At 45.6% G+C, this 274,421-nt stretch overlaps 5 protein-coding genes and 2 non-coding genes across 19 annotated transcripts; 4 read left to right on the forward strand and 3 right to left on the reverse strand.

Annotated features, from left to right (window-relative positions):
• Positions 1-689: 689 nt before the first annotated feature.
• Positions 690-38,241, reverse strand: TRIM66 (tripartite motif containing 66). 5 transcript variants are annotated; one of them, XM_070473356.1, is made up of 21 exons: positions 37,934-38,241; positions 37,233-37,401; positions 30,858-30,961; positions 29,296-29,443; positions 28,263-28,395; positions 27,823-27,939; positions 26,050-26,164; positions 25,365-25,511; positions 22,815-22,932; positions 20,429-21,333; positions 18,603-18,761; positions 6,858-7,391; positions 6,506-6,698; positions 5,064-5,124; positions 4,433-4,607; positions 3,827-4,116; positions 3,226-3,352; positions 2,835-2,909; positions 2,323-2,475; positions 1,690-1,908; positions 690-984 (listed from the first exon to the last, which is right to left on the reverse strand). In XM_070473356.1, the coding sequence occupies exons 3-21, from the start codon at positions 30,864-30,866 to the stop codon at positions 925-927; spliced, it is 3,738 nt and encodes a 1,245-aa protein (XP_070329457.1). In that variant the 5' UTR covers positions 30,867-30,961; positions 37,233-37,401; positions 37,934-38,241; the 3' UTR covers positions 690-924. The 5 variants fall into 5 exon arrangements, with proteins under 5 accessions (XP_070329457.1, XP_070329458.1, XP_070329460.1 ...); XM_070473357.1 differs by lacking the exon at positions 37,233-37,401; XM_070473359.1 differs by lacking the exon at positions 37,934-38,241 and having other exon boundaries at positions 18,612-18,761; positions 37,233-37,920.
• A 22,787-nt stretch (positions 38,242-61,028) lies between these two features.
• RPL27A (ribosomal protein L27a) lies at positions 61,029-63,451 on the forward strand. Its single transcript, XM_020870835.2, has 4 exons — positions 61,029-61,138; positions 61,561-61,636; positions 62,219-62,393; positions 63,281-63,451. The coding sequence occupies exons 2-4, from the start codon at positions 61,605-61,607 to the stop codon at positions 63,407-63,409; spliced, it is 336 nt and encodes a 111-aa protein (XP_020726494.2). The 5' UTR covers positions 61,029-61,138; positions 61,561-61,604; the 3' UTR covers positions 63,410-63,451.
• LOC139037254 (small nucleolar RNA SNORA3/SNORA45 family) lies at positions 61,807-61,936 on the forward strand. The gene has a single exon (XR_011490084.1). It is a non-coding gene; the product is annotated as a small nucleolar RNA SNORA3/SNORA45 family (small nucleolar RNA).
• LOC139037255 (small nucleolar RNA SNORA3/SNORA45 family) lies at positions 63,053-63,181 on the forward strand. The gene has a single exon (XR_011490085.1). It is a non-coding gene; the product is annotated as a small nucleolar RNA SNORA3/SNORA45 family (small nucleolar RNA).
• Positions 63,452-70,476: 7,025 nt separating the features above from the next.
• DENND2B (DENN domain containing 2B) lies at positions 70,477-233,479 on the reverse strand. 4 transcript variants are annotated; one of them, XM_020870839.2, is made up of 21 exons: positions 233,374-233,479; positions 191,289-191,377; positions 131,542-131,646; positions 108,650-109,909; positions 104,785-104,921; positions 93,557-93,708; positions 92,029-92,244; positions 90,990-91,086; positions 90,307-90,351; positions 89,186-89,370; positions 88,017-88,126; positions 87,753-87,822; positions 84,756-84,833; positions 84,093-84,233; positions 80,169-80,317; positions 76,249-76,426; positions 75,942-75,983; positions 74,290-74,401; positions 72,708-72,947; positions 71,802-71,888; positions 70,477-71,255 (listed from the first exon to the last, which is right to left on the reverse strand). In XM_020870839.2, the coding sequence occupies exons 3-21, from the start codon at positions 131,619-131,621 to the stop codon at positions 71,221-71,223; spliced, it is 3,414 nt and encodes a 1,137-aa protein (XP_020726498.2). In that variant the 5' UTR covers positions 131,622-131,646; positions 191,289-191,377; positions 233,374-233,479; the 3' UTR covers positions 70,477-71,220. The 4 variants fall into 4 exon arrangements, with proteins under 4 accessions (XP_020726498.2, XP_020726500.2, XP_020726497.2 ...); XM_020870841.2 differs by lacking the exons at positions 191,289-191,377; positions 233,374-233,479 and adding an exon at positions 190,955-191,198; XM_020870838.2 differs by lacking the exons at positions 191,289-191,377; positions 233,374-233,479 and adding an exon at positions 190,540-190,782.
• Positions 233,480-255,307: 21,828 nt separating this feature from the next.
• AKIP1 (A-kinase interacting protein 1) lies at positions 255,308-262,920 on the forward strand. 3 transcript variants are annotated; one of them, XM_020870805.2, is made up of 6 exons: positions 255,308-255,406; positions 255,621-255,848; positions 256,321-256,401; positions 258,574-258,678; positions 260,029-260,100; positions 262,483-262,920. In XM_020870805.2, the coding sequence occupies exons 2-6, from the start codon at positions 255,627-255,629 to the stop codon at positions 262,624-262,626; spliced, it is 624 nt and encodes a 207-aa protein (XP_020726464.2). In that variant the 5' UTR covers positions 255,308-255,406; positions 255,621-255,626; the 3' UTR covers positions 262,627-262,920. The 3 variants fall into 3 exon arrangements, with proteins under 3 accessions (XP_020726464.2, XP_070329462.1, XP_070329463.1); XM_070473361.1 differs by lacking the exon at positions 255,308-255,406 and having other exon boundaries at positions 255,413-255,848; XM_070473362.1 differs by lacking the exons at positions 255,308-255,406; positions 260,029-260,100 and having other exon boundaries at positions 255,413-255,848.
• C10H11orf16 (chromosome 10 C11orf16 homolog) lies at positions 262,904-272,216 on the reverse strand. Of its 4 annotated transcripts, none has more exons than XM_020870798.2 (8): positions 272,102-272,212; positions 271,626-271,755; positions 271,296-271,477; positions 269,769-269,925; positions 267,948-268,182; positions 266,656-267,312; positions 263,724-263,944; positions 262,904-263,237 (listed from the first exon to the last, which is right to left on the reverse strand). In XM_020870798.2, the coding sequence occupies exons 3-7, from the start codon at positions 271,460-271,462 to the stop codon at positions 263,745-263,747; spliced, it is 1,416 nt and encodes a 471-aa protein (XP_020726457.2). In that variant the 5' UTR covers positions 271,463-271,477; positions 271,626-271,755; positions 272,102-272,212; the 3' UTR covers positions 262,904-263,237; positions 263,724-263,744. The 4 variants fall into 4 exon arrangements, with proteins under 4 accessions (XP_020726457.2, XP_020726459.2, XP_020726458.2 ...); XM_020870800.2 differs by having other exon boundaries at positions 271,626-271,768; XM_020870799.2 differs by having other exon boundaries at positions 271,626-271,775.
• Between the last annotated feature and the right edge of the window lie 2,205 nt (positions 272,217-274,421).

A 274,421-nucleotide genomic window follows, 5' to 3' on the forward strand; every position in this document is an offset into this window, starting at 1 on the left:
TGAAGCAGACAGCAGCTTCCTCACAGTTCTCCCAAGCAGAACTCGGGGTCTGGACCTCTGAATGGGCATAATGAAGGGGTGACCACCAATAATCACTTCTAAGAAGCCAATTCTGACACCAAAGAAGAGCTCTCAATCCAAGGAGGTGGCACAGAGGGCACACTCTGAAGTTAAAATCTTCTTAAGCCTGTAAGTAAGATCTGAGCTTGAAGACCTAAGTGGTCTCTGCATGGCCCCCCAGCCCCGTCAAGAATGCCACACTATCCAGAGCTCCACAGCGGCCACCTGCATCAGCATCAGGAGAGGGGACGTGAAGAACAAATACCCTGAAAACCGTGAGAACCCGAATAGGCACCAGTTGAGACACTGTGGCCTCTAGAAACCTCATTACCACACCCAGGGCAGGTGCCTCTGTCCGAGCAGGCCAAACAAAGGCAAACAGTGACAGTCTTTGGCTGTGCTAGGCCAAGGATCACAGGCCTGCGATAGCTACATCAGAACCTCTCTCCCTTCTTTTACCCTCTTCTGGGCCCAGGAGGAATTCAGATACATACGTTGCTCCTGAGCCCTGCACACCGCAAGGTGAGAAATGTCTGCCTTCATCAGCAGGGAGAATTCACCAAGGAAGGATGGTCCTCCTGAGCCTGACCAGGCGTGGTCTTGTCAAGTGGACCCTACACATCTGACTGTTCTGGTCACAGGGAACACCCCCTCTTTGCTGTTTATTACTGAAATCTTCTCTGTAGTGGATGCACTATGGCTCCCAAATAAATGCTGTACGATGCAAAAGGCAAAGAAGGGCAGTACAGGCTCGACAAGAAGCGTCTCACGTCCAAGATCCAAGGAGAATGCGCTGAAAGGTGGGGAGGAGGGGTCGACAGGAGGGGGTACCAGCTGCCAGAGTGCTTGGTCTCCTTCCAGCCCTCACACTTGGGAGATACTGTTGGCCAGGCGGAATGACACTCGTTTTGCTCTTTCATTCTCCTGAAAGAAAAAAAAAAATTTAGAATCAGGATGCCCAAATGTAGGGTTCATTAGTGTGAAAAGTCCAGACTGGGATTCCCCAGGGCCAAAGTGTTTTATTCCACCCCAAGGATGCAACTTCAAAGCTCACTGAAGCCACCAAGCACTGTGTGCCAAGTGTCACAGGCAACGGGAGCGGCTGGTGGGACCCTGGCACACGGTGGGCAGGCAGTACATGTTAGTGGGACGAAACAGCATGGAACTGACGTTTCAGGTCTGCACGAGTGAGACCAAACCAAAGGTCAGAGGAGATCTCTTTCCTGCAAGCAACACCTCTCCTTCATTCTCTACACCAAGGGGCTAAGAAGACTCTCCCTTTGTTCCAACCCAAGTGGAGATCAGGATTGAGACCAGAGCATCACAGTGTGGAATAACCAGGAATCAGGAGACCTGTTCCTGCTGCAAATTTTCGGGGTGACCCAGGCAGGTACATCCACCTCTCTGAGTTCCGAGCCTCAGGGGTCACTGGAGTTGAGGAGCCCCACACTGCTTTGCCTTCCACTTAGGCTGAGGGGTGGGAAGTGAGGGCTCCTTGTCCCTGCTCTCTTGTGCCACCTGAGCTGAAAAGCCTCACTTCAGGTTACCCTGTACCTGCTGCATGGGTGCCCTCCACCTGCCCAATCACCCACTCACCCACCCGCCTGCCAGCTGGCAGCAGCTTCTTACCATATGTCGCCGCCGCCTCTTGGGCTGGATGCCCTCCTGCATGTAGTGGGGCCACGGAAAGCCCTGGGGAGTGGAATACCCGCTCTCACTAGACACCTCCTCAGAGTCTGAGTCCTCCTGCTGTGGCTGAGCAAACCGTTTCTCGGGGTAGATCTCCTTCAACCAGCCCTCAAAGAACACTTCCAGGCAGCGGCCTGCCTCTGCAACCTCAGAGTCGGGCTGAAGGGGGAGGAGAGCAGTGATGATCTGGCCCTGATCCACCAGCACATCCCTTCCAGGCCCCTCAAGAGCTGTACAAAGAGCACAAAGCCTGGCTGGGTCTCCTGGGTGGCTCAAACTCTGCATTTTCTCAGGACGGAGGATAATCAGTTCAGTATCGTCAGCTCTCTAAGCAGAAGTAACCCTGACAGTCACCCACAGATAGCGAGTCACTAACAACCCCCATCTTCCTCCTGAGTTCATGCTGAGGCCCAAATGTGGGAGAGAGTTTACACACAGTGGCTACAGTAGGCCCCTGGAGGTCTGCTCCCAGGTCCTCATGGCAGCCCAGGCCCAAACCAGGCACCCCTATCCAGCCATGACAGTCCTGGGGGTCACTGGAAATAGAGGAGAGGGAAAACAGGGAAGACGTACATAATTGAACTTAGCACAGTTCCAGAACATGAGGCGGACGTCTGATACCACCTCCTCCGGGGTGGTGTAGTGAGCTGGGTCCTTCTTTTGCAGCTTCCTCCGGATGATCGACAGGTCCATGGGCCTCTTAATAATCTGGTAGTAATGTCGGGCCTTGGGGGAGGAGAAGAGGGGAAGCAAATAGGAAGAGAGAAGTGGAGGAGAAAAGTAAAGGAAAAGAAGGAAGAAGAGATAGAGAATGAGTTGGAGTAGAAGTAAAAGAACACAAAGAAGAGAAAGGCAGCAGGAAGCAATGTGTGGAGGGAAAAGAGAAAGGGAAAGGAGTAGTGTACATGTCAAGCAGGTCTGACGCAACAGCAGCTGTGGGCGGCTGTGGTGGCCAGGCCGCCAGGTCCCTAGATCATGCACAAATTACTCCTACTTCCAGCAGGCACGCTCCAAGCCTACCCTGGGCCCCACCGCAATCCACCCCAGGCCCAGGCCTCCTGCAGAACCAGCGAGTCCTTCCTTACCAGTGGGCTGACAGGTTCATGGAAGGGCAGGCTGAGGCTGTTGCAGCACAAGGACAGTACCAGCTTCTCACACTTCTGCAGAAACCAGAATGCGCAGCCGTGTCAGTCTGCCCTGGCCCCACCTCAGTGAGAATTAAACACAGTGACCCTGATGGCTTTGGCCCACAGGTATGAGCCGCTGCCCATACCAGGGCACAGCTCAGCCTCCCAGGCCAGAGGAAAACAGCTGGCAGAAGGAAAATCATAGCGAACCCCCATGGGCCGAAGTCCAGGCATGGCCCAAAGGAGAGGTACCAGAGAGGCTTCTCATCCCCTCAGAAAAGTCTCAGCCCCCATAGGCACAGGCAGGCCACCCCAGGTGGGAACCTTGTTCCCAGAGACCCCTCCCTACCTTCTGGTCATATATGTTCAGGCCAGGAGGGGCCCGCACTCCAGGCTGGCTAAAGCGGGCGTTCTCGCAATCGTACTCCATCTCGGGCTGGGTCAGGCTGCGGCACAACGTGCATACCCAGTCTCCCCTGCAGAGGCAAGGAGGCCACGTGAGGCCCCCCGCACATGTCCACAGCCCCTCCCTGCCCCTCTACCCCCAGACAGGCCTGGGGTGGGGGCTCCACGAGAAACCAAGTCCCCAGCCCCGCCCTACAGAGAATGGCTTCCTAGCAACAGGCTTGAAAAAAAATTCAGTTAACTCAGGATTAGTGAATCCAGAAAAACAGGAGTCAGCAAGGGGCTGGGAGAGACGTCAAGGGATAAATCTGCACAAGAGGAAGCTGGCAACAGAGGAGGAAGCTGGGAACAGAGGAGAAAGGGAGGCAGCCGCCTGTCTGTGTGCAGAAGGAGCAGAGAGAGCCACTGAGTCACAGACCTGCAGTTTACGCAGGCCAGGGAGGGGAGGGAGCCCCCCCCAAGAGAGCCCTGTGGGCTGGCCTGGAACAACCTCCCTTGGAAGACCACTGTGCCATCCAGGTCAGGGCCAGGGTGGCATGACTCACCCTGGGAAGCTGAGCAGAGCTGGCAAGTGGCAGGAAAGGTGGTACACTTTGGGGCAGCGGTCACAGCACAGCAGCTCCCCCCCGTTGAGGCAGACAGCACAGAAGTCCTCATTCTCTATGGGTACTGGGGGCCCCTTCTTGGCTCCAGGGGTTCGAGGAATGAGCCTGTGTTCTTCAGGAGATGCACTCTCCACCTCTGGGGGCTGCTGCCCAGCCAGGGATGTGACAGTGACCTTTCTTCCCCCCAGATTTGGGGCCTGGATGGTATCAGGCAGGTGGTCCTGGCTGACCTTGGGGAAGAAGTGAGTCTGAGTGGTCAGAGCGAGGCACCACGTTATTGAGGGAGGGAGAGGAAAGATGACAAGTTGGTGCCTGGGCACCAACTTATTTCAGGACCCCAAACCAGCCAGCCCCAGGAACACCAGGACTGCTCAGTCCTAGTGTGCCCCTCACAGACCCCAGGCAGCAGGGGACAAGGTGTGGCCGAGCAGCAGCCCCTCTCAGAGACTCGGAACAAGGCTGGAGCCAGGATTCTGCCAGGAGCAGAGGAAAGAGAGGCTCCTGGACTGGGCCAAGTTTCAAGGAGAAAGCAGAGAAAAGCGGTACCTTAATGGACATGCTGGAGGACTCAGAACCGCATTCTATGATCAGCAGGAAGCTCCCATCCTGATCATTCTTCTGCGGTTTCAGCTTGAACACCGGCATCTCGCCCGAGGAGGCAGCACAGATCTTGAGCCGCTCCAGGCGCACGTAGGGAATCTTGGGCTCATTACTGAACGGTCTAGGGCAAGAACCACATCCCTGGGTCTCGGAGAGACCACATTCCTCTGGCCTGACTGCTAAGTCAAGCTCATCCATGATCTCACAATTGAACTGCTGCTCAAGAACTCCTCAGTCCAACCCTCCACAGGCCCCTGTTCCAGCCCGCCACCAGCTCTGCCTAGTCAGGTCCCATCAGCCCCTGGGAGCCCTCTGATCAAAGGGGGATCCCTGTAGAGGGGAACTGCATCCAGAGTGCCTGCTTCACAGCACTGGACCCAGGACATCCTCCCACAACCATCCCAGACCCACAACCATCCCAGACCCACAACCTCACACCCACTCCAGGGTCTGAGGGCTGAAGACAGAGGCAGGCAAGCTCCAGATTAAGTCATCAAGGATGCTCACTTCCTGTGCCAGTCTCCCAGGACATGAAGTTGGATGGTGGGAGAGGGATATTGGGCCAAGGGTCTGTTACCTGATACTCTGGTTCCCTTCTGTGTTCAGCCCAAGGGCTCCTTGTTCAAAATTCTCATACTCTAAGACAAAAGACAAATTCATACATACATTTATGATAACACACGCTGTCACCCACACCTTCTACTCTTATCCACTATTCATACTGCAGTCACATGCCTGTCATACCCTCTTTACTCACACTGTAATCACTCATCATGGTGACAATACTACTCGGCTCCCTTCCTGAGGGGGGAAGAAGGCTACTTTCTTTTTCAAAGATAACACAGGTAACACTTAGAGGCTACCCAGGAGTGAGTGTTGGGTTAGGTGCTGAGGAGCCAGCATCTCACCTTCAGAAGTCACTCATTCCCCATGTATATACTGGTGTCACCTGCTCTCGGGAATCATTCTGTGCAGCCCCTTCCTTATCAGCCAAGTGCTGGGATTTCAGCAGAGCCTGAGAACCCAGCTCACCTTCCGGGGGCGAGAGGCTCCCGGGAGCCCTCCCCTAGAGGTGCAGTCTGTGCAGATGGGAGGGGCAGTGGGGAGAGAGGAGGACACTAGCATGTACTGGGGGCCCGCTCAGCACCGAGCACTGGCCAATGCATCTACTGACAAACAGGATTTGAAATATTTAATTGCTTAAAATTCAGGGTTGCATTATTGTGCACCGAGGAAGAGCCAATGTGAGGGGACAAGGGGAAAAATTTCTTCATCTATTAAATACATAGGTAACAGACTGATACAAACTACACATGCATCTTACACTGAACTAAGAAGGCCCTTAGCGTTCACTAGGTAGTTGCTATCTAACTTCCCAACCAGCCCTCACCTTCCCTGGAAGAAAGGTGCCTTGGCCTAGCCCCATTTGAGAATGGGTGTGGGGAGCTGAAAAGAGAATCAGAGTCAAGTCCAACCAGTCCAAATTCCCTTTACTGTGAGGCAAAAATCCACATCAAGGCCAGGTGCAAGGCAAATTCTTGTTCTACAGAATAAGTCAGCAAATGATTTCACTGTAGGTATTTTTCCCAGAAGCCTATGAAGTAGCTATGATTAACTCCATTTACAGGGGGAAAAACTAAGTCAGAAATGTTAGGTATTTTGCACACATTCAAATATAAAGAGACAGAGCAGGTCAGCTAACCCAGAGTCAGACGCGCTCTTGTCCCTAAGAAGTTTTGCCAAGCCCAGCCCTTCTCTTCCTGCTTCCCCCTACCGATAACCCAGATCCCCAAACTTCTGCCTGGGGAATTTTACAAGGAGGTTAATTCCTGGCCACAGTGAGGGAAACAGAACAGGCATCAAAAGGTCAATTCTGGACAGAGAAGTGAGGTTACTTTCTGTTGAGAGAAAGACGCTGTTCCCTCAGTCTCTGCCCTGCTGACCTCTGCTTCACCTGCAGTGCTGGGCCCACCTGCTCAAGCATGTGGGCAGCACGAAGTGCAGGCTGCCAAGTCTCACCTTTTGGGCTCTGGTACTGCTGCAGGGCCACAGATGTGCTGACCTCTGGCACCAGTGCGGGTTTTTTCACAGAGAGGTTAATTGGCTCCTCCAGGTCTGAGGGGATAGACAAGTCCTTGGAAGCATCCAGAGCAGAGGCTGTAGGGCCTTGTCCCAGAGAGTCAGTGAAGCGGGTAGAATCCTCACTTTCCATCTTTCAAAAGTGAAAGGCCAACAAGAATCAAAGAAATCAGACATTTCCCCTGTCGCTGGTCACAGAGCTGTTAAGCTAAGGCCAGAATGAGGCCTCACGGGCCACTCTTTTGCCCAGAGTTAAGCAGAGGAAGTGAAATGGCATTTCCCCAAGACCTACCTTACACAAGGCATTCCCCAGGGAGGGGTCAGCTCCATCCCCAGGGCACAGGCCCCCTGCAGTTCGGCCAGAACCAGGATTGCAGCCAGACCCAGTCTCCAGCTGCACATCAGAAGCTGGAAGCACACTTTGCAGAGGACAGGTTGCCAGGCTTGGCACAGTGTGGGTGGGGCCAGACATCAGGTTGGGTCCAGCCTGAGAGTGATCACTTGCCAGGCTTGTGATGGTCGGGGAGGGATCACTCATTAGGCTGGGCATGGACTGGGGTGGGCCACGCACAAGGCTGGGCATGGCCGGCAGGTGACTGGCTGTCAGGCTGGTCACAGCCTGGTTTTGACCACTCCCTAGGCTGGACATGGTTGGTGGGGGGCCACTCAGCAGGCTTGGTACCCCTTGGGGCATCACTTGGGGTGGGGCAGCTGTCAGGCTACTCTTGCTCTGCATCTGTGGCTCAAGGGTCCTCGCCAGCCTGGTAGATGACAGCTCCATCTCCAGTGTGTTGGAAAAGCCCATGATGCTCAGAGAAGTGGAATGCTACAGGAGCAAAGACAGGGGAGAGTCCGGCTGTTAGCTAGGAATGGTGGGAAGGAAAGGAGGGAGGAAGCCCGTAAGAATCCGATGCTCAGATTTCACTCTGCCTCAGAGTCTAGTAGCTGCAGGGAACTCAGACAGACCATGAAGTCCTGTTCCAATTTCCCTACACCATGGAGGTTGCTGGGCTATGACCCAGAGAGGTGGGCACAGCTGAGGACACTGGTATGCATGCATGTGTGTGTGTGTGTGTGTGTGTGTGTGTGTGAGAGAGAGAGAGAGAGAGAGAGAGAGACAGACTGACAGAGAGAGGGAGAGAGACAGCCTACCACTTGACCTGAGGGTGGTACAAACTTACACACACACATTATCAGCCACATCCCTCACCCCCATCTAGTACCTTAGCAAAGAGTCAAACTGCAGGAATATCTTTCCACATCACATGTCCCCCTGACTAAGCCACTAGTGGCCTTCCCTCCCTTCTGGGAGTCCTACAGGATACTTTCTGCTACATAAGAATGGGAGGAAGTTCAGAAGGCTCAAACCCTGATCTACCACAGACATTCTCTGAGATAATGCCAAGGCTTGGGGAGCCCCAGTCAGTCCTGGGGAACGTCAACCCCAGAGTCTTCTCACAGGCTTGTTCAGATCAACTCCAGCACCATCAGCATTAGACTGAAGAGTCTGACCAAGAGATGTGAAGGTCTTTTCTAGCCCTACTACACCTGCCAAAGCCGTTCTAAACCAGGGGCAGAGAACATCAGAGCAGCTAAATCTTAATATGGACAACTTGGACAATTAATGGGTGCGGCGATAACATTCCAACCCCCATAATTCTTTGCTCAGTTCTAACCACTTGGTGAATAGGCAGAAGAAAGACATATAGATTACTACACAGAACCCAGTGCAGTTTTTCAGGTTGGAGAAACAGACGGAGGGCAAGTGGTAGGAAGATTAGTTCTAAATGCAACCTTCAGTAATTTCTGTTTGATATCCAAGCCTTTTTTAAGACAAAAAACAACCATTTGACACCTTTTGAAAATCAAAGAGGAAACAAGGAGTAAATATCTCAAAGCTTCCAAGTCAGTATCTTAAACCTATCATTCTTTTCCCTGAGTAAGACAAATTTCCATAGGAAAAGAAATACTTCAAATACCCTCTCAAGTTTCCATATTATGTTAGTAAAGCTATTCAACAAAGACTGTCCTCACCTCAGTGAATGTCACCCTAGTCACCCAGTTCTTTGAGTCACATCCTAGGAGGGAGGCATCAGTGGGCACCCCACCTCCCTCACCCAAGCTAACACCAAACCTCATCAACTCCACCACTTGAACACCTCTCAACTATTCCCACTCTTCCTCTCTGCTGCTGGGGCCTGAGCCCGGGTTACACTTCATATTTTCCCAGACTACAATAGTAGCCTCTGTAGTGGAGAAATACTTTGACAGCACAAATCTGACCACATCAGTGCTCTGCATAAAACCATACTGCTCCCCACTGTGAAAATCCCTAATAAAGTTCCCAAGGCCTTGATGCTCTGTTCTCTGTCCATCTCTGCAGCCAGAGTTCATATAGTGGCCCTCTCCTATTCTTTGAGCTCCAGTCGCTCAGACAATTTTTTAGGTCCAGAATCATGACATCCTCTCCCTTACCCACTTCAGACAGATTGCTTCCTCTGGAACATTCTCCTAGCCCTGCCCCTGTTCCACTTACTTTCTGAATTCAGTTCACCTGTGAATCTTCACTCCCCTCTTTTACATTCTCATAACTCCTGTACTTCAGTCTCATAGCACAATCTATAATACTGTTTAATACATATGTCCCCCACCAAACTGTAAACTCCATTAGACTATGCGTGTGTGCAGTCACTCAGTTATGTCTGACTCTGTGATCCCATGCACTGTAGCCCTCCAGGCTCCTCTGACCATGGAATTTTCCAGGCAAGAATACTGGAGTGGGTTGTCATTTCCTCCTCCAGGGAATCTTCCTGACCCAGGGATGGAACGCTCAACTCTTGTGTCTCCTGCATTGGCAGGCAGGTGGATTCTTTACCAACTGCACCACCTGGGAAGCCCCACCCCATTAGAGTATGGATTTTGTCTGTTTTGCTTGTCCAGTGTTTTCCTAGACCCAGGAACAGTGCCTGGATGAACAAATGAATTAATGAGCTAGTCACAATTTTTTTTAAAACAATAATGCATGACTGTTTATTCTACAAATTGCATGCCCAATGAATAGAAGCTTAGTTCTAACAACTAAGTCTAAGTTTCTCTAAAACAATGCCCATTTTTATGTAGCTAAAATTTATTGAGAATTTATTATATACAATGAAACTTGCTAAGTGTTTTACATATATTTCCTCATTTAATTCTCACAGCAAACATTAAAGGGTTGTGAAGTTTAAAAGAAATAATCCATGTAAACATTTAGAGAAATGTCTGGCAGTGGGTACTCAACAAACTCTAGCTGCTGCTGTTGCTATACTGTTAATGTTATTATTGTTGTGGCCTTAATTTTATAATTGAGAAAAATGAAGCTCAGAGAGGCATCTGAGGTTTTTTATGTAATTGAAAACATAATTTTATAAATCTCAATTTCTATTTGTATTCATATATAGAAATACAATTGCTGTTTATATATTGAACTTGTACCCAGAGATCTTACTAAAGTCACATTGAGATCTTCTGTGCATACAAATCATGTTGCCTGTGACTAGTGAGTTTTATTTTCTCCCTTCACTTACATTTGTTTCTCTTGCCTTACTCCACTAGTTCAGACCTCCAGTATGAAGCTGAATAGAAGTAGTGACAGTAGCCATCTTACATTCCTAATCTCAAGGGGATCCTTTCACTATTCACCAGTATGACATTTGTCATAGGATTTTTACGGCTTTAGAATCCAGCTCTCTGGCACCAAAGCCACACTCTTCTTTCTAGCCTTGTCTGCCTCTGCCCGTCTCTCTGCTCACCCTCTTCCCTGATCTCTCCCACATTCTGTTCTTCCATCTCTTTGTCTTTCCATCACCTGCCCTTTGTCTCTCTTGATTTTCTTTTCTCTTTTCTTCTCCCCTAACCCTTTTCCCTTATTACTTATTTAACTGCTTTAGTAAAGCTTATAATTCCTATTCTTAATTTTCAGTTTTAAAAGCAGATGAGCTAAATACCCTTTGTTTCTCTACAGAAAAGTTTACTTTTAACATGTTTCTTCATAGTTCAATGGTCTTCAATAAAAACGCTTCAATTTGCTATATAGTCTAAGTCCCAAGATCAGAAAGGTGAGGAGGAAGAGGGATGGGGGGAATGCTCAAACAAAATGGGATAAACTAGGTATAGAGCCCAGCTTAAGGGACTGAGGCCAGAGGCCAAGGGCTATCTCAAACATACCCGGGCCTGCATCCCTTGACCCCTTGTTGCCCTAGTTATGCACTCATACAACTCTCTGATATTCTGTATTTTCTTATCTTTGGATAAGAATATCCAACAATCATTGTATTTCCTTTTATACACGATTGTCTAATCCTTTGAGCTGGATACTTTGACCGTCTCCCTATTTGACATGTATATTCAATGCAATCATCTCATCTACCAATGACACAGATAACTCTTAGTGAAATCCTTGGTGCCAAGCCTCAAGAGCACCAAAACTCATCTGGAACCATTCCAGGTACCAGATGGTCAGGGGCTTTACGTCACAAGATATACATGAGATTAAATTCCCAAAGACAAAACCTTCCAGATTAGGAGTAGAGGTCACATTTGTAGGCTATCAATTCTCCTTATTACATACCATGAAATGTGAGTTAACATGATAAAGGAGAGAGGGCATGCAGCTTGAGCCATGGAGGAATTGTGGAAACTCTGTTGCAGTTTATTTTGAGCTGGGCCTGCTGGACTTGCTCCCACAACACCTAGCAGACACCATGAGGTTAGTAACTTGTCCTGATACTGAACACTAGACTGATCTCTTTCCTGTTCATTTCTATAACCAATCTCAAAAAGGCCAAGGCTATCAGGAGTGGTATGAAGCTCTGGTAACAGTAACAAGGACCTGGGGAATGTATATGGGGAAATTCTAAGAAGAGACTCAGAGAAAGTGCGTTATGAAAGTTGGCCTCAATCCTGTTCTATAGGCTATGCAAATACAGTGGCATTTCTGAAAACTATCCTGTATGTTACTTATTTTTGATACCTCATTTGGCTCTCTGGAATGAATACAAAATATTAACACAAAAAGTCCTTATGTCATGTACAGAAAGAAAGAGGGGAGTTGAGATCCTCTATCCTACCCTGCTACAAGGTGAGTAGGGGCAAGGGGAGGGCCAACTTTCAGGGCCAGGAAAGCAGGCTGAGTCACTGGGGCTGTAAGGAAGGAAAGGTCTTCTCAGGAACGTGCTATAACTGGAGAAGGGCTTATGAGTATGGCCAAGTTGTCCAACATTTGGTGTCTCACACACAGGAGAAGCTTATATGTCAGTGGAGAAGGTGCTATCTGCCCTCTCTAGCACCTGGGATTGTTCAGAGGTCAAATGAGAGAAGATAAAAGTGTATGGCCAGCTGGAATGTCTGTGCAGGGCAATCACTGACACCTCCCAGATTAACTGACACCTTGAATTCATCTTTGCATATAAAACCTCAGACTTCATCAGTGAGCATATGTATTTTGAGGTTTGCAAGTAAAAATAAGCTATTTTCTAGTTCAAGGAGAAAAGCAAAAAATGCAAAAACAAAAAACCTCTGAGCATCAGCTCAGGTCATTTCTGACATATGAAGGGCGCTCTCTCTTACCTCCACGACCTAGTATCTCCTCACTTGCCCCTAATTTGGTCTCCTCTCAAATTATATGTCCCTATCCCTTTGCTCTCCTTTTCTCTTAATCTTTTTATCTCTGTTTGCAACCTGCCTGACCTGTGACCTGTCTAAATTGTATGAAATTTCAACCTCTTCTCCTGGTCACCTTTGTAGTCCTTTACCCATCTGACCTGTTCATCTGTGCTCTGTTACCTGCTGCCTTTCCTCTCCCCTTTCTCACCACCTAGATCTTTTTTCTGGAGTTCAATTTCTTTTTTGGCTGAATTCAATTTCTTTCTCTGAAGACCTGGAGTGCCTGCATTGCCATTCTAATGATTGCCACAAGATGCTGTCAAAATTCAGAGAAGACATTGTTCTTTCTTTTTAACAGGAAGGGAAATTGAGACACAGAGTGAGTACCCAAATTTTCCAAGCTCATAAAAGAATCCAAGACTGGGCCTAGCCTTAGAAACCTGCTGGCTGGTCTTGATTTTGTGCCATTAGGTAGAAAGCTAGTGCTCTAGTGTGATGTGATTGAGAAGTCAATAAACAGACACCTGATGCACATACCCTGAGTTTAATATAAATTTCAAGTTCGTACAGCAAGATAATATTGCTGGGGATAAAGCAGCACAGATAGAGTGGTGTTTCACAGAAATCAATTTGCCAGATATCTGAAACATACCTCTTTCAATAACAAAATGCAATTGACTTTAAAATATTATTTTGAAGGATAGTACTTCTAAAATGCTTTGCACACTACTCTGTCTTACTAAACAGAGTACCTGAGGCCGAATAGGCCATTTCTTAGTAACGTAAAATAATTCTGATGAACCTCTATTGCTGGGGTATTCTGTAGTTCATCGGTGCTTTAGGGAACTTCTAAGAACGTAGTAGGATTTAGCTAGTCCTTTCCGTGAACGACATCACATCATGGCACTTTTCCAGGTGAAGTTTCTTGTCTTCTCTCCTGTTTTTAGCTGCCATTATAGAAGTCCCGACTCCCTGCTTCTACTCTGCTTACTGCTATAATATAGAAAAAACTAAATATAATATTTTAAAAACTAAAAATTTCCAAAGAAAACCATATAACTAAGCTTGCTAGATCAAGTTGACTAAATTGGGCTTGTAGTCTCATACAGAATATAATATGTGAGGTTTGTGGCAACTATTCTTGTTGCTGTTCTGAAGCTTTGCCTGCTTACTTCTGGTTTCAGGTTTTGATTCTAGGAGTTAAACTTGTCAAAGACTGACCACCATGTATAGGTACAGTAGGAGAAGAGACCAATGACTTGTGAGTTGTCTTTTGGAAACATACTGAAGGCCTTCGCCTTAGTTGAAGGAAATAGATAAGGAGACAAGGATGCATGTAAATAGATTTGTGAACTAAATCTTTGGATATTTGAGTGTTTCAACAGCTTCAGATTAAGTAGACTGGTTTAACAGCAGTAGATCTTGACACAACTGAATCAGATAGCTGAGTGGGGAACTAACTTTTGCTGCCAGTGGTTTCACAAGTTGATTTTTAATAGGAAAGTTGCTCTTCCTGATAGTAAATGTCCCACCAGCTCAATGAAAAATTCTTTTATGAAGTAAGGTTGTTGCTACAGATGTAACTATGTTGATATCTGCTAACCAATGGTAGTTAAATGGGAAAACAACCATGGCTGGTGAAAAGAAGAGAACTGAAGAGTATCCAGCCCCCTGATGATCCAAGAAGATGGGGAAAACAAAACAAAACAAAACAAAACAAAGAGGATCAGGGTCTGAGGCAGAAGGAAAAAGCAGAGTCCAGTGAATCTGAAGTGAAGGCTAGAATGAGTGGAACCTTTAAAATCCAAATTTTGGAGACGTGGAAGAACTGGGCCAGAGGTATTTTTCTTGGGCTGGGTTTGTTAAACAAATTTAAAGGTCTAGGAGCAAGACCTATTTTCTCATGGACCAGGAGACCTAGACAAAGATCTTAGGTTTGGTCTGTGAATGAAATCAGGCTAGAAGGAAGGAGATAGGCTTCCTTAAGAGTATAAAATTCAGGAAGCCAGACCTGGGGAGTGTTTGGCTCGATTCCTATGTAGGACAGTGTGCACATCTCTGTACAGTTCTGCACTGCTAACCGGGTCACAGACTGGGCCATAGGAAAGCCTTATCAGGCCCTGGAAGCATTCTGAGCAAAAGCTGTCAGTGCCAGGCTTCAAGGAAAAGACAGTTGCTTTTGGAAAAGACATGGATGAAAACCCATGATCTGGTCCATAGCCATGTATTTGGAGACTGTGAAGGCAGGGTGCCTAGTTTTTCCTCACTTATGTCAAGGTTCAGAATATGCATTTAAGCAAATTATTTTCCATCTCTGGGCTTGAATTTCCTCCTCTATAGGTGAATGTAAATCTCACTGAGTTTTAAGAATCAAATCAAGAGCCCAAGCATCAAAATGCTTTGATAAAGGCATAAATGCTATTCATCAGGTTCATGATCCTCCACTCTTCTGCATCACTCTTAATAATCTGGACCACAGGAATGTCAAATACTTCTGCATCATTTGCTGACAATATATCCCAGACTCCGTTGAAGCCATAAGCAGTAACTTCCTGGCCTCAAAGTCCTCTGAAGATCTGGGGCCCCACTATGAGCAGAAGAGAGGTCCCTCTTGCAGGTGAACTGGGGTTCAGCTAGAGCTCTCTGTAATGCCTACAGCCTTGATTCCATGAGGGCTGACAAAAGGAGTGTGTGTATTTTTCCACAGTGGACTAGTTCAGAAGTACGAAACGAAGCCATCGGAATGTCTTCCAGTTTCACTTGGTATTTAAAGGGGTTCTGTTGTAAAGTTGTCTTTCTTCATCATCTTTTTTCAAAGTGGCTGAACCAAGATTAGAAAGCTTAGGCAACAGCAGCTGACAAACAAATGTCCAAGTTCATACAAAAACATTCTGCTGGCGGCACGGAAGGTGGTGGGGTAAAATGCTCCAGAGACTGCAGAGCTCAAGTCACTAGAAAACCCATTCTAGAACTTTCACATCTCATTTGCAGCAGCAAGCTGTTTTCACTGTCAGCTCATTTAGTACCATCTCCTAGGTACGTGTGCACAGCTGCTCAGCTGAACAAAAGTCCTCCTCGCAGTGACACGAAGCAGCTCCAAGCAGGAGTAGGTCTCTGTGGAACACACGGAGCTGTGCCCGCCGCCACAGTTTCCTCTCATCTGAGGACTCAGACAGACTTCTGACTTCCCCTGGCACTTGCCAGCCAGTACAGACCGAGGAGTAGGCTGGGAGCTAAGTGCCGTTACCAGATAAAGACAGCCAAGACCCAATGAGGATGGGTCCTAAGACTTCTCCCCAGCAAGGCCTCAGGCTACTTCAGAGAGTATAAAGATAGGAAAATCCAGCAGTGAGAGGCCACATGGAGTCCTACTTCTCCCACTGCAGTGCACAGAGAGAAGCAATTTAACCTAGTCATTGAACCCAGGGCTGAGGCAGGAACTGTGCTCTGGGCCTAACCTTGCCAATAGTTGGCTGTTTAACTTTTAGGCGGTCACTTAATCTCTCTGTGTCTCAGTTTCCACATCTTTCAAAGGGGAATAAGAAAGTGGCTTCCTCATAGTATTGCTAGGATAAACAAAGAGATAAAATAGAAAAATACATATAAAAATCTATGGGGGAAAAAAAAGTAGAAAATGCTATACAAAGCATTATAAATCAATGATAAGATGCTCAGAATGTTGGGTAACCTTGACCTTCATATCCCCACCCTGCCCAATCCCAGATTGAAGACAATGAATTTCCTCAAAAAGAAAGCCCCTTTCCTTATTTCAGGAGCTTTGTGTATAACCAGTACCTCTCTCAGGCAAGTGGACCCAAAGGTTCCTTGGGACCAGTTTCCCTTGGATGGCAACCTTGAGGTTCCTTTTTCTGGGAGTACAAGCCTTACAGAAGCCTACAAAATGTCAGGTCACTTGCTCCTCCACACCTCTGCATGAATCCACGTTAACAGCCAGAGGCAGCTCCATATGAAAAGTTAGATCTTCTAGGATCTTCATTAACCCCACTGCCACCCTGCCGCCATGCAGGAGCGAAGCAGCCCCTCCCCTCGCAGCTCTGAGCACCCTGTGGGCCACTCGCCCAGGTAGCACAGACTCCATGATTGCATGTGGCTCGCCTCCTTTCCTCTCTCCTGGCTGGAGGAGCAGAACTGAGGCTCATCAAATAAGCAGAAGCATTTTCAGCATGGCTCCCACTACCAGTTGGGCACTGGTAATCCCCATGCTCCCTACTGCCCTCTAGAGCTAGCTGTCTTCCAGTCATCTTATAACTTAGCCTCCAGAGGAGACCAACACCAATTCAAAACTTGACTTTTTCCTCCCCTCAAATGTACTTTTCTTCCCATGCTCCCATCTCAGATGAATGGCAATTCAGTGAGCCAAGATACACTTTGGATGTCTTTTCCCCCACTTCCCACTACCAATCAGACTCCAAGTCCAAAAATCTCCTAGGATCTGAACTCTTGAAGTCCTCGCTGCCTCTTCTTTCCCATCATTACCTGATTTCATTCATCTCCTATTTCTCTTCTGTACTAGTTTGGTCTCTCTTACTATAACTAAAGTGATCTCTCTATACTTTAATTCAAGCCATGTTAGTAATCCTCCTTGCTAGTAATCCTTCATTCACACCTGGCAACCCCCAAGACTGAATCCCAACTTCACAGCATAATTCACAAAGCTTTCTAACTACTCTGGTTTCAATCACTCCCATTCTCTAGTTCATTTCATGTTCCCACCAAGTCAAATTATCTTAAACCCCCTAAATAGCAGGCTTTCTCTTACTTCTGGACCGTCCTACTAGCCATTCCCTCTATTTATTCCAGCCTTCCCCCTCCATCTCTCCTTTACCAGCCTAATTTTTCAAACAAATCTCAGGTTAAAACCATTTTCTCTAGGAAGTCTTCTCCAAGAGTTTGGTGCTCTTTATTTACACCCCACTGACTATCACAGCACTTTATCATACTTCATGGTTGATGCTTGTTTTACTCTCTCCCCCACTAGACTGTAAGCTACAAAGTGAGACTACTTATTCACCAATGTGTTCCTGACACCTATAAAAATACTTGGTACACAGTAGGAGGTTAACATATTTTTTGATCACTGAGTGAATAAATAAATGGATGGATAGATGGATGGTTGAACAGATAGCTATCTATCTCAGGTGTAAAAATGTAAACTGCTAAGAGCCACACAGGACCAATTTATAGCATCTCTATGGCCTCTAGGTCAAACCATTTTCAAAAGGATAGGGCAGGCTATGTATAAACTAAAGGCCTTTAGTACCAGACTTCAAGGGATTTCTAAGGTAACATTGCAATTTTGCCATTTCTTACTTTTCAAAATTCTCTTCTCAGGTATCACTGAGGTAGACTGATCTATGGCAATGGTGATGCTGGGAGAAACATGATGAGGGGTAGGTACAAAGAACAACTAGTGAAACTGGGACTGGAGAGCCCAAGGAATGCTGCAGAGCTGAGAGTGCAGGCTAGAAGGGTACAGAATAGCTGACAGCTTCCAGTCCAGGGCTGAGTGGAAGTACCAGGAGGGTTGAGGGGATGAGACCAGAAAAGGGACAGGATAAGGGGAACAGGGCCAAGGGACACATGAAAGGTTGGTGGGAAGGCACGACACAGCACTGAGGTTCCAGCTAGGAGGATGACCAGGGTGGAGATGAAAGACAAGAGTGAGAGTAGGACAACCAGGAGTTGTAGGATTCTGGGTTATTGCCATGAACCGTCCACCAAGCAGACAGGTGGACAGACAGGAGGAACGTCACTAGCTTATCTTCAAAAGATCCCAGTGCCCTTAGATGCTCAGCCACCTCTGCAGGTCATCCCTGTAGACCACTCACCCACTGAATTCCATTAATTCAAATTCTAAGGCCAGCCAACTCTGGATTGTGGGACCACATGAAACACTTTCCCCATTGCCATTCATGGCAGAGAGGAAAAAGCTCAGGCTGTGATTCTCATTTTACATAAACCTTAGCCCCTCTTATCTACTACCTGTAAGCCCCTGGATCTGAGTTTCCTGAGCTATAAAATGGGGCTGCCCACCTCACAGAACTATTGGGAAGATTAAGGGAAGTCACCCTGTGGAGCACCAAGCACCATTCTAGGTACAGAGTCGGTGTTCAACAAACTGGCTTTCCTTCCCTTTCCCCTTCCTCTCGAAATGAAGCCCGGATGCTCCCAATTTAAGTGTGTGGGGGAGTGTCAATGGGGTGGAGGAGGACCTTGCTCACTCACTAGGAGAGAAGGCATGAGTCAGGGCTGTGTAACATCCAGGGATGGGACAGGGACACTCCTCCCCCCGCCCAGACATCCTCAGCCAGGTCCCAGGGTCTTGACTGGCAGTGGGTCTCATATGATCAGGGAAAGCAGGCTCCAATTGTACCTTTCTCACCACATTCGGAGAGGAGTGCTGGATGGCGCTGTCCAATGGGGGGACACTGTGAGGGTTTTCCTCCCCAGATGCCTGGGGCAAGTTAGCAGTATTCTTGTCAAGAGGGAGAGCTGGCTTAGGGCCTTCAGACGCTGGGGGCTCATCTGCAGCCTGGAGGAGAAAATAAGAACTTGGGTGGGTCTTGAAATGGCAACCCACTCCAGTATTCTTGCCTGGAAAATTCCATGCACAGAGGAGCCTGGCAGGCTACAGTCCATGGGGTCGTAAGAGTCGGACATGACTGAGTGACTTCCATTTCCTGCAAAGAGTAGCAGCAATGGTCAAGGCTGAGGCTCACCTGCACTGCCCACTACTGCTGTCACCACCTACACACTGCGGAGGGCCTGAAATCTTTCCAGGAAGATACTCTTATCTAAGCTGTTCCTAATATGACATCTTAGAATAGAACTCAAACCAAGAATCAGGAGCTAACTTTATCATAGTCACCTAAGCAATCACAACAGTTTTCACTTACATTTATAGAGCTGTGGTCCTCTATAAACCCTAGACCCTTCTCTGCCATCATAAGAGTTATTCTATATAAGGAACTGAGCCTCAGAGGCAGACATCTGAAGCATGATCTGAAGTCAGTGTTTAGGGACTTCCCTGGTGGTCCAGTGGTTTAGAAACTGCCTTTCCATTGCAGGAGGCACGGGTTCCATCCCTAGTGGGGGAACTAAGATCCCACATGCTATGCAGCAGAGTCAAATAAATAAATAAACAAAAACAAAATTGAAGTTGTCAGTGCAGAAGCATAAATGTAAAGCCTTATATTTTGTAATAAAGTAAAAGTCTATAGAGCTGCTTTGAAGGTATAAATGTACATATATTTCACTAGGAATAAAGTGAAAGGGGAGAAGGAAGGGTCTGCAACAGGAAGCTGTTGGGAACCAAGAAAAGCAAGAATTAAGAATGAAGATGTGGAGTGCTGCAAAGATCCCAGAGGTACGAACTGCACCTCTCCAACTGGCTTTTGGCTGAAAAAAGAGAGGAGCAGCCTTAGCCATCCTCCGAGGGAGAAAACAAGGCCTCCTCTGTGGCAATCCAGAGTCAGCTGGCCTGGACCCAAGTCTTGGCACTACCACTCGATGTTTTATGAGCATACATGTGTGCTAAGTCACTTCGGTCATGTCCGACTCTCTGTGACCCTATGAACCACAGCCTGCCGGGCTCCTCTGTCCATGTGATTCTCCAGGCAAGAACACTGGAGTGCTTTGTCATGCCCTCCTCCAGGGGATCTTCCCAACCCAGGGATCAAACCCGGGTCTCTTGTGCCTCCTGCATTGGCAGGAGGGCTCTTTACCACTAGTGCCACCTGGGAAGCCCCCAATGTTGTATGATCTCTAGGCAAATGATCTGCTTAAGCTCTCCCCTTCCCCCAGCTGGGATTCATAAGTTGCAGTAAGGGAAGTGAGGTGACAAAGGTAAGAGACAGCCTCCCTTCTGCCCTGCACTGCCTGGAGTCCAGCACAGCTCCGGAAGCTCCATGAACAGACACGGTCCCTGGTGTCACCCAGGAGGACAGGACTACGCCAGGCCACTCTGGACGGGGCTGAGCCTGAGCCTACTCCTGTGTTGGGGTGAAGTACTGTGCTCTCTGCAGTTTTCCTGAGACGGAAGGCGGAGCCCAGGGCAGTCTTGAATTGGGAGGGCTGAGTTCAAGGCCACCTTAAGATGAAGAAACTGTGTTCCTGTGCCACCCTGTGATGGGGAGGCTGTGTTCCCGACGCTCTCCTAGGGAAAGGGAATCTAGGGAGGTGGTGCCGCCCTGACCTCACCTGCACAGTGTCCTCTTGGCTCTGGGACTGGACGGGCGCCGGCTGCCTCACAATGTAATTGATCTGCCCCACGATGGTTTGCTGTAGATGCTGCGGCGATTTGGTCTGACTCAGCTGAAGGCTGGGCTGTTGAGCCTGAAGGAGAAGCTCCAGGTCCTTCTGCATTTCCTCCAGCTCAAACTTGTGGTGCATTATGTCCACGTTCTGGGAACAGGCGGGCCCTGGTGGGCTCTCGTGCTGACTAGAAGCCAGATGCTGGGATGGAGGGAGAGGCGGGGGTGCCTGCTGTTGGGGCGGAGGGGGCGGAGGGGGCGGAAGTGGCAGCTGCTGCTGTGGCGGTGGCTGAAAGTGGCTGAGCTTCAGCTTCTGGTGGTGGCCAAACTGCACCTGGATGGAGGGTGTCTGCAGGGTGGGCGGGGCATGGGCTCCTTGCTGAACATCTTGTGGGGGGACGATGCACACGGGCTGGGAAGTCAGCTGCTGCCCCAGCCGCTGGGGTGCACTCTCTGGCTCCGCAGGGGGCTGGGTTTCCAGCCAGGGCTGAAGCAGCTTTGGTGGGTGAGGATTGCAGGGCAGTTCCTTCTCCCTGGGCAGCAGTGTGGAGCACTGCAGGGAGCCCAACTGTTGGGGTACCATCTCGGAGGGCTGCCTAAAGCTGTGCACTGGGTGTATGCTGGGTGGGGGGGCCTGGCCTTTGAGGGAGGGCGAGCCTGGGGAGCAGTGGGCGCAGCACACGGATGAGGAACACAGCGCTGGAGACTGGAACTTGTGTGAGGGATGGCTGAGAGTCTCTTGATGGGCCACTGGGGACTGGTGGCTTTGGTAAAAAGATGATGGTCCCTGTAAGCCTCCATAAGCAGGAGTATCTGTCCGGGACAGCTGTCCACCCTCAGTAGTTATACAGCCTAAAAATTCAGAATAGAGAGTGTTTCCAAAGGTGATCTGCAGTTGTTCCCCCTACTTCTGCTACCTCCTTCTTCCAGGGCCAAAAGAATATCATTCAACAACCTTGTACCAGAGGCAGAGATTAAGAAATTCAACCCCTAACCCCCAAGACTCAGTATAGAATGCCATCAGCAATAGAAACTATACAGGCATGCACTGGGGGCCTGGGACATTTGAGGAGTCAGCTCAGCTTTTACCAGAGGCTCAGTCCTGACTCTGTATCCCACTAGAGAAACCATGGGCTCCCTCACAGAGTACCTACTCCTTTTTTAACAGAATAAGCCAAGGAAGACTCTGACCAAAACTAGCAAAACTGGGAGGAGAAGAGGGAGTGTGCTAAAAAGTAGCAAAGGAGATTCATCCCCAGGACAAATGGGTAAGTCCTCAAATACAGTTCTGGAGAACTAGATGTTGGGCAAGCAGGGTGGAGGAGAGTAGGGAAGCTCCATCACCAGGTCAGTGCTAAGCGTCAGTGCTGATGTCTGAGGACCCTAGACCCTCATGCATGAGAAGATGATGCTATTGCTGAGAAAATAAGCTTGATGCTTGCATGAGAAGATAAGCTATTCTAATGGCTTCTTCAGCTCCTCTGAGGCTTATGTAGGGGAAAACCAAGTGCCCTGTGGGCAGCTGGTGAGTTTTATTCACCTTTGATCACTTAGTGGCCAATGTGGGGCCTGACTCAGAGCAGGTGCTCACCAAAGGTCTGTGGAATTGTTTTAAAAGGGAAACGGAAGCAGAAAATAAACCTAAAGATCATTTATTATTCTATCAAGTTCAAAACACTTTCAATAAGAGTATCAGTCCAGACAAAGGCAGCAGTTGGCCATTAGTTTAACAAACCTACCATTAGGTTGTCAACACAGGCACAACTTCAAATTGTCTACATTCTGCCTAAATATTGAATCCTAGCAAGTTATTGCAGCAGGGAAGAAAAATGTACAAGGTCATGAATTATCTGCTTACATCTCAACTCCAAAAGACGTGTGTGACATTGCTGGTCTGTCTCTCTCTGTGTGTCACTGAAATATCTCTGTTTGTGCCCACACACATGTACACCCTTGTACTCAGAGACACAGGTCTGCCTGCATTGCCATACAGCATTCTGGAGAGTAGGACCACTGTCTTGTCTCCTCTTCTAGCAATGAAACCAACAGAACAGGGACGTTCATGCAGAATAGGAAACTCAGATTTCAACTGGTCCTATTACAAAAGTCCTATATTGCCACTGCTATTTCAGCTGTCAGCTCCCCCCACCCCCACCCCAACCCCACCATCATCATCCCCAAGAAAAGGTTTGCTGAATGACTCCATGACCACTGGCAGTCTCAGGGTGCGCTTTCTCTTGGGCATACGCTGATCTACACAGTGAGTTAAGCAGATGGTCTAAATATGTTCTTAGCAATCATGCAAAGGCCCATAGAGTAGGCCCTGGGCTCACCTAGGGAAGCCAGCTGCTTGGTCCAGAAGTTAGGCTCCCAAGTGAATCTGATACTCCAGGGGGAACCAGGGTCTGTGTTACAATTTGTCTCCAGCAATCGCTGCATCTGAAACACAATCTGACAACAGCAATGACCAAAGGTCATTTCTTTGGGCATCTTGTGCCAGAGTGAGAATCCCCTCTCCCTCACTCATTGGACAGGCTGAAGGGCCCAGAGTCATGGCTATTTAGCCTGTGGTCTTCCCCAGTGCGCTCCCTCATTTCCTTACACCTTAGTATCTTCACATTCCTCCCCCTTCCTCCACCCCTACTGAACCCCTTCCTCTTATTGAGGCTTTTGGAAAGCCTACATTCTTATCTCTTTCAGGCCTCAGATGATTTTAATTCTTCCTCAGGATATCACTTGACAGCACCCTCTCAAGAGTGCTCCCTTCATTCTACCATAATCTCAACTGAAAAGTCCATGGGGGCAGACACTCTCTGAGTTCCCCAGAGCAGTCCTTCCACCTACTTGTAAAACTCCCTTCCATCCTAGTCAACTGCCTTCTTCTTCCCTCATCCTTTTCATCTATCTCTTCTTACTAAAACTCTCTTATTTATCTAGGACTTTGGCAAGCATCCAACTATCCTGCTAACATCTAACTAACCAATGTCCTAATCAACGTTTTAGCCTCTTACTTCCTTGAGCTCTTTAATGTAAACCGCCTTCACTTCTCTTTTCAGTTCAGTCACCAGACCTAGACCATTTTCACCATCTAGAACCATTCTACCTATGAGACCTCAAACTCCAACAACCTGGTCGCTGACCACAATAGCTCTTGCTCTTCCTGGGCATGCTCTTCTACCTCATTGAACTCTCCAGGCCCTGCTCCCTCGGCCCAGCTGGTCATCCTAGTTTCCCATTGCTTTAAGGAACAACATTACTAGTGCCCTAATTCCCTTCCCGTCAATGCCTGACCTAGCATCAACCCAGCCATCCCAAAGCTATGTTACGTGAGGTTGCTTCACTGATCATCATCCTCAGGGCCACCCTCAGTCCTTCTTGTCACTTCCTTTCATGTCAGTTTCCTCTTCTGTGGTTCTTGAAAGTGAAAGTGAAGTCGCTCAGTTGTGTCTGACTCTTCGCGACTCCATGGACTGTAGCCTACCAGGTTCCACCGTCCATGGGATTTTCCAGGCAAGAGTACTGGAGTGGGTTGCCATTTCCTTCTCCAGGAGATCTTCCTGACCCAGGGGTTGAACCCAGGTCTCCTGCTTTGTAGGCAGACGCTTTACTGTCTGAGCCACAGGGAAGTCCCTCCACGGTCTTTAATGACTATTTAAAATCTTCACTTCTCTCCTGAATGTCATTTACCTGATGTCTAATCCTCTGGTTACCACTGCTTACTTCATAGAGGGTGAAGGCAGATTCCCTCAAACTTGTATCCCTCCTATCTCCAGACTTAGTACATTACACTGACATCTTCCCATCCTTCAGTCTCAGAGAAAAAGAGTGCCTCTTGTTTAAAGTCAACCATTTCACTCTAGATCCCACTTCCTTCTGCTTTCCCAGTATGCTCCCTCCACTACACATCTCTTCTATCTTCAACTTCTCCCAGATAAACTTGTGCAAATGTTTTCCTTATTTTTAAAAAGCATCCCCAACCCTGTCTCCTTCTCAAGCTACCTTATTTCTCTGCTTTTCACTAATTCCTCTACTTCCTCACCTCCCATCTTCAATCCCTCATTCTAGCTTTTGACCCTTCTACTTTGCTGGAGAGAAAATCTGCTGGAGTATCTTTCAAAGGTTATACCAGGGGCCTCCTGATTCTGAGTTCTCAAGGTTTCTCTTCACCTACTCATCCTCTATCACCTATGTAGCAATGATAACAGTGATCACTTAAGTTTGAAGCTCTGTGTTAAATTCTGTGCACCACGCTCTCCTATTTCTCTGCTGACTTCTGATGGTTGCTTCTCATCTCCTTCATTCATCTCCTTCGTCTGTCTGTGCTGAAAATGAGGGCATTTCCCTGGTTCCAGATCTATTCTTTTCTTCTTTCTTCACACACTTTTCCAATACCACCCAAATCCCAGGGATTCACACATCTCTCTCTCTCTCTCTCTCTCTCTCTCTCTCTCTAACCCTGACTTTTCTTCTGACTTCCAGACCCATCTACTAAAACAGATTTGGGACAGGTCCCTTTAGACGCCCTACAGGCCCTTTAGATTTGACATATCCAAATACAAACCCCATCAACTCTTTCAAAAGTCCTGCTCCTTTTCCTGGGCATCACTAACCTCTTAAGCCCAACACTTCAATGTCATCCTTCACTCCTCCTTTCCTCTTAGGCCCCATTTAAACCCAACTCCCTAGGGAATGTCCAGCACACTGCTAGTATTAATGTCTGGATCCATGACCTGAGACAGAACTACAGAATTTCCTAGCTGAGTTGCCTGGAGGAAGGCAGGTCTATTCCAGCACCTGGGTCCTTTGCACTGTGAGGTTTGGTAAAAGATGGTTTTCACTTACTAACCCAAAGTCAGTGATTGAGGAGTTGGAGTTCTTCTTACCAGCTCTTTGCTGAAAAGGAAAGGGATGCTGGTTTTGCTGCAGACAGCCCAGTTAATGAAATTCTGCACATGCTCAAACTGGCGGTTAAGAACCATGATGCTCTGTAACTGCTGCTCCAGCTTCCGCTTCCTCTCATTAGTGATGCCCTGGGTACGGAGAGAGAAGACAGAGTCCCTGATCCTGTTCTTGGACTGCAGGCCATGTGCTTGGGAAGTCTAGTGGCCTGGGTACATCAGTGTAAACACAAATGGAATCAGATGAATCTGCACCCCTGAGAGGAGGACATGGCTGCTTGAGGGACGGAGGGAGGGAGAGAGGAAAGGTAGGTAGATTTTACAGTGCAAATAGGAATAAGTGATAAATGACTGAGAAAATGAATGTCTACATTTCTTGGGCATAGCTCATTTCATGACTCTTTCAAGGCTGTAAACCTGCAAAGTCCAGGAAGGCAGTTGCCTTACTGCCACAGCATTAATGGGAGTTTGATCTGATTTTCTAAGCCCTTAATGAGCCAACTTCCCAAAATTAGACAGGACATTTTAAGATACAGGGAGTAGCAGAGAGCTATGGAAATTGCACATCTGAATTCTAGACCAGGCATCTCTGAGCCATGAGACATATTTGATATGTGCCTGGTTTCTGCCCCAGGGAGAGTACAGAACCTAACCATCTGCTCACATATACCTCCAATTCTTCTATGAGTCCATTGGCCTGTTTGTTCAGTTCATTCATCAGAACCATCTTGGCCATTTTGATCTGGTTTTCCACCTTCCTGTGCTGGTGCTTCACCTCAAAAATCCTGCAAACAACAGGAGGAAACGGAGCATAGTGAGCCATTCCCTCCAGGCCTACAACAGCCTACAGACAGCAAACCTAAGAGCCTACAATGTGGAGGCTTCCTACTGAAATCAGGGACCAGCAGGCACCGAATGTAAAGAAATAAGAACCTTCCTCCGCCATCCATCCTGCCCTTAGAACAACCCAGCCCACTTGATCTAAATGGGCCAATGGCCCGAAGTTCAACTCATTTTTCTCTGAGCAAACTACAGGTCCATCCCCAGGTCAAGTCAATAGCTCACCACTTCACACAGCACTAGAGGCAGGACAGAGAGAGTGAACACAGGTATGACTTCATGTAATTTCTTATTTTATTAAAAGGAAGAATACGCTACTAAACAGCATCATGCAGTGAAAAAGAGCCTAGATAGAGACAGAAAGTAGACTAATGGTTTTCAAGGCCTGGGGATGCTGCAGGGTGAATGGGGAATGACTGCTAATGTGCATGGGTTTCTTTTTAGGGTGATGAAAATGATATTTTAAAAGTAGACCATTATAATGGTTGTACAACTCTATGAATATGCTAAAAAACCCCACTGAACTGTACATTTTATAAAGGAAATTTTATGGTATAAAAATCATATCTTTTATATCTATATATAAAAATTATATTAAAAAATATAAAATTGCCCTTTTAAAATGTACAATTCAGTAGGACTTCCCTGGTGGCTCAGTTGGTAAAATATCCACCTGCAATGCAGGAGACCCAGATTCGATCCTTGGATTGGTAAGATCCCCTGGAGAAGGGAATGGCAACCCACTCCAGCATTCTTGCCTGGAGAATCCCATGGACAGAGAAGCCTGGAGGACTATAGTCCATGGGGTCACAAAGAGGTGGACACGACTGAGTGACTTTCACATCATAATAATGGTTGTACAACTCTATGAATATGCTAAAAAAAATAAACCCACTGAATTTTACATTTTAAAAGGGCAATTTTATGGTATATAAATTATATCTCAGTAAAACCGTTAAAAAAAAAAAACAAAGAGGTTTTGAAACCTTCCAAACCCAACTCAGTCTCTGACTAGCTTTGTGATCTCAGATAAGTCACCTAAACTCTCTGAACCTTACCCTCCTCATCAGTAGAACAGAGATAACCCCTGACTCAAACAATTGTAAGAACTGATCAAAATGATGCATGCATGATGCCCAATCCAATGCCTGCCATGTGATCCTCTCTCAGTACCTGCTTATTTCTCTTTCTACACAAAATATTGATGATTTCATACCATGTGTAGATGTATAAGGAGAACATTAGGAAAGGAGTGATAAAGGATAGACTGCCACTGACTTGTGCTCACAAAATAAACAGCCCTCTCTTCTCCAGTATCTACTCTGTGCCCTTGTTCTTAAGCACCTACTTTGGCCAGTTCATGGTCATGTTCAGAAGGCAGGCACTTTAGCCCAGGTTCACTGTGATCATCCTCACCGAGCTTGGCTCCATTCACCAAGAGACGACCCGAAACCCCGACTCTGGCCCTGAGACCTCTAAGACCAGGACATGTGCCTTCTGGGACATAGGCCGGTGTCTGCATGTCCACTCCATCCTGGTACTGGGACCCGGGGTAAGAGGGAACAGAGCATTTCCACCGTGACCAGGGGCTAGCCGGTGCTACCTGTCCTCAATTTGCTTTGCAGATGTCTGTAGACTGGATTTCTTATGTGCCACCTGTGTAGTCACACTTTCCAGAAGCATCCTCTGGTTTTGTAAAACTTCTTCAAGATGTCTGCACCTAGAGGAGGAGGCAGAGAAAAAAATGAGGAAGACCGAGTCTTACTCTGAGCATGCCAGCTAAGCAAGAATCCCCACAATGCATTGTCTCTGTCAGGCCCAGGGAGGCTGGAGTTACATCTAGGGAGTCAAAGACTCTTAGCCCTTCAGGGCTTCTCCAGAGAAGCCCGACACAACAGAACAGAGAAAAGCTTCAGCCCGGCCTGGGGACTGAAGGTTGGCCTAAGCAGGGAGAGCATTTCCATGCACGGGGAACCCAGCACGCCCACGGGTCAGAGAGCCCGGAGCCCTCCCAGGCCCCCTCGGGCACCCACCCTGCCCCACCTGTGCTCTTTGTGTTCCACCATGAGGCAGCTGTGGCATGTGAGCACATCACAGGTCTCGCAAAACAGCTTGAGAACTTCCTGCGTGTGCAGAGGACAGTACAATGCGAAGTCTCCAGAACCACCATTCACTCCTGCCAGAGAAGATGGAGAAAGTGGGCATGTTTGGCTCAGGAAGACCTCCTAAGTTAAGCTCCACTGAGCACCCTCAGCCTTCTATGGACACAGGGAAGACCCAGAGCTAGAGGAAAGGTGATGCAAAACTGACCCTCTCTCTGGGCCAGTGAGGTTCCAGGAACACAAGGAGGAAGGTGGGCTTACACTGGCCAGATATGCACAGCTGTTCAGAAATAACGCACCATGAAGCCCCAGACATCTCACCATCTGCTGAGCCTGAGGAAGGTGCCTGCTACTTGCTGCACATGGATCTCCTGCAGAACAGTGAGTCCTCCAGAACTTAACCTACACCTCCTCATTGACCAGGTGGGGCTGAAACTAGCTGCCCAATCCAGACTGAGGCTGAAACCAGCTACCCAGATCAGATCACATGGATCATAAACTTTGGCTCCTGTCTGATGAAGGTAAAACCCTTCCCACAGTTCAAGGGCCTTGAGAAAAGACTTTGAAGAAGATCGTCACCAGATGGTGCTGGATGGGTAAATGGACAAACCCTGATCCTTGATGCTAAATTAATCAAGTAACTAAACAGAAGTGGGGTGTGATTGCTCTAAACAGAGGTCAAAGACAGGGAACTCAAGTAGCTGTCATGGTAATTCAAGACTTTTCCTCCCTGCACCATCTCACTCACAGTCACCTACTCCCCACGTGCCACCTGCCCCAGCCTGGCAACAGGGAGAGCCTGGAGTGAAGGTATACTGCAGCTTTTCTTTAGGAAAGGCTCACCCCTATTCTCACCCCCAGCAGGGAAACAAGGGCAGAGAGCTCTTCTCCAAAGATTTTGTGGTTTGGTACTACTTACAGGGCCAAGGGTAGGAATGGGGGTATGTGAGCTACTGGAGGAGAGGGAGTGATACCTGGAGATCCCTTCTGGGTCCGGGAAAAGAGTGGGCCCCCAGGGGCCGGGCCATGTCGGTGCTCCTCCGTGCAGGAGCTGCAAAGCCAGCGGTTGCAGTAGGTACAGAGGATGTGAGCTGCCCTCTTCTCCTTGCACTCCGAGCAGTTCTAGGAGTAGAGAGTTCTGTAATTACTGACAGCATCTTCATCATTTGGACCTGCTTTTATGAGTGGTAAATACACTAGGGACTGGGGACCCACAGAGCTGTTCCTCCACTATTTTGGAGTGCAGTCCATTCTAGAGAGCTGCCTGGGAGGGACACGCGGGGGCGTGCAAAGGAAAGCATGTGACTAAGAGCAGTGGCCTCAGGGCCTATTTACACAAATCCTGTGTTGCAGCTGAGGATATGCAGATAAATAAGGCCAGGTTCTGCTCTCAAGGTACACAGCCTGGACTGTGTGATGAACACTCAGTGGGTTATGCTGTGATGAAAGGATGCACCAAGTGCTAAGGAAGCAAAGCGAGGTTTCCAGGAGTTCCATCTAGAAGAAGCTAGGGAAGAGGTGACATAAAGAGGTGACATTTGAGTTGGATACTGAATGACAAGTAGAAGTTCACCAGGCAGACAAGGGAGGAAAATGCAAAGCACAGGCAAACACAAAAATTTCAACATGCTACGGAGAAGCAACTGTAGCTATATGAGTGCACAAAATGATAATCATAAATAGCCAGGAAAGAGTAAGATGGACCAACTCTCAGAGCTGTGCCGCCACTACTGGGGCTTGCCAGGACCAAGAATCTCTGGCCTTCTCCTGGTATAAATGTTAATTCATTTGGTCAGAAAATATGCAGGGCTGATATGAGAGATGAAAAGATTTCTGAAAAATTAGCCTGTCTGTGCTGAATAATAGAGGCCACCAAACTGATGTGGATTCTGACAGCTTTGTCCTCACCCTGGGATCTGAGAAACCTACAGCAAGAAAAAGAAAAGAGGAGAAATGTAGGTTTTACTAACTAAACTATTAATTCCATGGGACATGGGTCTCTGTCTCACTAGTACTCAGAACAGGCCCTGGCATATATGTCAGACATTCAGTAAGAATGTAATACAGGAGCAAGTAAGAAAAATGGCAAATGAATAAAATGTAGTGGCAAGGATACCCCAGTGGAGAAAGAATAAGAAGGGATACTAGTCAGTAAGTGGTGTGAAATTTCAGAAACTCAGGGAAAAGGTATTAGTTGTTAAATACAAGCAAAACTGATGAACCCATCTAACCCCGGCTGGTGAATGAGTTTCAGCTTGAGTATTGGGAGGGTGAAGGGAATAAAAGCTTAGTAGTCATAATTTTCAGTAAAAACTATAACAGAGAAAAAAACACACTAATTTTGCTTCCCCGATTGAAACATTTTGATTCTCTTCTGGATAGAAGGAGGGATGGATGGATGGATGGATGGATGATTAGGTAAACTGGTGGAAGGGTAACAAGTAAGATGAAGTGATGGGTGGACAGACAGACTTATGGTCAGGGTCGCACAGATTTCTGAAAAGGATTAGCTGCTTCTTTGCTTGTGCTAACTTACCCTCACCATCTTGGATTGCCCAGAAGAAAAGCACTGCAGCAGAAAATGTTCAGTTACATCCCTGGTGATGTATACTCACTCACACCCAGGACAGGAGATGAACTCTGGGAGAAGAGGGAAAAGATAGCATAGTCAGGGCAACATGGCAGGTTATACATATGACTTAGACACAAGGCTTTCTAATACACAACACCCAGGTATGTACCAACACTATCTGTGCCAAAATGAAGTATGTTTGATGCCATAGTCTGCACTTACCATCAAGGTACTCTGGACATGACCAACCTATTAGGGGCCTGCCCTACAGACCTCCCCACATCCTCAACTTTGCCTGATCCTACATCTCTTTTCTTCCTACAAAATAGAGGCCCAACCCTGCTCCAGTTGTGATAATCAGGTGCCTTCCTGCTGCTCCCACCCTGCATTTCACAGCCCTGAGAGCCCAGTTCCCACTACTGGCTAAGTTCAAAGGGGTCAGGTTAGCCCAGGGCACAGCTCCAGCCATTTATATTACTATGTAGGAGAATTTCTTTAGAGATTTCAAAGCTAGAGCTTTTAAAAAGTTCTAGCCAGAGAAAGGCAAGGACTGCCTGCCTGCTCATCTAGGAGATACTCTTCTCCTATAACAACCAAGACTAACTGGTCGGCCCCTGGGGCTCAAAGAGCTTTTGCTGTGCCTTCTCCACGCAGTCCATGCTGGGTACACCCAATATGTGTATTTTCACCCGTGAACATGAACAGCTTGTCCTACCTCCCTCTCTCCAGAGAAATGCAGCGGTCTCCAACACATTCATCAGCATGGTGGGTTCCTGAACTACATAAGCAGTATGACACCGCCACCCTGCAGCACTTCTGGGCCACTCCGTAAGTACCTGGCCCACTGAGAGCAAGGAGACGGGCTCCCGAGGGCCAGGAGCCTGTGCCCAGGAATGAGGACAACCTGGAAAGGGGCTGGCTCTGCCAGTGATGGAGCAATAACACCACGGTCTTCTCTGTTTCCTATCACCAAAATGACACAACCGCAGTTGCTCTAGAGCTGCAGGCAGACAAACAAGGCCAAACAACAGGTTTACCACCAATGAGCTTGGTTGAACAAGTCACTTAATCCCACTTAACTCCTCGGTACACCAGTTTCTTCATATGCAAAACAGAAAGGGAAAACAAGAGTTGCTATAAGGACTGAACTAAACAATACTGGAGAGTTCACATCATCCTCCATGAATGCTGACTTTGAATTCAAAAGATTTCTTATATCCCATTCATGCTAAGACAATAACCTTAATTATCAACTCTCCCTTGTGACGAAAGTCACATAGACTGAAAGACTGAAAAAGTGGCCACAAATTCTTCCCCTCCGTGTGCCCATGCCCTTGCAATCCTATCCATTAAAAGTGGAGTCTTCAAAAAAAAGTGTAGTCCATTCTCTCTCCTTTGAAGCTAGCCTGCCCTCATGACCTGCTTTGGCCATCAGAATGCAGCAAAAATGACACTGAATAGGTTCTAAGCCTAGACCTCAAGTAGCTTTATATGATTCTGCTCTCCCTCTCAGAACTCGAATACTGCCACATGAACAACAATAGGTTAGATAGCTGGGAGATAAGAAACCAGGTGCAGAGAGGCCTTAGTTGTCTCATGTAAGCCAAGCCACCTGAAGCCAAAACAAGCCAGGGAGCCCCAACTGACCCACCAACTGAACACAGATATGGGTAAGCACAGCAGCGATTAGCCAGGCCCAGCGCAGCCCAGCAGAACCACCCAGAGTATCCCAGCCCAAACTCTCAGCCTGCAGAACCATAAATAAAGCTTGGTTATTGTTTTAACCGCTAAGATTTGGAGTGGCTTTCGATGCAGCAAAAGGTAACTGATATATCCTGGAAAAATCAAATCTACAAAATCATGCCAAACAACTGTTTACTACTGCTCTTCTCCTCACCTACCACTCCTCCCAACCAAGAAAAAAACCCCTCCCCTAGCCTCCGCAGAGCCACAGACTTTAATGACAGAGCTGGATATGCAATCTCCTAGATACTCTTCTGCCAATCAACAGACGTGGAAAAGGATGTTCTCCACAGGGGGCATCATCCAGGGGCATCATGCAACTGTCCCTCCCTTCCACTTGGCTGGTCAGGGAAGACCCTCCTCGTTTCCCCCAGGTCAGAAATGCTGTTCTAATTGTTGAAAATAATTTCCATAAGGCTTCCAACTCCCTGGTAGCAGATGCTCAAAGATTAGTCATAGTAACACAGTCTCATTAGCATGATGAGAAAAAGAGAAATAACTGAATAGATCAGACAAGGCTTCATCACACATCCTGTACCTCCCATGGCCCTCAAGGCCAAAATCCTCAGCGTGTGGCTCAAGCCTCTTTCCACACTGGCTTCAACTCTTCCTAGTCTCATCTCTAGCTTCACCTGCCACACATCCTATGTCTTTGCTATGCCAAATACCTCTGCTATCACCTAAATACACCAAATCTTTGCATAACTCTTGTGTTTGTGCAAGTGTTTGTTCCCTCTCCCTAAAATACTCTTTCTAGCTACCCCACTCTTCAGATAAACTCCTTCCTATTCATCCTTCCAAACTGGTTCAAATGTTCTAGCTTTGAGAAGCAGGGTTGATTTCCCTTAGGAAGAGTTAATTATTCCCTCTTCAGGGTTCCCACAGTACCCTGAACATCTTTCTAATATAACATATATCACATTGCATTTTAACTATCTGTTCATATGTCTACATACAAAAATAATCCACAATTGATACTAAAAAATATTGCATGATTTTTAGTATATTCAACAATTATGTTTCTTTCCAGTTTGAGTATTCCATGTGTATTCCTTGCACTTGCAGCCAATGAAAGTAGAAAAAAGCCATCTGGAAGTTTTCTGGGTGGTGGAAAAAACCAGCCCAGGAAAATAAAGGAATCAGGTCTGATCCACAGCAGAGGTGTGGGCCTTAGGAAAGGCTGTGAATTGGGAGATGTGGGTTCCAGGTTCAAGACTGTCACTAACTGTGCAACCTAAAATCAGTGAGTGACCCCTTTTCTCTGAATCACACTTCCTACACCCTTAAGTGAGAGAAATGGGAATAGCAGGAAAGTATGGATTACCAGGCTTCCCTGGTAGATCAGACAGTAAAGAACCTGCCTGCAATGCAGGAGACCTGGGTTCGATTCCTGGATCGGGAAGATCCCCTGGAGAAGAGAATGGCAGCCCACTCCAGTATTCTTGCCTGGAGAATCTCATAGACAGAGTAGCCTGGTGGGCTACAATCCGACTCACAAAGAGTCGGACATGACTGAGTGTGACTCACACACACACACACACACAGATTTCTCAACCCTCCTCCTCTGCAACTAGGCTTCAGAAATAAATTCCCCTGGGCAAGATGGGAAGAGAAAGACCACCCTTGCCAGCAAGTCAGGGACAGGCTTTGGTTGAGGGAGGCCTGGACCGAAGAGTTCCTCCCATGTGAAGAGGGGCTGCTGCAGCTGACAGCAGAGTTGGAGAACCGCAGCGGCAGCGGTCCCAGGTCCCAGGATGGCCGTGGGGTCCAGAGTGGACACGGAGAACATGGGCTTTCTTTGTGTCATAACTTTTGCCCAGAAATTCTTGTCTTCCCTCAGGAAGTCCGCAACCTCCCTAACCTTCGTCAAGCTGTGTCAATGTGAGCTTTCTGGTTTTTAAAGAAGATTCCCCATTTTTCAATGTGGATACCAAAAAAGTCGTGTTTTTTTTTGACAACTGGAATACATGAACTCTTAGAGCTGTGCATATATATAAAATGACCAAATATCAATTTACAATACTTAACATTTAGTTATTAATACTGTTTATAATATTTAATATTAATTTAGTTATCTATATCACATATTACATAAGATATTGTTTAGATATATTGCTTTTTCCTTTCTACTTGAATTTTTCAAGCGACGACATTGAGCTTTTATTTCACACAGAGGAACATCCATTCTGGGAAACGGAGGACCAGGGCCCAAAAGCCACACAACCATCCCCAAAGGAGGTGGCGCTTCTGCTTCCAGAGTGAAGAACTCACAAGTACCAGAGGTCCTCTGAAAACTGAGGCTGTTCGGTTTCTCTGTCACAAGAGTGAGCACTTCTGGGCTCTGGGAGGGTAAGGCAGATTATTCTTTTACCACCACTCCCTATATTAGGCACTTTATAGGTTTATTTAACTGTCAATCCACCACACAGAGGTAGGCATTATCCCCATTTCAGAGTTGGATAGACTGAGGCTCCAAGAAGTTGCCACCTACATAAGATCACAGAAAGTAGGGGCAGAACTACAACTGGAACCCAAGTCTGTCCACCTCTAAAACTCACCCCTGCCCACGTCGCTATACTCCTAATTCAAGTGCTTGGAGAAGAAAATGGCAATTCAATCCAGTATTCCTGCCTAGAGAATTCCATGGACAGAATTCCATGGACAGAAAGTGACTACACTTTCACTTTTCACCGTCAACTCAAGTGTAACAAACAAGGTAATTTTAATTTTTTAAATTAACTAAGTAATGTGATTGTAAGTAAAATATTCCATAATAATGATCAAACTTTAAAGATGATCTGGACCCAGCTTTGAATTTTAAATCCAGGAAGAGCGGGGAGACAGCCCCAGCAATGCTTATAGTTTTAAGAAATATTATATTTGAGAAAGGCAAATGAAGCAGAGTTTTCCTGCCTAGAAAAATAAATCTGGGGGCAGTTTCATTCTGTAGATGAGTGGTTCTCAAACTCTATGAGGCACTTTTAAACACCCTGATGTCCGGTCCACAGCCCATGTCAATTAGATCAGTTTCAGGAGGTGGGAGCCAGGCAGCAATATTTTTTAAAGTTCCCCAGGTGATTACAATGTACAACCAAGTTTGAGGACCAGTGCCATAGAGGGAGCACCCCTTCCCACTGTGGCTGAGCCTGATAGATCGGCCCCTGCGTCACAGCAGCTGAGAAAGGCAGGCTCGCCCAGTCTTAAAGAGGCCCCAACAAGTTAAGAAAGATTCTGAGTGCAGTTGTTATGTATTTCCCCTCTGGCAGAGAAGAGAAAAGGGCAGATGCCCAACAGACAGAAGGGTATCTGATCCCAGGTCCCCGGGGTAGGGGGCGTTGGTGGTGGTAGTAGGGAATTGGAGGACACAATTTGCCTCCCCTAACTCCCAGCTTCACAGAAAGACCCACGAGCAGACTTAGGGTGCAGCCTGAGATCTGGCACTACAACCACTGCTGCTGCCTAGAGAGCGCGATAAGCCCAGAACTTAGCAAGGCAGCAAGGAAGAGGACCAAGAGTGGGTAGTCTACCCTCAGATATGAAGGGCGGTGCCAAGGCAACCTGTGCATGGGGCCGGGGTGGGAGAGAATTCCCAAAGAGGTCTCAAAAAACTAGCACTGGGTCGGACCGGCCCAACAGGTAGTGACACGTGAACATAAGCCTGAGCTCAGTGCTAAGCAACCCTCTGAGGGTTAAAAAAGCCCTTCATTCTAAAGCTCTTGGCCAGGGCTCCCTGAAACTTTGCAGCTGGGGCCCACACTCTGACTCCAACAGAGTAGCGACATCGTCTGGAGAAGACTGATCTCTACTGCCAGCCCTCACCTGTAGACCCAAAGCTGCACAAACCTAGCTTCCAGACCTAGCTTTTTCCACTGTTCACCTAATCAATTCCCTCACCATAAAGATGGTGACACAGAGGCCCAGAGAGAGGGAGGGATATAGCTAAAAAGCCACAGGTCCCTGTAAACCATAGACAGTACCCTGAACCACTGAGCAGTCCCTGATTACCTCTGCGGCCACAATGAGACATTCTACCTCTCTATGCCTCTACCAGACGCCATACAAGGAGGAAAAAACTCTCCAGTTATATCCTCTGGCAGGCTGGCCCTCCTCACTAACCATTCCTGCCCTCCCACCCAAGGCAGCCCCAGGGTACTGGGCATCAGCTAAGGCCCCCACCACATGAGCCCCCAAAGCCTTCCTCTAGCCCAAAGCTCAGGGCAGCAGCACCACCTTTAAGAAACATGTTGCACCCACTCCCCAGATGCCCCCTCCCTGCTAGAAAGACAGATTTCGATCCTAAGGTGATTCTGCTCCTGCCCCTGGCTGCCAGCAGGCTTACCTGTGGCGCCTGCTGCCCTGTGACTAGAGCAACACCTGGGGGAGAAGTCAGAAGAGCGACAGGTGAGCCCACCACAGGTCCCAGAGGATGGTGCTTACCAAGTGCCCAGGAACACCCACCCCGCACGCTGCAGCCAGCTGGGCTACAGGGCCTAAGCCTCGGGGAGCTGGGTACTGGGTGGGGAAAGGGGAGCAGCCTGAGTCCTCTCCTCCTTTCCCTGATGCATCCTCAGCCAGGGCTGCGTTTCTCCAGCTCACCTGAGACGCTTCTGCAAGAAAGGGCTTGGTTGACTCCTCCTGTTCCTGTTTATCTCGAAGGCTCTGCAGTATTTTTCCCAAACTGAACAGCGAGAGGGAGACCTCAGAGAGGCGACTCTCTTCCTAGCTGCATCTCCTTCCTAATCCTCTGGGTGCCTTGGAACAGAAGCTCAGAAGGAAGAAAACGAGATTTTCAACTTTCAGGAACTAGCTCTGTCGCCCTCTGCATAGCTCAGGAGGCCATCACTCCCAGCCTTTTAGGACTCGATCCAAAAATCCTTCAGCCCTCCATGTTCCCCAAAATGACAGTGCTCATGTGTGGCTGGAACCTGCCCCGATCCGGCAGCTCATTTAAATAGAGCTCATCACAACAGTGTTGGTGGAGAAGTGAGTAGCTGCAGGGCCCTGGGGACCCCCTGTTTATACGTAGGAAGAATGATGCAATCTGGGTATCAAAATAGCAATCCAGGATGGAATAACAGGCTCTCACGCAGCAGCGGTGCCGGCACAGCCAGAGCTCAAGTTGACACACTCTGTCAGCCCCACACTACTGCAGCACGCAGATGCCAGGCACACACTCTCACCGCGGCGTTCTAAAAATCAGCAGGAGCCCGAGATAGCCCTCCATGCCCCCCGCACAGAAGGAGGGTGGGGGTGAGGGGGCTTCGACAGACATTAAAATCTGTCTCCTACACACTCACCTGCTCCTGCCACTTCACCTGAAGTCCTTATCCTGTGACGTCACAGTCAGTTGCCATAGTGACCGAATGTCCGTCACAGAGGAGGATTAGGACTTCAGATGGAGAAGACACACATTTGCAGCGCAGAAAGGTCCTGAGAGGCGTCCCTGGCAGCCAACCCTCCCCCTCCCCCCAAGGGAGATACAGTCACACAAGCTGGGAGAGAAACAGCAAGGAAAAATAGGGTCAAGTTAGAGGGAAGATATGAGGATGGGTCAAGACTACAAGTCCGGGATAACTGCAAAAGCCCAGAGTACAGGAAAATTTTCAAGAACACAGAGGGAAAGTGACAGGAATGAGCTTGGAAAGACTAGCAGGAGAGTATGCTCCTGAAGAGCCCTGCCTGCTGAGCCAAGGAGCCTTTATCCTAAAAGCAGAGGCCACCCAAAAAGGTCCTGAAGACTGACAGATTGGGCTTTATGACTGCCTTGATGGACTAGGGCTTCCCTGGTGTGTCTGCCTGCAATGCGGGAGACCCGGGTTCAATTCCTGGGTGGGGAAGATCCCCTGGAGAAAGCAATGGCTACCCACTCCAGCATTGTTGCCTGGAGAATCCCCTAGACAGAGGAGCCTGGTGGGCGAGTCCATGGGGTTGCAAAGAGTCAGACATGACTAAGTAACTAATACTGATGGACTGGAGATGGGACAGGGGAGTGGGGAGTAGGGAAGAGGTTTAATGGGAGCCTAAATGAGGACAGAAATGGAAAGAGACAGTTGTTTTGAAGAGAACCAATAGAATAAGACCAAAGTGGGATGCTGAGCAGAGTGGTGGTGTGTGTGATGGAAAACATGGACAGGCTGCCATGAACAGAGAAAGGTAGCAGGAGGAGGAAGCAGTACCTATATTTTACTTTCTCTGGCATCCATAGCCTTTTAAAAAGATCAGGCCTCGTTCTGCCTCGCTGGACCAATGATTTACAAATCTGGAGGGTTTATTAGAAATCCCCTATCTACCAAACCCAAATCCCCTGAGTGTGGGAATCTATATTTTTAGCAAGTTTCCAAAATAATTCTTAGGCATCCATATCAGATATAGATAGATAGATAGATAGATCTCCCAGGTGGCACTAGTGGTAAAGGACCTGTCTGCCAATGCAGAAAGACATAAGGGACAATGAGGGTTCGATCCCTGGGTTGGGAAGATCCCTTGGAGGAGGGCATGGCAACCAACTCCAGTATTCTTACCTGGAGAATCTCATGGACAGAGGACCTGGTGGTCTATAGTCCAAAGGGCCACAAAGAGTCCGACATGACTGAAGCGACTTAGCACACACATCCAGACCAGCACTGGTTCAAGGGACCAGTAATCTTGAACCCGTTGCCTGAACAAGTACAGTAGCCTCCTAGCAAGTCTTTCTATATCCAGTCTTGTCTCCTCTAATCATTCTTCTCAATAAGTCTGAATGATTTTTCAAAAATGCAGATTTGATTATATTCCACTGACCCCAAACCTTCAATGTCTCTGTACTGTCTACTGAATAGCCTAAATTGGTTAAGATCCTTTTTTTTGGAAAGGAAATTTCTACTTCTCTCCTTCAAGTAATTCTATATATGTGTCAAACTCCCTTCTGTTCCTCCTGCTCTCCCCTGCCTGCACCTCATCCTAACACTATCCCTTGCCTGTGATTCCCTTCCATATCTTTTGGCCCTGTCTGGCTCCTATGGAGCTATTTCTATTTTATTCCACCCACAGGCTCAAATTCACCCAATTTCCCCAAGCAGAGCCTAAAACAAGGGTCAGAAAACGAATTCTTCTGTTTTTGTAAATAAACTTTTATTAGAACACAGTCATGCCCATTTATTCTTATATTGTCTATGTCTGCTTTTGTGCTGCAATGGCAGGGCTGAGTAGTTGTAACAGAGACTCTATGATGTGCAAAGCCCAATATTACTTCCTATCTACACAGAAAAGGTTTGTTGATCCCTGACCTAAAGCAACGGCTACCATGTTTTAGTCTTACCCCTTGGGGTTCAATTCCAATATTGGGGAACCTACTTATTCCAAAGCCAACTGCCATCCCTGTGTGCTCTAGTTCTGCTGGGTCACATTTCAGCTTGATCTTCAGTGTGGGGGCTTCTGTGTTGGCTCAGATGGTAAAGAATCTTCCTGCAATGCAGGACACCGGGGTTCAATCCCTGGGTCGGGAAGATCCCCTGGAGAAGGGAATGGCTACCCACTCCAGTATTCTTGCCTGGAGAATTCCATGGACAGAGGAGCCTGGTAGGCTACAGACTTCTGGGGCCTCAGAGAGTTCGAGATGACTAAGCTAGCACTTTCACTTTGGGATAGGATATAACTCAACAAGGAAGGGGCATTTCAGAAGGGGGGACACGATAAACAGAGGATAACAGATGACAGAGTGTGAGGCCCTATGGGGAATGAGTGTAAAGCCCATGCAGAGGAATGACAGATGAGGTTTTTTTGAATAAAATTAGTGTGGGGTCAGATAGAGAAGAGCCTTTAAGGCCATGGCTCAGCTTCTGTTCTGAACTACAAGCAATTAAGAGCCCTTTAGGTACTAGAAACGCAGGCCCAGGACAGGAGAGAGCGGTCAGAGTTGAAGCCAGAGCATTGGGGAGCATAGCCCACAGGGCACTACATGAACTAAGGCCAAGCAGGGGACCCAGGGACTGTGAGTCAAAGCTAGGCAGCAGGTCTGAGCCAAGAGTCAGAACCTGGGCATAAGAGCCAGGTGACAGATACAGGCTGGAGACAGGTGAGCACATGCTCCGAGGAGCTGCCTGACTGTGAAATAAGCTTTTTGTGTCAGGAAAATACCCGTTGCAGAATGCAGAAAGTATGGGTAGGATGAAACTGAGCTCATCTCACAGAGTGGCACCTCTATCTCTTTCCACTCCCTATCTCAAAAGTCCAGGAACTGATGCACTAACACACTCTATGCAAGGCCACTGTCCCAATTTCCAACTGGGCCTGGACTGAGGAATGATGGGGGAACCAAGGGCATAATCCTACTCTAGGTCTGTGGTTCCTACTGTCCCTCAAGCCCAGACAAGCCCTAGGTTGACAGGCAAGGGAGCTACCTGAATTTTTTTTCTTTGCTCTGTAAGTGGCCAATTATGTGACATTCAGCAGAATTCTAGAACTTTCTGGAATTCTGATGTCCCATGTACTCAATGAGAGGTTAGAGATACACGCTTATACGTCATTCCTGCTCTCCAGCCATCACAGCAGTAAACAACAACTGGTCTCTCTTAAATGAGAGAGAGTTCCAGCAGACAAGAGGACCCTCCAAGACCCTGTCCATGAACCACATCTACCTTGAACTCCCTCTCTAGCTATACCCAAGTACATCCCCAAAACACAGCCTGCCTCCTTCCTGTCACCAGGGGAATTGCTCTCCCAGTAACGGTACTGTTCCTAGGTACCAGTGCTACTCCCAGGGCCCTAGAGAGCCAATTAATGTGAGAAAAGATGTTCGTGAACTAAAAAAACCATCCTGCTGATAGGGCTCCAGCACTCCAGGTTCTGCACCTGCTGCACACCCAGCCTGCCTTCCACCTGGGAATCTTGGGTCACTGCCCACACCAGACCCCACAATGGTTGCATGCACTGTTCATCACCTGGAGTGAGCAAAGAGCAGTCATCTCACCTGCCAAGCTTCTGTTGCTGAGACCTCACCCCTCCCCCGACTCCCACCTCCCATTCTCACCCCAGGCCATTAGAGCCCCTCCAGATGAGCAGCTCATTAAGATAAGTACCATTTCCCTCTCTGACTCTGAGGTTGTAGCATCTTGCATCAGGTTCCTCTCTTTGCATCTTCCCAAAGCCCCAAGGCCTGCCCATGGAGGGACAGAGATTGCTCCCCTTTCAGCATTTGCAGTTTTCAAGGGATATGCTGTTACCTGTCACCAGTTTCAGGAAGCAGGAGGCTGTGGTGGTTATTCGGTGTTCCAGGAGCTCTTCAACTCCAGTCCCAGGGAATACCCAGGATCACCCAGTCAATTAGTGTCTAGACCAAGCTACAGGGCCCATGACCTCCAGACCAGGGTCTCTGTCCATACCTAAACTGCATCATCCATATTGATACTGGGAAAAGTAACATACCAAACAAGTAGAGACTGGAATCTAGACCTCAGAATCAAAGTCTCACATCTAGAATTTGTCTTTTATTAGATCTGAAGAGAAAGGTTAATGTTTGTTTTACTTACATTGGGAAGGAAATATCCAATTAATGGCCTTTCTCTCCTAAAATAACAAATATAATCATAGGGTGGGGTGTGTGTGTGTGTGTGTGTGTGTGTGTGTGTGTGTGTGCGTACCCGCACGCAATTTTCCAGGTAGAATTTGATCTGGGACCATTTTCAAACAGGTTTAAAAGCAAACAGTCCCAAGTAGATCATCTCATTGGCTGAGTAGACCCATTTCCAATATCCTTTCTGGAACCCGCCACTCCAGCCATCTCACAGCACAGCTGAGACAGTGTGTGCTCAGCATACTACTGCCTTTGCTTCGGTCTCCATCACTAGCTTTCAAAGACCAGGTCCAGCTGGTTTCCTCAGGGCCTAAGACCTGATGCAGATCCACTTCCTAGTGTGTGGAGTTGCTGGGGGGAATTCCAACTAGGCTGTGATTGCATTAATGGAAGATCTGCACCCAGTGTCTCAGGCTGCAGGGTCAGTTCTTTCCTCAGATTCTCCCTTGAGTTTCTCCATTAGTGCAGTGATTCCAGTGGGTGAGGAATCTCCCCTGAGCAAAGCGCCACAGTGCAGATCACAAGCTCCAAAGGTGGGTGAACCTGAGTTTGACTTGACCTGACCTGACAGTAGTTGTTAGACCCTACATAATCACAATTCCCAGGTTTTTCATCTGTAAAATGGGGATAATACCTGTTAGAAGGTTGCTGTGAAGTTTAGAAAAGATAATACAGGCATAAACATTCCATATAGCCTCTGCCAACCAGAAGATGCTTGATAAATGTGTTTTGCACCTCACAACTTGAGGAATAGAAAGGGGCAGTGTCATAACTGGAAAAAGTTTTCCTTTCAGACAAGAGCCATGGGATATTTTTGTAGACCCATTGCTTATCATTTGTTCAATAAGTATTCACTTAAGCCCTCAGCTGGTGTCAGGTTCTGTGTTGGACGTGGCATTGAAGAGATGCAAGGCACAGTCAGCTGAAGGAGAAGATGCCCACTTCATGCCCTCCCCCTGTGCTGAGCCCCATTACAAACATGCAGGCCTGGGGAGGCTCCACTGAGGGATTAGAGTTGAAAATCAGCTGGAAAGACCCTAAGCTCAGGCACAGTCCTGCTTCCATTCAACACAGCAACTGCTTGGCTGTGCCCAACAACCAGGAGGAATAGATTTATGGAAATGGACTCATCCCCAAGCCATGTGGCCCCATGTGGCTGGAGGCATTGAAGCTAAGGGCCTATTTAATTCTTCAGCCTCTATCCATCTCCCCTGCCAACCCTTTACCTATTCCCATATGTGACATTTGAAAATCGCAGATTGGTAGAAGTAGGATAAGCCTTTTAGCAAGTCTGTAATCCTACTCTGCTGGATAAAGTGGAGGTGCTAAAAGCTCTTTCCAAAGAATGAGACTCCCAAAGCCTGGCTTCTCAAATTAAGGATCAGAAATCTAAGTTCAGGTATTGGGTATCTCACTGGACTTGCCAGAGCTAGGTGACATCTCTGCTTTTCATCAGTCAGCTCATTTGGGCGCCATTCTTTTAGTCCTTCAGAAAACATTTACTGAGCAACTGATATCCACCAGTCCTTGTGCACTGAGAACCTCCCAGGGGTATTGCTCCTAAACTAAAGAGTCTTTCCTTCACATTCCTACAACACCATATTATTATCTGCTCTTCAATAGAATATGAGTTCCTTGAAGGCAAGGGCCTGGTCTTTTCATCTCAGCGCCCTAAATACCACAGGGCCTGGTACATAAAATTCAGTAACTGCCTGTGAAGGAAACAGACATATGAACCAACAAATAGCACACAACAGAGAATCCTAAAACCTCCAAGTAGCAGAGGAAGCTTATTCCACTCTGACCCACAAATGCAAATGTGGAAGGTAACAACAGCCTGGCCAGACCATAGGACATACTAAATAATGTAAGATGCCGCATATTCAAGAAACTGCCTGATTCCAAATTAACCAAATTCACATCTAACAGATTTTTCCACTTCAGTTTCACAAGTTCTAAATAATGGCATTTTTCCACATTTCTTGGTCTCTTACTATATCCGAGGCATATAGCACAGAATGTTTTCTGTGTATGTTCTCACTTACTTTTCATAACAACCCTATAAATTAATTACAACTATTATCATCTCCATTTTACAGGCAGGAAAACTTACCAAACTATGCAACTATTAAGAGGTAGGTAGATTAGGACCTGGGTCTTCCTAGGTGACTCAATGGTAAAGAATCCACCTGCCAATGTAGGAGACACAAGAGATGTGGGTTCGAAGATCCTCTGGAGAAAGAAATGACAACCCACTCCAGTATTCTTGCCTGGAAAATTCCACGGACAGAGAAGCCTGTCAGGTTGCAACCTATGGGGTCGCAAAAAGTGGGACACGACTGAGCAACTGAACACACATGCAGATTAGGACTCACACTCAGATGCCCAGATATATTGACACCAAAGCTTATATTTTCATTCTTCTTTGCACTTAGAATAACTTGGCAACAAATACCATGATTCTATTAATTGTCATTAGTATGAATTTAGTTTTCTGACTTTTGTTATTGTTGTTCAGTTGCTTGGTCATGTCCAACTCTTTGAAACCCCATGGACTGCACACCAGGCTTCCCTGTCCTTCATCTCCTGAAGGTTGCTCAAACTCATGCCCATTGAGTTGGTGATGTCACCTATCTATCTCATCCTCTGTCATCCCCTTCTCCTCCTGTCTTCAATCTTTCCCAGTATAAGGGTTTTTTCTAATGAGTCGGCTCTTCTCATCAGGTGGCCAAAGTATTAGAGCTTCAGTTTCAGCATCAGTCCTTCCAATGAATATTCAGGGTTGATTTCCTTTAGGATTGACTGGTTTGATCTCCTTGCTGTCCAAAGGACTCAAGAGTCTTCTTCAACACCACAATTCAAAAGCATCAGTTCTTCAACACTCAGCCTTCTTTACGGTGCAGCTCTCACATCCATACATGACTACTAGAAAAACCATAGCTTTGACTATATGGACCTTTGTCAGCAAAGTAATGTCTCTGCTTTTTAATAAGTTATCTAGGTTTATCATAGCTTTTCTTCCAAGGAGCAAGCATCTTTTAACTTCATGGCTGCACTCACCATCTGCAGTGATTTTGGAGCCCAAGAAAATGAAGTCTATCACTTGTTTCCATTGTTTCCCCATCTATTTGTCATGAACTGATGGGGCCAGATGCCACGATCTTAGTTTTTGAATGTTTCTGATTTTAGAGTCAAACAAAGCCTTGAGATACGCATAATTAGTTCATGGTAGAAATCTTAAGCGAGACCAAAGACCTAAACATGAGAGTTAAAACTATAAAACTCTTAGAAGAAAACACAGGAGGGAAGTTTTACGACAATGGATTTGACAGTAATTTCCTGGGTATGACACCAAAAGCACAGACAACAAAAGATAGGTACATGGGATTTTAAAATTTAAAACTTTCACTATGTTGATAGCACACTATCAACAAAACAAAAAGGCAACCCATGGAAAGGGAGAAAATATTTGCAAGTCACTTATCTGATAAGGATCTAGTGTCCACAATATATAAAGTTATATAACTCAACAAAATCCTGATTTAAAAAATGGGCAAAACTTGAAACTAACAACATTGTAAATCAACTATGTGCCAATAAAATAACTAAATTTTTTAAAAAACACAAAACTGAAACTCTGTATCATTAAACAATTTTCCATCCCCTCCTCCCTCCACCCTTGACACTCCCCATTCTATCTTTGTAAATTTAGCTACTTTACGTAGCTCATGTAAACAGAATCATAGAATATTTGTCTTTTTGTGACTGGCTTATTTAATATAATGTTCTTGAAGGTCATTCATGTTGTAGAATTTGTCAGAATTTCCTTCCTTATTAAGGCTGAATAATGTTTCATTTCATGTAGATACCACATTTGTTTATCCATTCATCTGTCCAAGGACACTTAGGTTCCTTCCACGTTTTGGTTGTTGCAAAGAATGCTATAAACATGGGCATAAAAATATCTCTTCTAGTCCCTGTTTAACTCCAGAAGTGGAATTGCCGGTAATTTATTTTAAAATTTTTTGAGGAACCACAATACTGTTTTCCATGGAATCTGCACCATTTTATATTCCCACCAACAGTGCACAGGACTGCAATTTCTCCACATCCTCACAAACACTTGTTATTTTCTGTTCTTTTTTTAATAGCTGCCACGCTAACAAAGGGAAGGTCATATCTCATCATGGTTTTGACTTGTATTTCCCTAAATATTAGTGATAGTATCTTATCTGGAGAAATGTCTATTCAAGTTCTTTGCCCATTTTTACACTGGTGAGTTGTAAGAGCTCTTTACATATTCTCGATAATAAGGCAACAGTGCTGGAACTTTTAAAACATATTTAAGATTCTCCATTTTTATAAATTTTACTGTATTTCCAAGAGTTCTTTAAGTAATTTAGAATGTTTATTTGCTAGACAATTGAATTATTTTTTAAATTAATTTATAAAAGCAAATATTAGCTGTAAATATGTTGAAATATTAATGAAAGGTCCTTTTAAAGTGACTGTTATATTTTCTAGATTAATAAATAGAATAAGATTTGTAAGTTAAAATTAAAAGCTTAGGGAAGAACTAAGTTTAAGTGGTTAAGTTGAAAAATCACATATTAATTTAAAAAATCTAATTAGACCACATCTTTTCTGTACTCCAAACTCTCAACAGAGAACTAAGAGACGTTAGGTAGATTATCCAAGGTTTAAAGATCTCAAAATTCACATCTCAAAGTACCTGCAATGGTCTAATGCCTCAGATAACCTAGACCTGTGCTACAAGTCACTTAAAAAATATTGCAGACAACAAAACAAACAAAAATGATGATGTTTTTAAATGCTGTCAACTGATTTGGCTTTTTCATCCCACAAGTTCATTCAGCAGACACTCAATGCACCAATGTAACATGACTTATTCTAGAATAATGAAATGAAGGGACCTGACTGCTGTCTCCAAGGACTTCAGAGTTCTCAATGAGATTGTCTCCTAGGAAACCTGACGTTCAGAAGAAAGGCACAAGCTCCTCCTTGCAGTAGGAGGTGGATTCAGCATAGATGGTGAATGGTTCATTAGTCAGAGCAAGTCTGTTCAAAATCTTTTCCTGACTGACCTGAGGGGCCCAGCTATTCTTCCCCTGCTTCGCAAGTTTAGTGGGTCAGGACATATCCTCTCCTTCTGGGGAGGCAGCCAAACCCTGAATCAAATCCTCCAGCTTTCTTAGTCTGCCACCAATTTAAGGAAATCCCAAGCATGAAAAATCCTAGCCTACAAAACAGATCTATTAAGCAGCAAGAGGATTTGCTTTGTCTCACAGGTTCCCCAAAGAGTTGCTTTCAGCAGTGAGTATCCCCTGGGCTTTTAAATTCTGATTCTTTCTACACCTGAAATTCAATTCCTATGAAATGGGAAGAGAACTGTTTCAGAGATGGAGGTGAACCTGTGGTGCCTTTGTCCTTACCATCTGGGACAGTCCCATTGAACCCCAGCAACCTGCTCTAGCTCCTGGATCAAGCACTGGAAGCAATTCTTACAGAGCAAATGCTAACAGGGTAGAAGCCAGGCACTCACATTGTGCAGGTCCTGTTGGCACAATAAGCAGATCAGTGTCACCTCCCTCTGTCCGCTTCTGTTTTTCTGGTCCATTGGTGACTGCCCCATAAAGCTCACGCCTGTATCAGTGCCCACACATGTGCCCAGAACTGGGGCTTTTCCATTAATATTCTCAAGTGTGAAGTAGTGTATAGAGCAAACAAGCTCTACTTCCTGAAAGTGAAGCACAAAGCAGAGTGATTTACTTCTTTGGGGAGACGGCTGGAAAGGACACAGAAACCAAGGCCTCAGAAGTCCAGGCTGTGTCTGTCCCTAAGACTGGAGGCTCGTGTACCACAACAGGGCACGGTCCGAACTCTCACTTGGGCCCAAAAGACAGTCCCAGATATCTGCCGGGGAGACAAAGCATGAAGGGGTCTTCTATGTTGTGTGTGTCCTACAGGATTGGCTTGCCTTCAAAAATGTCCCAGATATTTCTGTGCTTCTCTTATCAATGGACAAGCTTGATCCAAGATTTCATTTTGGAAAAGAGAAGGAAATTTACTAAATGCCAAGTTTATGCCAGGTGCTTTTATATACTTTATCTCCATCCTCCCAATTACCCTTGGAGATAGGGATTGTATTTTAAAAAATTAAATAAAACCATCAGAGACAGGCTGAGGAAAATGAGGTTCAGAGAATTTGGGTAATTGGACACAAAGACAGATGGTAAATAGCAGAGTTCAAATTCAAATCCAGGTCAGTCTGATTTCAGACTCCATTCTCTTAACCGAAATGTTTCTCAACCTGAGGTCCACATACATGTCCTCATGAGTTCTCTCCAACAACTTCTGTAAATTAGTGTTTCATTCTGATCAGCTTTTTAAAGTATAAATATTCTGGGTCATCTATATATCCACGATGATGGGATTTTAGAGGCAGTGTTAAAAAGTTAGGATCTAGTTCATATCAGTGTTACTTTGTCTCAGGATAATGAGAAGAAAAAGAAGCAGATAATACGTAAATGACGGATTCTTGCCACAGGAAGCCTAAATGAAATCACGGCACACAATGATGAATGTTCCACAGAACCTGGAATAGAGAAGGTAGTGGGGAAACTGGACCACCATCATTGTGGCACAAGTTTGCTAAACTTAGCCACAACAGAGTGCACCTCACTTAAGCTGAGGTGACAATTTTGCTTAGCATCATGTGCAAATGAAACTAACACTGTTAGTTTGATTGTTTTCGTTTTTTTTTTTTTTTCATTTATCAACTGTTTTAGGTTTTGTAATTGTATAAAAGCAGAAAGAGTGCACCTAGTTTTATATTTGTACTTATTTATAAAAAAACAGAAACAAAATTCATTTAATTCAAAACCAGAGCTCTGTAATTATGCAAATTTAAGAGAACTGTCACTTCAATTCAGTCTTTGGGAGCCAAGCCCATTAAGGACAAAGGAGGAGGCAGGGGAGGCCAGGCTTCTTGGGAGCCCAGCAAAATGCCACTAAATAAAGTAATGGACAGCTTTTATCTTGAATTCATTCTGAGGCTCTAAGGGAAGTTACTTCCTAGAGCACTGCCACAGTAGCAGCCCTGATGGAGGTAAGGACAATCTCTCTTAAAAGATTTAAATGTAGATAAGTTTATTTCGCCAGACTTTGAGAATATCAAACCTCTTAGTCTTAGAACCACTTTACTTATTTTAAGTATTGAGGACCCCAAAGAGGTTTTACTTATGTGGTTATATCTACTGCCATTTACCATATTATAAATTAAAAGTGAGATAATTTTAAAATATTAATTCATTAAAACACAATAAACCTATTACAAGTCAACATAAATAACATACTTTTCAGGAAAAATTACTTTCAAATAATAAATTTAGTGAGAAGAGTGACATTGTTTCTACCTTTTTGCAAACCTCCTAATGTCTGGCTTAGCAGAAGACTAAATAGAAGCTGGCTTCCCACACCAGCTTCTGCAGTCAATCTTTTACATGTTGTTTTATTTACAGTATATGAAGAAAATCCAGCCTCAAAGAGCTATACAGTTGGAAAAGATAGTATTTTAATAGCCTTATCAGATAATTGTGGATAATCTTCTTTGAAAGTACACCAAAATTTAACCAGTAGTAAGTCAGGGGAGAAGGCAATGGCAACGCACTCCAGTATTCTTGCCTGGAAAATTCCATGGACAGAGGAACCTGGTATGCTGCAGTCCATGGGGTCACGAAGAGTTGGACATGACTGAGCGACTTCACTTTCCCTTTTCATTTTCATGCATTGGAGAAGGAAATGGCAACCCACTCCAGTGTTCTTGCCTGGAGAATCCCAGGGATGGCGGAGCCTGGTGGGCTGCAGTCCATGGGGTCGCACAGAGTCGGACACGACTGAAGTGACTCAGCAGCAGCAGCAGTGAGTCAGGAGACAGACGGGCCCCAGGCTGGGCAGATGGAGTTCGTCCACTGTGGGGAGATACTCCAAAAGAGCAGGAGGGAGGAGAAGCTAAGCCCTGCCCAAATAAGACATAAAAGACCACCCATTCCTCATTCTTGAAGTCAAGGAGACCTTCCTGACTATACGTACACAGTAAAGTTCCCTGGAGGTCAAAAGGGAGGGGCATCAATTCACAGGAAGACATGTCAAGCTACCCTATGGGCCTCTTCACTGGAATCCATCTTGGCTAAGACATGCACGTACACACATCAGAGGATGCTGAGATAAACTAAATATGGACTCAGAATAAGGCAGTGATGATTGGCCAAAGGAAATCCAGAAGAAATGCCTCATAAAAGTGATTTAAACTACCACGAGGGCAAGCTCTCTCTCTGAGCCCACGCATGTGTGTATCCATATGTATGCTTTTGCCTTCTAATAAACACTTTACTTGCTTCACCACTTTCCATCTCTACGTGGAAATTCACTTCTACACAACTGGCTGGTTAGGACCTTGTCACCGGCCACTGGTCCCTGGTGGTCTAGTGGTAGGATTCAGTGATCTCACTGCCAAAGCCTGACTTCAATCTCTGGCCAGGAACGGAAGTCCTGCTTCAAGCTACTGCAGGCAGAGGCTATCCAAGAGCAGTAGTTTCTTCAAGGTTAGTGGATTCTGATACTACATCAGTGAACTTTTCTTATCCTGTTACATTACCATCCACTGGTCTACTTTAACACTTTGAACTGCTCTTTAACCAAGGCATAATTTTTATAACACCAAGCATTGACTTGGAAAATACTAGTTCAATGATTTATGCAAATACTCCAAATATTGACATATTTCATTACAGAAAAAAAGTCACTCTTTAATATCACCTCTAATTGCATCAGAAAATTCTGTAAATGTTATGAAGTTGTCAAATTCATGGAGGCAGCTATAACTTTACCAGAATTCTAATTTTTGCTTGCAAGCTCAAATTTTATCGTTGGCAACAAATAGTGTTTTCTTCCTTGAAGTGATAGGCTCACTTCACTTTTAAAGAAAATATCTGCCAAATTCCTAAGCCTGAATAATCACAGTTTGTCTGTCAGTTGTTCAAATAAAACTAGTATTCTACAAAATAATAATAAAGCTAGTGCAGCATGCAAGTCAAATAGTGACACAACTACAGTTCCTCACTTTGATAAACAGCAGAGGTGCTTTATGCATACCTCTTATTTCTTCACACAGAATATTAAAGAAACTTGTATTCAAGGATTGAACTTTAATAAACATGGGCATTCTTCAGTGAAACTGGCTCTTCTCTTTTTATCTTCTTTTCTTTTACAAGCAAATGCCTGGCTGTGAAGAATACACGTACCAGCAGTTTTACATACCATCTTTGACTTTGGCACCATCAGTGCAAATGTCAACCCAGTAAAAAGGCCAAATAACATCTTAGTATTACTATGAAAATTGTTTCGACCTTGTGGAACCCCTGAAATGGTCTCAGGGACCCCCTCCATGGGCCTTTAGACCGTACTTTGAGAACAGTTGCAATAGACTCTGAATGAACATTCTTGGTATCAGAGGAAGTGATATGGCTTTCCAAACCAGTGGACACAACTCAGGGTAAGAATATAAAGTAGTAAGTATTTGATTTCTGTCTTAGAAGAGCAATTGAATTAACTCTATGAGGGTAAAGTTTAGATTAAAGGCATAGCAATGAGTCTCTGGTTTCCCAGGTAGCACAATAGTAAAGAATCCACCTGCCAATGCAGGAGACACAGAAGACACGAGTTCTATCCCTGGATCGGGAAGATCCCCTGACATATAAAATGGTATTTGTACTTCCAGTATTCTTGCCTGGAAAATTCCATGGAGAGAGAACCCTGGTGGGCTACAGTTTATGGGGCTGCAGAGTCAGACATGACTGAGCATGCACATGCAATGAGTCTGATTTGAAGATAAGCGAGGGAAGGCCAAGTGATCCCTTTTCTATCCCCTTCTTCCTTTTCACCATTATTTAGCTCTTCTCTCTCCTTCCTATATATCCCTTGACCTGGGAAAGTTAAGGGGCTTGCTTGCAGAACGTACTTAAGCCAGGGGTAGCCAATTCAAATGCGTCCAGGGGTTAGTTATATAAAGAGTGAAGAGCCTCACCTAAAAGAATGTGAGTCCAGTGTTGCCGAGTCTTAGTTTTTTCAAAACACCAGAAATCTCCATCTGTTTGTGTCCTCTTTGATTTCTTTCATCAGTGTTTTATAGTTTTCTATGTATAGGTCTTTTGTTTCTTTAGGTAGATATAAGTATTTTATTCTTTTTGTTGCAATGGTGAATGGTATTGTTTCCTTAATTTCTCTGTTTTCTCATTGTTAGTGTATAGGAATGCAAGAGATTTCTGTGTGTTAATTTTATATCCTGCAACTTTACTGTATTCATTGATTAGCTCTAGTAATTTTCTGGTAGAGTCTTTAGGGTTTTCTATGTAGAGGATCGTGTCATCTGCAAACAGAGAGAGTTTCACTTCTTCTTTTCCTATCTGGATTCCTTTTACTTCTTTTTCTGCCCTGATTGCTGTGGCCAAAACTTCCAAAACTATGTTGAATAGTAGTGGTGAGAGTGGGCACCCTTGTCTTGTTCCTGATTTCAGGGGAAATGCTTTCAATTTTTCACCATTGAGGGTGATGCTTGCTGTGGGTTTGTCATATATAGCTTTTATTATGTTGAGGTATGTTCCTTCTATTCCTGCTTTCTGGAGAGTTTTAATCATAAATGGATGTTGAATTTTGTCAAAGGCTTTTTCTGCATCTATTGAGATAATAATATGGTTTTTATCTTTCAATTTGTTAATGTGGTGTATTACATTGATTGACTTGCGGATATTAAAGAATCCTTGCATTCCTGGGATAAAGCCCACTTGGTCATGATGAATGATTTTTTTAATATGTTGTTGGATTCTGTTTGCTAGAATTTTGTTAAGGATTTTTGCATCTATGTTCATCAGTGATATTGGCCTGTAGTTTTCTTTTTTTGTGGCATCTTTGTCTGGTTTTGGAATTAGGGTGATGGTGGCCTCATAGAATGAGTTTGGAAGTTTACCTTCTTCTGCAATTTTCTGGAAGAGTTTGAGTAAGATAGGTGCTAGCTTTATCAAACTACCAACGGTATTTTTCACAGAACTAGAACAAATAATTTTACAATTTGTATGGAAATACAAAAAACCTCGAATAGCCAAAGTAATCCTGAGAAAGAAGAATGGAACTGGAGGAATCAATCTGCCTGACTTCAGACTATACTACAAAGCCACAGTCATCAAGACAGTATGGTACTGGCACAAAGACAGAAATATAGATCAATGGAACAGAATAGAAAGCCCAGAGATAAATCCATGAACCTATGGTCACCTTATCTTCGACAAAGGAGGCAAGGATATACAATGGAAAAAAGATAACCTCTTTAACAAGTGGTGCTGGGAAAACTGGTCAACCACCTGTAAAAGAATGAAACTAGAACACTTTCTAACACCATACACAAAAATAAACTCAAAATGGATTAAAGATCTAAACATAAGACCAGAAACTATCAAACTCCTAGAGGAGAACATAGGCAAAACACTCTCCGACATAAATCACAGCAGGATCCTCTATGACCCACATCCCAGAATTTTAGAAATAAAAGCAAAAATAAACAAATGGGACCTAATGAAACTTAAAAGCTTTTGCACAACAAAGGAAACTATAAGCAAGGTGAAAAGACAGCCCTCAGATTGGGAGAAAATAATAGCAAACGAAGCAACAGACAAAGGATTAATCTCAAAAATATACAAGCAACTCCTCCAGCTCAACTCCAGAAAAATAAATGACCCAATCAAAAAATGGGCCAAAGAACTCAACAGACATTTCTCCAAGGAAGACATACAGATGGCTAACAAACACATGAAAAGATGCTCAACATCACTCATTATCAGAGAAATGCAAATCAAAACCACAATGAGGTACCATTATACGCCAGTCAGGATGGCTGCTATCCAAAAGTCTACAAGCAATAAATGCTGGAGAGGGTGTGGAGAAAAGGGAACCCTCTTACACTGTTGGTGGGAATGCAAATTAGTACAGCCACTATGGAAAACAGTGTGGAGATTTCTTAAAAAGCTGGAAATAGAACTGCCATATGACCCAGCAATCCCACTTCTGGGCATACACACTGAGGAAACCAGATCTGAAAGAGACACGTGCACCCCAATGTTCATCGCAGCACTGTTTATAATAGCCAGGACATGGAAGCAACCCAGATGCCCATCAGCAGACGAATGGATGAGGAAGCTGTGGTACATATACACCATGGAATATTACTCAGCCATTAAAAAGAATTCATTTGAATCAGTTCTAATGAGATGGATGAAACTGGAGCCCATTATACAGAGCGAAGTAAGCCAGAAAGATAAAGACCATTACAGTATACTAACACATATATATGGACTTTAGAAAGATGGTAACGATAACCCTATATGCAAAACAGAAAAAGAGACTCAGATGTATAGAACAGACTTGTGGACTCTGGGAGAAGGCGAGGGTGGGATGTTTCAAGAGAACAGCATTGAAACTTGTATATTATCTAGGGTGAGACAGATCACCAGCCCAGGTTGGGTGCATGAGACAAGTGCTCGGGCCTGGTGCACTGGGAAGACCCAGAGGGATCGGGTGGAGAGGGAGGTGGGAGGGGGGACTGGGATGGGGAATACATGTAAATCCATGGCTAATTCATTTCAATGTATGACAAAAACTACTGTAATGATGTAAAGTAATTAGCCTCCAACTAATAAAAATAAATGGAAAAAAAAAAGTAAAAAAAAAAAAACACCAGAAATCAAATTTTTCAAAAAATTTTAAATGTTGGCAACCAACTAAATTAAAAAAAGAAAAAAGAAAAAAAAACCCATAAGGAAACAGCATGAGTCAAACAAAGAACACCAGCGATCAGCTTATGACCTCCACTTTAAGTCATGAAGCGACTTGAACTAAATTAAAGTGAAAGACTGGAAAGACAGATGGGAAACCTCACATATGTTACCTTGCTTACAAACCATCTCCCTTAAGATCCCACACGCAGAGGTGAGAGAAGGGAGAGATTAACTGGGTTTCTGTAACCTGGCCAAGGAATAACAGAGCAAGTCACTCTGTACCATATTGGGAGTTAGAATTTCAAAGATTGTTTGCATGGGTAGTACAGAACAAATTATCATCACAATAGTATACATTTTAGGGGGGAAAATGGGAGTGAGAAACACCAAGTAAAGAAAGAGTACCTACTCTTTGCTAGACTATGTTGAACATGATACATTATTTATTTGTGTACTTGTTCACTGCCTGTTTTAGATACAGTCCTAGGACAGGACTTTGTCTTTTGTTCACCATGGTACCTTCCCCTTACTGCCTGGAACCTATACATACTATCTGAATACACAGCATGTGCTCAATAAGTATTTCTAAAATGAATGAATGAATCACAGTATTTTTTCACTATACAGACAAGTAAACTAAGACTGAAAGAGAAAATGCTACTTGTTCAAAATCATTCAGCTAGTGAAAACAGGGGTAGGAAATGAACCAAAACTTATGTGTTCTTTCCATGAATTTTATCATCTAAAATAAAACTCAAGAGCAACCGAATTCATTGTGCTATTGGATGAACTGCCCTCAAAGATCCTGGCATTCCTCCCTTCACATTTTGCTATTCTGAGTGTTTAATGGCAGCAGGGTTTTCCATCCTAGCTTCCAACAAAGCTGTTAGGAATGCATTTGCCACATACAACAATGAGATTTTTTTTAAAAAATCTATCCAACACAGAAAGGAAGGACTCTTAGTCCTCGAATTATATTTATTTTTATTTTTTAATGAAGAAAACCTTGGGCGGTCCTATGAATTTTCCCCTAAATGCCATATTGTGGGTATATCAAAAACTACCGATAAAAGCAAAAACAAAATAAAACAAGCACTGAACCTGGTGTAGTTTAAACCAGAAACCACACGTGCTGATGGTGCATACATTGGTACAATCCATTTGGAAAAAATATATATACATATAGCAACATAAAATGAATCATAAAAATGGTCATACCCTATAATATAGTAATCTCACTCCTGGGAATTTATCCTAGACAAGTTATTCAACAGAAGAAGAAAAAAGTCACATATACACCAGTGCTCATTGCATCATTTTCTCCAATAGCAAAGAACACAATGAGAACAATAAGAAAGGGAAAAAAAAAAAGAAAACACATGAGAAAATGGCTTAGTAAATTATAGCATGTGCTGAAGATAAATTACTAGCTGTTAAAAATAATAATCATGAATACTGGGTAGTGATACAGAAAAAAATGTAGTAGTATTAAACCAAAAACAGAACACAGATTTGTATACCATGATCATCAGCCTTGTAGACAGCAATGTCTCCATGCAAATAACAACTGAAAAGGTAGTAACCAGACATGAAAACAGTATTGTAAGGTATTATAATTTGAGATGTCTGTACTTATGTTTTTTCAAATTCTTCTTTCATGTTTTATTGTCTTTTCTACTACATGTAAGTTTTAAGATTCTTTCTGAAGTAAATTCGGATTTGAGTTTTTCTCAAATTCTCACTTAGAAAAGACATCCTGACTCGTCCCATCTTAAATTAACAATCCTCTACTTGAAAAAGGAGAAAGAAAAGAAAGTGAAGTCGCTCAGTTATGTCCGACTCTTTGCAACCCCATGAACTATAGTCTGCCAGGCTCCTCTGTCCATGGAATTTTCCAGGCAAGGATACTGGAGTGGGTTGCCATTTCCTTCTCCAGGGAATTTTCCCAACCCAGGGATCAAACCTGGGTCTCCCTCACTGCAGGCAGACTATTGTCTGAGCCACCAGTGAAGCCCCACTTGAAAAAGGAGAGCAACACAGTATTTCCAAATGTACGAATCTAAAGATGGAGAGCAAGAAAGCAAGGCTGGATGCACCCAGGCTGTTGCTGCTGTCTGAAGGATCGCTGCTGAAATCAGGAACCCAGAGAGGAAAGGAAGAGAAAGAGACCACCAGGGCCTTCTTCAGGTGGCAGTGTGTTCACAAGGCCACCTGGAGAGAGGGCTGAGGGAGTAAAAAGGTCGGCACTGCAAATACCTGCCTCACCAGGCTGCTGCCCAGCGCTGTCTCCCTTCTGCTCATTTCGCAGGCGTTTTCTGAGGCCCTGACTCTCTAAGGAGAGTCCACGTGTCTGAGATGCCACGGGCCATGCTCTACTTCAGAAGAGATGTAACAGAGAAAGAGGCTTCTCAAGGGTCATGTCCAGGATCAAGTCCCATGTGCCTGGTGACATGAGGTCACCCAATACCTCATGTCTAGCTTCTACTTAACTTTGCATATACAGAATTTAGCTTTGTTAGCTCTCTCAGAGCTGGCTGACCCAGGGAAACTGACCCACGCTGACAAACCCCACAGGAGCCTTATGTTAAAGTTACATGATTATCTTGGGAAGAAGAGGGAGCTGCCTAGAAAACCAAAAGCAGAAAACTGTCCAGGGCACGCTCCCTACCCTGGGGATCAAACTATGAATAAGAAGAATGTCAGGTGAACACAGAACCCAGCTACAGTGCTGGACCACTCAGGAAGGCCTTCCATTCAGATGGATGGCTTGAGGGATAGGATGTAGCCCATCTGTAACCAAGAAACACGACACAACTATCCAGAAGCAGTGTCCCATCAACCACTCTACCTCCACATCCTGGGCTATCTTTGTCCTTGCTCCAGTTCCTATTCACTAGACACCTGAAGGTAACCTTTCATTCCCCAAACTCTGCCCAGCTTACCTCCATTCACAGACCATCTTACCAAGGGTAGTTTCCAGGTAGCTCAACTCATTACTTGTGCACTTACAGGCCACTTTTGATGTCAAATAGAGGATGATGTCTCTTAGGCCTTGCCCCCAACTCTCAGGGCTCTTTCTGCTGGTACAGACAGTGTGTGAATAAGGATTGAAGGAGTGATGAAGACCATAATGCTGTGAGGTCAGAGAGGGAGTGATCACTGAGGTAAAAGCAGGAGATCTGAAGAAAAAAACCTAAGGCTAGGTCTAGGCTCTGAATTGCAGCTGCTCTGTAGCCTCTGGCAAATCAGTCAACCTTCTGTGTCTCAACTCTCATTCATAAAATGGAGCTAATAGAGTTGCCCACACAGGCAGACATATTTTGTAAACTGTAATGTGTATTTGGCTATTCTTACTGTGGACTGGAGTGTTCTTGAAGAAGCAGAATGTAAGGTAGGACTTTAAGGTTGAAGAAACTTCAGGGCATCTGGTTACAAAAAAGATAAGTACTCCATGAGAAATGAGACGAGCACAGGAAAAAAGGTAGAAGGGATGTACCAAGTTTGGCTGCAGTAGAAAGCTTGTGTAGGGAAGAAGCTCAGGTTAGTTTGGAAAGGCAAGTGGGGTGTATTCTGTAGCTAATAGGGAGTTCTGTTCCAAGCTTTTTTATGAAGATGAAAGTCATTTTGGAAAGATTAACCTGACAGAGGTGTCAAGGATGGAGGAATTGGAGGAGGTTTAGGATGCAGACAGGGTGATCACAAGAGGGTGCTGAACTCCAGATAAGAGATATGATAAGGGTATTAATGAAAGCTGTGCTTTTTAGCACAAAGGCTAAAAAAGGACATGATGACAATGTATTAGAAGAAAAGAATGTTCGGGGACAATTTTCAAGTCTCCCTGACATCACTATATAGGTTGCCAAGGCTGCTCACCAAGATATAGAATAAGGAAGGCACCAGTGAGCTGGAAAAGAGTCAAGTCTTTGGATTTGTCTATCTAGTTTATCTTAGAATGGCTGAGACACTAATCAGAAATTAACCATAAGTAAACATGATTGTGGAGCTCAGAAACAGAGATGTGAATTGAAGCCACTCAAGACGAGTTCACCCAAGACTGTGTACTATGAAAAGTTAAGAGGGAGACAGGCAGAAGGCTGAAGAACACCAATATTTAAATGGTGGACAAAGTTAGAACCTGATGAGAAGACAGAGGAAGGCAAGAGATGAGCTAGAAAAAGAAGTCAAATGGGTAAAGTAAAACAGAAAAAACAAGTGGTATGAGGAAAGGGCCATTCAGTTTGGTGTTTGGTTAATTGATGACATTGGTAAGAGCAATTTCATTGAAATAATGGGGCTGAGAACCAGATTGCAGTGGATTGAACAATGAATGGGAAGCTAGCATTAACAGGATTTGTTGACTATTCTTCTGGGGAGCCTGGCTGAAAAGGAGAGCAGAGGTATTAAACAGAAACAGAGAATTTAGGGTACTTTAGCTAAACCATATTTTAGCTTAAGGGAACAAGCCACAGAAAATTCGCACACAGCACACACTAGAGCTAATGTTGGAAGGTGATCCTCAACACTGGTTAAGAGTTAAAACGGGAAAGACGCCTCTTCCACTTTAGTCTACAAAGGGAGGTGAGGACAGGTGCATTCATTCACGTAAGGACCATTTGTTGAACATGTACTTCATGCCAGGAGCTAGGAGTGCATGGGTAAAAGAAAACAATCCTCCAGCCTTTAAGGAATTTGGTATGGTAGGAAAGACAAATACGAATCAACAAGTAGAAGAGTTTTGTGGTAGATTTTAAGATAGCACAGTGGGGAGAAGTAAGCAACTATAACTGAATGAGTCAGAGAAGTTCTAGAAGAAGAGACTCTTGCAGAGTCCAGATGGAGGAGCGGTTGTCTGGTCCAGAAGACGAGGTCACGCGCATGCTAGGTAGGTTCCAGTGAAAATTAAAATGGACGAGTAGATTTACAGTCTGGAGAATAAAGGACCCTAAAGGAACCTGGTGTAGAGGTCCCTAAAAGGAGCTTGTTTAAACTGGAATGCCCAGGGCAATGGCACAAGGGCAAAGGAGAAAGAAGACCCAGAGCCCACTCAGGAGTGTGGGCCTAGCAAGTCCCAGAGGGTGGTGGAGACATCTACGAAGACGTGAAAGGGAGCAGAGAGAGAGACCGGGTGGGCACACTGAGGGTCAAACAGTTCCTCAGTGCAGCCAGGGGACACGCAAGCAACCGCTACCGCCCGGGCCGAGACGACCTCCAAGAACACAGCGAGAAGCGCGGGGTCGCTCAGGTATGGGCGGTTGGTGAGGAACTGAGAAACACGGCGGCCCCAGCGGACTCCGGGGCCTTCGCGCAGGAAAAAAGCCCGGCCCAACAGAGCCGCAGCGGCATGCCTCTTAGGGCGCCAAACCCCGCCTTCCGAAACAGACATCAGCCTCTGAGCGCAAGCGCCCGCGGGACAGCACAAAAACGATACCCCGCCCACTGCAGCCTCCGGAACAGCTCTGTAACTAACACGGAGCCCACAGGAAAAGGAAACGCACGACCCGGAGTCGCGCGAGACCCGCGACGCCAAAGAGGCCCCGCCCGCGACTCTGCCTCCCAGACAGGAAGTGAGGCGATAACTCCGCCCCCGTGCTCGATAGATCGCGAGACTTCGCGGAGGCCTTCCTCTTTCGTCTAGGCCGCCGACATGGTAGGTGGTTCATGAGGTTGGTCCGGGTAGTCGTAGTCTCAACCCGCGAGCTTTACTCACCATGCACCCCAGCCACCTACTCCCGAGCTTACCCTGGTTTTCCAAAGCTGCGCATGGCCAGCCGCGGGCCGGAGTGGCCGGCATGGGCCCGGAGCAGGGCGGGGAAGCTAGGGCCGCGTGTTCATCCAGGAGCTTGGATTCTCGAGACACGCGGGCCGGGGCGCCCGGTCTCTTCCCTGATGCAGCCGCACGGCTTTAGGCGTGACTGTAACCTCAGTTTTGCTGACGTCGCCACAGAGCAAACCCCTAGGCTTGCGGGTCCCTCACAGACTGGCAAGCTTCGCCCCCTGCCCCGCTTCCCTTCGGCCTTTTCACTAAGTACCTTTTCCCATACAGCCATCCAGACTAAGGAAGACCCGGAAACTTAGGGGCCACGTGAGCCACGGCCACGGCCGCATCGGTAAGTGCTGTTTCCCCAGTGTTGTCGGCCTTGGACTGTCCCTGCCGGCTGCTTGCTTGTCAGTATGTAGCTAAGTGAAGTGAATTTGTCAGAGCTCGTGCCGTCGAGTTGGATTGAACTGGATCATTAGCTGTTGGCTGTTTATTTGAGAATCGTCTGTGCTCCGGTTGTAGAGAATTTCACATGAGTTGGGGGATTGGAAATGGAACGAGACCCAGTACTGAATTGGTTGAAGGCATGAAGTACTGTGTTAGTGTTATGTGGAACACTGCAAAGTGGTATTTATCCCAAGAGTCTTGAAGGAGCAACATTGCTGGAAGAGATTAAGCAAAGGCCCAGAAGTATGGGGAAATGCTTTTGCTACAATGTCATTGACGGGTTGGAGAAGGCTATTTTAGCCATGTAGCTTTGTGTTCCTGCAGGCAAACACCGGAAGCACCCGGGAGGCCGAGGTAATGCTGGCGGCATGCATCATCACAGGATCAACTTCGACAAATAGTGAGTGGTATTTGCACTGTCCTTTTACTGACACTACTAGCTTGGGATTTAGGGGTAGAGGGTAGTTAAGAACGTCTTCAGCGGGAAGCAAGTCTCACTACTCACAAACCTTGTCTGTTGCTGATTTTTCTCTAGTTTATGTTTGATGTGAACTGAACTTGTCATCACTTGTTGAGGCTAGAGTCACGCTTGGGTATCCACTGTTGCCTTAGTGTGCTAGAGTCCTCGAAGAGTAACTGCTGACCTTATTCACTGGCTGTGGCCCTTATGGCATAGTCAGTCACCAGGTTAGTGACATGCATCAGATTGACTTACACAACCTTTAGATCTGTTTATGCCCACAACTTAGCAGGGTGGTATTAAAACTACTTGTGTAGGAGTCTGGTGTGATAGAAGCTCTCAAGTGACCTGAATTCTAGTCTTTAAGATCTGTTTTACTCGACAAGTGGAGTTCCCGCTAGGTTGCTCTTCTGCATAAGAGAACAGTGTACACTGTGATGGAGGGAGATGGACTGTGAACATACGTGGTAGACATAGCTCAGTTGGAGTGAGGTAATGAAAATGGTTGCCTTGTTTTCCCAGTCACCCAGGATACTTTGGGAAAGTTGGTATGAGGCATTACCACTTAAAGAGGAACCAGAGTTTCTGCCCGACTGTCAACCTTGATAAATTGTGGACCTTGGTTAGTGAGCAGACACGAGTAAATGCTGCCAAGAACAAGACAGGAGCTGCTCCTATCATTGATGTGGTGCGATCAGTAAGTGACTATTTTTGCCCTTTATGTGCCTTTCAAATTTCTGGATAATATATACCCAGCTACCTACTAGACAGTTCATTCAGTAGAACTTCCACGGGTAGTTCACTGAACAGAACTGAACTCTTGTTCAGTTGTGATCATGTAAAACCTTTGAGGAGTGATACTCTCATTCATTTACTTCATTTTTCACTTGAATTTTTATCTGATCAGATATCTTACTCCTACTGTCAATACCCTGGTTTCTCGTCCAAACTTAGGTAGTAATTTACGTTAGCTGGCTCTGGTCTGTTTTACACAAGACTACAATGAGGCACAGCCCTTCGCCCTTTATATTTCTTAGAAAATACAGTCCTAATATGTTCAATTGATATTTAAGGACAACATTATCTGAAGGGATCCCTCCCTGCCCCCCAGAAAGGCATTTTTATATATTATTAGGAGTCTGGTCCTTGCGTTCAACCTTATCCTCCATGGATATGGAGGTAGTCAGGACCCTGAGGAGACTTGCAGTAAAGTTAAAATTCCCTTCCTCGGCCTGTTCTTTGAGCACTTCTGATGACCCTGGCTTCTTGGAACATTATTGGAAATGTGATTTTTTTTTTTCCCCCTTTTTTGCTTATCAAGTGGTAAGTGAATAGGAAAATGGGGTTTGAGCTCTGCCCGAGACTAGAGTCACATCCCAACAGCTTTTGTCCTGGTGTGCTAGAGTCCTCGGATAGAACCTGCTGGTCTTGATTCACTGGCGAGGGCAATCAGTGCCTCCGTGAGTGCCCAGATCAGAAACATGCCTTCCCTGGCTCCTAGATGGAGTGGATTGACAGGAATCTTTCTCTATACTCTTGGTGACTGCCATGGTGCATTATAAACCCTTTTCTCTGTTCTTCTAGGGTTACTACAAAGTTCTGGGGAAAGGAAAGCTCCCAAAGCAGCCTGTCATCGTGAAGGCAAAATTCTTCAGCAGAAGAGCTGAGGAGAAGATTAAGGGTGTAGGTGGGGCTTGTGTCCTGGTGGCTTGAAGCCACATGCTGGGAAATTCATTAAATGTTAAGTGCTTTTCTCTTCTGGTTTGAGTGTAGGTTCTTTGGCATTTCTACCTCCCTACCTGTACAGAAACCCACCTAATAGATTCTAGGAGTACAGATATTAGGACCTGGGTTCCTCTGCCAGCTTCCCTCAAAGTACAAAGAGCACTTACAGGCCTTGGCTTGTTACATACTTAATGAGGATACCTGTTGATAAGGTGACTTTATCTGATTGTTGAAAGATCTCTTAGAATTGTTATGTTCTGAATTTACAGTGAGTAGGAGAATGTGCCCTTAACTGTTCCATGGAGCTCAGGGAGCAGAAACTCAGTTTAGATGTGGAAACATTCTTTTTTTTTTTTTTTTTTAATTTTTATTTATTTATTTGGCTGTGTGGGGTCTTATTTGGAGCACGTGGGATCTTGGCTGTATCACATGGGATCTTCTGTTGCAGCACATGAGCTTAGCTGCCCTAAGGCATGTGGGATCTTAGTTCCCTGACCAGGGATCGAACCTGCATCCTCTTCATTGCAAGGCAGATTCTTAACCACTGGACCAGCAGGGAAGTCCCTAGATGTGGAAACGTTCTTTACGTACAAGATCTCTGGGTCACATTGGAAACATGGAAAGTGATGGGAGTGGCTCTTAGAAACGTATTTTCTCCACCTGACTTATTTATTTCAACCCAAATTGTTGGAATTGGGTCAACATGCCAGGGCTTTTACAAATAGAGTGGTTTGTGTATGTATATGCTCAGTCGTGTCCCACATTTAGTGATCCCATGGACTGTGGCCCTCCTCTGTCTGGAATTTTCCAGGCAAGAATGCTGGAGTGGGTTGCCAATTCCTACTCAGGAGATCTGTACAATGGAGGGAAGTTACCCATGTCTCTTGCCTTGGCAGGTGGATTCTTATACCACTGCACCACTTGGGAACCCCATCCATGGTTTGGATTCTAGAAATCAGTTGTCAGAACTCAAGGATCCTTGTGCATAGGAATCTTCATGTTTAAAGAGATACATCATGAAATGCTAATGATTTCCTTCTAGTTTGAAGTGTATCTTGTAGAGAAATTAGGGGGATGCTAAAGGGCTTGCATGGTGGGTCAGACAATCTGACTGCAATACAGGAGACCAGGTTTGATCCCTGGGTTGGGAAGATCCCCTGTAGGAGGAAATGGCACCTCACTCCAGTATCTTGTCTGGAGAATCCCACAGACAGAGGAGCCTGGAGGGCTACAGTCCATAGGGTCATAAAGTCAGACAGGCCTGAGCAACTAACACTTAAGACCAGAAACCAGAATCAGGTTTTCTAGAGTTTGTACCTCCTGCAAAACCAAGATGACCAATGCTTGTGTGCTGACAGGACCCTCTTAATATTATAGTACATTATAATTTGCTATAGTTTGACTGTTTCCCAAGATTTTGACGGTGTTTTTGACCCATCATAAAACTTGCGGGGTAGAAACGTGACCAATCGAATAGTTAGAATGGCACTTAAATTTACTAAAACTGTACTTACAGGTTTAGTCTGGTAGAGGGTTCCTTCTGTATTGCTCTGTGGGGTCACAAATGGACTGGGAACCATGATTTTCTATGGGACTAGTTTGTCATGACAGCCTTTACAGGATATTGGGGATGATCAAGTGTAAAGAAGCACAGTGGAAGAAATGTGATTGATTTATATAATGGAGAGTTAATGGTCAGGAAGGCACTTGGATAAGCTAGTAACTTACTGACATAACATATATTGGTACCGATGGGGAAAGGTAAAAGTGGGTTTTAATGTCTTGGAGGACTTAAAATATGGAAACTTTGATTTTTACTAGACAGTAAAGGTATAGAAAAGTGCAAGTAACAGTATCTTAAGATTCAGGCTGGGTTTGAAATTTGGATCTAAACTTAATAGCTGTGTGACTTCTTATCTTAAAGGGTACTGAGCACACATGCACCTACCTTGAGTATTGTGTGGATTGAGTAAAATGGAAAGCATTTACTGAACCTGTGCTCAGCTCTTGGTAAGGAGCATGTAAGTGAACTGTTACTGTCACCCAAGTGACAAGTCAGTTAACCTTGATGTGATTCAGTTGGTGGGAAAGTGATCTAAACCCTGGGAAGAGCAAATGTGCATTTAGGAAACCTAGTTTGGGAAGGTTAGGCAAGTTGGGAGGTGCTGTGTGGGAGATGAGCCTGGAGTGAACAGGTACACTGGCCAGGCTGTGACTTAGGTTGAGGGGTATAGTGGAAGGTAGGAGGCAGGACCATGAGAATGGAAGACAAGTAGGATTCAGAAGACATAAGGAGATAGATAAGACTTGTGACTGATAGGGGTGGAGCTGGCAGCAAAATATGGTTTGGGGAGGACAGATTTGTCAGTCTCTATGGCTAGCTTTCCCAGTTTCATTGCTAGCATCTTGCAGCATAACTGTCTTGAAACTAGGTGGGATCATGCTCATCCCAGTCCTGTATGGAGGTGCTCCTGTTGGATATGCTAAATATGAGAGTAGTACAGCCATTCTTAATAGGGTTTCTCAAATACCATGCCACCCCATCTCCAGGCCTGGAGAATACAGTTGCTGATCAGTGTGAGCTGCTGTGTGCATCTTGCTCACCATTTTCTAGTTACAGTAACCAAGCAGGCCCTCTGATTACTCCCAGGTAGTAATACTGCCAAAGGAAGTTGTGTGACTGGTGAAAAAACAAACATGCCCCAAGATAATGAAGAGCAACCTAGTGCTTTCTGCAAGGAGATCTAACCAGTCAATCCTAAAGAAAATCGGTCCTGAAAATTCATTGGAAGGACTGATGCTGAAGCTGAAACTCCAGCCACCTGATGGCGAAGAATCGACTCATTGGGAGAGACCCTGATGCTGGGAAAGACTGAAGGCAGGAGAAGGGGAGGACAGAGAATGAGATGGCTGGATGGCATCACCGACTCGATGGACAAGAGTTTGAGTAGGCTCTGGGAGTCGGTGATGTGTCCCAACTCCAGGGAATCCTGGCATGCTGCAGTCCATGGGGTTGCAGAGTCCAACACGACTGAGCGCTCTCACCTAGAACGACCACTTAGCTTGTTGTATAGCACCAAAGGCAAATCGTTATGTTTTGATTTTAAAGGGAAAGGTGCCAAAACATACAAAATATAGCCAGTGCATAGGAGAAGTTCCTGGAGAAGCCTGCCAAACTTGCATTAGCCTGTCCCATAGGCACAGGGCCATACTGCCACTACCTCCAGTGGCCACAAGGTGCACACTGATGAAGTTCTAATATTCGGGGAGCAGAGCTTTTTAATTAGATATCCCCTGAATTCGGTGGTCCTCTACCTTTTGCCCTTTAAAATAATTGTGGGAAATGTTACATTAACAGCTAAATATACCATAATTTGTAAAAGTCCTCATCAAAACCTTAGGATTTAAATTCTCAATTCAAGTAAACATTGCTACCAGCCCAGTAGCAGCCAGCCCGTGGGATGAAAACCAACCAAAGGCGTGCACCATGGGCGGGGCATACCACGGTTCTGGCAACGAGCCAGGCAGAGCTTGGCGCTCCAGCGGCGGAGATCCGAGCCGCTTGCGCGGGGTGGGAGATTCTGGTTCCGGCGTCACTTTGGCCTCCCCCACCGTGGCCGGAAGTACGTCCATAGTCTGTTCCACCATTTCCGGCAGTGGGTGGGGCCGGCCTGTGGCGCTCGGGCTAGGCGGGAGGTTTAATTCGACACAGCACGACGTGCGGCGTGGGGTCAAAGCTGAGTTCTCCTCCCTCGCTGCACTCCGGTCCCGCTTTGACCATGCAAAACAGAACTGTGGCCTTTCTGTGCGCCTCCAAGATGAGAATTCCAGATTTTTTTTTTAGAATTAAGTCTTTAAAAAGAAGCCCAGCCTTCTCATTTCAACACCGTTCACCAAAGCATGTATGGTAACTTACTGAAAAGAGCATTTAGAAAGATTATTGTAATAGTGCAACCTGCCCTGCTCTCAAAGTTACCTGATTACAGGAGAAAACCCGGGGGCCTTTCTTAACTCCAGAATGGAGGTGGGCTGACAGTTCGACTTCTGGTAGAGGAGGCAGCATTGCCCTGCCCCTGAGCAATCTCTCAGAAAGGCACTGAGGACACTTGTTTTCAGTAGTGGTGATACCATCCTCTACAGAGGCATTTTGTAAATGTATAGGAGCATTTGTGGTCACAATCATGGAAAGGAAGCAATCAAAGATGCTTGATGTCATGCGATGTATAGGTTGATTCAAAACACAAAGAAAATCTAGCTTCAGTTCAGTCACTTAGTCGTGTCTGACTCTTTGCAACCCCATGAATCACAGCACGCCAGACCTCCCTGTCCATCACCAACTCCTGGAGTTCACTCAGACTCATGCCTATCGAGTCAGTGATGCCAACCAGCCATCTCATCCTCTGTCGTCCCCTTCTCCTCCTGCCCCCAATCTCTCCCAGCATCACGGTCTTTTCCAGTGAGTCAACACTTTGCATGAGGTGGCCGAAGTATTGGAGTTTCAGCTTCAGCATCAGTCCTTCCAATGAACACCCAGGACTGATCACCTTTAACATGGACTGGTTGGATCTCCTTGCAGTCCAAGGGACTCTCAAGAGTCTTCAACACCACAGTTCAAAAGTATCAATTCTTCTGTGCTCAGCTTTCTTTATAGTCCAACTCTCACATCCATACATGACCACTGGAAAAACCATAGCCCCCACCTAATTTCATTTCACACAATCAAAAAGATGTTTGTTTTTGTTTTTTGTGGTTTTCACACACTTAGCAGTTTTTTGGGATTCCGACTATTATTTAAATCCGGGAAACTCATAGTATGTTTGGTTCAGAATATTGCCCCAAACTGTTCATTTCAGAAAACTCTTACCAGTAGTTAATACATACTTACTAGTATCTGAGCTGCTAATTCAGCACTTTCTGCATGGGTAGCTGTTGCATTCACAGCAATTCTATGTACAGGTGTAAGCATCTGACTTCATTATACCGTCTAATATGGTTGTGCCCAAGCATTTACATATGTAAATACATGTTATTTTATGACAAAATAACTTTCCTTTTATTTCTCCCCTTTTATATTACAGTTAAGACTATATTACAGTTAAGATGTTTAGGTAGGTTATATTATCTATGGATTTCATTTCAGGATAGTAATGGGGGGAGTTACAGTATTTCCTATAGAAAAGGAGTATTGATCTGCTAGGATTGAGAACCATCAGTTTAGAGGTCCAGAGATCATGTGAAAACAGAACCTGGAAAGAAACCCAAAACACTTTCTGTCACCCCCAGACCAGGCCCCCCCAGACACACCCTCCTCTACCTTCTAGATGAGACCTCTGTGCCTTGCCCATAGCAGTCACTGTATTAGGCCCTTGCAGTACATTCCAAGCCATTGTGTGCCAGTATCAGTTCTCCAGATTGGGATGATAGCTGTGGCCATGGGGTAGGGGGGACCCCTAAGGTTAAAATAACACTATTTTAAAGCTACATAAAAGGTACAGGTTTTAAGAAAGTAATTTACACCTATGTATCTTGTGATCTGATGACATATCTGAGGATTCTTTGGAGACATAAAAAAGAGAGGGAGAGGAAAGGGGGAAGAAATAGGACCTTTGGAAACTATTATTTTATTAAGGACTCCACTTCTGTGATTCATGAAACTGAGTTAAAAGTGACAAGTTCTAGAGGTAACAACACCCTACTCTGGACTTTCTGGTTATAGCCGCTATCTCCTCTTTTTACCTCACCTGTAAAGCCAGCTTCATGAGGCCTCAGTGAGTGTGCCCTCCTATTCTTGGAAGATGCCAAAGCCAACTATGTAAGACACTTTTTCAGAGGAGACCAATCTGTCTTCCTAAAAGACAAAACCTCTGCTTTATAAGGCAGACAGCAACCCCGAACCACACACAGACTGGGACCTGTGCAGGTGTCACTGGAGATGGGGAAAAGGAGGAAAGGGGACTCCAGAAGGTATGGTCTCCTGTTTTAACAAGTAGAATGAAGTGGAAGGACAGGAAAACTATGGTTCAAATCCTGCCAGACCCAAAGCCAATATCAATGAAGAGAGTTCCAGCTTATTGCCCCATCCTGGAAATTTTTAAGGTCTTGTCTCTGTGAAGCCCTTGGGTGGACAGAAAGCCTAAACCACCCATATTCCCCACCTTACTTCCCTCCTTGCTTTTCCAAAGAATATGGCAAAATTTTCTGCATGTACACCTCTAAGAGTTCCAATGGAAAAAAACTTCACAGTGTGACATGGAAGAGCCATAAACAATGGGCCTGAGCTATGAGCAAGCCCTGGGTTATCTTTAGCTGGGCTTGACTCTACCAATGTTAGGGTACCCAGTGATGTCATAAGGGCTTCATACTGAATAGGAAAATGATAAGATTAACCTAACAGGGGAGCCAAGAGGCAATAAGCATTCTTTCCATCAGTGGGAATCACATGGAATCTGAACACTTGGCTATTGGAAAGGGAAGCTAAGCTAGAACAATAATTAGGCATCTTCTAAGACCAGTCATCACCAACTCGATGGACATAAGTTTGAGAAAGCTCCAGGAGTTGGTGATGGACAGGGAAGCCTGGTGTGCTGCAGTCCATGGGGTTGCAAAGAGTCGAACACGACTGAGTGACTGAACTGAACTGAAGACCAGTCATATGGGGCTTCCCAGGTGGCGCTAGTGGTGAAGTCACTAGTGGTCTACCCAGTGCAGGAGACGCAAGAGATGAGTTTGATCCCTGGGTCAGGAAGATCCCCTGGAGGAGGAAATGGCAACCCGCTCTAGTATTTTTACCTGGAAAATTCCATGGACAGAGGAGCCTGGAGGGCTACAGTCCGTGAGGCCGCAAAGAGTCAGACACAACTGAGTGAGTGTGCGCACACAAGACCAGCTGTACAGCTCAGGCGAGAGAACTCAATTTCAGGGGAGGTCAGTGACCCACACGAAAGCTAAACTCTTAATCAAGTACTCAGTTCCCTGCATGAAGGTGTTTCATCCTGCCTCAACCCTTTCCCCTGGAGAGAGAACTCTAGATAATGAAGCCAAGAAACACATGGGGCTCTGAGCCCAAACAACTATACACTGTTTATTGAGAACACCCGTAGATGGTGGGAAGGAGGGATGCCCTGTACCGCATCACGGCCACCGCTGACTGGGAGCTGGGCCTGGAGGACACTAGCAGAGCTGGAGGGTGGGCTTCCCATGACTCACTGACCATCACAAAGGTGGGAGAAAGAAGAGAAGGCCAGGCCCGAGAGCCTGGTACCATGCTGCAAATGGGGGTTGATTGGCCTTTGCCTTTCAAAACCAGACGGTTAGGGGAGGGAGACTACTAGAAAAAAATAGAAACTCTTAAGATTTAAAAAAAAAAGTCTCATACATGACAAGACAGCATGTGCTCTCCAGGGCCCGAGACTGGCAGCAGGGGCCGCAGGCAGGCAGGCAGGCAGGCCAGGAGCCCCCAGGGGAAGATCAGTGGTTCGGCTGAGACAGTCAGCTGCACATAATTGGCCAGTCACCAGCACCCAGCAAAACTTCATCCATGCTCGGGCAGGGCAGGAAAGCACCCGGCCCCTTGGGAATATACAAATATTTACCAGATTCTCTTTGCTTGTTACAAAAACATAAGAAAGCTTACAGCAGATTATTTACAAACAGTATCCTGGGATGTCGTGAAGGCAGAGGTGGGCTGGCTTGGAGGGTGGGGTCTGTGGAGGCAGAGTGGCCACAGCAGCCCAAAGGGTCCTAGGCTGGGCCCCCTCCCCAGGCTCTGCAAGGCACTGGACTCTGTCTGGGGAAGGGGCTTAATTCTTCTTGTGGAGGAACTTCATTTTGTTGCCTGTGGGCCAGAGAGGGTGAGAGTGAGAATGTTTCAGTATCATGGCTTCCAATAGTCCTAACTCTGAGTGAGAGAGAAGGATTAGAAAGGATGGATTGCAGCTAGACCAGGAGAGTGAAAACACTCTAGAGCTCTAATTAGGCTCTGGTATTAATCATGAACGGCCTTGGGCAAGCCATTTAACTTCTTTGGTCTCAATTTTCCTTTAAAGTGAGACAGGCTATGAGTCTATGGTTCAGTTGGCTGAGCTCTTTGAAGGAAGGGGAGGTTTTTCAGAGAAGGACACTCTGCTATTTCTTAGTAGACCCTCCCTTTATAGTCATGAGGAACAGTCACTGATTCTAACGACCCTCATGTTCACTCAGGAAGGAGTGCACCCCAAAGACCCGATTGAGGTGAAGATCTGTCAGATTTCCTGTTCTGTCTAGAGCCCTAATATAAATTCCCATTGCCGCTGGTTTATTTAGAGTAGTTTGGAGTACAGATCCCCCAGCCACCCCACCCTCTCCTTGCTGAACCTGTCTCATCAGTGACAAGGCTGCTTACCCAAACCACGGAGAAACTTGTTCATTCCACTCTGCTCGGTGTCTGGGAGTTCCTCTAAATACTGCTCCACTCGCTGCTCAAAGAGGCCTGGGGAAGAGGAGGAACAGGGAAGAGAACAGTCCTTGGAGGAAGGGAAGGGAAGGCCCCTGTTGAGTGGACCAAAGGGAATAGATCCCAAAAAGGGGGGGAACCAAAGACCTGGGATTGTAACTTATAGGAGTATCCTGTCAGAATCCAGACCGGCTCATCAAAACTATTATTAATGACACCTCACTGGTGTTCACTGATGATGGCCTGAGCTGCATTATGGTGAGGATGCAATGTGGTATCAGAGCCACCCCCAAGTGGGCATCTTCTCCAGCTCCTTTTAGACACTCTTATCATGTTGTTTCAAAAGGTTACACTAAAGGGACAGTACCGGTGGACAGAAGACGCAACAATCCTGAGGTTAGAAAGGTCTTGATGAGAAGAAAAAGCTCTAGAGTGAGCAGAGCTGATGGAATAACAGAGATAACCTTTGTGCTCTGAGTGCAGACTGCCACCAACTTAAGACAGAGAGCTGGCTCAGTTCTCTTCAACCCTGGATTCTCAGGACTCCCTAAATGGCACAATCTGGCCTTTTTCTGTAAATAAGGACATGTGAAGAGGGGCAAAGTGGAGATAAGCCCCACTCTTTTGCCACAGGGCTCCAGCCTGTGCCCAGTCTAGTAAAGGCACTTTCTGGGGCAGAGGAGAACGCACCCTTGGCAGTCCCTCTTAGAAGAAAAGGGATATTAGGAGGCCTGCCATGGCTGATACTGATGGAGGCTCACTGTGCCTGGCTACTCAGCCTGCTGATAGCAGAAAAGCTGGAGGAGGAGACCTGATACCCCTCAGAACCCCCCACCCAGGCTCTTCTGGCCTTACCCTTTGCCCGACACTTTCTCAGCTCCCTGTCTTGGATGAAGCCAGCAAACATCTGAGACTCCATAAAAACTTCAAGAAAACGGCGGATGCTTTTGGAGGCCACAGACTTGCGGAAAGCCTCCCGCTGAAAGGCCCTCTCCCCCTTCTCGCTCTGGGTCAGGAAGAGGGAGTAATGCCCAACAGTCTCCACAAAGAACCGGATAAACACCTCCGACACCAGCCCATTGAGGGTATTACATTCTGGAAAAGAAAAAAAAATTTTTGAGGTTCAGGTCCAGAGCCTGCAACCGCAGCCTCCAGGGGATCTTGTCTCCATCTCAACTAAACTGCAGCCAGAACCACTCATCTGTTCTTGGAACTTTTAGCTCTTGTGCTCCCAGGCTTGTAACTAGCTCATGAGCCACGAGGTTGGAAACTGTGCTCTGAACATGGAAGCTGGCAGATACTTGCTGAATGAGTGAGAATGGAAATCAGAGACCAGAGAGCCCCACTCCCCCCCTACACCTCTTGCCCTCTGGTGGTTTCCCTGGCTTCACAGGAAGAGGAAGTTCCTCCACCTCCTACAGTGGCTCAAGGCAAGGCCTGAGACAGAGGAATAACTAGCATCCTATCAGCAAGAAGAGTCTTTGTGGTTGCCAGTTGTCTTTGGGTTTTTCTTCCCAAACTTCCTGAGAAAAAGAAGAATTAAAGGCAAGAGGGGAGTTTGGTAGCCTGGGCCACCCTAGAAGCAGTCTTGATGTTATCTAAGTTTCTGAACTCCTTCTGATAAAATACTATACTATTCCTCTCCCCTCAGACCCAACCAAGCCATAACTCCCTGAACCACACTGGGAGTTGTCGTTGTTCAGTTGCAAAGTCGTGTCTGACTCTTTGCAACCCCATGAACTGAGCATACCAGGCTTCCCTGTCTTTCACTATCTCCCAGAGTTTGCTCAAACTCATGTCCATCAATTCGGTGATACCATCCAACCACCTCATTCTCTGTCATCCCCTTCTCCTCCTGCCCTCAATCTTTCCCAGCATTGGGGTCTTTTCCAATGAGTCGGCTCTTCTCATCAGGTGGCCAAAGTAGTAAAGCTTCAGCATCAGCATCAGTCTTTCCAATGAGTATTCAGGGTTTACTTCCCTTAGGATTGACTGGTTTGATCTCCTTGCTGTCCAAGGGACTCTCAAGAGTCTTCTCCAACACAACAGTTTGAAAGCATCAATTGTTCAGTGCTCAGCCTTCTTCATGGTCCAACTCTCATACATCCACACATGACTACTGGAAGAACCATAGCTTGGACAATAAGGACTTTTGTTGGCAAAGGAGTAGGGCTAGAGAATTCCAGGCTAAAGTGAGACCAAGGTCCTATATCTGAGTTTCATCAGCCAGGTGGGTCTGGTACACAGAAGCAGGGTCCAGGCCCCATGAGGCCCAGGCCCAGAGTGGAGCGAGTCTAGGACTAGCTCATGAACCAGGAGGTTGGAAATTGTGCTCTCAACATGGAAGCTAGCAGATACTTGCTGGATGAATGAAAATGGAAATCAAAGACCAGAGCACCACTCCCCCCAACCACTGCATGGGGCAGGCCTCACTCACCATCATCAGAGTCGCTGTCTGAGTCCTGGGAGATCAGTTCATTCTTCCTCTCTAGAGCCTGCTCCAGAGCTGCCTGTAACTTCCTAGGTAACAACGTGTCCTCATCGTCCATCTGCAGGAGAAGGGAACCACACAGTGAGCACTTACTTTGTGCCAGTGCTGTCTGAAGAGCTTGAATATATAAGCATGATTATATAATCTCATTTCATCTTCCCAATAACCCTGATAATTTTACCAACCTCATTTTTTTAAAGATTTTTTTTTTGATGTGGACCATTTTTAAAGTCTTTATTGAATTTGTTACAATATTGCATGCAAGCTAAGTTGCTTTCATCTTTTATTTTTAAATTTTTATTTATTTATTCATTGGCTGTGCTGGGTCTTTGGGGCTGCACCAGGGCTCTGTCTCGCTGAGAGTGGGGGCTACTCTCCAGTTGTGGTGCATGGGCTTCGCATGTGGTGGCTTCTCTTGTTGCAGAGCACAGGCTCTAGGGCACTTGAGCTTCCGTAGTTGTAGCACGTGGGCTCAATCGTTGCATCCCTCAGGCACCAGAGCAAGGGTTCAGTTGTAGCAGACAGGCATAGCTGCCTCCAAGCATGTGGGATCTTCCCGACCCAGAGATCAAACCCGTGTCCCTTGCATTAGCAGGCAGATTTTTAGCCACTGGACCATGAGGGAAGCCCTCACTTCAGTCTTGTCTGACTCTATGTGACCTTATGGACTATAGCCCACCAGGCTACTCTGTCCATGGGATTCCCCAGGCAAGAATACTGGAGTGAATTGCCATGCCCTCCTCCAGGGGATCTTTCTGACCCAGGGACCAAACCTGCGTCTCTTACATCTCCTGCATTGCCAAGTGAGTTCTTTACCACAAGCACCACCTGGAAAGCCGTGTTACAATATTGCTTCTATTTTATGTTTGGCTTTTTGGCCACAAGGCATGTGAGATCTTAGCTCCCCAACCAGGGATCAAACCCACACCTCCTGCCTTGGAAGGTGAGGTCTTAACACTGGAGCACCAGGAAAAGTCCCTACCAACTTCATTTTAAGAAGAGAAACTAAGGCATAGAGAGAGGTTAAGAAACTTGCCCAGGGTCACAAAAATAAGAAGTGTGGAGCAGGTGGCATTCACTGCCCAGGACCAATAGGGGTTCCCACGCCAGCACCACAATGAAGTCTTCCCAATTCCTCCATCTTTGGCATCAGTTGGGAAGCAGGGTTGACTGGGGGGCAGGGAAATCACATGTCTCAGGCACAAGGTTAGGCTGCCATGCCTGTCTCTATATTCTGATTGAGTGCCCATATCTTGACACTTGGTATCCAAGAGATAGAGCTCTGCCAGTGGTGTGTGTAACAGACTACATTCCCAAAGTCTACAGCATTAGATTATGTTCCTTTATACAGGTCCAGGAGAATTTCTACCACTCACAGAGACTTTTTGAAGTTGACAGCAATCACAAACTTTTACATTCCACCACATTTTGTGCACCATGGATAATCCTCCAGCAACTTTTCAACTGTCTGCTCTGTGAACGTGGAACCCAGAGCTCAGCAATCAGCTGTGAGGGTGGAGTATGTGTGTGACAGTGCTAGGTACTCAGTATCAAACAAGCATCACCCTGGGGCAGGCCATGCAACGTCCCGCTCTTACCTGTCGGATGAATCGGTCAGACCCCAGATTCACCATCAGTGCCTGAGAAAGAGAGTCATGAAGGGCAGTGATTTAGGATATGAATCCCTGCAATGCCCTGCGCAGACCTCCTGGATTCCCAGGGTCAGATAACAGGAAGAACTCCAGCCAGAGAGAGGCCTCCCAGGGAGCAAGGAGAAGAGCTGGAGACACAAACAAGAAGATCCCAGCAGCCTCCCCCAACCCCTTCCCCTTCTGCCCTTCCCTCCTGGGGGATTCCGTTCCTTCTGGCCCATCCTCCCCACAGCTGGTTCCCCAGGTGGCCCACCTCTTCCACAGGCAGCTCCTTCAGTTTGGGGAGGGAGCTGGAGAGCAGGCCAACCAGGAAAGGGGTGGGACAGCAGACGATGTCGATCATGGAGGCCGGGAGGACAGGAATGAAGGTGTGCTGCCAGGAGAAGGGGTAGAGCAAGGCCACCACCGCATGGGAGCAGCTGGACAGGGTACTGGTAGACAGACAGACAGACAGACACTGAGCCCAGGCCCAGCACCTTCAGGGAAGGGGAGTCAGTGCCTGCTGGGCGAGGCTCATGACCTCCTTTCATGTTAAACCTCCCAGGGCAACAAAGACGCTAAGGAGGTTTAGCCTGGGTCTGACCTTGCAGACTGGTGAAGCCCCCGCATCCCCCCTGCTCAGGGCCACAGGGCCGGCGGTGGGGCCCTCCTTGGTGGCTATACCTAGAACAGCCGTGAAGGTACATAGCTACACCTGAACACACACACACACCCCCAAGGGCCTCCCAAATGCACAGGTGGGCCTGACCTAGCTTGGGAGGATCAGCTCAGGCCAGGGAATGCAAAGGCAAGCTGAGCAAGAGTGATCACAAATTCATAGTGTGTGAGAGCTGGAGGGTCCTACAGAGGTCATCTTATCAAGTCCACATTTTACAGCTGGACTCACTGATAACCCAGGGTCAGTCTGGTCAGAAGTGGCAGATGTGGGACACGGCCAGTTTTCCTGCCTCCCAGCCCAGTGTTACGTCTACCGTTCCCTACTCCTCTAACTGGAGAAAGCGGGCTGATCGAGTGAGGCTGGCACCATTCTCACCCACTTCCGTCTTTCCTCTCAGGCTCCAAAAAAATGCCAGACTTCTCAGTGGGTCAGCCCTCTCTTGGCCTAGAGGGGACTCCAGGCCTCCAGCACCATATCACAGGGCTGGCTGTCCCAGCAGAACAACCAATGGAAGACCAGAAGGAGTATGTCCCCAGGGCTAGCCAGAGGGCACAGAAGTGAGTGCGGAGGGCTAGCTAGTATGGGTCACCAGTCACCACGGAAGACACACCTGGCCTGAACCATCTACCTGTCAGGAGAGGAGTCAAGAACCTGCCTCTCGGGCCATATCACAAATGAGACAGTGGCCCAGAGTCACTCTTGAGCCTGCCTTTCCCACCCTGTCTCTCTGCATCTATTGGTCCCACCTACCAACTATGAAGGCCCTGGGCTCTACCTGATAGGCCCCAACAGGGATTATCATCCCTTCATGACTAATGACCACCAGTCAGAGAACATGGTTCCAATCCATGACAGAAACAAACCCTCTTTTCTAGAAGGACCTCTGGATGTTCACAAGTTTTTTGGCAGCCGGTGCCTTGCTTGGCTGTCCTGCCACCCCAGGGACAACTAAAATACTGCTGGGTCCTGAGGCAGAGACACAGGTATCCTGGCCCTGAGAGCCCTTTGCCTGGGGACAGCACACCCCAAACGCCAAGGGGAGCCACCTGAAAAAGATCTAGAAAATGGCCATCTCAGGGTCAAAGGAAACACTGACCTCCACAATGCCTTCCAACAGGCCTGGGACTTGGGAGGCAGAAGGCTTGTACAACCCTTAGGGTTGATCACTGCAGAGCTTGTGTGTGTGCATGCACACACACACACACACACACACACACACACACCCTCCCAGTAACACAGACATCAGAACTAGGCCAGAGGGACTAAGCACTTGTGGACAACCTAAGCTGTGAGCAACGGAACGAGAACTGGCTGGACTCCAGCCGTGTGTGCCCTCACTGGGCTGCCTACCCTGCCCTCTCCAGTCAGAGGCAGACCCCGAGCAGGGAGGGCATCTTTTCTAGACCCAGGATTGGCAGGACTTGAACGCCAAGCCAGGCCAGAATAGGACCCTGGGGTATTTTCCTCCAGGAACAGTCCAGGAATGTGTCCAGAGGCAGCTGCAGCCACAGGAAACAATCGCTGTATTCACAGCCCTGCAGGAGACAGGCTGGGCGTGGGGGGGCGGGGGGCGGTGGCAAAGAGGAGGCTCTGCCCTTGGTGAAGGAGTGAAACCTTCAGGGAGAGAAGCCTCAGGGCCCAGGCTCTGCTAGGGGCATCAAGGTCAGATCACGCCAGAGCCTCACAGCTGGGGAGCCAGGGCTTTGCTGGCAGACAGTGAACACGGACGGCAGAGAGGCCCCAGGGAGCTGCCATAACTGGCTAGCTCCAGCAGCCAGCTCGATCCCCTCACAAGGCCTAACGGACCCGCGACATGCACTGTGCTGTACTGAAAGAGTTGTGATGGGAAGCGGGGTTCGGGGTCGGGGGAGGCAGTCTTCATTTCTAAACCTGACGGTCTCTGGAAAAGCCAGAAGCTCTGGTTTTTCTTCTTCCTCACTTCTCCTGGGCTGAGGGTGGGCCCAAGTTCCTGCCCCAACACCCTATGAAAGCATTTGGGAGTCCATTTCTCCTGCTTCCTTCATGACCTCCTCACACACACAAAAGAAAGTGCCCAGGGATCCTGGGCTTATTGGGGGGAAAACCAGGAGGAAGAGTTTTCTGCCCCACATATCAGCACCTAGCGTATGTTCTGGCACATAGCAGATAGCTTAATAAATACTCTAAAAGACTAAATTAATCCACCACTCTAAAGAAACTACTGCCCCCCTGTGATGACAAAAAAAATACACAATACGTTGCTGAGATCTCCTCCTCTCCCTGCCTGTCCCACCCACTATATATACACTCTTTGCTGTGGTCTGAATGTCTGTGTTCCCTGAAACACTCAGTGATATCTGAGGTTCTTAGGTCATGAGAGTGTAGCCCTCATGAATGGGATCAGTGCTCTTACAAAAAAGACCCCTCAGAGATCCCTCACCCCCTACTTTCTGCCATGTGAGGACACAATGCGAAGCCAGCAGCTATGAACTAGGGAGGGGGCCCTGACCACAATGTGACCATGCCGGCGCCTGGATCTTGGACTTTCAGCCTCCAGAACCGCGAGAAATAAATTTCTGTTGTTTATAAGCTACCTAGCCTGTGGTATTCTGTTTATAGCAGCCCAAATGGACTGAAATGATCTTTAAAGAAAAACAAAACAAAACCCACCTTGGCTGCCTAGAAGGACTCAGCTTCTACCAGAACACCTCACGTCCAGTGACATTTCCTCCATCCCCTCCCTGACCACAACCAGATCTTGGCATCTGGAATTCCTCTGCCTCCAAAACCATAAATGCCAACACGTCAGACCAAGACGTGTGATTTATTCAGCTCTTTTCTTCTTCTTCTTCAACCAGCTCCCCTGCCTCAGTGGCAGCTCCGGTCCCCTGGACTTCTCTTGCCCTTTCCTAGGCTGGCCAGCCTCCCTACAAGCACTCTCCTCCCCAGCACTCTCAAGGCCCTCACCTCGTCCTTCTCAGCAAATCGCCACGTGCCCGCCCTGGGTCACTCCATTCAACTGCCTTCTCCAGGTGACACCCTTGCTGGATGGCTCAGCACTCCTCATACTAACCCTAGTCAATGCCCTCCTCCCTTTCTCATGGGGACTCTCCCCAGAGTTCATCACTCTCTTGAAACGCAGAATCCTACAGAGACAGCCTTGCGTCCCCCTCCAGGGGAAACGTGGCTGTCTGCCAGAAGTCTCCTGCCTTTCTTACCTCTCTCTATATAAATAGGTTTGTACCTATACAATCTTGGCTGCTGCAAAAGAAGCAGCGTCTGTCCTTCTCCCTCCAGCCAAGTCCTCCAACAGGCCCTCAACTCTGCCCCCTCGTGTGCTCGCGCAGTCATCCTCTCTCCAGGTGTGCTAACCTATGCTCTCCATTTGATCCTTCTCTCATCACACACGCAGTCACACCCACACACACTCTCCACATACTAACACAGTGACTGGCATACCCTAGGGCTCATGTACGCATTGTACTAATCAGCAGGCGTGTCCTCCCCACTTCCTCACCTCCCCTGCTGGGCCTTACCTGAGCTTATCTGCCACAAAAATGACCCGACGCTCCAACAGCAGCGAGGCGAAGATGCGGATGAGCTGACGCACGCTGAGGCAGGTAAAGAGGCACTCGAAGTCCACGTGCTCCAGCCGGGAGTCCGTGGGCCGCCGCAGCTCCAACACCTGCAGGAGAGCGGTGGGGGAAGGGGGTCCAGGTCCCGCACAAAGCAACCTGAAGCTCGCTTCCCTCCCCAGTCTCTCTCCCGAAGCCTCCACTCTACTGCCCGCTATGCAATAAGACCCAGTCTCCTCCTCCATTCAGACTGCAGCTCTGCTTCCACAGTCCTCAGCCTGCGGGCAGGAGGGCTCACTGCAAACGAGGCGGAGGCTCCAGGAGAAGGGGGTGGCCAGGCTCTGCAGGAGGGAGGAGGACAGCTGACCACTCCTACAAACCAGCAGAGGGAGGGAGGCTCCCCGCACGGTCCTCCCTGACCTTTTGCTTGTCTCAGCCCCATGTGGACGGACCCCCACGATGGATCACGGCTCCCCCATGCGGTTCCGCTCACCCCTCACCAGTCTCTGGAAGGACAATGCTAGTGTCCCTGTTGCTGCACCCCCCTCCCTTTCCCACAAGGAACTGTTTCCTTCCAGAGGCTCTGCCCTGGCCTCTTTTAGTGCGTCTCATCCCCGTGCCAGGGACAAGGAAAACACTGGGAAATGGCTGGCTATTCCACAGTCTGGCCAGGAAGAGGCCTTTCTTGATCAGGGCCAGACCTAGCCATCTTCCCTCCAGTGGGGCGGTAAGACCACTCCCAAGGTCGGCGATATGGCACAGACAGCACTTCCCTGGGGGCAGGCATGAGGGTGGAGGGTGGCGATGACCCTGGCAATGAGAGCAGGGGGAGCTGATGGCGCTCGGGCCAGGCCAAAGCAGCTCTCACCCGGGCCTGCCTGGTCCTCCCTGGTTCCTCAGCGAGGTGGGCGGCATGGACACATAGGCCTCCAGAGAACCAGGGGGGAAAACGAATTCCCTCTCTCAGCCCTGTGGAGTCAGAGCTCTCCCCAAAGGGCTTTAGCCGCCTCATCCCATTTGCTCCTCCTAACTCCGAGCTCAGTGGTCATCCCTCTGGCCCCAGGGAAGCAGCACAAGGGGCACAGGTTCCCCCGAGGATGTGTCTCTTTTCAGAGGTCTGTTTCCACGCTGTCTCTCCCACCGGATGGTGACGTCCCAGAGTTTCGGCATTAGCAGGATGCACGGGACACTGGAAACGTCAGTGATGCAGGCTGAAGGAATCCCACACCACCATCACCCCAGAGGCCTTGGCGCACCTCCTACTCCTAGCCCTGCCCCAGAGGAAGTCACAGTGAGGCTCCCCTAAGCCTCCCTCCTGAGAGCCTGCATGAAGTTGGCACCCCATGCCTGGTACCCGAGAATCTGGACTCTCCAGGGAGTGAGCATTCACACAGGCAGCTTGGAGGACCTGGGCTTCCTTTCACTCCCCTGCCCCTCAAGGAGATCATAGTCTGGTGGGGCTAAAGGAGCCTGAACGATCAGCCCAGGAGCTTGGTGTCAGGCCAGGGGAAAGGTGTAACTTACATCTACACAGGGAGCTGAGAGGGCTGGGAAGAAGGGTAGCCATCCTGTCTAGGGTGGGGCAGGGGCAGGGCAGGGGCAGTGGCTCAGAGCACAGGATGCTTAACTTGGTTGCCCAAGGAGATAAGAAGGCAAAAGGAAGCAGAGTTCACAGATGTGAGAGGAGGCTGTTGAGTGGGCCAGGGCCCTGTCCTGAAAGACTGACTCCCAGGTGCTGCTGTGGGACCCTCGGGGCAGGGTCAGAGGTCCTGCCCCCTAGGCTACTTGCATGAAGCAGAAAGTCCATCCAAGAGAGGGAGAACAGATGCCAGAAGGCAGGCCTTGAACAGCACTTGCCACACCCAGCGAACCCAGTGCTTCTCTAGTCAGACCCTCTCCACTGCCTGCGACAACGAATATATTTATTTCTCCCTCTCCTCAAACCCAGCACCTACCGCTCACTCTCAGAGGACGACCTTCTTTCCCATTTGGAGAAAACTGAAGCCGTCAGATGAGAATCCAGGATCTACAAGCCGTGGTCCTTCCCTGCCATCACACCAGAGAGAACCCCCTCTCTCCTGTCTCCCCACGGAGTTCACTGCCCACCCCCAGTCTCACTGTCCCCCTCCCTCTGCGGCTGTTTTAATCTCTCACTCCCTCTCTGGGCCATTCCCACCAGCACCCAGACGACCACCTTCAACAAACTGGCTCCACATTACCGTTCCACCACTGCCCATTCCTCCACACAGCCAAGCCTCTGGAAAGCTATCTCTGCAGGCCATGTCCCCTTGTCAGCTCCATCCACTTTTCAACTCTCTCCACTCGGGCTTCTCGACCCCCTGACCACCTGAGGTTCTGGAATTCTGTCTTGTCAAGGCGGCCCACCACGCCTGGTCCTGAGCTCACCTCATCACTCCTTCCTTCCTTCCCTGGCTCCTGCGGCTGCCCCTCCACTGCAGGACCTCTAAGTGCCGGAGGCCCTCTGGACTTCCTCCTCCTCCCTGTCTACACTCTGGTGCTAAACATCTCCTCGTGGGGGTCTCACAGGCATCTTAAGGGTAACGTGCACAAAATCAACTCTTCCTCCTCACAAACCTGCTCCTCCCCCAGGCGCTCCACTGACTATTCCACTGCTCAAGCCAGAAAGCTGGGAATCAGCCTTAAAGTCTCCCTAACGCTATTCCCCATTTCCAGCCACTGCAAAGTGCTATTGATCCTGGTTCTAAAGTACATCTCAAATCCATCTTCCTCCTCCATCTTTCCGTACACACCTTCATCCAAGCTCCATTCATCTCTTGCCTATACAACTGCAACAATACCCAAATTGGTCTCCCTGTTTTCACCCCAGTCCACTATTGACATAGCAGCCAGACTGGGCTTTTAAAATCGTATCGCAGATCCTAGAACCCAGCTTGAGATACATTCCAAAACGCTGAATTTGGCCTGCTGTGACTGGGCCCTGCAGTCTCTCCACGCTGCTCACTCCCTTTCTCAACCATCTTGGGCTTCTCCAGTTCCTCGACAAGCATACACACGTTCCCACCTTTTGCCTTTGGGTGCTGTCCCTCTTCCTGGCATAGTCCTTTCCCACCCACATCCTTCTCTTTCAGTCCCCCTGTCCTCACTTCATCCGCTTGACCCCACTCACCCTGGGTCCCTAAGAAAAGGTGACTTCCTCAGAGGAGGCCTCCCCTGGCCCTTAGTCTGAAGGAGATGCCCTGTCACACACTCTCCCTCCTGCCCTGTCACCTGGCACCTGACACTCTGGGGAGTTATCTGCTTCTACGGGCAAGTATTTATTTAACACTGGTCTCTTCCACTTGTCCATGAACTCCAGAAGCACTCAGCTGTGCCCCTCTTTAACTGTATGACTCTGCCCCGAGTTCCACAGGAACCCTGACTGTGAGACAGCACATATTCCACAAACATCTGATGAGTGAAGAAGAGGCGGCCTGCAGTTTAGTCCAAACAGGTCAGGGAAGGCCCTGAGAGTTGCAGAGAGGTGAGCGCCAATCACAGTTCTGTCACTCACTTTCTCAGTCCCTGTCCGTTGAAAAAGTGAAAGTGAAGTTGCTCAGTCGCGTCTGACTCTTTGCGACCCCCATGGACTGTAGCCTACCAGGCTCCTTCTATGTGATTTTCCAGGCAAGAATACTGGAGTGGGTTGCCATTTCCTTCTCCAGGAGATCTTCCCCACCCAGGGATTGAACCTGGGTCTCCCGCATCGTAGGCAGATGCTTTACTGTCTGAGCCACCAGGGAAATCCCTGTTGATTAGGTGTACAAACGTGCTGAGCAAGGAAGGGGCCGTGTTCCACACCCTGGAGATAGCCGCCACCCCAGCCTCAGTCCACGACCTGAGAGAGGAGGCAGCAGAAATCCCTACCTCATTGCCAGCCCCTGGCAGGAAGGTCTTCACTTTGATGGTCTTCCCTGGGGCGGGGAAGGGTGATTCCATGAGACTTCTCATGAAGGGATAGACCAGCGCAGCGGAGATCCCACGCCGGCGCTCCACCTCATCGAGCACCTGTGCCCACCACCAGCAGCCCAAAGAGGAAGGAGGTCAGGGCACTGCCCTTCCCTACCTCCTGGGCAGAGAAGAGGGCACTTTGGCATCTGACTGGTCTGGACCAAAAGCCAGGAGCCGGGAGCTTCACACCCCACCCTTTCCGTGTCCCTGGCCATTGTGAGGGCTGTGCTCCCTAACTATTCCTTGCTTCAGACCCTAAGAGTGAGTAGCTGGGCAAAGGAAACACCTCTTGAGAGTGGAGTTGCTGGGCGCTTGGCTTCCCCCAGGGTCTCTGTCCCCGAGGACCCGGCTCGCCCACAGCCCTGAGTGGGATGTGTCATGAGCAGATGCTGCCGTGCAGAAGCTGGTGGACAGGGAGGGAGTCAGACAGCCCGCCTGCACTTGCCCTTGATTTCTCGCCTTGTCTCACCCTCTCTCACACACACACAGGTGGTTTTCTCATCTAAACCGCCTGTAGATACTCCTGTGGGAGCCGTCAGATGGGGGAAGGGGGCAGGAAGTCAGCCAGAGCCCTCTTACCTTGGAAAACAAGCCGAAGCAGCCAAGGCGGCTGATGACACAGTACACCTCTGGCAACCGAGGCCCTTTCCCGCTCGGCTGGGCCGGGACAAGGAGACAGACATAGACACAGAGAACGCGTGGTTACTACTCCTGGCTCCTTTTCCTTAGGATCTGAGGACCAAGCACCTCTCTTCTAGTGAAAATCTCTCTTCTGTACGGAGAGAACCCCAGGCCTCTTCTGAACACCTACTCATCCAGGCCCTCAAAGGAAAGGCGGCCACTCTTTGGGGGTCAGCTTCAGCCTCTTCTGAGCCTTCCAGCCCAAGGTGCCAGGCTCCTGCCAAGTGCTACACAGGCTCTGCCCTTCCTCCCAGAGGACTGGTGGGAGCTGGCAAAGATGAAGCGGTGTGGCAGAGGCTATAGGGTGATCTGTGGATTTACATCCCCAAGTCCCCAGGAGCCTGGTGGGAAGGACGGGGGCTTGTATACATTCTTAGGGATGAGCCAGATGGTCTTCTGCCCCCACTGGGGACATTCTGCAACACATTCCTTTTCTCAGTTGCACTTCTGTCCCTTTCTGGATCATCCCCATTCTAGAAAAGCAAACTGACACTAGATAAGGGAAGCAAACTACTATTTATTGAATGTTTACCGTATCTGAGTCCTGGGCTTGGAACTTTCCAAAAACTTGTTAGCTAGGCATTATTATTCCCATTTTGTTGATGAAGAAACTGGGTTCAAAATTAGTGAGCTGTCACCCAAGGTCAGATATTTAGAAGTCACGGAACCAGGAGTCTGTTTCTGCCTCTGTGTGTGTTACTTCTTTGTTGTGTTACCTCTGAAGTAAGCTGCCTTCTGACAGAAAGGAAAGGAAAGAAACACAAAGATACTGGACAGAGGCACATACGGAGTAGAGGAGAACAGAGTCGTAGGGGGATCTGAAAGGTAGGTAGCTGGAGGAGAGGTGGGCCAAGAGCTCCCCAGGCCTGGAGCCCCCAGTGCAGGCTGGAGGGAGTCCATAGGAGCCGACTTCTCCAGCCAGTGGCTGGCAGGGCTCTGTGGCTGTTTCTGGCTCGGAGGCCTGGAGGGCCTGGCCAGGCTGGGTTGGGAGGGAGCAGAGCAGCAGGTGCTGGCCCCTCATGCAGGCCGCTAAGCAAATGCAGATGGGGCTATTTCAGTCTCCAAACCTGCTGGCCACACGTCACAGATCTAAAGAGAAGGCAGAATCTGTTTTTGTCCATATTAGGCCTGAAACTCACTCCTCTCTTTTTCCCTCTCCCCCGCCTCCCCTAAAACCCCAAGTGATTAAATCAAGTATGTGGGATTTGGGTTAGAATCATTGTGTCCAATCTGTAGGAATGCCGAGCGAGTGCCAGCCCCCTTGGCAGGGGCCCAGCCCAGGCCCTCTCTGAGCACGCCAGGACAAACACGCTCTTCCCTGGGGGCGGTAGGCCCACTGCAAAGGAGCAGTTCTGCTCCATCTCTGCTCCTGCTAAAGCAGCCTTCGGAACGTGCCCCTCCAGGCCCAGATGAACCCGCCTGGCTCCCCACCTGGCCTCTGTACCGCTCCACATTTCCTTGGCCCCACTCATAGGCATTCTATAGCCAAGTATTCCTTTCCCTGGACTACCCCATGGGGTCATCTGGGAGTTCCAGATGACTTGGGGTTTTAGAGCTTAGAGTCAACCTGGCTCTAGCTCTCACTGGCTGTATGACCCTGGGCAAGTCATTCCACATCTGAGTCTCAGTTTCCTAATCTACGGAACAGATACAACAGTGCCTCATGGACTATTATGAGGAATAAAGAAAATGACATGCCTGGAACATAAAACAAATCCCAAATAAGAGTTCATTCCCCTTGTCCAACCTTCTACATTGAAAGTCCTACCTCCTCTACTAAAGCACCTAACCCACTCTAGCACTCTCAGTTGCTTAGTCATGTCCAACTATTTGCAGCCTCATGGACTATAGCCCACCAGGCCCCTCTGTCCATGGAATTCTCCAGTCAGAATACTGGAGCGGGTTGCCATTTCCTTCTCCAGCGGAATCTTCCCAACCCAGGGATTGAACCCGGTCTTCCCGCATTTCAGGCAGATTCTTTACTGTCTGACCACCTGGAAAGCCCTAAAGCACCTGAAGTTCCTTGAAAATAGGATCCAGGTCTAACTCATTTTTATGCACCTTCAACATGTTGCCTAACCTTCAGTAGGTGTGTGGTACATGTTTCTGAATGAATGAGCCCGAATCTTCATTTGGGGTCCCTGCTATACACCACCTTTGCCTAAGATCCCCCTCAGCTGCCCCTTCTCCCACTAAGGCCCAGGAACCTTGAAACACTGTCAATAGCCCAAGCCAACAACATCCCTGGTGAGCCCCAGGGGAGCATGTGACAGGACTCTCTTTACCCCAATCTATTTCCCAGGACTAATGGGAAGACGGATGGGGTAGTGCTTCTCTACAACATGTCTTATGTTTTTAAAACCCTTCCTTTCCCCTTGAGCTCAAGGCATCTCTCCCAGAATCCCATAGAAAGTTACCACTCTGTCCCTGCTCAGCCTCCAGTCCTACCACCAGATCAAGTGCAGGACACACATCAGGTTGGCCAGGGGTCAGGGTGAGGAATGTTGTCCTCCACCCCAGTCTGATGCATACACACATACTGCTGGGGTGATGTGATCCTGCAACCCAGGATCAACAGTCTGAGCTCAAAAGCCCAAAGAAAATGAATGAAAACAAAAGTATAGAAGAGCTAAACATATGATATCCCAGTAGAAAGTGATCTAACCTCTTCCCTTATTATGGATTATCTCAGATCCTGGGGCCCAATCAAAGTGACCACTTTAAGTCCTGCCATCCCAGGAGTGCTGTATATGTGTGTGTGTGTGTGTGGCAGTGGCCTCAGGGAACATACAAGGCAGCAGAACACAAGAGTTTCTACAAGCTCAAGTTAAAGAAGAGCACATACACATACAAACTCTGTGGCCCAGGCCCTGAGGACCGAATGGCCCTACTTACCAGTAAGCGCCTGCAGTAGCCAAAGCGTCTGCTGCCATCTTCCCCAGTCAACATGAAAGAGAATGTCTCGCTGGAACAGGGAGAAGTCTGACATCAGGGAAGTACACAGGGCCCAGGAAACAGCCCCTAAGAAGAGGGGCTGCCATCCCAGGGAGGGGGTGAAGGACCAGGCTGCTGCAGGAGAAGACACTGGGACTAGAGTGGGCCCCAGCCAGTCGCCCGCTATGACAGGGGTGGAGGAGATTCTGCCAGGTCGGGCCTCACCTGCTGTACTCTGACACAGGGAGCCAGTCCTTGGCATCAGGGAAGCAAAACTGGGGAATGGCCTTGAGCCTCTCCTCTGCCTCCCGCATCTGCTTGGTGGGTCGGTCCAGCTGCAAGGAAGAGGGATATGGGGAGAAACAGATCAGAAAAGACATGGAAGCTGGGGGTGGTGGGGGTAGATGAGAAATATACCCCCCATCCCCAGCCTGGAGAGTCCTAGGTGGTGTTCTACCAAATGGCGTGCTTCTCAGCAGCCTTGACCCCACTCACAATTCTTACAGAGAGGTCTGGGTGTGGGATGAGTCATCATTCATTCATTCATTCAATATATGCCAAACAGCACTTTCTATGTGGCACCCGGCACTGTGCCACGTGCTGGGGTACCAAGAGACCACAAAGTGGATGGCATCCCTGTCCCTGTGCGTTCTGGCCAGCAGACTGAGGTGGTCAACAACACAGTCTCAGAGGGGCCACAGAGGAAATAAACAGGGCGATGCGACAGAGATAACTGGGTGCGGGGGGGCTGCTTTAAAGCGTCTAGAAAGATCTCCTGGAGGAGGTTCCGTTTGAGCAGAGAATGAGAAAGAGCCAGCAGCCAAATGAAGAGCTGGAAAAAAGAAGATTCCTGGCAATGACAGAGACAAAGGGCTTGAGTGTTACAGGAAGTGAAAGGAGGCCCTGCGGCTGGGCTGGCTGGGGATAAGCAGGGAAGGAGCAGTAAGAGCTCAGGGAGGTGGGGAAATGGGGAGAGAATGCTGATGGGTAGAAGGTTTCTTTGGGGAGCGATGAAAATGGTCTAAAATTGGTCAGATACCTGTGAATATACTAAAAGTTATTGAATGGTATGCTTTAAACAGGTAGATTAAATAGCATCTCTTATTTAACAGATTAAATTGTATCTCAATAAAGTGGTTGAAATAGAGAAGGAAGACAGAAGTAATGGCAGGGGGCCCTTCCTCAGGACCCTCAAAGTGCTGTATGCAACGTGGATCTGATTCTAGCCACACTGGGGGGTGTTCTCTCTGCCCTCATGCTCCGAATACTCGCTGGCCCAAACCCACCCTCTCCTCCCTCCTGGCTCCAGGGAGCCACACCCAGGGCCGGGGCAGTGAGGCGGTCGCTATGGCAGGGACAAGATGGGCCAGGCGGAAAGGAGGGAGGGGCCGCACCTTGGGGAACTGGTAGGAGACTTCGGGGAGGTAGGTGCTCCGGGAGGGCTTCTTCTTGAGGGACACCACCACGAAGTACTCGAACAGCTCCCGCTCCTGCCACTCGAGCAGCTCCAGCTCCAGGGTCCGGTAGCTGGGCGCGCGCTTCAGCATGGACTGGATGTGGACCAGGCGCTGTGTGTGGGCTGGGGGCGGGCCACACATCAGGACGAGACCCCGCGTCAGCCCCCGCCCCACCTCACACTCAGGGCTGCATGCCAGGGGGTCACCTCTAAGTGTAGGAGCCTAGCCTGACAGCCTGACCCCCCGAGTTTTGGGCGAGACTTGTCTGTCTGTCTGCCCTGACACAGGCAGCTACTGGTCTGTGCCTCCCAGAGCCTCTGGAGGCTGAGGTGGGACCAGTAAGACTGCCTGAGCCAGGCAAACCCAGGGAGGCATCAAGGTACCCACACATCCCTGAACATCCACGAAGCCTTCATCCTAGGGCCCCTAGCAACCTTGGACTTGGACCCCTCCCCCTGTCCCCAGGCCCAAAGTCCACCTGCCCACATGCCTGGGGACGACAGAAGGAGGGAGCTCCCAATATTGATACTTTAATCATCCAGGAAGGTCTAAGCAGGCTTTCTCGGGAGAGAAAGAAGAGAGATTTGTCCAAGGCCCCTGGAATGTGAATGTCCCAGAAACTTTCCAGGGGGGTGGCAGCTCTCCTCTTTAGGGAGAGGGAAGATGAGTGGCCTCAGCACCTCCCAGGCACCAGGTTCCTCAGACTTCAGTACATTTCTCACAACTAGAAGAGGAACCTGGAACCCACCTCTGACCCTGCAGACTCACGACACTTACCAGGCAAACCTAGATAGACCATGAATGGCTTACAAAAGTAGGGGCAGGGTCACCAGCCTTAAATCTGGAAAAGGGGAGATGTCTGAATTTAAGCTCGCAGGGCCGAGCTCCGTGATAGAAGGAGTGGACTTCCCTAGAGCTCCTTGCTCTAGGCCTCGTATCCTGCCTGCCAATGCCCCTCCCAACTGGGCCACTTTGGGACACTGAGACAGCAAAGGCTAATAGATACCATTCCACCAGGGCTGGGAAGGGGTCCCTGCTCTCTAGGAGCCACGTCTCACCTTTGAACCTGTCGTCAGAGTCGCTCTCGCTCTCACTATTCTCATCTGGAAAAGTCAGAGCAGAGTGCAGGCTGGCTGAGCCGCTGCCCCATAGTAAACATCTTCTGTGCCCGCCCCCCCGAGCCCCTCCCTGCTCCCCTCCTCACCCCGGGCCTGGCTCATGAGGGATGGACTTCATCTGGGCTCCAATGGGCCCCTGGCCAGGCACTGCGTGGCCCAGGGCCAGTGTCCCTCAGAGCTCAACCTGCAGGTGTTAATCTATACACAAACTCCTATCCATCCAGTCCTGATCTGGGGGAAGCTGAGGGCCGAAGCTGGAGGCTGAGCCAGAAGAGGCCTGTGGGCCTGGAACACAAGGGTCCTGCCTCCAGGAGGCCAAGACTGGAGATGGGAAACAGACCACAGTGCTCAGTAAGTCTGGCCTTTCCTTTGGCTGGACACAGATCCCACACCCACCTCCCCCCTACTCAGGCCTCACAGCCCAGAGTCTCAACTAGCCATTCCCAGGACTTTCTTCTCTCTTTGGCCCTCCCCTCCTGTGTGGCCACTTTTTGGCAGGGCTCTACCCTCCTAGAAAGCAGGTTGGCCCATGGAAGGGTAAACTGAGGCTAATCCTTGCATCTTCCCACTTCTAATGCCCAAGGGCCCCAGGAACCTGAGCCAGCTCGGGTGTCCAGGCCTACCTCTCAGTGATGATGTCTCAATGCTGGACATAGACAGCTTTTTTAACCTCTTCTTTCCCCTCTTGGCATTGTAGATGGAGTTAATTCTTTGGACAAGCTGGGTGAGAAAAGCAGGGAGGGTGAGGTAACCCTAAAGCCATCTGCCCCTGCTCCTAAGAAGGCTGCTGATTTACAGAGGCCATCTGTGCCCCTGCTGGTAGAAGCCTTCTGCCCTCCCTCCAAGGAGGCCCAGTACTTATCTCTCTGCTGCACTGACCCCAAGGGCAAGCTGGTATATCTCTACCTATTTGTCCACTTGGTGGTCTCCTGCCCCCAAGACAAGGCTCCTCACTTAGCTCCCCAGAGGAAGGAACTGTGATCCAACCAGACAGGATGGGAGCTCCTGGGTCTCAGGAGTCACTGAACCATCTGAGACAAAGAGCTGCTCAGAGGCAATAACAGGAACAAGGACTGAACCTTTCCCCTCCAGGCTACCACCTGGGGCCCCGGCAGGAAGGAGCTAAATTCCCAATATACCCGAGCATTGTTTGCAGGCTAAAAATACCACTTGGCTAAATCCTGCTGCTCTGGGCTGGGGATCTGGGCCTGGCTGGCTGCGTGTGTGCAAATCGCTCCTGAAAACCCTCAACTCAGAGAGGTACAGAAAGGAAGACCCGCCTTTGAGTCCTAGGTCCCTCACAGCCTGGAGATGTTTCAATGTACATAGAGCCTTTGCATACCCCATGCTCACACTAATGGGGAGCCTCCTAAGGACTGCCTCCATCCAATCCATGGCATGGAGCACTCCCTGGGGGCCAGCGAGCCTGTTTTCCCCTAACATCTGTGCAGCATTAATCACTCGGTGCATCTTTATCGATAAGAAAAGAGAATTAGCCAGATGAAAAAAGAAAAGGCCAGTGCCTGGACCTAAAATTGATTTAAGGAGAATTAAGGAGGCAGGCGCAGATTAGGAAAGGGAGGGAGGGAAAGGAGAAAAGAGCCACGGCCAGCCTGCCCGCCCACCCACCCAGTCCTGGCCGGCTCCACCTGCGGAGGCTACCTTGGGAACGCGACGGGCCCGGCGGCTGGACAGCAGCTCACTGGTGGTGCTGAGGCTGTCCTCGTTGAGGCTAGAAGGCGAAGACGGCAGGCTCAGCTGAGCCAGCAGGAGCATGTCGTCATGGCTGTGCCTCTTGGGTAACCGTGGCAGCCGGTGGCTCTTCCTTTCCGACCAGTTCCCGCTGCGCAGGGACTGGCTGCCGGGTTTCAGGGAGAGCTGGCGCAGGGCAGGGGACAGGGGAGAGGGCCTCAGCATGGATGCCGTGGCCGGCACCTGTCTGCTGGGAGCTGGACACAGGAGCCACAGGCTGGCCTCCCTGACTTTCCCCAAACCCCACCTGGAATTTCCATTGACCAGGGTTTCCTTTTCTAAGACCTCAGCTGCTAATCAGCAGGTCAGGGCAAGATTAGATACTTGCTTCCACAAAGGAAGCTTGACTTCTGCCAGAAAAAAAGAAAGCAGAGACAAAGAAAACTGGGCTGTCATCTGAGTGGGAAAACAAGGCCAAGTGAGAATGCTGTGGGCGCTGTCTGAGCTCTGGGACAAGGCTGACTCTGCTCATTACTGGGTGTGGCTCAGATCTGTGTTCTGCCTCACTCCATCTAGACTGACACCCTTCGCCACAGGGCACCTTACTCTGAGTGGAATCACTGCCTGCTAAAAAGGGAGGAGCTCTGCACACCTGGCATGCCTTCCACCTGCCACCTGCATCTGGCATTGCTGCTCATCGCTCTTCAGCAAGTCCTCCTTCCTCCCCCTCCCCCAATTTCCTCTTCCTACCCAATCAGTCGGGAAACACACATTCAGTGGACGTTTGTTTGAACAGAGCACATTAGAAAGGTAAACCTTTTATACAAACAATCATGTCACTCCAATGCCAGAAGAAGTAGTTTTTATATTCTCTGGCCAGTGTTCTAAAATCTCTAGGAGAATCAGCATTGCTTTGGTAGGTCCAAGATAGGATCTCCATCCTCCAGCCTCCTGTCCATCACGGACAAAGCCAGAACAAGCTACAGCCTCAGAGCTCCTTTGCCTCTTCACCTTTCTCCCCATTCTGCCTCCATCAGTCCATTCCTCAGAGATGCATCCATTCAGCCATTTATCCAATGGGAGTGCTTCCAGGTCCTACAGATACCTATGTGGCTCTCCAAATCTGGTTCCTGGGCCTATCCCTGGCCCCTAAATGCCAGGGTTAAGATCAGTTCTGCAGAATCTTAAGATGCCAACCCAGGCCTTGTCTTCCTGCTTCCAGGAAGGGGAGGAGAAATCAAGATTAGACAGGAGGCTACAGGGGCTCCTACCTTGGTTTCACAGCTTACAGTTCTAGTAACGGGAAGAAGGGGGGACTGGGTGCCCCCTAAGAGCACATCTTGACTCTCCACAAGGATGTGGACATGGCAGAGGTCCCTGAACACAGAGCTCTTCCCTGATGTCACCTCTGCCAAGCACTAGTGAGGGAAAAAGCCTGAGCAGAAGCTGGCCCTGGCCTCGAGCTGACCTTACAGGCGCGCGTCAGGGCTGCCGTTACCTGAGTGGGTGGGTTGTTGTACTTCCTGTCCTGAGGACTCCACATCCTGTGCAAAGAGTCCAAGGAGTTCTCAGACAGCTGCTGGGGTTTTCGTCCTGCTCTTCGGCTCTTTAAGTCCACATCCTCATATGGATTCTCCTTGGGTAGATCTCCTGCAGAGGAGGAAAAGTTAGAGAAGGAAAGAAGGAAATAACACACACACACACACACACACAAATAAACAAGCAGAATTCCTGTGAACCAAAGACAGTGGCTTCTGCCTGGCCCTTCAGCTCATGAGTCACACAGCTGCCCGTCTGCAGTGGGAAGGCTACAAACAGAGCCTGGTTCCGAGTCCAGAAGCCGAACCACCCCCCCCTCCCCAATTCAGCTCAGCCTTGTCTGGCCTCTGCTTTATAAATTCAAAGATTGCACAAGACTGGCTCAGCCACCCGTGCCTGTGCCCAGCCAGAGGACAAAGCCAACAGCAGGCGTCTTTTCTTGGCTCCAGTCCGTCCTCTGCGAAAGCCCCGGAGATATACAGTTCAAGGCAGGAAAGGCTTTCAGAGGTCATGCAGCTGTCTCTTCACCCCCTGTTCCCTGAGGACCACCTCTGGGCGTGGGTGTGGAGGACTCTGCGAACTCTAGGGAGCCGGGCAGCACCAGGCTGCACCAGACCCGCGTCTCACCAGCTCGCTGAGCAATAGCTCTCTCAGGACATGGCTTTCATCTGGTCCACTGAGGTAACTGCGCCAGCACAGTGGTTAGCAAGCAGTGAGCGCTCAGTGTTACTTGTTCAATGAACTGCTCTGACTATAGCGTCACTCCACTTCCTCCACCACGGACCTCAGCAAAAAGACAAAGACAATGGTCATCAATCCCCTTTTGTGATAAACTCTTCTGCTGGGACACAGGAAGGTGTGAAAGGCCTGAAAGGAGTTTGGGCTGGAGGGGTGGGACTGGGGGGAATTCTTGCTTCTCTTCTCAGGACTCATTTCCAACCCCCCGAGCACTACCAGGAAATCACAGAAAATCCAAAAAGCGCCATCTGTTCCTGCCCTTGAAGAGCAACCCCTTCCTACAAGCCCTATCCTCCTGCCAACATACACCTGGACTTCTCTAAACAACAGTAATATCATGAGCAAGGTGAGTCCTGGCTCAGTTATGCGGCAGAATCACAGTGGCGACAAGGGTCACGGGGACTGTGAGTGAATACAGCCCTCCACTCCCCTTTGTCTTGTCTTCCCCCAGCCTCCGCTCTATACCGACACCACTACTTGGGATGCAGGTGCTATATCTGCATCCTGTAGGATGCAGGTGCTAGTGGCCAGAACACGGTTTTGCTGGAGGTGCAGGGCTCCTCCCGTCTTCTGCCGGAAGAGCAGGGCTCACCCCGTCTTCTCTGTCCAAGCAGCAGGATGAGCCGGGGGGACCAGTGGGGCCCCACAGACACCTGCCTGTGCCTCCCACCATAGAGGAGTTCAGGTACCACTTCTCAGGGAGCAGACAGAAGAAAAAGCGACAGACTCAACACAAGGCCCCTGGGAGTGTGAACTTTCCAAATCCTCTATGCCTTCAGGGTTTTCAATCGCCAAAACCAAGACCTCCACCAGAGCTCATTTTTATCACTATCATGGGAAACCACCATGAGTTTAGGAAATGTCTTTGCCGAGGTGTGGGGGCAGGGGGGCTGTGAAGGGGGGATTTCAGTCACGGCTAATTAGACTGCCATGGGAGCCGTACAGATCTCTGTAAACGAATGAGTCAAAGGCGGGTCAAGGAAGGATTTGGGACTGGATTAAGTGATTCTCAACACCAGGCAGAGTCCCCAGCAACTGCACAGACATTTTCCTGTAACACAGTCATGCCATGAAAATGACTTCTCTCCATTCCAGAGCCCTGACTAAGCAGAGCTGACCCAGCAGCCCTGCCTCAAGAAGCCAAATATGAAACGTGACATCCCTTGCATGTTTTCTATAGCCCACCCCATCGCGGGCACTCAGGGAGGAATCAGGATAGACTCCGTATTTTCTGGTGCCTTGCCAACATAGGTCCTGCAGCGGTGAGACTGGGGGACCAAAGATTGTTGAGTCAAGACACAATCTTCCTTATCCTGTGAGACAGGACAGCGCAGATGGGGGCAGGCAGAACATGTATTCCAGGCTCATCGAATCTAAACTGCTTTGGGCTGGATGACAAGTCAGAGTCCTTATCATCTTCCCCCAGCCTATAGAATGACCCTGTTTCAACTGCTTTAGATCAGAGTTGCTCCAAACTATTGACAGTTGGGGCTGGATAATTCTTGTTGTGGTGGACTGCACTGTGCATTTGTAGGATGTTCAGTAACAACCCTGGCCTCCATCCACTAGACAGAGGACAGTAGTATCCCCTCAACCAAACAACTAAAAATGTCTCCAGACACTGTCAAATGTCCCCTGGGCAGATAGATGGATAAATGGACGATGAGTCGGACAGATGGATAATGGATGGAAGAAACGAAGGAAGGAGGAGAAAAGGAGGAACAAAGGAAAAGTGGATGGATGGATGAGTAGATATGGATGGATGGATGAAACTATACCCCCACCCATGCTTGCCCCATTAAGAACCACTGTTTTAGACAGATGTTCCTAAACTTCCTAATGGCTTTTGAGCGCCATGATGTGAGTCCTGCAGCAAACTCTCTTTTCCTCCCTCCTTCACTCCTCTTCTCTCCCTTCCTTCTTTTCCCTTTGAACATCAATGCAAAAGCCAAAGCTCTAAGAAACAGAAGTAGGAGACGGAGGCCGGGGACAATCACAGATGCATACCAGTGATCATCCGGGAACTGAAAACAGTTGGGAACACCAGGGTCTCAAGCCTGGTATGTTCTGGAAACTACACTTCAGGAAAGCTTCAAATGCCTGCTTCTCCTGCCTGCCCAGCCTAACAGAAAGAAACAGCCTCTTTCTTCTCCAGCAACATTCAAAAGCCTCTCAGATATAACCAGGCCACTAATCATTTCTCCAGGAAATGAGGGTTGGCCCTGGCCCAAGCCCTGCCTCCCCAGCCTAGCTTGAGCCCTTCACAGCCCCGTTCACCTCTGACACCCCACTTTCTGGACTGTTCTGACAACCCTCCTGGAGCTGCCACACAGAAACCCTCCCAGCCATCTGTCTAGATAGTAAGGGTGACGAGGGCATGGGGATGTACAGAGACCAAGCAGTACCCAAGGCCTAGAGCCAGTCAATCCCAAAGTGATGGCTCAGAGCTGGGAGACCAGGAGGGCTGGGGAATCCAGCTCAGAGCCTCCTTCGTCCTCCGGGACAGAGCCACAGCGAGGCTAAAGAAGCTGGAGCTGAGTGGAGAAACCTGAAGAAGACTCTGCAGGGCCTGGATGGGAGGCGGGAAGCCTGGCAGGCCTGAAGACCTTCACCTGCACTCTTGCCCACACAGCTCCCTCCAGGGTGCTCCAGGCCGCCTTGGGAGAGGGAGAAGAGGTAGGTCCTCCTTCCTGAGGCCTGGCCTGGAGCAGTCCCATCTCATCAAGCCCAGCTGCGGAAGCCAGAGGTCTCACCCTTTCCAGCTTTGCTGATGAGACAAAGGACAGGGGCATCGCCAAGAATTTCTGCTTTGCACTTTTTTTTAATAAGGGGCTTGGTCAGAGCCCAAACCTGTCATGGGGATCCTCTTGAAGGAAGAACCCAGTCCCACTGAGCCCTGCCGCCATGCCTTCCCACGTCTCCTGTGGTCATTAACCACGGATGCCAAACACTCCAGCCTCCAACACACATACAAGTAGAAGAACCGGTTAGAGAAGGGGTGTCTTTGTCAACACCCTGAGAATTTCTCCAAATCGTAAGCTTCCCAGACCACACCCATGGCGAGGGCCCTGGGTCTGCAGCTTCCCTCCCCAACCTTCTTCCGTGTCCAGCCAGCTGTTTCTCCTGGTTCTTGGCCTCCTCCTCTCCCTTGCACAGAAGAGAGAGGGCCAGATGAAGGGCCCGGCTCCCCGGCAATGCACAGCACAGATGGGGAGCTCTCAGGGGCCAGCCATTCCCCACCCTCCAAGGCTGGACACCATTTCCCAACTGCCCGGGCACTGTTCCTTGGATGACACCTCTGGGCGGCAGCCTCTACGCTATTAGGTGCCTCTGATCCTCACTGTCCCCTCAGCCTTGGGACGCATGAGAGAAAAAGGCCGAAAGAGCGGACGCTCAAAAAGCTTTGCAGAAAGGCTGACTGGCTCTGTCCCCAGCTCCCACCCCACTCAAGTTCCTGGAAACGCTCCCTCAGCCCCAGCAAGCTGATGGGAGTGGGAATCTCTGCAGGAATGCAGCCCAGGCTCCCTGGTCAGGCGCCGAGGCCACTCCACATAACTCTCTAACAAGCTGCTTCCTTGGGTGCATTTTTGAGTGTCAGGCTCAGAATGCCAACGATTATAAGGCTTTGTGGGACAGCAGCATCTTCCAGAGGCAGATGTCAAATTGGACAGGCGAGAAGGAACAGCCCCCAGAAGCAACACAGAAGTCTAACTTTATTTCAGGACCACTCTGTTGCAAATCAGCAGGGTAAATGTCAGCCTGGTTTGGAGTATCCCACCCCAGTTCCCAAGGCATCATGCCAGGTATAGACAGGAGGCTAGCATACTCCCCAGAGCCCTGTGTTCAAGTCCAGGGCTCACGGAGAAGACCGTGTTAGTCTCTGGGCCAACTGGCACTTGGCCTCTTATAGACCAGGAACTCCAGACCAATGGGCTGGCCCCCAAGATAAAGACTCGGCGTGGGTGCTCTCTGCCCACCTCCCACCTCCCCACCACAGCCCCATTATCACACACCCAAAACAAAGCTCTGTCTGTCCCCGAGCAAGGGAGGCGGCACAAACTGGATAATCCAAACCAGAGCACCGTCAGCCTCACCGCGCACAGGCTGGGCCAAGGAGAGAGAGAAGGCTCCCGGGGAGTCAGGCTCTGGTCAGTCCGAGGCAAAAGTGAAAGTGACTCTCAAAGTTCAGCAATGAGGGCCCCCTTCGAAAGCCTCCAGGGGGGTCCAAATTCTTGGACTGTCTCCAGGGAAGGAGAAAGGATAAGTCAACCAGAATCTGAGACAAAGAGACATCCTCCCTTGAATTTCCCTCTGGCCTCCCTGGGCAGGTCTAGAAGTTCAGGGGCTACTGTGGTGACAGAAAAGAGGAAAACGCGGCCAGGGCACTGAACAACCAGAGATTTGGAAATTCACCCGACCCCCACTGCACCAGGGCAGCCAGAACCCCCAAGGGGGCCCTCCCTGCCATCCCCTCCCCACCGCTCTTACCCCCTCCTCTCTACACAGCACTCCAAAGATCCGGAAGGGAGCTCAGCAGCTAGGGAACATGCCCCCGCTCCAGCCTCACCTCAGTCCAGCCCTTACTTCGGCTTCTAGCTCATCCATCTAAGAGGCATACAAGCTCCTCTGCTATTTTCTTGCCTTCTCACGCAACACCTCAAAGTGGCAGGAAGTCCCCTCCACCGAGTAAGGAGGCCAAGGCCCAGACACACTTGCCTCCCTCTACCTCTTCTAACTTCTAAGCTAAGGATGCCCTGAGAACAGTTCTGTTACTCTGAATAGTGCCTCCAAAATTCTCACCGCCCGCCACGCCCCACCCCTCAACACTACATGCACAGCCTCCAAATAACCTCAAACAGAACCCTGTGATTGTGGAGCTCTGGACAGGGAGAAATGGTTGGAGCACCTCTTTGTCTTATTCCAGTTCAGCTGATGCAAGAGCATTCCCTGGTGAGGTCCCTGGGCAGCACAGAAGGGCTGCAGAAACTTCTCACAGAAGAGAGTGCTGAGGCCCCAGTGCCGGCAGCGCCTGGGTCCTAAGGGGGACAGCTGAAAGCTGGAGCCTGCCCTGCCCACTGCAGCAGTCACCCTGGCTGCTTCCAGGGTCCCAAGCAGCAGTGACACCTGAGGACTTCTCTCAGAACAGAGAAAACAGGAGTGCACCCTGCTCTGGGGTGGGGAGGAAGATGGGGCTGTGCCTCTGTCCCCTACAGCTCCTGACTGAGCTCAGCTCTGGGTGGCCCTGCATACAAAGTTTCTTCCCAGTGGTAACCAAAGAGGCCTCCTTCCCCAAGCCCTCTTGCCGTTCTGGGGAATCTCGCTCCCACAGACTTTCAGATAGGACTGAGCCTCAGGCGGCCACATCCGATACACCCCAACCCTGGGAAAGCAGTGCCTGTGTGGGTCCAAGCACTGCTGCTGGCTCCCCGGAAACGCTGGAGCAGCCAGACTGTAAAGAGAAAAGTAGGAACCTGACGACTCAGAACAAACAGGGGATTAGATGACTCTCTCTTCCCAGGATCCCACAGTCTTATCTGGAGGGCTCTCCACTAGGGCCATTCCTCTCTGTAACACACTCATTGGGCTTCCGAGGTGGCGCTAGTGGTAGAGAACTAGCCTGCCAATGCAGGAGACCTAAGAGACGTGGGTTCAATCCCCGGGTGGGGAAGATCCCCAGAAGAGGGCATGCAACCGACTCCAGCATTCTTGTCTAGAGAATCCCATGGACAGGAGCCTGGAGAGCTGTAGTATATAGGTTTGCAAAGAGTTGGACATGACTGAAGTGACTTAGCACACACATATAATGTGTAACACCAAGAGTGAAACCTAATGTAAACTATGAACTTTGGATGATAATGATATTTTGGTACATCAATTGTAACAGTTGTACCACTCTGGTAGAAGATCATTATCACAAGTAATTGGGGAAACTATGTATGTGGCTCAGAAGGTAAAGAATACACCTGCAATGCTGGAGACCTGGGTTTGAACCCAGGAGAAGGGAATGTCTACCCACTCTAGTATTCTTGTCTGGAGAATCCCATGGACATAGGAGCCTGGTGGGCTAGAATCTATGGGGTCAAAAAGAGTCAGACATGACTGAAGTGACTTAGCACGAATACATGAATACACTCATTAGGACTCTATGGTCTTCAGCCCCAAGGCCCAAGGCAGAGATGAGACAGAGAGGAAGGCAAGAGCGGTCAAGTGCATGGACGCAGGCTTCTCCTCGGGGACCTGCGCTGAGACACACACTTCACTTGAACAAAACAGAAACTCCCGCTGAAGGGAATTTGGCCAGAATTAAGATAAAACCCAAAAATAAACTCAACCTAGCCTCAACTAGGGCAATATTGCATAGAAACCTGGAATGTTAGGTAGATGAATCAAGGCAAATTGGAAGTGATCAAACAGGAGATGGCAAGAGTGAACATCGACATTTTAGGAATCAGGGAACTAAAATGGACTGGAATGGGTGAATTTAACTCAGATGACCATTATATCTACTACTGTGGGCAAGAATCCCTTAGAAGAAATGGAGTAGCCATCATAGTCAACAAAAGAGTCTGAAATGCAGTACTTGGATGCAATCTCAAAAACGAAAGAATGATCTCTGTTCGTTTCCAAGGCAAACCATTCAATATCACAGTAATCCAAGTCTATGCCTTGACCAGTAATGCTGAAGAAGCTGAAGTTGAATGGTTCTATGAAGACCTATAAGACCTTCCTAGAACTAACACCAAAAAAAGACATCTTTTTCATTATAGGGGACTGGAATGCAAAAAGTAGGAAGTCAAGAAACACCGGGAGTAATAGGCAAATTTTGCCTTGGAGTACAAAACGAAGCAGGTCAAAGGCTAACAGAGTTCTGCCAAGGGAACACACTGATCATAGCAAACACCCTCTTCCAACAACACAAGAGAAGACTCTACACATGGACATCACCAGATGGCCAACACCAAAATCAGACTGATTATATTCTTTGCAGCCAAAGAGGAAGAAGCTCTATAGAGTCAGCAAAAACAAGACCAGAAGCTGACTGTGGCCTCAGATCATGAACTTCTTATTGCCAAATTCAGACTTAAATTGAAGAAAGTAGAGAAAATCACTGGACTATTCAGGTACGACCTAAATCAAATCCCCTACGATTATACAATGGAAGTGACAAATAGATTCAAGGGATTTGATCTGATAGACAGAGTGCCTGAAGAACTATGGATGGAGGTTCGTGACACTGTAAAAGAGGCAGTGATCAAGACCATCCCCAAGAAAAAGAAATGCAAAAAGACAAAATGGTTGTCTGAGGAGGCCTTACAAATAGCTGTGAAAAGAAGAGAAGCTAAAAGCAAAAGAGAAAAGGAAAGATATACCCATTTGAATGCAGAGTTCCAAAGAATAGCAAGGAGAGATAAGAAAGCCTTCCTCAGTGATCAATGCAAAGAAATAGAGGAAAATAATAGAATGGGAAAGACTAGAGATCTCTTCAAGAAAATTAGAGATACCAAGGGAACATTTCATGCAAAGATGGGCCCAATAAAGGACAGAAATGGCATGGATCTAAAAGAAGCAGAAAATATTAAGAGGTGGCAAGAATACACAGAAGAACTATACAAAAAAGATCTCATGACCCAGATAATCATGATGGTGTGATCACTCACCTAGAGCCAGACATCCTGGAGTGCGAAGTCAAGTGGGCCTTAGGAAGCATCACTACAAACAAAGTTAGTGGAGGTGATGGAATTTCAGTTGAGCTATTTCAAATCCTAAAAGATGATGTTGTGAAAGTGTGCACATATTACTGCACAATATACCAGCAAATTTGGAAAACTCAGCAGTGGCTATAGGACTGGAAAAGGTCAGTTTTCATTCCAATCCCAGAGAAAGGCAATGCCAAAGAATGCTCAAACTACTACACAATTGCACTCATCTCACACGCTAGCAAAATAATGCTCAAAATTCTTCAAGCCAGGCTTCAACAGTACATGAACCATGAACTTCCAGATGTTCAAACTGGATTTAGAAAAGGCAGAGGAACCAGAGATCAAATTGCCAACATGCATTGGATCACTGAAAAAGTGAGAGAGTTTCAGAAAAACATCTACTTCTGCTTTATTGACTATGCCAAAGCCTTTGACTGTGTGGAGCACAACAAACTGTGGAAAATCCTTAAAGAGATGGGAATACCAGACCACCTGACCTGCCTCCTGAGAAATCTATATGCAGCAGTTAGAAGCATCAAGAAGCAATAGTCAGAACTGTACATGGAACAACAGACTGGTTCCAAATCTGGAAGGGAGTACATGAAGGCTGTAAATTGTCACTGTGCTATTTAACTTATGTGCATAGTACACCATGAGAAATTCTGGGCTGGATGAAGCGCAAGCTGGAATCAAGATTGCTGGGAGAAATATCGATAACCTCAGATATGCAGATGACACCACCCTTATGGAAAAGTGAAGAAGAACTAAAGGGCCTCTTGATGAAAGTGAAAGAGGAGAGTGAAAAAGTTGCCTTAAAACCCAATACTCAGAAAACTAAGATCATGGCATCTGGTCCCGTCACTTCATGGCAAATAGATGGGGAAACAACGGAAACAGTGAGAGACTTTATTTTCTTGGGTTCAAACGTCACTGCAGATGGTGACTGCAGCCATGAAATTAAAAGACGCTTGCTCCTTGGAAGAAAAGCTATGACAAACCTAGATGGCATATTAAAAAGCAGAGACATTACTTTGCTGACAAAGGTCCATCTAGTCAAATCTATGGTTTTTCCAGTAGTCATGTACGGATGTGAGAGCTGGACTATGAAGAAGTCTGAGCACTGAAGAATTGATGCTTTTGAACTGTGGTGTTGGAGAACTCTTGAGTCCCTTGGACAGCAAGGAGAGCCAACCAGTTAATCCTAAAGGAAATCAGTCCTGAATATTCATTGGAAGGACTGATGCTGAAGCTGAAACTCCAATACTGTCACCACCTGATGTGAAGAACTGACACATTGGAAAAGACCCTGATGCTGGGAAAGATTGAAGGTGGGAGGAGAAGGGGATGACAGAGGATGAGATGGTTGGATGGCATCACCAACTCGATGGACATGAGTTTGAGTAAGCTCTTGGAGTTGGTGATGGACAAGGAGGCCTGGCGTGCTGCAGTCCATGGGGTTGCAGAGTTGGATACAACTGAGCAACTGAACTGAACTGACTGAGCTTCGGCTATTATTATTATTGCTTTTTGTTGACGCTCAGATGTAAGTTTGCCAACACAATATCCTCCCAGTACCTGGAGGACAATTCTCCGTGGTGTTCTACATTTCCAAACTGAGCAAGAGAAATTAATGGTTCCCAAGTATCTTTTCAAAGATGTTTATAGAGCAAACAGCCTTGGGGGATAGAGTCTCCCTCCAGGGCAGAGGCAGATCTGTTTCCTGATCAGAATAATAAGGATAATGTCTGCTTATGGGGCAAAGGTTGAACAGGTATGCCAGCAGCCCCTTGAAAAGCTCGGGGTTTCCTAAGCTTGAAGTTCCTTGGCTGGGACATAATAGACCCACCAAGCGTACAGCCTCTACCTGGACCTCCACCACACTGCCCCATGGGACTGGGGAGCAAGGGGAACCCGTGTGAACATCAAGCTCATGAGGCCCATTGTGCATGAGTAGTAAAGCCCTCGGTGATCCAAGCACCTCTGCCCTCTGCCATTACCTGTGAACTGGAACAGGCTAGACTTGCTAACTTGCAAGCAGAGTGAAATCTCAGACACTTTCACACTTACTTTAAGGGAAGAGTAGGAGAGATACATATTAAGGACCAGGTATCATACTAGGTACTTTGATATCTATTTTATCTCATTTAATCCTAACAGTAATCTTGTGTATTACTACTATTATTATTGTTGTCACCATAAAAATATTATCACCATTTCTGTCAAACATCAGCATGAATCAGCCATAGGTATACCTATGTCCCCTCCCTCTTGAACCTCTGTCCCACCTTCCCAAGTATTTCTGCCAGTGTCAATTGTATGTTTTCATCATTTGCTACTTAGTGACTCTTCTTTTTTTAATATAAACTTACTAAGTATTAAAAATTAAAAATATCATCATTTCATAAGAGAAAAGGTCTCAAAAAAGCTAAAAGTGATTTGCCTAAGGACACACAGCTCAGAAAGGGCACCTATTGGACTCCAGAGACTCTCAAAAATAAAGGGACAGTGTGGTTCCCCCTTTTTGTGGTCCTAGGAGCCCTTTGGGTTCCAATTCATTCAAAGCCAGGCTTTAATCTCTCAGCTGCTCAGTCTTTGGTAAGCCTCTTTCTCTGATGCCCCTTTCCTTGAGAAGTTCCAGAAGTCGCGCCACATCTGCCCAGAGAGAGTGAAGCGGGACCTGGGAATGCCTTCCCGCAGCCGCGCTTCTGCGGCACCACAGACAAGCCAGCCCGCCTCGGCCCCTGCTTACCCACGATATCTTCATAGGCATTCTCTTCTAAAGTGCTTTTGGATCCAAACTTGGGTTGGCTCTCAGTACCGTTCTCAGTGGGAGAAGAAGGGTACAGGGACTGGAGACTGGATGCATCCTCAAACTCAAAGGATTTTCTGTGGATGACAAGAGTATGAGTCATTCTGGCTGAACCGCATCCCTGCTGCCCTGGCAGAGAACGGCCAAGGGCAACAGCCAAGACCGGAGGTCCTCCTCCCTAAATCACCAACTGAGCAAACATCAAGGTGGATCCAAACTTACCATCCAAATGAGGAGATACATGGTCTGAAAGGCCCCAGCCTGGGTGCCTGCAACTAATACCAATAACAACCATCACAGCTGAAAAGGATGTCATGTGTCAGACGCTGTGTCTGATGCTCTACACATGTTCACCCATTCATCTTCACCATGCTGCTACAAGGCCATCGTGCCACTTTAAGATGGATTAGCCTGAGGCTCAAGGAGATAAAGCGACAGAGCTAAGACTCGTGCAGGCTGTTGGACTCCAGGGTCTGAGGTTTTGACCTGGGCCTCCAAGCCCTGGAGAATATCATTTTTGAGAAGTGTCTGCCATGACCACAGGAACTGAGTAGCTCGTCCGTTCTAGAGTCTCACACCACGCCTGCATCTGAGCAAGGGCTCAACACTGGACGGGTGATGCTCAGAGCGGTTCAGGGGCCAGGGAAGCAGCTGGTGGTGGGTGGTTTGTTGAAACAAGAAGGGCCTGAGCCCTCAAGACAAATCACACCACTTCTGAGAGGAACTGGGAGGGCAATTTGCCGCCAGAAGCTACTTCCAAGACCTACCTTCCCTTCTGTTAGTTACCTGCTCCTTTCCATCTCCCAAATAATCTTCCCCTCTACTGCATAATTTCCAAACCACAGCTAGTTAGCTTCTCAGACATGCTGTGCCCATGGTACCCTCTATGCCTCGTCTTCACCAGGGAGGCTTGGCCCAGCATCATTCTCTCACTCTGCAAGGCTCGTTCCTTCCCGGGAGGGAGAAAAGTACCGGCACCGACTGAATCCCTCCTCTCGCCCACTAACACCTTCCTCATCTTCGGGTACCCTTGGATCTCTCAGCTGATGCAGTCCCTTCTCTCATGTTTAATAAACAACACCCCGAGGGCCCTGGGGTACAAGTCTAGGACTAAAAGTGTCCTCGGCTGCGTGGTTACTATGCAGCCTTCATCACAACTGAACACTTCATACTGGCCCTCTCCTCCCTGCCCTCTGTGACATAGGCCCTTCTAGTTTCCAATCGCTTCTCAAGCTCCTGTGAGGGGTCCCCTTTTGCACTTGCCTTTCCAATGCCACAGTCTCAGAGTTCTGTCTTCAGGACTCTCTTTCTCGCGCCGCACTTTCTGGGAGCCCTGTACTGACAACCATCACTGTATCTACCATTGCTACCATGGTAACGCCCCAATCTCTGTCTCTGGCCCAGACTTCTCAACCAGCTAAATACCCAATGGCTGAGCACAGAGGTTTCTGAAAGCTGGCCTGCAAACCACTGCTGGTGTGAGAGCAAGCCTTCAGCAATGTATACAGTGGAGTCGACATCTCATGTAGGCAGTTCTCAGGTCAGCAAATAACACAAGCCATTTTCAGCCAAATTATCCTTGAAAATCCCTCTTGGAAGGTACCATATCAAGGACCAGCACAGGGTCTTACATGATGACGGATATAGTCAGTTTCTCCTCCAGACTTTTAAAAAGATTTTTCTCTGGTTGAATAACAGAAATGTATGGCTTGTATATTTTTTAAAATAAAAAGGTATATTAAATACAAGAACTGTACCAGGCACCACAGATTTAAACTTACTATCTCATCCTTACCCTGTGCTTTCAAACGGATTCTCCTTTTTATTTTTGCCCTAAGAACAGAGATTTAACTTTGCTGTTAATTCTCATTTGAAGTGACTCTACCATATATGGATGTATGTATACGTTATAAATGTAATATGTGGGTGTGTATGTGTAAAACCTTCAGGCTGAAGTACTCTCTCCTCTTATCCCCTTTTTCCACTTGGCTATGTGCTTCCTGCTCTCCTAAATGTAGCTCAGCACCTCCCTCTCTGAGGAGGGTTCCCTCATTCCCCAGTTAGGACGCCTCTTCCTCTGGGTTTCGGCAGCATTCTGCCTGCCCATGGATCCGGGTAGGGAGCACAGCATCTGTAATTCATTTGTGCATCTATCTCCTGTACCAGGTTACCAACTCCTTGAATGCAACAGCCACATCTTATGCACCCTTGTGTCCCCCTGACCAGCGCAAAGGCTTGGTGCACAGCAGGCTCTAGACAGATTTTTCTAGAGATAGATGACTAAAGACAAAGCCGGGAAGTTCCTCTGGAGAAGGGAATGGCAATCCACTCCAGTATTCTTGCCTGGAGAATTCCATGGACAGAGAAGTCTGGTGGGCTACAGTCCATGGGGTCGCAAAGAGTCGGACACGACTGAGCGACTCTCACACACACACACACACACAAAGGCAAAGCAAACATTTCAGCAGGGTGTTGCAGACTTAAGAGTCAGTGAGCATGCTGAGGTGGACCAGAACATGGAATTACATTTAGCCAAGGTCTCTTCTAGCTCATGAGTTTGAGCCTTTGTTATGTTTTCTTCTCTGCATAGGATGGGAAAGTTTCTGTATGAGTTGGGATATGCTGGGTGGAAGCTTGAAGTATGGAGTCAGGTTGAAGACAAAGAAAGAAGACAAAGAAACCTGAATGCCCACCTGACATTAGGTTAGAAGAGAAAGGCAGTGAGGGGCAGGACGACAGGCCGTGCACAGGAAGCTGGCTCCCAGCCTACGCCTATTCAGAAAACAAGATGCCTATCAACCTGCACCAACTCCAGCTGCTCCAGCTCCCAAGTCACTACAATTGTGGAGATGGTCTGGGCAGTCCAGTGTCAGGAGTGCTGAGACGGACCATGAAGTCAATGTGAGGCCCAGAACAGGTCCTTCTTGACATGGCCAGGTGAAATGCTCTTTCTCTCTGTTTTCCATCAGTCTCCCCTTTTAGGCTCCAAAGATCCCCTCTTCATATAAGCCCAGGGTTCCTATACCCCCAGACAGCCCTCAGGAAAGAGCAAATCATGTTAAGTGCATCAACCCTACTGTGTTAATGGTAACGTGCAGTATTTGGATAATGTTTCAGCCAAGGAAATAAATCTCTAGCTGGCATTTCAGGTAGTTATGAGGATAAGATCCTACTAGTACTCAAGGGACTGCCCTACCAATCTAAAAGTAAGATGGCCCTACCATCCCCATGTGGCTCAGCTGGTAAACAATCCGCCTGCAATGCAGGAAGCCTGAGTTTGATCCCTGGGTTGGGAAAATCCCCTGGAGAAGGTTACCCACTCCAGTATTCCAGCCTGGAGAATTCCAAGGATTTTGTAGTCCATAGAGTCCATGGGGTTGCAAAGAATTGGACACAACTGAGCAACTCTCACTTTCACCCTTCCCATAGAGGAAGTTCCAGTAGGGCTCTACTCCAAAGGCCAAACCAGTCAGCATCCTCAGGACACGACATTTGGAATGTCGTGTCACCCTCCCACTCACTTTTAAGCAGGGCTTCCCAGGTGGCACTAGTGGTAAAGAACCCGCCTGCCAATGCAGGAGACCTGAGACATGCATTTGATCCCTGGGTTGGGAAGATCCCCTGCAAGAGCAGAAGAACCATCAACCTTTTTCACCTAGCTCATGTTTCACCTAACATCATTCGCTGCTCCAGAATTTACCAAGCACTACTAACTGTGACCCGCAACCACAGTCTGCTCCTGCATCCTCCACTGAAAACAAAGCCGCTGTGCCTAGCTCTGCGTCACTGGAGGGGCATTCGTTACCTGTTCTGGGACTTGCGGTGACCTCGTGTGTCCTTCTTGGGTCTCCGGGTGACAGGTGGGGCTGGGGTGGAGGGCAGGGGGGGTGGAGCAGCAGGTGTGGGTGAAGGAGGTAGACCATTGCTTGGCTTACTCTTGGGGTTCTTGTCAGCCTCATATTCAAAGGTGCGCTTGGGTTTGGGGACAGGGTTCACAGCGGGGTCAGGGGAGCTCTTCGGCGGCAGCAGCTGGGAGGTCGGGCTATTTCCAGGGGTCCCTGGCTTAGCGGGGCCACTGCCTTCCCTCTCCGGGGGTGGGCCCGCCTCCCCCCCAACTCCAGCCGCTCCTCCGGCCCGGCTGCCAGTGTTCAAACTCGCGCTCCCTGTGGGTTCCTCCAAGGGGCCCAAGGTCCCAGTCTTCCGTCTCCCTCGGTCTACACTGTAGCAGCTGCTGGGGAGCTGGGGGAGCCCCCGGCCCGGCTGCTCCTTCAGGGCCTGTTCAATTTTCTGGATCCGACTCAGCACGGCTGAGGTCTCCTTCCTGCTGCTGTGCCCCCTGAGGAAGGCACTGGGCTCACTCCGGCCGGGCCGTTTCTCCAGCCGGTAGAAAGAGTCCCGCACAGGGAGTGCCTCTCCCTCCTCCTCGGTCTCGGGGTAGGAACACTCGGAGAAGGTCCTGCTCATCCTCCGGAGGCCCTTGAAGTCGAAGGTCTTGTCCGAGCTGCAGGGGGACGGCACCACGCTGGGGCAGCCCACGCTGGGGCAGCCCTCACTGGCCGCCCACTCGCCCCCAGAGCCCTCCCGCTTCTCTCCACACACGCTCATCCTGGGCGAAGTCTCTCGGCGACCCTCCCATGCTGAAATCTTCTCCCGGATGCCCAGGCTGTGGGCACGGGGGCCAGCGCGGTTCAGAAAGACACTCCGGGGACCCACTGCTGACCCCAGGGACGGAGTGCTCTGGGCGAGGGGCGGGCAAGCAGCGATGCCCTCTACATCTTGGGCTGCCCCCCGGACGTTCTCCTTCTGGTCCTCTCTCTTGCACACAGCAGGGCTTCTGTCCAGATAACCGAAGCTGGTGGCCTTGAGGGGACAGACGGGTGGTGAGGTGTCGGGGGAGGGGGCTTGAGGATGCTGGGGTGAAGGCTCACGGGGATGCCAGTCCTTGAGGAGCAGCCGGGAGCCGGAGCGGCTTGGGTACCTGCAGGCTGACGTCTCACTGTCACTGAGCGGGTAGATGGGGCTCCTCGGTGGGGAGAGAACCGGAGGTGGAGAGACTGACTGAGACCTAGGAGAAAAAAAGAAGAGAAATGGCAGTGCGTGGCCTGACAACACTGTTTTATTCTTAAAGAGCTCAGCTCACCCCTTTCCTGTGGGACTCTCAAGCTCAAAGTACTATATGCAATAATGTACCTTCCAAAGCTGTCCTCAGGAAGAAACATCTTATCCACAGCAGGCTACACTCAATGGGTCTCTCTGCCCAGTTCATACCCAGAGGCCCTGGGTACTGTCTGCCATAGAAGCCAGGTCTACAACAGGCCAGAGCATCCCCAAGTCCACCTCTGCCAATCAGAGAACAGTAAGACCAGGGGTGTGCTTCTAAATACTTAATAATCTGCTCCTTGCAGGGAGAAAGCATAGATTTGTCACACCTGCCAACTTTCACAATATAATTATTCCTACTATGGCTGAGTTCAGACGACCCATGTGACCTCACTGGATGTGGAGTTGGGAAGCAACACTCATAATCAACTCTCATGAGCTGCTACAAAGCATCTCCAGCACCCACTTCCTAAAGTGGTCCCAAATAGGCACTTGACCCCTCTGATCTATCTCCTGGACAAGCCCCATCTCCCCTCAGGCTTCTGCTACCAGACACAAGACACTCCACCTCAGCTTGGGTCTTGATTAAGAACTCAGATCCTTGAAGGTCTCAAAAGGATCAGAGGTGTGTATGTGTTAGTTGCTCAGTCATGTCGGACTCTTTGCAACCTCATGGACTGTAGCCCACCAGGCTTCTCTGTCCTTGGGATTCTCCAGGCAAGAATACTGGAGTGGATTGCCATTCCCTTCTCCAGGGGATCTTCCTGACCCAGGGACTGAACCCTGGTCTCCTGAATTGCAGGCAGATTCTTTACCATTTGAGCTATAGGAAAGCCTCCCAAAAGGATCAGAAGGGCGCCTCAAGAAAGAATCCTTTCCACTGTCTCAATGAGGAGGCTGATGAGGAGAGGAGACCAGCTTCTTCACGGCTCTAGCCTCCAGCAGTGGTATCACATCAAACAAGCCACCTCCCAGCTCCAGATCAACACACAGATCTTAGCAAATACTGGCAACAGTTCTAAGTAAATGTTTTTACATTTTTGTTGTTCAGTTGCCAAGCTGTGTCCAACTCTTTGCGACCCCATGGACTGCAGCACACCAGACTTTGCTGTCCTTCACTATCTCCCAGAGCTTGCTCACACTCATGTCCATTGAATAGGTGATGCCATCCGACCATCTTATACTCTGTCACCCCCTTCTCCTCCTGCCCTCAATCTTTCCCGGTATCAGGGTCTTTTCCAATGACTCGGCTCTTCACATCAGGTGGCCAAACTATTGGAACTTCAGCTTCAGCATCAGTCCTTCCAAAGAATATTCAGGGTTGATTTTCTTTAGGATAGGGCTTAACATATATTTATCCATTCAATATTCACAAAACTCTGTCATATTATTATACTTTATTATTATCCTCATTTTGCAAATGAAAAACACTGAGGCATACAAAGGTTAAACATCTCATTCAAGGTCTCAGTTGGTACATGGTGAAGCTAGGACTACACTATGTTGTTGCTCTAAAGAGGAGGCAGTGGCCTCCACCATCCTTGTGAACTGCCCGGGTCCCTAGACATAGATCAGCAGAGACCTCCACAGCTCTGGGCACAGTCCTGTCTCCAGTGTAGTGTTTGTAAATATCAGGGAACCTCTTGGTCTTCCTCATGAGACCGTGACTTCTTCCAGGTGGAGGGATACCTAGTCGGTATCTAGCAGGTGCACTATGAATGATGAACAAATAAAGACAGGAAAAGGTACAGGTGATCTGACTGAAGAGAACCATGGGCATACTTCCTTATCGGCATTCTTTTCTAGTTGTCTACTAGGGCAATCACTGTCAACTTTCAGAAATGTTCCCAAACTGCTTTAGTTCAAAGACAGCAGGGCTTTGCCAACACTGCATGCTCCCAAGGCCCACCTGACCCTAATCCCCAGGCCCGCAGAGTGGGGCGGTCCAGGCTCACAGGCTCCAGAGCACCATGCCATCTGGGGAATGCAGCCAGCTGCCCCTGAGCCAGGCTGCTGTCGCTGCTCAATCACACACAGAAAATTGCAGCTCGGGTGAGTCAGGAATTGGCCAACAATTCCCTGTTGGGTCATAGCCTTTGGCTGCCCCCAGTCAACAGGAAACCTCAACATGCTTAAGTTGTTTTTAAAAGGGCAAGTCAAACAAGAGCCATCCCACGTGTACATGGGCACAGATGAGAGAAATCCAGTGCCCAGCCAAGCTGATGACCAAAGAGACTCTGCTCAGCGAGGAGGTGTGAAAAGAGTACTCCCCAGGGCGGGCAGGGCTAGGGCAATGTGCCAAGCGCAAGCCTGGGGAGAGCCGGACCTACTCACAATCAAAAAAGGCCCAGGTCCCTCACTTCTTTCACAGAACCACGGATGCAAAAGGTCAAAGTCCAGCCCTGTAAGGCAACAAGCGTCTGGGCTACACAAAGGACTCTGTGTCTCAGTTACTCCCACTTGGAGGCGAGAGAAGATGCCTTTAACAGAAGATGACTTTGTCATGTGTTTATTCATTCAATAATAATTAGTGAGCACCTACTACATGCTAGGCCCTGCTCTAGGCGCTAGCTATCAGAATAAACAAGAGACAAAAATTCATGTCCTCATGAAGCTTAAACCCTAGTCAGTGGTGGCCAATATTTAATGAGACTCAGAATCTCTCAGGAAGCCCTTTCAAACTATATATGCCTTATCTCTCTAGATAGTTTGATAAATGCTCCCCTACAATGTGGCTCCTCAACCCTCAAGGTAAGAATTTACCAGTCCCTGAAGCTACTGGGGAATGGGGGCAATGGCTCCCCACAGAGCGACAGAAAAACACCAAGGACCTCTAGCCTGTAAAGACTCCAGCCTGCTGCTGATGCTTTCAGAAAGAACGACTCTGTAAGTTCCCTCAGTAGCTCGAACATGAAGACATTCCCACAAGTTAAGAAATTCTCTCAGTGCCCAGTCTGTTTTAACTGAGGCTTAGTTTTTCTCTCTTAGTGAAGGATAAAACAGAGAAGAGACAGGCCCTTCCTTTAAGGGTCCTGGTCTTCGGATCTTGGCTCATCTGGGGCCCAAAGCCACAAGTGATCCTCCCCCAGCGCCCCCACACAGGCCAAGCCAATGTGCTCTGGCAGCTTGGAGTCAAAAGCAGGCCTGACTACATTGACCTGGAGTCCAAGCACCTCCAGGTTCATCACAAAGCAGCAGCGTTCACTCACACCATGGTCATTGATAAGGCCCTGCCTCTCATGGGGCTCCAACGCTCACCTGAGGGTGGAACTCACTGCATCTCTCAGCACGTTTCCAACTCTACCTGGTATCAGGAATGTGACCATGGGCAAAGCCACTCAGGCTCTATAAGCTGCCAGTGTCAATTCCTCAAAATGTTGTTCTAACGACATCAGAGTTGTTGTAATGGGCACACGTGACTATGGATATGAAATGATGTCGAACACTGTAACTCATTATGACAGTTTATTATTAGTAAGCTTTTCACCAGGTTATCTAGGCTAGTTGTTCTCAATAGAGGGTAAGAATATCATAGTAGCAGGGTTTAAGTCCCAGCACAGCCACTAACAACTTACATGACTGCTCAGGTAACTTTCTCTAAGCCTCAGTTTCTGTATCTCTGGCAGAAAACAACATTCTGAAGCAATTATCCTTCAATTAAAAAATTAATATTTCTTTTTTTTTCAGTATTCTTTTTTTTTCCATTTATTTTTATTAGTTGGAGGCTAATTACTTTATAACATTGCAGTGGTTTTTGTCATATATTGACATGAATTAGCCATGGATTTACATGTATTCCCCATCCCGGTCCCCCCTCCCACCTCCCTCTCAACCCGATCCCTCTGGGTCTTCCCAGTGCACCAGGCCTGAGCACTTGTCTCATGCATCCAACCTCGGCTGGTGATCTGTTTCACCCTAGATAATATACATGTTTCGATGCTGTTCTCTTGAAACATCCCACCCTCGCCTTCTCCCACAGAGTCCACAAGTCTGTTCTATACATCTGAGTCTCTTTTTCTGTTTTGCATAAAGGGTTATCGTTACCATCTTTCTAAATTCCATATATATGTGTTAGTATACTGTAATGGTCTTTATCTTTCTGGCTTACTTCGCTCTGTATAATGGGCTCCAGTTTCATCCATCTCATTAGAACTGATTCAAATGGTGAAAAGACAGCCCTCAGATTGGGAGAAAATAATAGCAAATGAAGCAACAGACAAAGGATTAATCTCAAAAATATACAAGCAACTCCTCCAGCTCAACTCCAGAAAAATAAATGACCCAATCCAAAAATGGGCCAAAGAACTAAACAGACATTTCTCCAAGGAAGACATACAGATGGCACAAAAACACATGAAAAGATGCTCAACATCACTCATTATCAGAGAAATGCAAATCAACACCACAATGAGGTACCATTACACGCCAGTCAGGATGGCTGCTATCCAAAAGTCTACAAGCAATAAATGCTGGAGAGGGTGTGGAGAAAAGGGAACCCTCTTACACTGTTGGTGGGAATGCAAATTAGTACAGCCACTATGGAAAACAGTGTGGAGATTTCTTAAAAAGCTGGCAATAGAACTGCCATATGACCCAGCAATACCACTTCTGGGCATACACACCGAGGAAACCAGATCTGAAAGAGACACGTGCACCCCAATGTTCATCGCAGCACTGTTTATAATAGCCAGGACAAGAAAGCAATCTAGATGCCCATCAGCAGACGAATGGATGAGGAAGCTGTGGTACATATACACCATGGAATAATATTTCTTTTTAGAAAGGAAAATGACCAGAAGCAAATCACACAAAATAAATACATAAATAAAATGGAGGTTAAAAGAACAGACATCTCAGTGGACTGTTGTAAGGAATAGAGACAACACGGATCAAGTGTTGAGCTCAGTCACTAACACACAGTACTCAACCTTAGCTTGATAATGACTAACATTAACAAGGAGCTGCCTATTCAGAATAATCACTGGATAAACGTTTAAAACAGTTTACCTCTGTCCTTGGATTCTAAACATTCAGGGTGCGAGGGGAGAAGTGTGAAAAGGTTAGTCACTCAGTCATGTCTGACTCTTTACGTCATGGACTGTAGCCCACCAGGCTCCTCTGCTCATGGGATTCTCCAGGCAAGAATACTGGAGTGGGCCACCATGCCCTTCTCCAGGGGATCTTCCCAACCTAGGCATTGAACCCAGGTATCCTGCACTGCAGGCACATTCTTTACTGTCTGAGCCAAGGGTCAGACACGACCTAGCGACTAACACACACACACACACATCAGGGGAGCCTGGGAAGGGAAAGGAATAAATTAAATACAGTCATAAATTCTTTGCAGCTCATGCTATCAAAAGGTAGAGTCTATTCTTCTGCCCCTTGATTCTAGGCTGACCCTGTGATTTGCTTTGATGAATAGAATATGGTAGAAAACAAACTGTCTCAGTTTCTAATTTGAGGCCTCAAGAAGCCTTGACGTTTCCAACTTCACACACTTGGGGTTCTGCCCTGAGACTGTCACAGAAGAAAAGCCAGTCTAGTGCTTCAGAGGAGGCCATGCACAGTGTCACTGTGGGCCCCCAGCCACCACATGGGCCTGACACACGGTGAGGTCATCTTGGAGCCAATGAACCAGCTACATGAGCAAGCCCGGGGGAGGGGTTGTAGAGGAACTACTCAGTGAATGCACAAGAACGTGAGACATCATTGATTGTTCCAGGCCCCTAAGTCTCAGGGTGATTTGCTACAACACCAATAGCAAAGTGATATGGTGGGAAAGGCTGGGCTTGTGTGTAAGTGGCCCCCCATCCCCACCCCACTGCAGGACCACCGTCCTGGGCCTCCCATCCCCATGCCTCGCTCCTGCACTTCCCTGGAGACCAGCTGCCAAGGATTGCATGTTCGGACTGCACCTCCCTCCCTCTCTCTCACTGTTCAAGGCTCCGGCACTCTTCTGGGGGTCTTCCCCCCAGCATTCCCTGAAAATGAAGCTAGCTCTGCAGTCCCGAGAATCAGCTTCCATCAGGGATTGCTCCCCAGTTGAGGAGGCTTGGGAGAATCTTCACCTAGAGCACAGGATGGATGCGAGCGCCCTTGTGACAACAAGTGCACACAACAGGTGGCACCTCCGAGGCACGGATGGGAGAGTGTGCTCACTCTGGTCCTCAGTTTCACTCTCTAGTTGTTTCCCAATTCCTCAAACTGAGGTTGGAGGTGAAAGCCACTCTCCCCTTGTTGGACGAGGAAAGACTATGGTCAAGAGAATGACAGCCGGGACCCAGGCTGCCTTAGGAAGCCGAGCACCTGAGCAAAGCCTCTGTGGGGTCTGGTCTCTCATTCTGCCATCGACAGGTTCCAGCTTCATGTCTTCAGGGCTCCCAGGGCAGCTCATGGCCAACCTTCCCTGAACCCTGAGCAAGCGGACAAAGGAAGCCACCCAGTTGCCAGATCACGGTGTGCCAACTGTACCAGTCTTGAGACACGCCTCGGCTCTTCATCCATTCAACCAGCATGTACTGAGCACCAACTACACACCAGGTACTATTTTAGGCATCGAGGATCAGCAGAGACTAAACTAGACAGTCTCTCTCTACAGGTTATAGACTGGTAGAGGGAGACAGTGTGGCTTTATTTGTCTTGAGTGAATAGACAATAAACAAATCCATGCAGTGAGTGGGTTGTGGAGCCAGTGAAGGAGAATAAAGCAGGGTAAAGGGGCAGAGTTTAACAGTGGAGGAGATCAGGGGAGGCCCCTCTGCCAGGGACCATGAGAACAGAACCTTCAGGAAGTAAGCAATGTGTTTATCCAGGGGAGGAATGTTCCAGGCAAGAGGAGCAGGAGGGCAGAGGCTTGGGGCAACTGCATGCTTACTGTATTCCGGGGGCAAATAAGGAGCCAGCGTGGCCAGAGTTGAGTATGAAGAGGAGTGGGCTGGAGACCAGTAAGAGGCACCAGAGAAGCCCACGGACCAACAGATTTCAGATTTACTCTGAAAAAGGAAGCTCTCGAAGGAGTGTGAGCTGAAGAATGACATGCTCTGATCATATCAGAAAATGAAGTGTAGGGATGCAGGGTGGCCAAAGTGAGATCATGTAAAGGCCACTGGAACAATCCAAGCAAAAGTTACTGTGGCCTGAACTAGAACGACAGCAGGACAGATGGGATTTTTCTCCAGGGCTATGCCAATCAGATTTGCTGATGAAGTGGATAGGAGGTAAGAGAGACAAAGGAAAGTCAAGGATGAATCACATTTCTAGGCCTGAGCACCTAGTAGAAAGGAGTTGGGGTTATAAATTTCCATTTGGGATTTGTCAGTGGTATACAGATATTATTTTAAAATCTCATGGCTAGATAAGAAGAGGAACTAAAGAGCCTCTTGATGAAAGTGAAAGAGGAGAGTGAAAAAGCTGGCTTAAAACTCAACATTCAGAAAAAGAAGATCATGGCATCCAGTCCCATCACCTCATGGCAAATAGATGAGGAAACAATGGAAACAGTAACAGACTATATTCTTGGGCTCCAAAATCACTGCAGATGGTGACTGCAGCCATGAAATTAAAAGAAACTTTCCTTGGAAGAAAAGCTATGACCAACCTAGACAGCATATTAAAAAGCAGAGACATTACTTTGCTGACAAAAGTCTGCTAGTCAAAGCTATGGTTTCTCCAGTAGTCACGTATGGATGTGAGAGTTGGATCATAAAGAAAGCTGAGTGCTTTAGAATTGATGCTTTTGAACGATGTGGTGTTGGAGAAAACTCTTGAGAGTCCCTTGGACAGAGAGGAGATCCAACCAGTCCATCCTAAAAGAAATCAGTCCTGAATATTCATTGGAAAGACTGATGCTGAAGCTGAAGCTCCAATACTTTGGCCACTTGATGCGAAGAACCAACTCATTGGAAAAGATCCTGATGCTGGGAAAGATTGAAGGCAGGAGGAGAAAGGGATGACAGAGGATGAGATGGTTGGATGGCACCACTGATGCGATGGACGTGAGTTTGAGTAAGCTCCAGGAGTTGGTGAAAGACAGGGAAGCCTGGTGTGCTACCATCCTTGGGGTCACAAAGAGTCGGACACAACTGAGCAACTGAACTCACTGACATTGCTAGATGAACCATCTAGGGAGTCGGTGTATCTAGGGAAGTCCAAGGGTTGAACCCTGGGAAGAGCATGTAGTGAGGAAGGAAGGAAACTGTGAGGAGTGATATCCTGAGACCTCTGAGAAATAGGGAGTGATCAGCTGAGCCAAAACTGCTAACAACTAAGCAAGGAAAAGACTTCAGGGAGATCCCCAGGTTTAGGTGGTCCCTGTGACCTTGAGAAGAGAGATTCTGGTGGAGTTGTAGGAAGGGAAGCATGACTGGAAGGAATTCAAGAAATTAAAGAGAGGGAATGGAGACAAGGAGCTCGGTTTCCCTAAAGGAGGAACAAGGAAATGAGGTGGTAACTGGAAGGAAATGTTGGGTACAGAGTGCATGTCTGTATGATGACTAGAATAATCCAGTGGAGAGTAAAACGTGTTCAAGTAGGACAAGTGCAGGCAGTGGGAACAGTGAGCAGTGAACGGGTGTGAAGGGCTAGCGACCTCATGCCTATCTACAGGGTGGGGCGGGGCGGGGGCTTAGACTGAAGAACCCCACTTGGTCTCATTCCCAGGCACCCAGACTTGAGTGTCTTCTCATACAGTCTCATTCCTAGGCTGCTTTCTGCTTCCTTCACCCTGGCTTTGACTCCTGTATATGTTCCCAATTCATTCCTCAGAGGGAAGACAAGGTCAGATCTGTTCTTTCTTCCCTCTCCCTGAAGCATCTGATCCAGCTTCCTCCCAAGACTCAACGATGTACTCGATGCCTAAGACCTCAGATCTTCCCTCTTTGTGCCATCCCCACTGCTACCTGCTGCCACCTTGATTCAGATCTTACCTTTCACTGGGACTATTAAAACAAGCTCTCAACTTCCCTCTCTGCCTTCGGTCTTAACCCAGTTCCAAGGCCATCCTCTTGTCTCCTGACATCTTTCTAAACTACAAAACTCATCATGCTTCTAACTCCCGACTATCTAAGGAATGAAAAGCAAATTCACAGGCATGGATCACAGGGACCTCATGATCCAGTCCCTATGTGGCCTTTATCATCTCATACTGTCTTTTCCTCCAAACAAATCTGCATCTCACACTTAGTCACATCAAACTCCTTGCTTTTCACAACTCTAGGCCTTCACACATTCTGTCTCCTTTGCTGCAGTGCTGGCCTGTCCACTTACACATCTCGGTGGCTCCTCCGTGGTATCTCTCTTGACAGTACTCCCCTCACCCAGGTGGAGATGTGAGATTTGATGCCTCCACTGTGCCTGGAAAAAGTCTGTCTTGTGACTTTGTAACATTTTACTAGACTGTACGGTTTCCTCACCTGCCTCCCTCACTAGACTATGTACCAGGGAACCTACTTGAAGGTGGTGATGGTGTCTTGTTAATGCCCATATCCCCAGCTCTTTGCATGGCATCTAGAATTTAGTGGGAATTAATGAATTTGTGCTGAATGACGAATGAATGAATAAAAAATAAATGATTAAAACCTAGGTCTCCTTACAACTCCCCAGGGTATTGTTCACAAATTTCCTCACCTCCCTCTTTGTGCCTTGTGACCCGAAGAACAACATGGAAAGGCACACAAAGCCTTAATGCAGCCCAGCACATCAGTCCCCAAAGCCTTCTCCCACAAGGCAACAATCGGACCCTAGGCCGAGAGTCTAGAGACCTGGCTTTTGCTCTTGTCCTGGTTCCCTCATCTTCTAGATGTGCTCATGAGCAAAGTCACCTAAATTCTCTGAGCCTCAGGCTCTTTGTCTATAAAACAGTGGGAAACACTTGCTCTGAGTATCCTCACTACTAGCTGTTTGACTAAGATGATGTAAACTTGAAAGTGTTTGAACACCAGTAACAGCTCCATGAAGACAGAAGAAATATAAAAGAGAAGTAAATACAAAACAGCTAAAAGACACTTAAGACTCTGATCTTATCACCGCTTGTTCCTTATTCTAACATCTCGGAGCCTGTTCCCAGGAAAGCAGACACGGTGAAACCGGGCCGCGATGCCACTGCCTCACACCAGCACTGTGGCACATGACTGGCCAAAACCAACATGACAGGAGAGGGAGTAAGATAAACAGATACAAGGAAAGAGAGAAGAAAGGGGGAGAATGCAAAGGAAATTTAACAGAGGAACATAAACACACACCCGCACACAAATGTGTAAGACAAGTGAGTAGGACAGAAAGGGCATCAACTAAGGTAGCGAATAAGAAACAAACTTAAAGAGAAAGCAACGTGTGTGTGTGTGTGTGTGTGTGTGTGTGTACATGGACACACAGGCACAGACAGAAAGCGAGAGTTAAAGTGCAAAATACGTGCCCTTCCCTCTGGCGCCGTTTTCATAAGAATATGACCCAGCCCTTGGGTTAGTGACCTGGGTCATTCTCCAGTAACATAGCAGGAAGCATTCATGACAAGGAACACCACATATACTGTCAAGGTCACCCAGGGACTTTTTGGGAGGGAAGGCTGTCTTTAGTCCTTGACGATAAGACTGTTCTCAACTCAGCATGCTCTGGCCACAGAGCTCCTGAAGTATTAGTATCAGGAAGAGGACCAAGTTGGGGCCAGTTGGAGAAGGTTCCTGGAGTCCAGGAAATAGCCTCAGAGGTACTGAGATGTGCTGTGGGTACCATGATTTGAGCCTGTCTGCCGGTGAAGGTTACTCAGGGCCCAGCTTCCACTATGCCTAGTCCCTACTAAGCAGGTGTCTAACCTGCTCCCAAATAAAAGTGCCTTGGAGTTGGTCAACCCCCACCCCAGGGCTGCTCAACTAAAGTGGGCCATGTTGGCTCAGTGGGCATCAGTGGGCTCCCATCACTACGTGACCGCCCCAGCTCTGGAGATGGCATGCTCACTGCACTCCCCCAAGACATATTCTGGGGTACCCAGAGGAGAATAGGGAGGAGGTCTGCCAGAGTCCTATCTCCAAGTCGAGAAGTTTGTTCCCCAGGCCAGAGCAGGGGCTCACCTCAGTAACTGACAGCTCACTCTGGGACAGAAGTTAGAAAGAGGCTGACACTCAAATCTTGAGCATCCTGCTCACAAAGCAGCTTCATCTCAAATGGCTGGAAGCCCGCCAGAGGGTCCAGGACAGCCTCATCCTCCAAGTGGGGCTACACCTGGACCATCACACACAGAGACTCCTAAGTCAGCCTCGGTTTGTCAGGGTAAGCAGAACAGTATCTGAAAAGAAACTGAGTCACCTTTCCACCTCCAGGAAGTACATCTATCTGCCTGTCACTTGGCTGATTTCTATGGAAGCACAAAGAGGAATGGCGAGCTCTTCTCTGGGAGGGAACCAATCTCCAGTCCTCTGTGAAGCAGCAGTATTAAATAGAGAGTATTCACCAGACATAGCCATCTCTGAGACAGGTGAAAAATGATGACTTATGGGAACATCCCCAAAGCTCTAGTCCAGCAAAAATGGAACTGCCAAATAAAGCAGAACCAGGCACCATCCAAAGCCAGGAGGGAGAAAAATGTAGTTCCAGGAAACCCTGCTAAAGATACTTGTGATGATTTTAAAACACGGCACCCAAATGACATGCCTGCTGCCAAAACGACCCCTAATCTTGAATCTGGGCTCTGAGATTGCTTGACCAGTAGAATATGGTAGAAATGAATCTGTGCCATTTTTCAGGCCCAGGCCCCAGGAAACCAACAGCTTCTGGTTCCAGTCTCCCAGGCTGTGAGGAACCCCAGGCCATGTGGAGAGGGTGTTCTGACTGACAATCCCAGCTGGGGTCCCAGCAACAGGCAGCATCAACCCCCCAGACATGTGAGATCAGACGACTCTAGGAGACACCAGCCCCTAGCCTCTGAGTCGCCCTAAGCCTTGAAGTCTCTCCAGCTGAGGTCCCAGACATCGTGAGCAGCAGCAGCCGTGCCTGCAGTCACTGTCTGAAACCAGCTAATCTACAGAGTCTGTGGGCATAATAAAATGGCTGTTTGACACTATGAAATTTGGGGTTGTTATGCGGCGGTAGACAACTGGCACGGATTTTGGTACTGAGAAGTGGAGCGCTGTTGAAACAAACACCTAAAACATTGACTGTGGGACTGAGGCATGGCTGCTGGGGGTGGTTAAGGCAAAAAAAAGAAAATGTTAGAAGCTGGAGATAAGGGGACCCTCATAATGTTGAAAAGTTTGGTAATTCTGTCACCTGTGGTAACATGGAAAATAAATGAGATGAACTTGCCAAAGACATTTCCAGGCAGAGTGCTGAAGGTGTCATTTGACTCCTTCTAACTGTCACTAGTAAAAGAGAAAAGAGATGAGCCCAACAGGAACTGTTCAGTTTTCCAGCAAAATTTAAAGGAAACATAAATGACAAAGGGCTTTCAGAATTAGAAAATAAAACTTGTTTCAGTCTCTATCTCTCTAGGCAATAAAAAATTCTCAAATTAGGAAATGGCTTCCAGACTGTGGTGACAGTTACACCCCGTGTGTGTGTCTGTAAACTCATCAAACTGAAAACTTTAAATTGGATAGTTTATAATACTTTAATTATCCCTCAATAAATCTTCAGAAAAAAGTCTAGAGTGGGACTGCAAGATCCTTTGTCAAGACCTAAAAAATATTTAAAGTGCTGCCTCATTGAATCTTTTTGTTTTTCCCTGTGGACCATTTTTAAAGTCTTTATTGAATTTGTTAAAATATTGTTTCTCTCTCTCTCTTTTTTTTTAATGTTTTGGCTTTTTAGTGGTGAGGCATGTGGGATTTTACCTCCCTGATCAGCGACTGAACCCATACTTCCTGCATTGGAAGGTGAAGTCTTAACCACTGGACTGCCTGGGAAATCCCAGCCTCATTGACTCTTAGAAACAAAAGGCCTTCTAAGGATCTTAAGGGTGAGTCAAGCAGATCCTCTAAATAATAAAGCTTCTAAGACTCTTAAGAACCATTTTCCTTAGCAATCTCACCGGGAAAAATCCACTTATTCACCTTAGGAGGTACTAAAAGTGCCACTGGGAGGCTCTGAACCAAGGGTTCTAAGAATGAATACAGATGGGGAGGGAAATCCTTCCAAGCCGAGTGGTCAGGAAAAGCCCTGCAGGAAATAACATCTGTATCCAGACTAGCAGAATTGTCAGGTTCATGTAGCAGCACAGTGAAGGATAAAAGCAGAAAGGAAAATCAGGGCTTCTAAGGAGAGCCTTTCCAACCAGGTCAAGTTTGATGGTGTCATAGTTGACAGTAGTTTTTGAGCAGGGAGAGCCTAGTTGTATTTACAGGGAGATGAATGTAGTGGTACAATAAAATAACAGAAGGAGCAGGAGAGCGAGGCACGCATTCTTCCCATTAGCTTTGTATCCTTGGGGAGTACCTCCTCTTCTCTGGGTTTGTTGCCCAAACTATCAAACAAGTGGTTGAGATCAAATCAGCTCTAAGGTTCCTTTTCTTCTCTCTTTCTCAGAGTCAGTGGACGGAATGGAAAGGGAATCCAAAGTTAACAAGGCCTACACTAGTCACCTACTTGTTTGATAGTTTGGGCAACAGACATAGAGAAGAGGAGGGACTCCCCAAGGATACAAAACTAATAAGGGGGAGAACACACACTTAGCCCTCCTACTCTGATTGTGGGTGTGTGCATGCTAAGTTGCTTCAGTCATGTCTGACTCTTTGCAACGCTATGGACTGCAGGTTGCCAGGTTCATCTGTCATTGGGATTCTCCAGGCAAGAATACTGGAGTGGGTTGCCATGCTCTCCTCCAGGGGATGTTCCTGACTGAGGGGTTGAACCCAAGTCTCTTATGTCTCCTGCATTTGTAGGCAGGTTCTTTACCACTAGGGCCACCGGGGAAGCCCTATTCAGTTCAGTTCAGTCGCTCAGTCGTGTCTGACTCTTTGCAACCCCATGGATTGCAGCACACCAGGCCTCCATGTCCATCACCAACTCCAGTAGCTGACTCAAACTCATGTCCATCGCGTCAGTGATGCCATCCAACCATCTCATCCTCTGTCGTCCCCTTCTCCTCCTGCCTTCAATCTTTCCCAGCATCAGGGTCTTTTGAAATGAGTCAGTTCTTCGCATCAGGTAGCCAAAGTGTTGGAATTCAGCTTCAGCATCAGTCCTTCCAATGAATATTCAGGACTGATTTCTTTGACGATGGACTGGTTGGATTTCCTTGCAGTTCAAGGGACTCTCAAGAGTCTTCTCCAACACCACAGTTCAAAAGCATCAATTCTTCAGTGCTCAGATTTCTTTATAGTCCAACTCTCACATCCACACATGACTACTAGAAAAACCAAAGCTTTGACTAGACAGATCTTTGTTGGCAAAGTAATGTCTCTGCTTTTTAATATGCTAAGTTGGTCATAACTTTTCTTCCAAGGAGCAAGTTTATTTAAATTTCATGGCTGCAATCACCATCTGCAGTGATTTTGGAGCCCAAAAAAATAAAGTCTCTCACTCTTTCCATTGTTTACCCATATATCTGCCATGAAGTGATAGGACCGGTTGCCATGATCTTAGTTTTTTGAATCTTGAGTTTTAAGTCAACTTTCTCACTCTCCTCTTTCAATTTCAACAAGAGGCTCTTTAGTTTTTCTTCACTTTCTGCCATAAGGGTGGTGTCATCTACATATCTGAGGTTACTGATATTTCTCCCAGCAATCTTGATTCCAGCTTGTGCTTCCTCCAGCCCGGCATTTCACATGATGTACTCTGCATATAAGTTAAATAAGCAGGGTGACAATATACAGCCTTGACATACTCCTTTCCTGATTTGGAATCAGTCTGTTGTTCCATGTCCAGTTCTAATTGTTGCTTCTTGACCTGCATACAGATTTCTCAGGAGGCAGGTCAGGCGGTCTGGTATTCCCATCTCTTTAAGAATTTTCCACAGTTTGTTGTGATCCACACAGTCGAAGGCTTTGGCATAGTCAATGAAGCAGAAGTAGATATTTTTCTGGAACTCTCTTGCTTTTTCAATGATCCAACAGATGTTGGCAATTTGATTTCTGATTTCTCTGCCTTTTCTAAATCCAGCTTGTACATATGGAGGTTCACAGTTCACACACTGTTGAAGCCTGACTTGGAGAATTTTGAACATCACTTTGTCAGCATGTGAGATGAGTGCAATTGTGTGGTAGTTTGAACATTCTTTGGCATTGCCTTTCTTTGGGACTGGAATGAAAACTGACTTTTCCAGTCCTGTGACCACTGCTGAGTTGTCCAAATTTGCTGGCATATTGAGTGCAGCACTTTCACAGCATCATCTTTTAGGATTTGAAATAGCTCAACTGGAATTCCATCACTTCCACTAGCTTTGTTTGTAGTGATGCTTCCTAAGGCCCACTTGACTTTGCATTCCAGGATGTCTGGCTCTAGATGAGTGATCACACCATCATGATTATCTGGGTCATGAGATCTTTTTTGTATAGTTCTTCTGTGTATTCTTGCCACCTCTTAATATTTTCTGCTTCTTTTAGTTCCATGCCATTTCTGTCCTTTATTGGGCCCATCTTTGCATGAAATGTTCCCTTGGTATCTCTAATTTTCTTGAAGAGGTCTCTAGTCTTTCCCATTCTACTGTTTTCCTCTATTTCTTTTAATTGATCATTGAGGAAGGCTTTCTTATCTCTCCTTGCTATTCTTAGGAACTCTACATTCAAATGGGTATATCTTTCCTTTTCTCCTTAGCCTCTCACTTCTCTTCTCTTCACAGCTACTTGTAAGGCCTCCTCAGACAACCATTTTGCCTTTTTGCATTTCTTTTTCTTGGGGATGGTCTTGATCACTGCCTCCTGTACAACGTCACAAACCTCCATCCACAGTTCATCAGGCACTCTGTCTATCAGATCTGATCCCTTGAATCTATTTGCCACTTCCACTGTATAATCATAAAGGATTTGATTTAGGTCATACCTGACTGGTCTAGAGGTTTTCCCTACTTTCTTCAACTTAAGTCTGAATTTGTCAATAAGGAGTTCATGATCTGAGCCACAGTCAGCTCCAAGTCTTGTTTTCGCTGACTGTATAGAGCTTCTCCATCTTTGGCTACAAAGACTATAATCAATCTGATTTCAATATTGACCATCTGGTGATGGTCAATCTACACATCATCCATGTGTAGAGTCTTCTCTTGTTTTGTTGGAAGAGAGGGTTTGTTATGATCAGTGTGTTCTCTTAGCAAAACTGTTAGCCTTTGACCTGCTTCATTCTGTACTCCAAGACCAAATTTGCCTGTTACTCCAGGAGCTTCTTGACTTCCTACTTTTGCATTCCAGTCCCCTATAATGAAAAGGCCATCTTTTTTGGTGTTAGTTCTAGAAGGTCTTGTAGGTCTTCATAGAATCATTCAACTTCAACTTCTTCAGCATTACTGAGTGGGGCACAGACTCGGATTACTGTGATATTGAATGGTTTGCCTTGGAACGAACAGAGATCATTCTGTCATTTTTGAGATTGCATCCAAGTACTGCATTTCAGACTCTTTTGTTGACTATGATGGCTACTCCATTTCTTCTAAGGGATTCTTGCCCAAGAGTAGATATAATGGTCATCTGAGTTATATTCACCCATTCCAGTCCATTTTAGTTAGCTGATTCCCAACATGTCAATGCTCACTCTTGCCATCTCCTGTTTGACCATTTCCAATTTGCCTTGATTCATGGCCCTAACATTCCAGGTTCCTATGCAATATTGCTCTTTACAGCATCAGACTTTACTTTGATCACCAGTCACATCCACAACTGCATGTTGTTTTCCTTTGGCTCCATCTCTTCATTCTTCCTGGAGTTATTTCTCCACTGGTCTCCAGTAGGATACTGGGCACCTACCAACCTGGGGAGTGGGAAGCCCTATTACTCAGCCATAAAAAGGAATGCATTTGACTCAGTTCTAATAAGGTGGATGAACCTAGAGTCTACTATACAGAGTGACGTTAAGTCAGAAAGAGGAAAACAAATATCGTATATTAACACATATATATGGAATCTAGAAAGGTGGTACAGATGAACCTATTTGCAGGGCAGCAATGGAGACACAGACATAGAGAACAGACTTGTGGACACAGAGGGGAAGGATAGGGTGGGACGAATTGAGAGAGGAGCATTGAAACATACACATCACCACATGTAAAATTAGATAAGCAGTGGAAGTTTGCTGTATGACGCAGGGAGTGCAAATCCAGTTCTCTGTGATGACCTCAGGGGTGGAATAGGGTGGGGTGTGGGAAGGAATTTCAAGAAGTGGGGGGACTTATGTATACCTATGGCTGATTTATGTTGATATACAGCAGAAATCAACACAATAATGTAAAGCAATTTAAAATAAATAAATTTTTAAAAACTAAGTTAGTAAGACCTATTATGAAAGAACTATAAGGACTCAAATAGCACGTAGCCTATGCTCTATGAGACTGATCTCACAGCCATCTAGACAACTGGTCAACAAACAGTCTTCTGGATACCGGGTATTGTTCCAGGCTTGGAGGAGACAGAAAGAAGTCAAAGTCCTTGACCCCAAGAAATCTATACTTCTATAGGCACCCAAGTTTCCCACACATACATCCAGAGGCAAGGTTCCTAAAAGACAATACCAATAGCTTGTATATTTAAGTCACAATGACCCGCACGCTGGAGTTTCACAGTGAAGAAGCTGTTGAGGAAATCAGCAGGCAAGACAAATCTTCTGAGAACAGCCCCTGCTGCCCGCCAAGTCTTACAGCACAAGTGAAATCTCCTGAGAGCACCAAGTGGCAAAGTTTACCCCATCGAGATGGCTAAACTAGGTCTCAATACAACGCCTTTTTGTCTGCAAGTCACTGAGCTGCTTCGTCTCACCCAGGTCATCAGTACCAACATCATAAAGCCTGACCCCTAGAATTCAGAGGAGCTTTGAGAATCTCACCTCCCGCCCCCAGAAATGGATGCAGCCAAATCTAAATAAGTTGGAGGGGGAGCAGCCTATGGAGAGGGAAAGCAGCTAAGGGTGAAGCATCACGCCCCTCTGGCCTCACTAACAAAGAGAAAGGGAAGCTTGCTCCAGGAGACCCAAACATAGCAAAGAACAGAACTCTGGTGGTCAAATGAGAGGTTGATTTCCTCCTCCTACATATCCTACCAAATCAAGAATGGGCTATAAAGGAAAAGGAAGATAATAAACTAGCAAAACACCCATAAGAAGTTAAACATGCAATGGAATCTAGGATTTTTAACCCAAACTAGCTCAGTGGTGGCACCAAGTGAGGTCTTATTCAAATTAAGGATACAGCCTTGAAAATACATATCTCGGCACTTCCTCAGGGTACTATCTGCCCTTCCCCACCAGTTTTCCATGCCCCAAAGTTAGATACAAAGGCTTCTCTGTGTCATCAGGTCCCTTTGCCTCCATGTGGATGATGCGGACAGAGATCCCCAAAGCCGCCAGGGCTCCAAGGCCCAGCTTTCCAAGGCCCCAGCACCCCTGCACTCCCCAACCAAAGTTCCAGTCACACCTGGGAAGTCTTTTCTCACTGGCACTCCTGCATGGGCAATGATTAAAGGGCCCCAGGTCCCAGGCAAATGTCTATTAGAAGGCCCGACTAAGAAATCTGGGTGCCAACATCATCGATCCAAACTGTCAATGCCCTGAAAAAAAGAAAATGGATCCTCCCTTTGTGTCCCTCGGTGCCCACCACGGAGCCTGGCACCTAGAAGGAGAGCCTCCAGGGTTCCCTGACAACTTCCTAAATGAACTGGAGACTTACTGCCCTACTCAGCCCAAAGCACAGCCCCAGATGTGGCTGCGGGCGGAGGCAGCCACCAGATGACACCGCCAGACGACGGCTGTGATGTAACAACTACAACCCAGCTCAGCCGCTGAGACAGGGTCTGTGACTCCACGCCAAAAACCGAGCAAAGTGGGGAGGGAAGCGGAAATGTGGCAGGAAGGAAGGGAAGGGAAGACTCAGAAGGGAGAAATGCTTTTTTTAGGCACATCAGAGACTCAGATATATACAAGTACCATCCATCATGTTACGACGGCAAGCATGCTGAGAAGCTAAAGGAAGAGGGATTTCTAAAGATGTATAAAACAGGTAGGGCTGTACTCCAAATAGAAACTAGGGTGCCTGTCAGCAGTTCAGATTCTGCTTCGTGACTTTATGTAAACAATGCATCTCCCACCCCACCCACGCAGCAGAAATTAGAAGAAGAAACAAATACTTAAAGGAGCTGAGGGCTGCTGGATACGTAACTTCTAGTTCAGGTTCTAAGTATGCTATTTCTTTTAACTTAAGAATAAAACAGTAAAATCACAAATAATGCTTATTTCACCCCTACAGTCTCATATAAAAAAGACGGGGACCTTCACTGCCAGTCTCTACCTGCCAACTCACATTCACACTGCAGAGGGAGAAATGCCCCCTGACTGGGCAGAGCCCACCAATGGCTCCCAAGAAGCAGATTACAGGGGACAAAAAGTCTAAGCCCCAGACCTGTTTCTGCCTCAGCCACCAACATGCCCTGGGAGAGTTCAGTTTTTCTATCAGTTTTACCCATGAGGTTGCTGGTCCCTGCCATCCTCAGCCTCACCCCGTTCAGGGAAGCAAGTATGCCAGCAACACTAGTCCAGGTTAGAGAGAGTGTGTGGGCAGAGGGTGTCCTTACTGCTCTTGTTGCTACAGAGCAGAGTCAATTTGTCTATCTAAACCCCAAACTCTTATGTATTGAACATGTCAGAACCTACCAGTTTCCATTTAGTTGGTACAGTCCATCCAGACCATTTCCACTGGGACCAAACTCTGCACGTATGGTGTACATAATTCCTCTTGCCTCCTTCAACTCCAGCCACTCCCCAGGGGCTACAGCCTGTGCCCCTCTCTACCAACCATACCTGGACCCAACCTCTGAATGAACCAAACATCTACCACAATCTCTGGGCAGACCTGAGTGCGCACCACTCCACCGGACTCAGTTTGGCAGAGCATGGGCCCACCCTCCAGGAGGCCACGAGCCCCATCCCCATCTAAGATGAGCGTCTTTCTCATAGCTACCCATTCCAGCAGCTGAGGTTCCAAAGCCAAACCCATCCAGCTGAGATTCAGATGAAGGGGCTATGAAAGGTATGTGGCTTTAGTAAAAGGTTCTTCAAGGAAATCAGCATCTAGCCTAGGCCAAGACCTGAGAAGCCCTGGTGACAGCTGTACCTTTACTTGTCAGCGCTGGGAGCTTCTATCCCAAGGCAGAGACAGAGCTAATATTTAATAAGTGGTTTTTTTGCTAGGCACTATGCTAAGCACTGACATTATCATCTCATTTAATCCTCAAGGAAAACCTGGGAGATAGGTACTATTACTATTTTACAGATGAGGAAGCAAAATTTTAGAGGGCATAAGAAAATGCCCTGAGATCTCACTGTTTGGTCAGTGGTTAAAGTTTGGCCCAGATCCAAAGAACTCAACAGACATTTCTCCAAGGAAGACATACAGATGGCTAACAAACACATGAAAAGATGCTCAACATCACTCATTATCAGAGAAATGCAAATCAAAACCACAATGAGGTACCATTATACGCCAGTCAGGATGGCTGCTATCCAAAAGTCTACAAGCAATAAATGCTGGAGAGGGTGTGGAGAAAAGGGAACCCTCTTACACTGTTGGTGGGAATGCAAATTAGTACAGCCACTATGGAAAACAGTGTGGAGATTTCTTAAAAAGCTGGAAATAGAACTGCCATATGACCCAGCAATCCCACTTCTGGGCATACACACCAAGGAAACCAGATCTGAAAGAGACACATGCACCCCAATGTTCATCGCAGCACTGTTTATAATAGCCAGGGCATGGAAGCAACCCAGATGCCCATCAGCAGACGAATGGATGAGGAAGCTGTGGTACATATACACCATGGAATATTACTCAGCCATTAAAAAGAATTCATTTGAATCAGTTCTAATGAGATGGATGAAACTGGAGCCCATTATACAGAGTGAAGTAAGCCAGAAAGATAAAGACCATTACAGTATACTAACACATATATATGGAATTTAGAAAGATGGTAACGATAACCCTATATGCAAAACAGAAAAAGAGACTCAGATGTATAGAACAGACTTGTGGACTCTGGGAGAAGGCGAGAGTGGGATGTTTCAAGAGAACAGCATTGAAACATGTATATTATCTAGGGTGAAACAGATCACCAGCCCAGGTTGGGTACATGAGACAAGTGCTCGGGCCTAGTGCACTGGGAAGACCCAGAGGGATCGGGTGGAGAGGGAGGTGGGAGGGGGGACCGGGATGGGGAATACATGTAAATCCATGGCTAATTCATTTCAATGTATAACAAAAACTACTGTAATGATGTAAAGTAATTAGCCTCCAACTAATAAAAAAAAATTAAAAAAAAAAAAAAAAGTTTGGCCCAGATGATTCACCTGGATGACTGTCAGAATCATGAGGATAACCACACACGCTTGGCAGGAGTCCTATCCAGGACACAGGGCATTAGGTGTCCTTTGATGCTATCCTCCACGGAGCTCCACTCCCCCAAGCAATGCTCCCCAACTCACCTGCTCAGAGTCCCCCGAGGGGCCTTAGTGCCTCCAGCTCCGTGGGTGATGCTGGAATTCTTGTTGGCAGTCATGGTCATTTCTGCTCTCTGCAAACACAGAGCCCTGTGAAGAAGACAAGACCAATCAGCCAAGTTTCCATGGGTAGCCCAAAGCACCTCAAACATTCCCAGATGACCTCCAGAACTGCCAGCAGGGTTTCTGTGGTGGGAGCGGAAACCACTTTCCCACATATATTTAATTTCGTCTGTTACAGCTTGTGGGCCTCAAGGCTTCCCTGATCTGGGTTGGGGAAAAGTCTGTGAGCTGACAAATAACTTCTCACTTCACAGAAAATGATTTTTAAAACTCCATTCCCATCCAGTTTCTTCTCATTACTGAAGTCAGTTTCCCAACTTTATGGCATGCCATACAGCCCCTATGAATTTTGCCATATTTGTATACTTCCTGTACAATCATTTATTCATTCTTTTTCTTGAATCAACTTGAAACTGACATACTGTTCTTAACTTCATTCTAAACAATTAATCACTGACAAATATTTACTGTGTACCCATTTCCTGGACACTGCCATCAACAAAGAATAAACCCAAGTCTCTGCTCTCGGGGATCTTACATCCTAGCAGAGGGAAACAGACAATAAGCAGGCACATCTCACATGTGTGATATGTAAGTGTATGCTTGGGTATAATATGTAGAGTGGTAAGTGGTAGGAAGGAAGAATGAAGCAAGGTAGAGGAAAAGGAAAGAAGACGTGCCATTTTAAATAGGATGGTCAGGGAAGAACATCCTAATAAAATGACACCTGAGTCAACACCATAAAATTATGAGCTATCATATTTTTAACACCCATTAAAATAAAATTAACATGCTTTAAAGTATTTAAGCACTACAAAGTGAAAAGTGTTGTATATGTACCATGCTGAAGCTGAAACTCCAATACTTTGGCCACCTCATGCGAAGAGTTGACTCACTGGAAAAGACCCTGATGCTGGGAAAGATTGAGGGCAGGAGGAGAAGGGGACAACAGAGGATGAGATGGTTGAATGGCATCACCGACTCGATGGACATGCGTTTGAGTAAACTCCGGGAGTTGGTGATGGACAGGGAGGCCTGGCGTGCTGTGATTCATGGGGTCACAAAGAGTCGGACACGACTGAGCGACTGAACTGAACTGAACCATATACAATTAGCTAATATCATATAATGTTGTTTTATGCTAAAATAATGAAGAAAAGTGTTAAAACTTAAGGGTACATCCAGACTGGAAAGGAAAAAGCAAAATTATCTCATATTTGCAGATGATACAATTGTGCTTGTAGAAAGTCGTAACATTTCCACTAAAACACTATTAAACAAGTGGTGCTGGGAAAACTGGTCAACCTCTTGTAAAAGAATGAAACTAGAACACTTTCTAACACCATACACAAAAATAAACTCAAAATGGATTAAAGATCTAAATGTAAGACCAGAAACTATAAAACTCCTAGAGGAGAACATAGGCAAAACACTCTCCGACATAAATCACAGCAGGATCCTCTATGACCCACCTCCCAGAATTTCAGAAATAAAAGCAAAAATAAACAAATGGGACCTAATGAAACTTAAAAGCTTTTGCACAACAAAGGAAACTATAAGCAAGGTGAAAAGACAGCCCTCATATTGGGAGAAAATAATAGCAAATGAAGCAACAGACAAAGGATTAATCTCAAAAATATACAAGCAACTCCTGAAGCTCAATTCCAGGAAAAGTAAATGACCCAATCAAAAAATGGGCCAAAGAACTAAACAGACATTTCTCCAAGGAAGACATACAGATGGCTAACAAACACATGAAAAGATGCTCAACATCACTCATTATCAGAGAAATGCAAATCAACACCACAATGAGGTACCATTACACGCCAGTCAGGATGGCTGCTATCCAAGAGTCTACAAACAATAAATGCTGGAGAGGGTGTGGAGAAAAGGGAACCCTCTTACACTGTTGGTGGGAATGCAAACTAGTACAGCCACTATGGTAAACAGTGTGGAGATTTCTTAAAAAGCTGGAAATAGAACTGCCATATGACCCAGCAATCCCACTTCTGGGCATACACACTGAGGAAACCAGATCTGAAAGAGACACGTGCACCCCAATGTTCATCACAGCACTGTTCATAATAGCCAGGACATGGAAGCAACCTAGATGTCCATCAGCAGATGAATGGATAAGGAAGCTGTGGTACATATACACCATGGAATATTACTCAGCCATTAAAAAGAATTCATTTGAATCAGTTCTAATGAGATGGATGAAACTGGAGCCCATTATACAGAGTGAAGTAAGCCAGAAAGATAAAGACCATTACAGCATACTAACACATATATATGGAATTTAGAAAGATGGTAATGATAACCCTATATGCAAAACAGAAAAAGAGACACAGATGTATAGAACAGACTTTTGGACTCTGTGGGAGAAGGCGAGGGTGGGATGTTTTGAAAGAACAGCATCTATATTATCTATGGTGAAACAGATCACCAGCCCAGGTTGGATGCATGAGACAAGTGCTCGGGCCTGGTGCACTGGGAAGACCCAGAGGAATCGGGTAGAGAGGGAGGTGGGAGGGGGGATCGAGATGGGGAATACATGTAACTCCATGGCTGATTCATGTCAATGTATAACAAAACCCACTGAAATGCTGTGAAGTAATTAGCCTCCAACTAACAAAAATAAATGAAAAGAAAAAAAAATAAAACACTGTTAAACTAATACATAATGTCAAGCATGCTTGCAGGATATAAGGTAATACTTAAAAAATCAATTTCTTTCTACACACTAGCAATGAACAATCTAAAAACAAAATCAAGAAAAACAATTCCATTAATAATAGCAGCTTCCCAGGCGGCGCTAGTGATAAAGAACTCACCTACCAATGCAAGTAGACATAAGAGTTCAATCTCTGGGTCAGAACAATCCCCTGAAGGAGGGCATGGCAACTCATTTCAGTATTCTTGCCTGGAGAATCCCGTGGACAGAAAAACCTGGCAGGCTACAGTCATGGTGTCGCAAAGAGTCAGACACAACTGAAGCAACTTAGTATGCTGCACAATAATAGCAACAAAAAGAATGAAATACTTAGGAAGAGATTTAACAAAAGAAGTGCAAGACTTATTCACGGCAAACTGCAAAAGCATCACTGACAGAAAGTAAAGAAGACATAAATAAACAGAAAGACATCCTATGTTCACAATCAGAAAACTCAAAGTTGTTAAGATGGCAGTATTCCCCAAATCGATTTACAGATTGAATTGAATATCCATCAACTGCAGAAATTGACACTGATCCTAAAATTTTATGGCAGTGCCAGGGACCTAGAGCAGTCAAAAGAATCATGGAAAAGAAGAATAAACTCGAAAGACTCAGATTGTCCCAATTTCAAAATATTACAAAGCCATGGTAATCAAGACAATGTATGCAGATATAAGAATAGAAATAGAAATCAACAGAAAAGAATTGAGAAATAAACTCATACATTAACGGCCAGCTGATTTCAACAAGGATGATAATAAGATAATTGAAGAGGGAAAGAAGAGTCTTTTCAACAAACGATCCTCAGACAACTCTGTATTTGTATATAAAAGAATAAAGTAGGACACGTACCCTGATACTATACAGAAAAGTAAAAATGGATCAACAACTAAATTTAAGAGCTAAAATTACAAAAGAAAAGCCTGGAAGAAAATATAGAGGTAAATCTTTGTAACACTGGATTAGGCAATGGTTTCTTAGGTATGACACCAAAAGCACAAGCAACAAAAAGAAAAAAGATATAAACTATATTATATTAAATAAAAAATTTCATGCTATATAAAATATAAGAGAGTAGAAAGACACCCACAGAATGGGAGAATTATCTGCAAATGATATATATTGGCTAAGCTACTTGTATCTAGAATATATAAAGAACTCTTACAACTCAATAATAAAAAAGACACATAATCCAATTTAAAAATATGCAAAGGATTTAAACAGACATTTCTCCAAGGATATAAAATTGGCTAATAAGCACATGAAGCAATGCTCAGCATCACTAGTCATTAGGGAAATACAAAGCAAAACCACAATGAGGTACTGGGTTGGCCAAAAAGTTCATTCAGGTTTTTTGTAACATCTTACGGGAAACCCCAAATGAACCTTTTGGTCAACCCAATATTACTTCACACCACCAAGATGACTACAATAAAAAAGACAGACAAAAACAAGCATTAGTTAGACTGTGAGAATGTGGAGAAATTAGAACCTTCATTCACTGCTGGTGGGAATGTAAAATTGTGCTGCCACTTTGGAAACAGTTGGCAGTTCCTCAAAAAGTGATATATAGTTACCACATGACCCAGCATGACCCACTCCTGGATATATAGCCATGAGAAAGGAAATCATGTCTACACAAATACTTATACTAATGTTCATAAAAGCCAAGAAGTGGAAACCCAAACGTCCATCAATGGATGATTGCATTGGCAAATGTGGGACTTTCCTGGTGGTCCAGTAAAGACTCCAAGCTACCAATGCAGGGGGCATGGGTTCCATCCCTGGTGGGGGAAATAAGATCCTACATGCCACATGGAGTGGCCAAAATATTTTTTTTAATGTGGTATATCCATAAAATGGAATATTATTCAGACATAAAAAGATACATTCTTCATGGATGAACTCTGATGCCAGTTTTATGAAATGTACAGAATAGACAAATCTACAGAGATATAAAATTAGTGGTGGCTCAGGGTTGGGTTTAGGGTGGCAGAATGGGGAGTGACTCCTATGAATATGGTGTTTTTTGGGGGTATGAAAAAAAGTTCTGGAATTAGATAGTGGTGATGGTTATATAACTCTACAAATATTTTTTAAAAATGAATTGTACACTTTACAGGGGTAAATTTTATAGCATGTGAATTATACCTCAATGTAGATGTTAAAAAAAACTTTAAAATTTTTAAGTGCCTTGGAGAGTGGATGTGACACAGCAATAATTGATGTACCAAACATATTTTCAGTATGAATGTGCACTCTGTTCTGGGCTAACATCACCTTCAAGGAAAAATAAAAAGTAAACAGAAACAACAGTTCTCTCATTCTGATCGGCATTCTCATCGCATTGAGAAAAATGAAGCATCTTTGAATATGAAAGTTAAACATTTATTTTTAGCCACTAATGACCTTAATTCTGGAGGGTATCTTATTTATTACCTTGGTGCAAATAAGTGATTGGTCTCAAAGATAAAAACAAGCCAAACCCACATTCTTGGTATCATTTATAATTCTTTCCTAGTTTCAACATGAAATGCACTACCTTTGCATAAGCTGTCATGGCTGTTGTTCTGGTGATGATGGTAGTGAGTGAAGTGGGAATTAGAAAGGAAGGAAGCAGTTGTAGGTGATGGCAGGTGATGGTGACAGTGGTGAAACATCCCTTCTCCGGTGAATACTACAGAAGCTTTCAGAGAAAGAAAACCCCTGAGCCTCACTTTCATCCTTCATGAAAAGCCTTCCCAACCTACAGGGGGAAAAATCTTTATAAACTTAAGTATACAGCGTAATATTAGTGATGGGGCGGGGGGAAGACGGTGAGTCAGTCCTGCCACCAGAGCACCTGAACACATTGGCGCCCAAGAGATGTCCTTTTCCTGCCCCAGCCCAGGGCCAACTTAAGACCTTGGTGGATGGCTCTGTGTGTTAAACAGAAAGAAGGGAAAGGAGAGGCAGCCCCTGGAAGCTTTCCCAGGCCAGTTCTCAGGGTCCTCAGGGAACACAGTGCAACAAGGATCAACTGGCTAAGCATCAGCTTTCAACTGTGCCCATGGTAACGATGGTCACAATAATCATCAGAACCCATCGTAACAGCACTGGACATGCTCTACCAGCTTCAGGGCAGGCCCTCGGGGGGAGGACAGAAGGTTTGTGGAAAGAACAGAAACTGAAATATATTAAAAGAACATGAGGAAAAATATATTCTTTCCTTCCCTGAATTTTTGATCTAAGAAGGGTGAACCCATTGCTCTGAAAAGCTATAACAGGAGAACAAAGAGACAACTAGAAAAAAGGGAAAATGTAGAAAACTGTGGTATTTGCTGGAGCCAAAAAGAAAAATTCTATGAAGATGCAACCAAGAAAGGAGTGGATCAAAGCTGCCACCAGGCCCGTGGCAGCACCCCTTGGTCACATACCTGCAGAAGGACAGCTGCTGTTCCCAGCAGTGGCCCAGGAGGTGAGACATCGTGGGCAGGCACCACTGAGAGAGACCCCAGGAGGGCCCACTCAGTCAGGGTGCCTACTCACGGTGCTCCCGCCACCTGCTCTCTCCAGCCAAGTCTCTCAGGCTCAGGGAATAATCCAGTGGCTTGAGAAGCTGAGGACTAGGGTGACCCTTTACACGTGAAGCGCAGACTTGAACACTCTGCATGGCTGGCTTCCTGGGGCCTTCTCCCAAGGCCCTGAGACCCACCCCAGACTCCCGTCGACGCTCTCTGCCTGACTCCTCTGGCCAGTCTGGCTGCAAGGACAGAAGACACTCCCAAGCAAAGCAAACACCCACTGGGAATAAGAGCAGAGAAGCCAGGGGGATGAGAGGCTGTTTCACTAAAATTCAGCCAAAAACTACATGTTTGCAAGATGAAATTGTTCAAGTAGGATCTACCACCAATCACGAATTGCTCAAAACCCAGCTCTGACAAATTATAGACAACTATCTGAAGAGTTACAACCCAAAGACGGGAACACAACAAGGCACCACTAGAACTTCTCTACAATCTCTGCCCTGAGACAGAAATCACAGTCCTGGGTTCTCAAGGTGTAGTGGGAAGAACACTTGATTTGGAGTCTAGCTGATGCTAGTCAAGGGTCATTGCACACCTGAGTTTTGAAGACAACTTTCTCACCATTAGAGCAATAATAATAACATGACCTACCTCATGTAATGGTAATTCAGACACACTCAAGCTTGATAAATCACTTTTCTTCCAGATCATGCTTCTCTGGGTATTTGGAAGTCGCTTTCTCCATTCCCAAGCTAGATTCATCATTTTTCAGACTCCCCAATACTGCCACTCAATCCAGTGAGTCTATGCCAGGCACTGTGCAAGGTACTAGGATATAAAAATGGGGGCTTCCTTGGTGGTTCAGTGGCTAAGACTCCATGCTCCCAAGCAGGGCACCTGGTTCAATCCCTGGTCAGGGAACGAGACCCCACATGCCACAACTGAGAGTTTGCATGCCGAAACTAAGACCCAGCACAGCCAAATTAGTAAATATTAAATTTTTTAATAAATAAATAAATAAAAATGAACAGATACAATCCTTTCCCTGGAGGAGCTACTGCAAAGGGAGAAAAGTGAAGGAAAAAGTGGACTCCAGGAAGGCCTTATAGAGAGGTGGCATTTGAAAGTAAGCCTTAACCTATTTGTGATCTTAAAAAAAAAAGATGCATTTATTATGAAAGGTGCTGCTAGATTCTTTATATAATAGCTAAAGTTAAAAGCATTTTAAAGGATTAAATAATTTAATCCCTGTGGCAGCTCTACAAAGTGGGTGCTATTATTATTTACATGTTACCAAGGAAACCAGAGGAAGAGGAAATGGCAACCCACTCCAATGTTCTTGCCTGGAGAAGCCCATGGACAGAGGAGCCTGGCAGGCTATAGTCCATGGGGTCACGAGAGTCGGACAAGACTTAGTGACTAAACCACCACCACCACCAAGGAAACCAAGGTACACAGCGGTTAAATCGCTCGTCCCACGTCACACAGCTAGAAAGTGGTAAGGCAGGAGTTGGAGCCCAGGTGGCCTGCCCCAGCGCCACAGCTCTGAGGCGGGTCTATGCATGACCTCCACCCATTTTCTAGTTCAGCTCTCACCATTCTGTGAATCAGTGATAACTTTCCAATCAGGAAATGCAGGTTCAGAGAGATTAAAAGACTGCCTCAAGATCACTCATCTGGTGAAGGAACAGGGCAGGAACATTGACTCAGCTCTGAGTCTACCATCTACTTACTTTCCTTAACATTGACAGGGGTGATTGTTTAAAAAAAAATGCAGAGTCACAGGTCCCATCTCTCCCTCTTGAATGGGGCCTAGGAATCTGCATGTTCAGTAAGCATTTCAGGCTGGTCTTATGGACCTGTGTGAAAACCTGTGTACTACCACATGCTGAGAGCTTGTAAAGGTTTGAAGGGTCACTACTGACCATTTTCCCCAGAGTCTGCCCAGCTGTGACTAGGTACCCCTTCCTCCTCCCACCCCCAGCTTCTTCCACTTGTAAAGAACCACTGACCCTCAACGGAGAGGCAGGCACATCATGGGATCCAGTCAAAGCATCATCAACATCTGGCCTAAACAGGGTCCTCAGTCTTCAGGGTGCTCTGAGTTCCTATATCTCAAAGCAGCTCTTCCTGCCACCCACCCCAGGTAGCTAACAAAGGTTTTCCTCACTTCCCCTCCCTTTCAACCTCCTGGGAATAAGAGTTTATAACTAATGGTTTATAAACTGGTGGTTTGCAACAACAAAAGTGTCTCATTTGGCCTTCCCTTTATTTATTTTTTAAGTTGAATTGGGTGAATATAAACAAAATGCAAATAAAAATTCAGATTCTAGATTCTCTTGAAAAATCTGCCATCATTTCTGTATTTCTATATGGCAACAGCTAGCAGTCCATTTAGATGTAGCAAGCCCTCCCCAGTTTACCGCTGTCCCTCCCCACCCAACGGTGACAGGTGGCCAGCTTTGCTCCGCTCTGTACCTGACTCTCCCAGTCGGCAGGTGAGTGCTGTGTCCCAAGTCCCAGCAGGGAAGGGTTGGGGGCACTGCCCTGGGAGCAGCCACGCAAAGCCTCCCGGAGGGCGGGGCTTGTGCAGGACAGGGCGGAGCTGATTCTGGCCTCCGGGAGCCCTCCACCTATCCCCCGAACTCCACTGGAGGAGAGACTCTCTGGGCTCCCTGCTGCGGCTCAGGCCAGCCTGCATCCAGCCATTCTCCCTCTTGCTCCCTTAGGGCTCCCTCCCCCTACAATCCAGTCTCACCACCCCCTCCACAGGTCCTCTCCCCACGGCCCAAGAGGAATCCCTTAAAGGTTTCAGTCTCTGAAGGGGGCTCCTTCTGAGGGGTGATCAGCCTCTAACACTGAACCTTCTGATCACCCTGGTTAGGTGACATTTCTAAATGTCTGTGTGGTACTTTTCCGCAGGCCTAATTTTGGACATGACAGTGTGCCTCATCCCTGAGAAGGAGATGTCTGAACCCTGAGAGCGCTGAGGAACAGATACATGTGTGTGGAGGGAGGCCTCCCGATCTGCTGGGTTCAAGTCGCCATCGAGAGGAAACACAAATACTGCCCAGCACTCTGCTCGACTGGTCCAGGTAAGAAGTCCGGAGCCTTCACAAAGGCAACCTCTAAACCACATGAGGGAATTTCTGCTGAGCTGACATTCCACTAATCTCTTAAGCAAACTCTCCTGTGGAAGTAACAGCTTAGGAAGCAGCCCACAGGGAAGGAGAAGGCAGGAAAGGAAACCAAGCTCTGTGTCCTGAGAACCTGGTTTTAGCCCAATCCGGCTCTGAACAGTTGTGGTCTGACTACCCTGGGGTCAACCCACTACTCACCCTGCCCAGGGAACACCCACCAGACCATGTTCACCTTCTTACTGACTCCCCCCCTGCAGTCCTTCCTCATCTCTAGACCGAGAAGATAAGGATCAGACTGGCAGCTCCCCCAAAGAAGGGCCTATATCTTTAATTTCTTCCTCCAAGAGCCTCAGCAACCAACATTGGCACTTAAGCTTCAGGAAGGGTCATCATTAGAAAGAGTTCCTTTTAACTACTCAAGCCAGACCTCTCTACAGCGTGAGCTCTTGTAGGTGTCCCTGGGCTGGGCTAAGGTGGGAAGCGTTTCATTTCTCTTTCAGAGTTCTGCCCGGATTGACAGCTCAGGCCTTGCTGCAGCAGCTCACCTCCACAGCCTCTTTGTTCCCTGGCCCTCCTAGGACGTTCATAGCCATCCCCCAGGTCTCCTGACACCCTGGCCCCCTCTGACCCCACGTGGTTGAAAAAGCGGTGTGGCAGTGCTAGAGAGTTCTTCTTCATATTTTGAACAATCCTCAGTACCAAGCAGAGAGTTCTTCACCTAAAAGGCCCGCAAATAAATGTTAACTGATTTGCTAACTGATGGCAAAAGTGGGCCCCCAAGGAGTCAAAGGCCAGGAAGACAAAGGGCGAGAAATCCGAGCACTGGCCATCATCCCGTAAGGTGCGCTCTTTCATTCCCCACAGTCATGGTGCCTGTACAACCAATGAAAGGGAGTTTTCCAGCTGTAGCTGCCCCCCAGCTGGGCTGTCACCAGCAGGCCTTTCCCCCCGACCCCTCAACCAGTCCCCTCTACCGCAGGAGTGTCGGTCTCCTCACAAGTGCCCCTGGTACCTTCCGGGACGCTCCTGCAGTAACAGTTCACTCAACACACCCGGGAAGACAGACTGTTCCTGGGAAACCTGCCTTCATCTCACTCATCCTGGCTTTCTCCTCCTCCACCCCCTCTTTTCCTTCCTGCCTTTCCTGACTCATTTCTCACTGTTATCTGCCCACAACCTTGTTTTTGGCTCTGTTGTACCTAAAATCAAGCAGCTACAAGGAAAAGGGGAGAAAGTGGGCTCAGAGATTGGGTGCTGGGCATCAAAAGCTATCACAAGGGAGCCAGCAAGGTTTTTCTCAAGCTGATCCCCTAATTCCCTCCAAAATGCCAGACCCTTTTTCTCCATCAGTACTTCTACATACCTGGTACCTTGGATCTTTTCCATTCCAGCCCCAGGTTCTGGGGTTCTAGGTCCAGAAAACCCTTCGAGCAAAACTGTCAAGGAGATTATGAGCCTGGTCAAGTGGAGAGGGACCAAGATTTGTTTTGCTGGGAAATCAGAAGAATTGCCGAGTGTTTTTACAGGTCCCTGTGAGGCTGAAATCCTCCTCAACCAGTCACAAAAAAGATCATTTTTGTTGTTGAATAATAACAACAACAAAAAAAATTAAGCTCTCTATCCATCTCCTCACTGTCCACTTATCACTCCCACATCCTCTTTCCCAACTCTCCTCCTCAAAGAGGCCTTTAAGTTGGGGTTTTCAACCTCAACCATTTTCAGTCCCTTTTCCTGCCAGATGGTCCTTCTCCACTTCAGTACTGATTCTGTGGAGGTTTGAAGCTGGGTTTAAGTGTTTCCTGAAAGCCTAAAATGGGCTGAGGGCTTGTGAGTCAATCCCAGGCCAAGGAAATCTGGTTGCTTCCAAGACAGTTTTATAAACCTTGACATGGCTGTTTCTGCCACTCTGGAAACTCAGCTTCTTAGCAAGGACCTTAACCCAGCTCTGCTAGGACGATGGAGCCTGCTCCATCTGGAGAATGGAGGCCTGCCCCACAAAGGCCTGCCCTCTTCCACCCTGGCAAGAAGAATCTTGTGGGTTCTGTAAACATGTTGGGGATTCCAAGGCCACAGACCTAGCTCATACCAGGGCCTTCCCTCTGCCAGTTATAGCAGACTAAATGCCATTTCCTGCACATGCCAGGAATGTTCATGCTTCTAGGCTTTTATTCAACCAATTCCTTCCATCGTGAAGTCCTCCACCCCCATTCTTTCTTAAATATCCAGTTCAAATGTCAACTTCTTTCTGAAGCCTTTCCTGATCCTAAATCTTGACCTCATTCTCACTCTTCCCATGCTCTCTAGCCTAGCTGAACTCAACCTGACCGATGGCAAGATGCCTGCCTGCCCTGCTCCAGAAAAACACACCACCACAAGTCAACTTTCTCAGAAGAAGACTAGGAAGTGGTAAGGGCTAAAGGGGCTGGGGAAGTCTCGATACCTTCGTTTTCCTATCTGTAGCATAGGGAGAATACTCTACCTCTATCATGAGAACATCAAAACCAGTGAGAAGCCATATATAAAATACAAAGAATACTCAGAACCAAGAGGTAACATACTTGAAGTCTCTGGCATTCCCCCAATTCTCAGCCTCAAGACCTCTTCCTCTGTCCTCACTCTCTTAGCTCTTACTGTTTCCTATTTCATCGAGAAAACAGAAACAATCAGAACAGACCCTCAATAAGCTACCATCATCAGATGCAGCCATCACCAGCAACAGTGCAGATCTTGTCACTTCTCTGGCAAAACCCTAACATGGATCCCAATCACTCAAAGTAAGAGCCAAAATGTTCCCAACGATCTACAAGGTCTTCATCATCTAGGTCTCTATGATACTTCCAACCTCATTTCAACTACTCTTTCCCTTTACGCTTTCCCCACCAGCCACATCTTCCTTATTGTTTCCTCAAATACACCAGGCACCTTCCAACTCCAGGCCTCCACACCCACTGTCCCCTGTAACTAGAACATTCTCCCCCAAGAGAGGTTCCTCCCTCACTTCCCAGGTCTTTGGACAGACATCACCTTCTTAGTGAAGACTCCTCTGGATCACACTATTAAATTTAGTATTAAGAAATTACTATATTAAAAAACCTTCCTCCACCCTACTATCCCCTCAGCCCTCCTATTCTCCCTTTTCCTGTTTTACCCTTCTCCATAACTTTCATCACCATCCCACACAACTACTCTTCTCTTCCACTTATTTATTATGTCTGTATAAGCTCCATGAGGCTAGGGATTTGGGGGGTTTTGTTTATAGCTGTACCCTTAGTGCCTAGGACAGACCCTGGCACACAGTAGGCCCTCAATAAATACTTTATTTATTTATGGCTATGCTGGGTCTTCGTTGCTGCATGCAGGCTTTCTCTAGTTGTGGCACGTGGGGGCTTCTCTGCAGTTGCCATGCACCAGCTTCCCACTGTGCTGACCTCCCTCGTTGCAGAGCACAGGCTCTAGAGCCTCAGTAGTAGTGGCACATGGGCTTGTTGCTTCATGGCATGTGGAATCTTCGTGGACCAGGGATCAAACCCATCTACCCTGCAAGGGCAGGCAGATTCTTAACCACTGGATCACCAGGAAAATCCAATCAATAAATACATTTTAATGAAAAAAAACATTTGCCACCAGCTTAGAGAGGCCGTAGCAGACAGAGTGAGCAGCTTGGTCAAGGTTTTCCATTATGGTTACTGCTTCTTGTCCTGTTCTTGCTCCAAGGTCTCCTTGGCTTTTGCTCACAGTTTTCCTTCTTCCAGAAAGAAGGCCCATCTGTCCAGGCCCATCTTCCAACACCACCAGCCTTCCCAGTTCAGAGTCTGACCCACCTGCAGCAAGCACACCCACTCAGAACATTCAGAAGGGGGTCATGTCCTCTGAACACCTCTGAACAGATTCAGAGCAGGTATGGCTTCAGCCCCAGAACTGAGGTTGCTCTCTGCAAAGATCACAATGATTTTCCTGTTATAAAACACAAAGGTCCTTTCTCCAGGGCCTGATGAATGACAGGGCTTTCCTATCCTGACATCTGCTGCTTGGGACGCCACTGATCAGCCCTCTCTGAAGCACTGTCAAGTAGTTAACTCAGTCTGGAGCACGCTCTCCGGGGTAGCACTTTACCATCTGCCTGGAAGATCTTTATGCTCATCAAAAGAGGGCACAGGTCATGAAAGGCTGGGAAAATATCATCAGAGAAGTAGAAGGACAGACAGGTGTGGCACCTGAGACTTTCATTTGTTTACTCACTTGAACCCTTCCAGGGCATCTTCCTGGCCAGGCCCCCCTGCCACTGTGCTATACCCTGGTCCTTTCCCTTGAGCAGCTCTCCATCCTGCCTGAGACGGTGGAGTAAAGATGCTGGTACAGTGTAACAAGAGCTCTGACAGACGTATGGACACAGAGCTCTGAGAGCAAGGAGAAAGACACCTAACCAGGTGGACAGGATAGATGTGGGGGACGGTTCTGGAGGAGACAGGAAGTGACGCTGGGCTGAGTCTTGTAGGACTTGCGGAAGACAAAGAAAACAGAGGAAGAACGCTGCTGCTAGCAGAAGCAAAACCATGAGCAAAAGCCAAGGAGACCTTGGAGCAAGAACAGGACAAAAAGCAATAACCATAATGGAAAACCTTGATCAATCAGATCACACTAAATAAGAACTCTGTTCAATAAAAAATGCCATTTAGAGAGTGAAAAAGGAAACTTCAGAGTGGGTACACAGATTATAGAACTCAGCAGAGTGGCAACATTAGGTACACAAAGCAAAGTTATCTAGAAGAAGTTGAATCACTCTCAAATGGCAGATCTTGGCCAGATCATTGGGGCTGAATCTCCCTTTGGATAAAAGTCCCAGTCTTAGAAGGGAGTAGAAGAAAGTGTACATACACAGCCAGGCTCGGCTGTTCTAAGTACGTGCTTATCTGGAGGAAGAAACCGAGGCTCAGGCTAAGTAATTTGCCAGGGTTTTATAGACCCAGAGTCTGGAGAGGTTGGCACTGAGCTCTGTAATGGAAACCAGAGCAGTAAGTCCCTTGGTCTCTGTCATATCTTGTGGCAGGAAACCATCCTCCATCCCGAATACACTCCTGCAGCCCAGCTCTATCTGGGTAGAGTTAGAAATGACAGTAGTTTCATGCCTGGTCCCCAAATTCTTGGTGCTAAAATCCCATTTTCCTTTAAGCCATTTAGTTCAGAGGGCCCTGAATCAACAAAACTGTGTGCAGAGGTGCCCGGGAGTACCACAGGGAACTCACAGGGGGTGCTGCAAGATATTTTAAATTTTTGAGGGAAACAAGGGCAATATTCAGCATTTGTTGGACATCCCGTGAGTTTTAACATGAGATTGTACTACATTCTTTTAGATGATGTCATTTCTTTGTGAAGCTGGGTTTTCAGCAGCTGCTGTGATTAAAAAGCAATAACTGTGTGAAAAGCAATGTGGAACAGGAAATGGGGATGGCAATATCCAATGCAATTCCAACACGTGAGGTGTTGTGCAGTGCCTAGTACATCTCATTAGTTAGTGACTGTGGCTATTTGAGAATGAAATACAAATTTTTTAATTGAAATGGATGTACAATATTATGCTAGTTTCAGGTGTACTAGGTAGTGATTTGATATTTGTATATGTTATGATCACCATGATAAATCTAGTCCTATACAAGTTATTATAATATTATTGACAATATTCCATATGCTGTATATTACATCCTCATGACTTACTATCATATATCTGGAGATCTGTACCTCTTAATCCCCTGCACCTATTTCACCAATCCCCCCAACCCTCCTCTAAAAATATTTTTCCTTTCAATTTATATATATAATGTTTTTCAAATGGCTACTCAGTTATTAGGATGTATAAGCACTTACTAAATTATTTATACCTGAATATTTCATAAAAATATTCAGCCTCTGAGCATTGTGAAAAATTACTTCAGCACTAAAGGCCCACAAACTGAGGAAGTTCGGGAACCTCTGCAGCAGGTGCTTTTAAGTCTCTGCATCAAGGAGCCGTGGAGATCTCCCAGGGCGGCCCCAACCTGCCCCAGCAGCACGTGGGCAGGCTAGCACTCGGGCCTGTGGACGGCACACTCAGGCTTCCCCCACAGCTGACAGGACAGCTGCCCCTCTGCCTGGAAAGATGAGGCTGCACACCAGTTCCCTCTCAGCCCAGAAGCTGCCTACATCTGCATCAGCTTTACCCCAGGCTCCCCTCTGAAGTCCTTTCTTGAAAAGTTATATTCAGCCGGAACCTCATGAATAAAACCCCAAGCCAGCCCAGAAGCCAGCAAGCCAGCAGGGGACTTCCACACACGCTCAGACTTGAGCAATGCCCACAAACCAAACCATTAATCCACAGAGGGAGGGAGTGATGGGAATCTGGAAGAGGGATTCCACGGAAAGCCCAGCCGCTGAAAGGCCAACTGGGCTTTTGGGTGAAGATTTACATGAAAATTATGCCTTTGTGTCCTGCGAGTCTCCCCCAGCCCCACCACCACCCTGGGGGCCTCTGGTCTGATACATTCCCTCCCTCTATTCTTCCCTGAAGTCATAATCCTCCGTTGGTGACATCACAGCTGTTGATACAATAGACAACTGTTGTGATGTCACAAGATTCCAACTTTTATCATTTTCAGTAGGGAGTGGGGTTAGAGAATGTGATAAAGGGCTTGAGCTGCATAAAGTCATAGAACTGGAATTTGCTTTTTCATGCTAATTTCCCTGGTAATGAAGGGCACTGGCTCTGAAAATGAAAGGCAAGCAAGCCACTGGCAGCAAGGCTGTGTGCAGATTCATCTATACCAAGGGGAGTGGGGTGGGGTAGTGGGTCTAGGACAGAACAGAGACAAAAGTTTTTAATTCCAGGATTAGCCAAATATGAAGATCTTCTCAGTCTGGCCAAGTTCAGAACTTTCTCTTTCCATTATCCGTTGTCTGAGCCCAGGGTGAGCAGAGCAAAGCTGAAATGCAGGAAAGGCTCCAAGCTGGAACATTCCCTGGAAATTAACGTTTGTAAAACTGCCTTGGGTTCTGAACTCCACACTGTCCAAGGGACAGACTCAGTTTGGACTGCACCCTGAGGACCAGGATAGACAGAGCATTCACAGGCATGTCACAGGAGAAATGACTAAAGAACTGAGAATGTTTACCCTGGAGAAGAGAAGACTGTGGATGGGGGAAGCTGAAAATTGCCTTGAGAATTCTGAAAGGCCCTCATGTGAAAAAGGGATTAGATATGTTATCTGTGGTCCCCCAAAGAGAACTTAGACAATGAGAAGATCCAGAATGGCCAAGATGAGAACATTTTATTCTTAAATTTCAATTACAGACAATAAGTTCTTTTTAATTCCTTACTTCTAAATTACAGACTCGGCTCCTGAGGACAAAGACGGTCTGGGTCACTCTAGTATACCCCAGAATTTAGAGTAAGTGGCACATAGTAAAAGCTTATTAATATTGTGAAATAAATGAACAAATGAAGCAAGGACAATGGTCTGCTTGAAGCTGGTGCTTACTCATTCACTCGATAAGTATTTTTGAATCCCATGCCACTGACTCAGTTAAGATGCTGGGGATCTAAGGGTGAGAGAAGTAGATAAGGTTAGTCTTCTCCTCCCCCTGCTTTGTAGATTAGCACAGATAGCATGTAAGGTTCCTTCCACTCTTGAGATTCCTTCATTTTCAGAGATGACTAAGATAGTTTAAACTGAGAGGAAACAGGACCCTAATAGATAAACCCCACCCACAACTACTGCTACTGTTCACAAGCCTGGAAATCTGGACCAAGCTAAGGCTACCTTCAGCCAGGGAGAGGCCCCATGTAGAAATAGCCCAGTGCTAGACCAGACCAGCCCAACCTAGCTGGGCATTTTATCAAAGACCCCCAAGCACCCCAGACAAGACAAAGTAGGCTCCTATGTAAACCGGGGCTCCCTCAGCCCAGCAAGAAGTCAGTACGGTCCAGTTAGGTAACCTGGGGTATTTCAGATACCCTCACTTCTCTAAAGAACTTAAAATGTCCCCTTCACCCTCAGACTATTATCTTGCAAGGAAAGAATTCCAAGATCTTCCAGGTTGTACTGGGGACACAGACTTGGTTCCAACTTCTGAGGGTATGAACTAAAGGTAATGAAACTAAAGGTAACGAAACAGATGATTTAACAACTATGATATGCAATATACCAGATACACAATATACACAGACATTCTCCTCTTCAGGGTAGTCCTTCGAGGCCTGAATGTTTATTCCAATACATTCTCAAAACATTCCTAAAATTCCTGTTTGGCAATTGCCCTCAGAAACTTTGGAACATTATCTGAATTTTCTCTGAAGGAAAATCTGCATCCATTAAGGATGCTAACTCATTCAGAGCCATAGGACAAAAAGGGTGCAAACAAGAGAAAAGTACTTTGGGTCAGAAGAAGCAGTAACTGTCAAGTAAGCTGTGGAGCCTCGACATCAAAAGGGGTGCATACTGAGACGGTCCCAAATCTCCAATTTTTTAATATAATTTAATTTAGGTTAATTTATTTTTTTGGCCATGCCACATGGCTTGTGGGATCTTAGATCCCTGACCAGGGGCTGAACCTACACCCTCAGCAGTGAAAGCACAGAGGTCCCCTAACCACTGGGAAGCCAAGGAATTCCCCAAATCTCTACTTTTTAAGAGTACAACTGTTGGGAGGGAGGCAGGAGGAGGGATCGGGATGGGGAACACATGTAAATCCATGGCTGATTCATGTCAATGTATGGCAAAAACCACTACAATACTGTAAAGTAATTAGCCTCCAACTAATAAAAATAAATGAAAAAAAATAAAAAATTTTTTTAAAAAAAGTACAACTGTTTGAGGTCCCAGACCCCTCCGAGTATCTAATAAACACCAAGAACCTCCACAGAAAATTTCTAAGAACATACACTTCTGTATACCAGTTTAGGAGGTTCACAAGCGCCCAAAGTTCCTCACAGACTCACTCAAAGAATCCTTGTGCTAACCCACTTTACCTGCCCCACAAATGCACAGGTAATTCTGAATGGAGGCCTAGAGAACTCAGCAGGTGTGCCAACACTGGGCACTGAGAGCATGCCAACAAGGTGCCCTGCTGTCCTGAGTCCTTGCACCACTGATTCAAACCTGGATGCCAGCAATTTACAAACAACTAGGCATCCCAGGCCTTCAGGAGTGTTAGGAATAGTTATATCCTGCCACATATGGAATCTAGAAAAATGGTACTGATAAGCCTATTTGCAGGAATAGGAATAGAAACACAGACGTAGAGAACAGACTTGAGGCCACAGAGCAGGAAGGAGAGGGTGGGGAAAATTGAGGGAGCACCATTGACATAAATACACTACCCTGTGTAAAACAGATGGCTAGTGGAAGCTGTTGTATAGCTCAGGAAGCTCAGCGCAGTGCTCTGAGATGACCTAGAGGGGTGGGATGTGGTGGGGGGTGGGAGGGAGGCTCAAGGGGCAGGGGATATATGTACACATATGGCTGATTCATGATCTGTAGAAAGCAACACAACATTGTAAAGCAACTACACTCCAATTTTTTTTTTTTAAAGGAATAGTTGAATGTAAAAACATCAGAGACACAAATGCCAAAGACCCCAAGACTCAAATGTGACATTTTCTAAAGTGGTTTGTGAACTGGTACTAAAGACAATTCCTAAAGAGGAATCAAACCTACCTTGGGTAACCACAGGTTTTTAGCCATGTAAGTGCACATATGAAGAGCAAGCTGTGGGCACAGCATATATTTCTCCCCCTTCCCTAAGTTCCCAGTCTCCCTGAGGGATGCATGGGGAAGATGCCTCCTCCCTTCTTCTGGGCCAGCCAGCATGCCCACCAAGCAGTTCTTGACACACGAAGAGCCACCCAAGTCACATCTGACTCATGCCAGAGCTCTCTGTAATGAGGTATGACATGTGTCTAAGCTCTTGTATATTTTCACATTTGTAGCCTACAATTAGGCATTTCTGAGGGATGTAGCTGACTATGGTTGTTTCGTGACCTATAATTATTCACACAGGCATCACGGCCCATCCAGGCAACAGTCAGGCTAGAGGCACTGAGCTCAGACCTCACGGAGGAGGTTGCTCGGCTCTACAGTTAGCACCAGTCCTCCGGGCCACACTGCTCTTCCTGGGCTGCACATGGAGATGCTATCCCCTCTGTTCCCCTCACCAGTCTTCCTCATCCACTGCCCAGCTCAGTACAGTGCAATCCCAAGCCCGAGGGCTGGCATCTCTGTGGACCTAGTACCTGCAAATATGGACCACTTTGCTGGACATACTCTCCATTACTGAGGCCGTAGTGATTTAAAGCAACTTCTCAAACTCCCTACAGATCTCTCGCTTGAGGAAAAATGGGTCACATCCAACAGCCCACAGAACCTTGCAGTCCAGTGCTATGGGGCTGGGCTGTGGGAGCCGACATGGGCCACCTCTCTGAGCCAGCCTGTCTGTTGCTGGTTGCAGAGGCCTCGCTGCTCCCAAGGGCTCAACAGAATAATTCTCCCCCTTGCAAACACCCACCACCATGCTTCCCCACTGCCTCCCTGGCTGGGAGGGAAGGCCTGGTTAGCCCTTAAGATCTGTCCCTAATGATATTTCACATTTATATTTAGGTCCATTGAGAACTAGTTTCTTGATTCTTCAATGGAAGCTCAAGTCTTGATTCTAAATATAATCAATGATACCGCCACTAGCCAGCACAGAGCCTCTGTGAAGTACAACTACGGCCCACGCTCAGAGCAGCATGTGCTTTACGTAGGAGCCCAATATCTCAACCACAATTACTATGCAAGTCACCCTTCTTCCCCAACTCTGGTTCCAAGTCCTTCAGAGTCTAAAAAGCTTTAGACTTATCAAAACAACATTCACTGCTAGCTCATTTGAGTCTGCCAAACAAACCCCAGTGGTTAAATGCAAAAGGTATTTTCTCCATTTAACAAAGGAAACTGGCTCAGGGAGGCTGTCTTGCCCCCAAGGTCACTCAACTAGTAAGTGCAGACCCAGGTCTAAAACTACTATGCAGTTCTTCACATGTCAATAATTAATTACCTCATCTGGCTCATTGTAAGAATAAAAGGGCTAAAATACGAAAAGTACTTGGAATAGTGTCTGGTCCAGTGTGAGGACTATGTTATTACTGGTGCTGCTGTTGTTATTATTAAGAATACTATTACCATCACCACCCCGAACTCTCCCATTCCAAACCTAAAGCTCCTTCCTCTCTGTCCTTTTGCAGCTTCGCAAGGATTACTCAGGGGGCAGCTTCATCTAACCTGAGTGAATCTAAACCCTGCAGTTTGCCTGTGCAATCTGGAACTTACTGGGCTTTCCATCTTACCATTCCACAAACTTCCCCATGCTTTTGTGTACACTCGCATGCACACATATAACTAACTACCTTTTTTGCAAGTCTGACTCTCTAGTTTCTCAGCCTCCAAGGTCACGTATGCTATGTTAGCCAACATTCTGTGGCTTGCTCTCCCTGCAGTTCCCAACTTTTCACTCATTTGGTTCCTCTCTTCTACAATCAGCTAATGAGTATCTGATTCTTTCCCAGGCAGCGGGCAGGGTAATATTCCTTGCCCTCCAATACCAAATGAGAAGGACGGGAAGAGTGGGACACACAAGGGGAGTGAGAGCACAAAGGTGCCAGAAAATAACTCTGTCTGAGAGCAGCACAATAGATTTTAGAAAAGCAATGCTGAAATGAGAGTGACGAGACGTAAAGGGAGAGAAGGACATTCAGAGCTAAGAGAACAGCATGTAGACAGGATTTCAAGGCTGAACTATACGGAATATGGTCATCTCACTCTGCCAGCATGAAGGGGCTGTATGTGTATACACTTGTACATGTGTGCGCAAGAGACAGAGACAGAGACAAAGAGAAAGAGAAAAAGCAAAGAGAGAAAAATGAGATGTAGGAGGCCAAGCCCACACGGCCTAGGGGTGGCAGGCAGCTGGGACAACACACGCCACCTCTGCCTTTGCACAGTCTGAGTGGCAATCCCAACTCCCTGGTATGCTTACAGTGCACCAATTTTAAACGCAAAATCCTTTAACAACTGTTTTCTCTTTCCTTCTGCCTTCCCTTCCTTCTAAAGTTCTGTTTATCTCAATTCTCATTTCTGCCCCACTCTGAGCCTGGAGTTTTTAGTGCCAGTGCTTTTACACAAATCCAGCTTCACGTCCTGAGCAAAATATAATTTCATAGGAATGTAATTCTGGAATGATCTCATTGAAAAAGCACATCCAGCAAAGGCCATGAGCAAATTTCAGGCCAGCCCATTCACACCCAGAGCCAAGGAGATCGCAGACCCCTTTCCCTTAAATGGACAACATGCCTGGGACCCAGCAAAGCACACCAGCTGCCCACGGGTATTATCCTGCCCACAGCCAGCCTGCCTGCTTGCAGCCTGAGGCCTGGGCCTAGAGCAGCGACCACCACAAACCATTCTGCACCGTACAAGGACAGATTTTCAAGAGAGCATCCAAGCAAACAGGCCTCACTGCCTAGACTCTCCCCATGTCCCTTGGGAGGGCTCTGGCTGCAGGCCAGGAAACATCAGCTGAAACTCCTAACACCCCCGTCACAACCCTGTCAGGCAGAAGGTCCAGAAGCCAAGCTGGTGTGAATGCTCCCCACACCCACCTGCCTTCCCTACCTCTGAGAAGCTCAGTTGCTATCCAGCTCTACTGAGAAAGTCAAGAGAGTAGGGTGTTTGACCCTGAAACCAGATGGCAAAGCCAGGTCTAGTCCCTTCCAGCACGACTGAGACAGGGTAAACCTGGGGAAGAAATAATATGTTCGAATGGACTTTCAAAAATTCTAGCTGAAAAATCACTAAGCTGGAATCTTTGGGGAAAAAAAATGTCCTTATTCCAAATCCCTACTTCACCCCCATGAATCCTCATAAAATGGACCAGAAGAGGAAGGAAAAAATGAATGGCTTGCAGGGCCGACAGCAACTCTACATGTATTATCTTTGCAACTTTTCTGCAAATCTGTGACTCTTCTGATATAGAATGTTTATTAAAAGTAGTGGTTACTCACTGTTTCCTCTGTAAGGAATAATGGGAAAAGAGTAGTCTGGGGTATGAATTCCAACTCTACTTCTTAGCTACCAAGCTGTGAATAAGCTTTCGAGGCTTCAGCTTCCTTAACTCTGAGGTGGAGATGACAGCTCCAAGCACGAAGTATTCTTGTGCAGATTAAATAATACACTGCAAGCGAAGCACTTACCACTGCCCAAATATGCTTTCTTTCTGGGCAGTAGCAGTTCCCCAGTTCGGCGAGCCTTCACCTTCAGTTCTTGGCGACTGCAGTTGGAGGCCCTACCTTCACTCCACAGCCCTACAGTCTCTTATGATTTACAGCCTTTTCCACACACCGCATCACAATTTAAGCCCACAGTAATCACCCAAGGGCTGAAAGCTAACTCACAGCGCGTTCCAACTAGCAAGAGCACACCTTTGTTGACAGAAACATGTTCTTCTCCTTCCTGCTTTCCCTTCCTCCAATAGGATCCAATGTCAGTGCCAGGAGCTGAATTACTTTTGTGAGGTTCACGGGGGTCAACCAGAAGGAAAGGCAGAAGTCGACAGAGCTGGGCTTGCAGTACAATCAGCCGTCCATGTTAGGAGGTTGGCAGGAGAAGAAGTATGCTCTCAAAGTTGCCACAGAAGACTCTTCACCCCTCAGCAGCACCACCATCCCCAGCCCCTCACACGAACCTGGACTGATAAACTATATTTCTGCCAAGTTAATGGCCACAGTAAGTTCCCCAAAGCCAAGAGACAAGCCCTCAGGCGGGGCTTGAAGTTGCCCCCAGCCCTGCAGCCAGGCCACTCTGACTCTTGGTTCCAGGATGTGCTGTCCATTTTCCTCCTACAAGACTGAGGTGAGTGGACAGGGGCCCCTTCCCACTCTCCTAAATGGGTGGGCTGGAGGCCCAGGAAAGAAAAAGGGGAAGAAAGGTATGGCTCTGATGTCACACTCTCTCTCTGAAAATCACTCACAGGGATATCAGGTCCTTAAAAACTCTCCTAAAACAAAGGAGAAGTCTAATCTCACCCTGAAAATTTAGTGTCCAAATAAGGGAGCAGTCAGTGCTAGAGAGCTGTTAGCATGTTCCAACTTTGAAAAGCCCTGTGAGAAAAGCAGTTCCCAGGCTTGGGATTCCACTGACAGGTTGTAACCTCTCGAAACACTAATGGGTACATTCTAGTGGCTAATTTCTCTGACCTTCCAGATGGCTGTACTGGGGACACACCCCAGCTGAGGCCCAAGGACATTAGTTCCTGGCAGCAAGTGTGCAAATGCTGAGCAGCCCAGCTGAGCCAGACAACAGCCCCAGCTCCAGAGGCTTCAAGGACACATTTTGGGAAGCAGAGTTCAGGAAGAAGATGTTCTTGGAGCTATTTCTTATTTAACCAAATAAGAGCCAAATATAGCCAAATATGAAGGAGCTAACTATGTCATCTGCTGCGCAATTTTTCTCCAGCTAATCACCTCATACCAAGCTTACTACAATGGTCTCGGATTACATAAAGAGCACTTTACCAAATGCCAGCCATGGAAGCAATATATAAATGTGAAGTGCTACCAGTATCATTACTAGTTCCCTTTCTTCTTCCATCTCTTCCTGCTCATAAACAACTAAGTATCCTAGAATCTCAGTATCATCATCATGTTCCTCTTTGGGGCTCCTTAACTGCCAATCACAGGCTTCCCTGGTGGCTCAGATGGTAAAGAATCTGCCTGCAATGCAGGAGACCCAGGTTCGATCCCTGGGTCAGGAAGATGCCCTGGAGAAGGGAATGACAACCCACTCCAGTATTCTGACCTGGAGAATTCCATGGATCAAAAAGCCTGGTGAGCTACAGTCCATGGAGTCTCAAAGAGCTGGACACAACAGAGTGACTAACACACACACACACACACACACACAAATGCCAATCACACCAAATCCAGATTCCTCTGGGTCCTCCAGAACCTTGTCAAACGCTACCAACCGATCTCACTTCCCTCTTCTTCCTCCCCTGCCGCTCTTTCAACCACCCTCTCTACCCAACCACCATCACTCCCCTACCATCCTCCATTCCCCTCCATGCAAAGACACACGGATTTGCATCCGCCCCCACTCCCCCGACCCCCCCGCCCCCACCGCCGACACACACACACACAAATGCTCTTCTATCTCCAGGCAGGACACCTCCCTGCTCCATACATGTCCATTTCTGCATCTGCAGCTGTGTTTTTACACTCAAACCATTTCCAGCCTGGAGTTCTCCCGTCCTCCCTGCTATCCAGATCCTACCCATGCTCCATGGCCCATTCTAAGGTCCCTCCCAAACTTCAGTTGGGAGACCATCAGATCCACAAACAATGAGCAAGCAACGCCTCTGTGTCAGGCACTAGGCCACTCACTAAGGGGAAAGAAAACAACACAACCCTCCAGGCTCCTAACTGGTGGGAGGGGCCACAAACCTCCCTTTTCACTTCAACTGTGCAGGTAGGGGAGTCAAGAACCAGACCTCAGAGGCGGCTTGTTGCAACATTTGTAGGGGCAAAGGTCGGGGTGGGAGAGGAAGTCCAGTTGGGTGAGGTGGACTTGCCTGTCCTTCAGCCTTTCTAAGAAGCACCCCCAGGCATGGTGCTTTAGAACATACTCTAGTACAAGAACCATCATTCTCTCTGCCCACCTTGGGGAGCACTGTCTCCTGCCCTGCTTATCAGCTTCAGAGGCTGGCTGGGTCCAATCTCATTCACTAACAACCTTAGTCAACTACTCCTCCCAAGAACCAGATACTCAGCTTCATAGCCCTACCCTAAGCCAGGGAAAAGAAAGAAAGCAACCAACCCTTTCCTTAAGAGTTCCCAGACTCTGCACCACTGTGACTGCATAGCTACTGGGGGCCATGTAGGGGGTAACCCCTTAGGAGTGTGCGAATCTCAGACCCTAATAATAACTTCACTCCTCTCTCTCCTGTTCCAGAAAGGTTACTGAATGGGAGTGAGATTGCTATCATTATAGGAATAATCCCGCATTCCTTCTCAACTGTAAAAATAGGTAACCTATTCACATGTACCCTGGTCCTTTAACTTCTGCAGTAACAAATGGAGTGACTCCACATGACATATCACATCAACGCAGCAGCTCTTTCCCCCTGAATCAGAAACAGAAGACGCTCTCCAGACGTCCTCTTAGACTCAAGGAGGAAGGAAGAGAGAACATCAAACCACCCCAATTTACAGTTCCAGAAGTAGAAACTCACAGTCTTCCTCCTCACCCATCCTCATCACAGTCTGTCTACACCTCATGTCTCCAAAGAAGCTCCTCTCACGTGAGACTCAACTTTTACTTCTTGTAACAGCTAATGATTCAGGCTCCTGCTAGTAAGGTCACTCTTCCTAGCCAGGCTGAACTGGCATCAGGAACCATTCTAAGGAAGTTCACTCAAAACACCAGTCATGTGTTTGGGTGTGCAAACCTCAGGGGGCTCTGACAGGTCAGGGCTGCCAGAAAGGCCACGGCTGCTGCTGATCCATGTACACCACTTGTGGGCGCAACAAGGGATTAACGAGCAAAGCCTTACAGAAAAGGCAGGACGGAAGGAAGAAGCTGCTGCCATCAACCCTCAAGGATCACTGGCACCTAGCTCAAAGGCGTGTGTGCCTGAGCAAAACTATACTCAACTGTAACAAGCAAGTCTCTGAAACCTGTGGCATCCAGAATTATGTCTTCTACTTTCCTGCCTCTAAGACTTTGCTTATATAGTTCTTGACCTCCCAGCCTGCCCTCTAAGGGCAGTCCATTGCTAAAGGCTGAAGGAAGGGCCCAGGGCACACGATCCATCTTTAGAGACTTAGCTACACATTTCCAGTCCCCTTTCACTCAGCCCCTCCCCTGCCCTTGACAACTCCAATTTTCAGTCTCCACATATGTGTCTATGTGTCTGCACTTTATTTACACTACCCATGTCTGTTGTTAGCAACAGAAACAAAGTACTTTAAGGCAGAAAAGGCAAGCCAGCCAACTGGCCTGCTGCTCCCCGTCCTGCTTCCAGCTCAGGGAAGAGGTTGTAAGGGATCCTTCGTGCTCCAATCGACCATGTGGGCTGACAGCTCCCTTGTACTAGGGGGGCTGGCATGGAGCTTGTTCACCCCCAAGTCAATCACAGCTGTGTGGGGTCCCAACCACCCGCCCTCCCTCTTCTTCCCTGGAAGCCACACCCTGAACACCTCACTGCCTCCATGCTGACTACTGCTGGAAGGCAGACCTTCAAAAGCCAGAATTCAGGAAGCCCACCCTCCTCCCTTGTACACCAGGAGACTGTCAAGATGCATAGGCATTGACTCCCCTGATCCAGACTCTAGAGAAGCGACCCAAGGTTAAGTTTTACCTTCATATCCTTTACCATCTTCAGTTTTTCCGCTACCGATAATCTTCCAAGTTCTAGTATCAACCTCCTCAATAAAATCAACAGTAGTGACTGACCACTGCTTTGTTTTTAGCAGAGGGCAAATAAACATGAGACGTGATTCCTGAATTCAAGGAGCTCACAGTCTAACTCAGGGAAGCAAGACATAATAGGAAATAATTCAAATGTGAGTTCCAGACTAAAAGTGCTCAAAAGCACAGTAGGTGGGAGCGGAGGGGCTCATGAAAGGATTTCTGTGGGAGACGAAAAGAGAGACAAGTTTGAAAGGACAAAGAGTAGTTGGACAGAATGAGACAAAAGGTTGTTTGAGATTTAGAGTCAGACTATGACTCAAGGTCCCAAGGCAGGAAGAAGGGCAGCCCTGGGAGGTAAGGAGGAAAGAGAATAGCCTGATGACAAAAATAAAACGCTCCCCTAACGGTCGACATACACTGTTCTCCCTCTGCTCCTGCCTCTGCCGAGAGCATGCTCAGCGCTTGCTTTTCCTGCACTCCTCTGAAATCCTCTCGCCTAGAGTGCGCAGAACACAGCCAGCCCAACTCCCTAATACTGAAAACACCCAGGTGGGACTCTTGGTACTCCACAACAGGACAAACTTCAATCAAAGTGGGTCCAGGAGCTGGGTTCTTCTGGGCCAGGTCAAGCTAAGTCTGATTCTTCACTCGAGAGCAGGAGAAGGGGGATGAAATTTTAAGTACAATCTCTGGTTCACCATGACAATAGTCTCTCCTCTTTCCACTCACACTTAAAATCATTCGTACATTCAACTAATATACACTAAACACCAACCACGTGTTAACTAATGTACTTAGCGCTGGTTGGGACACAAAAATCCATCAAGCACGGGGCCATCCACAAAGAGCAGACATTCCAGTAAGGTGGATACAAAAGACACATAAATACAACAAATGCCAGGAAGACTATTTTAAGTGCCAGTGGGGACATAAAGGCTGTGGAAATGTAGAGGGGGATCATTTCCAGTGAAAGAAGCAGAAAGGGTTCATAGAGAAGGCTGCCCTTGCACTGGTCCTGGAAGATCAAAGAATAGAGGGGCGACCCTGGGCGGATGGAACTATATAAGCAAAGTCTTAGAGGCAGGAAAATAGAAGACATACAAAGGACAATAAGATGTTCAGTCTGACGGGAACTTAATGGCAAGTATACCAGGGAGGAGAGTTGGAAAGAGGGAAATATTGGATCTTAGAGACCTTTGAGAACCAAATTAAGGATCTTTTCTCTGGGAAATCAAGGAACTATTCTGAGAAAGGAATAATGGGTCAGGAACTGTGCTTCTGAAAGATAAAGCCACACTCAGAAATCTAGGGGCTAGACATTTGCTGCAACATGGATGGACCTCGAGATTATTATACTGAGTAAAGTAAGTCAGATACAGAAAGAAAAAACACTGTATGATATTGCTTATATGTGGAAAATATACAAAATAGAAACAGACTCACAGACTTACAGAACAACTTATTGTTACCAGGGAAAGGGTGGAGGAAGGGATAATTAGGAAGTTTGGGATGGACAAGTACACACTGCTTTAAAATGTATTTATCCACGTATTTATCCATGTATTTAAAATGGATAACCAAGAAGGACCTACTGAATAGTATAGGAAACGCTGCTCAATGTTATGTAACAAATTAAATGGGAAAATGGACAACTGAATCACTTGGCTATACACCTGAAACTATCACAATATTGCTAATCAATTATACTCCAATATAAAACAAAACATTAAAAAAAGAAAATCAAGAGGCTATAGCAGAAGTCTGTTTTTGTACTCCACCAGGACTGAAGACTGTAGTGAGGACAAGGGGGAGGGGACTCAGGTAATCAATCACATGCCTGGAATTCTTGTCTTTGAGGTTCAGGCTGACAGAACAATAAGTGGCAGTCCTGAGGGTGGGGCAATGGCCAGAGGGAGCCCTGAAAGAGCTTTAAGTATTCAGGGGCTTGGGGAGGAAAAGGAATTTCAGAGTTTAGGATCCTGAAAGTAGAATAGCTCCAAGTGCTGAGGCCAGAGCTATGAGCACCTTAAGAGGAATGAAGATACAGTCTTTAGAATTGAAAAGACGGAGGGACTCTGAGGCCAGAGCACGGAAGGATTCTCAGCATGAAGTCCCAAGTCCTGTTACGGCAGATAGGAGACCCATGAAGAAGGTTGTAAGCAACTAACGTGGAAGGCAAGAGGCAGTCAGCAGCAAGGAGGAGGACAGGAGATATGTGTGAAGGGAGAGACTGACTTCCGGTGGAAAAGGTTGCCAGGCAGGGCTGGAAGCAAGGTCAGGGAGTAGACAGTGAAAGTCAGTGCAGGAGAGGAAGTTGCTTCATTAGAGTGGGCCACAAGGGAAGTGAGATCTTCAGGGAAAAGCCAGGTTTTAAGTAGGAAGGCTCATAGAAAAGGTAGAAATCAAGCGGCAATACCACTTTTGTCTATCAGTTCAGGAAATCAAATGACAAAACTAATCCCAGAGTCAGACAGAGGGTGGTGAACGGAGCACTCTCAGATCCTTGTGGAGTTCCTGGAAACTAGCACAACTTTTCTGGAGGAAAATTTAGGATTTCATAAACTCTAATAAATACATGCTCACAATGATAAAAGACAAGCCACAGCCAGGAAGAAAATACTGCAAAGCACACAAAAGGCTAAAAATGAGAATACATTAACTTAGAAAATCAATAGGAAAAAGATAAATAACCCAACTGAAAGACAGGCATTAAAGATATGAACAGACAATTCAAAGAAAAGGAAACCCAAATAACCAATAAAATATGAAACAATGCTCAATCTCTCTGAAATCAGGAAAACGTATATTAAAGCCACAAGACATTATTTCATATTCATTAGATTGGAAAATACTGAGAAGTATAGAATCACCAAGTGTTAGCAAAAATTTAGGGGAATGAAAATCTGTATACATTGCTGGAAATGCACACAATCACTATTGACAGCAATCTGGTACAACCTGACCAAGTTGAAGAATCACATACCCACTTCAGGTGGCCGGTGTACATAAACTCTTGTGCATTCCTTGTATAAGGCTGCTCATCACAGCCTTGTTTGTAACACACAAAGAGTGGAAAGACTTTAATCATTCCTCACTATCATGCAATGGCACATCATATACCAATTAAACAATCATTTTATACATGCATACTTTTCAAAAATGATACTGAGTGAAATAAACCAGGCTGCAAAAGGCTGCATGCGGAATGGTGTCATGTGTCTAAAATGTTAAAACACACAATACTATACATTAATTATGAACACATATATACATATAAAGGATAAGATACGCATGGGAATGAAGCATATCAATTTCTGAGAGAAAAGGACTGGGGAAAGCTTAATCATATCTGTCATATTAAAATTTTTTTTAAATAAGAGACCTGAAGCAAATATGATAAAATGTTAAATGTATTAAATTTGGGTGATGAGTGCACAGGTTTTTATTATATCAATTTTTTCTTTTGCTTAAAATATACTTAAAATTTTAAAGATACTATTAAATAGTTCATGTACATTATATACTATTTGATATAGCAATTCCATTTCTAGAAATTTATCCTGAAGTTATACAAATAGGGATAGATACTTAGACATTTACTACCATATGGCTTTTTAAAAAATAATTTTATTTACTTTTTATTTTTGGCTGTGCTGGGTCTTCATTGCTACGAGGGCTCTTCTCTAGTTGCAGTGCATGGGCTCCTCATTGTGGTGGCTTCTGTTGTAGAGTACAGGCTCTAGGGCGCTCAGGCTTCAGTAGTTGTGGCACGTGGGCTCAAATAGTTGCGGTTCGCAGGCTCTAGAGCACAGGCTCAGTAGTTGTGGCACACAGTCTTAGTTGCTCCAAGACATGTGGGATCTTCCCGAATCAGGGATTGAACCCACGTCTCCTGCAAATTCTTTACCACTGGGCCACAGGGGAAGCCCCAACATAGCTTTGAACAGCAAAATAAAAGAAATAACCCAAAAGTCCACTGTCAGGTGATTAAATAAACACTGATTCATCCATACAGTGGAATTCTCTATGGAGCATTAAACATTACAAAATAGCTCTATCTGTGTTCCTGGAAGATACCCACGTAACATTAATAGTCAAGTGTTAGTTGCTCGGCTGTGTCCGACTCTTTGCGATCCCCTGCCAGACTCCTCTGTCCATGGGATTCTGCAGGCAAGAATACTGGAGTGGCTTGCCATTTCCTTCTCCAATTATTGGTCAAAGAAGGAAGCAAATAACAATGCTATGTTTATATTTTGAAAAAGTATATTAGAACATGTAAGAAAAAAGATCCAAAAGGATATATACCAAAAAATTAAATTATGCTATCTCTGATAAAGGGATGATATGTGATTTTTACTTTCTTCCTAATATTTTTTTGTTATGTAAAATATTCTGCAGTGAAGATGCATTTCTTTTATTATTTTAAAAAATCAATAAAGTTAATTAATTTTGCACAAAAGAATAGAAAAAGGAAGAAGGAGATGGGTCTGTCAACAGGAGGGGGATTTTACCTGGAATAATTCAAGAGGTTAGGAGAAAAAGAAAGAGATATTGAAGACAGAAGTGTAACAAAAGCTCTACAAAAAAGAACGGGTTGAGAGAGCAGGGCTCAGATGTTTTCATCCAGGGTAAGAGTCTTCAGTAAGAAGAGGAAGAAGGTAAGAGGTAGGTGGGCAGCTGGGGATAGCTCTTTGTAACTGAAGGGCAGAGAGTGTGTATCAGAGAAAACTAACAGTTACCAAATTCTACACAAAATGTTGATAATTATTCATTCTCTATTTCACAGTTTCTGAATCTGGTATGGAGACTAGCTTCTTTTGATGTAGCTCAATTAATGGAAAGAAGATTCTTGGCTAAGCTTCCTGGGTATAAAGTCCATCATAAGAACAGATCCCTGGGGACTTGCCTGGTGGTCCAGTGGCTAAGACTCTGTGCTCCTAATGCGGGGGGCCTGGGTCCAATTCCTGGTCAGGGAACTAGATCCCACATACAACAACCAAGACACAGCACAACTAAATAAATAATTTAAAAAAAAAAAAAAAAAAACAGATCCCTGAAGAGTGGGGTTTTTAGCTCAAACTATCTTTCCTTTATTCAACTCACCCCACACTCCCACCCCTCATACCCCCTCAGCTTTAAGGACATAGCAGTCATGACTGAATTATCTGTGATGAGGAAGTTGACTGAGACAACAAAAGCAATGGCTTCACAGTGGCCTGACCTTGGTCTTGTCTGCACAACCAGCAATTCTGTTTCTCTAAAATTAGTGAGAAAGGCAAGGGAGACTCAAGGAACAGAATGAGAAAAGCGGGCTGGTGGGCAAGGTGGTAATCACAAGCCAGTCTTCCATATAGGCAAATGTGAAACATCTACACCCTAAACCAACCAAAATGGTACTGGCCACATAGCATCTATAAACCGACACAGACGTTCTCTTGGCATGTGTATCTTCCTTCTGGGTGCAGTACCTCCGTCACATAAGCCCCCAGAGGGTCAAGTCACTGTTAAGAAAGCACGGCGTGGCAAAGTACAACCTCTGAGACTCCAGGAGTATACAGTGAAACGAAGCCACTCTTGGCGCTGTCACACACTGTGGGTTTCATCCAAGGAGTCAGCTCCCTGCATTTCCACAGCAGTCAAGCTTTCCACCCAGTCCCCAAATCCTGAATCTGGGCTATGCCAATGAAAAACCATCATCAGCATTTCTTTCCATTAAGAACTGACTGTATACAACTACAATGAGGTACCAATCACACTGATCAGAATGGCTATCGTTTAAAAGTCTACAAATTAAAATTCTGGAAAGGATGTGGAGGAAAGGAAATCCTCTTACACTATTGGTGAGAATGTAAATTAGTGCAGCCACTATGGAGAACAGTATAGAGGTTCCTTAAAAAACTAAAAAGAGAGTTGCCATATGATCCAACAATCCCACTCCTGGGCATATATTCAGAGAAAACTATAATTCAAAAAGATACATGCACCCCAATGTTCACAGCAGCACTATTTACAATAGGTAAGAAGGATTGATCTTGAAGCTGAATACTCCAATACTTAGGTCACCTGATGCGAAGAGCCGACTCATTTGAAAAGACCCTGATGCTGGGAAAGCTTGAAGGCGAGAGGAGAAGGCAACGACAGAGGATGAGATGGTTGGATGGCATCACTGACTCAATGGACATGAGTTTGAGTAATCTCCAGGAGTTGGTGATGGACAGGGAGGCCTAGTGTGCTGCAGTCCATGGGGTCGCAAAGAGTTAGACATGACTGAGCAACAGAACTGAACTGAACTGAAGACATAGAAGCAACCTAAGTGTCCATCAACAGACAAATGGATAAAGAAGATGTGGAATATATATATACACACACACATAATTATTATTATAATGGAATATTACTCAGTCATAAAAAAGAATGAAATAATGCCATTTGTTGCAATATGGATGAATCTAGAGACAATCATACTAAGTGAAGTAAGTCAGAGTAAAACAAACACCGTGTGATGTCACTGACATGTAATCTAAAACACAGCACAAACCATCACACCTACAAAACAGAACAAACTCATAGACATATAGAGAACAGGCTTGTGTTTGCCAAGGAGCATGAGAGGTTGGGGAGAGAAGGATCAAGAGTTGGGAACAGCAGAGACAAACTATTACACACAGGATGGAGAAACAACAAGGTTCTACTGTATAGTACAGGGAACTACACTCAACATCCTACAATAAACCATAATGGAAAAGAATACAAAAAAGTCTATATAATATATAAGGTCTGAATCACTCTGACCCACTTTTCAGTATGTATATACTCAATCACTTCTCTATACACCAGAAACTAATACAACATTATACTTCAATACAAATAAATATATAAATAAATCATTGATGGTGATCATGGCTCTTTTTCCTGGTTTCTAGGATCACTGCTGCAGAGAGGAAAAGATACACAAGGATAAAAGAACACACATGCAAAATCTTCTGTGGTTTAATTTCCCCTCTCTCTACCGCTGACCAACAAGGATGACACAGAACAAGGGGTACTTCCTGCGTGTTGAAGGCAGTCATCCGTCTGCCCTGTTGTTGTTTCTCAGCTTCTGCAAAAGTCACCCACTCCCAACTAGAATCTCTCCCTGGTCACGATAACCCCATGATTTGTTGTGATGTGAGCTTCATTCCACAATTGCCCAGGACTGGTATTATCTGAAAGTGATGACAATCATTTCCAGATCAGCAATAGTCACAGAGATAAAGCAAAGGACAAGCCCCTGTCTAGCATTTATGACTCAGGAGATGAGGAAGAGAAGGGAAAAAGACAATGGGCTTGTTCACCTGATCTCTCAAGACTTTGAGTCAGCCTCTCATTTGTAAATAGAGGAAAAGCCCAAGACCTGGTACTTCAGAGGGAATTAAACATTTGGTCAGTCCCATTCCCTCCCGGGGCTATTATAAAAGTTAAACAAAATAATATTTTAATACAGGCAAGAGTGTAAGTTGCATGGCTCTGTCTTATAGGAAGTCAACCCTTGCATCTGTTTTCCAAACACCACACATCTGCTTCCATTTGGAAGTAAGTCAAGAATATAGAAGTCAGGGGCTTGAACTGATTCCTGTCCAACTCTTAGAAACTCTTAAAAAGTGATATTTAAAGACCATCTAAGGGGGTGTGATGAATAGCCACGCCCCTGGGTATTTTAGGCTCCACGTTTCTGTCAGATCACTGGAAAGCTACATACATATACGATTAGCTCAGCTCCTTACAGGGTGGTTTTCACTGAGCTGCAAGCTCATGTGACACACTTGTATTTTATCAGCAGTCACTATATGAGAATTATTGGAAATTGAAATCACATAAGCATTTATTACACAAACAGTAAAAAAAAAAAAGAAAAAAGAAAAAATAGCCTGTGGTTGTAAAAACAAGGAAAAAAAATAAAAATGCATCTCTCCATTTAAAAATGGTAAAGATCATTATCTTTCATATCATTCAGCATCTCCAACAAATATATCCACATAAAAAATTTCATTATAAATTAAAAAAAAAAAATTCACTAAAATATAAGACTTTGCCTTGAGAGACATGGCATCTTTCCTCTTACTTTATGTTAAGATGTCAAAAGGTCAGTTTCCCAGGCTGCCAAAGAACGAGGAGTCACAGTGCAAGGCCATTCATAGCAATGATCTTAATTAACAAGATTAGGACACTCAAGATTAGGATGCTCTTCTTTGATGTTGATGATCTGTTTCCACGTTATAGAAACCTCCCTTCATCCATCATCCACTGTGTGCCAAGCACCATCCCCAAGTGTTCACTATGTTAATTAATTCAAGGCACCAAAACAATCCTAGGAGGTAAATGTTACCAATTCTGTTTCACCAACAAGAAAACTACAGCCCAGGGTCATACAGCTAGTAAAAGGAAAACCCAGAATTCAGACTAGGTCTAACTAAAGTTCCTGCTCCTCCCACTACCTCATGGAAAGTGCAGTCAAGTGCTGTTTTTATTATGTCTTCTGTAGCTAGCCACCTCAATTCTCTTGTGAAAGACAGAATATAAAACCAATGAAAGAGAGTACATATAAATATTTTATAGGCTGTAAGTTATTATTCAAATGTAAATAACTATCCTTATCCTCCAGAAGAAGATGTAGAAAGCTGGGCTGACATCTCTGCTGACATGCACACACACACACACGCATGCACACAAGTAGTCAGCAGGAAGTGAACTCCAAGAACAGTCCAACAGGAAAACTTTTCTCTCGATTATTAAAACTCATTAAGCCATGAAACCATGTGGTTCAATTACTCCTTTAAACATAGGTGTTTGGCAAGATAGTGAGAAGTCATCCCACTTTTGGCCTCCCCTGGGCACAGACTCAGCTTGTTTTGGAATTAAGGAGATGCTGGTATTAAGTCAGCTAGGCCTTCTTTTCTTCCAACTCCTCCCAAACTTATCTCCTGTGATGACCTTCCTAAAAGCACAATTTCAAGATACATTATGTTTGCCAGGAGGAATCATGGTGTTGAGATTTCATTTCTGAATCCTCCACAAATCCATGACTTTTTTATTTTTAAACCTTTATTGAGTTTGTTACAATACTGCTTCTGTTTTATGTTTTGGATTTTTGGCCACAAGGCCCTCCGACCAGGGATCAAACCCACACCCCTGCACTGGAAGGTGAAGTATTAACCTCTGTAGTGCCAGGGAGGTCCCCACAAGTCCATGACTTTAGCTCAAAGTTCTTCAAAACTCTGAAACTCACAATACGGTTCTTTCCTATAACCTCGATGGCCATGACCTAGGGGAGATACATGTGCTCTCCCTGGTATATCAAAGACAAAGTTCAGAATAGCCAAGGCCAGAAAAAAGGACCCCCCACCTCTATTCCTCAGGCATGAATGGCTTTCTAGAAGTTTAAGAGGCTGGTGGTCACCAGCAGCATGAAAACACGCCCCCTCTACCTGCCCCCACCCAAATTCTATGAGCAAAATTTAACAGACGGCATCACCGACTCGATGGACATGAGTTTGAGCAAGCTCTGGGAGTTGGTGATGGACAGGGAATCCTGGCGTGCTGCAGTCCATGGTGTTGCAAAGAGTCTGACACGACTGAGCAACTGCACTGAACTGAAAGCACGCAACACAAATCTTCACAAAGACTAGCTAAGTAAGACTCAATCAAAAGGCACCAAGGGCTACTACACAAAGGGATCTGTTAGGGATAAACCAGTGAGCAGGGACTCAGTGGACAATTGCCCTAATATCAGCACTGCTGCGGTGATCAAGAGTGTCTCCTCTGGAGGGCTCCTGCTTCAACCCCCACCCACATATCACAATTCTTTTCCTGTTCATTATTAATTCCCCATCCCATTAGTTTCCTTACACCTCCACCAGTGGACAGCAATGTCTACTAGAGCAGCGGTCCCCAAGCTCTTTGTCAAGAGGGATGGAGCATGGTTCAGGCAGTAATGTGAGTGATGGGGAGCAGCAGATGAAGCTTTGCCCGCTGGCCAGCCACTCACCACCGGCTGTACAGCCCGGCTCCTAACTGCTGTGGACCGGGTCCCGGTCCACAGCCCTGGGGGCTAGGGATCCCTGTACTGTAAGCACACAGGCTTAAAAGCTGTTTAAAATGAGGTTTTGCATTTTTTTCACTTTGCCTTCTGCTAACTGTGCTTCCACTCTGCTCTATAGACTGTTGTTCTGCTAACAACTATCCCATAACCTCCAACTCTTCATAGAGCTATGCACCATCTCCTGCCCTAACAAAGACCAGGATCTCCCTAACGGCCCTTTCTTCACCCTGGCAACATCAGTACTGATGTGGATGGAGCCACTCAAAACCCCTGTCTCATGATCAACCCCCTGACTTTGATTTTACTTTTATTACCCATACCTACGGACAAATCTCGGACCTTGGCATCGTCTGAGACAGTGCATCTCAATCTTGTCCTCCAAAATCCTATTCCCTGACCACGATTTCCCTTCCTGCCTATCTCTTGGTCTTTCTACTATTCAACAACTGCTCTTTGACCTTGGTCAGGTCTCTCTTCCCTTGAGCCCTCCTCCTGTTTCCTAGTTTACCTTTCTGTCCTTCCAGGCAAGAATCCATGATCCCTCACACCCTCAAACTCTGGCCCCAGTCTCCTTTCACTGCACAGTCGTCCCTTGGTGTGAGAGAGGGACCCACCACAGATACAAAATCCACAGATGTTCAAGTCTCTCATGTGGCCGATGTAGTACTTACATATAACCTATGCATACCCTCCCATGTCCTTTAAATCATCTCTAGATTACTTACAATACCCCAGTACTATGTTAATGATGTGTAAATAATTGTAAATACAATGTGAATGCTATGTAAACAGTTGCCTGTGTGTGGCAAGTTCAAGTTTTGCTTTTTGAAACTTTCTGGAATTTTTTTCCTAATATTTTCCATCTGTGGTTGAATGAATCCATGGATGCAGAACCCATGGATACAAAGGACCGAGTTTAAAGCCTAATTCTGGATCAATTCAATCATCAGTATTTCCTTGATCTTTTGTGAAGGCAACTAGAAACTGCTGGCCAGAAATCAATACAGCTAAACATGTCTGAAAGGTCTCTTGAGACAGCTATATTCTGAAGTGTTTATGGATGAAACGGTATAATGCTTGGAAATCACTTGCAAAAATTCATAGGAGAAAAAGGAAGGGTAGTGGACAAGGACAGAGGAAAAACAAGTAAACCCAAGTGCTGATAACAGCTGAAGATGGATGATGGATACACGGGTATTTGTCTCCCATTTTCTCCACTTTTGGGTATGTTTGACATTTTCTATAATAAAAAGTTCAAAAAATAAAACCACTTAAGTTGAAGATTGATGGGGAGTAGTGCCAAAGGTCACCCACAGATTATCTGCTAGTTATAAAATAAAAGCTATAATTTTACAATGGAGAAATTTGGCTGCCCCTACCTTAAGTGGTGACCAAATTTAGCATCAATAATAGTGAGGAAACCAGACATTATATGCCTCTGATTTGCTTCATCATTTATAGCTTTTTCCCCCAAAATGCTTACCCTAAATCTAACCAAACCTCTATATCTAATTTACATTTTACAGAAAACACAGGCGAAAGAGGAAGAATCTAAATTATACCCCAAAGAAACAATGAGACAACTCCAGAAAGTGGCAAAAAAAATTCATGTTAAAAATACTTAAGAAAAAGGAATACCTAAAACTGAACTCATTTCCCACTCTACCTCTAATAAAACACTTTCCCGTCCTGTACTTTTTTCCACAATGCCACCCATTTCTACACGCCATCCTTGACTTTACATTCTCCTTCTTACTCTAGTTCAATCTATCACCAAGTCCTGCAGATTCTATCTCCTTAATGTCTTATATTCACCTCCTCTATTCCCCCACCAGTCTCTGACTCAGATTTTACTACTGATTGTTTGACTCACTGCAATACTTTCCTAAAATCTATCTCCCTGCTCCCAGCTTTACTTTCTTCAACTCTACTCTCTACGATTCAGCCAAAGTGACCTTGCTAAAATGCAAATTTAGCAGCTATATTGCTCCAGTGCTCAAATTCTTTTAGCAGCTCCACTGTTCACAGCAGTGCTTCCCAAAATGTGGTAAGGAATTGCATGGCAGGAACTCAACATCATATTATGCAGAATTAAATGGCATGAAATCACAAGGTGATCGAGTCATTCACTCTGTAAGTCTTTCAGACCTCACTAGATCAAGAAGCAAGTCTCCACTTGCTTCCTTAACAGCAGGGGGTGGGGGGGCTGTGGAGAGAGGAGAAATTCACAGTCAGCAGTATCTGGCAAAATTTTTTCAATATTGTTTTTTTGCTTCCATGTATTTACTTTAAAACTTATCTGCTGTGCATGGCACGTTCTATTGATTTTCCACTTTACAAAAGTGAGATAACTTTTCCTCTATAAAATAAATTTAAGTCTGAAAGTTAGCTGACTTAAATATGTAAATAATAGTTTGGAGAGGCCATGATAATATTGTGAAGACGGTAAGCAATGAATTAAGTCTGGGGAAAACTGCCCCACAGCATAAAATTCAACTTAATCTGTATGACTGTGGTGACTTCAAAAGAAGCTAACCAGTTGTTGCTATTTCTCTCCTTGAACCAGAAGGGCCTCTGTAACTACCTCGAGGAACAGAACGGGCCCACATGAAGGTACTGATCTTCCAAGACTAGCTTGGATGGGGCCAGTGACCCCTGCCAGTCTCTCAGGGCACTGGCTTCCCAGTCCTGAGCCACTGCTCTGGAGGGACCACAGGAAGCAGGAATGGAAATGGGGTGGTAGGAGCCAGAGAGCTGAGTGGCCCCAGCCGTCTGAGTTTTCCCCTCTCAGACACCACACATAGGAGTGACTGAGTCTTCTGAATAAGTCCAGCCCAACCACCTTCTGAAAAAAAATTACATGAGAAGACCCCAAGCAAGACCTTTAAAAACAAGAGAGAGAATAATAAAATTATTGCTTAAACATTCACAATGTTTTGGGGTGATCTGGTACACAGAAAAATGGTAGATCGAGCCTTCCAAGAGCTATTCCCCGAGGCCTGTCTCCACAGTCTCATCTTTTCCGTTCAGTACGTTATGTCTCTATAGTCTCATCTTCTCCTTTCTGTACGTTAACTATATCCAGCCATTCCCTTCTGGCCTGCAGAGTTTCTGCTGAAAGATCAGCTGTTAATCATATGGGGTTTCCTTTGCATGTTACTTGTTGCTTTTCTCTTGCTGCTTTTAATATTCTTTCTTTGTGTTCAATCTTTGCTAGTCTGACTAGTATGTGTCTTGGCATGTTTCTGCTTAGGTTTATCCTGTATGGGACTTTCTACACTTCTTGGACTTGATTGACTATTTCCCTTCCCATGTTGGGGACGTTTTCGACTATAATCACCTCAAAAATCCTCTCAGATCCTTTCTTTTTCTCTTCTTCTTCTGGGACCCCTAAAATTCAAATGTTGGTATGTTTAACATTGTCCCAGAGGTCTCTAAGACTATCCTTAATTCTTTTCCCTTTATTCTGCTCTTCAGCAGTTATTTCCACCATTCTATCTCCTAGCTCACTTATCCATTCTTTTGCCCTCTAGTCTCATCTTAACACTGCTCACTCTCCTTACTGTGTGTAGAAAAATGACCAGTTAGTAGCTTTGTGCACATAGACTTTGCACGCACTGCTTCACTCTTCTGTCTCTGCACATGCTAACCCTTTACCTGCAGTGCCCCTCCTTGACTTGGCCATTTAAATAATAACTACTCATAGTGTCAAAAAGCAACAAACTTAAAAAAAAAGTATAGTCATACTTCAGAATGTGAACCTTTGTGAAACTTTACCTGTATATTCCTCACTGCCTTCCCACCAGTGACTCAATTAATCCTTTCTTCCCAGAGCCACTTGGATGGTGGCATAACTCTCACTGTAGTGTACAGACCTTGTATATGTCTTATTCAGTAAACTATTAAGTTTCTTAGGGGTAGAGAGTGTATGTCTGTGTGCAGCTGGTCCTACAGGGCCTAAGGAGTGTTTGCTGGTCTGAAGTAGTTTATCCTTCTGCTTCCTTATTAGTCTACTTCACTAAAAACATTTCCATCTAAGCTTCTGGCTGACAAGAGCAGAGATGATGCCGGGTCACTGCTGCTCACGCTCTCTCACACTCTTAACTTCCAGTCCCAGGATTTTCCTTTGAATAAGGCTTTCTTTCCTGGGTTCACAACCCTGAGGGGCAGCAAACCTAAACTGCTAAAAGTTGACTTTTAAAACATAATTGGGGGGGAACTACTAGTTGAGTATCTGGGACATAAGTTCATTGAGGAATAAACATTATTCCTCTTCCTTCTTTCACTTCAAAAATCTTCCTTAATCTGTCTTCTAAGCAGCCCAGTTTCTTCACACTTCTTCCTATGGCTTCCCTTCAGCAGTCACATGGTTCCCGGGTCTCAACATGTCTTCTGACTTTGGCCCTGAATCTCCTCAGTACCAGCCTGCACTTCTTTAACAGGCAATTGCCTCCGGGTCCCCACCTCAGCCAGGCTAAGCTCATCACACCAGCTATAATTTAAGAGAGAGGCTTTCATGTCACACCACCTTGGTCAACCATGTCAAATTCAAATACATATAGGATTCACTGTCAAGTTTTCAGAAGTGGAGTGAGGCAATTATTTCAAAACATAATGAAAAGGAATCCAGATGTTTTATATAGGGATAACAGAAAAGAAACAAACAGGACTGAGAATCAGAAGTGCTTCGTCCCTCAGTCATATCAGACTCTTTGCGACCTAATGGACTGTAACCCAATAGGCTCCTCTAGTCCATGGGGGTTCTCCAGGCAAGAATACTGGAGTGGGTTGTCATACCCTCCTCCAGGGGATCTTCCCAACCCAGGGATCGAACCCAGGTCTCCCGCACTGCAGGCGGATTCTTTACCATCTGATCACCAGGGAATCAGAAGCCTGGGTACAATTTCTTGATCTGAGTTTCCCACTAAAGCCTTTTTTTTGGTAACCTGAATCAGAAATGTTCCTCTATAAATGTTGCAGAAAAACATTTTCAATGGCTACGGTAAATAATAAATAAGAAATACAAGATTTGAATATAGGTAGCCCCACTCACTAAACACACTAAAGTAAACAGAAATCTACAAAAATAATAGGAAAAAATTTATTTTAGGTTTTTTATTAATAAAATTCCTATTATACCTTACTACAAACCTAATTACAATCTAAATGTAAGAGTTGGAACCATAAAAACACTAGAAAAAAAATGAGTGAATTATTTTCATAATTTTAATGAGTGAAGAAAAGTTTTCAAAAGCATGACACAAAATTCAACTCAAAACCCATGAAGTGGGGGGAAAAGTCATGAAGGAAAAGATCATACATTGACCTACATAAAAATTTAAAACATATGAAAGACAAATAATTAGCACAAAGTCAAAAATTAAAATAAAACAAACAGGGTGAAAAATATCAGCAATACAAACGGCACATAGTTCTAATGTAACATGTATATAAAAGTTCTTAGAAAAAAAAAATTCTTAGAAATCTATAAGGAAAAAATAATGACCAAACACAAAAATTAACCAAGTATTTGAAAAGAAAATTTACATAAGAATAAGCACCACTGCCAGTGAGCATAAAAGGTGTTCAATTTCACTAAAAATTAAAGAAATCCTAAATAAAGCAACAATAAGAAATCCTTTTTCAAAAAAAAAAAAAAAAGAAATCCTTTTTCACCTATTAGATTGGCAAAGACTGAAACACTCTACAACACCCACTTGGCAAAGGAATGGTGAAAACAGGCATCATGATATACTTTTGATGAGAACTAAACTGATGCAACTTGTCTGGAAAGCAGTTTGGCAATACTTATTAACAGTGTAAATGAGCATAACCTTTGATCAGTGAATCTTCCCTTCCAGGAATTTTGCCTAAGGTAATACAAATTCTAGACCGCTTGGGCAAAGTCAGCTATATTCAGCTGTTTATTGCAGCACTGTTTATAATAGGAAAACCTGGAAATAACTTAAATGTCCATCAATAGAGGTTTGGTTAAATAAATGATGATACATCCACCTGAAGAAACACAGCACTGCTATTAAAATTAATGTACAGACATGGGAAAAAAATAGCCTAGGTAAATTATCAAGAGAGGAAATTTCAACCATTTTTATAGGGTTAAAATACATATAACATTTGCCATTATAAGCATTTTTGAAGTTTAAAATTCAGTGGTATTAATTAAACCACAGCATTGTGCAACCATCACCACTATTTCCAAAACTCTTTCAAAACTCTCCCAAACAGAACCACTGTACCCACTTCCCAATTCTCCCCTCTTCCGAGGCTCCTAGTAACCTCCAATCTACTTTTGGTCTCTATTAATTTGCCTATTATAGGTATTTTATATATGCAGAATAATACAATATCTGTCCTATTATATCTTGACTAGCACAGTGTTTTAAAGGTTCATCCATGTTGTAGCATGTATCAGAATTCCATCCCTTTCATGGCCAATTCCACTGTATATCCATACATATACCACATTTTATTCATTCATTCATGTGTGGATGAACACAGTTGTTTCCACCTTTGAGGCAGTGAATAATGCTGATATGAACACTGGCAAAAAGTACCTGAGTTTCTGTTTTCACTTCTGTTGGGTTTATACCTGGCAGTGGAATTGCTAGGTCATTAGGCAAGTTTTTGCTTTTTTGAGGAACCAAAAGAATTCAGTCCCTTGACAACTACACCATTTACATTCTCGCCAGTAATATATAAGGGTTCTAACTTTCTCCACACTGTTATCAATGCTTTTTATTTTTATTACAGTATCATCATTTTTTGAAAGATGAAATAAGTGTATATGCAAATGTAGAAAAAATTCATTGTTACTCAACTGTTAACAATGATTATATTTTTTGGTGCATGGGTTTAAAGGATGGGTTCCTATTCAGATTTACATATTTTTCTGTTTTGTAAATGTTTTTAGAACAGATGTATTACTTTTGCTACCAATAAAAGGAGGAGGGAACAAAAATCTTAAACAAAAATCTTAAACTGAGAGAGAGTTTCATGCATGCTTGCTAACCTGAAATTGTAACACTTCACAGTCCTTGTCTTGTATAGACAGCAATGCCCTGAATCAGCAGCAGTGGAGCTCTGAGTCCAGTCCTAGCTCGGCCACCTCGGGCGCTGTTTTCTCACTTCTACCCTATTGCACCTGGGACTGCATTAGAGTTCCCAATCAGTATGCCAAGGATGGGCTACAGCTCTGCAGACCTCTTCAACCCCCCGGGGCAGCACCAGGGCTCAGGGCCACCAGCAGCCTCCTTCTTCTATCCCAGCATGTCTTACAAAAATCATCATATTCCATGTCTACAGCGATATGATAAAGGCTGGGCAGAGGTAAATCAGGTAATCTTTAAACATCCCTTCCCACACCGAAACAGAATCCTGGAATAACGAGGGAAGCTAAAGAAAGAAGAGTCCTGGGAAAATCCAAGAGTCACTGACCACGAAGGAGAGATGAAGATCCTCCCTCCAGGGGAGAGGCAAGCACAGAAGGAATCAAGGGGAACAGAACTCCACAGAAGAGAAGGCAGCTTGTGTTTATTTACTAAGTCAAGTGTCTCACCTGGAGCCACAGGCCCTGGAAGAAATAGCAAGGGGCAATGCCTGGAACCATGCGGCTCTGGGAGAAGCATTCCGAAGTCACCTGCCTGGGCGGCAGACAAGCAGAAAACCTGACCTCTGTGGGAAGAGGTACAGAGGCCTGGCTGAGTGAAAGCCACGTGAAATCCTCCCGTCCAGGTGTTCTCAGCCTATCAGTTGCCAACTGTGGACTTTGCCCTTGAAATTCAACTCCTGGGCTAAAGAGATAATCTCCCAGGCATGTCCTGTGTAAACTCGGCTAATCAACAGAACACAGGCAATGCAGAGCCTGCCCACAGTCCCTGAAAACAGTCCTGCCAGCCAGTAGGCTGTGCTGAAGGGCAGGGGAGGCTTTATCATGGCATAAAGGTCACCTGTCTGAAAAGAATCCTGTGCCCGAGAAGGGCATTTTCCAAAAACCAGTCAACAGCTGTTTAGAGAAGAGCATACAGCTGGAAACCTCATGCGGAGGTGACAGGGATATTGCGAGAAGAACCGAGGGACTGAGGGCAGGCGCCTTGACCAGGCTTTGTTGATGTTATGGGGTTAGCGACCCAGGAGACTGCAAAGCATAGACATGAAATTCCAAGTAAATGAAGGAAGTAGAAGTGTGGAAGTGTTAGCCACTCAGTCATGTCTAACTCTTTGCGACCCCCATGGACTGTAGCCCACCCCAGGCTCCTCTGTCCATGGAATTCTCCAGGCACTGGAGTGGGTAGCCATTCACTTCTTCAGGCGATCTTCCTGATCCAGGGCTCAAACCCAGGTCGTCTGAGGCACCAGGGAAGCCCAAGTTTAGGAAGGAAGGCACACCTATTTAGATCTGGCCCTCTCGCCCAAATCAGACTCTCAGCTGCTGAGCCTGGGAAGCAATGCTTCCCAAGCAGTGGCGGCAGTAGCAATTTAGAAACCTGTTTAAAATGCAAATTCTCAGGCCCCACTTCAGACCTACTGAACTGGAAACAAGCTTCCCAGGTGAGTCTGGGAGCAGCTCAAGTCTGAAAACCACTGCTTAAGGCCCTAGAGCACTCTGTCATCTGGAGATCAGACCCTCCCTCCCCACCATCCAGACTTCCCTTATAGTCTCCTTTAAATGAATTTTGAGGGACTAGAATATTACCTGTCTGTGCTGAGCTCAGTCGTGTCTGACTCTTTGCGGCCCATGGACCGTAGCCCATCAGGCTCTCCAGTTACACTCAGTAAGACAGACATGTTTCTTCCCCTCTAATTCTATCTTCCATGTGGTCTCACAGGTTTCTTTGCATGCCTGTGTGCATGCATGCGTACTAAGTCACTTCAGTCATGTCTGACTCTTTGTGACCCTGTGGACTGTAGCCCACCGGTCTCCTCTGTCCATGAGATTCTCCACGCAAGAATACTGGAGTGGGTTGCCATGCCCTCCTCCAGGGGATCTTTCCAACCCAGGGATCGAACCCGCATCTCTGACATCTCCTGTATTAGCAGGTGGGTTCTTTACCACTTTATTAGCGTCACGTGGGAAGCCCACAGGTTTCTTTTTTACCAACTAAATCCAGGTATGTTCCTTTCCTGCTTTCAGAACAATTTCCAGAGGGTTCAAGCACTTCAAGTTCTGACCTCAACCAAGCTCTTTTCCTTCATCCACTAGTTCATCTGTGTGTCCCGGCTCATGGTGGTGACCATCTAGTGCAGGCTCAGTGAAGAGGTACTGGAGATAAAAGCACCCTCTCAAGGAGTCTTTCCTAGTCACAGAGCTTATCCTTCAGAAGCCAAATAGTTACTAAAACAGACATTGGTAGGGCAAACAGAAAAGTAGAGTCCCATTACTTACCAAAGAAATTCCTCTATGTGTCAGGAATCTATGTTAAACCTGAAATTCAATCTTACCCTCTCTGCCCTTCACAGACCATTCCATCTAGCCAGCGGACCAAGGCTGAACACAGATCTCATGAACACCAAGGACTGGAAGTTTATCAACACCCTGTACATTTTCACTTCAGAATCCTCACCCCTGATTTACAGAATCCAAACAGGATCAGTCCCACAAAAAAGAAGTACCTATCAACAGAAACTAGTCAATGTTCAATTTCCAGCGAGTGAAAGTTATGGCCCAATAAATTTCTTTCCTCAAACATTGCCAACTTGAAGACTCCAAAAGAGACCTGTGGACTACAAAATCAGAATTTACTTACAAATGCTCATTTACTGACATATTACTTAAATCTTCCAAAAACAAATTCCATCTTCTTACTACAAAATGAGAGGGAATCATAATATAACATGTAATTAACTACTTGTCTCCACAAGTAGTTAATGAGTTTAATGAGAAAGATTATCACTCCTCCTACCCAGATAAAGAGAGGTGATTCAGACTGTTTCCAAATCTTTCCACACACCCTTACCCTGCCCAATTTTTGATATGGACTGGTATTCTCAACAGTTAATCAGATACACCTTTCGGAAAAAGATGAAACCCACAAATATCTAAAATCTATCCTAATTTCCAGTGGATAGAAAGGAGGACATGACAGTAAACAACACAGAACAATTCAGGGGGGAAATGCTCATTAACTATTTTAGATAATTAAGAGGAACGCACCAATCAGAGTAAGGGCATAGAAAGAGCACATCCTTTGGAATGGTACAGACTTAGATTTGGGTTTTAAGCAAGTTAGCCAGTCTAGGTTCCTCAACTGTAGACACCAGGTTATCAACAAATTCACTCACAGTTGTTGTGAGAATTTGCTAAAATGATGCAAGGGAAAATGCCTAGTAAAACACAATACGTATAAGAGAGTAAGCATGCATTCTACTAATGATGTACCACAAATCTAAAATCTACAGAAATCCTTAAAACATATTGCTTGATCCCAAGAACCATGCAGAACTGAGTTGTATTTATTCAACTTCCTTCAGTTAATTAGCTACGTGCCAATCCCCACTCCAGAGCCCTTCTCTTTCCGCCCTTTTTTTTCTTGATTCTTTCCAAATTCAATCTTCCTCTCAGCCAATCATCCCTCTCAAATTTTGACAGTTTAGCCCTAGTTGTGCCACAGACCTAGAATATGGACGCCTCATACTGGTTTTCCAAGCTCCCTACCATGGCCAAAAGGCTGCACTGGAACTAGCCTCCACCATCTTCTACCCCTAATCTACTTGCCCCCTATATTCTAACAATGACGACCTTCTTTCTGTTCTCTCAACAAGTCGACCTCTTTTCTACCCCCAAAGGCTTTGCTCTGCTGTTCTCTCCTCCAGGAAGGTGAAAGAAAGTGAAGTCGCTCAGTCGTGTCTGACTCTTTTTGACCCCATGGACTGTAGCCTACCAGGCTCCTCCATTCATGGGATTCCCCAGGCAAAAATACTGGAGTGGGTTGCCATTTCCTTCTCCAGGGGATCTTCCTGACCCAGGGATCAAACCTGGGTCTCTCGCATTGCAGGCAGACGCTTTAACCTCTGAGCCACCAGGGAAGTCCGGGAAGGTACTTCCCCCAAATCTGCACATTCACAGCTTTTTATCATCCTTGCAGCTTAAATGTCCTCTTCTCCGAGAGGCCTTCTCGAACTTCTTCTTTGAAAATATTTCTCAAGTTCCTGTGCCTCTCTTTTACATCACCATTATTTCCTTCATAGCTCATATCACTATCTTTATCTTATTTGTGATTTGTTTGCTTATTTACTGTCTGCTCCCACCCCTGCTCTACTTAAAGCTCCACCCTACAAGGACTTCAATGTGTCAGTAGTTATCTCTACATCTGCAGCATAGGGAATGGTGCCTAGAACAGGATGAAAGTGAAAGTGAAAGTCACTCAGTGGCATCTGACTCTTTGCAACCCTATGGAATAGTCCATGGAAGTCTCCAGGCCAGAATTCTGGAGTGGATAGCCATTCCCTTCTCCAGGGGATCTTCCCAACCCAGGGATCGAACCCAGGTCTCCAACATTGCCAGCGGATTCTTTACCAGCTGAGCCACAAGGGAAGCCCAAGAATACTGGAGTGGGTAGCCTATCCCTTCTCCAGAGGATCTTCCCAACCCAGGGATCGAACCAGGGTCTCCTGCATTGCAGGTGGATTCTTGACCAGCTGAGCTATCAGGGAAGCCCAAGGAACGAAGAACAGGATGGACACTCGATAAAGATATATTGAATGAATGAATAAATTAAAAACATTTCTAAACAAGAGAGGCAGAGTTGGACACCCTCCCCACCCTCCATGGGACCTCAGGGAAAGACTGCAAATTAAAAAGAGAAAAGGCTGAGAAGAAATAAACTCTAAAGGGAACACAAACAGATAAAGCCATCCCAGCTCCCCCACTGACATTAACTGCTATCACTGGCCAGGACGATGTCACAGGTGTTGAAATCTCCACAGCTTGCCTTCTCCCCCCCAACTAACTTTTCTTATCGTGGTAAAATACACACAACTTCTCAGTCTTATCCTTTAGTTTCTACAGCTTCCCAGGGCTCAACTTTTTCTAGCAGAGCTATGTAGACATCTGACCTTGGGTATTTTTCAGGTGAAAAGAAGTCTGGGTAGCATTGCATATGAAACCCACCTGGGTTTACCAAGAAGATGTGGGTTTCAAGATGGGGTGGGGGGGAAGCTTTTCTATTTGGATTTAATGAGGTCTAAATACAGCACAATTTTCTAGTTGTTCCTCACTGTTTTCTTTTTAACTTGGCCCCTGCCACTTCCCTTTGGGCACTTACTCAGCGTTAAGAAAACCCACAGTCCTTCTTACCACCAGCATCCTCACAGCCAGCTCTCCCAGCACAACTGAACAGTGACCCCACCCTGAGTGGCAGTGATGACTCCCACCCAAGGAGCCCAGGACCCAGAGAGGACAGTGCTGCTTAAGCCATCTCAAAAACAGCAATTTATCCAGCATTTCCATTTATGTCTGAAGCCAAAGTGGTGAATAAATCTGGAGGTGAGAGAGGAACAAAGAAAATAAACTTCAGGGCTCTTTCTAGATTCCAAAGTCTCAGTTCTCTGAGTGAGTCAAGTCACAGACTGCAAACCAAGGTCACTGCCATTGCCAAATTCAACTCAGCTATCCCAGGTATTTTCCTTTCGCATTCAAACACCACACTTCTTGAGAGGGTCAGTCAGGGACAGTCAGGTTCTTTCACTTCCTTTCCCTATTTGCATCCATTTGCCAAGAGACAAAATCTAGGCACACGTGAATCTGACTTTCTTATTCTCAGATCTCTACAAATGAGTACGAAACCTCACGTGTGGTTTCTACACCCTCTGGTCTTCACTTCTTTGAATCACTCCTTCAGAACACATGGGAGGTCAAAAATTGCTAATAAACTAAAAGAGGTAGGGAAGTCTGGCACAAAATCTGCACCAAGAAAACTTACCTCCGGTGAGGAGAGTCTGGCATAGTGTAGGCAGCTGAAAATACTATGAAGGCTGAGCTTCCCGAGTGTTTGGGAGCTACTGCAGAGTTTGAGTTCCTGCCTCCGGGAGCCTACAGAAGACTCCAGAAGAAATAAGACGCTTGACCCTAATCCGCAGTTTGTGGTCTTCTGAAGCAAAAGGAACCTTAAATTATAAACAGCCTCACTCAAAGGGAAAATTTGTGAAGCACCTACTCCCAGGAACTCCCCATTCTGCCCCAGGCCAGCCTGGGTTCAGCAGGCCCATAAATTGGCACTGTTGATGTGACCTTCCCAGACTGTTTCAACAAGAGATAACAACAAAGCTGAGAGCTTTGGTAGCACTCAAAGGAGATTTGAGGGACTTAAAACATGCTGCTAAATTTGGCAGCAAAAGTTCCCATTTCTTGCCGTTGAAAAAGGCAATCTCTTTATAATTACACTTGCAGATAAGATGCACCAAGCTCCTGGAACTACTCATTCTTGTGAGGAACAGGTTAGAACCTCCTGGACCCAACCCACCGCTCCTCTGAGACTGGTCTCAGAGTCCAGTGCGGGGACAAGTGTCACCTGGGGCTGGGGAGGCAACCTGTCTCCTGGAAGACAACCTGCCCGGAGCCTCTCCTACGGCTCACTGTCTCAACCACGACCACCTGCCTGGGGATACTCACCACTCACAAGCTCTCTCTGCCCCTGAGTTTACATTCTCCCTCAGCCCACTTATCTTACTCTTTCACCCAGGGCTCTGCTACGGAACACGCATGAATCATCAGAGGGTCCTTTCAACCTAGGTGCTCCTTTGTTTAGCCAGATTCCCCTTCTAGCTTACATATTTCTTTACAAAAGCAAGGTACAGGAGCTAGGACCCATGCATTGATACGAGTGTGTGTGCCAAGTCGCCTCTGCCGTGTCCGACTCTTTGCAGCCCTGTGGACTACTTTGTCCATAGGATTCTCCAGGCAAGAATACTGGAGTGGGTTGCCATGCCCTCCTTCTGGGGATCTTCCTGACCCAGGGATCGAACCCACGTCTCTTAAGCCTCCTGCATTGGCAGGCGGGTTCTTTACCACTACCGCCACCTGGGAAGCCCACGCACTGATAGGGGACACTTATTACTGCCCTGCTGGTTCTAGATATCTGTCCAAGACATAGAGGAACCTATGTTCCTCACACCTCACATTTCTCAGCAGAACAAACCAGACAGACTAGCCACTCAGAATCAAACTCTGCTTGACTTACAAGTGAATAACAAATATAACAATCATTGCTCACACTGCATGAAGTGCTAGATATGAGGTGCTATTCTCAGCACTTGACTTTTACACCTCACCATGGCCCTATGAAAATAGTACTATTACCACCTCCATTCTACAGACGAGGGACTGGGTCCTAGGAGGCTAAGCGCCTTACCCAAGGTGACCGAGCTGGGACGTAGCAGAGCCTGAATGTGAACCACAACAGCCTGACCAGGCTCTGGACACCACTCTTTCATTGGGGGCTCTTCTCCTAACACACAGGTTTGCCTCTGGACACAAGTGGCTCACTCCAGGATCTACAGGAGAGAGGTTCCATCAGAAAACACCTTCCAGTTTTCTCTACTGAGAGAGGGAAACAGTGTGGACACAATTTATTCACAGAGCTGGTCGAAAGTCTTTACGGCAGAACAAATGAGCACCCCAAACATCTACTGACCAAAATTTTTCCAGAGGCACTAAGAGAAACCACACCTCCTTTCTTAGTGACCTGGGAGACCTTCTAGCTTACTAAGGGCTGGAGCCTCTTCGCAAGTTGTTGCAACCAAGCCCTGTACAGCTGAGAACAAGTTCCCAGTCTCCAAGTTAAAAGAACCAAGTCGGAATGTTTCCCAGAATCCAGCTGACGGGGTTTTAAAAAAAAGTTAATCAAATATGTTTTCAAGCATAAACTATAAATGTAGGTCAATTTGAGGAAATAAAATATATCAACTACTATACTCAGTTTCATAAGACTTTAGGGGATCTAGTTGGAAAGATAAGATGCATTTCAAGTGGCAAGTCAGAATTGTCAATGAAAACACCCAATCCCAAACCTCCAGTTGCTAGAAGAGGAAACTGAAGCCTAGGACTAACACTTGGATCTCCTTACTACGAGGCCAGGGCTCTTCCTCTTGTTGCATGCAGGCAGAGACGTTCCTAGGAGGGAGAGATCTCCAACAACAGCAGCAGTTAGCACTTACTGAGAGCATGTGTGTGCCAGAAACTAAGCTAAGTGCTTTATACAAATTAACTCCTGCAACAGATCGTTGGGATGGGTAATATTACCCCCAATTTACGGATAAAGACACTAAGGCTTTACAGAGGTTAACTGCAGGGGTCCACAGGTAGTAACAGGAAGAGCCAGGCTGTGAACCTCCAGAGCCGGCCTCAAAGCCTGTGTTCTAAGCTGGGTCTTGAAGGACACAGAGAATTCATGGAAGAGAGGTGAGCAGTGCCAGGGTCGCCAGTGTCCAGAGCACTGAGGGCAGCCAGCTTGGACAGGGCCTCCAGGGCTGGGTTAAAGAGGACCTCAAGGTCCCACCAGGACCTGGCCCCTACAGGGCCGGCTTGTAGGAAAGGGGCAGGCAAAAAGCAGTTCTAGACTCCCCTGGCTGTGAAGGTAAGCCTCCTTCAGGAGGATAAAGCTGAGCCTGTGAAGCTGGGTCGACAAGGACTACTTCAGCGACTCTCCTGAGGTTTTGACAGAAAGAGGAAGAAAATGCAAAGTCTGTACTCCTTCTAAAAGAAGGATCTAATTTGACTTTCCTAACACAGTAACCCCAACCTGATTAAGAGATGCCAGCCATAGTCTCTTCAAAGTGCTGCTTGAAGTTGATGATAATAATGGAAAGCGTTGAACATTTACTGTGTGCCAGGCACTGGGCTGAGAGCTTTACATGCATCATTTCATTCAATCCACACCACAATGCTAACCAGCTAAGAACTATCACGACAGGAAGTCCCGTGTGTACAAACCTTCAAGTTGCAAACTTTCGAAGATGGGAACGTGCGTTCAACGTCCAGCCATGTAAGTTTGTTCATGTGTCTGGTGTACATTGTCACGAGTGTGCATCCTCTACAAGTGGTTGTGCTTTTGTGTCCTTCACAGTACTGTATAGTATATTTATCTCAAGCTAGATCTACAAGAGGATGATTTCAGTGAAGTCCTTGTGAAGACCTAATGGAACTGGAGGCCAGCCCCTGGATGCCAGCTATTGTACTGTGCTACGGTACTCTTCCAGGTACTAGACTGTAAGATTAAAAATGTTTACTTTTTGTGTTTGTCTTTCATGTATTATTTGTGTGAAAAGTACTATAAACCTATATATATATATATATATATATATATATATATATATATATAAACCTATATGGTACTGTACAGCTGATTATGTTAGTTGAGTACCTAGGTTAACTTTGTTGGACTTATGAACAAATCAGGCTTACAAACGCGCTCTTAGAATGGAACTCATTCATATACAGAGGACTTACCATAGACCCATTTTACAGATGCCTCACAGAAAACTGAGGCTCAGAGAGATTAGATCAATTATCCAAGGTCACACAGATAGCAAATAGTAATGTCAGGTTCTAAATCTAAATCCAAGACCCCTGAGTTCCAGCCCTTAATCACTTCACCAGACTGCCTATAAGACACTCTCCTATCATACGTAAATAGTTCCATCCGAGCTGCTCGAAGGTAACACCATACACTCACTGGGCATCTAATAGTCACTGAGAGTTGAACAAACACATTACAGGTTGACTCACTTAAAAGCAATCTATAAAACTCAGTTGTCAGAACTCAGTAAAGGAGCCTCTGTTCCAAGACACAAATGAGCACACAAAGCTAAAGAGTTCTAGAAACTAGCTGACTTTGTAGTTTTCTTTCCAATTTTCCCATTTCCCTTTTCCCATTCCCCACCCCCTGCACACACACCCCATCGCGCGACACTCCCAGAGAAGCTTCCACCCAGGCCTCGAACCCTCACCCTCCTCCTATTTCCAGTCCTTAGTTGGCTCTCTTCCATCACTCAAATAGTGCTTCAATCAGAGTCTAAGAGTTGGACCCGCTTCCTTTTGCCCAGTCTAAAGCATGAGATGGTCATTAACCCTACCATCAAAACCTAAAAGTTCGGAAGGTCTGTGTTCCTTCTCAGTCACATGGACGGAGGCTCACACTGGGGAGGAAATAACCATAATAAATCATGTAATACTATGTATATATATATGATAAATCTCACACTTGATATTTTTTTTAGGTCTTTCCCAGCTCTTGGCCCAGACCCTCTGGATTCACTGACTAAATGAGTGAACAGACCTAGAGAACATGCGGAGACCAGGGATGTCGCCAAGTCCAAGAGCAAATGAACGGGGTGTCGACCCCAGTGCCGGCCACCCCCCCCCCACTCCTGCCCTCCCAGTGCCTGTTAGGACCTACACAGGGCCGTCTCCTTGAGCCCCCTGGGGGCAAACCAGCCTTCTGCTAAGTCGTGAAGGCCTCCTAGGTGAGTCCAGGTACCCCCCCCCCACCCCCCGCCACCACCCCTCCTATCCCTGAGAACTAACTTTTCCCCAGTCCTCTTCCCAGGGCCTCTCTCCTGTTTCCTTCCAGTAGTCTTCCTATTGCTTCAGAGCTTGTCTCCATAACCCTATGTTCATCTCATTTTACCCAGGTTCAAACAGTCCTTCATTCACTGTGATGTTTCCTATTAGCCAATCGCCAACTCACATACAAATCCCCTTCAGTGATGACAAGTCACACAGAAAGAGAGTCTGTATCTTTGAGAAACAGGTAGTTTCATGACAAACTCTCAGGGACAAGTCAGCTTTGGTTAAGAAGGCTTCATATCCTGATTGCATATAATTCACCCTTTCTACAGACAGTGCAGCTTTCAGATGAGAAGAGTACTGTGATCATTTCAACACCCCCTCAACAACAGTATACCAAAGTCAAAAAAAAAATGAGAATGGATCTTTGGAGAAATCCTTCAATAAGGTAGTCTAGACTCATTTGGCATCGTCCTCTCCCCTCAACACACACACACCCAGGCCAGTCTTTCTAGGGCCTGTGGCTAGAAACAAGAGACATTGGATTTTTTTTTTTTTTGGAATAGAGTTGTTTTACAATGTTGTGTTAATTTCTGCTGTACAATGGAGTGAATCAGCTATATGTATACATATATCCCCTTCCTCTTGGGCCTCCATCCCAACCCCGATATTTTCTATCAGACAATATCACATGGCATGTTTTCCCAAGACAGACTTACCCAGCATGTCACCCCACCCACCTACTGGGACAGGTGGACAGAGCACCTCCTCCCCAGCATTAGCACAGGGTCTCCCTCCCCACCCCCAGAAGAAGCCACTCACTAATGCATGTTTTCCCACAGAGAGAGACATCTCTGCAGGCCATGCCAGATGGTCATTTTTTTCCCTTCTCTCATGCCCTCCTGGCCCCTTCTCCACTTTCCATGGTTCCTCTAAATCAAAGAACCCACTCATCTGTCAGCAGATTTGCCCTCCCCCTACCCGCAGCCCGCTCTCCCCGGTGAAGATGGAGGCACAGCAGGCAGACAAGCCAAAGCCCTGCGGGGCTGCTGCCTGGCCTCCGCCTCCTCCAGGCTCCACATGCCTTCCCTCTGCTTGGCTGTCTCAGCAAACTCTCCTGGGCCCCACACGAAACATCAGGAGCCTCCAGGGCACCGACCGGCAACAGCTAAGAGAAGCAACAGACCACGTGCTCTCGGCCTCTCAGCCCCACCACCCACAGGGAGGTGCTTTGCAAGGCCCAGGACTCAGACCCCCCACCTCACTCCGGTAGCCAGGGGGTCTCCTGGAAACAGCTCATTGAGTCCAGTGAGGTGGGGAGTGGGGCGCACCCCTCCTCGTCCCGGCCAGCAGAATGGCCATGATATCTGGAGTCAGGGCACCGCTCCAAGCAGTACCCCCAAGCTCTTCATTCCAGGGAAGGGGCAGAGCCAGCAGAACTGAGGATGGCCTTGGCCTGTCCTCCAGGGTATTTCAAAGTTTCAACTTCCCGGAGTAACTAATAATTCTAATTTTGTAGACAGAAGGATCCCAGGGCTGGAGAGCGCAGGAAGAGGAGTAGAAGAAGTGGGAGACAGAGTGAGAACAGAAATGCTACTTTTTAAACCTTAAGGAACATGGAGGGGTCCAACTTGTGACTCAGCTCTGGGAAGCTGGACTGAAGGAGCGGGAAACAGCTGCAGACCCGCGCTAAGCTGTGGACAGCTTCCCCCAGGCTAGAGAGGCTGCTGTGACAAGACTCACCTGGAAAAAAAGGCTCTGTTGTTTTTGTTTGTTTGTTGGGTTTTTTTTTTAATCTGTTCAGGAGCTTCTTCCTAGGCACCACTCCAGGGCCTGGTTGGCAGGTGTGTCCCTGCCCTACAAGAGCTACGGCTGCAGGTGGGGTACCAGCCTGCCCCCGCTGCGTTCCCGCCTAGTACCCAGGAGCCTCCTGGTGTCCCCGAGGACAGAGCTGGCATGCCCTTGCCCAGAGGCTCCCCTGCGATTCTGTTCCCTGGCACAGTCCCAAGGCATATCGAGTATCTCTGCCCTTGGAATTCCCACTTCCTCATTTCTTTCTTTCTTGCTTGCTTCCCTCTAAGCTGAGCCACAGGTTCCTAAGAGAGCTGCCCAGCCCCCAGGGACCCTTCAGAGCAATAACTCTTCCTGCCAGTTAGAACCCTGCCTTTAAAACCCAGGACAGAGGAGAAAGGCCTCTGAGCTCCCTCAGAACAGTTTTCCCAGCACAACCTAACAGGATGAGGGAACGGGCCCTAGCAACCAGCAGCTTCCCTTCCAGCTACTAACATCTATGACTCTGTAAGTGCCAGGCAGCTAGCTGTGGGACACTGGACAAGCCAAGGGGTGTCTTAGAATCCCTCTCCTCTAAAGGGAAACACGTGAGTCAGGGGACCCAAGGGAAGCTTCATCTCTCAAGGATCATTTAAGAGGCTCCAAGGCTACAGTGAACATCACTCTTACTAAACTTGCCTATATGTTTCCTTTAACATCTTGAAGTTTTCAAAGGTTTTTCTCATTTTTATTTATAAATGCAAAAAAGAAGAGGGGCCTTTATAAATGAGAAAACCAGAACAGAGAGCAAAGTGACTTTCCAGAAGAGAGAGGGACCATTCTTCAAGGGTCAACTCATAACATCTTACATTATATAGGTCTTGACTGGTTTAAACTTCTTCCATGGAAATTGTTTCATTTGCTCCTCCCAACAGTACTGTGGAGGAACTATTATCATTACCTCCATCTCACCAGCCAATAAATCCGAAGGTTGTAGAAGTTGAGAGTCTTGCCAGTGGCTACCTGAACGGTGAGTAGCATGACCTAGCCACAATTCAAGTCTCCTAAACCCAAAGCTATTATCATTCTTCTACACCAGAAGAAGGAGGGTCTGCTGGCTGGCGAGGGACATAAAATTAAAGAAGCTGCCCAACTACATCCACACAAGTAGAGGAGAACTGAGATCCTGGATTTGTGTCGCCCACCAAAGGGGCCCCTGACTCCTCTTCACATCCCCTGACTTGAGTCCCAGCCAACAGCACCAGGCCACATCCCCCCCAGTTAATCGAGGTATCAACCAAGCAGAAGAGCCCTGGAGTGGAATAAAAGGAAGCCCTGCCTTCTAAGTGGCCCAGCCGCGGTCCAGGGCCATTGAGTTCACCCTTGCGGAGCCTCAGGCCGCAACAGTGATGCACGCATGTACACATTCAGGGAGCTCGATTCGAGACACGACCAGTGCTTTCCTTGGCAAGCTGACCCGAAGTTAATCAGAAGGCCCCCTCATTTGTGTGCCAGAGTACAAAAGACATTCTGTTCAGGAAGTTCAAGAAGAAAAACCGAAGAGCCAGGACCGCAGCTGTTCCTGCTTCCCACAGGGAAACCAAAAGCAGCCACTGAGCCTCCTGAGGCCCAGGTTAAGGTACAACATGCCTGAGCGGAAGCTCGTCTTCTGCGGGGTCTCCACCGCGGGGAGTGTCCACTGCACGAAACCTCCTGATGAGATCACTGACAACCTTAGCGATCCCATCACCTATACAAGTGCCTTTCCGGAACCATCTCCTCTCTGAGGCCACACTGAGTTCACCACACACCAGCCCTCTAGGTCAGGATAAGTTTTACCAAAACACAGGACCAGCAGTGTAGAAGCAATACGTGGCATGGTCACCGCATGCCCTGAGACTTGATTCAAACATTAACCAGGGAATCCATTCAGCACAACCACAGTACTTAACGGCTCCTCAGGTAGCCTAGCTCTTAGCAGCAACTCACTCAGAGATGTCGGGATAAGGACCCTCTTGACAGGTCCCACACCCCCAGACACCCCCTGCCTCCACCCCATACATTTGTTTAGGAAAACTTGTGATGGATTTTATTAATAATAAAGGAAGACAGCTTGCTTCTTATCAGGCTACCTGGGGGACAGAGAGAGAGGAGAGACTGACCCTAGTTCAGACATCCCTAGGACAGTCCCTCTCTCCTAATAACTACCCCAGAGAGACTTGGAGCTCACCGCAGCTCCCAGCTGAGTTAATTAGCTTTTATTTTTTTCATTAGGTCAGACATAGCAGCGCCCAAAGACAAAACAGTGTTCACTAGAACAAACCCAGCCACCCAAAAGACACTGGAGTTTCCATGTAAGACCTACAAACACATTGCGGGAGTGATGATAATTCTTTTTTCTTTTTCTACATAAAAGACTCTTCCCGTAAAATTTCCTGAGCCTTTGCGCTAAATAAAAGTAAGATGATGTTTCCTATAGTGAAGTCTAAACACCTCAGGTTCAGCAAGAGTGAGATCAGCTAGATTTGCAAAGTCAAGAAAACTGGCTGCTTCCCTCCTCCGTAAGCTAATAGAATCCAACTGTTGGAGGATGACATCATTCCTGAGCCCCAAACCCTGAGCAGAGCAGAGCATACAGACACTCGCCTGCCTCCCCGAAAACAGCCCAAGACTACGGCCAGGAAAGGAGGAAAAACAATCCCAGCCGGGAGCTGATCTTACCTGAAAGTCCCGGTGCTTTCCTGCCCACTCCATTCTCGGCAGAGTCTGGCTCACACCACAGTCTGTTAGGGAGCCCAGGGCCCCCAAATCCACTCGCTCCGGCTCCGATACCTGCTGCGAGCTTCCCACAGCTCCTTCCTCTGACCTTTCGTGGCGCTCCTTCCAGCCAAATAAGCGGAGCGCTGCTGGCCGGCCAGGCCAGTCGTCATGGAGACCCTGTTCTCGCCAGCGCTCGCTCCGATCTCTCCCTCCCTCCCTCCCTCCCTCCCTCTCTCTCTCTCTCCCTCCCTCCCTCTCCTCCCCACCCCCCACCCCCTCGCAGTCCCCCCCTCTCTCCCTCAGTTCTGGGAGGCTTTCACGGAACAGCACTGTCTTTTGATCAGCTGGGGCTCCGCACGCATTCCACTCCTCCTACCTCCCTTCCAGCCAGACAAGGGCTCTGGGCTGCTCCTGGGAACTCGCTTCAGCAGCTCAGAGGGGAGAAGGGAGAAGACAGTGAGTGGACTTGTTTTGCTCCCCTCCAGTGTCTCATTTTTTATAACTGGGAAGAGTCCCGGCTGGGGGCGGCGGGGAGGGAGTCAGCTGGACCGCTTGGAGGGGAAGCCAGCCCTTCCCCTGGGTCCTGGAGCGAGGGCAGGGAGGACCCAGAGGCCCTGCCTTGACTTGTGCACTTGGGGTTTTCCGGGCAGCGGGTTGAGGCGGAAATGCTCACGTCTCAGGAGCTCGCCTGGACGGGCCTCTCTGCTTACCTTGCTGCCTGCCCAGGTTGGGGCGATGACTTTAACCAGTGCAGGGACACATGGTACTAGCGCTGGTGCCAAAGCAGTCTCTCATCTTCCTGCGATGGAGAGGAAAGACTCAGTCAGCACCAGTAAGCATCCTGGGCAAGTCCAGAGTCACAGCCAAAGCATCAAATGCGATACAGATACAGCCAAAAGCCCGGGCTTTCTGTGAGCTGCCGTCAGTCAGAAATGCTATCAGTCCTGACCAAAAGCTAGCACAGAGCCTGGAACACGGCAAGTCCTCAAAGTTTAATTCCCTGGTACATATTTCTATGGTGTAATATTCTTTTACAGGATCTATCTTGTTTGATCCTCAAAACCTTTTGAAACATATTGTCATATTGTGTTAGTCACTCAGTCGTGTCCAACTCTTTTGTGATCCTGTGGACTGTAGCCCATCAGGCTCCTCTGTCCACGGAATTCTCCGTGGCAAGAATACCAGAGTGGGTTCCATTCCATTCTCCAGGGCATCTTCCCTGTCCAGGGATTGCAGCTGGGTCTCCCACATTGTGGGTAGATTCTTTACCGGCTGAGCCAGCATTATTATCACCATTTTATAGATGGGAAAACTGAGGCTCGAGGGGATCAAATGTTTAGTCCATGGTAACAAAGTTAGTTTGGCAGTCGAAGTACGAACAGTAGAGACCAATCTGCTGCCCCCTAGCCTGGTACTTTCCTCTAAAGTACACGGCCATCTGATCTTACAAACTAACAACTTTTTTGACAGCCAGTCATGAGATACAAGGCTGGATTCCCTGGGGAAGATAAAGACTCCTTCTGAGTCATGATAAGATAGGCTCAATTATCATCCTTTCAGCCTTGAAGGCTCTGAGATAGCCTCTATGAGATGTGAAACATATTGGCGCACAGATTAAAGAAAAAAAGTCCTGCCCTACATTACTTTATAATTTTCCAAAAAACTCTCACAAATCTTGGCTCATCTCTCAAACCCAACAGACCCGGAGTTAGGATTCCTGTTATCATACTAATTTAACAAATTTTTTTAAAAATCTAAAAGAGAGGTCAAATAACTCGCTCCAGGTCACAGAACCAGAAGATAGCTGATCTAGAAATAATACCCAAGCCTTTCAGCTCTCTTTCGTGTACTAAGTAGAGCAGTTCCAAGGGCACCAGACAAAGCCGGGGTCAGAAGACCAGGCAGTGCTGGGCTCCGTGACAGCCATATGCCCTTGGGAAGTCACCAAGCCTTCCAGCTTTTACCCATAAAACCCATCCCCTGGGCAAGTGACAGGTAATTTTAGCTCTCCTAACCAACTTTACGTTAGCCTCACTACTTGTTACCATTGCATTCTGACTCCCCCAATTAAATGTTTACTCAGAAAAAACAAGCCCATACGAATGCGAATTTGACCCTATAGGATCAGCTCGCCTACCTTTTTCTATAAAATTTTTCTTAGTGGCCATCACATTTCTTCTCTTTGACCTAGAAATCGCACTCCTTCTACCACTACCATGAGCTTGCCATGGGATAAGCATGAAAAGATGTGTGTGAAAGCATTCTCCTTAAATCAGGCACTGATCTAAGAATTTCATTCATCTCAGCTGCTCTTCATCACAAACAAAAACCTGGGGCAGTAGGTATGCCCCCTAGAAAAGGACACAGAGGCTCAAGGAAGATATTTTTCAATATGTGTTAGCTGCTCAGTCATGTCCAACTCTTTGTGACCCCATGGGCTGTAACTTGCCAGTCTCCTCTGTCCATGGAATTCTCCAGGCAAGAATACTAGAGTGGGTTACCATTTCCTTCTCCAGGGGATCTTCCCAACCCAGGGATCGAACCTGGGTCTCCTGTATTGCAGGCAAATTCTTTACCATCTGAACCACCAAGGAAGCCCCATATTTTTCTTTTTTTTTTTTTTTTTTTCGTGTTTCATGTATTATTGTAGGCACATATTTCCTTTACTTTTAGCTGGAAGTTATATGCCCCCAACCCCATATTTTTCAATGCTGTTTCCTCAAACAGTGCTAGAGAGATCCTGATGGAATCTTTAATGCAGAGACCCCTTGCAGAATCTTTGTGTTTTTGACTAACCTTCAATATTATTGCAAATTTCTTAAAACAAGATTTTAATTCACTCTAGTTTAAAAGGTAAATATATGCAAGAGATAAGGTAGGAGGAGCATCACAAAATCCAGCAGGAAATAACAGGGTGGCACCAACCCTAAGCAGGGGACACTGCTGCTTCAGTGAAGCAACAAGAGTGTCAAAGAGGGCACACTCAACCAGCCACTAGAAATACCCAGTCCAACACCCCAACCCAAGTACCAACTCAGGAATTCCTCAAAGGCCCTAGTGTCCCCTATCTGTGAAGGACAGGATAAAAGGGCAAGGGCAACACCATCAAAGCAGTCACCTTCTCCCTTGTCCCGTTCCCAACAGGCAGTGTTCTGCTCTTCTCCTGATCCCTAAAATGCACATTCCACCTGCCCAGGCTCCATACTGAGAAACAAGAGGCAATACCCATTCATTTCTACAATAAGACACTAATCACAGTTATAATACCAACTCATGTTTATTGAGTGGGCTTCCTTGGTGGCTCAGCAGTAAAGAATTCACCTGCAGTGCAGGAGACTTGGGTTTGATCTCTGGGTTGGGAAGATCCCCTGGAGAAGGAAATGGCAACCCACTCCAGTATTCTTGCCTGGGAAATCCCATGGACAGAGGAGCCTGGCGGGCTACAGTCCATGAGGTGGCAAAGAGTCAGACACGACTTAGCGACTAAACAACAAACACCATATACCAGGCATTCCTCTAAGGAGCATGAAGGGTCAGGGCGGGTTACTAAAGCTGATACAAGTCAGTCTCTCTCTAAAGTAATGCAAACTTCAAAAAGCCCTCCAGACCAGACCTGACACAGAATGCAGGCCATGCGCCCCCTGGTGGCACACTGGGGTTATAGTGGTTCCTTAGGGCCTTGTCCTGGGTTGGGGGGAGAGGGGCCCAGATAGGGACACAGTAAGTGCCCCACCAGTGGGAGAACTGGAATCTCCGCTGGGTGCTGCTATTGTGTGTAAGTTCCTTGAACTGGGCAGAGCAAGAGGTCAGCTGAATCCTGCTGCCTCTGCAAGGCTAGATTCAGATCAATCCTACCTGACCTTTCCGGAAAGACAGGAACCTGTAACCTGTGTGGTCTGCTGGGAGTCCCCATGCAGACTTGTACTGGCAAGGAGAAACCTTTGTGCATCCCTACTTCTTTCTGGCCCGCAGCCAATCCACTTACCAACTCCAAACAATGCTACTTCCTAGATATATCTTTCATCTGTCCATTTTCCTACACCTCATTGCCACCCCAATCTCTCCCCTTAACTGCGATGAAAACCTCCGACTGCCCCAGCTTTCACTCTTGCCCTCACAGCTCCATTCTCCATGGAGGTGTCTGAATCACCCTTTTACACTAGATCATGTCATTTCCTGCTTAACACACTTCAATGTCTCCCCACTGCATTCAGGGCAAAATCTAAAATCTTCCCGTGTCCCTATAAGGCCCTGGATGACTCTTCTTCAGTTTCCTGCCCTCCCCCTCTGGGTGCCAGCTCCGTGAGCCTCCTTTTAGTTCCCCAAAGTGTCAGAGTTTCTCCAGGCTGTTCCCCTTTGCCTTGGACGCTCCCCTGCACCACAGTCTTTGCCTGGCTGAATCTTACTCGGCTCCACTTGCCTCTCACTTCCTAAGAGAAGTCTGCGACCCTCCAGTCTGAATAAGGACTTAACCCCCCTGGCACTCACCATAATCTGTAATTGCTCCCTTGTGCCATTATGTGCTTCCCCGAAAGTTCCTTAGGAGCGGAAACCTTGACTGTTTTGCTAACCACCTTATTCTCTGCATTTAGTATAGGGCCCAGCTTATAGCTGGCATGCAGTAAAAATCTGCTGAATGAATGCATAAAATCCCATTCCTTCCTGTCCAACAGGAAGAAGAAACTTAGAATGGCTATTTCATGTCACTCATTGCATCTTTTCATAGACTTACAAACTATAATTACATCTCTTTTCCTCATGTGCCTTGCCTGTGGGCTCAACCAAAAATTCCTGTAAAGTCTCCCTGCGGTTTGTTTCCCAGAACTTCCCTCGTAAGGTCACTCTTCTGGGGACGCACTCCAGGGTTTTACAGTCTTTCCCATTCCCAGAGAGGCCACTCACAGGCACTCCAACACCACAGTCACTGCCAAACCATGCAGGATTCGGGAACGGCCCAGCGCCCACAGATGAGCAGTTTCTCTCGGGTCAGCTCCATTCAAGCACAAAAATGCTTTCTCTCACCTCCCCTGTGCAGGTCACTATGCTTACTGAAAATATACATTTACTTTAAAAAGCCATCTTATGTTTTATATAATTTGGAGATGGGTATACATACTGTTTTGAGAAAAAAAAATGGTTTTCCATTACTAAAAAGAAACTGAAAACTACTCTCTGGGGGAAAGACAATCAAGACCTAACTAACAGCAACAGCGGTGTGACTAAGTCCAAACCCCTCCCGTGACAGGCGTCACCCCAAAATTTGAAATCCCTTTGGCTGCATCTGTCATACTCCCCTACTACTACCATTGCAATATAGGCACAGGCACAGCACACTGCCTGCTGCTCTGAAAACTGCAGTTTTTTTTCTCTTCCTCCCCCGACTGCTCACACTGTTACCTTTTTTCTGAGTGCCTCTCTTGCCCAACTAGCAAAACCATATTACCTTCAAGGCCCAACTCAGTTACTACCTCCTCTGTGAAACAGTTCTTGATCTCCTGGCGGGATCTGTCTGTCTACTCTGCAAGCCCACAGCAGTCTGAAGATGCCTTTACCATGGTATTTATATAATTTTATCACTGTTACTTGCACTCCTGTCTCCCCCACAGTTGCGAGCCCCTTGAAATCTACCCACTTTCATATTTCATTCAGAGTCGGCAATGAATTAAAGTGTTAAATAAATCATTTTAAAAGACCCTTAGAAAAAAAAAAGAAGAAACAGCTGTCCCCTCGATAAGATGAAAGAATTTGAGAGAAGAATTCAAGAGGAGAAAAAAAATATATATATATATACATATATGTATATGAGCATTAGATTCTAGATTTGGTCACTATAAGAGATGATACTCTATTCTTGTCCCTTTATAAACTGAAATGCCAAATGTGAAAACAAAGGAGCAGAATAAATCTCTTAAAGTCACTCTTTACTTTGGGAGCACTGGAATTCAAGAAAAGAAAGCTGCTGTTATCTCAATATTGGTCTTCCTTGGTGGCTCAGCAGTATAGAATCTGCCTGCCAATGCAGGAGACATGGGTTCGATCACTGTGTTGGGAAGATCCCCTGGAGAAGGGAATGGCAACCCACTCCACTATTCTTGCCTAGGAAATCCCGTGGAGAGAGAAGCCTGGAGGGCTATAATCCACAGGGTCACAAAAAAGTCAGATACAACTTAGCAACTAAACAACAACAATCTCAACGTTACTAGTTGGATCCTAGAAAGCCTAAGAGATGCAGTATAACTTCAGATGCCCCTAGGGAGCCTAGCTCCCAATGCCCACCAGACAGGTCCAGCAGCACGTCCACAGAGGACACCCCATGCTCCCCATGTGTCCTACCCATTCTCCGACATTGGGCTCTGGCTGCCATGTGAGTAGACAGGTTTGCATAAGAGCTCTTTAGGACTTTACAATTATCCTTTTCTAGCTGTGAGTGGCAATGTGATTAAGAAGGGAAAAACTAAAAATCCAGGAGCAGAGAGAGTCATCAGGTCCTGGTTACAGGGCGGTGAGAGCGTGAGCAAGCCCTTGTGCCCCATAGGACCTCTGCCTTTTCCTGCATATAGTGAGACGGCTGTTGGGCTGTTGGAACTAGCGGTTCTCCAGTGGGCCCTTCTAGTGTCAATGTTCTATTGTATTGCTCTTTGGCAGTCACCCAGACCTGTTGTTCTATCCTAGTCACCCAGTCCCCTTGCTTCCTGAATGAGTCCAAAGCAGCAGAAAGATGTCTTGTTTCAGGGGCTACAAAGTTTTCGTCTAAGTTCTCTTGGAAGGCAATCTGCTTACTGCCAATCAAGCAGTCTGTTCATGAGCTCTACAGGGGCTTTGAATTGACAAAACAAATGTCTCCCTCCAGATGGCAACCCCAGCCCTCCTGTGCTCAAGAACCAGAGCTGGCAGGACGCCTCGTGTGCTGGCCACTGCTGCAGCCACTTTGCTTCACAGCCTTCCTGGGGAAACAGAGAAATATCCCTTCTTTGCTCAAGTCCTGCATTTTACATAAAGAAATTCTTCCAGGACCTTATTCCTGCTGTAAATCCACCTGCTTCTGACCCATTTCCTACCCACGCCCCTCTAACCCCAAGGCTCTGAACTAGGAAAGCATGGGTGCAGCCTATAGTGACCCTAGATCCCACTACCCTGTGATGAAGTGGCTACTGGACCTCTTCATGCTGGATTGAGCAGCTCTCCTTCCACGTGCCAGCCTTCCAGCCCTCGTCCATCTCCACTCAAGCTCACAATCCTCAATATGAAGCTCAAAGTTCAGATCCCCAGGACACAAAGGACTCAAGTGCTTTGATCCAGCCTCTTGGAATATCTGTTAGTCTCTTGGAGAGCCTATACATGGGCTAATTTCTAGAATCTCTCAAATCCACAGACCCCCCGACCACTGCACCTTGTTAAGTCCAAGCACTTTAACACTGGGCCACATGAACACAGTCTTGGGGCCAAGAACAACTGGATCAAGGAGGCAGTATCCCTCATCCCCTCTGGAAAAAACATTTATCCTTCCAGAATGGGCTTCCCGTGTTTACTTGGCTCAGAAGTCCAAACTCAGCCAAGATCTTATCAGTCATGACTGAAACATCAGGATGGGGGAGTCAGGGTACAAAGTGAGGAAAAAGGAGATAGAGGAATAAGAGGAATGTGGACTCAAATGGCTTTTCCATGATGTAATCAATGAAATACTTTGAGCCTCAGAAAGGAGTATCCCTCAGAATAAGATCTGGGCAAAGCAGAGGGAAATGTGGGTCCAGACCATATCACCTCCTCCATGCTGTCTCCCCTGATTTTCCCAGATTCAACTGGATTCTCTACTCCCACCCACTGTACTTCTTAGAATAGTCTACAACTCCAGTGCCTGCTGTGTTCACTGCCTTGTATTTTAGTGTATCAAGGTTTATTCAGCTTGTTTCTCCTACTAGCCTATGTCTTAACTTGAGCCTAGTTTAGAGTTCCATACATAGTACAGTTAATAAATTGTTAACATATGAACTAAAGAAACCAACCAACTAAACCAACCAATGAAAATGCTATAACTACATAGCTATAGCTACATGATCCTAATAAGGGATCAACAACGTATCACCACAGAACCTAAACCACTTGGTGCTAGCACCTTAGAGTGCTCCAAGGTTTTCGTGCTGTGTCTATAAGATGATTGTAAGTGGTATAAGAATATTTTTTTTTAATTTTAATGCTTTTATATTTATCGTAATGTGTATTTTTTTTTTAAAGATAGTCAGCTATTAACCCCCTTTTCACTGATCTCATTCACGAGGCCAGTGCTTAAGAAAGTATATATGTTTGTTTGCTTTTAGTTTTGCTTTGCTAAAATTAGTGGGTAAGAGTTTAAAGAGAAATGGGACACTTCAAAGTATCTCTCTCAGAAATCTGTACTGATTACAAAGCACTTGTCAATGGAGAAACCTGGCAGACATATCTAACCAAGTGATCAAAGTTAACATTACTAGTAATCAGACACATCAGCGTCACGTACCCTTGACATGAAGCACTAATAAGGGCATTGCACCTCTGTGGTGTTCTTCCCCCAAATCCATAAGCTTAGTCTGATTTTGAGAAAGCACTAAACAAACCATCTGGAGGGACATTCTACAAAATACCTGCCCAGTACTCCTCAAAAATCTCAAGGTCATAAAAGACAAGGACAAACTGAAGGACTGCCGTAGACTGGAGGAGACTAAGACACAACGTCTAAATGTAATGTGGTATCCTAGGTTCCACTGTGGAACAGAAAAAGGACCTTAATGGGAAAGACTAATGAAAACCAAATTAAGTCTATAGTTTACATTATACTAATGTTAATTTCTTAGTTGATAATTGTACCAGAGCTATGTTAAGGAACTTGTACTATCTTTGCAGCTTTTCCGCAAATCTAAAATTATTTTAAAATAAAAAGTCTTTTAAAAGTCAATTTAAAGGTAAATAAATGAAAGTATATATGGTACAAATCACAAAGATGGTTAAGAATGACTCAAGACTGAGAAGCAAGAGTGGTCACTCTTTACACCTACATCCAAGGAAGGCTGCCCCAGAATAAAAATCAAGGCTGTAGAAGAATATTTAGTAAAACTGGGAAGCATTCAGTTTATATTACTTAGATAAAAAGTAACTATCCCATTTTTGTTAAAAAAAAAAATACATATATCACATATGTGCTGCACAGAAAAAAATGTCTGTACTGAAATAAAAATATCTTATCCTGAACCAAGTACAGAAGGCATTTATTAAATAGTAAATGAGATACAGTTTTTGGAAAACATTTTGGCTAGATCAATTAAAATCTTCATATCCTTTGACTCAGTGGCCTCATTTCTGCCAAGTTGTCTTAAAAAAAAATTTCAAACTATGAGAAAAAGAAATGCATGTTCCCAAATTATATATAACAATGAAAATGAGAAACAAATTCCACATCAGCCATTACTAGATTGGTAAATTTCAAATGTTTTTTGACCATTTGTTGCTGTTCAGTGGCTAAGTTGTATCCAACTCTGCTACCCCATGGACTGCAGCACACCAGGCTTCCCTGCTCTTCTCTATCTCCCGGAGTTTGCTCAAACTCATGTCTGTTGATTCAATGATGCCACCTAACCATCTCATTCTCTGCTGCCCACGTCTTCTCCTGCCCTCAATTTTTCCCAGCATCACCGTCTTTTCCAGTGAGTTGGCTCGCCACATCAGGTGGCCATGCTTCATTTTTGACCATGACCCATATTAAAAAAAAATTACATTTTACGTAGTAATACAGTATGTGCATGTATGAAAGTGTGTGCACACGTGTATGTGTACAAATCTGAACCAAAAAGATTTCTTCAAACAACATTTATCTTTACTGTGTGTGAGGCTCTCTGTTGTTTTCTTTTTTTCCCCTCTGTTGTTTTCTATCCTAATCTATTTCATTAAAAAAACAAGCAAGGCTTGTGGAGCCCCGCTAAATTAATTTTGCACTTCACCAATTATGACCTGAAGTCTGAAAAACATTGCACTAGATAGACAGTTGTGCGGCCATTAAAAGAAAGACTATAATCCACAAAACTATAAAAAGTGAGCAGCTCGAGGGAAAGAAAAGAACAAAGAAGGTAGGAGGAAAATTTGCTTCTCACTGTATACTTTTTTGTACCTTTTGAATTTACAATATATACATGTATTACTTATTTAAAAAGTGACTGTGAGGACTTTAACAGTATCAGATAATGCTAATAATGCATGACAAAGCTATAACTACATTAAAATGTAAAAACACATACAAGTAAAAAAGGAAATTATACCAAAACAACAATCATGTTAGCAACTTTTTCCTTCTTACGAAGTTCTAAAAATGGGCTTCCCTTGTGGCTCACTAGTAAAGAATAGCCTGCCAATGCAGAAGATGCAGGTTTGATCCCTGGGTCGGGAAGTTCCCCTGGAGAAGGAAATAGCAACCCACTCTAATATTCTTGCCTGGGAAATGCCATGGACAGAGGAGCCTGGTGGGCTACAGTCTATGGGGTCCCAAAAGAGTCAGACACGACTTAGTGACTAAACACCAACAGCAAAGATCTAAATACTCCACACTGTTACTACTCTATAATTTAACACAAAAATCTATTTTCTAAAATTAATGCAACTACTGGAAAGGGCACATAGGAGATTTCAAAGCTAACAGTAATATTTTCTTTATTAAGCTGGGTGGTAAATACATGAATATTCACATTTAAACCGTACACATAAAAATTATATTTATATCTATATTTTTAATAACATTTTTAAAATAAAAGATTGCAAAAGTGGACCCTCTCTTCAGGTCGGCCTCTCCTCACCCTCAAATTCAAGAAGACATTCAGCAAAGTGTTGGGCTAGGATTTAAAACTGTCACTCAAATGGATACCTTCCATTTTTGTAAACAGGTTGTAACATGTTAGAACCTGGCTTCTAAAGATTTCCATTTAGAACTTTGTAGGTGGGCTGGTTTCAGTGTTCCATTCATATCCAGGACTCCTTTTAAGTATGTTCTTTTGCTTTCCCTTCCCCCCCACTAAGCCATTGTTTATTCTTTCATATTTTTAGTCACATATAAGCTCTTCTGAGCAAAGGGGCCATTTCTATTCATCTTTGAATTTCCAACAGGCTATAATACAGTATTTTCTTTGCACACAGCAAATGCTTAATAAGTATTTAGTAAATAGGCAATATCATATGCAAAACTCCAGAACAGTGTATGTGAAACATGAAAAGTAGCAAGGACATACAGAAGGAAGCACTGATCACTGGAGATTAAGTAAGGCCATGCTAAAAAAAAAGTATTACTTTTATCTAAGTAGAGTTAACAGAGAATTATAAGCCTGGAGGCTCAGATGGTAAAGAATCTGCCTGCAATGCAGGAGACCCAGGTTCCATCCATGGGTGAGGAAGATCTGCTAGAGAAGGGATAGGCTCCCCACTCCAGTATTCTTAGGCTTCCCTGGTAGCTCAAACAGTAAAGAATATGCCTGCAGTGCAGGAGGCCTGGGTTCAATCCATGGGTTGGGAAGATCCCCTGGAGGAGGGAATGGCAACCCACTCCAGTATTCTGGCCTGCAGAATTCCATGGACAGAGGAGCCTGGCAGGGTCGCAAAGAGTCAGACAGGAATGAGTGACTTTCACTTCACTTTATAATGGAGAATAACAGAGATAATGTATGTAAAACCCTCAGCAATAGAAAGCAAGTGCTCTATAAAAAATAGTCTGGGAGTTTAAAAAATAATATGCACACATACTTATGCGATAAATATTTGTATATGGTATATATTATGTATCACATAAATAAACACATACATGTGCACACACACATGGAAGAACGCTGGGACACAATTTATTTGAACTTCAGAAAAATCCCTCTTGATGTGATGGATACAACAGATGGGCACTGGCAGAAGCTTAATCTGGTAACTCAGAAGAGCTGGGTCCAAACGGATGTGCAAGATGGATCAATATCAACGAAGAAGGAGTGTTCTGGAGCTCCTAGAAGTCTGGACATTCCTATCTGTTCTAGATGCTCTCTTGGTCACTCTTTTTTATAAATGACACAGACGATGCACAATAATAAAAAATGCATGTAACAAATTAATTGGGAGAGAAAATTAATATAGTAGAGGAAATTATTTTTTAAAAAGGCCCCCACAAACTATAGAACTATAGGTTAAGTATGACAAGATGAAATGTTAAAAGGACAAAAGATATGTTTACACAAATTTATAAAAAAAAAAACCCTGCATGACAAGAGGATGAAAATGGTATAAGTGAAAAACACTTAAGGAATGGTTCAGTATGAGTTAACTAGTGAGTCAATGTGATTTTGAGTTTACTGACTAGAATACAGAGCCCCAAGTCAAATGAGGTCCATGTCTTAGTTTGCTTCATTCTAGTTAGAAAAGTAGTGTATCCAGGGGACACACACTATATTTGCAGTGCATGCTTTCATGCTCAATTGCTCAGTCATGTCCGACTCTTTGCGACCTCATGGACTATAGCCCGCCAGGCTCCTCTGTCCATGGGATGTTACAGGCAAGAATACTGGAATGGGTTGCCATTCCCTTCCCCAGGGGATCTTCCAGACTCCAGGATTCTGCAGCTCCTACATTGGCAGGCAGATTCTTTACCTCTGAGCCACCTCAGAAGCCCTATATTTGCAGACCTGGGGTAAATGGAGTCCTAACAATATCACAGGCAATTACGCTGAAGGCAACAAAGAAAATCAAGTCTGTGGAACCTCTTAAATTGAAAAATAAGAAAACATTCTGGTTCATGAAGCTGTTAAATCCTCCTACAGGAAGATACAAAACTACGCCACGACTTATTCTCATGGAGTCATCTCTGGGAACTAGTGGCGAGATGAGATTTAAAAAACTCACAGAAAGAAAAGATAGCTGAGGCCTATCTCATCTGCCCTTTGGCCCTTTCGCAACTCACATCAGAGCCTCTCATCTGGGTCTCTGACCATCCAGGCTCTAGTGAGGATACAGGGAAACTCAGGAATCCCATTTTTACTCATCATTTCCCCAAACCAAGGTTCACCATGATCAAAATTACAAAGTGATATTTTTAACTATCAGTGTGAATTTTTGTGAACCTTTAACCTGCCATACTAAGCTGTTGTGAGCAAGGACTCAGGTCTAACTGTTGTAACCGAAACATTAGACAGGAGGACTGCAGCAACTCAGCTCCATCAGGCACTCTGGGATATATACATACCAGTGTCATGCTTCCAAGGACTGAAGAATGAGGAGAAGAGAATAGCAGAGGCCCCTCAAAATTCAGTTCTTATCCTAGAAACATGGATGGTGGCCCTGGTCAATGGATGAGTATCATACCAAATAAACTTCAATATCCTATAGTAGAAGGACCCTTCCTTCTCTTCTGCTCCAAGGATAGGAACCTAGAAGTTTCTGATTTATGCAATGATTAGCTCTTTACTTAACGATACATGCACTAGGTATATCCCATTTTTTTATATAAAATAGGTAGAACTAACTTGCCTTTTGTATAAAAAAAGGTGCTTATAAATGTTCATTGACTTAGAAATCAACATAGAGAAACCTACGCAGTAGGGAAAAAAGTCAGACCCAGGTTTCAAGAAAGGGAAGATGGGTGAGATGATGAGAGGATAAAGAGAGGAATGCGGAGGGAGACGAGAGTGCAGTTTAAGATCCTGAAGGACAGAAACAGGAGAAAGCTTGTTTGGAAGTATGAGAATAGCAAATCTTTGGGGAATTCCTGAGTATTACTTGCCAGGATGTCAAAGAACATATCTGAGTATCACTCAGCCTGTGAAGGAAAGAAAAAAATTCAGAAAGCCTATTTTCCTTACGTGGGTGAATCTGATTGCCTATACCCCTTGTATAAAGGGTTAGCTAACACTGCTCATGACAGCATTGTTAGGGAGAGGAGGGCAGAGTAAAACACAAAAACAAAACAAAAAAACAAAAACACACAAGAGGTCAGGGATTACTGTTCCCAGCATAGCAGATGCCAGCAGGAGACTTTCTCACAAGCTGTGGGACTCCTGAAGCTATAACTGGGAGATGCTGGCTCTCCTCAAACCCTAGCAAGCAAAGGAAGTCAACCACGAGAGCATCCTGAAGGTGATGACAGACTGCGCCACTTCTCATCGATGCAGATAACATCTGCAGTCAGTAATGCATCGACACACCTCCTCCAAGGAAAAGGCCCACAGGAGTGAGGAGGGGATCTCTCCTCTACTTAGGGGAGATCCACCAAGAAAATGAGGCATGGCTGCGTCCATGTGCTTCCAAGAGAGTGAAAGCGAAGTGAAAGTTGCTCAGTCGTGTCCGACTCTTTGTGACCCCATGGACTATACAGTCCCTGGAATTGTCCTCAAACCAGGGATCAAACCCAGGTCTCCTGCGTTACAGGTGGATTCTTTACCAGCTGAGCCACCAGGGAAGCCCAAGAATACTGGAGTGGGGAGCCTGTCCCTTCCCCAGCGGATCTTCCCAAGCCAGGAATCGAACCGGGGTCTCCTGTGTTGCAGGCGGATTCTTTACCAACTGAGCTATCAGGGAAGCCCCTTCCAAGAGAGTAACCACTGCTTATTAAGTCAGTGTTCCTCTTCAGACTTGGGATTTCTCCAAACCAGCCAGCAGAAACAGAGCCACCAGCCAATCACTGAGGGTCAGAGACACAGAGACAGCTGTGAGGGCTGTGAGACGGAGACTCTACACTGGGCTTTAAGGGTTTACAAAATCTTTTTGAGGACAATGAAGGTGATCCTCAATTCTGTTTTTCTTTTTTCAACCATGATCTCTCTCTCTTTGTGCTCTGTCTCCTGCTGTGTGGGGCAGTGAGAATGAACATAGGAAGGGAGAGCAAGAGCTCTTTGAATAGAAAGTGAAACCTTAGGGGTGACTGACTGTGGAAGTGAAGGAGAGTCCCGAGTGACTCCCAGATTCTGGCTTCATCCCTGAGCACCAGCCGCCACATCAGGTAATACAGACAAATGAATATCCCAGGATGCTTTGCTGTAGTCATGTCTCAGTTTAACTGGGAGAGGAAGCTGCTCCAACACAGGGAGCTATTTAGACAACATGGCAGACAAGAGTGGAGACAACAAAAATGGAGGAAGGTGAATGAGACAAGAAAAACAGTGAAGGAGACAATGAAAAATGAAAGGAAGGAGAAAGAAAAAGGGGGATGGAAGAAGAAGCCCGTGCGTGTGTGTATGTGTATTTTAAGAGGAGGTGAGGGGATGACATGGAAGACACAAACAGCCTTAACTCTGCAAATACTGAGTTCAAATATTTGGCCACAGCCTACTAACAGCAGAGTGTGTCCTCCTCGGTGGTTAGGTTCTGGGGTCAGCACATAAGGTGAAAATCAGGTGGAATCAAATTACTCTAGAAATTCCCTTAGAGAGGCACCACACTGGAAACCAGCCATTGTCTCTGAGGAAACCCAATTCAATACTTCTCAAATATATTACTTTTGTATACTCTTAGGAATCTCAGCCTAGGAGGACCAAAGGAATCCATCTTCCTTACCTAGTGATTCTCAAAAATAATTCTAGTAGTAGAACCACTGATCCAGTCTGAATCTTCTTGAATTAAGCCTCATTTTGCTCAGAAAGACTGGTAATCACCTAAAGTCACCAAACAAGACAGGACTTTTCTCTGACCCCACACTCCTTCCTCCATGTTTCTCTTGTCTCAAAATTCCCCTAGGAGATAGAAGGCCAAGATGGGAGGTCCTGCTCAACATTAAATAGTTGTGTGAGCTGGGAATAGTACCCACTCCTTTCTTGATCCTAATCTCCCCATCTGGAAAATTAAACCAGTTTTTAGATGAACTCTAAGAGTCCAAACAACTCTGAGATACTTACTGAATGGAAAAAAAAAATAGTGCTTTGAAAAGCACTTCATAAACACAAAGCATCATAATGGTCAGCTCTCACAGGGCAGAAATGTTGGCATCCTCTGCCTTACCCCTCAACTTCACTCTTAGTATTCTATGTCCAGGTCCTACTTATTCTACTTTTGCATCTTCTCTAGGATTCACCCCCTTCCTCTCTATTCCAGTCACAGATGACCCATATCTCTTTGGTGGGTTTCCTTACGGCCAATCTCTGTCCTCTCCAATCTTAGCCTCAGTTCAGTTCAGTTCAGTCGCTCAGTCGTGTCAGACTCTTTGCAACCCCATGAACCACAGCACACCTGGCCTCCCTGTCCATCACCAACTCCCGGAGTCCACCCAAACCCATGTCCATTGAGTCGGTGATGCCATCCAACCATCTCATCCTCTGTTGTCCCCTTCTCCTCCTGCCCTCAATCTTTCCCAGCATCAGGGTCTTTTCAAATGAGTCAGCTCTTCGCATCAGGTGGCCAAAGTATTAGAGTTTCAGCTTCAACATCAGTCCTTCCAATGAACACCCAGGACTGATCTCCTTTAGGATGGACTGCTTGGATTTCTTTGCAGTCCAAGGGACTCTCAAGAGTCTTCTCCAACACCACAGTTCAAAAGCATCAATTCTTCTGTGCTCAGCTTTCCTTATAGTCCAACTCTCACATCCATACATGACCACTGGAAAAACCATAGCCTTGACTAGATGGACCTTTGTTGGCAGAGGAATGTCTCTGCTTTTTAATATGCTGTCTAGATTGGTCATAACTTGCCTTCCAAGGAGCAAGTGTCTTTTAATTTCATGGCTACAGTCACCATCTGCAGTGATTTTGGAGCCCAGAAAAATAAAGTCAGCCACTGTTTCCACTGTCTCCCCATCTATTTGTCATGAAGTGATGGGACCAGATGCCATGATCTTAGTTTTCTGAATGTTGAGCCAACTTTTTCACTCTCCTCTTTCACTTTCATCAAGAGGCTCTTTAGTTCTTCACTTTCTGCCATAAGGGTGGTATCATCTGCATATCTGAGGTTATTGATATTTCTCCCGGCAATCTTGATTCCAGCTTGTGCTTCCTCCAGCCCAGCGTTTCTCATGATGTACTCTGCATATAAGTTAAATAAGCAGGGTAACAATATACAGCCTTGACGTACTCCTTTTTCTATTTGGAACCAGTCTGTTGTTCCATGTCCAGTTCTAACTGTTGCTTCCTGACCTGCATACAGGTTTCTCAAGAGGCAGGTCAGGTGGTCTGGTATTCCCATCTCTTTAAGAATTTTCCACAGTTTGTTGTGATCCACACAGTCAAAGGCCTACTCTCTTCTATAAGAGTTCTTTTCACAAAATTCCACTTTTACTGCTTCATTTCTCATCTCCTGAGCACCAAGGCGGAACTTGCAGAATCCAGATCCACCTCCTCTGGCCAATCATCACAGGGACCATGGAAACTCACACTCTCTCTATGTTCTTACTGTTCTCACAACCAGAACGCTCCCCACCTCTCCTGTGCTTATATGAAGTCTATCCAACTTTCAAAGATTAGAAAAGATCCTGCCTCTTCCAAGAAAGTTTTTCCTCTAGTTTTAAGATACAACCTTCTATTTCTGAACTCTAAACACATTCACAGTTAGTAACCAAACACAGTTAAGACCTCCACATTTTCTATTTGCTTAACAATATTTGTGTCTCCCATTATTAAATTCCCTCATTGAGGGGAAAAAAAGCTTCGTATAATATTTGAATCGTAGTGTTGGTTAAACTGAAATTTTTAGCTAGTACTATTGACTGACTGAAGGCCGAAAAGCAAGATCTTTTGCTCTTGACCATTCACAGGAAATGGTGGGGGAAGGGGAGAAGGGAAGAGGTAGAACCAATACTCTCCCAACTTCAAAAGTACCTTCCCACCTTTTCCTCCCAACTTTCACCTATTCTGCTTGGGGTGGAAAGGCTCTCTCTATCACAGGTTCAAATCAACCTCCTTCCCTGAGGACAAGTCTGAGCACATCAGAGCAGTATGCTCTGTAATATTTAGTTATATTTAGCTCCATTCTTAACCCTGATCCATCTTGATTAGCCCGTATGATAGCAGCAGCTGCTTACAATCCCTGACAGTGGGAATGGAAAGGCAAGAGAGAAATGCAGAAGGAAGAAGAGCCAAAACTAGCAGTGATTTTTGTAATATACATTTCAAATTTGGGCCCTTGAGGGAGGTCTGCTTCTAATTAAGCCCCATCTGTTCTCAAGCCCCAGAGAGGCAGGACAGTCATGGGAAGGTTCTGAAACCTGGCAGGGCATAGACACCTCTACAGGCCATGCCACTGAGGACTGCAAACATCCTCAGGGAGCCAGCAAACTGGAGGTGGGAACTCTGCCTGGCCATCCCTGCCAGGGGATGCTAACATGTGTTGTCACTACCCAGAGTGTCAACACAGCCAAACTAGAAAGACACCCAGGAGACAGGTGATCTCCTCTGTCTCTAAGTTCCTTCTTTACAAACGGCTGCATCCATCCCCAGAGCCAAAGAGAGATCACAAGAAACTGAACCCTGATCTCCCTCCTCACCCACTTCCTTCCAGAGTGGCAAGGAGACAGGGAAGCAAGTCAGAGAAGGTTTTAAGGAGAATCAATACCACACCACATCCCATGGAAAGCTAACTCCTGATCCCAGGATTGCAAGAAAGGGCAAATCCACATTTAAGCTCCTGGTTATCTCCAAGGTCTGGTATCCATGGAACTGCCCTAGCATTCTGCATTACAGAGGCACAAAGCGACCGCACCCCACAGAGCCCCAGAGGCAGAGAGCTGGGCAGAAAGGAATGCAGACAGCTTCCCAGAAGTGCCCAGCAGAGGAGGAAACCAAGAGCTTCCCACAGTTTCCTGGGTCCAGAGCGGAGGAACAAGGCTCTCGGAAGAAGGACTTCAGCAGCTCAGAGAGCCTGATGGTCCTCGCATCTGAGGGCCCAAAAGGAGAGAAAAGCACCATGGTGGGAAGACGCCTGGACAGAACAAGCCTGGGCTGGCCCTAGATGGCTTCCAGTAAAAAGTGGCTCTGCTAAATGTGAGCAAGAGTCTTAGAGAAACCTGAAGCTACTGACAGCCTCAAAGAAACCCAAGGCAGGCCTAGGATGGGGAATGTCTGAACCACTTAGTATAAGCTTTTGCTGGTGGCTTTACCACCTGCCTTCCATGCAGAGGCTTCATTCTTTTCCACATCTTGGGGAAGGAGGGTGAACTAGAGCAGGTCCCCAACATCTGAAAACAAAGCTTGTAAGCAGATGGGCTCTGTAGGCTTCAATGCCTCCCAGCTCTGGTTCTCTTTGTCATGCTCTGGAGGCTACAAAGCTTTTTCCATTCCTGCTGTGAGGTGTGGGCTTCCCAAGGAGCCCCACCACAGTTCCCAGGAGCCCATACAGAAGCAAGGCTGAGCAAAGACGAAGCTCTTCCATACACAAGTGCTTTCTCCAACTGCCACAGATTACAGCTCTGTCTCCAACGTGTCACATATTACGGCTTTGTGAGGCTCTGCTCTAGGACAAGCCTGGAGGAAGGAGCAGAACACAGAAAGGAAATTATTCATAATTTCCGTTTGTACACTAAGCATCCACATTAAATATATCAAAAGAAAAGAATCAAATAATTTTAATTTAAAAAATGGGTTAAATCATAAACTGCTTTCCCTTCCAAGAAAAGCTCAATTCCTAATGCAGACTCCCCAAAACCCAGACAATGCTCCCCCCTTCTCCTCTCATATAAAACCCCCAGTTTGGAAACCCTCATCAGTTGTCAGCATTAACACAGAATACACACAGACATACAGAGACACACATGTCTGCCCATTCCTCAAAGCTTTGTTCCCACAGCCAAGGTTACGAGACCCTTTCCAATTTCAGGTCCCCATGGGACAGCTGGAGGCAAGAGTTAGACAAAGGGCTGTTCCCAAGGGAAGATCCTGGCTGCCAGTAGGACTGGGGGTGGCTGCAGACACCCCCACAAGTAGGAAGGAGGCTGAGTACCTGGAATCCCCCCTTCCTCCTCAGCACCAGTAAACCAGCTGACGTCACCACTCTGGTAGCCACATGTCTGCCTCCCAGCCTCTGGGATCTTGCCCATCCTCACCTCAAAATTGCACAATAAGCGTCTGGAGCTAGTTAGTTCAGTGACTTACAGCTTGGTACCAGAGAGACAAAGGTGAAAGGTATGCCCCTTACACAAACCATTAGTTTCACCCTGCCCTGTGGCCATAGGATTTACTCCCATACCTTGATCAAAATACACGCTACTTTTTTTGCAAAGAAACGAGACCAAAGATGAGCTCAAACCATCTCTGGGCACCATGGAAAGAAAGACAAAGAAAGAGGTAATCCACTATGGATGTACTTCTTCAGAACTACATGACACATACTATCCCCAGGCAAAAACATATGGATAAACTTTCCTACTCTAACAGGAAATTCTCAGGCCCTTGGAACCTAGTACAGCTTTGAATTTTATTCAAAAAATTGTTCCATTTTTCTTGAATCATTCATTCCACAAAAAGATGCTACAGTTTACACACAGAGCACAGAGACCTCATCAGTTTTCATAAATTGGCAGCAGATTGCTCCCGCTGGAAATAGACATGGTTTCAAACTAGCAGCTTTCCATTTAAGACGTGACACAGCATCACAACAAGAATGTATTATTTCCTACTGAAAAATAGGAGATAACTCAATTAACTCCACTACACAACATGCTTAAAGAATGAGATCCTGTCATAACTGGATCATGACTTTCAAAGTGGGGGATGTCTTTAGGCTTTAAGCTAAAGTATTTCCTGAGGTTACACAGAGTGGGCTGGGGGCGGGGGTGGGGGGAGAGGGAAAGGGAGGGAGGGAGAGAGGAGCTTAGTCAGGCATGGCACACTCCAGCACCTCCACTCAGAGACTCAGACAAAAGGAAGGACCCAGCTTTCCCGATCGAGCCCCAGTCATTCCTGGAAGCACTTCACATGACACCTCTCCATATGACAGGAATGAAGTCGGTCCCTTCCACAGCGACACCACCATCGGGGGCCACAAGGTGAGACTGTTTTTGCCCTGAACACTCCTCTGTCAGTCAGTCACCTTTATAAGTTTAAGACATTTTCCTGAAGAAACAATACTAGATATGGTAGCTGGATGTTCAAATAGGCTCATTACTGAACAACATGGCTAAAATACTGTTTCTATAAAGACAGCAAAAAAATTACCAGGGTAATACAAATATTTGCAATAAAATAAAACATAAGACAAGTAAAATTAAATAATTTTTATATATTCCAAAATGTGGTCCTGGATTCAAAGACAGGCATTTTTAAGGATTTCAAAAGGTACTCAACAGGGAAAAGACTGATAGCACTGATTCTTCACATCACGTCATTTCACTCCCAAAGGAGTGAAGTATTCATGGTGTCTGGCTCATCAGCTATGCCTGGGGCTAGCCTTCACACCACAATCAAAAGAGGGGTGGGGACAAGGTGGGTATTTCTTGAGACATCTAAGTAAAGCGGGTAGAAGAGAATGAGAAGGGAGGAAGAAGGTTAAAGAGGATGTGAGTAGGATTTGATAGACACTTACCTGGGGGAGAACTCATGAGACACAGAAGGTAGAGCATTCGTTACTATCCAGGGCTGGAGTGTGAGGGAGAACACATCAGGCATTACGTGACACAGTTGGGTCATCTTCCTAAACAACTTGGTTTAAGAACAAGTGGGATGGCAGTGATAGGAGAACAAACTCTGTGTGATTTCAATGCCTTTGTGTGTGCCTGCTCAGTCGTGTCCAGCTCTTTGTGACCCCCAGGGACTAGAGCCCGCCAGGCTCCTCTGTCCATGGAATTTCCAGGCAAGAATACTGGAGTGGGTTGCCATTTCCTACTCCAGGGATCTTCCCAACCCAGGGATCAAACCTGCATCTCTTGTGCTGGCAGGTAGATTCTTTTACCACTGAGCCGGGGAAGCCCTAAACCATGAAATTTTTGCACCGTGTTTTATGTCCTTGGATATGTCCCAGTGTATAGGGATTTTTAGTCTATGGGAACTTGAATATAATTTGTATCTGCTGTTGTGTGAAAATCGTATAAATCTTAATTATGCTGAATTGGTTCATAGTTCTAAAAATCTTAATTGATCTACTTAAAAAAATAATTGTAATACATAGTGGAACTACACGCAATTTTGTCCCGTATTTTGCAAGTCTCCTGTAAATGTGTTATACTTTCATCATTTAAAAAAAGAAATCAATAAACATTTGACATTTACCTTTTTTAAAATAAACATTTACTTACAAATGTTCTATTTATAAATAGAACAAGTGGGATAGGGGAAAGTACCAAATAGCCAGACATGGGCTCACAACTCTTATTGAGTCCCAAATCAAACCATCCTTTCACCCAGCTGATGGTGGCATCCACAAGAAACACATCCACAGCGCCGACAGGAAATGCTTATGCCTGTTCTCTTGGAGCAGGATGAATTGCGGTACCTAGCTCTTGAAAGAAAAGGAACTACCTCAGAGTACCATGTCACCTAGTTTTAAGAGTCCCAGGAAAGTAGAAGGCATGTTCACTGCTGATGTAGGGTAAGAATGGAGTCAGACCTTACAGAGTACAAAATAAAAGAGAGAGAGAAAGAAGGGAGGGAGGGAGGGAGGAAGAAAAGCACTGTGGTGTATGTCACAGAGACTTAAGACAAAAAGGATTGCAGAATAGCAAAGAAGGTCCAGTTGAAAGTATGCAGAGTCAATTATGAAACTCTTCTCCCCAGAACTAGTCTCGGTTCCATTACTTTCTCTAGCAATTTTCAGCAGTGGGAGGGCCTCCAGAAGTTGGGTGTGGTGACAGTGAGTACAGGTCCTCATCACTAACCCCGCAGGAACAGGCATCCCTCTGCACTCTTTTACCAAAGTTTCTGCTGACTATGCCTCACAAAGGATCACAGGGCAGCAAAAGACTTTGGAGACTGCCTTCCAAATCCGCATTGGAGGAACCCACGCAAATCTTTAACTAGAAAGAAAAAGTATAAACTAGGCAAGACCTAAGTAAACCCCCAGAATCATTTCAGAAGGGAACAATCAGGAAGAAATGTAGTTCTGCCTATTGGGTAAATGTGTGAGGGCTATGCTTTACACAGGCAGATGTTAAACCACTTTGCTCTTCTTCAAAGACTTGTCTTTCACGACACCATGGGGTGTTCTCTCAGTTCTTTAGTCTACTTTTATTTCCCAGGTCCTGGTGAAAGGATCCCCCAAATATCCCCCACTTTCCTTGCTGGAACCAAACCTTCAGGGCACAAGACTTGGAACGCAGCCATGCACAGAAGGAGTGATCAACAAATGCAGAAGTTGGACATGTTAGCAAACATTTAAGGTTTCTGGAAACTACAACTTCCAAGGCCCATTCTCCACATCATGGGGAAATCAAAGCCAGGTGAAGATCTGGGCTGAGTTTCAAATATTTCTGGGTTTATGAAGGAGGTGGAAGGTGGGAGGCAGAATTCTGGAATGGAACCCGCAGAAGGCCAAACCTCCCACGTCCCAAGGGTGACAGCAAACAGGTGTGCACCTACAGCAGGCCCAGCAGTGGACAAGACAGTCAGCTCTTGAAGTCATCCTTGTCAGAGAATTTCCACCACTTCTTTAGCACAGTTTATATTTTTTCAAAGTAACCAGACATATTAATTTTATCTATGTTTGGACATGAGTTTCCTTTTGGTTCCACTAACGACAGTCATGGTCCTGGTTCTCTGCCTCTCTGCCTCTAGCCTGTCTACTCTACTAGCTCCCCTGGGATTACTCTCTGGGTCCCGATCTCCATAGATTTCTGTGTCTTCTTCATCATAAAGTCCCTTTTGACAAAAGGAAATTGAGACATAGAAATGTGGCTTGCGCAAGTCTATAACACAAATTAGTAGCACAGCAGGGATTAGAATCCAATTCTCCAAACTCTAGTCCAGCACTCTTTTCAACTGACCACAATACCTCCGTTATAGGAGGAACATCTGCCCCCGAGCACCAAGACCAAGAATCAAAACAGTTTATCTGCGTGTCTTCTTAAGCAAAACAACACAGCCAGAATGTTTGGCAGAGACTAACTAAATATTTCCCCTGTGATCTGTGCCGGAGGGGAAGGCTGTGGGAGTGAGGTAGGCACAGAACACAGGGAAACTAAAGAGAAAACTGCTGCAAAGGCCAGCAGATGGGTGACAAAGGAGGGAAAATGCAGTCTTAAGCTGAGGACAAGCTAGGAGCAAAGGAATCGGAGTATTTTCCTTTAATGTTGAGATTTAAAAGTAGGGTTCTAAATGTAAATAGACTGTCACCTAAGAAGTGACCACAAGGAAGTCAAAAGAAAAGGTATCACAATATCGAGTCAAAAAGACAGGAATCTGGGGGAGTGATATGGGGGAACCTCAGAACTCAAGGGGAGGACAGACAGGTAAGTGATGCTCCTGTCATGGAAGGGAACTCAAGGGACCTAGGCCAAGGTTCTTCCAAGATCAAGCAGCTGAAGGAAGGCCAGAGGAACTGAAGAAGTCGCTATACAGTACTAGGTCCACTGGTTTAAAAAAAACAGAAAGAAATCCACCTGATTATCCAAAAGAGAAATTCTCCAAAGAGTGTGAAAGCTGTGGAATGGGAACATTTTTACCCAAGGAGCTTTCCAGGAACCTCTAACAAAGAAAAGGCTTTAAAGGGCAGGTAGGATCCCTCGACTGTGTCAAATGAACAAAAAGAAAAGGGAAGCTTCCATAAAAGAATAAAGAGGCCTGACTTAGGCTTTCTACCACTGCCCCTGGGGCAAAAAGGTTTTCTCTAGCACTTCTGTGAGCCATGGGCTTCCCAGGGGGCTCAATCAGTAAAGAATCCACCTGCAATGCAGGAGGCCTGCTTTCGGATCTCTGGGTTGGGAAGATCCCCTGGAGGAGGGAATGACAGTCCACTCCAGTATTCTTGCCTGGAGAATTCCATGGACAGGAGCCTGGCGAGCTACAGTCCAAGGGGTTGCCAAGAGTCAAACACGACTGACTAACATAGGTGCTGGACTCTTTCTATGAGCCATTATCCTATTTTTTATTATTATTGTTATTTTGGTCACACTGTGAGGCATGTGGAATTTCTCCAGCCAAGGGACCAGGGATTGAACCTATGCCCCCTGCAGTGGCTGCATGAGTCTTAACCACTGGACCGCCAGGGAAGTCCTGTGAGCCGTTATCTTAGCATAGATACAGGGAGGTCCACCTCAGAGACGCTGTGGCTTTCCCGGCATGCTTGGTAGGCAGGATAACACTGGAGCGAGGATGAAGTAATCTCACCAGCAAATTTAGCCACCCTCCCCGCTGGAAGAAAGGGAAAGAACCTGGAGCTCCTAACCTTAACAGGTTTACATTCAATTTAAGCAGCCAAGACACACATTCCAAAGAACTAAGAAATACTGCATCAACACTTCAGCTCAGCAAGCTCCAATAAGCAGCCAAGCCTCTGGGTATGAAAGACCATTACTCCCTTTCTTAGAGGACAGTACTGACAACTAAGGCAGGGAAGGGCAAATGAGTAAAGGTCTGATTGTCACAGAATGCAGCAAAAGAGAATTTTAGGAGTCAGAGGAATTACTTCCTTATTATGAACTGATTCACTCATTAGGCAAAGTCTATGAAATAAGGAGTTAAGTCAAGCGCAGCTCTTCCCCAGGTGGAAAAATTGAGAAGGCAGACAAAAGGACGGAGTGAACTCCACGGAAGCAGGGAAATCCCCCACCCAAGGCTTCATGTGTAATCAAAGGCAGAAAGGACCAAACTAACGTAAACAGGCCAAGGGAAGCTAACGTGCCCTTCTCCAGAGAGGCCAAAACACACACTTCCCCAGCATGGCCCTGGAAATGCAGAAGGTAGGTGTTCCCTTGGATGAGAGAGGCAGCCTAGGGGCGCTGGGGAATTCCCAGGATGCTCTCAGGCTTTTTTCCTCTGAGTTCCCAGGCACTCAGAGAGTTCACAACCCACCCACCCCACCCCCTCAACCTCCAGTGCACAGGGACCAAGTAGAAGGTAAAGCTAAGACTTAACTGCTTGGAGGAAAAATGCAGTCTGCCCAAAGTTCCCACAGAAGAGAGTAATGAGAAAATAACCAGAGGGAACAGCAGAACCACTTCCAAGTCTGAGCACCTAGGCCACAGGCCGGCGGTCTCCCCATCTCTTCCTTAGCACCAATGCAATAAACAGCTGCCCGGGAGAAAACAATGGGCCTTTGTCTGTGTCTCTGCCTTTAGATTATCTTGGAGAACCAAACAGGATTATTCCTTTAGAGGAGTGGTTCTCTTAAATACTGGCCCAGGCCATGATGCAAGTTTTTATCAGGTTCAGCAACCCTCTCAAATTCATACCTGATCCATGGTGGGCAGCAAGGCTAGTGTGCAACGCTGTCCCTTACCTGGAACATGACCCATGGCAGACAGGTGCTGGCAGCGCTCTTCCGGGAGCCCTCACCAGTCAGACACCAGAGCTATGACTTCTGCTTCTCCTTGGCCTGGCCACAGGATTAAAAGCCTAATGACTTACCCCCTTCTCTCCATTTACCAGAATATTCTATATTCAATATTCCATTGACAGTTGATGCTGTTTTCATCAACAAGCCTGTTGGAATGCACTATCAACTGTAGCTGTGATAAAGTGTGAAACAAGCTGGACTGTCAAGCTTCTCTTGAGGTTGTACTATCAAATAAAACTTCCAAACTGACAAACACATCAATAAAGTTTATGTTGTCATTTTTTTCTTGATTCAAAATAGTTTGTGTAGGTGCTAAGTTGCTTCAGTTGTGTCTGACTCTGTGCAACCCTATGGACTGTAGCCCACCAGGCTCCTCTGTGCATGGGATTCTCCAGGCAAGAATACTGGAGTGGGTTGCCATGTTCTTCTCCAGAGGATCTTCCTGACCCAGGGATTGAATCAAGTCTCTTACATCTCTGGCAATGGCAGGTGGGGTCTTTACCACTAGTGTCACCTGGAAAGCCCTCAAAATAGTTTAAATCTAACAAACTATTATAAGGTGCTTTCTTACAAAGAGCTGTTTTATTATCCTATTTTATTGTTTTTTTTAATTTATTTATTATTCCGGATTTCAAATGTCCTTTCTTATATGGCATGATGATGATAGGCTTGGGGGCTTTGTTTATTTTTGGCCTCCTTTCCTGGGAAAAATCTGAAAATCTAGGAATTCTGTGTTGGCCTCGTGAAAACAAAACAAAAAACATGTTTTATGAAGTTCAATAAGCTATAGTATGCTAGTCTTTTCCCATTTCCCTCCACAAAGATAACTGGTTGCAAATGAATTCAGCAGCCTTTTCTTTCCAAACACCAAGGACGAGATGCCACACAGCATGGCACAAGATCACAGCGCATGAAACAGAGACAGTCTGAAGAACTCCTAGTATCTTCCCCTTCAATACATCTCTCCTTATCAGCATTACTCCTCTCCCCAAACACCTCCAAATAAAACATACTCAGAGTTTTTCATAACAGTTAGCTGGATACCATGAGTTCCCTAATTCAGTCCAGAAGATTGGTCATTTTCCATGATTTCAGCACAAAGAAGCATCACAGTGTAGTGGAAAGGGCTTTGGAATCTAATGAACCTGGGTTCAAATTCGGGACCCTGGGAAAGTTCCTTGACTTCTCTGCATCATCATTTCCTTGTCTTTGGGACAATTAGCAGAATTTATGAAAGTACCAAGTAGTGACTGGCACAGAGTAGGTCTTCGCACTGACTCAGTTCTTCCTTGAAGCATTCCCTCTTAATATCCCCCGAGAGCAAGGCTTTTCAGAGACTTTTTTGAAAACAGAGAATTGGAAATAATGAAGACAAGTCCAATCATTTCCCACAAGAACTCAAAAGTCACAAGGCTTTCCCTATCTTGCCTTGCTAGTTACATTCCATCTCTTCCACAATTCCTTTCCAGGCTCTTTTGGAAAGGTCTGGGCACCTATTTAATGGTATAAATCTCCCACTTCTCCTTCTCAAGAGCTTAGAAGAATTATTAGCTGGCTCAGGGTTCTCTAAGGGCAAGGCATTCAGTGTCATCCAGGAAAATATTAAAATGTGGAAAAACCACTCATCTCACGGCCTCATGTTTTGTAGAAGGTCGAATCAACCCTTTTGGAGTTTGTTCAATCTGTTCTAAGCAAAAATTGAATCAGGAATCTAGTACAGCACTTTGCTGAACAAATGCTCCAAACAAGCAACAAAAAACTGTAATCACTTTTTTAAGACTACATACAGTTTCATTTCATAGTACTATTTTGATCCCTATTAATAGAAACCCTGTCATCATGAAAGCAAAAGAATTCCCAGTACCAGATGTGCCAGAAGAGTGAGCTTACATGCTACTTTTTCCAGGACCATAGAATTTTACACAGTTGAATTCTTTATAACAAGGGTTATTGTGTAAATGTGTTGTTTGACTTAATTTGCAAAAATCTGTAAAAGCTTTTCATACAAACAAATCACAAACTGGAAAAAAAAAATTGTTTATTGGCCCAAGGATCTCAAATTTTAATTCCAAAATTGGAGTCACCCTTTCAAGTGACAAGCTGAAGGCTTCAACCAAGGTGAATGAACTTCCTCACAAGAGAAGAAAAGACCCTTTGGACCCCAGCACTAATCTCGGTCTGCCCATGCTACTAAGGTACAAATCTTGTATGAGGAATAGACCCTGGGTGGGCCTCATTTTACTACCCTAGGAAAATGTAAATAAGGATCTCTACATTTGTAAGAACTGAATTTGCCAGGGAATGAAGTCAGAAGACCAAGAGAATATCAAGTGCAAAAATGAAAGGCAACAAGAGCCTGTGTTGGCAAACCACAGGCGATTTCAGCATGGCAGGAAGGGGAGGCCATGTGTGGAGGAGGACCTGAAGTAAAAGCCAAATGACAAAGATTTTTCAAAGTCACATTAAATGAGTTTGGAATTATCCTGTCAAAGAAGATTCAGTAAAGAACATTTGTGATTCACTTATATGAAGATTAAGAAAAGATTTTTTTTTTAATGGTAGCAGAAGGGCTAAGGATGTAGATACTCCCTGGGAAGACACAGAAAGCAACCTTCCCTGAAAATGTTCTTGATCTGAGTAGTAGTTACTTGGGCAAACACAAATGTTAAAGATCATTAAGCTACACACTTAATATTTGTGCACTTTTTGTTGTTGTCTGCTCACTAAGTTGTGTCTGAGTCTTTGCGACCCCATGGACTACAGAACGCCTGTCCTTGACTATCTCCTGGAGTTTGCTCAAATTCATGTCCATTGAGTCAGTAATGCTACCTAACCATCTCATCTCTGCCACCCTCTTCTCCTTTTGCCTTCAATCTTTCCCAGCATCAAGGCCTTTCCAGTGAGTCTGCTCTTCACGTCAGGTGGCCAAATTAACGCAGCTTCAGCTTCAGCATAAGTCCTTCCAATGTCTTTCCAAATGATTTCCTTTAGGATTGACTGGTTTGATCTCTTTGCTGTCCAACAACTCTCAAGAGTCTTCTCCAGCACCACAATTTGAAAGCATCAGTTCTTCGGCTCTCAGCCTTCTTTATGATCCAATCTGTACAAGACTGTAAAAACCATAACCTGACTATAAAGACTTCTGTCGGCCAAGTGATGTCCCCACTTTTTAATACACTGTCTAGGTTTGTCATAGCTTTACTTCCAAGGAGCAAGCCATGTCACCCTGTTAATTTAACATTTATGCAGAGTACATCATGTGAAATGCTGGGCTGGATGAATCACAAGCTGGAATCAAGATTCCCAGGAGAAATATCAACAACCTCAGATATGCAGAGGATACCACCCTAATGTCAGAAAGTGAAGAGGAACTAAAGAGCCTCTTGATGAGGGTAAGAGAGGAGAGTGAAAAAGTTGGCTTAAAATTCATTGTGCACTTTACTGTATGTTATTTCTCATGAAAAAGGAAGAGTTTTTAGCAAGGAAGTATGGTAATTGACCTGTATTTCAGAAAGCTCACTCTGGGAGCAGCTTGGGAGATTGACTGAAGAACATCCAAGGGCAGGCATTCTGAGACATTAAAACTGCATTCCAGGAAAAAGATGGTGAAGACTTTAAATGGATTGGAGGCAGCAAGGAGGACTTTTGGGAAATGGACTGACAAGACTTTATGAGTGTGATTATTGAGAGAGGAGAAATCAGAGACAACTCTGTGAAGGAGCTGGTGAAAACCGGAGAACAAAGCGCAGCTTTCCGGAGGTAAGTATTGAAATGTCAGCTTAAAAAACAGTCACTGGAGAAGGAAATGGCAACCCACTCCAGTATTCTTGCCTGGAAAATCCCACGGACAGAGGAGCGTGGTGGGCTACAGTCCATGGGGTTGCAAAAGTGTCGAACACAACTTAGCACCTGAGCACACACGCGTGGATGTGTACAAGTTTTGAAGAATTCTGTGGTTATTTCTTAACAGTGTCACATGTTCATTGAAATAATTAAATTAAAAAAAAAAACCAGTCACAACCTTTAAAGTTGAGAGTAACAGTTTTATTTGGTGGGAATTTTTAGGACTTTAGAGCCCGGGAGAGAGCATTTCAAGTAACCCTGACAGAACTCCTCTGAGGAAGTGAGGGGGGAGCTAGGTTTGACAGAAGTTTTGCAACACAGGGAAGATAGTCTGAACATCAAAAGATTATTGTTAATTAAAGAAAACCAGAAATCCCAAGTTAAGGAACTCAGCACTTTTCTTTGTATGGGAGGATGCAAGAGTCTGGGCTCACTGAAATCATTCCTTTCATATGCATTTCAGCTGTCCTGGGCCAGAATCCTGTGTTTTTCACCAAGGGCTCACCATAGGGAATGGCTGCTAAATCTCAGGTATTCTTCTCCTTCCTGAGTGCCCTTAGGGCTTACCAGCTCACTTAGGAGGGCTGCAATCACTGATGATTGTGACATTCTTGTTTACTGATACAGTAGGAAATACTCCATTTCTCAAAACATAAAGTCTGAGGTGCCTGTGGGTCACTCAGCTGTCCAAAAGCAATAATTATATACACTAACTATATGTCAGGTAGTTCTGAATATTTTACATATACTAACTCATCTAACTTCACAAAAACCTTATGAGGTAGGCACTATTAGTACCCCATTTTACAAATGAGGAAACTGAGGCATGAAGAAGTTAAATGACTTGTCCAGGACCAGATATAATAAGCAGTAGAAAAATGAAATGAACCCAGACCATTTGGCTCAAGAGTTCAGGCTCCTAAGGTGACCACTGAGATATAGGTGATATAGTCTCTGACGTAAAGGAAATAGTCGAATCCCTGAGGAATAGCTGAGATCTCACAGGAAGAGAGCATGCAAAAACAAGGGATAATAAAACATGCTTCTCAGTGTTGTCACAAGAATCAAACAAGATATGTGCAAGCCTCTTAGCAATACACAAGTCACAGAGTCAGGAACCTATTAAGGATAATTCTTCAACAAGATAATATACAAAAGGACTGACTCCGTTAGATTAAAAGAAGCTTAAAGGACATAACAACCAGATACAGTGTGAGGTTACAGGTTCAATGTCAGTATGGAAAAAAATGATAGGATACTTGGGGGTCAACAGGGGGATCTGAAACATGGACTGGGTGTTAGTTAAAATACAAATTCACTGAACATGAAAAGTGGAGATAATAAAAAAAAAATAAAACAATGAATTATAGTGTGTCTAGTATGATCTTGCTTTGGTAAAAAGCAAAGAATACAAATATGTACATAGATATGCATAGAGAAAGATCTAGAAGAGGGTGCACAGAGATATGAATAGTGCTGATCTCTGGGTGTTGGGAAAATGAAACTTAATTTTTTTACAGTGAACTACAATGCACACGTTACATTTTTTAAAGAACCAATTTAAAGTTGAAGGCAATTTCATATTTTGTAGTTTTCTATTAAAGAAGTCCACAGACAAGAAGAAAGCAGAGCAAACCTCAGACAGTATACAAGCTGGCTCCAGATGCCAAGAAAAAGAGGGGGAAAACAACCTCACTCCGGATAGCAATCCAAGGGCTCAATAAAACACTCCTCTTAAAAAACAAAAAAAAAAAAAACCACTCCTCTTCTACATCTGTCTTCTTTTGTTTTGAGCAGCTGCTTTTTCCAAACGATGGGAAAAATTAGCAGGATTGCCTCCCTCTCATTTTTGTCATTCGTTCTCAGAAAACAACACACCATGCCCCTCTCAGCATCCCCAAAGAGCCATGGAAGCAGGCAGCAGTAAAGAGCCTGAGAAGCGGCACAGGCCATGTGCCCTGTGTCCAGACTGCAGGCAGGGGAACTTTCAGAAGAAGGAAAACAGCCCCTGTGGAGAACGCTCTTCTCTGGGCTTACACAAGCAGGAGAAATTCTTCTGCAAAGACTTCAAACTTAGAGGGTTTCATCAGGAAGTGCCGCCCCGAATGGAACTTCCCACACTTAAGGCAAAGAAGCCAATTTTCATTTCTCTTAAATTTAAAGTCAGGCCAGGGACAGAGGTCAGGGAGAGAGGGGAGGGCCCAGTGGGGTGAAGGGGGTACACTACTGCTGAGAGCACTCTCCTCCTGGCCAGCAATCCCAGCAAACTGGAAGCTGCCAGATCTACCCAACAAACTCCAGTCAACCAGTTGAGGACCCTAACCGATTCTTATTTTTCTCTAAAACTGCCTCAGCATTCAGTATATTACCTATTACACAGTACACATTTAACAAGTGAATGCAAGCTTAAGTGAGTAGTCTGAACTAACTGAGGGCTTATGGGCCGAGCTACATAACTTTGGGGGCTTCCCTGCTGGCTCAGACGGTAAAGAATCCACTCACAGTGCAGGAGAACTGGGTTTGATCCCTCGGCTGGGAAGATCCCCTGGAGTTGGGCATGGCAACCCACTCCAGTATTCTTGCCTGGAGAGTTCCCATGGGGCTTAAAGAACTTAATGTAAAATAGAACCAAATGTTAATATTCTGTATCAACAACATTTGATGCAATATGATCAAAAGATTAAAGCTCCAACACTTAGCATAGCATCTGGTATTTAACAGGTTCTGCTTAGTAAGTATTTGTTGAATACTCTAAGATCAGATTTTTTTCTGCAACCCAAACTCTCAGATCCAGTATGAGATATTATTTGAAGGTCTGCGTTCTCACTTTCTTGCTGACTTTTAAAGTTTTTCCTTAGAGATGGAAAAAGATTCCTGAGGATGGAAAAACTTTTAAAGTGTCATACCCTGTGCCAATTCACTGGCCTGGTAAGGACTGTATCAATCTATTCTCATCAGCCCTTAATTGAAAATCTATGTGGATACATGTATGGGCCCAGGCTTTAGCACAACCCATCCACCCAAAGCATCTGTGGGTCCAGCAGGCAGATCTTACTTCCACTGGCCTCTTGAGTCCTAAAATGACAGTGTGAGGCTGCAGTCCCTGGAGGCTTGACTCCCTAGCCACAACACAGCTTCTCCGACAGAGATGTCCAGGCCCTCCCTTGGAAGCTGATCCCATTCACTGTCTGTCTGCTCCTTCTGCCCTTCCGCTCCCTCCATCACTTTTTCACACTAGTATAGTATTATCTTCTACCTCTACTTCTCAGGCTCAGCTGCCTGAAGAGAAATCATCACTTAGACACTAAAATGTCATTTACAACCATATACAGAATTAAGGTAAAAGGCCAGTTCTCCAGGCTTTTTACTCCCAAGCTCTCTCTAAGAATTCTGGGTACACACATCTTACCAAATAATTGCATGTCATCTTCAAAACCCCCACAAATTTCTAAAAGCAAACTGAAATGCAACTAGGCCCCTAACTACACTAACACCTGAACTGTTACAAGGGCCTCCAAATTCCTCAAGGTTCCACTTCCTTCCTCAACTCCAATCTATTCTCCATACCTACATACCTACATCACCTTCATTGGAGAGAAAAGACAGAACAAGACTTAAAGCATTTCGTATGCCTCCCTGTCATTCTGAATTTAAAGTCTTCAAGATAACATTCAAGATCCTCCAGGATCTGGTCTTCACCTTATTCAGCTCATCATATCTCCCATGGATCTCTCATACAAACCTGCTGATTCAATTAGGCCTAATTTCCATCCTAATTTCTATCCCACACAAGCCAAAATCACTGTGTAGAGGAAAGAGAATTGACCTAACAATCAAAATATCTGGATTCCAAACATTTACTAGCTGTGTACCTTTGGACATGTCCTTTGCCTCTCTAGGCTCGCTTAACAATCCTCCTAGTTTAAGAAAAATTACTCTATGATTCCTATACGACCAACCAAACCCATCTCTTCTTCAAAAGTCTGTAAGTCCTCCATGGATTCTTTCTAAGCACTCCAGACCACACTACTCTCTCCCTTCACTGAACTCCTATGTCTGGAATTCAAAACAAATCAAACAGTGCATTCATTCAGCTAAGATTTTCTGAGCATTTTCTTGGCCAGATATTACGGCAAATCTTTGGCAATAAATATAAAGCCAAGTAAGACCCAGTCAGTTCAGTCACTCAGTCGTGTCCAATCCTTTGTGATCCTATGGACTGCAGCACGCCAGGTTTCCCAAGTAAGACCCAGACCTGTGTATATCACCTGTATACCCCTTTCTGCTTCGCTTTTTATCCAAGTAAAGTTATGTTAAACATGCACATCAAATGCATATGACACCATTTATTCATTTAACAAATATTTATAGAAAACTTTTCACGTCCTGTTTTGAAAAGTAAAGATACCAGTAAACAGATGGACCAACTCCCTAACCTCATGGCATTGTTTATTTTTGTAAAAGTAGACAGGAAAAACACCCAAATACGTAATGCAATTTTAGGAATAAAAACAAGGCACAGATTAAAGACTGACTAAGAGTAGCTTATTTCGGATGGTCAGGGAAAGTCTCCCAGAGGTGGCGCATTTAAGCCAACACCTGAATGAAGTGAGAGTACAAACTGGCAGTATTCACGAAGAGCACCTCAGCTGCAGGGCAAAGGCTCTGAGACAGAGACATGGAGAGGAAGGCAGAGAGCAGGTGGGAGGGCTGGGGGCCAGAGCACATAAGGACTTGGTAGTAAACGTGAATTCTGAGTGTAATGCACGGGATTCCTTATGAAGGTAAATAGGGGACAAACACAACAGTTAGGCTGCTATGTGGGGAAGGAGTGGGGTAGAGGAGTTCAGGGCCAATTAGAAGGTTAAACAGAACCAGTTAAGGGCTTGGCACCCAGTCTCCAACTAAGCTCACATCTTGACTCTTCAGTTTATGAACTGTGTGCTCTCAAGGAAGTTCATCTCTCTGACCTCAGTTTCCACACCTTTAAGTGAGGATGACAGTACCTACATCACAAAGCTATCTGAAGCTTACACTAATGCATGTAAAGCCCTTGGAACAGAGTTTGGCACAAAGCATTCCATGAACGCCAGTGCTTTAAAGCCATGGGATCACCTGGGGAAGGGCAGATAAAGAAGAAAAGGGGGCTGGAGTGACCCCTGGGGCTCTCCAACATCTCCAAAGGCCTCCATTCAACCCGAGGCTTTTCCATAAACCTGCGTGTCCTAAGCCTCATTCAGGCACAAACCCCTATTTGTGACTCACGATTTAAAGCTTGATAACTTAATACTTTATAGAAATCTTCAGGCAACAGTTATACGTTCTAAGTTCAGGACTGGTTTGGTTTCTGTTGCTGTTTTTTTTCACATACTTGTATACCCACTACCATGCCTGGCATAGAGTCAGACACATACCAGGGTGCTGGAAACTTGCTTGCATAAACTAAAAATTTTAAAGTCAACGTACTATACTTTCTCTTAAGGAAAGAAACAATCTTCAAGGAATGATGTGGATTATATGATATCTTTAGCACTACCCCATCATCCAACCATCAGGCCCCCTTAGCTCCGACAGTCACAATGGCCAAAGCACCTGCCAGGCCATTTTCCCTCTGACTTCCAATCCTTGCGCTCTATGTGGAAACTTTTCTGTCTCTTCTTTCCTGGAGATTTGTCTAGGTGTAAAAGCCTCTTCTATCCGGCAACATGTCACAATCTGGCCCCTAGCCCCTAGTCTCCATAAGCTAAAAAAAAAAAAACCCTGGACATTTGAAGCCAAATTTTATTCCCTAAAAACAAAACAAACCAAAAAAAAAAAGCATCAAAACTTAGGTGAGAAAGAGGGAAAGAAAATGGAAACACACATCCAGAGAACCATCTAGGAGGGCTCCTCCCACCACTGTGCAGGCGTCACAGTGCCTTCAGCTAGTTACTACGAGTATTTACAGAATGACCTCAAGTGACAAGAGTTTCCAACAGAACAAAAGTATAAGTCAATGAGGGAAAAGAAGTCCTAAGAGTTTATTGTTTTGCTTAGTTTCCACAGAACTACATGCCCTTCTGTTTGTCTTCCCTGTCCCACCCACCTTCCTCCCCACACTCTCAGCCCTGATGATAACCGCAGAAAATAAGGCTGACCCACTAGGACCAGCTGTTGCTGTGGCTTCAACCACGTCTGAGCCTCAGATCCTGAGATCTGCCCGTGGCCCCCCAGGGACCAGTACCAGTGACAAGGATATGGGAACCACGTAGGCGACTTGAATGTGGGCAGAGCTGAGCACATGAAATTGCTCCCAAATTGGCTTTCTCACTCATATCTAAACCTGGAACAGACAAAAGGCTGCTAGATGTTATTTTACCAATACCTTTCAGCAAAGCTACTGCTAACTAATTTGGACTGCTGAGCTGCTTATGGGGGTTTTAAAAATGGTCCACCTGAAATAAGATACAAAGTGATCTCTGTCCATCTCCCATGACTCTGCTATCACTTTCTGTATAAACACTCTGGTCCTAAATCCTATTCTAATTCAAGGCAGTGACCTGTCAAAACACAGATGTAGGGAAAAAAAAATACAGCAAAACAAAACCCTCACAGTGGTTTATCTCTGATAAATTGGACATTAAAGACTCAAATGAACATTTTGACCTTAAATCCTGTTTTTCCATCCTCTTCCTAAACCTATATAGCACTATATAGTCATTTGTAAGCTGGTTTCCTCCATCCTGAGGTCTGTGTGTATAGATTCTAACATCTACTGAGAAGCAAAAAGCTTTGATTCTCCCTCCTATAGTGGTACAAAATTTCAGGGGAGCTTCTATTCCCTTTGGATCCCAGTGTTAGGATCATTCTGGTTGTGTAGAAGCCCCTTGGGTCTAAGCACCTAGCATCCATCCCTGGCTCAAGTGCCAAGACCAGACTTTTAGGGAAAACTTCTTCAGGCAATCCTCACTACCAACCCACTGGGTACCTTCTAATACAGGCGCTACTATATTTAAGCGGAGCTCCCAGCAGCTCTAAATGCAACCTAACGTAACTAGCAGCAAAAATAACTGACTGAACCCTGTTCACTTACTAGAAAATATATGCTCACATGTTGAAACTCTTTATCAGGAGTAATCTCAGCATCTAGATCAGATCAGAACCTGAAGTGATGTACAAACAGCCACTTCCCCATAGCAATACTCCAACCAGGGTTATCCAAAAATACTTCCCATCTAACTTCTTTACTCTACCCACTCCTCAATTCATCAAACACCTTGTACCAAGCATGTATACTGAAGAAAAGAAATAAGAGAACAAAGAGATGCTTGAAAGCGCTAGCCAATGTGCTATGTCCACAGCAGATATTCAGTAATGTTGAACACCAGAGTGGATGAATAGTGCTTCCTTGAAGACTAGTGTCTGACAAAATGTCCTAAGACATTGACTGCTTCATTAAAAGCTATATCTACTCCAATCTAGCCTTCAAAAAGGAAAGAGCAGGGAGAGGGGGTAAAAAATCCACATTCTACATTCAAACTTCAAACTGTATTCAAATTAACACCCAAGATCCCAAATTCACATCAAAGGAAGACAGAAAGTCACCAACAGTGACATTGGCCCACTCAAAGCAGTTTTCAGAACACTGACAACCAGGACTCTCAGCATGCTCTCATCATTATGGCCCTTTTATCTCAAGAGGCCCATTAAAAGAGGTTTTCTTTCTTATGCTGTTATAAAGGGTTAAGCAGATTATTTCTATCATATTTACTCAGGGGTCCTAGATTCTGGTTTGAACAAATGATTCCCACACTTCTAGAAAGGCCTTAATTGAGTTAGTCTGTTACTTTTAGTACAATCTTACAAAGGCTGGATTCTTTTTAAGTCCTTAAAAGACTTGGGTAAAATTCTTCTGGTGATAATTTTTTTTTAAAGATCCTCTCCAGTGTTTACATATGTTCCACAACCACTCATGCTGATAAGGGAGGAAAAAAGTACATTTTATTTCCAAAAAGCATCCTTCAATCTGAAAGCTCTAATTGCCAACATATCTGATACTGACTTCCTGCATAAAACAACACACAGAACAACACGTATAAACACAGGTCTAGAAAGCAACTCAGCTTGTTTAGCCAGAGAAAGGGAATGAAAAGATGGGTACAGAAGGAGCAATCTACATCTCTGGTAGCTGACATTAGGGTTCAAGAAAGACAATTTGCCCACTCTGTGAACAACTGTGCATTAAGAGGCATGAAAAAAGAGTAAAAACAAGAAACACTAAGAGAAAAAAAAAAAGCTCAGGCTAAACAAAGAGATAATCTGTGATCATCAGTCTGGAAAGCTCAGGAGGAAACATTTCCTGGAGAGATTGTGAAGTCTCTTGAGAAAGAGCAAATCTCTTGAAAAAGATTTAAGAATATTTGGAGGTGGAGATTTAAGGATAATTGGAGGTGGAGTTGAAGTGGGTTAAAATAGTCAAATGGTTCTACTATTCTAGGAGTTTACATCTGAGTATCAAAAGGATATTCTAGTCCTTTTTTTCTAAGCTTTTAGCTATCTTGGAAAATGTAAATCATTCCTTTAATAAATTATAAAAATGATAGATGCTTACCAAATATAAAAACACTAACAACTGTGTGAGCAATGGGCCAAAAATGCAACCAAAACATCTCTGACATTTAAACAAGAGTACTGCCAAAGTCTCTTTTTGAGACCCCCAACTCTCAAAACTAACCTCAAGAGCATTCTCACAGAAATCCATACCAAAAGATCTGCCATTCTCTGAAGAAAAATCCTAGATAGTTTTTCTTTCTCGTCTATAACCACAGGCCACAGATAAAACAAAATGGTTTTCAAGTGATACAAGATACGAAATGGGAGAAGGAGCCAAGGACTAATCAGGGCATGAACTATCGGTTCATCCTGGGAGATTACTCTGATCTAGAAGAACTAGATACACCGAGCTAAGCAACATTGAATTCCAGACACTTCTGAATAAATGGCAAAGCGGGAACCTTACCCCATATCTTTGGACTCTAAATTCCCTACTTCAAGAGGGCATATTCCTCGGAAGTCCAAACCCAAACTGAGTCACATCCTGACACATTTAGAGCTGCTGGTGAGAATTTCATATACCAAAGCCTCATTCAATAGGGCAAGCTCTCCAGTTAGAGGCTCTTAAAGGTAAAAATGAATTTGGAGAACTGAGATGAAACTTCAGTTTTGCATCTTTTTTTTTTTAATTTATTTTTGCTGTACTGGGTCTTCGTTGCTGCGAAGGCTTTTCTCTAGTTACGGTGAGCAGGGACTACTCTCTAGCTGCAATACACAGGCCTCTCATTGTGGTGGCCTCTCTTGTGGAGTACAGGCTCTAGTGAGTGTCGCTTTTAGCAGTTGTGGCGAGTGGGCTCAGTAGTTGTGACCCCCGGGCTCTAGAACACAGGCTCAGCAGTTGTGATGCACAGGCTTAGTTGCTCTGTGGCACATGGGATCTTCCCGGATCAAGGATTGAACCCGTGTCTCCTACATTTGCAGGTAGATTCTTCACCCCCGAGCTACCAGGGAAGCCCATTTTGCATCTTTTTATTTTACAAAAAAACATGGTTGATTCTAATATGAGTTTATTAATAAAACAATGGCTCCACCCACTGCTGCCCTTCCTGTGCCCATTATCTGCAGTGAATCAAAGGGCCTGGCTATAAACTTGGATAGTAGATGACCCTGCAAGCTCCCGAGCTGGACAAGTGAACAACACAATTAACTGGTAGGAAATGTGGCAGGGTAGAAAGAGCTTTGCATATCTCAAAATCCTGGCTTTCCGATCCCTTCTAAATTCCTACACAGTAACTACCCAAATGCAACCTATGGCCGCTCCGTAACAAAAAAGTGAAATAAATCTACATTTTTTTCTTAACTGGTCTTATTAATAAGAAAGGTAATTTCAATTCATTTTCACCTTGCTGGTGCCAAGTTTTAAATTTTGGCATTTTTAAGAAGCAAGTGAATGTTAAGGGGAAAGGGCATCTGAACTTAAACAACATTTTAGGACAGCGGCCCTAGACTGGGGATTCAACTTTGCCACTTAGGCTCTTAAACAAATTACAACATTGATCTATACCCCAGGGTAGCCAGGAAGGAAAAACCTTCTCACCAAAGCATTGTGAACCACGTGGGGAACATAAAGGACAATCCAGCAGTCGTGATGCTCCACAGACACATTCCATGTCAATGCTCACCTGCTCAGATCCAGCGCTTCTCTGATCCCTGGCAGCTCTGTGGTCTGTGCAATCGGTTCTCACCCAGCGAACGAAGCCATCAAAGGGTAGGGGGAACGGGGCAGGAATTTACACACTGAGATATCCTGAACACACTCACTGTCTTCAGGCTGCCAATTAAGAACTACATCTTGCAGGTTACCTAAGATGAGCATGTTACATTCCTATACACAGATGTCATAATAATCTTCTAAAAACACTGCTTTACCCATCATTTCCTTTCTCAAAAATCTTTAAAAGCCAGACAGAGTAATAGGATGAAGTTCCAACTCCTGAGCCAGAATTCAAGCTGACCAGTCTGCTTCAGCTGAACCTGCCACTGTCCCTGGGGAAGGACAAGCTTTAGAGTCAGGCCACAGGGAGCAGGAATTCCAGCTCCACCGCTTACCACTTGTACGATCCTGAACAGTTTACTTATCTGTGTGGTCACTTCTCTTTAAAACAAGAAGAGCAATACCTACGCCATAGCCCTAGAGGATGGAAGAGAGAACATGGCATATAGCACAGAGGAGATGATGCTTAGTAAGCACCACTTCTCTCCCTAGCTCCAATCCAAAAGGTCTACTCTCTTCTCTCTTGAAAATTCTCCCCAGCAACTTTCCACTGATTTCAGAACCATGCTTTGCTTCAACGCCTAACTGAAATCTTTTCTATAAAGTTACCCTCGCTCGTGATCATTTTTTCCTCTGAGATTCTTATATTTTAGGCCAATGGGTCTAAACTTTTCGTTCTTCTCTACGTGTTGCTCCTCTTTCCCCAACCAGTCCACAAACCCAAAAGCAAAGTTTTTAACCAATCATCAAGCCAATAACAATTTAAGTGGTCGATAAAAAATACTTTGAATAAACAGTTGCCTTGGGGTTGTCTACCAATGATGGGAGCCCTTCTGGCCCAATTAGGGAATAATACTACTTTCCATATACGCTTGAGAAAATCTCCCACACATCTTGGGGAATTTTTCCAAGGGTAATATTTATTGGGTAAATGAAAATGAAGCCTTAATCTATGTAGTCACAAGGGAACCCTCAGCCAAGCCAGCAGAGTCCAAGAAGCTTTAATTCACTCCAGGCATTCAATAGGTTCTTTTTAGCTCTTGCTTTGTGCTGTCCCTAATTTACCATAGGAGACAGACTATGAGCAATCTGGTCTCTATCTTTGATTAGCTTTCTGAAACTAGACTATTTCTAAGGGGTTTCAAACCCTTATTTCTGAAAAACCTTATCAATGAAGGGATTCACCTTCTGAAAATATTACCTGGGAGGAAAAACAAAACAAAACAGTAATACAGTTACTTGGGTTTTAACTTGGTGGCCCTATCCTAAGATGGCCAACTGAGGAACGTGCACATAAGCACCAGCTCAAAACAGCCCTGTAGACGGAATAATGACCCCTTCACCATTCCCAAGACCCTGCCGTCCAAACAGGAGAAACAACCGCATCAGGATAAGGCAAGAGGTGGACTGAGGCAGCATTAAGCGAAATTGTCTTCCTTAGTGAAGTTGTTTCACTCAGGTTCAATTGTAAACCACATTCTCATAAAGACCACAGGAAAAATGCAATAATCTCTCTTTAGAAACACTTGAAAACGTTCAGTCTCTTAAATTCTACAAACTACTAAATTCTTTAATCAGGTAACACAAACGTTGCCTGAAATGTGTTCCTTTAGTCTTGGGTCACTTAAAAATACACTTTCAATATTTAGTGCGCTTCAAAAGAACAGCAAAAAAAAAAAAGTAAAGGTGATCATAAAGTGATAGCAAAATTAATTTTCCTTTGTTTGAGTTCCGTGTGTGTGTGTGTGTGTGTGTGTGTGTGTGTGTGTGAGTGTGCACGCGCTGGAAGAAGCCTGCACACAAACTACCAGAGCTGCAGGTAAGAGCTGCCGAGCAGCTCTGGGCATCCAGGGGCTCGCACAGAGCCCCCTACCAGGACCGCCCAGACCTCGGGCTCCTCCTGGCACACCAGCTCTGCGCTTCCCCAGACCCTCGGCTCCATGTTCCCCACCCCCAACTGCGCGCCCCAGCGGAGCCGGGAAGCTAGGCTTGCCAGGACCGCCCGGAGGGCAGCCCCCACCAACCCTGCTCCTCGGCGCCTTCAGAGTCCCCGCTAACACTCACCGAACTGGAACACCTCCGGGGCAGAGTGGTGAATAGTGGGAAAGCGCTCAGACTGCAGCCGCAAGGCAGGGCGCGACAGAGCCGGAACCGGCGCCCCTCCTGCCCGCCACCAGGCCTGGAGCAAGGGCATTGAGGCCAGCAAGCAACCTCCTGGCGGGAAGACGGGCAGGGAAAGCCTGGGCGGCGGCCGGGACACACTTACCTCTGAGCCCCCCAGTCGGGCTGGGTGCTCGCAAGGATGAGGGCTGGCCTGCAGCGGCGCAGCCCGGAGGAGGAGCCGCTCCGGGAGAGAGGGCGGTAGTCGGGCGGGCATCCGCGCCCGGGGCTGCGGCCGGGCTGTAGCGAGAGAGACGGGAGGGAGCACAGATTTGAGTGGAGGGGGGCGTGGAGGAGGTGTGCCTCCACCCGAGACAGGGAGGGTGGGCTGCTGGAGCCGGGTGGAGGGGTGTGCTCGGAGGCTCTGGAGGGAACTAGAAAACCGCGCTGAGAGTGCTCAAAGCGGGGGAGGGAGGGCGCTGGGGATGGGCAGATGGGGGTGGAGAACAGGATGAGGAGTTGGTCCTCAAACTGGACCGGCCCTCACCTCGGACCATCCGACCAAGAATTGTCTGGGTCTGGAGCAAAACACAAGAGGGTCTGAAACTTTATGTCATTTTCTCATACACACGTGACGCCCCTGCAGTCCAGATGGTTTCAATCACTGTAGGAAAAAAGCGGCTCTGCTGGTATGCATGAAAAACCGGAGCTGGGAGAGTCTGGGAAAAGCTGCCTGTACAGCCTGCCTGCCTTCAAACTAACCGATGAGCTCTTTCCGCTCTCCCAGCCGAGGCCAGGGGAGCCCTGGAAAACCCGAAAAGACACTAAAGGAAGCTACATTTGGTATTGCGGGAGTGGCGGAAGAACTTTGAAAGCGCTATAGTTCCAAGTCATCTGATCTGAACCGAATGTTCTAAGGGCATTCTGAGAATTTGTTTTTAAATACTCCATGAGCTTGCAAAACCAACTAGAAAGGGGTGTCACTGAGGAATAAGCAATGGAATACTAGCAGTGAAAATCTGTGATTTATTAGTGGAATTCTGAAAGAAATTGTTAATGCAGTATGACAGTTCCACTTGGAAAAGAATAATGTAAATCACTTAAAATCAAACGCCATACATACTTAGTGGGATGTTAGGAAGCCATGTAACCCAATTTCTCATCCCATAAATCACAATAAATAGAACTTAATGTTGAAATGCACAAAATTGACTCTCACAAGCCTAGTTAAATTTTGAAGGAACAAACGTGTATGAATGACCATAAACAGTCTCTAAGGCCAAGTCATGCTTCAAAGTCCAAGCCAAGAGAATCGTCACAAATCCCAAAAAAAGTCTTTACTCAGCTGTAGGGCAAGCATAAAAATTAATGGGGAGTTTAAGATGCAAATTGGAAATAACTTGTTCTATTTGGAATAGAAAAAATAGAAGCACCCAAACTGATAGTCTATTGTTCCTTTGCTTTAAAAAACATATTAACATGAATTAATAGTATTTATGCTTTATCTCAATAAAATTGATGCCAGAGTATGTTTGGTCTTTCCAGCAGAAAGCCTTACATACAGTGTGACTCAGTTGTCCATGTGTGAAAAATATGTCAGTCTCTGGTAAAGTGAATTGGTTCTACATTAGGAAAACCCAAGATTTTCATTTTTGTACTGGAAAACACAGGATACATCACGAAATTAGGCAAATCAAAACTCCAAACTCAAAATCTTACAGTGAGCTTCTACTCTAGTTCACTGCCATGCGTGAACTCTTCAGGAGACTGAAGCTATCTGGGCAGACAGAGCCTTCTCCAGTTTCCAAATTAGGGTGGTTCTGCCCTCCACAAACAAGAGAAGTTGGGCAAAAGAATCCTTAAAGAACACAAGTCACAAAATTTAACAATGCTCCAGGCAAATTCCACTGGTAGCTCCTCAGCTCTGTACAGAGGTTCTTAAGTTTCCTAATTCCAAAGCTATTAAAACTCCTATTAAAGTCTTATTCTTCTTGTGTATGACACCTGTAAAGAAAGCCAACTCAATGGAAAGCAACAAGATTTTCTCTATTCAGGCCCAGGACAGTAATTGTTTTCACCTGTGGCAGTTGCTGCTGCTGCCTCTTACATGTTCTAAAGAGAGCAATAATGAGATACAAATAGTTGTTCTTTTCCTTTGCCAGTACTTTGCAAATTATGCATCAAACTTTTTTAATTCCTAAAGAAAAACTGTAATTAGATATTCTTTCAGAAAGAAAAGTAACATCTTTTAACTTTTCTAAATATAGTCTTAAGTCTAAACTCCACTGATGTCAGTATTACTCAGTCTAGCCTAATAATAGCCAAATATTTATTAGATACACTGGAACCTGAAATGTTTTAATGCTATTTTAAATGGTGTTAATTTAGTGATTTCTGTTAACCTAATGTCCACATCAAAACAAAGCCATGAATGTATAAGATGCTAAGGGAGGCAAAAGCTCTATGAGGACAGGGACTGTCTATCTTGTGAAAAACTATACCCTATGTACCTAGCATAGTGCCCAGCATGAAAGAGCTGCACAATAAATATATGCTGTTTGAACAAATGAAAGATAAACAAAAACACTCCTCATAAGTTTACAGTCTTGTGGAGGTATGTGACTTCTAAACAACAGAATGAAAGAACAGCTTCAGAAGGGATACCAGCAACAACAAAAAGGAAGGGATAATTAGCATTAGCTGACTTTGGATTCTAATCACAATATTCAGAAATGTGCAGAGACTGCTGCAAATAAGAGGTGTTTATAAGAGGGAACTTGGTATATTTCGTGCCTAATTTAGGGATCTCAGAGATACACTTTCCCATGTCCCCATTATTCAGTCCCCTCGACACAGAGCCAAGACAAGATTTGAGCATAAACATCCTGGCTCTAATTTGGATAGTATGAGTGCTGTGCCTTTCATCCTCTCTCATACATCTCCTCCACCCCCAAGCCATTTCCTCTGTACTGTCTTCTGTCAGTCTACTGAAAGTTTCCTAATCTTTAGAAGCAGTAGCTTTGGTTCTCTTTGTGTGGAGAAGTACAATACAGTCTGATTACACACTTATATTCCATACAGATGCCTGGCAACACATCTTATAGCTAAGGGTCTGGTTAATATTTTAACTTTGAGGGACTTATAATTCAACTATTTTGCTATCTACCAAAATAGCGCTTGACATCACAGAGATGAGCTTTACTTCCTTTTGCTATTTTAAATCCTCCACTTGAGCCTGGAGAATAATTTGGGTTTTCTGGTTCGTGGATTTTGCCTTGGCGTGGTTTTGTGTTTTGTGTTTGTTTTTTTTTTTTTTTTCTTTTGAGGAACAAAATGGATAAGATTTTCAAGGAAGTCTTTTAGGTGTATAGACAGGTACAGACAGGAAGCAGTTATTTCCTCCTAGGTATTCTGCCATAGTATTCTATGTGTGGTCATTAAAAGGGCAAGGGGGGCTTATTCATGCCACATGATCCAAATAACTAGGTTTCTCTAAGGCAGGCAACTGGGAAAGATGGTTGGCCCAGATGACCTTTAAGTTTTCTAGGTCATGCTTTTCCACATATCACTCCCTTTTCCAATTTTTTTTTTAATAAAAATAGTACATTTTGTTGAAACAGCTAAACTTAAAAGGTAAAGATTGAAATCATCCTAAAACACTTTTAAAGAAAATAATTACTAATCACTAGTCCATAACCTCAACACATACTACTTAATCCCATCATGCTTTCCATTCTCCCTAAATTTAAGTAGAGCCTCATTTCCGAAGCAACTCATATTCAGTTTGGGGGAGAACAGATACTTGTCTATGTATGGCTAGGTCCCTTTGCTGTCTACCACTATGTTGTTAGTTGGCTGTACTCCAATATAAAATAAAAAGTTTTTTAAAAATAAAGCACCCCATATCCACCCTGAAAGTTTTTCCTTAAGCTTTAAGACTTTGGGTCAATTTGGACATAAAACAACCTCTGATTTGTAATCTCCAGGGACACAGCACACCTCAGAAATAGCTATCAGGAGTGCAAAGGGATGAGCTTGTAACTCCCTTTGGCTTTTTACTCTCCTCTTTTCCAAGCCCTCAAAAGGCAAACAGGACTTACATTCACATACTAAGTAACTAAGTCAGCAGTACGAATCCTCATGACTAGTCTTGGCAATCAGTAAAGCATAATAGTGTGTCCCAGGATCACTAATTCCTACATCTCCTAACGCTCAGAATCATAGAAGAAGCTTGTCCAAAACAGAGATTCTGGCTCCAGTCCCAGATCTACTGAATTAGAATCTCCAAAGTTAAGAGACACTAGGCTGAACTTGTGATCTTCATTACTTTTTCTAAGGGCAATTTTTCCTTAGGAAAAGCCCCTCTGTCACCACACATTCATACAGACTTTTAGAAAGGAATAAAGCAAGATATTGTATGAAGTGAAATAGAATATAATTCTTTCCTTCACAGTAAACAACTTACTTGGGCACAACTAACTTTACTGCCTACCTTTGAAAGAAAAAAAAAAAATCCTTAAACTGAATGCTTTAAAAAATTATTATTACTATATAGTGTTTTAAAAAGTTTAAGATTTTAAAATTGAGAAACTCACAATGTTTTATTATAGAAACACTATAGCACCAGTAGGCCACTGAAACTATTTACATTTCTAATTTTTTGTAATCGAGTAAAATATTCCACAACAATAACTGACTAAATACATATTCTATTAAAAGCTACTTAATTTTTTAAACTGTAGGGGAGAAGAATCACAGATCCCAAAATTGTGTACAAAAATTTTTAACATTGTGACTTTAAAAAGCACATTAAAAAAAAAAAAAAAATATATATATATATAGGTAAGATAGATACCAGAGTTAAAAACTTCAAAAGCAGTATAAAGTAATATATAAAAAAGTCTTCTTTCCCACTCTTCTCTTCTAGTTACTCTCTCTTCAGACAATCACTGTAATTTCTTATATATTTTTTCAGAAATGTTCAAAAGGAATGCAAAGTTATTCATGTGTGCCGAATACATTTTTGATAGGAGAGGTATCAAAAATATTTTGATATCCTGTATTAAGATTTTCAAAGAGGTTCATAATCTCAAAAAAGGTAAAAATCACCATTCTACAGCAAGCCTAAGGGTTTAAGCTCTATCCTCATCTGTTGGTAAGATTAGCAGAATTCAACTTTCAGTCTGTTTGTGACTATTACTATGCACAATTCCAGAGTACAACACAGCTTCAGCAAGCAATGTTGGTTAACATACAGATGTGGTTTAAAAATACCACATCTGTTTGTAAATAACCTCCTGATTTTTATGTTTTTCTCAAACAATCCCCCAATAAATAGTTCCTTCTGTTGAATGACTGACAATGAAAATCTGTAGGAAATTTCTGGCATGCATACACAAAGACAATAGATATTTTTCTCTAACAATCTGAAAGTTTTCAACAGGGATAAAATAAAGGTTTTATTTAAATCTACATAGAATTTAAGGGGGGAAATTAACTTAGTACTCATAATTAACATACATTACATTTTGAGTCATTAATAAAGATTTTAAGAACCTATCCTTTAAGATATAAATTAATTTTGTCAAGATAGTAAAGCTTATTTGGATTTCAGTGATTATGACTTTTTTGTTTTAACTAGGATTTTAACATAATATTACAAGTAAGTTACTAGTTTGTTAAAGTATTTAAGGGATAATGGAACTGACCTACTTCACTTATCCCCTTTTTCATACTAGAATCTATTTCCCTTGCCTGAATAGTGCTTTTCACTCTCACCTTCCATAGTACATGAAAGATAAAGTACATAAAAGCAAGGTTCTTTTTCTATAATCAGCTCACAAATAGGTGCACTCAGTTCATCTCTTTACTTGTTCTGTAATGGTGTTTGGGGTTTTATTCCAAACACCAGGCTATTTAGTATTTATTTAAAGAAAGTACTAAGATAGTTTGACTGATGATGCTGGGTGGGCTGGATATAAGAGTAAGATGAGATGCCAGGTGCTCATTAGATGGATGACAGACAAGAGCAGGCTCAGAAAGGCTCACTAAGCCAGAAGGTTTCCACACTTGTCTGCTTTGCTGAATGGTCCTTTATCCTTTTCTCAGCTTCTTGAAGATAATTTTTGATTGGGAGATATTAAAGTTTAAGGGGGCTTTCCTGGTAGCTCAATCGGTAAAGAATCCACCTGCAGTGCAGGAGATGAGGTTCGATCCCTGGGTCAGGAAGATCCCCTGGAGAAGGAAATGGCAACCCACTCCAGTATTCTTGCCTGGAAAATCCCATGGACAGAGAAGCCTGGTGGGCTACAGTCCAGGGGTCACAAGAGTTGGATACGACTTAGTGACTAAACTACCACCAAAGTCTAAGAACTTAGTGATTTGAAACACTAGTTATCAGTCTTTATTCCAATGTTATCAGCCTTTCTTCCAATGTTATCAGCCTCAGATGTAAGCAAATATCTCTAGATTAAAGAATGATTTGCCCTTGTCACTAAGTTCACTGAATTTTGCCCAACAAGCACCCCTGAAATAACTGTAAGAATATAGTATCTTCTAGTCCATATTACTTGCAAAAAAAAACTATAGTAAATGAGAAAAAATGATTATATAAATATAGCTATTTATTTATTCACTCAACAAGCATTTATTAAATGTCTATAATAAACTGATTTTTATCATGAGGAATAAAAGAGAAACAAACTATACAAACAAGTTTATAATCTAGTGAGGAAGATATATATAAACAACTAGTTAGAATAAAATAAGTGGTATAAAAGAGACAAAGAAGAGGAAATATAGGAATTTGCATAAGTAGTTGAGATTCTTACTGACAATCGAGGGAGACAGGGCTGGAACTGAACCTTAAATGTTTGTTAGGATTTCTATTTCAATAAATAGAAAAGAAGGGGAAATAATCCAAAACCAAAGAAATTGCCTGAGCTGTGGATGTGAAATAGTAGCTTTAGGAACAATGACTGGTCCTCGTTTGACTAGAGTAACACAGGCTAAAAAAGTAGATTTGGTGGAAAACAGTTTGGCAGTTCCTCAAAAAGTTAAACACAACCCATGACTGATTCATGTCAATGTATGGCAAAAACCACTACAATATTGTAAAGTAATTAGCCTCCAATTAAAATAAATAAATTAATTAATTTTTTAAAAATGTTAAAACACAAAATTACCATATGACCCAGCAATTCAACTCCTAGGTATAAACCCCAAAGATTGAAAACAGTTGTTTAATACTTGTACACTAATGTTCGTAGCAGCACTATTCACAATAATCAAAAGGTAGAAATAGCCCAAGTGTACATCAACAGAAGAATGGACAAACAAAATGTAGTTTATTTATATAATGGAATACTATTTGGCCACAGAAAGGGATGGGTACTGATACATGCTACAATATGGGTGAATATTCAAAACATGGCTTAAGTGAAAGAAGCCAGACACAAAGGTCACCATATTGTGTGATTCCATTTATATGAACTATCCAAAACAGGTAAATCTATAAAGACAGAAAGAAGACTCGATGTTGCCAGGGGCCAGAATGAGGGAGAAATGAGTAAAAGGACTCCTTTAGGGGTGATGAAAACGTTTTGGAACTAGATAGAAGTGATGGTCTTACGACACTGTGAATCTATATAATTAATGCCACTGAAATACTTTGGCCACCTGATGTGAAGAACTGACTCCTTGGAAAAGACCCTGATGCTGGGAAAGATTGAAGGCAGGAGGAGAAGGGGACAACAGACGATGAGATGGTTGGTTGGCATTAGCAACTCGATGGACATGAGTTTGAGCAAGCTCCAGGAGTTGGTGATGGACAGGGAAGCCTGGTGTGCTGCAGTCCACGGGGTCACAAAGAGTTCGACATGACTGAGTGACTGAACTGAACTGAAGTGAACTGCACATTTTAAAATTATTAAATTTTATGTTGTATGAATTTCACCTCAATTTTTTTAAAGGTATATTAAGGTGTCTGTGGTACATACTCCAGTGATTACTAATACAGTTCCCTGTCCCCAGAAGTTTATAACATCCACTCACCCTGAAGTTTGGCAGGGCCATATTACTGTTTCAGCAAACAGGCTGTGAGCAGAAGCAGTACATGTCACTTCCTGGCCAGCATATTGAAGAACAGGCAAAAGATGCCATGCTTCCCTTCTCTGCCACATGGACCCAAAACCACGTGAGACAATGGAGAAGACTGTGTCCCTGAGTAAACTTGCCTGGAGAATTCCAGCCCTACTGACCCATGCTGGACATGTCGTTTTCTATCTTAAGTCACTAAAATTTTAGGGCCTGCAATGCGGGAGACCTGGGTTCAATCCCTGGGTTGGGAGGATTCTCTGGAAGGTTTGGGCATGGCAACCCATTCCAGCATTCTGGCCTGGAGAATCCCCATGGACAGAGGAGCCTGGTAGGCTGCAGTCCATGCGGTTGCAAAGAGTCGGACACGACTGAGCGACTAAGCACAAGCACTGAAGCATAAGCTAATCCTACTCTGACTAACATAGGGTCAGATCCAGGAAGGCCATGAGAACAATATTAAGAAATTTTAAGCTTATTCTGAAGGGTGTAGAGAGACAATATTTTCAAGGAGGATAGTGACATGATGTGCATTTGAGGAAAATAATTCTGGATGCAATGTGCTGAGTAATCCAGAAACAAAAGCAGTCCCGGTCTCTGGCACACATCAGAAATCACCTAAGGATAGTGAAAATCACTCAGTCATGTCGGACTGTACAGTCCATGAGATTCTCAGGGCCAGAATACTGGAGTGGGCAGCTGTTCCCTTCTCCAGTGGATCTTCCCAACCCAGAGATCGAACCCAGGTCTCCTGCATTGCAGGAGGATTCTTTACCATCTGAGCCACAAGGGAAGCCCTAGAATACTGGAGTGTGTAGCCTATCCCTTCCCCAGGGGATCTTCCCGACCCAGGAATTGAACTGGGGTCTCCTGCATCACAGGCGGATTCTTTACCAATGAGCTATGAGGGAAGCATTTGAGGAAAATAATTCTGAATGCAATGTACTGAATAATCCAGAAGCAAAAGCAGTCTCAAATTCTGGCGCACATCAGAAATCACCTGAGGAGAACTGTAGTCATTTCCTAATTTCTTTATACTTCTGTAAAGAATAAAATATTTGTCCTCTGGGGGGAAAAAATCATCTGAGGAGCTTTTCAAAATGCGATTATTTGGTCCAGGATATCTCTAGATATTCTGAACCCAGAATCCCTAGAGGTAGGGTCTAAGTACTTATAATTGAAAAATATTATATGGGAAATCATAGACTAGAGACTGCAGATTAAGAGTCAAGACAAGGTGTCTAGCTCTGAGATGACCATATTTACATGTTTAGTGAATTCAAATAAACAGTATAATAAAATAACTATTTTCTTGACAAATGGAATGATAAATGTTCAGGGAATTTCTGTTAAAATACTAAGTTATTAAAAGGTTACTCACATTAATATTTGTATACTGCTACTAGGAGCTGAATAAAGAATGTTCATTTGGTATGCAGGGACTTAAGATTTGAGGGCTTTTTGTTTACTTTAGTTTTGGCTTGATTTTTCTTTTTAAAACTATGCCATAAAGCCAAATCTTACGTTTTTTTTCTTTTTCCTGTTGAACTGATGTTACATTAAGATATAGGCACAAACATCTCATAAGTGTTTTAAATCCATCCAATTGTTTGAGAAGGCATACGTGCTGGGCCAAAGAAGCCAAAACATTAGAGCTAGGAATTTTGATGAAGATAATAATTGCTTACAGACCAGCTTGTTTTAACTTGCTGAACAAAGAACACAATTTTATACCACATTTTCATCACAGGTTTTTTTTTCTACATAATCACTACTATGTGTAATGAACACTTTGAAAAGGAGATTATTTACAGGTTAAAGAGTAAGGAAGTTATCAATTAGATTCCATCATCTTCAAAATTTCACTTACTCAAACTTTATATTAATTAAAAAAAAACATTTTTTGCTCTCCTAAGCACTGTTTTAAATCTTTACAACCCATTTGTTTAGTGTGCACAGCATAAATCTAGGAACGAAGACACTGTTATTTTCCAGTGCTTGCCTGAGTGCTTCTATAGCCTTGAGTAGGTCAGTAATTTCTTTGTGATTTAGTCTACTTCTAGGACATTCCTATATAGCAATACATTTCCATCTTTTTCACATCTGAAAGCTGCATTCAGGCTTTGTGCCTATGTCAGGAGTTATACCCTCACCCTTCTCCCATTCAGTTACTTCCATCAATTGCAGACCCCATAATTTGATATTTAACCACTATTTATTAAACACTTACTCCATGACAGGTAATGCAGTAAGGGTGGGGATGAGTTCAGTCCACAAGAGGATACTGATGCTAGTTTCCTGACTAACAGAAAGGATGTCTCAGTCATTTTGCCTCTTTCATCCTCATTTTGGATTTCCTCTTCATTTCCTGTGGAGTATATAGCTGGAAGTCCTAAAAATTAAGGTGGTATAAGTTCTTAGAATTGGGTTGTCTGTCACTTGGTGATCAGATAGAGCCACACAGTCCAGGAATCAACATCATTTCAAGACAGAGATAAGAAGTCATGGAAGGGACCAAGGTCACCAATTCACAAGACCAAGATAACTCTTTGTTTGTGGGACCAGTGGTGACTCTAGGTTTGCTCAATCTTTTTGCCCTTACAGCTTCAGCCTCTAAGGCAGAACTCTGTGGACCTCAGCAAGCAATGTTGATTTCTGATTTCCTTAAAGCAGGAAGCCATTCATCTCAGCCCCGAAGCCTTCAGTATCAGTGTTCGAAAGCAGGGTCATGACTTTCAACTAAATCTGAACCTTGTAAATGACAGAGAGAAAGGGAGAGTGGGAAATGAGAAACCTATGTAGTGCGGAGTATTAAGGGGTCAGATTCTAATGGCAGACCTCAAGTTTGAGACTCCAGATCCTGGACAGGTGCTCATGCCCCCATGCCCCTGTGTTTATATATCAATCTCTTATACTCTGATCTGTTGCTTGCCCTGAGCCTCACCATTCAAGGCCATCTGATTCTGACCCATGGCCTTGTTCTGCTCTTGGATCATGGATATGCTCCAGTCTCAAACGCATATGTTGCTATGGACCCCTGGCCCAGGCCTCATCACAAACTATTTTCTTGTCACCTGTGCTAGTGCCATTTATTTCAGTCTCACTACACTTCTTGTGCTACTTCCTCATTCATTGTTGCCTATAGTTTGGGGCTAGAATTTTAGAATCCTTTCTAACTCATTCTGGCAGGACAAAGGAAGTAAGTAATGATTAGTTTGTTTAACAACAGTATACAGAGTGGACCTAAATTTGCTCACATTTAACTGTAGTATGTACATCAAGTTATTATACCTTTCTGTAGCTCAAGTTTCTCATCTTTAAATTAATACATTTACCACCACATTCCCTCAAAGATATATTTATACTTAATTAAAATAACATGCATTCTGGGGTTACAATAAAGCTATATATAATAAGCTCCTGCATTCCTAACTGTATAATGAGCATTTAAAACATTCTGAAACAAATTGGCTCCCTAAAAGGAAAAAAATGTCGGGTAATTTCTTTTAAATATAGTACACCCAGCTATACAAAATATTTCTGAACTGTTATGTAAAAAAAATTATAAATGAATTAAGTAGTGCATACTCTTCAGAAGAAACTCAATGGTGGGTTTTTCTTAGTGAAGAAAGATTTTGAAAATGTTAACAATTGTTCCATAATTTAATAAGTTTTACAAATTCAGACATAATTTCATTGAGTTTTCTGACAGAGATTTATCTTAAGAATCTTATAGGAAAGGAACATTCTAAGTACATTTTATTGGGCTAATTCAGTTTAAGACTTTGACTTTTCTACCAGGGAATTACTAAAACAGATGCATTTTTCTTTTAAAGGCACAAGAATTCTCATTGTGATAGTTTTATAAAGGGTAGATTCTAAAGTGTCATTTAAAAATATGCTTCTAAAATATTAAAGAGTTAAAGGAGATTCCTCATCTCAATTCCTGGGAGATGCTGTATCTGGAAAGGGTAAACAGAAGCGAATAGTTTCCTGAAATTGTGCCAAGGCTACATGTCAACTGCCTGGCAGGAAATGCTTTTGGAGGGCCTAGATAAACAGACTATCATCTTTTTTTGGAAAAATCTTCTCCTTTGACTTTTTACAAAGCAAATGGACTGAATCTAGCATCACGAATACAATAAGCAGAAAAGGGCTTAGAGGATTTTTAAATGATGACATCTTTAGGATCTCTAACAAGTGATTTGTCATTCACTTTTTTAAAAAAATATTTATTTTTATTTATTTATTTAGCTGTGCTGGGTCTTAGTTGCAGCACTCATTGCAGGGTGCAGGATCTTTAGTTGTGGCATACAGGATCTAGTTCTCAGACCAGGGATCGAACCCTGGCCTCCTGCCCTGGGAGCTTGGAGACCTAACTACTGGACAACGAGGGACATCCCTGTCTTTCACTTTTAACACACGTGAACCTCTTTGCTCAACAAGCATATGCTCAACACATGGTTGTTGAAATTTTGTGGTAAATTAAATCTTATCTTTCCATTAATTTTCTTTTTTTCCATTAACTTTCATCATGATTTTGGTGAAGTTTTATCTTATCAGAAATTTTCATTTTGCAGCGGTTCTTAATATTTTAGCATTATACAATATTATTTTCTTGAGTTTATATAGCAATTTTTCATAATATTTTATATCCATATCTTAATTTTTGTTTTAACATTTCATTTTATATGTGCTAACATTGATGCTAAGCTACCATTTAGCATCTAACTAAAGTCTCATGAGATGTCAGTACAAAAATTAAATCAAAGATTAAGTCAGACCTAAAACCTATTTGTCTGAAATATTTTCTAGTACATTTCCTTGTGTCCCCACTATGTATCAGATAATTGATTCAAAAATCCTACTATCACATCTACTAAAATAAACCTTTGACCTCACCGCACTTTCTTAAACTGAAAAAAGGATGATGAGGATCTACATGTTGACTCAGAACACCTAATATCAGCTGGAGAAAACTCCTACCTTGGGTACAGCCTAGTCAACTTTTTTGTACCTCCTCTCTCCACCAGCCTACCTGTTCTATTTTGCTGTAATCTCATCACCCATCTTCTCGTCCCCTTTTCTCATACTGAAAGCATCCTCTGCCCCACTCATCTTATGTCCAGTCTTACAATGCAAAGCAAAATTTCCCTGGCCCAAGGAACAAAGCAGTATGAGATGTGGCATACTTCTCTACCTGCCTGCCTCATCCTCTATTCATGGCACTTCAGATAGCAGTTGAGCCTGCAATGATGGGTCCTTCTCCATATTCCACAGCCACAGCCACTACTTCCAATATCCACCCAGTCTGCTCCTTCCTTCCCAAACAGAACTTCTTTGCCTTAATTACTATTGGATCTCATGGGGAAAGAAAGAAAAGCAAAACTTTGTGTGTAGACTATTTTATGTTCTCTCCACAAAAAAGAAGGAGATGGCATATGACTGGAAAAAAAAGTTACAAAACTGAAAGATATAAATATTTGAGTATAAAGAGTATATTTTAAATGATATAATCCCTCTATTATTTCTTTAATTTTTTTCCTTTAATTTTTTTAAAATTTTAATTTATTTCTACTTCTTAAAATAGGGTATACCTATAATTATAATTAGGTAAATTTAGTACAGACCAGGAAATATAAATAGAGTTTTCTCCAGGACTGGTATACTTCTAACCCTAGAAATTTGGTTTCCTACTCCAGTTGTTAGAGATTCTGGGGATGGAAATAAATCCAAACATCAATACAAAACACAGTCTTCATAAATGACTACTGAATAAAGAGATAGTGATGAAAAAATAAATATAAATTTCATCTTCAAGAATATGTAAAAGTAAATCTTGAGAGTTTAGGGTTTAGGATTAACATAAACACACTACTATATATAAAGTAGATAACCAAGGACCTAGTGTATAGCACAGGGAACTATACTGTATTTTCTAAATAACATATGAGGGAAAAGAAATAGATATATATGTATATATATGACTGAACCACTTTGTTGTATACCTGATACTAATACATCATTGTAAATCAACTATACTTCAAGTTTTTTTAAAAGAGAGAATTAAGTGTTATATTTTTTAAAGTTAGGAGGTTTACAAAATTGGAAGGGAACAGGAAGATCAATAATTATTTTAAAAGCAGCTGGGTCTGTGAAGATATACACTATGTCAGTTTTTAGGACATGAAAACTCCACATTGGGAACACTCTCAGAGTGAGTGAGAAGATTGACAAACCATCTATCCAAAAAGCCACAAAAAAATTATCAAAACAATTATCTCAAGATATAGGGGGAGAAATTACCCAGAGGTACACAACAAATTGAAAAGCATTAATTAAAACAACTACTGAAACTCTGTAAGGAAAGTATCTGGGAATCTGGTCCCAATTCCCTACCCCCAACTCCAACATGGTGGTTCTATCAGAACAGGATAAGCTATGATGATGGCTTGATTTGATGTCCAGAGACTGTCAGAAACAAGTGATCTTAGAAAATAAGTGGTAAATGATCACGGAAAATTTATATTACAGCTGACTGAGACTGCAGTAGTACTGTTTGGGGCAAGCAACAGACCAGCCAGAAACTTAAGTGAGATCCAGGCAACAGTCGTAGTAGACCTTGATAAACTCTCACATATAACTGGAGGTCTGAAAGGTGAGTCCAAGGTTATGCACTGACTGAATGGGAGGCCTCGCATATACAGAAAATAAAAGTCACAGCAGACTTGAATGAACTTAAAATGTGCCCCCCAAGTCATATACAGATACTCAGCTAAAGGTAAAGCCACAATCTGTGTGTGTGTGTGTGCTCAAGTCATGTCTGGCTCTTTGCAACCCCTTGGACTGTAGCCCACCAGGCTCCTTACCCCATGGAATTTTCCAGGCAAGAATACTGGAATGGGTTGTCATTTCCCTCTTCGGGGGATCTTCCCAACCCAGGAATCAAACCTGCATCTGCTGCACTACCGGGCAGACTCTTTATCACTGAGCCACCACGGAAGCTCACACTAGGCTCAAGATATTTAAGTACAACCTGTTACCAATCAATTAGCTGAAAATTCCGAGGAAGTCAGGCTTAAAAAGAAAAACAAGAATTATAAGAAAAACAGTAGCAGATCCGAATCAGGAATTACTATGTTATCTAAAACAGAGGTCAGCACATTATAGCCCATGGCCCAGTGATGGCCCATTGCCTGTTTGTTTGACTTAAAGGGTTTTGGGGAAGACATCTACACTCATTCATTTACATATTGCCTATATCTGCTTTCCCACCACAACAGCAGAGTTAAGTAGTTACAACAGAGACCACGTAGCTTGCAAACCTGAAAGTATTTACTGTATGGTCCTTTACAGAAAAAAGTTTGTTGGCCCCTGATCTGAAATGTTCAGTTTTCAACAAAAAATTATGAGACATACAAATACAATGGAAAAGGAAGCCCAAGGCTTCAAGGCAGCTCTTATAAATATGCTCAAAGAACTGAAAAAAATAAACAAGTTTTTAAATTAAAGTATGACGACTCAATAGTAAATATCAATAAAAGATAGTGATTATAAAACAAAATAAACAAACAAATACCAGGGTTGAAAAGCACAGTAACTGAAAAGAAAATTCACTAAGGGACTCAAAAGCAGATTTGAGATTACACAAAAAAAGAATTAGTGACCTTACAGATTAGATCAATAGAGATTATTCCATTTTAAGAAAAAGAAAAGGAAAAGGATGAAGGAAAATAAACACAGACTACTATATGTGTAAGGGGAGCCCCAGAAGGAGGAAAAAGGGAGAAAGGGGTAGAAACAAAGGCCCCAAATTTTCCAAATTTGAGGAAAAACAATCTACATATTCAACGGCTCCCAGGTACAATGAACACAAGAATCCACAAAAAGTCTACCAATACCAGCAAGTGAGTTCAGCAAACTCACAGGACACAATATCAATATGCAAAAATCAACTATACTTCTATATACTAGCACATAGTCTATAAATAAAACCAGGAAAACAATTCTATTACCAATGACATAAAAAATGGAATATTTAATACATTTGTTAAAAGTGTAAGAGTACACTAAAAACTATACAACACTCCTGAGAAAAACTAAAAAAAAAAGAAAACTAAATAGAAAGATGTTTGATTTTCATGAATTCAAAAACTCAATGTTGTTAAGATTACAATTCTTCTCAAATTGATCTATAGATTCAGTACAATCTCTATCAAAATCCTAATAATCATTTTCCATAAGGTGATAAACTGAACATAAATCATACAATTGATACAGAATTCTTGTTAAGAATAAGAACTCTTATAACTTGATTAAAAAAAATTTTAATGGAGAGCTTTGAATAGACATTTCATGAAAGAAGAAATAGGAATGGTTAATAACCATAGGAAAACACGTTCAACACCATTAGCCATTAAGGAAATGCAAAGTGAAAATCACAGTGAGATACTACTTCACATACATTAGAATGACTCTAATCAAAAAGACAATAATGAGACTGAGGAAGATGTAGAAAAACTGGAACCTTAAAACATGACTCGTAGAAATGTAAAATGGTACAGCCACTCTGGGAAACAACTGCTGGTGGTGGTGGTTTAGTCACTAAGTCGTGTGCAACTCTTGCGACTCTGTGGACAGAGCAGCCTGACAGGCTACTGTCCATGGGATTCTCCAGGCAAGAATACCGGAGTGGGTTGCCATTTCCTTCTCCAGTCCCTTAAAATGTTAAAACAGAAACTTACCATTAGTTCAGTTGCTCAGTCGTGTCTAACTCTTTGAGACCCCATGAAGTGTAGCATGCCAGGCTTCTCTGTCCATCACCAACTCCAGAGCCTGCTCAAACTCATATCCATTGAGTTGGTGATGCCATCCAACCATCTCATCCTCTGTTGGCCCCTTCTCCTCCTGCCTTCAATCTTTCCCAGCAGCAGGGTCTTTCCAATAAGTCAGCTCTTTGCATCAGGTGGCCGAAGTATTGGAGTTTCAGCATCAGTCCTTCCAATGAATATTCAGGACTGATTTCCTTTAGGATTGACTGGTTTGATCTCCTTGCAGTCCAAGGGACTCTCAAGAGTCTTCTCCAACACCACAGTGCAAAAGCATCAATTCTTTGGCATTCAGCCTTCTTTATGGTCCAACTCTCACATCCATACATGACTACTGGAAAAACCATAGCTTTGACTAGATGGACCTTTGTTGGCAAAGTAATGTCTCTGCTTTTTAATATGCTATAGCAATTTGACTCCTAAGTATCTCCCCAAGAGAAATGAAAACCTGTACCCATACAAAGTCTTATACCCAATCTTTCATAGCACTATTATTCATAATGGCCCCAAACTGGAAACAACTGGAGAATGGATAAAATGTAATATATTAATATAGTGGTGAAATATTCAGTCATAAAAAGGAATGAAGTACTAATACATGCTACAATATGGATCAACCTCAAAAGCATCATGCTAAATGAAAAAATTCAGACAAAAAGGTCACATATTGTGTAATTTGTTTATATGAACTGGATTGAAAAGGCAAATTTCTAGAAATGGCAAGCAGAACAGTGTTTGCCTGGGTCTAGGGGTGGGAGCTAAGACTGCCTGCCTATGGTGGGCACTAGGGATCTTTTTCAGGCCATAAAAATGTTCCGAAACTGGACTGTGGTGATGATTGCATAATTCCATGTTGTTGTTGTTGAATTGCTCAGTCACGTCTGATTTTCTGTGACTCGATGCATTATAGTCTACCAGGCTCCTCTGTCTATGGGATTTTCCAGGCAAGAGTACTGGAGTGGGATGCCATTTCCTACTCCAGGAGGATCTTCCTGACCCAGGGATTGAACCCAGGTCTCCTTGCCACATCTCCCACATTGCAGGCAGATTATTTACCACTGAGCCACCTGGGAAGCATAATTCTACAAATTAACTAAAATGTATTACATTGTATAGTTCAATGAAGTGAATTTTATAACATGTAAATTATGCCTCAAAGTAGTTTTTAAAAAACTGTAACTGGATTCCCACTATTTATATCTTCCAAATTACTACTCTTTTAATCTCTGATAGTTTTTAAAATGACAAAACTTTTCATTAGTCATTACGGCTCTGCAACCAATTTTTTTAACTTCCAGTCAATTTTTAACATTTTGGGAAAGCTACTTCTCAGAAGTTAGATTCATTTTCTTTAATCTATATAGTCAAGATGACAATTTTGATAATCAGTTTCTTTCATTCCCCAATAACCCAATGAGTTGATGTAATCATGCAAAATGAATGATCTAATGACTCACCCAGTCATGATCTAATGACTAATACTACTTTACAAAGCTATAATGATTCTAAAGCTCTCTAAGTCGGCTGAAGGATTAAAAATACCACCTGTCAGACAAAATGATTTATACATTCTTTGGTATGTACAGTATAACTCATTGTCTAACTGGCATGTTACCCACTTTTACATCCTGTTTTTAACCCTTTTTCCCCCCTCCCCACAGAGAAAAGGAATTTACACAAAGAATTTACACTGTTCTTCACTAAATTTGTTTTTTCTCCAAAGGTCCCAAGTACAACATCAATCTCTTTCCTCAGATCTCAGGAATAAAGGCTTCCTCCATCTCATCTATTCCCCCAAATGTAACCTAGACAAATAACTTCTATGTGTTATCTACAATGAATTTATTTTATGAAGAGAGACATCATGAAAGACTTATACCAACTGTTTCTGTCGTCATCAGTGACCATATATACGCTCCCCCAATTAGTTCCATTTCCACATCTCCACCAGCGGCTTTCAGGAGTACCTGGCTTGGAGTGTGTTTGATCAACAAGGGTCCTGATGGCAGGCCATGGTCCGTAATTTTTTCCATCCTATCTCAAAAAAGAGAAAAAGGATTCTCTTAATCTGTGGTTTACAGTATATATATCTATCATTGTGTTGTTTAATTGCTAAGTCATGTCCAACTCTTTTGCAACCTCACAGATTGTAGCATGCCAGGCTCCTCTGTCCATGGGATTTCCCAGGCAAGAATACTGGAGTGGGGAGCCATTCCCTTCTCCAGGTGATCTTCCCGACCCAAGGATTGAACCTGCATCTCTCACACTGGCAGGTGGATTCTTTATTGCTGAGCCACCAGGGAAGAAGAATATATCTATATATGTTTATATATTCATAAACATAAAAATAAACACAAAGATCTAACTTCATGTTAATCTTCAGGTTTCAGTTTCATTCTAAGCATCGTCGTTCTCATATATTTCTAAATGCTAAATTCTGGGGAAATTAGTTGCAACTGAATATTCCAGTGGTCATGTATGGATGTGAGAGTTGGACTATAAAGAAGGCTGAGTGCCAAAGAACTGATGCTTTTGAACTGTGGTGCTGGAGAAGACTCTTGAGAGTCCCTTGGACTGCAAGGAGATCCAACCAGTCCATCCTAAAGGAGATCAGTCCTGGGTGTTCATTGGAAGGACTGATGTTGAAGCTGAAACTCCAAGACTTTCGCCACCTGATGTGAGGAGCTGACTCATTGGAAAAGACCCTGATGCTGGGAAAGATTGGGGGCAGGAGGAGAAGGGGATGACAGAGGATGAGATGGTTGGATGGCATTGCCAACTTGATAGACATGGGTGTGGGTGGACTCTGGGAGTTGGTGATGGACAGGGAGGCCTGGTGTGCTGCGGTTCATGGGGTCGCAAAGAGTTGGACACGACTGAGCAATTGAACTGAACTGAACTGATATATAATTTAGATTGGCCTAAGTACCACAATATTTTTTTTTTAAATCATGAAAATATAGGTTGTTCCTGGGAATTGTATCTACCTACAGTTATTATGAGAACAAATAACAGATATCTTAACTACCCCTTCCCATTAATTCCTAGGCCATCCTTCAAGGCTCAGCTCAAATGCTTCCTTCCTATGAACCCTTTCTTGATCCTCTAGCTGAACAATATTTATTCGTTCACTTTATCTGGATCAATCTTATGGCAAACAGCTTATGGACAAAATGTTAATATTTTATTTCTAGCATTACAGATTTTATGTGCATCTTTTTAATTCTCCTTTGTATTCTGTATTCTCAACCACTCCTAGGATAGCACCTGGCACATAACGCTACATCGATGAAGTACTTATTCTTGACAAGGCATTGTGCTTAGTATTATATAGGAATTTTCTCACAAAATCCTTACAGCAGCCCTATTCATGCATTCAATCTTATTTTCAGCCTCTTCTGTGAGGGAGAAAATACTAGATTCACTTTAAACTCAGTAAACAAGACAGATACGGTGCCTGTCCTCAAGCTCACAGTCTATGGCAATTGGTACTGTTGCTGTTCTCTAGTATAGAGATGAGGAAAAGTGAAGCTCAAAGAAGTTATCAATAATTTGTTTGCCTGGAATCACACAACAAAAAAGTGTCAGAGTCTGCATTCAAACTCAGCTCTACAGACTGGATATTCAAGACCCTGTGCATATAACCACTGTGTTCTAAAAGAGGTACCTGATAAACACTTACTGAGATAAAGTTTCAGAAAACTCCTACAATGAAAACTATCCCAAGGATAATGAAGATTTCCATTCAGTTTTGTTCAGGGAGAGGAAACCAGGAAATGAACAAAAAGGCAGATGGGGTTTGTAGTAAAAGCCTCATACACACCTGGTAACTCAGAATTGCTAAACAAGCCATCTGCTGACGATGCTCAGCACTGCTCAGCTCAGCACTGAGAAAGTCCTGTCTCTTAAATTCGTCCCTCCTGAGAGGCAGCGATTTGCTGCGCGCCAGGGTGGTGTAGCCAAGTCGTTAATTAGCAATGAGACCTTGTATCTCCTACCACATAACCGGCAGCATGGAGTGGAAGGTAAGGATGCATAGCTCCTTACTTAAACGTGGCGGGGGGGGGGGTGGGGGGGGTGGGGGGGGTGGTATTCTTGAAAGGTGAACTCCCATGCCCAGAAACGGCCTTCAAAAAGGTGTGAGTTGGGGGCAACTAAAAAGGCTGGGAGCCAGTCACCACTACTGAGCCCACGTGCCCTAGAGCCTAAGCTCTCCAACAAAGAGAAGCCACCGCAATAAGAAGCCCCCACAGGCAACGAAAAGTAGCCCCCGCTGGCCACAACTAAAGAAGAGCTCGTGCATAGCCACAAAGACCCAGCGAAGCCAAAAATAAATAAATAAATAATTTTTAAAGAAAAGAAAATGATGTGAGTGTGTACTTCTCACCGGAGGTGTGAGGAAGCTACCACGAGGGGATTACGAGACCCTAAACACAACCCATGGCATGCTGGAGTCCATGGGTCACAAAGACTTGCACACAACTTGGCGACTCAACAACACACAATGCAGGTGCCCCTGGCCCTGTGGGCCGCCCATCCCAGAGCCCACAGCCTGCTGGACTCCCTTCTCCAAATGCCACTGTGGCACCTGCACTGTTTGGCCTGTCCTGGTCATCTCCTCAATCAAACCACGTTTCAGAGTAGCGATATCCCAAGACACGGCATTACGAGGTGCCTGGAGGCATGCATCTTATTCCCCACAATTTATTAGCCCAACAAGGGACCACCTGGCTTTAAATCAGGTTCCCCGCTAGAACGTAATTGGCTCAGACGGTAAAGAGTCTGGCTGCAATGCAGGAGACTTGGGTTCGATCCCTGGAGAAGGAAATGGCAACCACTCCAGTATTCTTGCCTGGAAAATCCCATGAACGGATGAGAATGGCGGGCTACAGCCCATGGGGGTCGCAAAGAGTGGGACTCGACAGAGCGACTAACACTCTCCCCGCGTTAAGCGTGGAGACAGTTTCTAAGGGCCAGGTCCTGACCCAGAGGCTCCTGCAACAAGGTGGACAGACAGCTTCAGCCACCGGGCCCCCGCCTCGCCCGCCGCCAGACCCCGCCCCCTGCATTCAGGCAGTTAACCGGACAACCAACTCGCAGAGGCTGCAAGTTGGTCGCAAGAAGGTGTGTGGGTCGCCGGCTGCACACTCCACCGCACCGGCCACGCCCCTCACCACCACCCGGCCAATGGCCTGCTGCGCCGGCGCAGGGTGTTCCAGAACCAGTCCTCTCTCGCCGACTGTGCGCGGGGCGCATGCGCCTTGAGAGGCCGACAGGGTGAGGGGTCTGAAGCGAGGGGAAAAGGCCTTGGAAATGGAGGGAGTGAGAGCGCACCCCTTAGGCCCTGACAGGGCGCCGGCTGGAGAGCGCGTTGGGCGCAGCCGGGGGCAGTGGTCGCCAGGGAGGTCGAGGCTCTCGGTCCGACCCCGAAATGGAGCGGCGTCTGGCGCTCCGCTGACTCGCCCGTGTTTGTGTGTATGTTCCCTCGCAGGGAGACATGGAGAGCTGTTTGGTGGCCGCGGCGCTGAACGGGGTGGACCGACGTTCCCTGCAGCGTTCGGCTAGGCTGGGTCAGGAAGTGCTGGAGCGGGCCAAGAGGAGGGCGGTGGACTGGCCTTCGATGGAGCTTCCCAAAGGCAGCGTGGGGATCGTTTCCCGGGTGCGGTACTACGGGGAAAGAGGGCCGGCAGCCAGCCCCCAGCGCCTTCTCCCAGGAAAGGTGAGGGCCTCTGTGCTGTGAACCAGCCCATTCATTCCCTCAGCAGCGGCTTGCTGAGAACCAGGGCACGCCACACGCTGGGACCCGAGGGATCCTGTGCTTGCGGAAGCTGCTGTGTATCAGGACAGTGAACCGGAAAGTCTTGAAAACTGTTGACATTTGACAGATTCTTAGTGGGTAGCTTTAGGACACCGCTAGGTACCGCTAGTGCTCGGCCCTGGTTGGTTATTTTTAACACAATTCTTTGAGGCTATCATTCGATATTCGAGGAAAGCCAGCAAACCTTTGTCCTGGAAAAATTGCGTCTGTGTGTATTCCTTTTAGAGTTGGAATTCTTTCTCAATAAGATCCTTTTACTAATTTAAACTTGCAGAGCCCTTTCAAAAAGTAAAAAGGAAGGTATTTCCAAAATGATTTCCTTCTCCAGTAGGGAATACAGATCTCACCTGTGATTTGCCGTTTATTCAAATAGAGAGAAGACAGACACCCGTCCCTCAGTGCTTCCTTCAGAACAATGGCTGAGTACATGAACTATACGTCAAGTCAGTGCGGGGTAAGTTGGTGTAAGCCAAAACATGCCCCTGATCTGCCTGCTGATGGATCACAAAGTGGATTTTTGTAGAATTTAGGAAGAATCTGCACCCAGTCTGTTCACCCGGTCCTGCCTTCCTGGGTGGGTTGTAATTAGCCAAGGATTTACCACAGGTGATAAATCCAGTTTACAGTTCATTCAACAAATACAGACTGCCTAGCTTTAGCTGTTAGGAGATTACAGCAATGAACAAGGCAGAAAAGTTCTGCCCTCACTATTGTTTTTAGATGGGGGTGTGGGTGCTTATTTGCTGAATTCCAAAGTAAGACCAAACATAAGAAGTTTTTAAAACTTTGAACTAAACTTTTTTTAATCTGTAGAATCACTCTAAATTGAAACTGAGTCTGTTTTCAAAGCAAAAATTGAAACAAAATCCCTCCATTAGATTTTAATCTCTTTTCCAAGTCCCTGATAACATAGTTTTTAAGTATGTCCCTTTGGGTCCATATCACTTGTTGGCTACAAAGCTGATTTGTGGCACAGACGCAGTGCCCTCATCAGAGGTAGTGTGGCTTAATGGCAGGGGTGGCATCCCAGGAATCTGACCTGTATTCTGCCACTTGCTGGCTCTAATGCCTTAGGCCAGTTAGTTTCTCAGCATTACATTCCCTGTGGTAAATTGACAATGTTCAAGTCCTTTCCAGCCCTTTTAGTCTGTTTCTTCAGTTTCCACTGAAAGATGAATGCCAGGAAATTGCCATAAACTGTAGCACAGAGGACCTATGTGAGATTTTCGGTTCCATTCATTAAAATGGGTGAACAAAGGTTTTAAAGATACTCTTCTCAAAAGCATACACTAAGGTCATCTCTAAGTACTTTAAGGGAATGTTGAAGGTGGACCAGCCAACATTCAAGAAAATCACCTGCGTGGAAGGTACTCTGTGTCTTCTAGGACTTAAAACAGACTCTGTGGTCTTGTCCAGCCTAACATTTTATGATTCTTATGTGGGTGTAAGGGTGCTGGTCTCCATGACAGAAGGAAGAAAATACCTCGTTTCTATCCTGCTTTTCAATTTCATAATGTAATATTGAAATAAAAAAAACTAATGTTTCTACATCTTTTATAAAATCCTTACGACTCCAAGAATAGGATTCCAACCAATGAGATACAGTTCAGAGAGTATTTTTATGTTCTTATTCTGTGAAATGGTTTTAGAAAAATCCATAACTTTGGCTCTACTATAAAGTGATGAAGTTAAACACTTTTGTTCATGGTTCAGTAAAAGGAATAATATTTGTCTTTGGTTTGAGGTTTAGTAAATTGGTATTCTTCACTTTGGTTTTCAGTTCATGCTTCAGTTCAAGTCTCCATTAAAGAATGGAGGCTCAGAACTCCTTGGCTCTCTAGAAATAGAATTAAGAACAGTGTTCTGAGTTCATTTTCAGAATTTTGAAGCAGCCCCTAAGTTACATCATTATATTCATGTCCTAACGCGCTTTTCCCAGCTTCTCATTCTTTTGGTCTCTTGCCTTAAACATTCTCCCTACCCTTTGTTCCAAACAGGCAAGCTTATGATGTCCTCGACATTAGTCACTATCAAGGGCAAGTCTAAGGTTAACTTGGAGGGGGAGAAAGGAAGTAGACAAGGAAAAAAACTGCTTTCTGATCCTTTGGATGATTTTGCCTAAATCAGAGATTACTCCCTCCCCTCCTCCACATGGGGAGAACGGCTGTTTAGTGGTTGTATTTCCTGTTGTATTTCTAAATTGCCAACAGATGCACCTCTCTCTTCTCTTGTCCTTGCCTGAGACTTAGTAAACACGGACCTGTTTGTCATAACTTGTCATGAATAGAGATGAAATGGCTTGTGTATTGATATCAGAGTGAGGATGTTGTGAAAACTATTTAACCTGACAGAGAGCATGGTCCTACCCAGCTTGAGTTGCCCGAGTTCTTGCCCTGCAGAGGCAGCAGATGGCAGCAAAGTAATGCCAACTGCAGTTTCCTTCTCTACAGTCACTTTACGCAGGCTGATTTGTTACATGACTTAAGAGGCTTCTTGGGAGGGCAGGTAATTTACCTTTGCTCTCTTGCTTCTCTTCTTAACCATAATTTGCCCAAGTAACAGGGTGTTTTTTGAAAATCTGACCAGACTCTTTGGTTACCCAATGTCTTCCACGTTACCTCTCTAGAAGTATTACTCATCTGCACCAGAGGAAGGAGGGGCACCCCACGTCTACCGCTATCACAGAGGGACATCGGAGCTACACCTGTGCTCTGATGCAGGGCGTGGTCAGGTATGTATCCTCAGCTGTGCTGTGCCCTCCGCCTCCCAAAATGGGAGGCCCTACATCCTAGAGCTTCTGCTGGATTGTGTTACTGGGTGGCTGGGTGACTCAACATGACAGCACTTTATGGAAATGTTTCTCTTCGGAGAATTTACAGCAGGGAACATGAAATAAGGAGTTTTTGTCCAACATACACGATTGATGCCACTATAGGACCTTCAGTGACAATGCTGGGCCAAGGGATTCTTGAGCAGGCTTAACAAAAAGCGCTTCAGATATCCTCTTCTACATCTAGAGATATGAAAGAGACTTTTAATCATCATGTATTTTACCAAAAAAAAATTTTTTTAATAAAGTAGTGATAAGTATCATATCTTTGGTAATTTTAAAAAAGGAAGTGCAAGGAGGGGGTCTCTTTTAACAACATCCTTTTCCTAAAGATAACAGTTACAGGCTTCTCACTATGAATTCCCTGTCTTACCACATGTCACTCTGGGAAGTCTAAAAGACTCTACTTGTTGAACTGATTCAACAGGAGTCCTTTGTTATTGTTTCTGGGAAGAGTTGGTTTTTCTTGTTTTTGTTTTTAGCTCCTCTAGTTGTACTCAAAGGTAGCAAACTTAAGTCCAGAGTCTAATCCACAGGTTGGATTCCTGACCCCTCTGTTTTGAGAAGGGACAGGAGAGTGGCCACAGGGATATGAGCGAGGACTGGCTGTGTGCCAGAAGTCCCTCCCGTTTCCCTGGCCTGAGGTGCGAGTGGCAGCACCAGGGCCTGGATCCAGGGCTCCCATTTCTGGCCTGATCCAGGCCCCCTTAAGAGCACCTGACCCTAAGGGAGCTTACACGTGTGCAAGAGTCATTTGTATCCCTCCCCTCCCTTCCTATATAATGTAAGTTGATGACTCTAAGGGAAATTGACTTTCTCAGTTCAGCCTCTTCCTCTCTAGTACTCCCACTGCTGGGAGAAGCACAGAAGAGAATTCTATTTTCTGAAAGCCTGTTAAACGTCAATCACTTTTACACTTTAAATCTTTCCTACAGTCTAGTATCCCCAGGTTATAGCCTAGAAATCAAAACTTAAGAGATGTTAATCTGTCCCTCTCAATAAATGGCAGGGTTAAGATTCAAACTCAGGTCTGTCTTTCTCCAAAGCCCATGTAAGGATAAAAGGTAGTGATGGTAAACATCTGACTAAAAGTACTTCACAGAAATCACTAAAAGCCTTAAGAACTTAGTGACAACTTGGAAAACAGTGACAGTACAATCATTAGTTCCTCATTAAGTAGGAAAAAATTTCTCTTTACCATCCAGAAGTCAAAGTTTGGGCCCTCATCAGTGTTTCCACCTCACTCTTCAGAGAAAAGACGCAGGCCTTAGTGTTGGAGGCATGCATCAGGTGTCAGAGTGTGTGCTGAAGGCATCCCAGTCTGTGAGTACAGAACTTCTAGGGCACTGGGCTTCCCCACCACTGCTGTCCATGAATCAGCTGACCGGGTTATAACAGGGTTCTTTGTGTTGGATCCATATTATTTTTAAGTTGGGATATTTTTACCCTTGGGGAAAGTGTGCAGCATTTTAGTTGACTGTAAAATTATATTTTCTTGGTATCCTTCCTTCCCTTGAAATTTCAGAGATAGTGTTTGTGCCTCAACTCATAGTTGTGGTCGGAAAGAATGCACAGCATTCATAACTCCATTCCTACAGCTCAGCTGGGCTGGCACTGGGCCCTGATGGAATTTCACCATCTGTTTAAGCAGCAGGAGGGGCCTGACCCTCCTGCTTATGAAGTGAAAACCATGGCTGAAATTCTGAAACATATACATTCAGCTAGATCGGGTTCCAAAACATTTAAAGGAGTTTGTTCCTATTTTCCACAAATGTTTCTGTGTGAAAACATACAAAGATGAGTTTTTCAGGATAAAATACTCATTAGTTCATTAACCCAGGGAATCTTCTGGAATTTGGAAGGGCTGAATTCTGAGGAGTGGAACGTCTTATGTTGCAGTAGTAGTTTAATTTTTGTTGGTCTACAGTGTACTCCTAGCCTGGATTCAGAATATACTAGAGTTAGAAGCAACTAAGACTATTCTGCTTCTAGTACAAGTTGTTAGGCTTAGATGCCTCCATTAATGGCTGGATTTTGGTAATGCTCTTCTTCCTGATATTCACAGTGTTGAAATCACATGCCAATCTTACCCCTTTTTATGCTGACAAACAGAGCGTCCTTGACTTTCTGCCAATTCTAATATAGCTGTATTTCCTGAAACCTTTTCTTTTCATAGTTGATCAATAAGTAGTTGTGGCCTTATATACATTCACGTCACTTAAATGATAAGCCTCCAGTTTTGCAGTAACTGGGCGTGAAAGGATATAGCATAAAGCATCTTTGGAAACACTTGGCTTCAAATTCATTTGTAAGATGGGAAGAGAGGAAGTTTCGTAAAAGTATAAATATTATCATGTAGTCCTCCCAGCAGAATTCACTGGCCAGTAGTTTGGTCCCCCATCCCCAGGGGTGGTATAGAAATGACATCTTCTGTCTGTGGCTCCTTCTAAGCATTGAGTGAGCATGTAGTGGTCTCCCCGCTGTGGGAGAGCAGCTTTGGCTCTTAATTACAGGCTCATTTCTGGTTTGTGATTTTGCTCTTTAGCCATTTGAGCTGGGACCCCTCCTCTGCCTGCAGATCTGTCCTGACCCTTCCAAGCCAGGCCTGAAGTCTATCCTTGCAGGATGGCTTGTGCTCAGCTCAGCTCTAAACATAAGTCTTTTCATTAACTCCAGCTTCCCGTGTTTTGCCCTTTAGATCTTCTTCAACTTACATCCTGATAAATCCATCATAAGTTGAAAATATCATAAATCAAAAGTGTACTTAAATCCCTAAGCTACTGAAAGTCATAGTTTCGCCTCGCCTGCCTTAAACATGCACAGAACACTTATATACCCTGCAGTTGGGCAAAATCATCTAACACAAAACCTACTTGATGGTGAAGTTTTGAATAGTTCATGTAATTTATCAAATACTGCACTGAAGGTGAAAAGGAGAGCGGCTGTATGGGTATAATGGTTATAAGTGTATCAGTTGTTTACTCTCGTGGTTGCACGTTGACTGGGAGATCGCTCACTGCTGCCACAGCATCACAGTAGCCTGCGAAAAGATCAAAATTGAAAGTACAGTTTCTACTGAATGCATATCACATTCACATTATGGTAAAATTTTTAAAAAAAACACACATGAGTCAGACTGTTGTAAGTCAGGGACCATCTGTATGGGAGAACCAGCCCTCCAAGGGAGGACGTTAGCCAGCCGGCCAACTTGCTGCATGACAAAATGGGATCTATTCATAGTCTCAGCTTTAGGAGAAATGTTTCATTCTAATAATGAATTTAGCAAAGCACACCTAAAAAGAATGCTTTGCATCATCCTGCAGTGCCTTGCTATTACTGCTGGTCTGTGCTAACAGGTGCTACTGCCTACTTTTGAGCCCCAAAGCAATAGTCATTAGCCTTTCCCTCCACCTGATTTTTACCTTTATACTCCAACCAGTGTGTCCTTTTATGATTCTTCATGTTCCTGCAACAACTCAGCATTTTCACATACATTCTTGTGCGCTAATTTTAGCATTAAGGAGACAAGCATAAAGAGAGGGTGAGACCAGCCTGAATGGCAGTCCTGTTGCGTGGCCAAGCCAGGTGTAGAAAGCAGAACCTCCGTCTCCCTCGTTAGTGCCTCTCACTGCATCACACACAAGGTGCCCTGACAGCACCAGGACATAAAACCTCTAAACTGGTAATATCTGCTTTTCCTTGCAGGCTGAGAACATCTCTAAGGACCTCTACATAGAGGTATATCCAGGGACCTATTCCGTCACTGTGGGTGCAGATGACTTGACCAAAAAGACTCACGTGGTAGCAGTTGATTCCGGACAAAGTGTGGACTTGGTCTTCCCCATATGATGTTGACCATCACAGGCATCACATCACCTTTTTCTAAGTATCAAGAAGAATAAAGCTACTGTATATTCTTAATATGTACACATCAATCCTGCCTTTAGTGCCGACTGTAGAGGGTCAGCCTTCCTAGGAACTGGGGTGTGTCCCTTTCAGTGCCTATTTTAACTTGAAAGTCCCCTCACCCTCTTCTGCCTGAAAGTAATAATGTAATGATGCTGTCTGAATAGTTTTTACAGCTTGCTTTCCAAGCAAAGGTTAATTATGATAATAAAGGGAGAGATTTGGAAATGAAGAAAATTCCTTTTTATTGGCATTAAGAAGGGAAACAAAACGTCACTCTTGTACAATTGAGGCTTTATGAGAAGATAGCAGAGAGGCTGTGGACACATTTGCCCAAAGCAGGCCAGCCACATTCTGTAGCCTCTGTGGAAGAGGCATCCTCAAGCAGGTCTCACCCGGCCCCTGGCAGGGAGCCCTGGGCACTTCCTGTGCCCCTCAGGACAGGTGAGGATGCTGCTGCTCATTGGACTGTCATCTGTGGCCCTGGCTGTGCTGTTTCTGTTGAAGGGTGCCTTGTCAGCCACTCTGTAGCTCCACCTCTCCTCTTTAGCTTCCTATAAGAGAAAAAAACAAACACTGAGAGTCTTATGCTGACTTTAAAAATCAGTGACTTTTGATCCTTAAAATTATGAAGTCATTGCTGTGTCCTAAGCGTCTTTAAGCTAGCACACCAACAGTACTGTTGCATCTCAGTTTAACTGCCTAGGATTTTCACCTTGTTTTGAACTTAAGTTTTGCCTCAGAAAAAAGGCCAGTATTTTATATGATGAAAACAAAGTTTTAAGTAGAGCTGTCTTAGCATTCCTAGTGAGGACCAGACTCATGGACAGAAGGCCTAATAAAGCAGACCCATACCCACCATCCTCAAGTAGAGGGGTCACTTAAACAGGGATCCTTGTACCCCCAAGAAGCCAGTGATGAAATTTGTGGGTCCTGCAAGCCTTCTGAAATCATATGCAAGATTGTGGGTTTGACTCCAAAAGATCAAAGAACCATGGAAAGAGCCCTTCAGAAGCCCCTTTCCAGCCATTCTGCTTTACCTTGATCCATGGGGCTTTAGTCTAGGGGGAGTTCTGACCCCCCTGATGTGCAGCAGTACCCTGACTCAGTTTTCTGCGTTCGGCTTCCTTGGGCAGGATCTGTAGCGGCTTCATGCCAGTGACGTCCAGGGCCAGCTCCCTGGGACTCCCCGCTGCAGCAGGTTTCTCTCTCTGCTGTCTGTTGCTCTTCTCATCTTTCTGAGTGCTGCAAAGTCTTATTCCTGAACCCAAAATTCAGTTAGTTGAATATGCTACCATGTTGATGGGGTTAGTCCTGATGACTTGGGTAGGACTAAATCAAGGACACAGAATCCCTTAACTGTCTGAACCCTGTTTCAGTCATAAGCGAGGGAGGAGAGCAGCATGTCTGCTGGCAGGAATCCTGCCCCCAGGTTTGTTAGGTTAGGATCAGACAGTGACCTCTCAGCCTGTAACTAAAAGGAGCCAAAAGTGTGGCAGGCGGGGGGACCCCATACAAGAGGATCCTTAGGGGGCAGAGCCTCAGACCAGACTGGCAAGTGTTAGTTCTTGGTGACACTCAAGCACAATGAGGAGAAGCAAAGCAGCACATTTTCTTAAACGGGAACAAGATCTGGAAGGGAGAGAAGAAAACCTCTGGTGTTTGCCATGGTTTCCAGCCCAGCACACATGTCCTTTTACACGCTTCATCTCACTGGTTAGTAAGGCACAGCGTCCATCTGGGATGAGGGCTGGTCGGGCTTATTCTCCATAGCTTTGAGTGCAGGTGTGGGACTTGGCAGAGGGCAGGCTCACTGATTATCATGGTTCCACTCCAAGAATTAACCTTTGCCTGGAGCATAACAAATGGTCCAATAACCTAGAGGAAAGCCAGGCCAAGTACCTGAAGATACTCTATTTCTCTTTATGGCCAATTATTAGAATTTATTTGGGGATGCAGGGTACTTTAGAGAGGATCTGTTTGAATACAGTAATGGGGAAAGAGGCTGAATGTAGGTGTAGGTGGTTGGGTGGTGGAGATAAGAGCAGTGTACATTGGGGCCAGGAAAGATTGGTCTGGACTCAGTTGGGTTTGGAACAGTCTGGATAGAATGCCATGGAGCAAGCCATGGGAATGCAGGCCTGGAACCAGGGCAGGTCTGCACACCATGGCACTCTGGCTACCCCACTGGCCTGCCTCTCCATGAGGCAGGGCCTCATCCTATCTCAGTTGCTCCCCACAGGCTACTCCCTGTTGGATAGGTACAGCTTTTCTTTCTGTTAAGTCTGTGCTGAAGCAGGAGGCAGTGGAAGCCATGGAGAATTTAACTTGAAAACTCTAGATTTGGGCACTATTTTCTTTATATTATTACTTGTTGGAGGGCACACCTATAGAAACCTGTTTTCAAGCACTTCTTCCAGGGCCTTTCACTGTGAGGAAAGAAGTCCAGGAAGCTCTCCCTGCCCCATCTTGACATTTTCTATACAAAGTGTCCTCAGAGAGTGGAGGAAAAGCTCCACTGGTCATAGCTAGATTCCTGTCCCTCTAGTTATTCCCTCTCAGACATGGGGGAAAGATCCCACACCTTGAAACCTAAGGAAGAAACCATCATATAAAATACAACAGCAGTTGGGATTTCTCTGGTGGTCCAGTGGTTAAGAATTCTTGCAATGCAGGGGATCCGGGTTCAATCCCTGGTTGGGGAACTAAGATCCCACATGCCGCAGGGCATCTAAACCATGTACCACAGTTAAGAGAGTCCATGTGCTGTACCAGGAAAGATCCTCCATGACACGATGAAGACCCTGGGTGCCACAACTAAGACCCAACGCAGCCAAACAAAAACAAATCAGCAACTAATATGTCTATCCCTGCCCACTCCAAAGGCCAGGGATTCAGAGGAGTCACCAAGAAAGTTTCTCACTGTAGAAACAATTTCTCAGCTTCCTGAAATGGAAGACTAATAAAGTCCTTATGCCTGGAGCAAGACTGAAATTCCTGTGGACTGACAGGTCCTGATTAAGCAGGATATCCTGGAAATAGGGCAATGGCTTCAAATGGGGACTCACAGTGAGTCCCAGAGTGGGCAGTATCTACAGATCCTTACACCCTTAGCAGTGGTATTCTTTAACCCTCAGTATCCCTCCCCCAGGTTGAATGTTCATTTAGTTCACCGAAGGTTGAATTAGTCATCCCAGGGCCCCAAGAATCTAGTCTAGGGCTGGCTAGGGCAAGTCATCTCCTTCATAAAGCTCTGCCAGCTGCCTTAGGCATCTGCTCTTTCTGGGCCACATTGGGAATTTAAATTGCATGGCATGAGGCATTATCAGTGATACACTACCCTAAACCTACAAGGGCATGTCACACGGGTCTTTGCTTGGGTAGAGAAGTTCGGGGGTGGCTGCAGATTGCTCACAATGACATTGCCTCCCCTCTCCATGGTAGAGTGAGATGATTAAGGCTGTGCCTGGTTCTTCCCATTCTGACTTCCTCAGGGGCTAATATGAAGAGTAGGGTCTGATGACCAGTGTTTAAAGACCAGTTTCTGAGTTCTCAGGGCCTTGAAGACTCTAATCAACATGTGGAGGCATTCTGACTGCGCATGTAGAGAAAAATCACAGCCTCCAAGGAAAGTGAAGGAGGGAAGGGTACAAACGGACAATGGCAGTGTCCTGCCAGTAGAAACTAGTGAAAAAAGAAAGTACAGTTGTCAAATAGGGATGCAAAGCTTAGCACCAAGATTGGCCCATCCTTTCTTGTTAGTTTTCCATTTAATCAATAAAGCCCACTACTTCCCTCTTATCACAGCCTCCCTTCTGTATGACCACACCCCCCCAGTGTTACTTCCAGTTTCCATCACAGCAGACATGAGTATCAGATTCCTGAGAGGCCACCCCCCCCAATCCCGCAAAGAGGGGGTTGCGGAGGGGACGGGAGGCAGGGGCCTCAGCCCCACCCTAGGAAAAGACCTACCTGGCTTCCCCGGGTGCGGCTCAGGCCCGTTTCTCCTCCAGTACCTCCACTCAGGCTGGCAGAGGCCACCCTGCTTCCCTGGAGACTTCTCGAGAAGGATGGGGTCCGTGTTGACTGTGCTGTCCACCAGCAGCCTCTGAGGGGGGCCCATCTCCAGCTCATTCTCCAAATCCTCGTCTTCAGAAGAGGAGGCGGAGGAGGAGGAAACAGCCATGGGAGCCTGCACTGCCACTTCTTCCTCCTTAGGATTCTCCAGGGGCAAAAGCTGGGCTGTGGGCTTCAGCTCCGCTTCTGGAGGTTCTCTGGCGGTGACCCCTGAGGTCCTGATTAGAGGCCACCAGATGGGTCCAGCCAGGGGGCAGCAGCAGAGGCAGCCCTGGACTAGCAGCTGGCAGCTGGCATGTGGGTAGCAGGGAGCACACAGGAACGGAGGGCTCCAAGGAAGCCCGCTGGTGACCAATCCAGCGACCGGCCCCACCAGAGAGCAGCAAGGGGCCCAGACGAGAGGCCTGGGGTGCTCCCTGGCGTAAGGCTTGTGCAGCCCGTCCACAGCCTTCTTCCAGACAGCCGGGGGCACCCACTGGACCCCTCTGAGAGGCACTGGTGCGGTCCTGCCATTCCAGAAGTGAACAGTAATTTCTTCTTCTTTGGGGGATGCTATGTAACAGAGAAGGGCAACATTGTGTTACAACCGCCTCCTCCACATCAAGGTTAAGGGTTCTCTTCTCCCCAGAAGCAAAGCCTCAGCAGAGCCCCTCAGCTTTGCCTGCTGTCTCACGCGCAAGTCTCCCTGCAAAGCCCGCCAGGGACGTTCCTCACCTGCCCCATGTTTACCTCCCCATCCTGTGCCTCCATGTCTCCGTTTTCTCATCAAAACCAAAATGCCTCCTCAGGTAGGAGGAGGGGAGGAGGAGCCTCCTCTGTGGTTCTCTGAATTATGATGCTGCCTGGCCGGCCTCACACAAGGGGACACTGTATCCATCCCCGAATGACATGGTGGGGGACCAGTCATGATTATAGGTGTGACCTCTGGATAACCTCACCACACCATAGGTCAGGTAACCAACATAGACATAGTAGCCTTGGGTGATTTTGCTCTGATAAAAAATATTTTATAATCAGAAAAATATGATTTGTCTGTCTGTGGCCACCCTCGGGATGTAGCTGCAAGTGAAAGGGTAAGGATTTCCTCAAGCCCCTAAGGCCCCTAAGCTATAGAGACACCCGCTTTGCTCCTTCCTCAGCCTGATCACCAGCCTGGCTCCTGGGGAGCCCCAGAGCAGCTCCCTTACCTCTCTGGGGGTCTCTTGCCTCCAGGCCCAAGAGAACAGTGCCAGGACCATAGCGTTGTTGGTCAGGGCCCCAGGGTGCCAGCACCTTGTCCCCAGGTCGCAGTGAGTATTCCATGGTTGGCGAGAACTGAATGACATCTTCCTCAAAGACCACGCTCTGCCGCTGGGCTGGCAGCTCTGGGCCTGTGACAAGGGGAGCCTCAAATTCCACCAGCAGGACCCCCTGCCTCTCCAACTGTGGGAAGGAAAATATTCAGAATAATACCTGGCCTTAGGAAGCACCACAGGGAGCCTCATGGTTCCCTACATCGCCCAGAGCCAGGCTGAGGGTCTCCCTCCCACACAGCAGAGGCCAGCTAGGGAAGGGGCCAGGCCAGGTGCTGCTGGAGCCCACTACGGCAGGGACAGGCCGGCTATGAGGCAGAGGCTCTCCCTCTGCTTCTTGCTGTGGCAACTCTTGTTTATCACTTCCTGCCTTTCTCTTCCTGTGCCCTTTCTTTTCCTGTTTTTCTTTTCTCCTTTCTTTATTTTTGGTCTGCAATTCATAGGAGTAAACTGGGTCCTCTCCATCTTTCCGCAAAGCACCCCTCTTCTCCCAGCCCTCCCAGGAAGTGTTGTCCCTGTGTCCTGGACCAGCCAGGGGGTGGGGTATCACCCACAGGCCCTGTCAGGCAAGGACAGCTACGGCTGCTCCCGGGGCAGCCCTGTGCACTGCCTGCAGGTCCATGACGGGAGGTGGGGCCAAGGAAGGAATGAGCCTCCTGACAGGGAGGGCAGGAGGACTCCTGAGCTAATTAAAAGATCAAGCTGTTTGGAGAACTCAGTATGATTTTTGAAGAGAGATAAAGTGTGGTTACAAATTAACTTTTATCTAGTCACCAGACAGAATCTATATTTGAGCAAACTCCTGCTGATATTTCATTTGAAATCACATATTAGTGACTGGAAAATGACAAAATGACTTTTGATTGGAAATTCTATAACATATATTTTTTTATAAATCACACTAGTTTTCCCTCTATGGACCCACATTCACAAAGTCTGACTCTGAAAAGAAAGAGAGAAGTTCCAGTGAAGCAAGCAGTCACCAAAGTAAAGCCCAGGCTTGGCCCCAGCACACAGGGACCGTGCCCCCATGAGGAAGGACACAGGCGCACGCGAGGTTCCTCTTTCCCTTAGGCTGGTGCTTCTAACTCCACACATCGAATCTTCCTGAACAAAGTGCTTTTACTGTACATTTTCTTCACTGTTATGGGTTGAATTATGTCCCCCCCTCAAAATTCATGTTGATGTCCGAGCCCCTAGGACCTCAAAATGTGTCACACTTAAGTCTTAATGACTTAAGACAAAGTCACACTGAGTATGACTGAGTAGAGTGGGCCCCTAATCCAATGACTGGTGTCCTTATAAAGAGGGGAAATTTGAACACAGACGTGAGCCCAGGGAGAACAGCGAGTGAAGATGAAGACCAAGTGCGGGGGGATGCTTCTACAAGCCAAGGGGCATCAAAGATTGCCAGCAAACCACCAGAAGCTGGGAGAGGGGCACAGAACAGATCCTCCCCCAGAGCCCTCAGAATCACCACACCTGGTTCTCTCCAGAACTGAAAGAATCAATTTCTAGTGTTAAAGCCACTCAGTTTGTGCCACTTTGCTATGCAGCCCTAGCAAACTGATGCGCTCACTGACATTACATTTTCACTTCCACATCCTGGCCATGGAAGATCTGTGCTTATTTAAGAAACTGAACAGCTGAGGCACATCAGGTATGACAGGGCCACCCAGAGGAGCATACAGGGAGACATGGGACTGAGGGACTTGCCTCTGGAGCAGACTTTATCTGAGCCCTGTAATAAAAGCCATCTGGTTCCCTTCTTGCCAGGACCCATGTGTCAGCAGCTTCTCCAACTCTTCCCAGCCAGCCAGGCCCCTGCCATGCTGGGTCAGCAATGTCGAGACACGGGTAGTAAGATGCGTATCTGGGGAAAAGCAAATGGAATTAGGGAAGTAGAGAAAAGCGAGCCCTAAAACCATCAAGAAACACATTTCAAAGTTAGGTCTGAGCAGAACCATGGGGAGAACATGACAGTTAAGGTGATATGGAACAGGAGCCCCTGTAAAGAGCGGCAATCTGTGACTTCCAGTAAGATAAGGTAAATTGTTGGGAGAGAAAGAAGGAGAGGAGAGTGAAGGGAATCGCTGTTTAAGGCCTGGGAATTGTTTCAAGGTAATCAGAATGGGATTAGCCTGGATATATAACGGGATGGCCAGATTCACTGGTTCTGATACTAGATAGCAGACCAGGAAAGCCTTCTTCCAGGAAGGGAGATCCTGAGGCGGTGTGCGGGATTCCAGGATGAGGTGTGGAGGCTTGGATGGTGATGACAAAGGAGCAAAACTGCAAGGAGGCTGAGCACCATGGAGTCAGAAGAGAGGAAGAAGTATCTGAGCAGGGGAAGCACAGGGCTGAGTAAGAGGCTGAGGGACAGAGAAAAGGAGAAGCTGGCTCTGGGGACTCTGGTAGACAAAACCAAGCCATAGGGAATTGTTGAATCAGGTTTTGGTTTTCCAGGGGGAAAAAAAAAAAGTGTTTATTTTTTGTGGGCAAGACAGGATACAGGACTGTTTAAACTCTGGCTTTGAAGGGAAATGGTCCACATGGGTGAAACAAGAAAGGGGGCTGTAGGGTTCAAGCCTGGGCAGACTGACTTGAATAGCATGGGACTTGCACAATTTGTGTGTGCCTATGAGCTGAGCTTCCCTTCTCCTCTTGTATTCTCACTGTAGACAGCTAATTTTGAGTACCATTCACAAAAAGCTAGGACAACTGGGGGAACCTGAGGAGGGATCTGGAGACCTCACCTCACCTAATTCCTCATATAGGGCCAGGGAAAGTCTCAGAGAAGATGATAAAATGAGCCAGAAGTTTTATAACTGGTGATGCCTGCCTTCTCCCACACCTGCCAACTCTGACATCAGCCCCTCTGCTACAAAGTGGGACAAAAGCCATGTCAACCCTTGTCGCTGGGGGTAGAGTTTATTTTTATTTATTTATATTTTGGCTGCACATGGAGGCATGCAGGATCTTAGTTCCCTAATCACGGATCGAACCCGTGTTCCCTGCAGTGGAATCCTGGAGTCCTAAACACTGCACCTCCAGGCAAGTCTCTTTGTATTTATTTATCGTGAGTACAGTTGGGGCGATTATAATAACCCAAGGAACTCAGCGCACACGGGTAAGGGACCCTTTCGGCCTTCCCAGGAAGCAAGTCCTCTCTCTCCTGGACCATCATGTCTCCCACAATCTTGAGCCAAGAACAGAGAGGAAAAAAGAAGCACAGATGGGTACCTGGTGAGGAGGCTGTGCCGGGTCAGCCAGGGTGCTCGGCAGGCGAGGGGGCAGGTGAAGGAGAGGTCCCAGGGAAGAGCGGTGCCCGCCCAGGCAGGGGCCTTCAGGGTCGTGGCCACGCTGCAGTATTTGGGCAAAGGCGTCCCAGGCCCCGCGGAGGAGTCCATAGACCTCGGCGAAACCTGAGAACCAGCGGCTCTATTACCTGAGCTGCAGCCCACAGCCCAGCAGAGGGCGCCTGGTTCGCGGCTGCGCTCAGCTCTGCTGTTTGCGGGCTCTCCGCGTCCCCACCCGCTCCCACCACGCGCAGAGTGTCCCCAGAATCATCACCTGCCAGGAAATAGGGGAGGGGTTGAAAGAGCAAGAGCTGTGATTTCCCAGAAACCCAGCTGGCAGTCCACCGCCTGCTGGCTGCGTGCTCACTTCACCTGGGTGCGTCAGTTAACGCCCTGGAGATGATCTGTGGAAAGCACCTGGAATCTTTAAGTAGCTCAATCAATATACGTTAGTTTTTTTAAACACCCCCCCCCCTCCTCCACACCAGTTGTAGAGACTTCGGGGCTTTAAAACCATACTTCCTTTTACAAATCCCAGCCCTTGATGACAAACTGACCCCTAACCCAAGCCACAGACTTCCCTCCTAACCTGGTCACCTGGGGGACTGACTCGGCCGAGCTGAGAGCCCAGGGCGGTGGCCTCCGTAGATGTGATCAGAGGCGACAGCTGCCACCCTGGGCCCAGCCCAGCTCGGCCCTGTTGGGTGTGCTGCTGCCCAAGCCCACGGTTCTGACCCCAAGAGTACTTACCACAGCCCCAGCCAGACTCCTCCACCTCAGCCTGGGTCCCTTCCGACAGTTGGGAGTTCACGGCCTCAGCCCAACCGACTCCTGGTTGCCAAGCAGGTTGCCATGGATACAGCCAGCTGGGCCAGAGGGAGTGCACTGAGCATGTGCGGAGGGGAGACTGGGGCCTTGGGCAGCATGGGCGGGAAGGGAGGGTGGGGGGTTGGTTATTCACCGCCTTTCTGGAGAGTGGTGTTGACAGGTGGTGTTGAGGAGAAGGGCCAGTGTAGCATCAGTTCCCAGAAGCTAAGCTTCTCCACAGCTAAAGAGTCAGTGGCGGTGGGAAGCCCTCCTGGATCTAGGAGAGTCTTGGGAGGGAGGGGGCTGACCCCACAGAGTCTCAAGGCTGTTGATCTGCCTTCCGCCTCTGTGGGCAGGAGGCTGGAGTGGAGGGAACCCACTGGTTGGCTTAAGGACTCTAAGATAGAATTTGTAGTTTAAAATGAAATAACCAAAAGCGTGAGCACGTTTGTCTGAAGGACACAGGACTGCTGAGAAGCAGGTGTGTGGTGATAACTTAGGGTGGTGGGAGTGGACACCGGGGACCAAAGGAACAGAAGTCCAGATTCCGCTTTCATTTGAACATCCAGAGGAGGCTGGTATTTAAGGCATCTGACAGCCATATTGCACATCTGTGAGTGTCTCTACCACATCTATTCCCCCCTTCCACCAGTTCCTGTTTCTGTTGTGAATCTGAGTGTACCCCTTGTTGATGTGTGTCCATCAGCACATTCCATCCCCTGTCCTCTAAGGTATCAGCATGTCCCCTGCCTCTCCAGTCAGCATGAATCTCAAGACTTTTGTTAGAAATCTTGGTTATAGAATTTATCTTTCTTCCTATACATGAATAAGAAAGCTTATAGTTCTGGGAGCTCCTGACAGTCTTTTTGGGACACTGAAGCTGTTCCCAGAGAGGATAGATCTAAAGAACACAGATTCTTGGTGACAGTGTTGAACCTTGTCTGAACCTGTACCCCTTGCAGTGGGAGTGCAAAGGGAAATCCTCCCTTTTTTTATTATACCAATTTTTGTTAGATTTTGTATTGCTCACAGCCAAAAGCATCCTAACTGATGTCTACCCTCACAGAGCTTAACTTTGCAGCCAGGAGAATGACTGTTGCTCAAAAGGCTGAGTGATTTGGTACACAAAGTTAGAGTCTAAGAAAGACTAATTAGATCCCTGGCTATGAGAGAAGGATTCCTGAATAAGATAGGTGGGATTTCAATGGTGAAAGGAGAAAGATTATTCCATTCCATCTTGGTAGGAAGCAAGAGCTAAGAGAGAAGGATGCATTTGCAACACGTGATTTTCTTTTGGGGGTGGGGTGGGGAATGGAGTGTCATGGGAAAATCAATGGGAAGGGGCCAAACTGGTGGGAGCTTTGAAAATCAAGCAGATGAATGTCCAACAATGTCATAGTCAAAAGGCAGTTGTCATGAGGTTTGAGCAATGAAGTGACATGAAATATTAGGTTGGCAAAAAAATTCGTTTGTTTTTTTCTGTAGCATCGTATGGAAAAAGTCAGACAAACTTTTTGGCCAGCACAATACTTTAAGAAACAGTATTAGAGTGAAAATAGAACCAGTCGAGAACAGAGCCTGAGAGGCCAGGGAGTTAACAGTGATCCAGACACAATGTGACAGAATGGAAATAGAAAAAAAACACCACCAAATATTTCTTGACACCTACCTGATGTGAGCTCTTTTCTGGGTGCTGGAAATACAGGACTGACTAAGACTTGTCCTTATCTTCAAGGAGCTCACAGTCTACTGAAGACAGAGACAAGTGTGCAAGGGGAGTCAAAATAGCAGGATGGGAATGGCAAGGAAATATGTGTGCAAAATAAAGGAACAAGTAATGGCTGTGATGGAAAGACTTCATAAAAGAGGTGACAGTGGAAATGAATGTGACAGCGTGTTGGAAGTCCTACCTGGGCTTGGTAACAGATGGGACCTGGGGGTTAAGGAAGACAGAAGCACTGAAGCTCATCTTGGGAATAGAAATAGACATTTTGAAGGAAGACTCGAAGACAGGTGGGATCACTGTCGTTCCCACATTATCTGGCCTAGAGAACCTGAAGAATGATGATGCTATGGACAAAAAAAGGATAATAATAATTTTTAAAAATAATGATTATAAAAACATTATGTGTCAGGTGCTGGTGATCCTCATAATAAACATATGGGGTAGTTGCTGTTACTCTCTCTGTGGATGAAGAACTGAAAAGACACAGGGAGAGGCAGCAAAGTCAGAATGTAAACAGCAATATGACTGCAGAGCCTG

This window comes from Odocoileus virginianus, chromosome 10 (genome assembly GCF_023699985.2).
Source record: "Odocoileus virginianus isolate 20LAN1187 ecotype Illinois chromosome 10, Ovbor_1.2, whole genome shotgun sequence".
Taxonomy (NCBI): Eukaryota; Metazoa; Chordata; class Mammalia; order Artiodactyla; family Cervidae; genus Odocoileus; species Odocoileus virginianus.

Bases quoted from the DNA above. Each gene is read 5' to 3' on its own strand.
- TRIM66 (XM_070473357.1), bottom strand. The intron at 26,165-27,822 runs GTAGCACCGGCT...TGTTGTTTGCAG, and splicing joins GCAAAGCAAATTGAGGACAG to GATTTTTGAGGTGAAGCACC. The intron at 2,910-3,225 runs GTAGGGAGGGGT...TGGTTTCTGCAG, and splicing joins TGAACATATATGACCAGAAG to AAGTGTGAGAAGCTGGTACT.
- RPL27A (XM_020870835.2), top strand. From the start codon at position 61,605: ATGCATCATCACAGGATCAACTTCGACAAATA. The intron at 61,637-62,218 runs GTGAGTGGTATT...TTGTTTTCCCAG, and splicing joins AGGATCAACTTCGACAAATA to TCACCCAGGATACTTTGGGA. The intron at 62,394-63,280 runs GTAAGTGACTAT...CTGTTCTTCTAG, and splicing joins TCATTGATGTGGTGCGATCA to GGTTACTACAAAGTTCTGGG.
- DENND2B (XM_020870839.2), bottom strand. From the start codon at position 131,621: ATGACCATGACTGCCAACAAGAATTCCAGCATCACCCACGGAGCTGGA. The intron at 93,709-104,784 runs GTAAGCAGGGGC...CCTCCTCTGCAG, and splicing joins TGCCTATGAAGATATCGTGG to GAGATCTACCCAAGGAGAAT. The intron at 84,834-87,752 runs GTAAGTAGGGCC...GTCCCGGCCCAG, and splicing joins GCTACTGCAGGCGCTTACTG to CCGAGCGGGAAAGGGCCTCG.
- AKIP1 (XM_020870805.2), top strand. From the start codon at position 255,627: ATGGAGAGCTGTTTGGTGGCCGCGGCGCTGAACGGGGTGGACCGACGT. The intron at 258,679-260,028 runs GTATGTATCCTC...CTCACTCTTCAG, and splicing joins CTGATGCAGGGCGTGGTCAG to AGAAAAGACGCAGGCCTTAG. The intron at 260,101-262,482 runs GTGAGTACAGAA...TTTTCCTTGCAG, and splicing joins TGCTGAAGGCATCCCAGTCT to GCTGAGAACATCTCTAAGGA.
- C10H11orf16 (XM_020870798.2), bottom strand. From the start codon at position 271,462: ATGGACTCCTCCGCGGGGCCTGGGACGCCTTTGCCCAAATACTGCAGC. The intron at 267,313-267,947 runs GTAAGGGAGCTG...TCTGTTACATAG, and splicing joins GGCAAGAGACCCCCAGAGAG to CATCCCCCAAAGAAGAAGAA. The intron at 263,945-266,655 runs GTAGGTCTTTTC...TTTTGGGTTCAG, and splicing joins GCCGCACCCGGGGAAGCCAG to GAATAAGACTTTGCAGCACT.